General features: G+C 42.3%; 26 protein-coding genes and 4 long non-coding RNA genes across 47 annotated transcripts; 15 read left to right on the forward strand and 15 right to left on the reverse strand.

The window, feature by feature from the left end:
- Positions 1-4,541: 4,541 nt before the first annotated feature.
- On the forward strand, positions 4,542-12,611 carry fscn2b (fascin actin-bundling protein 2b, retinal). Its single transcript, XM_057036843.1, has 7 exons — positions 4,542-5,251; positions 5,493-5,647; positions 5,740-6,466; positions 10,977-11,133; positions 11,505-11,626; positions 11,704-11,871; positions 11,985-12,611. Exons 2-7 carry the CDS (start codon positions 5,555-5,557, stop codon positions 12,188-12,190), a joined length of 1,473 nt encoding a protein of 490 aa, XP_056892823.1. The 5' UTR covers positions 4,542-5,251; positions 5,493-5,554; the 3' UTR covers positions 12,191-12,611.
- Positions 12,612-13,022: 411 nt separating this feature from the next.
- faap100 (FA core complex associated protein 100) lies at positions 13,023-17,924 on the reverse strand. Of its 2 annotated transcripts, XM_057036823.1 has the most exons (8): positions 17,580-17,917; positions 17,383-17,501; positions 16,410-17,278; positions 15,508-15,667; positions 14,346-15,249; positions 14,150-14,272; positions 13,977-14,063; positions 13,023-13,779 (listed from the first exon to the last, which is right to left on the reverse strand). In XM_057036823.1, exons 1-8 carry the CDS (start codon positions 17,736-17,738, stop codon positions 13,648-13,650), a joined length of 2,553 nt encoding a protein of 850 aa, XP_056892803.1. In that variant the 5' UTR covers positions 17,739-17,917; the 3' UTR covers positions 13,023-13,647. The 2 variants fall into 2 exon arrangements, with proteins under 2 accessions (XP_056892803.1, XP_056892812.1); XM_057036832.1 differs by lacking the exon at positions 14,150-14,272 and having other exon boundaries at positions 13,977-14,103; positions 17,580-17,924.
- Positions 17,925-18,146: 222 nt separating this feature from the next.
- birc5a (baculoviral IAP repeat containing 5a) lies at positions 18,147-22,230 on the forward strand. The gene is made up of 4 exons (XM_057036865.1): positions 18,147-18,352; positions 21,316-21,425; positions 21,680-21,797; positions 22,011-22,230. The coding sequence occupies exons 1-4, from the start codon at positions 18,245-18,247 to the stop codon at positions 22,101-22,103; spliced, it is 429 nt and encodes a 142-aa protein (XP_056892845.1). The 5' UTR covers positions 18,147-18,244; the 3' UTR covers positions 22,104-22,230.
- Positions 18,359-18,762, forward strand: LOC130528000 (uncharacterized). Its single transcript, XR_008951170.1, has 2 exons — positions 18,359-18,516; positions 18,556-18,762. It is a non-coding gene; the product is annotated as an uncharacterized LOC130528000 (long non-coding RNA).
- A 133-nt stretch (positions 22,231-22,363) lies between the features above and the next one.
- On the forward strand, positions 22,364-25,018 carry tmem235b (transmembrane protein 235b). Its single transcript, XM_057036853.1, has 4 exons — positions 22,364-22,739; positions 22,844-22,924; positions 23,053-23,190; positions 24,677-25,018. The coding sequence occupies exons 1-4, from the start codon at positions 22,568-22,570 to the stop codon at positions 24,943-24,945; spliced, it is 660 nt and encodes a 219-aa protein (XP_056892833.1). The 5' UTR covers positions 22,364-22,567; the 3' UTR covers positions 24,946-25,018.
- A 760-nt stretch (positions 25,019-25,778) lies between these two features.
- Positions 25,779-30,353, reverse strand: LOC130528011 (uncharacterized protein C16orf52 homolog B-like). 2 transcript variants are annotated; one of them, XR_008951178.1, is made up of 4 exons: positions 29,680-30,353; positions 27,205-27,417; positions 26,042-26,692; positions 25,779-25,936 (listed from the first exon to the last, which is right to left on the reverse strand). XR_008951178.1 is itself a non-coding variant. In XM_057036896.1 (3 exons), the coding sequence occupies exons 1-3, from the start codon at positions 29,783-29,785 to the stop codon at positions 26,508-26,510; spliced, it is 504 nt and encodes a 167-aa protein (XP_056892876.1). In that variant the 5' UTR covers positions 29,786-30,353; the 3' UTR covers positions 25,779-26,507. The 2 variants fall into 2 exon arrangements, 1 of the variants encoding a protein (XP_056892876.1); XM_057036896.1 differs by having other exon boundaries at positions 25,779-26,692.
- Positions 30,354-30,573: 220 nt separating this feature from the next.
- LOC130528002 (cytochrome b-c1 complex subunit 2, mitochondrial) lies at positions 30,574-35,986 on the reverse strand. The gene is made up of 14 exons (XM_057036885.1): positions 35,860-35,986; positions 34,964-35,050; positions 34,545-34,694; positions 34,392-34,456; positions 34,207-34,263; positions 33,798-33,922; positions 32,340-32,437; positions 32,200-32,257; positions 31,967-32,062; positions 31,673-31,872; positions 31,489-31,569; positions 31,337-31,413; positions 30,989-31,142; positions 30,574-30,870 (listed from the first exon to the last, which is right to left on the reverse strand). The coding sequence occupies exons 1-14, from the start codon at positions 35,890-35,892 to the stop codon at positions 30,787-30,789; spliced, it is 1,365 nt and encodes a 454-aa protein (XP_056892865.1). The 5' UTR covers positions 35,893-35,986; the 3' UTR covers positions 30,574-30,786.
- A 551-nt stretch (positions 35,987-36,537) lies between these two features.
- On the forward strand, positions 36,538-37,765 carry LOC130529248 (NHP2-like protein 1). Its single transcript, XM_057039270.1, has 3 exons — positions 36,538-36,753; positions 36,916-37,036; positions 37,335-37,765. Exons 1-3 carry the CDS (start codon positions 36,751-36,753, stop codon positions 37,595-37,597), a joined length of 387 nt encoding a protein of 128 aa, XP_056895250.1. The 5' UTR covers positions 36,538-36,750; the 3' UTR covers positions 37,598-37,765.
- A 298-nt stretch (positions 37,766-38,063) lies between these two features.
- Positions 38,064-39,982, forward strand: crym (crystallin, mu). Its single transcript, XM_057039244.1, has 8 exons — positions 38,064-38,357; positions 38,439-38,589; positions 38,893-38,955; positions 39,022-39,123; positions 39,253-39,436; positions 39,523-39,644; positions 39,718-39,802; positions 39,873-39,982. Exons 1-8 carry the CDS (start codon positions 38,191-38,193, stop codon positions 39,944-39,946), a joined length of 948 nt encoding a protein of 315 aa, XP_056895224.1. The 5' UTR covers positions 38,064-38,190; the 3' UTR covers positions 39,947-39,982.
- On the reverse strand, positions 39,979-43,352 carry rac1a (Rac family small GTPase 1a). Its single transcript, XM_057039257.1, has 6 exons — positions 43,043-43,352; positions 42,198-42,269; positions 41,957-42,074; positions 41,494-41,556; positions 41,100-41,259; positions 39,979-40,938 (listed from the first exon to the last, which is right to left on the reverse strand). Exons 1-6 carry the CDS (start codon positions 43,075-43,077, stop codon positions 40,808-40,810), a joined length of 579 nt encoding a protein of 192 aa, XP_056895237.1. The 5' UTR covers positions 43,078-43,352; the 3' UTR covers positions 39,979-40,807.
- Positions 43,353-47,969: 4,617 nt separating this feature from the next.
- Positions 47,970-66,569, forward strand: LOC130537937 (cytohesin-3). Its single transcript, XM_057055094.1, has 13 exons — positions 47,970-48,320; positions 56,115-56,197; positions 56,338-56,402; positions 56,978-57,044; positions 57,144-57,262; positions 59,338-59,418; positions 59,491-59,603; positions 60,913-61,061; positions 61,170-61,281; positions 63,412-63,488; positions 64,406-64,477; positions 64,552-64,706; positions 65,459-66,569. The coding sequence occupies exons 1-13, from the start codon at positions 48,302-48,304 to the stop codon at positions 65,529-65,531; spliced, it is 1,185 nt and encodes a 394-aa protein (XP_056911074.1). The 5' UTR covers positions 47,970-48,301; the 3' UTR covers positions 65,532-66,569.
- A 2,766-nt stretch (positions 66,570-69,335) lies between these two features.
- usp42 (ubiquitin specific peptidase 42) lies at positions 69,336-77,766 on the reverse strand. Of its 3 annotated transcripts, none has more exons than XM_057054966.1 (17): positions 77,610-77,766; positions 76,253-76,499; positions 75,714-75,920; positions 75,389-75,499; positions 75,143-75,242; positions 74,705-74,772; positions 74,543-74,613; positions 74,320-74,402; positions 74,125-74,236; positions 73,891-74,031; positions 73,638-73,738; positions 73,180-73,345; positions 72,436-73,089; positions 72,263-72,345; positions 71,094-72,179; positions 70,489-70,757; positions 69,336-70,399 (listed from the first exon to the last, which is right to left on the reverse strand). In XM_057054966.1, exons 2-17 carry the CDS (start codon positions 76,488-76,490, stop codon positions 70,323-70,325), a joined length of 3,567 nt encoding a protein of 1,188 aa, XP_056910946.1. In that variant the 5' UTR covers positions 76,491-76,499; positions 77,610-77,766; the 3' UTR covers positions 69,336-70,322. The 3 variants fall into 3 exon arrangements, with proteins under 3 accessions (XP_056910946.1, XP_056910937.1, XP_056910951.1); XM_057054957.1 differs by having other exon boundaries at positions 70,489-70,760; positions 77,610-77,765; XM_057054971.1 differs by lacking the exons at positions 75,389-75,499; positions 75,714-75,920; positions 76,253-76,499; positions 77,610-77,766 and having other exon boundaries at positions 70,489-70,760; positions 74,705-74,834.
- Positions 77,767-78,005: 239 nt separating this feature from the next.
- eif2ak1 (eukaryotic translation initiation factor 2-alpha kinase 1) lies at positions 78,006-84,800 on the reverse strand. 2 transcript variants are annotated; one of them, XM_057055034.1, is made up of 15 exons: positions 84,462-84,800; positions 83,370-83,537; positions 83,089-83,225; positions 82,967-83,010; positions 82,786-82,885; positions 82,617-82,697; positions 82,453-82,546; positions 82,328-82,376; positions 81,734-82,109; positions 81,545-81,653; positions 81,327-81,433; positions 78,906-79,020; positions 78,736-78,815; positions 78,368-78,601; positions 78,006-78,296 (listed from the first exon to the last, which is right to left on the reverse strand). In XM_057055034.1, exons 1-15 carry the CDS (start codon positions 84,613-84,615, stop codon positions 78,207-78,209), a joined length of 1,938 nt encoding a protein of 645 aa, XP_056911014.1. In that variant the 5' UTR covers positions 84,616-84,800; the 3' UTR covers positions 78,006-78,206. The 2 variants fall into 2 exon arrangements, with proteins under 2 accessions (XP_056911014.1, XP_056911024.1); XM_057055044.1 differs by lacking the exon at positions 84,462-84,800 and adding an exon at positions 83,621-83,774.
- On the forward strand, positions 79,261-81,382 carry LOC130537928 (ankyrin repeat domain-containing protein 61-like). Of its 3 annotated transcripts, none has more exons than XM_057055076.1 (5): positions 79,261-79,601; positions 79,748-79,842; positions 80,046-80,217; positions 80,329-80,542; positions 80,656-81,382. In XM_057055076.1, the coding sequence occupies exons 1-5, from the start codon at positions 79,464-79,466 to the stop codon at positions 80,721-80,723; spliced, it is 687 nt and encodes a 228-aa protein (XP_056911056.1). In that variant the 5' UTR covers positions 79,261-79,463; the 3' UTR covers positions 80,724-81,382. The 3 variants fall into 3 exon arrangements, 2 of the variants coding, with proteins under 2 accessions (XP_056911056.1, XP_056911045.1); XR_008953726.1 differs by having other exon boundaries at positions 79,264-79,601; positions 79,718-79,842; positions 80,329-80,529; XM_057055065.1 differs by having other exon boundaries at positions 79,270-79,601; positions 80,329-80,529.
- Positions 84,801-84,808: 8 nt separating the features above from the next.
- On the forward strand, positions 84,809-89,810 carry pms2 (PMS1 homolog 2, mismatch repair system component). The gene is made up of 15 exons (XM_057055008.1): positions 84,809-85,440; positions 85,705-85,847; positions 86,021-86,107; positions 86,186-86,288; positions 86,384-86,567; positions 86,651-86,818; positions 86,959-87,056; positions 87,129-87,228; positions 87,348-87,432; positions 87,524-87,676; positions 87,765-88,587; positions 88,667-88,834; positions 88,911-89,011; positions 89,095-89,264; positions 89,398-89,810. The coding sequence occupies exons 1-15, from the start codon at positions 85,427-85,429 to the stop codon at positions 89,539-89,541; spliced, it is 2,541 nt and encodes an 846-aa protein (XP_056910988.1). The 5' UTR covers positions 84,809-85,426; the 3' UTR covers positions 89,542-89,810.
- A 739-nt stretch (positions 89,811-90,549) lies between these two features.
- Positions 90,550-91,558, reverse strand: LOC130537957 (uncharacterized). Its single transcript, XR_008953729.1, has 2 exons — positions 91,327-91,558; positions 90,550-91,233 (listed from the first exon to the last, which is right to left on the reverse strand). It is a non-coding gene; the product is annotated as an uncharacterized LOC130537957 (long non-coding RNA).
- An 80-nt stretch (positions 91,559-91,638) lies between these two features.
- rsph10b (radial spoke head 10 homolog B) lies at positions 91,639-96,128 on the forward strand. The gene is made up of 17 exons (XM_057055020.1): positions 91,639-91,860; positions 91,946-92,021; positions 92,153-92,221; positions 92,347-92,520; positions 92,594-92,679; positions 92,757-92,877; positions 92,990-93,166; positions 93,239-93,344; positions 93,433-93,503; positions 93,580-93,772; positions 93,850-93,958; positions 94,109-94,188; positions 94,372-94,520; positions 94,604-94,708; positions 94,797-94,967; positions 95,075-95,180; positions 95,334-96,128. The coding sequence occupies exons 1-17, from the start codon at positions 91,742-91,744 to the stop codon at positions 95,489-95,491; spliced, it is 2,070 nt and encodes a 689-aa protein (XP_056911000.1). The 5' UTR covers positions 91,639-91,741; the 3' UTR covers positions 95,492-96,128.
- On the reverse strand, positions 96,023-100,800 carry dlgap5 (discs, large (Drosophila) homolog-associated protein 5). Of its 3 annotated transcripts, none has more exons than XM_057054978.1 (18): positions 100,646-100,800; positions 100,080-100,327; positions 99,766-99,953; positions 99,606-99,683; positions 99,475-99,517; positions 99,305-99,385; positions 99,112-99,198; positions 98,952-99,026; positions 98,833-98,867; positions 98,538-98,758; positions 98,172-98,434; positions 97,940-98,100; positions 97,762-97,863; positions 97,457-97,664; positions 96,829-97,361; positions 96,584-96,749; positions 96,395-96,438; positions 96,023-96,309 (listed from the first exon to the last, which is right to left on the reverse strand). In XM_057054978.1, the coding sequence occupies exons 2-18, from the start codon at positions 100,315-100,317 to the stop codon at positions 96,202-96,204; spliced, it is 2,631 nt and encodes an 876-aa protein (XP_056910958.1). In that variant the 5' UTR covers positions 100,318-100,327; positions 100,646-100,800; the 3' UTR covers positions 96,023-96,201. The 3 variants fall into 3 exon arrangements, with proteins under 3 accessions (XP_056910958.1, XP_056910966.1, XP_056910974.1); XM_057054986.1 differs by having other exon boundaries at positions 100,717-100,735; XM_057054994.1 differs by lacking the exon at positions 96,395-96,438.
- A 655-nt stretch (positions 100,801-101,455) lies between these two features.
- ccz1 (CCZ1 homolog, vacuolar protein trafficking and biogenesis associated) lies at positions 101,456-108,273 on the reverse strand. The gene is made up of 17 exons (XM_057055055.1): positions 108,104-108,273; positions 106,921-106,994; positions 106,713-106,809; positions 106,498-106,595; positions 106,301-106,394; positions 106,139-106,219; positions 105,181-105,228; positions 105,019-105,102; positions 104,363-104,538; positions 104,110-104,191; positions 103,923-103,984; positions 103,557-103,668; positions 103,238-103,271; positions 103,036-103,153; positions 102,435-102,593; positions 101,697-101,824; positions 101,456-101,620 (listed from the first exon to the last, which is right to left on the reverse strand). Exons 2-17 carry the CDS (start codon positions 106,932-106,934, stop codon positions 101,565-101,567), a joined length of 1,443 nt encoding a protein of 480 aa, XP_056911035.1. The 5' UTR covers positions 106,935-106,994; positions 108,104-108,273; the 3' UTR covers positions 101,456-101,564.
- Positions 108,274-108,581: 308 nt separating this feature from the next.
- On the reverse strand, positions 108,582-110,561 carry pvalb9 (parvalbumin 9). The gene is made up of 5 exons (XM_057055123.1): positions 110,404-110,561; positions 109,925-109,992; positions 109,453-109,585; positions 109,202-109,311; positions 108,582-108,865 (listed from the first exon to the last, which is right to left on the reverse strand). Exons 2-5 carry the CDS (start codon positions 109,983-109,985, stop codon positions 108,840-108,842), a joined length of 330 nt encoding a protein of 109 aa, XP_056911103.1. The 5' UTR covers positions 109,986-109,992; positions 110,404-110,561; the 3' UTR covers positions 108,582-108,839.
- Positions 110,562-112,709: 2,148 nt separating this feature from the next.
- Positions 112,710-114,633, reverse strand: LOC130537952 (parvalbumin alpha-like). The gene is made up of 5 exons (XM_057055136.1): positions 114,509-114,633; positions 114,021-114,087; positions 113,467-113,599; positions 113,204-113,313; positions 112,710-113,113 (listed from the first exon to the last, which is right to left on the reverse strand). Exons 2-5 carry the CDS (start codon positions 114,079-114,081, stop codon positions 113,091-113,093), a joined length of 327 nt encoding a protein of 108 aa, XP_056911116.1. The 5' UTR covers positions 114,082-114,087; positions 114,509-114,633; the 3' UTR covers positions 112,710-113,090.
- Positions 114,634-116,566: 1,933 nt separating this feature from the next.
- On the reverse strand, positions 116,567-117,582 carry LOC130537941 (parvalbumin, thymic-like). Its single transcript, XM_057055109.1, has 4 exons — positions 117,425-117,582; positions 117,147-117,279; positions 116,951-117,060; positions 116,567-116,761 (listed from the first exon to the last, which is right to left on the reverse strand). The coding sequence occupies exons 1-4, from the start codon at positions 117,483-117,485 to the stop codon at positions 116,733-116,735; spliced, it is 333 nt and encodes a 110-aa protein (XP_056911089.1). The 5' UTR covers positions 117,486-117,582; the 3' UTR covers positions 116,567-116,732.
- A 992-nt stretch (positions 117,583-118,574) lies between these two features.
- Positions 118,575-121,878, forward strand: LOC130528855 (uncharacterized). Of its 3 annotated transcripts, none has more exons than XR_008951415.1 (3): positions 118,575-118,910; positions 119,638-119,710; positions 121,587-121,878. It is a non-coding gene; the product is annotated as an uncharacterized LOC130528855 (long non-coding RNA). The 3 variants fall into 3 exon arrangements; XR_008951414.1 differs by lacking the exon at positions 121,587-121,878 and adding an exon at positions 119,874-120,304 and having other exon boundaries at positions 118,576-118,910; XR_008951413.1 differs by lacking the exon at positions 121,587-121,878 and adding an exon at positions 120,376-121,497 and having other exon boundaries at positions 118,577-118,910.
- Positions 121,879-126,227: 4,349 nt separating this feature from the next.
- Positions 126,228-128,187, forward strand: bhlha15 (basic helix-loop-helix family, member a15). Its single transcript, XM_057038642.1, has 2 exons — positions 126,228-126,381; positions 126,939-128,187. The coding sequence occupies exon 2, from the start codon at positions 126,996-126,998 to the stop codon at positions 127,554-127,556; it is 561 nt and encodes a 186-aa protein (XP_056894622.1). The 5' UTR covers positions 126,228-126,381; positions 126,939-126,995; the 3' UTR covers positions 127,557-128,187.
- Positions 128,154-137,348, reverse strand: tecpr1a (tectonin beta-propeller repeat containing 1a). The gene is given in 25 exon segments (XM_057038628.1): positions 128,154-129,355; positions 129,416-129,535; positions 129,643-129,749; positions 129,822-129,914; positions 129,993-130,128; positions 130,278-130,452; positions 130,924-130,980; positions 131,078-131,157; positions 131,248-131,344; positions 131,495-131,562; positions 131,565-131,724; positions 131,936-132,093; positions 132,184-132,336; positions 132,414-132,569; positions 132,678-132,823; positions 132,929-133,530; positions 133,604-133,752; positions 133,830-133,931; positions 135,024-135,124; positions 135,209-135,383; positions 135,610-135,729; positions 135,814-135,936; positions 136,008-136,190; positions 136,430-136,674; positions 137,186-137,348. Coding segments are annotated over 24 exon segments (3,621 nt in total). The 5' UTR covers positions 136,655-136,674; positions 137,186-137,348; the 3' UTR covers positions 128,154-129,220.
- A 528-nt stretch (positions 137,349-137,876) lies between these two features.
- baiap2l1a (BAR/IMD domain containing adaptor protein 2 like 1a) lies at positions 137,877-152,466 on the reverse strand. 4 transcript variants are annotated; one of them, XM_057042267.1, is made up of 14 exons: positions 152,167-152,466; positions 151,133-151,208; positions 150,788-150,874; positions 145,389-145,450; positions 144,704-144,775; positions 144,451-144,585; positions 143,345-143,497; positions 143,116-143,259; positions 142,607-142,730; positions 142,273-142,486; positions 141,225-141,278; positions 141,001-141,142; positions 139,044-139,084; positions 137,877-138,949 (listed from the first exon to the last, which is right to left on the reverse strand). In XM_057042267.1, the coding sequence occupies exons 1-14, from the start codon at positions 152,215-152,217 to the stop codon at positions 138,877-138,879; spliced, it is 1,428 nt and encodes a 475-aa protein (XP_056898247.1). In that variant the 5' UTR covers positions 152,218-152,466; the 3' UTR covers positions 137,877-138,876. The 4 variants fall into 4 exon arrangements, with proteins under 4 accessions (XP_056898247.1, XP_056898238.1, XP_056898265.1 ...); XM_057042258.1 differs by having other exon boundaries at positions 141,001-141,145; XM_057042285.1 differs by lacking the exon at positions 139,044-139,084.
- Positions 152,467-153,393: 927 nt separating this feature from the next.
- tmem130 (transmembrane protein 130) lies at positions 153,394-157,491 on the forward strand. The gene is made up of 8 exons (XM_057047523.1): positions 153,394-153,513; positions 153,598-153,680; positions 153,758-153,929; positions 154,003-154,148; positions 154,255-154,339; positions 154,414-154,616; positions 155,520-155,623; positions 155,903-157,491. Exons 1-8 carry the CDS (start codon positions 153,506-153,508, stop codon positions 156,017-156,019), a joined length of 918 nt encoding a protein of 305 aa, XP_056903503.1. The 5' UTR covers positions 153,394-153,505; the 3' UTR covers positions 156,020-157,491.
- Positions 157,492-157,503: 12 nt separating this feature from the next.
- nptx2b (neuronal pentraxin IIb) lies at positions 157,504-160,262 on the reverse strand. 3 transcript variants are annotated; one of them, XM_057047512.1, is made up of 6 exons: positions 160,152-160,262; positions 159,517-159,947; positions 159,016-159,235; positions 158,613-158,857; positions 158,322-158,501; positions 157,504-158,149 (listed from the first exon to the last, which is right to left on the reverse strand). In XM_057047512.1, exons 2-6 carry the CDS (start codon positions 159,763-159,765, stop codon positions 157,919-157,921), a joined length of 1,125 nt encoding a protein of 374 aa, XP_056903492.1. In that variant the 5' UTR covers positions 159,766-159,947; positions 160,152-160,262; the 3' UTR covers positions 157,504-157,918. The 3 variants fall into 3 exon arrangements, with proteins under 3 accessions (XP_056903492.1, XP_056903482.1, XP_056903472.1); XM_057047502.1 differs by having other exon boundaries at positions 159,016-159,229; positions 159,517-160,234; XM_057047492.1 differs by having other exon boundaries at positions 159,517-160,230.
- Positions 160,263-165,298: 5,036 nt separating this feature from the next.
- LOC130530004 (uncharacterized) lies at positions 165,299-167,422 on the forward strand. Its single transcript, XR_008951693.1, has 4 exons — positions 165,299-165,366; positions 165,926-166,048; positions 166,472-166,521; positions 167,370-167,422. It is a non-coding gene; the product is annotated as an uncharacterized LOC130530004 (long non-coding RNA).
- Positions 167,423-167,721: 299 nt separating this feature from the next.
- trrap (transformation/transcription domain-associated protein) lies at positions 167,722-226,854 on the forward strand. Of its 2 annotated transcripts, XM_057034484.1 has the most exons (73): positions 167,722-167,789; positions 168,349-168,471; positions 168,897-168,946; positions 169,794-169,904; positions 170,087-170,191; positions 170,324-170,407; positions 170,648-170,704; positions 170,822-170,947; positions 171,223-171,300; positions 171,504-171,592; positions 171,749-171,845; positions 172,436-172,574; positions 173,024-173,102; positions 173,564-173,798; positions 173,884-174,220; positions 174,344-174,441; positions 174,557-174,751; positions 174,834-175,025; positions 175,103-175,268; positions 175,353-175,609; positions 176,047-176,247; positions 177,245-177,396; positions 178,776-178,975; positions 179,227-179,444; positions 179,535-179,732; positions 179,838-180,098; positions 180,213-180,374; positions 180,458-180,554; positions 180,805-180,926; positions 182,771-182,941; positions 183,080-183,148; positions 184,075-184,095; positions 184,558-184,677; positions 185,087-185,206; positions 185,336-185,500; positions 185,582-185,763; positions 185,954-186,152; positions 187,998-188,126; positions 189,056-189,322; positions 189,457-189,663; positions 191,306-191,464; positions 191,566-191,697; positions 191,868-191,978; positions 192,359-192,505; positions 195,943-196,156; positions 196,329-196,457; positions 197,017-197,166; positions 197,916-198,115; positions 198,381-198,502; positions 199,382-199,595; positions 199,743-199,922; positions 200,200-200,346; positions 200,598-200,717; positions 201,786-202,073; positions 202,303-202,440; positions 202,643-202,755; positions 203,309-203,444; positions 205,221-205,412; positions 207,069-207,264; positions 207,822-207,940; positions 208,052-208,198; positions 208,914-209,014; positions 210,777-210,978; positions 213,110-213,271; positions 215,371-215,461; positions 215,600-215,805; positions 216,553-216,814; positions 220,457-220,682; positions 221,328-221,545; positions 222,220-222,404; positions 222,552-222,755; positions 224,047-224,241; positions 226,017-226,854. In XM_057034484.1, exons 2-73 carry the CDS (start codon positions 168,372-168,374, stop codon positions 226,299-226,301), a joined length of 11,547 nt encoding a protein of 3,848 aa, XP_056890464.1. In that variant the 5' UTR covers positions 167,722-167,789; positions 168,349-168,371; the 3' UTR covers positions 226,302-226,854. The 2 variants fall into 2 exon arrangements, with proteins under 2 accessions (XP_056890464.1, XP_056890473.1); XM_057034493.1 differs by lacking the exon at positions 184,075-184,095.
- The last annotated feature ends 39,026 nt before the right edge of the window (positions 226,855-265,880 follow it).

Below are 265,880 nucleotides of genomic sequence, written 5' to 3' on the forward strand. Positions count from 1 at the left end.
ACAAAGACCAACAGAGAGAAACAAAAGTTCTTGGGTCAGTAGATTGAAACAGGCTGGATCCTAAGCTGAGGTGTGTGAGTCTAGCTGCAGTTGTGCTATGCAGATGGATATGAGCGATCTGTCTGTTTAGGGAAATTCATTGTATAGATTTTTTTTAACAAGATGATGTTGAATTTTTGCAACATAATCTTTACCTGCACTTTTCCCCCCCAGTACATTCTAATCCACCGTGATGGAAGATTTAGGGTCTGCTGTGTTTATTTGGAACCGCGTGGGATAGACAGAAGTGAATTTGATGGTTCCCTTTAATGGTTTTTCTTTACAATCAATTGTAAATATATTATATTATAAGTATTTTTAAATTTCAAATGTTAGGCCAGACACATACTTTGCTTGTTGGTGCAACGTATTAACTGGAGAACAATAATAAACCCCTTATTAAATATTTACAATAAAACTTTTTTGTAAAGTATTTTTATTCCCCGTCAATACTTTAGTCTTCGACGCGTTTTATTATAGAGTAGACATTAAACTATCTACGTTCTCGTGCCCTGTCCTATTAGGTGTTTAAGGGTGTTTGATGAAAGGCTGGACAGGCGAATGAAAAAGCAATGAAAGTTGGAAATAAATCTCAGGAAGATGCGCAAACTCTTCTCTTCCTGTTTGTGCACATGTATGTGTGTGTGTATGTGTGTGTGGGGGGGGCGTGCGTGTACGGGTGATTGTTGAGAACGAAATGAAGAAACGTGGCAGAAATCATGAAGACAAAGACGAGCCGTGCGTGTGAAGAGGCCGACGCTGTTTTAAATATCACCTTTACTGAATGCGTTTTGTGGGTCAGAGTGTGTCAGCGTGCAGGAAATCGTTGCGAAACGTCCGATCTAAGTTCGCGCGCCTGCAGCAAAGGCGCTACGCCGTCTGCTGCCTGCGCGAGCCCATGGAGCTCGCGAGACGGATATTTCGCTTCCTCTCGGGTGGAAAAACAAGGCTGGTAGATGTGGGCGGGGACTGTGGGGTGTTGTCAAATGAGAGGTGGACCGCGGTGCTGGAACCCCACGTGGGATCTGAATTCGAAACAGCAGCGACAGGCTGCGGTCCAATCACGCTCGGGAAAGATATTCATCCTGACGCGGATTGGCTCGCTGTTTTTCACTGAGTCCCCTCACTCGTCACGTTTAGCCCGGTGTTATTAACCCTTCTGATACCGGACAGGAAGGAGCTGCCCTGCTCATAAAACACAACCCGCGACGCAATAGCCAAATGTGAATTAATGAATGATTCAGAGGCGGATTGTTTTAAGAAACGCGATACATCAGTTAATCCAGCCGGATTCAAAGCTTCGTTTTTAAAGAAAATGCATGTAAATCGTAGAAAACCACATGTACCAGCCAAAGCAAAGCTGCAGCTTTTTAAGAGTGCGCGTTGCCCCGATCGTAATTAAATCAACATGCAAGAGGACCAAAAAGATTAAAAGCACATGAGAAAAGCATGCTTAGAAGTGAGGTATAACCCACATTCACACATTTAGGTTGAGAAAGCAGAGGCGCAAATCTGCTCCTGTTGTATTGTCTACACCGCGCTTTACATGTCAGGGGAACAGACGCACACACGGTGACTAGAAATGATTGAATCCCCCATCCCCGAGCGGCGCCGTGTTTTCACTGCACTGATGTTATACATTTGATGAGGCTACAGCTTGTTGTGGACGTCTTTCGGGTTTCTTCTAGGTTCCCCCAAACGGAGACATTAAAAGAAACCATTTAAAATAACACTAAAGTGCTTCCCTCCTACACTATGCAGTCACACAGGCACCAACTCCGTCAAACCGAGCATCAATCTTCTCCCTCTCTCCCTCCCTCCCTCTCTCTCTTTCTCTCTCTCATATCCCTCTTTCTCTCCTCCCTCCCTCTCTCTCAAACCACCAAAAGTAGACCGACAGACAAGGCGCTCATTAAGAAGGCACAGCAACAGGATTACACCGCCTCTTAGCGGTGATTTGAGAAATTGCAACGCAAGTGTTTCGGTCGTTGGAATGAAAAGAAAAGGGCGAATTAAACGAATTTTTATTGCATTTTCTTTTATAATGTAAGTAGTAGAGACTGGGAAATGAATATCAGAAGATATTTTACAGTCCTCATCTTGCCATGTTTGGAGACTGGCTGGATCGCACAAAACACTTTAAACAAAACAAAGAACGGACTATTTGACTGAAAGAATAATGTAAACCCCTCATGCAAATCAATGTTCTGCAGAGATTAAGTGCCAGTCATCAACATGTTTTGACCCTGGTACAAGGCTGATATATTCTCCTTAAACAAAGTAAAGCTATACAATGCACTACAAAATGGATTTTTTCATATTTGACATACAAAGTCAGTTCTTGACAGTGAGACAGACTTTAACAAAGAAAAGTCACGGCAAAACAGCTTCTTTTGGAATACTTTTGCTACAGCAGCAAGAAGTGGACTCAAAGATTTGATCCAGCTGATCTTTCTTTCATTCACTTCACAACCTCTGGAAGTGAACTGAAGGAGAGGGATGTGAGAGAGAGACTCACAGGGCAGATAAAAAAGGCCGATGAGGAAACTGAGGGAAAGACTGAGCGGAGGAGTGTTTGTGTGTGTGTGTGTGTGTGTGTGTGTGTGTGTGTGTGTGTGTGTGTGTGTGTGTGTGTGTGTGTGTGTGTGTTTGGTGGGGGGGCAGCACCCTACTGCTCCAAGTAATGGCAGAATAGAACTTAATAGGGTAGAAAAGGGCTGGAGGCTGTTAATGTACAGCGGTCATTTTGAATTCTCAATTCTCTCTCATCCCTTCTTCCGTTTTCCCCAGCTTCTTACATCTTTATGTAATTTTCCAATTTTTTTCTCATGCTCCCTTCCCATCCCTTCTTTTCACCTCCTTCACCTTTTCTCCATCTGCTTATTCCGTCCCTCCAATCTTTCCTCTGTCCATCCCTTCTTTCCCTCTGTGCCTCATCTCTCATCCCTTTCTCACCTCCCTCCTCCTGCCTCTCTGTCTCCTTGGAGGAGGTGTAATGATAGCTATTTGAGTGTCATCAGAGGACCGCTGTAATGGCTTCTGAAGCACCATCCCACGGTTGCCACGGTGAACCTGGCACAGCACAGCCATCGTCCCAGAATAAGGGTTGGGGGAGGGGTTGGGGAGTGAGGGGAAGGGGGGGGGGGGTCATTTGGTTGGCTATTGACAGGCGTCACCACACAGACATCAGCAGACGATGACGAAGGAACCCCAGGGGCCACTGGGAGCGAGCTAATGATGTGTGAGATAGGATACATATGAGGAGGAAGTGTAGTAATAGTGATAATATTGGTAGTGAGGAAAATAATATTACTGATAACAATAACACAATATGAATTTTTTGATTTGTGAGTCATGCGACTGTCTCCTCCTCTGTCGTTCCCCCCACTGTCTGCAGCATGTTTACAGTATGTGTGTGTAAGTATGCATATGTTCATGTGTCCCTGCTGGGAATACAGATGCGAACCACAAGAAAGGTGAACTCTGGTAAATAACTATTATATTAGGTATTTTTTTTGTTGATCTATGTGTGAGAAATGTGGAACCTTGATGAAGTTTAAGATTCCTCCTCCTCCTCTCTAACTGACCTAATTCATTGGATCATTTAACAGCGGGTTGTAAAACTTTTTTTCTTAATGACGGGAAACCCCAGGATGAGGTTTTAGGATGTCCATCATATTGTGCATGTGTGTGTGTGTGCGCGCGTGTGTGTGTGTGTGTGTGTGTGTGTGTGTGTGTGTGTGCGTGCATGCTTTGTTTATCGCGTATTGTGTAAAGCGCAGCAGTTCATGTCTGGGTCAAGAGGAGTAAATCTTTGGGTGGGTGGTGTTTGCTATGAACTCTGGGACCCTTTGCTGACCTCTGCATGAGCATTTGTGTGTGTGTGAGATGTTGACATATATGTTGCTGGGGTCAGTGAGTCTTTGTGTATGCTCGTAGCCAACATATAGAGAGTTGTTTGTGTGTGTGTGTGTGTGTGTGTGTGTGTGTGTGTGTGTGTGTGTGTGTGTGTGTGTGTGTGTGTGTGTGTGCAGTACTGATAGATTATACAGGTTGCGATGATTGGTTTGAGGATTAAATGGATTCTAGAAAAGACACGTCTGTTTACTTCACAAAGAGGAATTATAGGCTGATTGGCAAGGTTGATTACTCATGCACACACCCCCAACTACTCGTGCACACATTAATTCAAAAAGCCCATATGTTGATGAGCTCACCGTTGTCCTAAACGCATACGTCATCTCCAAAATTCGAATCTGAAAACCGGCTCCCTTGGCTTCGAGGAAACATTTCCCATTAGAAGTGGCCCAGAGAGCGTGAAATCAGAGAAGGTATGTAACTAAACACTAAGCATAGGCAAGTAAGTGGAGCCGTACCCAGGCAGCGACCCCAAAGGAGCAGGGAGTACTCTGGTTACCCGACTGTGTGTTGATGTGCATGTGCGTGTATGTGTGTGTGTATTTGCATTGTTTCTACTTACCTGTCTTTAAGTGTCGCACATCGAGGCAAAGAGCAGAAGCTCAGAATAAAGCAGAGAGTCAGAGAAAGGCAGGATTATACACACAGAGGGTTAGAGAGCAGCAGAGCAGGAAGAAAAGGATGGGAGGAAAAAGTAACAGAGACAGGTTTAAGATTACAGAGGCGAGCGCCCTTTGTCGCTGGGTTCAGCTGTGATGGATTGCTTGTATGGAGGGAAGGAGTGAAGGAGTCCTTCAGCAAGCTACCATAAAATTAGTGGGACCGCTGGGACGTTCTTCTCCACTGATCAAAACTTTGACTGACAAACAGAACGGTGGAGGGAGGTGAGAGTGTTCGCATGTGATCCAAAGGACGTGCGAGAACTAAAACCCCGAGGAGGGTCAGACAAGGGGAAAAGGTGGTCGAGCCTTCAACGGAAGAAAAGGAAAAGAGCTGAGAAAGGGAGGCTGAGGCTGGTGACGAGTAGTCAAGAACCAAATTAGCCCGCAAAGAAAGGGGGCCGATGCCGGTCCTGAGTCTAAAGAAAGATCAAGGTTGACTTGAGTCTTTGCTGCCTCCGACTTGATTAAGCTGACGAGGAGTGGTGGCGGAGTGGGGGGACCAAGAGAACCAGCGGGAGAAGGCGAGGGGAGAGACAGAATTACAAGAGGACGCTTGCTGAAAGAAGCCTCTTAAGTCTAGGAGCTGGAATTAGAGCCGCGGAGACTGCAGAGTGCAGAGCCACAAAACCACAGTAAGTAAATTAGGAGCCTGTTGCTGGAAAAATGTCTAATGAAGCCATGGGTGGGGGAGGAACTTGTGGTTTTACTAGTGCTGTATGTACTGCACCTTAATAAATTGATTTCCTGTCTTGAAGTCTTTCTCATGTCATCAGTGTACATGACTTCATCTCCTTCCTTATTCTCATTTCGAAAAAACCTGATTCTTCTATTCTACTTCTATATATTCCTGACCTCTGTCCACTCTATTTGCAGCTGTTTCTTCCTCCCATGGTCTTCCTCTTCCTTCTCCCACATTCCTGAATCCCCAGTTGAAGATGCCAGCGAATGGAAACCATCCCCTGAAGCTTCAGTTTGGTCTGATCAACCATGAGGGGCGCTACCTCACTGCTGAAAACTTTGGCTTCAAGGTAAAAATTAATTTAAGAAATGCGTACGGACATTTTGTTGGTTGTGATAAAGTACTTCTCGCTCGCTGTCTGAACATTTCCCCCTGTTTCAGGTGAACGCCTCAGCACCCAGCCTAAAGAAGAGGCAAATATGGACTCTAGAGCAGGACCTTCAGGACACACAGGTGGTCTACCTGCGCAGCCACCTGGGACGGTACCTGGCCTCCGACAAAGACGGCCGGGTCACCTGCGAGGCCGACGGTCACAATTTGGACTGCCGCTTCCAGATCGTGGCTCAGTCAGATGGTCGCTGGGCCCTGCAGTCGGAGCAGCACCTCCGCTTCTTCGGCGGCTCTCGCGATTACCTGTCCTGCTTCGCTCAGGTCATCACGGACGCCGAGCTGTGGGCGGTACACCTGGCCCTGCATCCACAGGCCAACCTGCTGTCGATGGCCCGCAAGCGCTACGCCCGACTCTCTGTGGAGGACGGCGAAATCCCCGTGGACGTGAACATTCCCTGGGGGGTCTCAGCACTCCTGACCTTAGTCTACCTGGATGGGAAGTACTGCCTCAAGACCTGCGACGGGCGCTTCCTGGGCAACGATGGGAAGCTCCTGACGCAGAGTGGGAGGACCACAGCCTACACGCTGGAGTTTAAGTGCGGGAAGTTGGCCTTTAAAGACTGCGAGGGGAAATATTTGTCTCCAATGGGGCCCACAGGCACACTGAGGGCGGGCCGGTGCTCCAAGCCTGGCAAAGATGAACTGTTTGACTTGGAGGAAAGTCACCCACAGGTGGTTCTGATTGCGGCAAACGGGCGATACGTCTCCATACGACAGGGTAAGAATGAACAGGATGGTCAGCTCTTTGAGATATTTTAGTCCCACAAAGCCCTAAAGTCTTACTCAGATTCCTAAATGTCATATTAAATAAAGGAGGATGACCTTTTGTGCCACCGAGGATGGACACACAAGCCCCCGGCTGACGCATGCTGACCTACACACCAGCGCATACATAATGAAGCAGAGACACAACTTACACTACAACTACAACTGCTATTACTAGAGTACAGTCATGTACAAAGTTTAGGAGTTTAAGATTGACTAATTCTGAATATTCATGGTTAAGGGGAACAGGAGAATCTCTAGTGACTGGTAGCTGTGCGATGCAGAGTAATCATGGGTAGTGTAGTCTGTGCATCACCGTGCACTGATATCTGATTGGATATCAGCTTCTCTCTTGATAAACCTGGACAGATGAGACGGACATTGGAGACTATCGCTCTCATCGGAACACCGGAGACAATCTGTTTTGTTGTTTGCGAGTGATTTAGGTTTGCAGCTGCGATAAATTAGAGGGTCAAATAACAGATCTTTGGGGGTTAAGCACAAACCTGTGTGGGGGAAATCAATTGCAATGAGTTGAGCCAAGAGTTTTGTGTTAAACTCTTGTGTGAGAGGAAAATCCCTGAAAGGGTTGAGGAAAATGACGCAAACATGACACAAGTCCTAAGATGACTAAGCCCAATAGCTTTTTTTTTTTGTAGTCCCCTTTTGTTCCTTCTCAAATGTCCCTCCCAGCTTTTGTGGAAATGTTAACACCCTCCAGGCTCGCCGCGACAGCTGTTTAACTGAAATGGCGTGCAATAATATGCTTATTCTGTATAATACAGTGTATTTATTCCCATGTCAGGCCTGTGAGAGGGTGTCATTCGACCGGCACGTACAGTAGGCATCACACAGTGCTCCTATTCTGATGGATTAGTCCGTGTGGACCTATAGTCCATGTGCACACTATAAAAGCGTAACGGCGATGCTCATATTTCAGCTAACCAAAAGAACACTGAAACCACTTGCCAAGTGTCCAGTTGCTGATCGTTGGAATGGTTTGCTGCTCTCATTTGAAATTGGAGTTTTGGTGGATTAGCATACACCAACAATCCTTGTTGGCATTCTCGGCCATGACACCCATACGTAAGCTACAGATTCTTGTCTGAGGGATTGAATTTCTTCAGCCGCGGGTGCTGTAACTGAACCACTCACACTTTGTACTAGTTAGCTGTGGGAGCAGCAGGCGGAAGGAAAAGAATGCACAGAAGCGCACACTATACAACGTATAGAGTGCTTCCAAAGAACACAAACCCTTTCTGCATGCTTGCGCTCTTTTCTCCTCCATCCTACACTTGTTCTGCACAAACAAAAGCTTTATCTTCCTCCAAACGCACTCGCCCACACATAGCCATACTGCCCTGCTGGGGCAAGTGGTGATGTGTTGTTTTCTTTTCTTTTTTTTTTTGCATTTTTTGTTTTGAATTATTAATGAAGTTGAGAGCCCTGTTCCTGGAAGGCAGTAGTGGTGATGGGGGGGAGGTCTGCTTTCAGAAACCCGAGCTGCATCTCACCTGGGGCCAAAGCTTCTGGTCGGCTTGGTCCCAAATAGACTGACTAACTCTGACCTCACTCAGTGCTGATGTGCTGCTGAAAATGTGTTGATGAGTGTTAATAAGCTGCATTTAGTAATATTGATGTAGTGTTGAAGGCTTTAATAAAGCAGTGAGAAGCATACATGTAAGAGAGAGAGTGTGTGTGCGTGTGTGTGTGTGTGTGTGTGTGTGTGTGTGTGTGTGCGTGTGTGTGTGTGTGTGTGTGTGTGTGTGTGTGGTGTGTGTGTGTGTGTTGTATGCTTCCCTGATGTGTGGCACAGCTCTGACATTGTGTCTCTCATCACCTCCACTTCCTACGGTCACACTCTGCCCTGAACGGAATCAGCAAAAGACCCAACCTTTCCATCAGAACCAAACACATGTGGAAACATACAAATATGATGCATGTGGAGACACACATATATATCCTGGGGGAGACAAACGATGGATTAAGAGAATGAATGGATTGAAGTCCAAAAAAGAAAAAACCCATAGAAATGCAGTTATAAAGGATGAGGGGGTTGGGCAAAAAAAAAGAAAATAAGGACAAGAGAGACAGTGGCATCTTCTGACCATTAATAATAGATGTCATCGCCATCTATGGCTGATGGATTAGTTAGGCTTGCTCCACATGCACACTGCAGGTAAGAAAGTGGAGCTGGATATAGGATGTGAGCCAAAATGTGGCCCAGCTGATGTTACTGCTGAGTGTGTCAGTGTAGATGTACTGTGGGGAGTGTTCTGATGAGCGCGCCGTAGTCCGGGGCTCCGCTTGGATGACATCTTATTTTACATGCTTGGGTCAACTGCTGCGGCAAGGAGGGACAGCAGTGAACCTATTGCTAGCCCACCTTCACCGGCTTGCATTTCACCATATCTAATCTTTCGCCGCCACTTTCCCCCCCGATTCTCTCACTTCCTCCGTCCCTCTCTCCCTCCTTGGGCTCCTTGCCTTTCATCTATCAGATAGCACCCACGAGGTCCCAGCTGAGCCCGGTCGGAGGATCATTTCTGGGATGAATTAGTGTGAAATGGACACATGGAATAGGTAGACAAAGCATGACATCGAGTCGAGATGAGAGAGAATGGGAGTGATGGGCCCCCAGGCGTAGGTGTAGAGTGGAGGGGCAGAAATTTATGCTTCAAATGCACTTAAGATCAATGATAATTTCACCAGATGTAAGACCTCATGATACCTAGTTTATGGGGTGTGTATAAAATATGATTAAAGTGTCCTGGTAGCTCAGTAACCATGACATCTTTGTCGCATGTCATCACATTTTTTTCATTCTACAGTTTCTACACTCAAATATCACATCAGGGAGCGGGGCACCCAAAGACTCACACAATCACAATGTAACACATTTACGCCACCAGAACTAACGATGATATTAATATAAAACGTGACTAAAATATACATCAAATGTGTAGGTAATCACAAAACTCTGATGCAGCCTCTGGTGTGCACGTGCATATGCATGTGCATTTGCGTGGGATTATGTAAATTTACATTAAGTGCATGCATCAGGGTGACCTCAGTAGCAAGAGGATTGCATATTAATCAATGGATGGACGGTTTAACACGGAATTCTGACATCTGCCCCCGTGAACCAGTGACATTTTCATTAACATTTTAGATTTAAAAATCACCTATTAGCTTGCTGAATTCCTAACTAGTTAAGTCCTTTTCCATCACAGTATCACCTGAATATTAATGGTCCACAGTCAACATATATACAGTCCATACTCCATTTATCCACCCTGAATTCTGGATAGTGTCAAAAACAGAAAACTGTGAGTTTGAAATTGTGAGTTAGCAATTAAACGTGGAAAATAAAGGCAGCCCTGCTGGGCCGCCACACATTTCATGGTCATTTTGCGTCTGATACCAGGCATTAAACTCTGATTCAGAGGTTGATTTGTGCAAGTTTGCTTTTGTTATCATTATTTTGTAAAGTTAATAAGTAAATGAAAGAAGCTTTTGTCTGTTTCTGTTCTCAAGGCAACAGATATTGACATTCACTCCTTCTAGAGTTGCAAAAGTCATGTATAGTTTGTAAATTTAGATTTTTGCATGCCATCAGTTTTGATCACGCATATTCCGTTAGATGGAGGGTTGAAACTTTTCCAAAAACAATTATGTGAACATCCTGCTGAGGGTGGATCCCAAAGTCTTCTGGTCTTTTCTTGTTTTGGCTTCATTCTTTCATTGAAGGGATTGAGGGATTGGACTGGTAGCACTTGAAAGCTGATTATATCAGATCCCCGCTGTGATGTGGGCACGTATGAGCTGGGTCAGAGGTGGGGGTGACGGCAGGAGGCTTCTCGGATAAGAGGGGCCAGTGAGGGAGGCAGAAGAGGATGACCAGGGAAGATATCGGGGGGATGCTCACAAATCTCTGTTATTAAAGGATTAAGGAACTGAATTGGAGATATTCTGGGATGCATGTAATTTGAGATTTAGCTCATCTCAATCTGTTAATTCATTGTTGTAAACAAGCATCTTTCATGCAAACATTTTGGCAACCTAATTACAGTACATCGCAGGTTTATTCATGTATATATAGATCATAAATCTGGTGCACAGCCTTGCGGTGAATGTCTTTGTTTTTTCTTTACTAACAAAGATATTTATTGAGAGTATGGACAAGGTGCGTACAGAGAAAATGCACGTTTCTGTAGCTCAGTCGCACCCTGGCAGTTTGAGCTACTTAGAAATGACCAAGCATCCCAGGATCAGACGTGATTACCAGCTCATTCATGCTGGGTCAATCCAAACTTAATAATGCGGCCAGAGTAGCAAGCTGCCGTGTTGCTTTCTGCAGCTATTGCTGCTTTAAACACAACCCTGCAGCCTAACAACTGTAAACTAAGCACGTGAAATGATAAGATGCTCATGCCAGGATGCACTTGCCATGTCCCTCTCAGGGGTCAGCCTCGCAGCCAATCAGGAGGATGAGACAGACATGGAGACCTTTCAGATGGAGTTCGACAAGGAAACCAGGAAGTGCATGTTCCGAACCAGACAAGGGAAATACTGGGCGCTGGTGGCCCATGGAGGCATCCAGAGCACAGCCACTGAAGCGTGAGTGAAGCCTCTTTGATCAGAGCTGCAGGCTCTCATCGATTGTGCGTGTTCTCTAATGTTATGAACCGTTTTTGATGTGTTTTCTATATTGATGTGATTATTATGCTCATATAATACTCATGAAAATATAAATGTTCAGTCTTGAGATGTTCCAGCCTTGAGAAAGAGAATTCCATGACAATGGTTCATTAAATGTGTGCAGACATCACACAATATAGCTTTTCAAAATCAAGTCAACCATAGAATTACCTGAGTTATTTTATTTATCTATCTATCTATCTATCTATCTATCTATCTATCTATCTATCTATCTATCTATCTATCTATCTATCTATCTATCTATCTATCCATGTTACTTCTAACTTTAGGTCAGCAAGCACCATGTTTTCATTGGAGTGGATCAGCCGCAAGGTGGCGCTCAAAGCTAATAATGGAAAATACATCTGCACTAAGAAGAACGGCCAGCTGCTGGCAGTCAGTGACTCCGCAGGTGATACCGACATATGTAGTTCAGCCCTTTTCTTTCACCTACACATCAACCATTTACTTTGCCTTCTTTTCCATCAGGTGAGGATGATCTGCTGAGTCTGAAACTGATCAACAGACCCATGCTGATTCTGAGAGGCGAGCATGGATTCATCTGCCACCACAGGAACGCCAACACGCTGGACGCCAACAGATCCATCTATGACATCTTTACTCTGCAGTTCAGTAATGGCGCCTACCACATTAAAGGTCAGTTTATATGCGTTCTGATCTAAGATAGAATTTTTCCACGCACAGTCCAACCTGCCATTTAATTTAAGGCCCCATATGTTCCACAGCTGTTTAACCTCTGACCTCTACAGGTGTGGACGGTCGGTTCTGGTATGTGAACAGTGCTGGGCTTGTGTGTTCGGATGGGGAAGTGCCTGAGAATTTCTCTCTGGAGCTGCAAGAACACGGTCGCCTTGCCATCCGCGGCAAAAATGGAAAATATCTTCATGGAGATCCGGGTGGTACTTTGAAAGGAGATGGACTCTGTCTGAGCAGCTCAGCTCTGTGGGAATATTAAAGCCTCCACTATTAACTGTGTTGCATTTGAACCTCAAGTTACTCTTAAATAAAATAATTCCAGACTAGACTGTACCCCTCCATAAGTTGGCTGATAGAAGACTCAATATTAATCAAAAGACTTTTTAATTACTATAAGTGGGTTTTCTTTTGTTAGTTTGTTTTTTTGAGTAAGGTTTGAATGTAAAAAGTAAACTGACTGTGAATGTACAGAGGGTTTGTTTGGTCTTTTCAGAGGTGTTTTTGTTCTCTCCTTCCTCTAGCAGCCATGCAGTAATGTCCTGACGTTGCAGATTCTGCAAAATGAAATGTTTTTAATGTAAAATGACATATTTCATTTAGCCTAAAAACATTTTAGAAGTACTTTTCATTGCTTTGCAAATTTAAAAATGAATAAAAGCCAAGCAGTATAGGCATGAAGAGTATAGCATTTGATATTTACCTTTGTGGAAAGGTTGCTAAAGATGGCTCCATTTTTTCCTTCAAGAATAAGTTATAAGGTTCTTGTTTGAATGTTGAACCAGTGCACAAGGTGACTTTCATGTCTGTGAAAGCACTTTGAACCAAGAATAAGAAGCAATGCTGGTTTCACATTTTTCACTTTACTGTCCAAATGATCCACATCACACATATTCAGCCCCCCCGGAGTTTTTGATAATTATTCAATATAAAAAGTTTAAACAATGGATAGACTGTCCTTTGTAACGTGCCTAAATAATAGAAAACATTTTAATATTATTGCTTCTCAATATTACCTAAAGGTAAAAAAAAAAATTTATAAAAAAAGTTTATAGATTTAAATACTGTAATCTCATTGGGGGCAAATACTGCTCTTCTTTTTTTACTGTGTTCATTTTAATTTTCAAATTCAAGCAATTCATAATGATCTTTATTATAAATGGCAGGCATTATTCAAGTGTGTATATATACACTTATACAGCACAGGGAATAGCAGGTCTGGGAAAGCTGAGATCTACAGCAGTTCAGTACCTGAAGGGGAGAAACACATCACAGCCCCTTTAACAATAGTCTTCCACTTGTTTGTAATGGTTTTAACAGCAGAATGACGACCAAAGTCTGACGTCTTCATTGATTCTGCCTTTCTGAATAATAACGTGTGTGAGCTTTATTAAATTCCTAGTCAGCCACTGTAATGTGGTCATGAACGTTTTCTGTGCACGTCAGGCCGACACACGGCTGCAACATCCTTATTGGACCATTAACTGGGGGAAAATCACCCATCTGTGGAGTAGAGTTACAGCACATAATGAAAAAGAACGAACCACTTAGGAATATAAATGAAAGACAGATGTGTTTACAAACATACAAAACACTGACAATAGACAATGGAGATTGAATTGTTTTTTTTAAATTCAAATGGAGAAAAGACCAGTGACCCAATGGTAAAAGCCAAGGACAGCTAATTGATATTGCCTGGAGAAAAAGAAAACACTTAAATTACAGGATGATAAGAGGATTTTCTCTAAGGTCCCTGTAAACGCTATGAATACACTGGGTAATTTGTGTTCCAGACGCGCCCACGCTGAAGGCCCCAGAGACTCGATGGTGCTGGATCTGCTGTAAAAGATGCTGAGGAGAGAGGAGGAAAGAAGTGAGAGCCGAACAAAACAAAACACTTGAGTTTTGCTGGAACTACTGCAGGGATTTTTCAGGGCCATTAGAAAAATACTGATACTATACAACAATGCCTGGGCCTGCCACATTTGATTCCATTCATTTTTTTTTATTATTAAAAAAGAGATTTCTAAAGAAACAAGAATTGTTACCTCAACCCGCAGCGTTGCCTGTCTTAATCGTAACCTGTGGACATTCTCTAGAGAAGAAGTCGTTTCTGGTGCCTCCTGCAACAGGGTCTGTCACCCACCCACAGGGACACACTTCAGACTTCTGGTTCTACAAATCAAAAGGGGTGTGCTCATTTCTCTGCATGTGCACGTACCTGTAACCGACGCAGAACAGCATGATGCAGTCCACAGACTGCAGCCATGAAGGAGCTCTCCATCTGAAGCAGCACCGTGGTCAAGGACCCCTGCCTCCCTGTGTCCTCCTCCCCAACAATTACCTGGAAAACATGTTTCATGCCAATGTTTGCAGATTTATGACAAATAATTAACTGCACAGGGATCAGCGTTCACCTCTTTTGCTGTTAATTTGACTGCGTGTCCATTTGGACCTCGAGCATGGAGAACCGGGCCGCTGATCTGGTCTCCAGTGTGTCCTCTCCTCACTCCTCCACAGCCTTCAGACAACAGCCACTCCAGGAAAGAGACGCACCGGCTTTGAGCATGACCCTCCAAATCTGAGCTTTTGGATCCTTTTGTATTCTTCAGTAACTCCGATGACACCTGCACGCTTGCTGAATACCTCTCAGGCCTTAAAGCGCCCCCCCGCCCCTCGTCTGCTCCTCTGCGCCTAAACTGGTGCGAGTTTATAAAAGCCTGGATAGAATCCGCTGCAGCATTGTTGCGTTGAGCTGTGTCCTTTTTCAGAGCATCCTCGGGGCCGTTCAGCCGCAAGGAGTGTAACCAATCAACCCACAGCGTGTTCAACGGCAAATTGATGCAGGAATTCTGCAAACCGGGACAGTTGGCCTCCTCCGCTCCCAGCAGACTCGAGAGGGAAAAGTTAAGCGAGCAGCTCACCATGAAGGGGAAGAAGGCCTCACCTGCATCTGCTAGAGGCAGCGACACTTCTAATGTTTCCCCGGGATTAACATTTTGGAATGGGAATGAATAGTTTGTTGATGAACAATGACCTCCTTCGCTGGGGGGGTAGGACAGAGAGGATACACAGATGGACAACGTCCAGCCCTGCTCCAAAGCATAAGGGCTTGAATTATCAAGGACACATGTCAGGTTCAGGGAATCCCTTTGAAGTAATCGGCTCCATTCAGTCACAGCACGACATCTGATTGGCTTCCTGTCAGAATGTTCTTCTATCTTTGCACTTGCAGTCAGCAGGAAGCTGATATTGATGACATGGTTTAGATGCTTCAGGACCTGGCTTTTGGACTTGATGGCAGATTTCAGCACTGATGCTCTAAAGGGGAAATGATGGATAGGTTATATTAATACACATGAATGTCCGTTCGTTTTAGAGAATACTTGAATGGTATTTTGCTTCTTTGGTGGATATCATTGTATAATTCTACAGCATTCCAAATTTCACCAAAGTCCCTTTCTTTCTGTGGTATATTCTTTGCACATATTTCAATCTAATTCTAAGCATCTTTTATTACAATTCTCTGTAATAAATATAGAATCCTTGGATAGTTAAAAGGGAATCATGCTGCTTTACCTTTCACAGACATCCCCAATAGCAGACAGGAGGTCTCCGACACTGCGGCCAACCTGAGCCGTGGGACCCTTGGACGAGCCTGCATCTTCAGTCCTTCTACGGGTGGTGATCCTCTGGAGCTGCCCCCCGGCAGAGAGCCCCAGCAAGTGAACTTCACCCCCTGTTCAAGAAAGCAAGACAAGAGTTATTGGCAGTCACAACAGCAACAACACGGTTACAGGATTTCTTCATTTTCAACAAGAAATGTCAGAAACACCAGATTCCCTTCAGGTTACTTCAGAGCAGTGCATGCTAAAAGAAAGAGAAAAAAAAGCACAAATGGAGGGGTGAATGACTTAAGACAGCAGACCAGACAGCCACCTTGCACACTGAAAGCAAGGACTACAGAGAAGTGATTTATATCCAAAAGGTAGATGCAAATAATTGTTTATTATCAGCTTAAATGCCTATGGTACAGTTGCTAGGCAGACACAGCGTCGCATTCACGTATACCGGAATTACCTCTGAAGGCTGAGCCCAGCATGCAAAGTAATGGATGTACTAATATTTGAATTAGATACACTGCCCTTTATGTGTGTCTATTACCCAATTATTGCACCAACAACACAAGTGCAATTTGCACTTAGTCTTTGTTTTTAGAAGAAATGATTAAAAAATAAAGCAGCCTTGCGTAGGACCCATCAGCCACCGTGGAGCACAAAATACTTGGTCATCTACTTCCCGAGGGAAATGTAAAATCATTGCCTGCTGCAGACTTAATTACTACTGGGTACAATTTAAAAAAAAAAAAAAAAGATTGTGTCAATTCTACCCTCTTGAAAGTGATACCAATAGTAGTTTAATACCCTTAACTACTCAGTTGTGTAAAATATTACAAAATGAGGGCAAAATCATCTCCTTACCTGCAGTACTGCGTGATAGTTCCGCTACAGCGATGATTCTGCAAACATTTAAGCTGGTGGAGCTTTGGTGCAGAGCTTCTGTCTTCTTGGACGTGTCTTCCTTTCCAAGTGATTCACTTCGCAGATCTACTTTCAGGAGATCTGATCCAATGCTGTAGTAAAGGGTGTTATTAACTATGCAGCCACACATCAAACTCCCTGGCAAACACCTATCAAGGAAACAAGCCGTGTTATTCCCTTCCCCCCTTTCCTGTTGCCCCTTTCCTGTTCTGATCAGCACCACTCGCCCTCGTTCACCAATTGCCACCAAACATTGCGCATGTTCAGGGCTGCTTTTATCTAAAGAAGATGTTCCAACAAAAATAACAGGTTCCTCCAGGCTGTATAGAGCTCTGGGGCGACATCCTGGCAAACGCAGGGGGAGAAAATACAAGCATCCATCAGGCAGGCCGCAAAGAACAACTGGTGATTCAGTGAGCGCTGCGTCGATTCCAAAGAGAAGTTTGAAGAGGAGCGGATCAATGCAGACATGGTCATCGTTCACCGTCTCTGGGGGACAACTGCACGCTGATGACAGTGTTTTATTGCTATAGTGGACACAAATCAGCACAGGTCTCCTTTTCACTGTCCTCTCTTCATTGTCGTCTGAGGATGATGCAAGACTGAAAGATGTAAGCATCTCGAAGCTGTTTGTCACTGTTTGTTTCTGTGAACGGTACCGAGTCAACGCCCAGTGGGGGGCTTTCAGAGAAATTATCACAAGTTCAGTTCCAACTAAGAGCAACGACAAAGGTCCTTCTTCTGGGACAACCAAAAACTTCGAAGAGATTTTCAGCTCAGTTGGACAAGATGTGTCAGCGCACTGCCCACTGAAGACAAAGACAAAAGGACATGTTCTGACAGGATTCAATTAACCCACACACGTGTCCAAACCTTAGAATGACATCAAATTATCCTTCATATGGCTCCATACCTGGAAGGCAGCAGTTGCAAATCAACGCAATAAACTCCACACATACAGGCAACATAGAGATTGCATTTGTCGTGGCTCTGAACAAGGTCATTGACAGGACTAGGAAACTGGAGGACAGCCTACAAGAAAAACAAAGGAAAAACAACACTGGAGTAACATTGCAATTCCCATCTGACTGTAGACTGTGATTTACTTGCCATTAGTTTTCTCTCTCGTGTACTGAAGACGTAGATCTCGTCGCAGCCAGTGCATAGGAAAACATCTCTCTCACTCACAACCATTAACTTTGGCGAGCAGGATGTTCCTATGAACCCAAACTCTGCCCAAGTCTCCACTTCACACCGTTCCAGAGCCATAGCACCAATAGATGACACCGGATCACTAGTCTAGCGAGAATTACCCTTAACACAGTTAAAATGAAGAAAAGTTAAATGTGTTGGTAAATGCGGACAACATATTTTGCCACCGGATGTTATTAAAAGATAGGTTCCGCGCTAGGTGCGCTGAGCCTGTTACCGCGAAGAACTACATTATCCATGATGAAAGCGGAAGTCCAACTCGAAAAAGTTGGCGTCTTTAGAGCAGACCAATAAATTCACACCATCTTATTCTACTAAAATTTAATAAAAATGTTATCATTTTATTAATAGTGTGCTTTGCTGCTATTCACCCACGATAATACAATTCTACATCTTTTGTCATCCACGAAGAAGCGGAAGTACAGATGCACGTGGTCCCCAACGGCCAATCAAAGCGGTCAGAGCGATCAGACGCCAAAATTTGAAAACGCCCTGTAGTTTGCGTCTTCTCACTGATAGTTCAAGCTAAAGGACGTGCAGTTTTATTTTAAACCTTAGTGACCATGGATCCATTCAACGACGAACATATAAAAATGTACTTCTACGAGAACAGATTGAAAACCTTCGAGGGATGGCCGTTCGAAGAAGGCTGTTCGTGCACGCCGGAAAATGTGAGTACATATTAAAAACGGTCAACTTTAGCACGGATAGCATTTAGAAACGAAGTGGAAGTGTCCCCGAGACAAATGCTCTAACCACACTAGTGCACCAAAATAACAAACTAAAACAACAAACAGGTCTAGTCACCCAGACCACCTTAAACCTACCGGGAAAGGTATCTCCAACACCTAGTGCCTGCCCTGAAGCACACCAGGCCAAAAACTTCTAAAACCATAAGTGGACAAAGCACTAACGCTCTCTAACTGGGTAACCCAACCATCAACAACTGTATGCTAAACTCCCTCCAACATTTACGTTTAACCTGGCAAACATCAACTGCCAAGAAAACCCTGACAACCATTTCTTCAGGGATTTTTAAAATCCCGGACGAGCCCCCATTTGTTACGACTTGGCTCAAAGTTGTGACAAAAAGAGGGAATCAGCACACAGAAAGATCAAATCATCTAAATATTTTATTGAGAAACCCAAACCAAAATGATGAGACGGCCATGAGGTATGGTGGCAGCAGCCCAGCCGGAGAGAGTCAAAGGAGGACCGCCCCTTTTATGTCCTCTGGCTCCTCCCAGCTCGCAGGTGAAACCAGTCTCACTGATGACCCGCCCAGTCTCTGGGTAAACAAAACAAAACATGGGCGGGCCGTCACAATCATCATATTGATTTCAATTAAATATTGTCTTCCTCATTGTTAATACTAGTCGAGTTTGATATATTGTATGTATAGTGAACCTTATAATAGCATCAAACCCCAGCGGATAAGGTTTCATAATTTATTCTGATCTTTACAGATGACATCATGAAAATATCAAAATGAAAATACAGTATGAGATCATTTCAGCACACACACACACACACATATATATATATATATACACACAGTGTATATATATATACTGTGTATACAGTGTATATATACTGTATGTGTGTGTCTATATATATATGTGTATATATATATAGTGTATATGTGTGTGTGTGTGTGTATATATATATATAGTGTATATACACTGTATATATACTGTATATAAGGTAAGGTTGGGCAACAGTAACTCAAATAACTGCTCATTACAACCAAGGACAGTACAATATCATCTCTAAACACTCAACACGTGGAACCTTGAGGAAGACAGGCAACAGCAGCTGAAGACCACACCGGTGCCACTCCTGTCAGCTAAGAAGAGGAAAGTGAGGCTACAATTCATACATACTCACCAAAATTGGACAATTGAAGATTGGAAAAACATTGGCTGGTCTGATGAGTTGATTTTTGGTCAGAATTGGGCATAGATGAAAAGAAAGCATGGATCCAGACTGATGCTGCTGATGGTGGTGTAAAGATGTCGGGGATATCTTTTCTTGGTACTCTTTGGGCCTCTTAGTACCAATACAGCATAGTTAATAACACTGCAGCCACCCTGAGTATAGCTGCTGACCATCTCTGTGGAGGTGGTGAAACGTGGGATCCGCATCATAAATATGCAGCAGACAAATCAGCAAGAACTGTCTGATGCCATCGTCATGTCAATATGGGCCAAAATCTCTTAGGAATATTTCTAACACCTTATTGAAAGTATGCCCCGAAGAATTATGGCAGTTCTGAAGGCAACAGCAGGTCCAACCTTTTACTACGAAGGCATACCTAATAAAGAGACTGGTGGGTGTATATTAGGCAACAGTGTATTGGATGCATCCCACTCATCACCAAGGCTTCATAGCTATTGGTATTTGGAAAATAGTGGGCCCATTTACATGATCATAAAAAGCCAATCAGCTGGTCTCTAGAGTTGTCACATTAGTCAAGTGATTATGTAAACGGCATAATATGATATGCTTTATCGCATAACAGCAGTTATCTAATTATTGTAAAAATAGATTAATACACCTAGATTCCTCCTCAATGCTGTTGTCTGTGTGCACATATACCTGTTAATCTTATGTCTTTAGTTGCTTTGCCTCCGGGCATACGTTTACGAATGTACCAAACAGCAGCGACGTGGTCGTGGTGCGCAGCAGCATAACATCAACAGAGCCCCTTCTAGCTCTTCACCTCTTGAGTCTACCATCACTGCATGTGTCCAAAGAAATCACTTTTTTTATTGTTATCGTGTTTCTGAATTGCACGTAAACACATCAGATCTGACTGTCGCAATTATTTGATTACCCCCGTTATCTAATTTAAATGTCCACCTAAAGGGTTCCTTTGAGGGTGAAGTTTTAGTCACCCGTGCTGTTCGTCACTAGACTCAGATCAACCACGTAAACAACAGGAGTTCCTTGCAAGGGAGCGTCGAGCAGCAGTTCAAGCTTCAACTCTCCTCTTCTGCTGCTCGCTTGCCTCTTATTGGTGTAAACAGTGTGTCGAAACAGAATCTCATGACTCCTTGTCTTCTCATCTTCTCCAATCTTAACAGACTTCTCTTATTTTGACAAACAGGATCCATCTGGGTGCTGAGTCTGGTTGTAAACATTCCTCTTTCTTGTCAGCATTCCTCAAACACTTAAAATCTACACATCACAGCATCTCAACGATAATAGTAATAACAACAATTCTTCTCACATTCCTTCTGTTCTAGAATACCCGATTAGCATCGTGGCTGTTGAATCTTGACAGCAGGCCTTTAGATGTTTCCCCCCAAGCCCAGTGTGATGTTCATATGCAAGAGTGACATTCGAATTTTCGAAAGTGACATTCGAATTTGGTGCAAAAATGTCTGACGGTAATTGTTCTCTGAACGTTTCCTCAAGAAACTCCAGAAATAACTGTTTGTTCTCGCCTACTGTTTAAATATTAAAGGGATTTGGCTGTCTGGTGAAACATTAGAGCTGTAAGAGAAATTCCTGGTTGTCTGATTGGAGAATCACTCTAGTGTTTCATTTTGAAATGCTAGTTTTATATAAGTCCTATAAAACTGTAAGTCTGCATTCCATACATTTGCGTGTTTATGTTTTTTTTCTCCAGATGGCCAAAGCAGGCTTCATCCACACGCCGGCAGAGAACAGCCCCGACACCGCCATGTGTTTCTTCTGCCTTAAAGAGCTGGAAGGCTGGGAGCCAGAGGACGAGCCAGTGTAAGGACTCCAATGCTCTGCTAATAAATGATTTTAACACAACTGTTTCTTTAAATGCCATTTAATGTCATCACATTCATGGCACATCACATTTAGCATTTGAATAATGAAACTACTGTGACTATTTGGGACTTGAAAAGATATGAAAATTTGTATTAACTAGTGATTTTAAAAGAATATGTACCGGTAAATGGAGTGATCACATTGGTTATTAATGGTGTTTGTGCATGACATTTTATTCTATTTGATGCCAGAAAGGAGCACAAATCGCACTCTCCATCCTGCCATTTCATCAGTCTGAAAAAGAAAGTAGAAGAGCTGACTGTGGAGGAGTTCTTCAAACTGCAGAAGGAAAGGCACAAATTTCTCACTGTACGTACCTTCAGGTGTTCGATGTGTCTGACACGGTGTGTAATGCAATCAGCTGTAGATTGAACGACGCAATTACAACCCGCCTTATTTGTTTCTTCCCACTCTGTTCTGTGGTTAAATTACACCTGCATCAGGGAGGAGGATTTCCTTGGAGAACAGGGGCTTTGAGAGTGACATCATCTCTTATTCAGATTTAATTTCCTCTGCTTACAGAACAAATCCTGTAACGAGGCCATCACCAAGTTTGATGTGGCAGCAAAACTGACACGAGCAGATATTATCAAGACCGCCATGAGCAAAGAGTGAGTGGAGAATAAAGTGTCAGAGCAAATGTGGCTGAAAAGAAAGATTTTCTCCTTTAGAGCAAAAATTGAGATACTGTACAGTTTTTTTTTTTTTTTTTATGTGATCTCTATTAAACTGCTCAACCAGTTTCTTTGTTTTTGTGATTGTTAAAATCTATTTGAAAAACCTAACCTTGATGGCATCTGAAGCTATGATCGGGTGTTATTTTCTCAGTAGCTGATTATTCATGATGCTGTGCGTAAAATTACGCGCATCTCCACCAAATCAGCCCCTCCCACTCTGGACTGGCGCGGCTTTTATCAGGTGGCTCGGCGAGCTCGTCCAGTCCATGGTGCGCTGCTCCTGCTGTTGATGAGTGTTTAAACTGCCGCGGAAGCCGCTGCTGCGTGTTTTTGTTCGCGCCTCCTCATGCGGCCGTTCACGCCAAACCGACACTAGAGCGCGAGCGGACACCCGTGTACAGGATGAAGGTAAACCTGGGTTCGGTGGTGACCACTGCTGGCATCTGCGGGATTCTCAGCTTTCTTCTTTTGGCGACTTCTCTGGGGACCGACTATTGGTACATCATTGAGGTGAACCCTGCCATGAACATGAGTGATCTGAACTCCCACTCGGGACTGTGGATCATACACGAAGGTGCGAACCTCGGCTTTTCTTCCTCTAATTCACTATTAAACACGCACACGGTTGTTTTCTTAAATGGTGATTTTTTTTATTTTTTTTTTAAAACTGATGTCCAGAAGGGGACACGCACACCAGCTTCATCGACTCTTTCACAGCAGACCCCTCCAGGTACTCCGAGGCTCAGCTGCACATGCTGGGTGAGTGTCTGCAGCCCCGATCCAACCCGGAGCTCATCAATAACACGCCATCAGTTAATGAGGGTCGCCTCGGGGATGGCAATAATGTTACAGAACCTGTGTGTGTGTGTGTGTGTGTGTGTGTGTAGGCATGCACCGAACGATCGTGGTGCTGCTGCCTCTCAGCCTGGTTCTGCTGCTGATTGGGGGGATCTGTGGACTGGTCAGCTCTCTGGCCCAGAGCCATGTGCTCCTCACAGGAACAGCTTCTTACTTCTTCATCTGCAGTGAGTACAGGCTCAGCATGCTTGTTGTCCTCGGTGTGTGCGCGTGTGGAGACACCAATAAATCATTACGTAGGGGACTTATTTCAAAAACCACTAACAGTATGGGGGACGGTCTTCTTTGGTAAAAAAAAAAATCCAGTTTGAGTTTTTATGACTACTTACTGCACTTAGACAGAGGAGTAGGTGTGTATCAGATGGTGGAATAAAGAACACAGGAAGTACATCAATGTTGAGCGTATGACTGTTATATCAAGTGATTAATTCACACAAATATTCAGGGTGTTTTTTTGATTAGATCATGACGCTCAAACAGAAGGTGGCCAGTTTGTCAGATAAGTTCCCAAATCAACGGCTCCAATCCCATCAGACCAATATTGAAGATAATAGAGGAGACTACTGCATAAAGGACCTGAAACAACCTTATTTTTACTTAATTACTTATTGTGGCAGGAATGAATGAATGAATGCTCATACACAGGTTCGATTCGGCCAGGCTGGGGACAGTCGGTGTGTGTAGCCATCTCTGTGTGCAGCTGCATTATCCTCTGTTCCATCAGATGTGCGTCATTTTCAACTGGAATACTGGGAGAGGGACTTATTGCTCTGTGGGTAGACACAATAGTGAAATGTTATTGCCTTGGAAACCACTGAATTCTGGGAGGTGGTTTTCATTAAATAGGAAAAAAGGCAGGGAGGGGGAGGGTTGCCTTCCACACTTGGCACATTTCTAATTATTTAATTATCCATCCAATTGTATTATTTGGGGTTCCTGGGGGTAAGATTACCTTTAACCAGGTTACAGCTCATATACTAAAGAGGGTTCTAAAGGAATCAGGAATGCACATGAAGAAAGGTGTCTGTTCAGATGGCATTGATGCTTTGAAGTCGCTGACCTCAGGTCATCAGTGATCTCTGAGCTCAGCCTTAAAAAGACTTTTATGGCCTCCGTCAAATAAGCAGCACACAGCAGTGTGTGGATCTAATAACGGCTTAAATTAAATTGCAGCTATCTTGTGAACTTGTTTACTGCTTCATCCAATTTGACACAGGGGCACAGTTCCATTTCTGGTCACCTAATTGTTTAGAGTGGATCTTCTTGTTTTTCTGCAGTGCCGCCAGCATGTGAACCATCGACTGGTGCTTTTCAAACAGCAGCTATGTGCCTCGTACCACTGAAACCAGCACAGAACTTTAGTCCTTTCCATTTGCACACACTCCCATTAATTTTCCATAGCAGAGAATGTTCCATTTAATGGCAAAGTGAGCATTTCCCTGCCCTCTGTGCAGAGGCTTTCTGCTGTTTCCTGTGCACATTTTCACCAGCCCTTGTTTCCTCTACAATTCGATGGGAGTGCTCTTTAATGCCAACGGCTTAGAACTGGAAGATAAATTGAAGGCAAAGGTCATGACAGTATTTTGTGTAAATGACTTCTTCCTCCTTTGCTCTATACAGTAAAGTGGCGAGTAATTATTCTCTCCTCTCCAGGTCTCTTAACCCTGAGTGGTGTCAGCCTTTACATTAGTTACTCGTACCAGGCCCTCGCTGAGACCGAGAGGATGGAAGGCATTGAGGATCTGGCTTTTGTTCGCACCTCTTTTGGCTGGTCTCTTGGTCTTGCCTGGCTCTCCTATGGTCTGGAGCTCCTCACAGGCTTGCTGCTGCTTGTTGCTGCTCAACTGACCAAGCTGCAGCACGTCAGTGTCGCTTATAAGTCTGAGAAATGCCAACGACAAGCTGAGGATGGGAACTGTTAAACCTGTGATTCTGTCAGAAATAAATAGACCTTTTAAAAAAACCGAAACCAACCTTTCGAAATGCAAAGGTGAGTTTACGACCTACACCAGCTCATGCTTGTTTTTACTTAAGGTTAAATTTAGACTATTGCGCCCTCTTGTGGCAACAAGTGCCTCCTGCCAGTTGACGTGACCGTCTTTACGATAAAATTGTTAAATTTCAAAGGAGTTTCAAAATTGTTTAAATTTGGGTTTTGTATACGTCAAATGATATGTGACATGTCCTTGTTGCTGATTTAATTTTTTTGTAAATTTTACTTTTGGCTGAAGAAAAGACAAGAGATTCAGGCTTATTCCTTGTTTATACTTGTATTGTAGCTATTGGTGATTCCTGTTGCTATACTTTCATACCTGAGTGGTTTTAGTTAAGCTATATCATCAATTACTTTTACAAGGGTTTATGACGGCTTATACAATACATCTGCGACTTACTGCAGAAAAACATTAAAAACCAAGTGACAGATTTGTTTTGACCCATGAATTTCACATTTACTAGTTTAAACAAAATAGTGTGTCAGTCTTTTATTAGTATTAGTATTTATTATTTTATTAGTATTGCAAGTCTTAATTTTAGTTTTCAATGAAGGTGTAAGAGAAAACAAATATAAAATATGAACCTAAAGCAAACTAACTAAATGTAATGGTATTAAAAATATTTCTAACAGTTACTAGGCTCCTTTAAAATCACTGCTCTTGATTTTGTCAACTTGCATTACACCTGACCACCTGTATTCAAACTTTTACAATGATTTTGAGGGTTATTTCCATGTCAGAAACACTCCTGGAGAATTACAGCCCTTTAATACCAAACACTTTTAATAATAAAACAGAAATGAATTTGTCTAGAACCTTCATCACCTTTATCACCATAGCACATCTTTGTTTGTAGGTGTGATTTGGGGGAGGAACTACAATCAGAACTGGTCAATATTTGTCATGTCAGCCCAGAATCCTGTTTGATTGGATAAGAAGAGGAAAATTAGAAATACTATTAACTTTACCCTCAGATCGATACAGCAAAGCCTGCTTAGAAATCTTCAGGCTTCAGCTTATTTACCTCATGTCTTCTGTGAAACTCAGCAGTCATTTTACACGCTATAGCAGAGTTCTCTGCATCCCTGGAGTCTGAGCGAAAGATGAACAGATGAAAACCATCGATTTTCCCTACTGTTCAGGGCATCTTTGCTATTTTTACATTAGAAAACGTTGATGGGCTCTGTCTGTAGGGGACTGGGTTGAGAAGTGGAGGGTTCTTGGTTCGGTTCTCTGTGCGGACAAAACATTGAAGGCGTTCTGGTAGTAGTGGAAGGTGCCGGGACACCCTCAGGGCACTGCTGAGGTGCCCTTGGGAGAGGTACCGAACCCCCAAATGTTCAGAGTCATCCCGTGATGAGCTGGTGGCTCCCTGAAAGGGATACTCTATAGTGGTCAAGAAAAAAAAAACAAGTAGATCCTCCAGTCCTTCACTGGCTTCTTCCAGTGCTGTATGCAAATGTACAAAAATAGGAGGAAATGCAGCCGTGTCAGCCAGGTAAGCAGACTTTCCCAGCAAACAGAAGTCCCACTATGGTGAAGAATATGGAGAGGACAAACAGTACGTAGGAGGAGCCCACCACAGTGTTGTTGGGGAGCTTGTAGGGCTGTCCTCCAACCTCATCAATGTAAAAACCCAGCGGGAATACGAGGGCAGCCGTACAGAAGAGGACCACTATGAGAAAGAAAGACATTAGAGCAGAGATTCACACAGGTACAATACATAGATCTGATAAAGAACGTCACTGACCAGGTGGTAATTTTCAAGATATGACTGTACAGATAGTTTTAATGATAATTCCAATTGTTCTTGCATGTAAAACGTGTGAGATAAAAGTGTAATTGGAAGCAAAAGCAGGCCTCCAGATGAAGGACCCTTCTGAGAATCCTCAGATTTTCCTCCGGTATATTTAGAGACAAGTAAAGCTCAGTTCCTGCCTCAGTCATTTCTGATAGCTCACCTCTCTCCTCCTGCACTAAAAATAGACGCTCCTTCATCAAGCAGAGCTCCTCAACAGCTCCTAGATCAGGATGTTCAGAATTAAATATTTCCTGAAATATAACCTTAAACTGCTTAGGAAATTCTGTTACTGCGTTTGTGCCTGCAGTTTCCTCCCACTTTTATTTCTACTCAAACCTTTAGCATGTTAAAGTCGAGCAGGAGCCCAGATGAGTGCGGGCACATACTCCCCACGAAGGCGATCCACCGTGCGTGACGGGAGGCCTCACAGCGCCAGCGCGACATCACCATCAGACCACAGGAGACGGTGAGAGAAACGATGCCCAGGATGATGAACAGCAGCGTGGTGATCCACTCTGGGGGCAGCTGCGGGGGGGTACAGTTCCGGTCTCGGCCGTGGATGGTCTGGCACTGTAGGACCAGGCCCACAGTCAGAGAGCCTAGATGGGGAGAGAGAGAGAGGATGTGAACTCAGTGATCCAGCCACAGGAACCAGGCTCCATCATCTGCTTGTGGCAGGAGCAGAACGTAGAAATGAAATGAAACGACCCGTGCTGCAACAGCACTGCTGATCATTTCCTGTCTCACAAAGCACACTGGCTTTCTGCACACGTCTGAGCCCTGACAGAGTCTGCATCTGTTCACCTCTCCATCGAATCCACCGGTGCACACTTATGAGCACAGTAATGCGACTGGCAATCCTCCCACTACCCATCATTACTCTCACTTCTCTTAAGCAAGCAGTTAGTGTCAAACAGGCATTCACAAAAGCACTTTTATGCATTTGACGGATTTGGGAAATGCAGAAATAACATAATTAAGACAATATTTGAGAGTAACCTGGATAATAAAAGCTGCAGGAATGACAGAGAAGAATTAAACCAGTGTAATTCAGCACAAACATACATCCAGCTGCTGTAAACATGCTTAGCTGAATGCTAAGCTAATGCTCAGCTATTCATCCATCCATCTCCTAACACGATGCTGGAGTCCACTGGGTGAGAGGCAGGAAGACAACCTATAACAATACAATATCAATAAAAATAAACATCAGATCATCACCAGGACAATTTTGAATCATACTTGTTTCTTGAGAAGCGGTGGGTTGTTTAGTAAAACTTGCTACTGACTTGTTATTGAGAAATGCAATTGAAACGTGTTAACTGTTAAGTATTGAGCTTCCATGTCGGGAACATTACTCTGTCAGGAGCCCTAACTAAAAGCCGTAAATTGTTATTAACAAACACCGTTTCCTGCCTTCTGAAACGTACTCCTTATCCAATTAAGCCACAACAAACCGCAGCCTAATTTCACAACAGTGTTTGCTCTCAGAAAGTGACAACCTCCACAGCGTGACGTGTTCTACGTCTCTTTTAATGGCAGCATGCTGATTTAGAAATATAGCGTCATTTGAGATGATTCGTTATTAAAGAGGGTGTTTGAAAACAAAGGGAATTGTGCCGTAATCACTCACCGCACCGGTGGAGGGTGACAGGAAACAAGCAGCTGTGCACATACTGGCTGCAGCTATTTGTCTGTTGCGTCGTTCCATCAATGTTTAGCTTGTGAACTTCTAAATATAACTGCTAACTGGAGGCATAAGCAGAGGGTTTGGGGATTTAACAGAGTTCCACCTCTGACTGAAATCTACTCTGATACACGATTATGTTGCTGGCGTCATGCACCCATTTCCTGCCCTATATGGCGATGAACTGCACGCAAAGGTCACGGGTAAGCCCCACGCCTTTCAGTGACCACCACACTAACGGCTGATAACGATACATGAAGCATCGTGCATCCTGTGGTATTTGCTGCTCTGAATCGTGAGTTCTAATTAAACTGACACCCCAGCAGGAGAGAGGGAAGCAGACGCACGGCAGCGGGTCGGACAGACGGGGGTGTGACGGCTGGAGTAGTTGGAGGGTTTAAAGTAGAACTGACAGATCACAATCTGCTGCCGTGTCTCACCAAACCAAGCAGAGGCTCAGAAAAGACACACCCAGCGGTGCAAATAAAGCCATGAACCGCATGCATACAAAGACTGTCAACTCCACAGCATCACCTCATTTCTAGTGCTGCTGTTGAAGTGGCTGATTGAAGATGATATAATTTCCTCTGTCACAACCCCCCCCCCGGCCTCCACATTGAGGCAGCTGTCTGCTGTCACCTGAGCTGGAAACTCCCACATGCTCAGGAACTCCTGCACCCTCGTGTGGGAATATCATCATCTGGGAGGAGTGCTCCAGCACTTGGATGCTAATGCTGGGTGGGGGGAGCGGGGTGTGTGTGTGTGAAGCAAATGTAAAACATGAAATTGAGATTAAGAGCCAACAAGGTTCTGAGATCTCAGTAAGAGGTTCTTTTCATGGCTGTTGTCAGATGAGGGTCAACAGTGAGGATGAAGGTGGGTGTCTGGTCTCCGGTCATCAAAGTTAGGACGGACTTAAGTCCAGCGTTGCTTTCTTGTTCACTCCAAGGTTACTTTTATCTATTCCTGAACACACAACACTTTGCTCTGCGCTTATATGTAGGGTTGTTATGGTTACGAATAGAGCGCCATATATTGAGTAAGTATCCACCTGCCAAGTTTGTTTCTGTTTTGTAAAGCGTTTTAAGACTAGATGGCAACTCCCTGACACAAAATAAGCATGAAATTTAGATAAATCTCCAACTGAACAGCCCAAAGTGAGAACGAACCCTACCAGCAGAGTCTCCGGTGCTGATCCAGTCCGGGTTGGCGATGCTGGCGATGGCGAAGATGTCTGCAGCGAGGAAGAGACATCCTGATATCACACTCAGTTTGTCCATGTTTGTCCAGTGTGTCTGGTGGGCTGTTGTTGTGGCTCTTTCTCGCCAAAAGAGAGGCGGGACACTCAGGAGACTCTGACCTGAGCCCCTTTCTTCTGTCCCGTCATCGTGGTGCCACCCCAGCCTGGGTATTTAAACTGCAGGTGGATCAGTTCGAACCTCACTCAGTTTGCACATCGTCCTGGTGATCTTTTACTTCTCCAGCAGCACAATTCGGCTTTTCCCTTGCTTTCACATCCGCTGAATTCCCGATGAGTGAGGACAGATTCGTGCATGCGGTGCACTAATTTCCTCCCCCTGTGGTGGTTTTCCTTTTCTCCCAGACTCAGACGGAAGGAAAGCGCCGCCCATACTCGCCTTTACGCTGCTCTCTGCAAGTCAAAACTCGGGACCATGACGTCTGAGGAGTCGTTGCTTTTCCTCCAGAGGTGCAGGAAGTGCTTTTGAGAGAAAGTATGCTGTTCTGGTCAGCAGCACGAACTCTTGCGCTGTCGGGTTGCGTCTTCATGTCTGTAATGGGCAAATCTCGCGAGAAGACGCGACATCTTCCGACAGTCGTTGATGTTAACTTTGCTCGGATTCATTATCTCGAGAAACTTTGGGGTAACTTTTCTCAGCTAAAGTTTTATACTACAATAATGTTTAGGTATCGGGATTACGTATTTTTCACTTAACATTAAACCAATACTTGAAAATGCAAGTGAGACTTTACGTTAACAGCCAAGTTATACAACTTCTTCCAGTCACAATTTCGAATATACAGTATTGAGAAATACAGACCACAAAAATTTTGAATGGTTGATAAATTTATTCAGTATTTTACATCAGCTATACAGTGACTGTGGACAGATGGCGTACAAGACTGTGACGAACTGGAGGCAGCGTCACAAATATACTGATAAATAAGGTGGTTTGAAACATTTCAGAGGGTGATTTTGATGATGTTCTTTAAACAAGAGAAAACCAATTCTTCTTTACTGTTGGACTTTAAAACAGCAACTTTAGATCTCATCCAAAAAGGGTGTTTTGATCAGGTTACCACAGGATGCCATTGTCTTCTTGCCAGAGACAAATTTCTTAGCAGCCTGGAGAAACATAGAAAGTTTGTAGGGTCATTAAAACGGTTTTAAAAAGGCTTGCACAGAAATAACTAATTTATCAAACCAACAATGAAAAAGCACCGACTAGAAGAAAGTGTCTTACGTTGGCTACATCTGTCAAGGTCACGTTATCAATGCTTTTGCAGATCTCCTCAGGGGGGCAGTAGGATCCCTTGGCCAGGGCCTGGGTGCCCATTTCCTCAAGCAAACCCTCAGAAGTCTCAAGGGACATCAGGAATTGCCCTTTCAGCTGAGCCCTGTATAGAAAACAAAACCAAGCTCATCATGCACAACGATAGGAGGGCTGATATTTCAAGTCTAAACTGACTGAGACTTGATTTCACGTGAGGACTTTAACCATAAATGTTTCCCACACTAAACCATGGACTGACAGCCAATGCATCATGTCACATTGTAAATAAATGAGTGCATCATATCAGGAGTGTCTTACTTGGCCCGAGTGAGGTCAGCGGCTGTGACTCCACCATCAGCGACAGCTTTAACCTGGGCGACTGCAGCCTTAATCACCTGAACATAATGGACACCAGTTACATCGACACTGTTCAGATGTGCAGCTTCCTGTCCTGACTAATGGACACTCACATCAGTAACAGCTGCAGCCTGGGAAATGGTGTAGATTCCAAACAGACCAGAGTCGGAGTAATTAGCATTGAAAGCACTGACCTGTTCAAAAAAAGATGAAATGGGAAAAAATTTCAGAGATTTAAACTGCTGAATCTAACGCTTCTAGATGAACACATTTATGTTGCAAACTGACACCACTCACATCGAAGGGGTCAGCAGTTGCCTTGACAACCGCCTGGACCAGTTTATTGCTGGTGTCTGAACCCCTCTTGACGTGTGGGCCGGCTCCCAGTACATGCTGCAGGACACCGAATGCCAGGGCCTCACTGGTACCAGCTGCTGCCGACTGACTCACCACTGCAGAGTGAACCAACCTGCTAGTGCTGCCCAGACGAACCTCCCCTGCAGAGATACAGGACAGAGGATCAGAGCTGGCGTGATACCAATAGCGACACAGAACCAACATGTGGAGCCTTTACAGATCCACCAGGCTCACCTCCGCGGTACTGAGCCTTGGCTCCTGTGGCGCCTGACCCACTGCGGATGTTAAGGAATTGCTCTCCAACCTGTTTCAGCACCGTGTGGTCCACGCCTGGATTTAAAATCAATCTTAATGTCATGAATAATGTGCTGTATGCACAATAAATAGTATGCTGGTGTATGTATTAAAAATAAAGCCAACAGGTTTTAAAGACAAAAAACAATTATATATTTATAATATTTACTGACCAAGTCCAACAAGGGCCATTCTAGCACTTGTAAAATTGTTCTGGACAAACTGATGCAGCTGGAAAACAATGGTTTTAAAGGTACAATTGGTTAATTTATTAATATAATTAATAATGAATAAAACACTGAAAATGACTTACATGCTCAGAGTGAATGTTGCCGACCATGTGGTCAGGACAGTACAGGGAGTTACAGAGAGCGTTCTTATAGGCAGCATCGTGGAGACTTTCAACAACAGCTAGACAACAGAGAAATGGAGGAATGAATTTGAGAGTTTTGTCCAAAAGACTTCATGTATGGATTCTTTTCTGTAAAATCTATTGCTCTCCGTTGCTTTCCACTGAGTGGTATGTTCAAATGCATTATGGTCAACATTGATCCCCATTTCAATTGAGTAAGGATCCCAAATAAGCATAAAACTGTGCTACAATAGGCCCTGTACGGCAGCCAAGAAGTGCTATATAAAATTTATTAAACACTTTTACAAAGTTTCAGATAAGTTTTTAGACTTTATTTTTTACACTTTATTTTTTTTTTTAAATTACAAAAAAAATATTCATTTAAAAAACAAATTTACAAGCCCAGAAACACTTTCACAAACAAATCTGAGGGAAAACAAGGATCAGATGTCATCCGGAAGTTACTGTATTGGCACTGTTGCAAGAAAGTTTGCCACCAAAGACAAAGAAAAGTTTTCTTTGAGTTGTTTTTCTCTCTCTTCTTTATTAAGAGACTTTACAGAAAGAACATTGGATGTGTCTGCAACATCCTTCAAGAAGACAATAACATAAAATAATACAAGTAAACAAAACCAAGGTTCGTGCCAAATGATATAGTGAATATATTTTGCCTGTTTTGCAGGTACCTCTTTGACATGGACAGGGTTCGAAGGTGGTCCTGACGAGTCTTGGCTTTTGATCTCTGACAAATGTTTGTTTTGTACTGTTGGTTTGTTTCTTACTAGAATGTTAACTGGAAAAACAGAATTCATGATATAATAAAATCTTTATTAGCATTTGAATTGATAGACTTCCACAGAAGGGTTTGTGGCTTGAGTGTGGATCCACAAATAAAAGTAATAGTAAAAATTTGATAACATATATTAAATTCATCACTTCACACAACCATTGAAAATATTTGATTCTTCTTTGGTGGCAAACTTTATCACAACAGTGGCAATACAGTAACTTCTGGACCATTTGTATTAGAGTTCAAAAAAAGTTTTGAGACTTTGAGAATTTGTTTAAGCAGTTGTAAAAGTTGTAAAATCTGTTTTGTTTTTCAGAATTTTGTCTCAGGAAATGTAAAAAGGTTCCTAAATTGTAAATTTGTTTCAAACTTTGTAAAAGTGTTCCGTGAATGTTATTTTGTATGGCACTTCCCAGCCACCATAGCTGTGAGTACCTGGCAGACATCAAATATTGTCTTTGACTGCTGTTTTCGTGCTACATATATAAATGCAGCAGCAGCAGCCATCCCTCCAACATTCCACAGCAGAATACAAGACTGAGTGACGATGTACTGTGAAGCATTAAGCTTCAGCTTGAGTAAAATGGGATAGTGCCTATGGGTTCATGAGAAAATAAATGAATACTCACACAACTGAGTGTTCTGTGCTGCCAGGGCCTTGTCCACTTTCACTCTGGGGATGAGTTCTGACACTTCCCATGCCCGGAACTCTTGAGCCGTTGTCACATTGATCAAATATTCCATCACTGTATCACTGCAGCCATATTACATAAAGAAAAAGGAGGAGAAAATAAATGAAAGTATGCCATTTTAAAACATCTGTTTATTAGTCTCTCCGGGTGATGCTCACATGTACATTCGTATGATATGAAGCAAACAGCTGCTTTTGCACGTTATGAACACAAATTTAAAATAACATTTAATGTTTTGCTGAATTATTTCTAGTTTGAACCAATGACTAAGACAACTTTGAGGTGAGCAGTGTTTAGGTTTAAATTTAGAACATATACAATATTCAAGTAATTCAACATAACTTACATATCCCCCCTCAAGCAGTCAACCGTGTAGGTCATGTTCTCTCTGGATGATGTCACGCTGAAGCACAAACACAAAAAATTCCTCTAAAAATTTCAATGTCTATAATGACCGTTGATATCAGTTGTAATCAAAGCAACTATGCTAATTTAATTTCTCCGAGTTGATACTTCAGGGTCAGTACTGACCTCAAGCTTCCACCCACTGCCTCAACACCACGGCATATCTTAAACGCTGAAGCTCCTTTGGTTGTCTAAAAAAGTTAGAATTTTAGGTTAACTTCAGGCTAACTTCAATTAAAATTAAACAGAATGCATGAAGTTAAGCACGGAGAATCGTACCAGACTAGAAGCCAGGCGAAGGAGGTGGGTGACGCCCTGGTTGTCAGGAGTCTCATAACGGCACCCGGCCTTAATGAATACCCCGATTTTTGATGCTGGAGAATAATTTTCCAGGGAGGCAATCACCAGTCCACTGGGAAGCCTGGTGACCTGAGGACACACAGATGACCTTAGAACCATACTTTTAAACACAATAATACTGCACCCAGGTTATTGAATATAAAAATCAAAATGATTACTGACGGACAAATCTAATTCTTTATTCTCTGACTGAAAGATCAATCCAAACATACATGCACAACCTGGAAGGAGTGAGCAACCCCCTGAGAAAGCTTCAGACCAACCAGGGGCTGTGTAAGACACTGGCAGCCGCATAGAAGCGTTTCTGTGGGGGAAAAGACAAATCACCAGCCACTGACCTGCACATCCTGAGGTTGAAACCTTACATGCTCTGCAGCCGCCGAAAATTCCGCCTTGCGGGCAGCCTGGGCTGCATAAAGCCTTGTCTGAAAAAACAGAAAACATGGAAGCTGGGAAATTATCTACAGCTACATCGGTGCTGCAACAGCAAGAGAAGACAATGGGAGGATGCACAGCAGTTTTCTCTGCTTCAAGTCCAAATATCATAGGTAGCAGTGCATACAATAAGAAAAACGATGTTCCCTAACTTTTTTGTATGTTTTGTCGAGGTCTATTAAGCAGAGCCATTAATCAAGCAAACAGTATATAAAAAGGTATGAGATTATCAAAGGAAAGCAATAGAATATATAATTAAGAAGATCAGGATATGTGGTTATTACTTTGTCCCGATAGGTGGACGATGTGGGGACTTGATAACTTTGAAAGTAATAGCATATTTTAATATAAGTATACAGCATACCGTGTTGGTTTTCATTCAGAAACTGCTTTTCTTTGCAAATCCGATTTAGCATGAATTGTATTAAAATATACTGTGTTTAAGAAACCACATTATTAGCGATAACGCTGCTGTGGATATTTGTGAGTGTTTGTGTGTAACCCGTTGTCAACACCAGACACGGGAAAGCTGCTAAAACACGTAAACTCTAAGCTAGTTGTTTCTCAGACGCTATATCCTAGTTTTTAAGTGCGTTTTCACTTCAACCCATTGTAATAAGCACAATTTAACAGAGCAGTCTTGCATAATAAGCAATTGAACGCCTTGTCAATTGGCATCCGACTTCCTCGTTTGATCTACCATACATCTTAAATAGTTTAGGTGACCAGAAAAACTAAAGCAGACGGCTAATATGTTCAGGACAAATGAATAAATGCGAATAACTACTAAAAGGCTCACCGTTAACTGACTGATTCCCCGAATCCCCTTCATATCCTCTCTCCTTCAGCCAGGACGACAGAGCAATATGGCTGGCGTGAAAGTGCCCTACCCAGAATGCACAGCGCCAAGAAAAAAAGACGTCGAGCCAGATGGCGTGCGCCCCCTAGTGGCATGGGGTTGATGCGGCCATAAACAAAAGTGCATTTTGCGTGAAAATATTTTTGATCTATGATTTTCTTTTACTTATTTAAATGACGCAGTTCATTTATGCCTTAATTTTCTTCCAAATTTTGTAAATGTGTTAGTATAATTTAAGTGTAACATATATATATTTATTTATTTTTATGTTTCACTAAATTCTTTTTCTTTTAAGCATTTGTCATAGGCAGTGGCTTTGTAAATGGTTTTTTTTGTGTGTTCATTTTGAGAAAATTCATTTTGAAAAGTTCATTTTGTCCCTTTCTCTTTAATAAATTCGAGCATTTATCCAAATTGCTTAGAATAAAGTCTTCTCATATCGGGTTAGTGTTAAAACACACGTAAAAGTGGTATTTTAATATCGGAAAGCATTAATTTGTAGATGTTTTTACCTTTTGCTTTTATAAAATGTGAAATAAAACAAACACGTGAAATAATACTTGATATAGTATTAATGAACAAAAATAAGAGAAAAGTAAAAAGAATGACGCATTTCCTGTCATAGTTCCAGTGCGCGTGCGCAACCTTATTTCAAACACGTGTAGTGGACGTTTCGTATCTGTAACAACAGAGAATACGCAGCTCTTAAAGTTATCTGCCAACATAATAATATATATTTCGACTCGTTGTTCTTTTAGTCTCAAGTAGAGGGAATAATCCTCCGTGAAGCATTTCGCCGAGAGGGCCGAAATACCAGAATATCAATTTACAATGGTAAGTCTTCAGTGAACCAGTTAGCAGAGTAGCTAACTGTTAGCAAGCTAAAGCGATCTAAATGTGGAATAATAGTATTACATAGCTAGATCGGGGTGTTAATTCATCGCATGTATTACAATCTCTACGTGGACCGATTTTTGTTTATTGAATCACTTTCAGACCGAAGCGCAAGTGAACCCAAAGGCCTACCCATTGGCGGACGCCACGCTTACCAAAACCATTCTTGATCTGGTGCAGCAAGCAGCAAATTACAAACAGCTGAGAAAGGGGGCTAATGAAGGTGAGTGGTAACGTTAAATCTCTGAGTATTTACCACGTTTTGTCACTTCTTCAGTAGTACTGGATGATAAAGGCCATTGTTGGCTGTTACCAAGCGTGCATTGTAAAATTGAGATTGATCACAGCATGGTCTTTAGTGAAGTTTCGTGAGGAGTTTTCAAAAGGAAAACCACACATTAATTGTAGCAGATCTGTGTCACACGTAAAAATTAACGTGACTGGTCAGTCAGATTGCACACATCAACGGGAAAAATCTGTTAAATGTACACATTAATCACTGTGATCTACTTGTTCTGCAGCTACCAAAACCCTGAACAGAGGCATTGCAGAGTTTATTGTGATGGCTGCTGATGCTGAACCACTGGAGATCATCCTGCATCTTCCACTTCTGTGTGAAGACAAGAATGTGCCATATGTGTTTGTTCGTTCCAAACAGGCCCTGGGCCGAGCCTGCGGCGTGTCGCGTCCAGTCATCGCTACCTCAGTCACTATTAAGGAGGGTTCTCAGCTCAAACCACAGATTCAGTCTGTTCAGATGGCTATTGAGAGACTCCTCGTGTGATTTTTTTTGTTGCACTGTAATTTCATCTCCCTGATGAAAAAGGAGGAATAATTCCACTTGAAAATTTGTTTTGTTTCTAAAAGTCTTTTTTTATTTTTTTTTAAATGAGAACTGAGGATCATTTTCCATGGCATGCATTTATTCAAAATAAATTTAATGGAAACTGGGGATTGCCTATCTGAATGTTTCTGTAATAGCTCATACCAAGCATCTGATAAAGTGGCCCTATGATTCAAGCTATCCTCACACCTGTCAAAGATAGAAGAAAAATATTGAGCACTTGGAACAAATTTGGAAAAACTGGGGCTTGACAGATTATTAATCACAAATCAGCTGTTATTGTCTTATATTTGATTTAATAATAATTAAAGTGAAGAAAAAAATACATTTATGCAACTATATAAGTAACGGTATACCAATGCAAGACACCTTTTGAGAATTGCTCGTTCTCTGCGAATAAAGTTTTTTTCAGGGAAAAAAAAAAACCCGTTGCCACAGATTGAAGGTGCGTTTCTGTCCGGTCGGAGAAACTAAACTCTGTTAATGTTTAAATGTCTCGGTGACGTTTGTAGCCATCCTCAGTCGAGTCGACCATGTCGCAGCCTCCTGTAGTGATATGGGCGCCTGCTGTAAAGCGTCTCTTGCATTACAAAGATCTGGTCCCGCGTCTGGAAGAGGTTTTGGGTAAATTCTCCAAACGGGACAGCGCAGAGGTGCTCCAGCCGGTCCGCACCGCGGTGCCGCTTCAGAAACACAATGGGTAGGCCTCTGTGCTGCTGCACACCTTTAGCGAGCCGTAGTGATTTCCCACTAATCTCAGGCCACTAACATTAACTTTCAGATTCATGTTATCGATGCCCGCCTACATGGAGAACACCGGGATCCTGAGCACCAAGCTCGTGTGTCTCTACAAAAGGAACGAAGGCTCAACGTTGCCATCGACGCAGGCTACCATGCTGCTGTTGGACCCAGAATGTGGAAATATGAAGGCTGTGAGCAACCAAACCAATGCACAAGTGACCAGTAGCTCGGATATTACTTTTGCGTTTACTTTTTGCACTTTCCTCCCATAGCGTTACAAAAAAAATCAATAGAATTCCTGAAATTTGAAAAGTAACGTACCCTCAGTGTAACCTGATTGTAGTTTTATATATAACACATAGCGATTAAGCTGTTTTTAAAAGAGTTATTCAAAAACTTTCGACTCCGCTCAGCGTTATTACCGTACAGCCGAGACAACCCGCGCAATGAAAAACGAAGAGCGGCCAAATTGAAGTGCGTTTTCCACCCTGAAGGTCATGGATGGAGAGGTGATAACGCACATGAGGACCGCTGCAGTCTCGGCCATCTCTGCTAAGGTACTTTCCCATTTTTATCACATCTCTGGCTGGTCTTTACCTGAGATGACTGTTTTTGTCGCGCAGCTGCTGATGCATCCTGAAGCAGAAGTGCTGACCATCCTTGGAACAGGCAAACAGGCCCTGAGCCACTATGACGTTTTTACAGAAATGTTTGCATTCAAAGAGGTACACTCACTTAGTTCAGGCCTATCTCCTGCCTTGTTAAGCTCCAAGGATGTAACTGCATCCTTTCAGGTAATCAAAAGTGTCATTCTTTGCATTTAAACTCATGTCTGGGCGTTGTCGTCACTGCAGGTGCGAGTGTGGAGCCACACGAGACAGAGAGCAGACGTGTTCTGTCAGCATGTCCCCGGTCCGGTGAAGGCTTTCACCTCTGCAGAGGAGGCGGTGAGGGGGGCAGACGTCATAGTGACGGTGACCAGAAGCACAGAACCGGTGCTGTTCGGGGCGTGGGTGAAGCCTGGAGCCCATGTCTCAGGTAAAGTGCAACTTTTCAAAAGGCTTTTTTCGGAGGATTTGTTGATGTGTTGGGTGATTGAGAGGATTCACTGTCCTGCTGAGCAGCAGTGGGAGCTTGCAGGCCGGACTGGCGCGAACTGGATGACGCGCTGATGAAGGAGGCGGTGCTGTACGTAGACAGCAGAGAGGGAGCGATGGCGGAGTCGGGCGATGTCATCCTCTCAGGGGTCAGTCCTGTTTTCTGACTGAGCGCCAGGCTGCGTGTCCCTGACTCAGGTCCATTTTTTTTTTATTTTCTAGGCAAAAGTGTTTGCAGAACTTGGAGATGTGGTAAATGGGGCCAAGCCTGCCCTCAGGGAGAAGACGACGGTGTTCAAATCGCTTGGTAGGTCTTTAAAAAAAGACAGAAAGCCGCATGTGAACTGTGCTCTGCTCACATTTGTTCTGGGCGGCAGGAATGGGAGCTCAGGATGCCGTGTCTGCTCAGCTGGTGTTTGAACAATGGAAAACCGAAGCTGGCCAACACTGAAGGCAACATCTTCAATAAAATACACAACCGAAAACATTCAATGACTTTATTTGCTTAAAAAAAACTATTTTAAAACAAAAAAATACTTGAAAGTAAGTTAAATGTGCACTTCCAGTGAAACAAACTGGTGAAATCAGTCTAAATTCATAGCGGCTCATGAAACGGTTTGATCAAATGTTCTCACGGTACAAAAGAGATTCAGTTTTTGGTGTTTTTTGTTCTCAAACTTCCTTTAAACTTAAACGCTGGGGCCAACACAAACAACAACTACTCTACGTTAAAATAACCACGTTTTCTAACTGAGCCTTCATCCGTCATTATCAATCATTAAATACTGCAGTTTCAATTTCACCCAGAAAGCACAACTGTTAAAGGTCTACCCGGGACTGATTTTAAACACTACTTCCTACTATGGGTGTTGCGTTAAGTTAACCAACGGTTGCTAATTTAAAAGAATATTTGGATTGAGATATGTCAGTCATGTGACACCTGTAAACAAACCAGTCAGTCATCGACAGATAAAGAGGAGAATTACAAGTACAGGCTCCTCACAACAGTCAGAATTCCGGATGTTTGGGGAGAATAATGCCGCGGAATAGCGAGTTTAATCGACACTGCATCTGAATCATGTGCAATCTGTGATTTTTAGAAAGTTGTTGTCCTCCACCCTTAAGGGCTGTGGCAAAGTCACTTCATTCCCATTAACCTGAAAGAACTTAACAGACATTAAACAACCAGATGTCACAGAAAACTCCTCAGAGCTGCTTAATTCTGTCAAGTTCTTTCTGAGCTCTCTTCTTTCTAAAAAAAACTATGTTTGTGAGGACACAGGTGTTAAGAGGGAATTCCTGTGGTTCGCCTTTACAACAATGTGCACTTCCTCTTCTTCTTCTTGACGGGTGGGGGGCAAAGAACTGCCCGGATGGCTTCGTCAAACACCGTCTTTAGACCGCGCTGTGTTAACGCCGAACACTCCAGATACTTCACGGCGCCTGGTGAGCAGGAGAGAAACGAGTGAGCAAAACAGCTGGACGATGTGCAACACGGCATCCGACATAATAAAGGTCTATTCCTTTGGGTTTAGACAAGCTAACTGTCATGTTCGTGCAAGTCGTCGTGCAAATCTTGATTGATAGGTAGTGTGAGCACTGACTTATTTCCTTTGCCATGGCCAGCCCTTGGGGGTAGATAATGGGGTTCAGCTTCTTCTCCTTGAGCTTTTCAATAGTGTCCTTGTCGTCTCTCAGGTCCAGTTTGGTGCCCACTAGGATTATGGGCGTGTTGGGGCAGTGGTGTCTCACCTCAGGGTACCACTGGAAGACAAGACAACAGTCAGAGGACTTGTTAAACACAGATGACGGAGTGCGTCGTACAAGGCGGCTTAAGCTTGGCGTGGATGTCTGCTAGTGTGCAGAAAACGATCTTAAATCCACCCTCAAATAGTTCACAGTGGCACAAAGGATCCGTGTTGAAATCCATGTTAAGGTTCAAGCACCACGCCATGATGTGTGTCGTGTGTATCGGCTGAAGACACAAACTGGTGTTACCTTGGCACGGACATTTTCAAAGGAGGCCGGGCTGACAAGTGAAAAGCAAATCAGGAACACATCCTGGGAAAAAAACAAGAGAACATTAATCGCGTTACCACGGCAACACTGACATTCCTTCAACGTTCCGGTTGATGCAGCACTTGTTCAGCTACGAGGACTGATCTGGACTCAGGTTGAATGCGACATGGATTCCACTTTCCCTCCCTGTGACTCTTTGGCACAAGGCCGGTTTGTTGCAAAGACAAAAGAGCAGAAACAAGAGCTCTTTCACTTCCTCCAGCAGCCCCCCAGACAGTGTATAGGTACTATGGATACAAGGCTCTGCCCAGTGTACATGCTCTGTCTGACGAATGAGAGGCAAAAGGAAAACAGCCTCTGTGTTGACAGCGTCACCCTGAAACTACTCAGTTTACAGTGGCAGTTGTAAAGACTCTATAAGAGGTTATGAATGTACACTTACTGTCTGTGGATAAGACAGAGGCCTGAGTCTGTCATAGTCCTCCTGTCCTGCTGTATCCCACAGGCCCAGGTTTACTGGTTTCCCATCAACCATCACATTGGCAGAGTAATTATCAAAGCTGTAAAGTAGCACGTGGAGATTTCACAGTCGGTTTCCATTTGATGTTAGAATCACTGACACCACGCCGCGCCTCTATTTGCTGTCCATTTCCACGAGGTGTGTCTGCGTGTGTATTACTTACACTGTTGGGATGTACTCTCCAGGGAAGGCATTCGTAGTGTAGCTGATAAGCAGGCATGTTTTACCCACAGCCCTAGGAAGTAGTTTCATTTAGTTAAGATTAAATATAAAAAGATATGACTCTTGCAGGTTGCTTTATGGGTACCATTACATTAATTGATCATTTGTCAGGTTTCAACATAATGTAAACACTGGTAGAATGCAGTCAGAATATAAATATACATGGTTAGGACAATCTTCAAAGCTCAGCGAGTTCTACTAACGCTCAGCAGATGGAAATCCTGGACAATGCGATTTGCCCCTGTGGTCAGGGTGTATGAACCCTATCTGAACCCATTTTAAAAGATCTCAGCAGGACAAATAAGAAGCCCTGCCGACTGTCTTCAAGAAGTCCATTTTAAAATTAGTGCATTTTTCTGGCATCAGACCTCTTTGTAGCTTGATTTGCATTACAAAAAATACACTTTGAAAGCTATTTCTCCTCATGTTTGTGCATCTAACCTTATTTTAAGCGTTCAGCTTTGGAAGTGGTCGCGTCATACACAATTTCAATTAAAAAGGTTTCAGAGTCTTATTGTTTGAGTTGCGCAATAAGACATCAGAAAACTATCGATTCGTGACCGAGACAGTGATATTTAACTAAAGTATGTCGATCAATCTGTCTGACCTAGCTGGACCTGGTGCTTAACAACAGCTGTCGCCCAAGTTGGCATCTGAGGCTGTTCACCCTCTAGCCAACTGTTGCTAACTGGGTCAAACAAAAACTACCACACAGCCATAAGCCCCCTTTCTATTAAAATTAGGTTAAAGAAGTCAATCTGATAATAAGAAATAGACTTAACTTACCCGTCCCCCACTACCACGCACTTTATGGCCTGCATCCCCGATTAATACTATAGCAGCTCTAACTCGGTTAGCTTAGCAAGCTAATGGAGGCTAAACCACACCAGTGCCGCTGTGGTTAGAAAGTAAATTAAGTTAATGGGATTCGAATAGGCTCCAAAAGTTCAAAAAGCTTTGGCCATAGAAGTCACACGGCTTGGCTCCGCTTCCCGGTATCACCCGGTGAAACTCCAAAGTTCTAATTCAGGCAGGCAACACCCAAGGAAGAAACTCTCGGGAGAAGATTGCGGGAAAAAAAACGCCCACAGCGAGGTTGGAGCTCCAGATCCCCGCGAGTCACATCCGGTCAGAGCTGGACCGCTACGCGCTCAACTGGTTCCTGTCAAACAGCGACACCCGCTGGTCATTACGCGCTACTTCAGATCCACGCTTTTGTCCGCTTCATCAGGAGCGACAAGAAAAAGTGAATAAATTCACTTCATTGCAAAGTCAAAAGTTTAATGTCAACCGTCAACATTCACTGCATTTATCTGTGGTGGTTCGAAAGTAAAATGATGAAGAGTTCTCAATTTGACTATTCACGATTATACATGGCGGTATTATATACTTATTTGTTATATATTCCCTTTATTTTTGCAAATAGTACTGTCCTCCAGAGCTTTTGCCTTTGCTTAGAAATATGTGTTTCCGCGCAACTGTGATGCTATTAATTATTTGTGTGGACTCCTTATATCTAAATAAATCACAAACAAGCCCGTACTTCAGTGACCTAATTAAAACTCGTAAGTAGTAATGACGTCGTCAAATGAAATCGTCAATTAAAATATACAAGTAATACGCGAGTGTTTTATTAGTGTATGTTCTGTGATTAATATAATAAGGTTTGCTTGAGGTTTGCTTGAACCATGAGGTTTGCATAATGAACCCATACATTTTGTGATGGAGTTTACTTTCAACAAATAAATGTGTCATATTAAAACACAGTACATCAGATGAAATATTCGAGGCAACACGGAGTCAAAATAAACCCCAGCATTTTACAAATTAACATTCTTACCACAAAGAAATCAAATCTGCAAAATTCCTCCCTCTTGCGGTTTAGATTAAAATTGCAGTTACTAACGGTGAAAATTGAGTTTACACGTTCTCACTTTTAGTAAAATCTAACAAAGGAGATATCGGATTTTTTCACTTAAAAATACGCTTAGGTATTCGCGCCGTTCATTTCCTACAGAAACTGACTGTTATCTTTGTACATAAAGAGATTGAATAGAGCAGAGTTTCAACGTATTCGCACATAGAGGACAGACATGCATTAGTGATTTTGATTTTGGATTATGTTGTTGGGGGATTTTCTCAGAAAACAAGACATTAATAGGATAAACGTCACCATTAGTGAGGGGGTGGTCCCGTCGGGGGGGGGGGGGGGGGGGGGGGGGGGGTAAATGCAGATTAATGAGGGATAAAAAGGCCTGTTGCTGCACATCAGGGAGGCTGAAAAAGTGTAGAGACACACTGCAGGACACCAGAATCTCAAACTGCGAAAATACATTACAGAAGAATGTATAATGAATGGTTTTGTGTGATCTGAGAAATGCAAGATTATAATTTAATATATTTTACCTAATGTAGTCTCAGCATTTAAATGAAGCACCCTGAAGAGTCACACCACTTATGATGTGAGAATCTGATCTGCTCTTCATTGTTTTCATTCGAAGTGAGAACAGTTATTTTAATCTGACAATTGAAATGACATTAACTTTTTTTTTTTTTAATTCCTTTATACAAGAATACATTTCTATTAAAAAGCTTTAATGAAGTGGAAAATCTTTTGTATTTTCTCACTTCCTGTCACACACTCTCCAGGATCTTCCTGCAGCATGCAGCCTAAATGGGCATTTCAGCAGATCACTATTATCAACTATTAGCTTTCTAAATAATCATTGAATTTTAATGACCCCTGCTACAGTGCTTCCATTAGCTAATGAAGTAGAATGACAGTCTGCAGGCAATAAAAATCTAAATACCAGAGTGTGCTTCGTAATGGAAATCCCCTATCACATGAAGCATGGATATGTGTGAGGTTTACAGTTTCACAGCATTTTGATATCACAGGTTCATGCAAACATGTGCTTTGCACTGACACTGACTTGCAGACTTGATTCACTTCTGCGTGTACGTCTGCCAGCTGAGTCATGCTGGCGTTGGACATGTGAGGAGAAGTTCTTGTCCAATGTCCAACATGCTTTCCTCATTTTATTTCAAGCACTGTGAGAAAGGAAATGTGTGTTTGCAGACTGGATTCAGAAATTCCTCAGACACTGAGCTGCACTGCTCTGTACCCTCGAGTCTCTGCTGAGTTCTTAGGAACACGACAGCGCAGATTATTTCTCAACGATTTACCGGCTGGAGACTTCCATTAGTGACACAAAGAAATAAGGTGGTGTCAGTTGTACCAGCAGTCAAGGGACACAGAAAAATACTGACAAATCAGCATATAATCCAAGTGAATCACTCTAATGTGAAATCACGTAAGCTTTATGGCTCGGCTCCTCGTTTTTAAACGTCTCCACATGCAGCTTCATTGATTGATTTCTTGTGTTTGTCTGACAAAAGTATGTGCCTGTTATTTTTGTGTTCTGCTTCCCACATTCTGTCCTCTCATCTTGAGTGGATGCTGCAGTGAGAAGTTTCCCCCTGGCGACAATAGAGGAAATGGATAAGTTGCCTTTCACACATGCTGCTGTCATGTGGACACTTGGAGACAGACAAGGTTTCAGAGGAAAAGGTTTGTTGTTGCTGTACCATTTTGAGTGTGTGTGTGTGTGTGTGTGTGTGTGTGTGTGTGTGTGGTGTGTGTGTGTGTGTTTGTGTGATGTCTCTTTGGCTTACACATGGCTGCCTTGCATCCTGTTCCCAGAGAAATATGGAGTTCATCCATAATCTTTTCTCTCCCTGCAGCCCTATAACAGTTAAAAATGCTGGAAGCAGGCGAACATGACGTCAGACTGAGACCGAGTTTATGAGTTAAAATTTAATCAAAGGGGCAAAGACTGACGCTTGGATCTTCTGATATTAATGCTGCTCTTTTAAATTCACTTGAAGTGTTGTGAGGGACGAGCTCGCCTCCGTTTTATGTCTGTTTCACCAGATCGAGTCCCGATGCAGCAGGGAGACAGAGACTTCATTTCCAAATGCTCCTAATCCTGGCAACACAGGGCACATTTAGAACAGCAAATAAATTCTCTTGAGCATTTCGTTGATTCAGTGGAAATGATCCAATTTTATGATGTGTGGCGGCCTTGATCTACCCCACCCTTTTAGTTCAGCCGAAACTGGGAAAGGATCCATTTCCTGTACTGGTTTGGACGTCTGCAAAACACAGACTTTGATCCCAAACTGACACCTTTCATTCTCTAGACACAAATTAAAATGGTTATTTTTGAAACACTGAATACAAACACACTAGTGCAGACGTGTGAAAGAGACGTCATGTGAAACTTGATGTCTGCGGGCGGGTCTTTCGGCCCATGTGAGGAGGGATTTATGGCATTGCATACAAAAACTGTCACCACTGCCGTGCATTTGGTTTTTGTTGATGCCTGGAGCCTTTTGGGCGGATTTAAGATCATTTTCTCTTTTAGTGTGTATTTCAGTAGTAAGTAGACATCTTCTATAAGAATACAAAACCCCCCCAAAGAGCACAACTTGTAACATGTCATGAGACTAATCATGTTGGACCCTGAACTAAATGATGTGCAAACACCCTTTTCTGGTGTGTCACTGAGCATCTGGCTGTACAGAAGCAAGGAGTTAGCATGTGAAAGATCATCAACATAAGCAGCGAGTCTCTTCTGATAAAAACAAGCCTCATAATGAACAGAAATGGAGGTCGTGTAGTCACTTTCGGCATGGAAATGGGAGTAAATCCAGGAACAATGATGTCATCGCTGGTGTACAGAAGAGCGGACGATTGTAATAGACATTTACGTCAGTGTCGCCAGTCTGCCAGCAGGTACCTCAGCAGGAAATGACTCAGCAGCTGTACCCGAGCAAATGGAGGGATGCCCCACTGTTTCTGCGCTTGTTGCATAACTGTTCTAATGGCCTTCAAAAGAAAACACATAAACTCGTAACTTTAAATCACACCGTTTATAGATGTATATAAAATAGATCGCTCTGGGGTGTATTTCTGCCAGTGTGAGTGAGGTGAGGCTGAAGAGGAGACCAAAGGTGCATCAGAGCTTCCCTGGACCGGACGCCGGCTCGGGACATGTCTCCATGTGGTGTGTCGCTTCTGGTCTGGCCCGCAATTTCCCCGGCTACAGCTTTTTATCTGTGAACTCGCAGATGGAAACAATCCCACCTGAGTATTTGGAGTTTCTGTTTTTGGAGCCCAAGCAGCAGGAATTTCATCATGTAGTCCTGCTCAGGTTTTATAGCAGACATTAAAGATGGTTTCTGCTATTACAGTCTATTCTTTAGTGTGTGTGAACAGGAATGAGATGAAAGGAGCACCATCATACTGCCTTAAAATAAAAGGAACAAACAAAATGATGCCCAGTGTTGTCTGAATAACTAAAAACAGTAACAGCAGTTTTAAGGTTTAGTTTTAAGTTTTAAACAATAGTTTTCAGAACTCTTCAACAGGATGTTGCCATCAATGTAAACTGAAGTCTGACAACAGTTGATTCTAGCAAAATCTTGTACACTGCTGGAATTATGAAGAGTTATGAACAGAATTATGAACTGACCCATTATTGATTCCATATGGACCAAAACATATCTGCGTTCATGGAAGGCCTCAAGAGGCGTTCGAGGTCCAAAGAATCGAATCAAAGCATTGGTGGGTGAGAAGCTCTGTATGCGCGCGCGTGTGTGCCTGCGCGCGCGCGCGAGGGTTGGGGGCGGGCCCGTGACGTCACTGCAGTGTAGCGAATGTGAGCGCAGACGGAGCAGCTGAGGATGGAGCGGGGAAGCGTCGCCGTTGGACTCCCGTGAAACGTCCCTCCTGTGAATCAGGACCTTGTTCTAGTTCCCGTTCGTACCGGAGACCATTGCTCGGTCCTCGCCACTCGCATCGACGCGCCCTCTGTCCCCGGTGGAGCTGCTCACCGGCCCCGGCTCCGGCTCCGGCTCCGGCTCCGGCTCCGCTCCGTCAGCGGGAGAAGCGCCGACGTTTCGGCTGCAAAGCGGTCGATCTGAGACGGTTCCATCCAGGTATCAGCCGTGCACACCTTCTGCGAGCCCCCATCAGTCAGCATGGATGAAGACAATCACGGTTAGTGGATTTCTTTTTTCTTTCCTTGTTCCTCTCATCGGTTCGCGCCTCCCCCCTCCTCAGTCAGGCTGGGATGGATGGATGGATGGATGGATGGACGGATGTGAGGCAGGGGACACAGAGGTTTTTGAGAACCAGGATGGTCTGTTTCCTACAGAAAAAAAAAATGTTCCTGAAGACAAAGGAGGAGTTGTTAAAAAAAAAAGCCTGGTTGGGTTCAGGCAGGGTTTCCTAAAGAGACACGAAAGAAAAAAAGCTGCAGTTTCCACCACACCAGATCTTATAGATTCACATGCAACCCCCCCCCCCCCCCATTGATACATGGGTGAAAATACCCCAAATGACTGTGTACGACCCAGTGGTGAATAAAGACGACCTTAAACCACCTGATGTATTTCAGGGTAATAAAACCTTTGCATTTCACACTGTGGTGTCAGGATAACAGTGGTGGAAATACTGGACCTCAGAGCAGCGTGGTATATGGCTAAACCTAACGGACCTGCTAATGCAAACCCATGGTGGATTATCACTCACGTGATGGCTGCAGCTCAGAGCCTCATATCAGTTATTACACGCTACTGTTGAAACACACACAGATAATCCAAACTGCCTTGTGGTCTGAAGGTCTCCAAGCTGGTGTGGTGTAAACAAAAGGCTTCAGTCCGATAACAGTCTGTCAGTCCAATTATGAGAATAAGGCTGAGAGACCCGCAACTGTTTTTTTTACCACTGGATTTTTAAGACTGTCATCAGCCAGGGTGGCCTGTTTTTGTGACAGAACCGCTGTAAAATGAGGGAGGTAACAACGGGACAAGTTCACAGTCACATTATGCTGAAGGACTACTCCTAGAAATAATTCATTTCATATTAAATCCGAAGTGCAGCCTTTATTATTCACAAGTGTTGTGCCGCAGTGTTTGCAAATAGTTGCCTGTTTGTTCTTCCACCGCTTCTTGCAGTGAGACGCGGCCACACAAAAGCCTTTAAAGTTGGAAATTCCTCATTGTGTCTCACCACCACGTCTGATTGTCAAAGTCTTGCCAGTTGTGTCGGAGCGCACAGGACGAGAGAAAGCCTGTCGTCCTGCACACATCACTTAACACTGTTGGAGGTGCTCGGGTTTGCTTTGGCTCATAATTGATCCCCAGCAGCCTTGGCACCATCTGAAAACATCATTCTACTCGTGGCAAGCGTGAGTCATATGAACTCAGTTTGATGTAGATGAATAAAGACAGGTAAATAAGTGTTGAATGCATTTATTGGGAGCCTTCCGATCACCTCTGAGGTGATTCATTCCACCCAAAATGGAAGTGTAGAGCGCACAGTAGGGCACAGGTGCCAGGATGAGCTGGTTTTCTACTGGGAATAAAAGTGCTTGTTAGCCTGTGATGCCAGGAGTCGTGATATTCTAGCAGATGTTCACCAAATCGTTCACATCTGCAGACAACAGGAACCAAACTTGGAGGCCTGCTTCCTGCAGGGATTTTAAAACTTTCCCAAGAGGCAGCTAAAATAATGTCAGCCTGAATACACACTGAATAAAAGTATTTGTTGGCCTCTGCCATATTGAATGGAATTCATTAGTGCATGTTTACGGCGTGGGCTAATCAGAGTTGGCGCTTCTCCGCTCGGTTTACGTCCTACAGAGCAGACAGAGCCTAGCCTCGTAATGGGTGAACAATCTGGAGCCTTCAACTCCTAAGTGTTTTTTGTTAGTCATGTGTCTTTTTTTAGCATCATTGTATAGTAGAATGGAGGAGTGGAAAAAGCACAGAAGCACAAATTGGCTGAAAGTCAGTTTGCTGAGAGGTGGGGCAGACAGTTGGCTCTCTCTTGGTTATTGTCAGACTCTACAGTTCTCTCCCAGAACAATGCAGGGTAGTTCTTCTACTTTCCCTAAACCAGCTATTCCCATCTGCTTGTGTTGTCTCTTAAGGTTTTTTGGCCTGTTTCTTTGTTTTTCAACTCTGAACATTATCTGTTGGCCCACCTCTCTTTTATCTGCTGCATCTTTTACAGTCATCCTGCTCAGCTCCATGCCTTACTGATATTATTGTTTCATATCACATTCTGCTCAACAAGGAAACCTAAGCCGAGGTGGCTTTGAGGAAAACCCGCATAAACACCGCTTTAATTTCCTAGCATCTAGTACAGAAGGGGATTAGTTTGCAAGAAAAGGGGGACGTTGGTGTTTATTATGGCTGTGGCTGAGTGTGTGGGAGGATGTCGGGCTGACCGGTTTGGTGCAAAACGTGTGAACGGCTCAGCGGCAGATGATTCTTCTCTGCATCCCATGTTGCCATGCGGACGCTTTGAGCTGCTAGCTGTAGCAGAGAAACGACCCTTATGTGCTTGTGCTGCCATTAATGCTTATTTAACTGCTATTCTCTAAACATTTTCAAGGTTGTTACCTTCCCTAAACCTACCTCTCCTACCCTTTTGTCCTAAAAATCAGCTTTACATTTAACAAGTGAGACTCAGCAACACTAAATGTCATAGTATTACTATAACATATCTATAATAACTACTCCTATTAAATACTAGTTAGGCAACACAGCTAATACTGCTAAAACAGTTGGTTAACCTGGCAGGCTGGTGAGGATTCGGAAATACACTTTACAGTCAACATCAAGTGTTGTGGAACAAAATTAAAGAGGTAAATGTACAGAACACTGTACTAGCAAAACACTGTACTAGCAAAACAAATACTCTAACAGAGAGCGCTGGCACGTGATAAGTAGAGGGGTTCTGTTGGAGCTCGTACTGTGCCGCACTGGTTGTGTGCAGAGAGAGGTCTACATGTGGACCCGATTAGGGGAGAGGGGCTTCCTGACATGGTCCCATCACCATGGAAGTGTGTGTATGTGTGATAGGCAATTTGTCATTAAGGCAACATGTCTGCTGTTGTATGAAGAGCTTCAAGAGGGGGAGCCATTTAAATGTGAGGCAAAGGGCAGATGGGAGACAAAAGTAGCAGCAAATCAAATGAGTGGGAGCCAGGGAGGAACATAGACAGATAAAAAGGCTGTTGGAGATGTGCTGGAAAAACAGAGACCAGCTGACCATACAGACAGGATGGAGATGGGAATGTGTTCAGAGGCCGCCAGGGTGTTTTTGGACTCCTCCCGGGTTCCTTTCCTAGAGTTGTCTTGGGTTTTCCCCTGGCTCAGGAAAGGTGCCGCTGCTGTTTGATCCAGCAGGTAGCCAGGGGACGGGTCCATAGTTAATATTTAAGATCCATTAGCAAGGTCCTGCACTGTGCTCACAGCCAGAGAGATCATGTCAACATCGTGGGTTGTTTCAGTTCCTTTGATCAACAGTAGTTCTGGACTTATTTGGGAGGTGATCTGCCAGAGTCACTGTTGTTGCAGGCAGGCGCACAGTCGTCACAGGGATTTCCTGAGCTTTCAAATGGGCTGGAATCTGACTCAGAGCTGTGCGCTGGCATCTGCTCCCCATGTAAATATGATGGTTTAGTGAATGAGAAGGACCTTCTGCAGCTGTCAGGTTGCTGCCAAGGACGCTGTCTGCCTCCATAATAGAGGTGTGTTGATATCAGATAATCCCTTACGCTCATTTGTTTCCTGCCAATCACCTGACGCCCAGAGAAGGTCACTGGGGTGTCAGGATCCGTCAACTCCACGTCTGTCAAGCGGGGAGTCACGAACACAACCGCGATAACCCCCTTTGTTGTCATTATAGCCACATAATGGCAGGTTTTAAAAATAAAAACCTTGTTTTTTTAATCTAAATGAGACACAGTGCCAGGAACTGAGTAACTGGAGGCTACTTGGACAGCGCTCCATGATAGCAGATCATGCTGCTCCTGGATGGAGAGACTTCATCCATCTACTTCATTCTCACGCCAATCACATCAGCAGATCGTGGTTATTTTGGCCAGCAGCACATGGCAGCGGAAGCCCTGCAGATTCCACTCGTGCTGTTTGTTGAAAGCAGCGTTCTCGTCGCGCTGATGCCAAGCAGATGTGTGATATGAGGAGGACCTGGTGTGCAGACCACCTCGTATGCAATTTTGCACAAATGCACTCACAGCAGGGGTCCCCTCCAAAAAGTACAGATTAACCAGAGCAATCAGCGTGGAGGCTCTTCAGCTCTCTGAGCCCCAGATTCTCTCTGCGACCCCAGCAGTGTTTAAAATCTAGGAGCCATATCAGCACCCACCCCCCCAAATCTCTTTTCTCACGCAAACCTCCAGAGCTGTTATGATTGAATTCTTGCTGTACAGGCCACATCCCAGAGTGCTGTAATAACCTGCAATTTCTCAACCACAAACGCCACATGAATCCATTGATCGGGAATTCTACTTTAAAGGGAAGCTTTTTTTTTGCATAGCTTTTCCCCTCTCTTCCTTTCTGGCATCTGTTAATTCCTCTGCTACACGATCAAATAAAGAATGCCTTCATAAAATGTTTGTGCAGGTCGAAATTTGGAAGTGTGACCACAAATAATATTTTTTTAGGCTATAAATGCAGGAATTCTTTTTACATTGGAGCAACTTAAGTTATGTGTTGCAGCTGCTTGCTGCTTTAAAAACAATTCTCCTGTCATGTGTCAGCTGTAATTGGCCACAAGTGTTGTGTTCATGAAAATAATCCAGAAACACGCATGTTTTTTGATGCTAACATCCATGTTTTGATTAATACATTATGGGTTTAGGTTATTTCCCCTTTCAGCAGGAAGTGGGATCTAATACAACTCTATCTATTTCTTTCCCCAAAGACTCTGGTGCTTTGTTGATGTAAAAGTCTTAATTAAACCCCAAGAGAGGACTTTGTGTAGAGGTTTATGTTTTTTCCACTAAAATCCAAAATAACATTCACCGAGTGATGAAGCAAAACTAGAACGCGGGGTTAAACACATTGCATCAAGGGTGAAGAGAAACAAAACGAACCTTGTCTGCATAAACAGGCCAGGGCTGTTCTTGGAGAATGTCTGTTATAAAATCACATGACTGCAGAACTCCGGGTTTGTTCTGTTATTAATGTGTCCGCCTCAGCCGGGAAAAGGTTCGAGTCATTGGACAAAGTGCAGCGTGAAGTTGGACGTGACCCTTGACCCTGTGCATCAATAACTTTGTTTCCCTGCCCCTGCAAGCTCTGCTGCACATTATATCATCCACAGTTCGAGAGAAAAATGAGGTTAAAGGTGCTCGAGCAACGTCTGGTGATCCACTGTCAAACATCACACTGCTGCTCTGAGAGACTCGTGTCGGGCTCACGGTGCGAACGTGCAGGATTATTGCCATCTGGCTTCGGTGCGTATGTGCTCATGTGAAATTCTGTCCGTCGCTGCGTACGACCCAGACTGCAAAGCTCGTCATCGTCAACGGAAGGATTGGGAGCGACGCGCTTCGGATTAGAGTTGCGATCTGGAGGATGTTTCCCTCATCTTCCTCCTTCCGTGCACGTGTTCCTCTTTGCTGCCGGGCCAAATGGGGTAACAGGGTTAATTTATTTTATTTATTTTTTTAGATGCCCACCCACTGCAAAAGGCATTAGGGCGCTAAAGTCGCTAGTGGCTCTAGACAAATCCTCCTGTTCTCATGAATCAGTGAAGACTGGGACTACAGCCAGCGTTAAGTGAGGACAGGATTTACATGAGTGCCATGCACTCTCAGGACCCCCACTCTTCATCCTGCACAGCTGCTATCAATCCAGGCATTACAGAAGTTGTGTAGTCATGGAACGGATTGAATGAAATTGCTTTACACAAGATATGAAACAGAAAGTTAGCGTGGAGTTTGTGCGATAAAGCCTCCCAATATTAGTCTTAATGCCGTCTTAGCCTCGGCTTTCAGGGACAGTTGTTGCTTTTGGGTGTGAAGAGCATGAGGGGATTTGCTGCTGAAAGTAGATTTTGAGGGATTTTGTGTTTAGGGGTGAAATGAGTGTTCTCTTGTTCTCTGTGGAACATGTTGGAGTTTAAACCTTTGGATGGCTTCAACCTTTGATCAGATACAGAACACATCTGAGCTCTAATGCTGCATATTTCCTTTAAAAACAGGGTTAACAGCAGGATTTTCCATGTTCATAGAGAAATTAAAAGCAATGCCTCACCACTTACAGCTACTGTAGATGACAAGGCCTTCACAAGATTGATTTTTTACCATGAAGCAATGACTCACTTCCCAATCAATTAGACTCACTCTAATTGATTTTACTAGATTATCTTTGAAACATGGCTGGGTTTGGTAAAAGCCAGTAGCAAGGCAACGGTCAGCTTTGTCCCCGTGTGCTTGTCAAAGACACTAAACTAATTTCCTGAATGAGTCATGGAAGGTCACAGGGGAAGTGTGTTAATAATATAATTGGAGGACCACCTCTATGGAGGAGCCCCTGACCACTAAACAAGATTAGAAGGAACAGCAGCATTTGGAGAGGTTTTATTGTCCATTCTTTTATCTGAGATGCAGCATGTTCACTAGAAGAAATGTAAGGATATTGAAATTCATTGCAATTGTAGGTGTTTCCATGTATGTTGTGGTTTCTTTAGATTTGTGATGAAGGAAGATTGCAGCTGTGGTGCCTGCAGATATCTCCATTAGCTAATGACTGGAACCAAAAAGGGTGCTGTCTCCTGCTGGCACATGACTCCCTCTGTGCAACCCAAAAAATAATGTGGATTGGCACAAAACATGTAATTTATAGATGCAAACAACATATCAAAAAGTAAGCATACGACGATCCCATTAGTGGTTTGGTTGCAAACTGTGGCGAGTCTGTTTTATGAAGGAAGCCGACTGAAGCTCCACAGAACAGACTGAAGAGGAGGTTTCCTCTTTTTCAATTAAAACACATGACTGCAGAATAAACAGTTAAAACCTCAGAAAAACAATAAACCCAGATTGAAATGCTGAAATAAGCAGGTGAAAGCCTTGGATGCATTTAAGCTGCATTAATGTCTTGAGATTGGAGTAAATTTGGACTAAACGTTGCTTTAAGAACAGTGCTGCATCCATGGGGGGGCTCATGGTTTCAATATAGTGCTTTATTGAGTCTTGTGAGAGGGGAAAAAAACATTCAAATTTAGATTTAAATCTAAGAATTGACCGTATCTGTAATTGGAGTCCTCCTCTCCTCAGCTGACTCTTGTCAAAGAGCTTCAGGATTCAACAACAAGGTTAGGAAGCCCTTTTTGTCTCAGCACTAATGTGAGTACCATTCTTGAGACAACGCGGCTCCCTTCAACACAGTGCTGCTGGATTAAAATTAGGCTGCATACATCCTCTTCAACCCAGTGACCTTATTTTGCTTTAATTGGCGCCGCTTCCTGGCTGTGAGGGGGAGTAACAAAATCCTGTATTTGCAACTCGACTGGCAACATGTAGGCAAAAGGCTTGAGAAGGATGAATAAAAAATGTGAAATAAAGTGTGTGTGTGGGTGCAAATGAAACAAGATACAAGGCAGAGAGGTTAAAAAAAAACAAACGATAAAATCCTCTTGGCCACGAGATCGAGACTGAGTAGATGTTCAATTTCCAAATCCTCTGCATGAAAATTTAATCTGAAATGGTTTCATTAATAGAAATTCCCCAGAGCAAACTGGAGGAGGAAGGAGTGGGCCAAATAATTAAGACCCTTTGCATTCCTCCTCTGGTTAATTAGCAGGAGTGTGCTGGCTGTTTGATAAGCGTCACTGCAGCCGCACCGTGTAAAACCCGACAGTGTTTCCAGTTCGCTGAGGCTGGTGATGAGAGCCGAGCCGTTTTCCACCTTCAGAAGTTTCTGGCACTTAATGGTATTTGTGAGCTACTATCTGCATCATGTCTTTCAGTTCCCGAGGACCTGTCCCTGGAGGAGAGGGATGAGCTGACAAACATCCGGCGCAGGAAGAGGGAGCTTCTCGATGATATTGAGGTGAGCGTGTGCATGTGTGAGTGGATGTGATATGTGTATCTGCAGCCATATTTGATTAGTGCTGCATCGTAACTAAGATGCGCAGCGTCAAGAGACGAAAATTGAGTTTTTTGCCTTCTCCTGTCGCACTCTTCTTTCAGAGATTGAAGTTTGAAATAGCCGAGGTCATGACGGAGATCGAGCAGCTGACGTGCGTCGGAGAAAGGTAGATGACACGCTCGTGTATCCCAGCCCTTTGCAGCCCGTGAAAAACCCATTTTGCAATTAAATATTAGAATTCTTTTATATTTAGCCAGCTAAAACACTGTGTTTTTAATATTAAATCTTTAAATATAGTCCTGATAACAGATTAGCAAACCTGCCTTGTTTCGATAAACAAACTGTGACCAAACCTTCCTGTCACCTTTGTGTTGACTCTAGTGTGTACAGCCGTTTGGCTAGACGCTGTGTGTTCCCCGTCCAGCATCTGTGTTAAACAAACACTGACAGTTGATATGCGGCGCACTGAGTGTCGTATAAATCCATCAGCCACACGCGCTGCATGTGTCTGTCACTAAGGTCACATCTGTGTTGTCCTCTCATCTGTCACTGTGTCCTAACCTGTGACACACACACACACACACACACACACACACACACATTCAAAATCAGTAAATAGATGGCAGATGTAGTGGGAGGTCATGTTCTCCAGTACAACTGGAGAATATTATTAAGCTTATTATAGGATTATTCTGTGTTATAATGTATTTAAATCTCAACCATCATGATTCTGTGTTGCAGTAAAACATCTCAGAGAAACAAACAGATCGCCATGGGCAGGAAGAAATTCAATATGGATCCCAAGAAGGTGCAGCGCATCCTCCTGTTTTAAATCAGATCAAACTATCCAGACCTGTCAGCAGCGAAACCTAAACAGCCTCCCTTGTTTTCTCCTGTTCCTCTTCAGGGAATCCAGTTCCTGCTGGAAAACGACCTCCTTCAGCAAACCCCCGAAGACATCGCCCAGTTCCTGTACAAAGGGGAGGGCCTCAACAAGACGGTCATCGGAGACTACTTAGGCGAGCGGTGAGGCAGGGCAGGCCGCAGGAGAGCGTTCTCCTTACATAAAATAAATAAAGAGAAGGGAATGATGGCTTATTGGTGAAAGAGGAACAGTGTGGGTAGGCTGTTGTGGTCTGCCCATGTGAACCTAGAATGCAGTTAAAAGGCTTGTCCAGGTGCACACAAACCCTCAGATAATGAAGGGAAACGAACGTCCTGCAGCTGCTCGGATGGATGGTGTTATCAGAGGGGGAGATTAGGTGGTAACAACATGAAGGAAAAGAGGAACTACAACAAAACCTGGTTACTATCCCTCGTAGTACAAACACAAATCCACAGTTCTGGGAGATTGAGCTGGATTTAAGAGGAGCGATGCTCTACCAAAATGTATGTGCAACATTTTAAAGTGGACAGAAAGTTTGTTCCTCTGTTCTTTATAATTGTCCTACATTTCCTTCTGTACGTTACTCCAGATAGAGGGGGCAGAACATTTAAAGGCGCTTCTGTCCAGTTCAGTTCTGACTCTCAGAGCCTCCATCTGATCTACTGCAGCCATGTCAGCGGTGCTCTAAACACAAATATGTGAGCAGAGGTCCAAGAATAGATTTAGAAATAAAAGTCAGCCAGTGAGAGAGCCTACGGGGACCAGTGATGTACATGATATCAGCAACCTGTAATAAATCGCAAAGCACAGCTGTAACAGTATCTGATTCCTTTATAAACTGATCAGGAGTGTTCATATAAAGCAGCTCTCCATAGTCCAACAAGGCAAAAAAAAGTCTAGTCTAGTATTTATAAGATGTGAGCATTTCAATTTCAACCCTTTAAACAGTTGACAGCCTAGGAAGGTGAGCTGGGAGCGTGGCCTTTTTTAATCTCCATTCAACACACATAGTGTATTGAGGCATCTATTACATGCTAGTTTCCTCCATCATTTACCTATTTGCCACTCTGAACCCTCCTTTACCACTTTACCTTGCTAATTTCCCCATTCTTCACTAATATATAGCCAGCCCACAGCCCAAAAGGTACCTTTATTTAACTACAGAATTCCACCATTTCGATATAAAGTATAACATTTGATCTGAGCAAATCTGAGGCATCACAGGTGTCAATCTTTGATAGGCAGTTGATGTTTGAGCAACAACGACATCAGTCAGTGAGTAGCAGCAGAGGAAATGTCACAGAGAAAATGAAAAGGGCTCTGTAGCTTTGACTGACTGCATATCCAAACAGAGGCGTAGCTGGAGGCCGCTTGGCTGCTTTATTTACCATCCAACCTGCGTCAAAGACAAAGGGGCACACAACATGAGTGTGAATGAGGCTGCCGGCAACAGGCTCCATTCACATACTAATCAAAGAGGCCTCCGACCCAGAGGAAACACTCAGGATAGGCTGAGAGTTTGCACTCAGTAATTACTACTAATGGAGCCTGTCCAAGGAGGTGGAACCTATCATTACACGGAGATGAAGAGAGGAAAACAGGTCGTGGAGGTGACAGATAGTTTTCATTATCTCTGCGTTATTCAGCTTTGTTTGTGACATACAATCCTCCTCTTATTTCTTTGGGAATGAATGTTCTTTCAATTTAAGTGAGTCTGGCAGCCCTCGGCAAAATTGTACTTATTACATGAGTTTTATATAGTGTTTAATCCCTGGTCAGTACAGTGCTGCAATAATAAACATCAATCAAACAGCTTTTCCTCAACAGCACAGAATTCTAGGTTTCATCTCTGCATTACACAGCCCAGAGGCACCAGTCCAGGCCGGTGGTGTACCTGAGCAGGCTGCCACCGCCACCACTTCACACAGGCCGTCCTGTCTGCTCCTCTACCAAAAATGCTGCAACCAGAAAGTTTGGTTTGGCCTGTTTTCCCTCAGTCAGACCACCAATGCCACCCACCCGTCTCCTCGGGGTGCAGAAACAACCAGCAGCGGACAGCTGTTAAAACTGCCTCCAGATTTAATTCGGAGCAGCCGGTGTGAATAAAGCTGCAAACACGACAGGAATGTCAAGAGACTTCAGGTTGAGAGTTCTGCTGTTGCGGAGGAAATGTGGGTCCAAGTCTTTTCTCATGACGTCGTTTCTCCTCCCGCAGGGACGACTTCAACATCAAGGTGCTGCAGGCTTTCGTGGAGCTGCACGAGTTTGCGGACCTCAATTTAGTCCAAGCCCTACGGTGAGCAGAGGGACCTTCGGCACCCTGATCCGTGGCATCAGAAATAATAACCCCCCCTTCCTCTGATTACAGGCAGTTCCTGTGGAGCTTCCGTTTGCCAGGCGAAGCCCAGAAGATCGACCGCATGATGGAGGCATTTGCCTCGCGGTACTGCCAGTGCAACCCCGGAGTCTTTCAGTCGACAGGTTAGCTTCGATAGCTTCATCTGTTTTTGTGACACGGCCATTGCTTTTTGTTGTATCTAAATTATTTCAATTAAAGTTTCTGAGCTCTTTCATTGTGATAATCTGGTCACAACTACACGTGCAGCTGTTTTAGCTCATTTTGACAGATTGCTTTTTGCTTTCAGACAAAAACCAATGTTGTCTCTGTCAGGTTAAAATCAATTTTGCTGTTTGTTTTTTTAAATTTATAAAGGGATTTAATTCAATGGTCAATGAATTTGCCGTTTTGGCCTTTTTGACAGTATCGTAGCATCCCGGCTTCACCTGGGACTACAGATCAGTGGGGATTATCTCATTACGCTAGCTGCGTGTCACTGTTGACATGCTGGAGATGAAGCGAGACTAAACAACCCACAACAAACGAGCCATGTTCATTATTTATTAGACTCGATGTGATGGAATGGAACACGGACTAAAACAAAGCTTTCAACTACAACTGATGGTGAATTATTGAAGAAGAGTCACCTTGTGTAACTGAAGGTGCATGTGACCACATGGTGGGAGCTGGGGATTCATGTTCTGATGATAAACTACCTTCTTTATTATCTTATTTTTTTCTGATTAATATGGCCGTCCTCCGGCCCAACAGCCTGCGCGGTTCCTCCAGTTTTTTTTTGGAGAGAGTGTCTCCATTTAGGCAGACAATAGAGACCCAAAGTATGTCAGCGAGAGGAGATAGACAGAGGTGAATGAATGATTCATTTACAGGCAGCCAGTGGTGTGTGTGTGTGTGTGTGCGTGTGTGTGTGTGTGTGTGTTTTACATTAGACTGAAACACTAACCCCCATTTTACTCTCCCTAACTTACTCTCTAGCAGAAAAAAATGTTATATTAAGGGGGCGAAACGTTTTATCTTACATTGGTGCAACGCTTTGTGTGTTTGGGGGGGTTCATTCATGGGGCAGATTAAACCCCAAAAATGTGTCTTGGATCAGACGATATTTGATTTATTACAGACGGTTCTGGCCTCCAGAGTAAAGAGCACACAGCTAAAGATGAATATTTTCAACTCCCACGAATTAAAGGAATGTGAAGAATTTGGGTGTTTTGGTCTGGTCGTGTTTTTGCACTGATGCAGGACACATTAACGCCACTATGCCGGGCAAACAGCCATTTCATATGGTTGTTTGCCCCATAAAAACAGTGTCCATTGTTTTCAACACTGTGGCTGAATGAAATAAATCTTCAGCAACAGATTATCGAAATACAGACATCATGTAGCACACAGTCACAGGAAATAACCCGTTTGATTCTTCATTGATGCTCTCAGATACCTGCTACGTGCTGTCATTTGCTATCATCATGCTGAATACCAGCCTGCACAACCCCAACGTCAGGGACAAGCCCCCCGTAGAGCGATTTATCTCCATGAACAGAGGCATCAATGAGGGAGGTGATCTGCCAGAGGAGCTTCTCAGGGTGAGGATTGGACTATGATGAGCGTGTGTGGGTGGTGATGAGCGAGTCACAGCGTCTCCCCACTTCCCTCTCTGTTTACCTTTTGTTTGTGCTTTTCCTCTCCCGCAGAACCTTTATGACAGCATCAAAAATGAGCCTTTCAAAATCCCAGAGGATGATGGGAACGATCTGACGCACACGTTCTTCAATCCTGACAGAGAAGGCTGGCTTTTGAAGCTAGGTACGTGCACCGGGGTTGACTTTTCCAAATGGGAGAGTGATGCCGACATCTCATCAGTGAAAAATGCAAACGTGTGACATCTAAAATGTGACATTCAGAGCATAATTATAAAACTATTTACAAAACATTTGATATGCTTATGATTGATGAGGACATTACAGCATCACTAGCACTGTCACTGCACATGCTAATGTGCAGAACAACACATTAATTATCAACAACTTTAGACATTAATATCAGATGCCAGAAAGTGTTCAGGCACAAGTTGCATCTACATTATTGGTTCTGAACACCAGGTCTGTCTTCTGCAGAAGCAACATTGTTTCTGCTTGATGTTTGTTGAAATAGTTTAGCAATTTCAACATTAGAAAAGAAACTGAAGGGTTCTGGAAAATTAGATCTGTGACTTCTATCCAGTCATTTCACATTTATATCATCTCTCCTCTTTAAACATGCCTCTTTTGTCTCTTTTCTCCTTCACTCCTGCATCAAAGTGATTTCTAAAACACATCAGATTTTTTTCTGCTTCTCTCTGTGAGTGGATGGGCTATCTTAGTTTGTAATATCTTAAAACTATGCATAAACTTACTTGCTTACTCACTTTAACTGAAAATAGAATATGATAAGTTGGTGTTTCAAACCTTAGAGCTGCTGTCTGCTGTACCGTGCACCTTTCTAATTACCAGGACTTCAGCAGTTGGCCATATATCACAAGTGAGAGCTAGTTTAGCTCCGAAAAGGTGTTCCTGAAATCACAGCTCCACGGGTGCGGTGTGAACTATGCAGTGTGAGCTCCCATATTTCTGTTTATAGAAGCTGTCAGCAGACAGTTGCCCTCCTATTGTGACTGAATAAATATGGAGGTGTAGCCAAAGTTTACCTCTGAAGCTCAGTTATTATCATACACTGTTTTTCACATCAACTCCACATTTGTCTGCTGATATGGAATTGATTTCAATCCCTTCAGCTGGCAAGAATCTAAGAAACACTGTAGCTATGGCAATAAGATAGCTACTATTCCTTTGGGGCTGTTTACTCATTGGTCTGACTCAAATAACATTTTCCTGAACAGACTGAGATCAGTCTGAGGTTAGCTGATCCGATCATTTCATGCCTCCTTTCCTGCACATCATCAGCTCCAGTGTCTACCAGGACACCTATGGAAAGGGCTCCTCGGCTCTGCTATCCTTGCATTCCCTCAATGTGCTGATTCCCATCTTCCTCTCTCTCTTTTGTGCTTTATTCCATAAACTGCACCAGCAGTGGTTTCCAGGCTAATTTTAGCTTTGTCTTCAGAGTCTCTACATAATGAAGCATTCAGCTGGTCTGTTAAACACTTGAATCTCAAATGTTACTTTTCTGAAACAAAGCTGTGTAGCAACATAATCTCATTATAATCTCTCTCACTGGCTGGTTTATCGGAATCTATCATCTTCCACATCGTGTTGTAAATTACAAGATTTAAAAAGTTCATATAGCATAAAAAATACACGTTGCAAAAGAAATTTTACACTCTTGTTTTATGTGGGAATCAGAATCAGGGCATATGTATGTAAACAGATGCATAATATAGACAGTTTTACCATAGCCGGCAAATCTGGGTCAAAAGAACATTGCACGATGTAAATCTGTAAAGTCTGCGTTATGCTTAATCTGTCAAGTCAGCAAAGATGGTATTATGGTACACATATTGCAGACTGTACGTTGACACGGATCACATTATGTTCTTTTGATTACATAGTTTAACCACTCATTGCATCACTAGTAGTGTAATCAACGGAAAATCCAATAATCCCAGTAATCTTCTTTTTATGGGGTGGATGGCAGATGGAGAGATTGTTTCTTCATAAGGAGCCAGTGTTTTATTCCTTAAATTGTACTCACGTGCATGCTTGCTAACAGGTTTTACAAGCCGTCCCCTCCACTTCCTCTTCCCCCTCCCCCACCGTCTTTAGCATCCATCTCCCGAGACAAGGAGGGGGTTGCCGAAGGGAGTTTGCAGCCTGTGATTCAGGCTAATAAAGCAGAGAGACGATAAGCAGGACCAGATGTGGCACGTGGAGCTGGGGTTTTTGGGCAGGTTAGAATTTGGATCACCTCAAGGCATTTGTGCTGTGGTTTTCTGTGCAGGTGGCAGAGTGAAGACTTGGAAGAGGCGGTGGTTTATCCTGACCGACAACTGCCTCTATTACTTTGAATACACAACAGTAAGTGGGCAAACCCTGTGCATGTGTGTGTGTGTGTGTGTGTGTGTGTGTGTGTGTGTGTGTGTGTGTGTGTGTGTGTGGTGTGTGTGTGTGTGTGTGTGTGTGTGTGAATGCATGTGTGCTTCCAACATATAACCAGATTTGGGTTTGTCAATCAGCTCATTTTAATATGTTTAACTCATCTCATTAAGTCACGCTAAAGTAAGCATTCAAATGAATATAATGTTACACACACACACACACACACACACACACACGCGCGCACACACACTTGACAACATAGGTCTTTGCCTTCCAGCTCTCCTCTTAAACAGATGTATCCCTTCTGACCTAAATCAACATCCTCATTCCAGCAATTAACATGAGGCATCATGGGAAACATCTGCAAAGTTTCTGGCACACATCTGCTGCCACTAAGCCACAAGACCAACTGCCTCCCCCAACCTGCAGCCTGTCGCCCCACGCTTCACCCCAAAATCCCAGGTTTTAAAGAACGCCTCCCTGCCACCACACACGTGCCCCTCAGATAGGCAGCTGTCTCAACCCCCCCCCCACGCACACACACACACCCCCCTCCACACCCCGCCCCTCCATCAAGCCTCCTCATTAGTCGGAAGATGACAAGCAGGACACAAAGCTGTTCCTCAAGGTCTCCCCCCCTTGCTGAAACCTACCTAACATCAGTCTCTGGTAAATGAAGGGTGTAGTGTTACTTCTCCCTTGGGTGCTGTCCTCTACATGACCAGCATCCTTAGAAAAAAGCATTTATCTTTTATCTTGGCTCATATCACCAACTTAGCTTTAATTTTAAGTCAGTGCAGAATATTACTGCTCATAGAACTAAGTGGTGCATAAGTATAAATTATGATCCAACCTTGGGAATGATGCCTTGATGCTGAATTTACTGTTGTGTTCAGGATAAAGAACCTCGTGGGATCATTCCCCTGGAGAACCTCAGTATCAGAGAGGTAGACGAGCCCAGGAAGCCTGTAAGCAGCAACATGCCCAAATCGAATAAATAAGGAACACAGTTGTTGATGTTGCTCACGCCATGTTTCCCCAGAACTGCTTTGAGCTCTACAACCCCAACCACAAAGGTCAGGTGATCAAGGCCTGCAAGACAGAGGCGGATGGACGGGTCGTCGAGGGCAACCATGTCGTGTACAGGATATCAGCCCCCACACCGGAGGAGAAAGAGGAGTGGATCAAATCCATCAAGTAAGTAATGCTGCAATAGTGCGGCTCCATTTACACTGAGAGGGCACTTAGCCAACACCAAGCTGCTCCCAGGTGGCGTTTTCTCATGCCTGACCTTGGCTGTGAGACCAACATATATTCACACAGCGCTGCGAGCTTGATCGCGACTGTGCAGATGAGCGCGAACACACTCACGCGCTCCCTCGCACGACCGCCGTGACTAAATAATGTCTCTGTTTCCCACACGTCCACGCTGATAACTCAGTGGTGATTTCTGCTCTGGTGAATGAGCTCACTTCCACCTCGGTCTTACACACACACACACACCCCCAGATTCACGGACATGTGTCAGTAGTGTGAAGGTGTGAGTCTCTTACGGTCACTGCTGGACAGCTCACACATCGCACCTCGCTGTCACTTGTGTCGGCAGAAGGAGTGGCGGGTTGCCTTGTGGTCAGCAGAGTCATACACAGCTATGCACACACACTCCATGGCGCACCCTCTTTCACACGTCAGAGTGGAAAAAGCTCTAAAAAGAACCACAGTGTGGACACTTTTTCAGATTGGTGGGCTCAGCATGCTCGATCGTTCAGGTTACTCAGCACTCCCACCCCCCCACCCTACCCCAATCATCTCTGTGCGTCTTTTGGGTTTTGATTTGATTTGATTCGGATTTGAAAATTCTAACTGATGTGGTGTCAGCAGATCTGCATATTACTGCTACCAATGATCAAAAATATCGGCTGATTTCTCCTTCTGTTCCCTCTCTGTAGGGCAAGCATCAGCAGAGACCCCTTCTATGACATGCTGGCCACCAGGAAGAGAAGGATAGCCAATAAGAAATGATCATCGTCCATGATCAAGTGCACCAAAAAGTCCTCGTGTGTGTTTTTATGTGTTGAAGTCATCAAGAAGACTTCAGATATCTGTCTTTTCAGGGCTGGAGGACAGCAGACTCAGGTGGGACTCTATCAGACTGAAAATGTATTTGTCCTTAAAGGTTATGTGCAGTTCTTAAATTCAGGCTTTTCTATATCCACCAAACAGTGACGCTTGCGTGAGATTTATTGAAGAAAACCTGATGATACACTAAGATACTGCCCCCTGCTGGCAAAAGGAAAATACACGTGAACGTTGAACTATAGGATTTTATTCAACAGGAATCATTGACTCGATATGTTTCGGTCTGACTCTCAATGACCATTCAGTTTTCATATTTTCACATAATTCTTCTTTCATAAAACTCATTTTTTCCATGTTCTTTTCACTCATTGACTTGAATCAGCTGGTCTGATATTCCTCCAAAAAAAGTGACTATCTGTGTAATGAAAATATTGATTTGTTGAAGAGAATCAAACTTTGTTTTTTTTTGTGTGTTTCAAATACATTTGAAAGCAAAGAATTAAACATGACAATTAATCATATTAATTATAAACGACCACTGCATTTATTAACCCGTAGTTTTTTTTATATTATTTGTCCTCTACATTTAGAAAGACAGTCCTCAATTCACCCAGTTTATGTAGTATATAATGTACATATAATTATTATTTTTGTGTGTTTATGTAGCATGTAAATCATAATGGTCCTAGCTTTTACCCGTTCTCTGTTTTGTTTGACAGGTTCTTGACAAAAGACCTCATTTTGTTATTACTGAAGCTCAGATAATGAAATTATTGAAACTTAAAAGAATAAGTCACTAAGTTAAGGAGGTTTTAAGTTCCCTTGAATACTTTGTGAAACTTTTTTGTGGTTTTTATAAATGCAGATTAAGATATTAAACTTCAGTTATTTGGATTTTTAAAGATATCATGATGTGAAATAGGAAAGTGTTGCTGCCTACTTTGATGAATACCTTTAATAAAATTGTTTTAAAAAAGAAAATCGCACACCAAGGTTTTGTTGAATTGAGCTCTTCTGCTGTGCTGCTTAAATCTGACCAAATTATCCCATTTCAATTTAAGATTACTGACTTTAAGCTTAGTTGTTCCTTTTATTTTTTCAGGCTAAAATGTTAGAGAACATTTTCTACATTTCGTTTCCCTGGAATGTCTGTTTATTTTACCTGAAATTACAGGGGCAGCTCCTTCTTCCTGCTCCTACTATACTGTACAGACAGTTGTTGAAAAGATTTGGGACAGGATTAGACTTTGAGGAAATGACATTCACTTTTTAAAATCACCTGTGTCTTGCAGATGAGGCTATTGCTAAAACCTGGGACTGCATGAAAGATTCAGATCTGTTTTCTGTCTCTCATCAGGGGCACCGAGCACAACATGTGCACAGGCTCAGACTTTCAACAAAAATGTTTAATAGAGATCAATAGAGCCCAAAAAAAGGGAAACTGGGGACTGATGAAAATATTTTAGAAAGGTTTGCTTATAACATCCCTGTGACAATCTATAAGTTTATTAGAATCAGATTTGTGGAAATATTCAATAGAACAGCAGCTTTGTAAAACAATCTCAGCTCATTTTTGTGACATAAATAATGGTCAAGACTTAAAGTCCAACCAGTTTTTCATTGAAAATCCAGGATGCCTTTGAAATCGTTAATCCTCTTGTTGTTGCAGTCTATCTTTTGTCTATCAAATTGGCCTCCGCGTGAAAGTGACCTAGAACATTATGGGTGTGCTAAAGTATTTACCAAGATGTTAGTGGATTTAAAAACCTTGAGGAACATGGCATCTGCGTTGGTGATGAAATGCTCAGTTGTATTGCTGGAGATAATTTGGGGTCGTATAGCATTGATGGGTTTATTGAAAACTTTAGCCATTCTGAGTACTTTTAGATAGATACTGTGAAATGACTAGAAGAGTTTCTGAATGAGCCAAATTGACTTGTATGCAAAATATTTCATTGACATTATCATTCAAGAATATTTGGAATCAAGGAGTTTGTTTGCTGAGTCTCCGCTTAAACCAAAACACCACTTTGTGCGTCACTATCTGGCACTCATTTTGAAATTTGGACCCTTGATCAGACTATGGATCCTGTGTTTCGAAAATAAACACAGCAACTGCCAGACATCTAAAAAACATCTGCCTAACCTTGTCCGAGACTTCAAATGTTTCAGGCATATTTCAGCTGGGCCACGCTGCAGTCAGCGTTGTCCATTTTACCCCAGCCAGTGATGCAATTAGACATGAGAGTGGCTTTTCAGAATGCAATCCACAACTTTAAGTTATAAAGGAAGAACTGACACAATCACTGGAGCAAGGAAAACATATATAGGAAGAGAAGGTATAGGTATAGGAAGAGAAATGATCTGAATTGTGGTCGCTGAGATGCTGTTAAAACACTCTTTGATAACTACGCATTCAAAATCTTTGCAAGACATAATAAAGGGAGATGCGATTTTATGGATTAGCTGAGTTTGAATGATCTTTTAGTTTGAAAAACCTTTTGAGAAATGACCGGACTCTCTCGTTTACGTCTTACGCGCCAAAATTGAACCCACAGGTGAGCAAAATGAGTCAGAAACAGACGACTTTGACAATATTAACCATGTGTTTGAGCAATTGTTTGAGGAGATGGACGCAGAGCACAGACGTCTATTGTACACAGAATAATATGGTCATCCCGGGGTAGATCGCTGGCCAGAGTGTTTGAATCGCGGGAGCCGCTGCAGACATTTCTCCCAGAGAAGATGTTGCCACTGGCAACACCTTTAAGTGACAAGGAATGGGTCGTAAACCTGGCTTACCTGAGACATATTCAACCTGCTCAATGAACTCAACCTGTCACTTCAAGGAAAAATGACAACTGTCTTCATGTTGGCAGATAAAGTAGCTGCATTTAAAGCCAAATTGGATTTGTGGGGACGCCGCCTAAAGAAAATCCCCGCTAATGTTTGAAACGTGTCCAATATTAGCGGGGATTTGGGATGAGCCTGAGCCTGAGCCTTCATTCTCTGCAAGAGCGCTCGTCTTTGCTTTTAAAGGAGTTTGAGCGCTACTTCCCAACCACAAAAGACCCACGAACTGGCAAGGAATGGCTATGTGACCCATTTGTCAACAAACCTGGTGAAACTAGCATGGCTGTACAAGAAGATTTGCTACTGGAGATCACAAATAACGGTGCCTTAAATGTATGTTTGAGGCAGCAACTCTTCTAGTATTCTGGATTAAAGTCATGGCAGAACACCCCGAAATCTCCACCGCAGCACTGAAAACCCTGGTGCCATTTCTGCCATCCTACCTGTGTGAAGCAGCATTTTCTGCAGTGACAACAGCGTAAACAAAACTGGGCGTAGGCAACACACTTTGGGTGTCATTGTCTCCCATCACTCCCAGATGGGAGACGAGGAGACGTTGCAGAGAAACACGCTTTGTTTAATTTTTACTCATCCTGTTCTGAGAGGCTGAATCTTCCTGGAAGAGGTTGTGCATCAAGCAAAATCCAAGTACTGTTCAACAACACAGGCCAAGACATCTATGTAAGTATTTATGTGTGTGTGTATGGATACATACACTCTTTCATGCTTAAAGTTTGAGGTCCCATTAAATGTTTTTCGTGTTTGTTAATCAGGAGCCTCAAATACAATCAGGCTGTTTGTGGTGTATGATACAGTGGTTGGAGGGAGCTAATCAATCATCTCAATTTATCATTCAATTCACTGCACATTATAAACAAAGCCACAAAGCAAGAATTAATTTCTCACATGAACAAATGTATTTAGGCTTTTACCTTATACAATGTGTAGACCTTCACATGCTAAACTTAAAAAATAACCGCAGTATTTCAATCTAAAGTTATTAAAACAAAACAACAAATCATACCATTCGATTTGTCTCCAGACGATGCAGTCAAAAAACATTTTTTTCTAAAAACAAGGTAAAACAACATAACATCTAGCAAACCCTGATACAGGATTTCATGTATAAAAATAACTGATAGTACAGTTAAAATTAAATTCACAGTATGTTTGATACTAAAAGACACAAACTGTATTTTTCTTTAAAATGGTGTTGAGTAATGATAACGAATCTTTGTTCTCAATAAAGTGTTAAAAGTAATCAAGAACTAAGAGTCGGGAGAGTACTCAAAATAACTGCTTGGATGAAAAGGATTAAAAAGTAGAGTTTAAATCTGTGGATAAAAGAAGTGAGAAATGTCCTCAAGTGTGTCCAGGGAGAAAGTGGAGGTATCCATCCGTGAAATCTTCTTCCCACCAGTGCACTCAAACATCCATGTTCGCTCCGTTATTTTCAGTGTACTCGGAGAACAAACCGAAACCGTTCTGCAAGCTCCAGGGTAACGGTGACATCTCAACTCACAAACAAACAATGGGTCTTAAAGTTCTTCTCTTTAGAAAAATGTCCCTTTTGTTCGTTCATTTCATATCAGGTGGATCTCAGTGAAGTGTGTTAATAAAGTTTCAAGTCCTGAGTTCAACTGAGTAGCAGTTGAGATGTTTAAGCTCCAGGCTCTGTGTTCATACAAGTTTAGATATATTAAATGTATTAAATGTTTAACAGGTGAATAATAGCTAGATATACTGCAAATCATCCAATGCCTCAAATAGACAATGTCCCAGTATTTAAAACACTTTTCTAATTGCTGTAAAAATACAATATATTCCCAACAAAGAAGCACCATGTTAAATGAAGTTGCCGATGTCATTCCTGTGACATCTTTAAAGGGGCGCCAACTCACAGGTCAGTGTAGGGTTGGAAGCATGGGAGTCTCCATTGGTTTGGTGGTACCCATTTCCTAGAGATTAAAGATGACACTTGAGTTAATAAACTGTTATTGCAGCTTTTTAGTGAAGATTGAAGATGATTGTAAGTGACATGCTTTACCCATGTATCCATTGAATTGGTGGTGGGTCGAACCATTTGGTAGTGAGGTGTGGTGGGACGGTAGTAAATGGTCCTTTCGGTCGTCACGCCAATGTTTTTCTGGATAAAATCCATTGTCGTATTTATTTTCTTTTATAATATATTTTGGCTTGTGGCTCTCTTTCTGGCTTCTCTTGTGAGGCAGCTCTGCGTCATTATCACTGTCCTGGTGCCTCCTTTTCTTCTTCTTCTTTTTTCTCTCTGTGGCTCGATCAGAGTCCCTGTCGGAGCTTCTGAAAGAGAATATAATGTTATTATTTAGCCATGGCTGTGGAACAAAAAATAAAAATGCCTAGAACAATGTAAAACCTTACAGATGTCGTGTAAGCAAGAATTTCATTGTATAGTTTAACCAAGTGACTTTGTTGCGAACATGACATTTCATCAAAAATAATACTTTTTTTAAAAATGTATATCTGTCAGACCAGTTGTCTTTACTGCCTCACAAAAAAAACAAAATTCATTTTGTAATTACTGGTTAATTACATGTGCCTTGTCAGCTATATGTGGGACATCAATGAATTATTAAAATGTGCAATAATTACAATAAGATGCTCTCTACTCACCCACTATCGTGGTGTTTCTCTTTATCCTTGGACTTCTTCTTTTTGCTTCTTTTGTGTTTTTTAGAGTGACGGGCGTCGTGGCTGTTTTTTCTCTCCTTGCTAAAATGATTAGCAGTGCTCTTATAATCTGGATCCTTCCTGTCTGAAGTGCATTCAGACGTGGAGAAGGAAGCGTGAGCAGGTGAACCTTTGGAGTTTGTGAATGTTTCGGATGCCGTTGTGGTTGAGGCAATCTGATCCTTTGAGGAGTAATCGTCCCTCAACTTGCCATTGGTCTTTTCTTTCATCACCCGGAATTCTCTGTGCTCCTCTTTCCGCTTCCAACGACCCTGAGACCCTTCGGTGTAGGGATGAGTGTGCCCCCTCCACTCACAGCCCCATTCTTCTCTCGACCAGTGGCGGTGGTACTGGGGATACTTGTCACGGTCATGATTCCTGGGGTAGTAGACGGCGCGTTCCCGATGATACCCAGACTCCCAGTCCCTGTGCGAGCGTCTGTGAGGAGAGCGCTCTCTGTGAGAGCGGGAATAGTGGTAATACTGATAGTCCCGTCTGTACCGATGGCGATCACCATCGCGCTCCTGACTCCTGTCCCTGTAGTGTCTTTTCATGTTCCTCCTCCTTTCAGATGACCTGTCCTTTTCCCCATTTCTGGAAGATTGTCCTTCACTGCTTCCTGGACAGGAGTTAGACTGGTGAGATTCCTTACTGTCCGGACACCCTTCAGTCCCTGCTGATTGACCGCTGGCCTGTGGGGTAACCGGCACTTCATTCCCACCTCCATTCGCCTCCTCTGGACCTGCAGCTGTCTCACTTGTAATTTGGGAGTAATCTGGCTGGGTGGATAAGGCCACACTGTTTTTTCCATGATGTGCAGGAGAGGAGGTGGATTCGTTCCACGTGACAGCATGGTTGTTTGTATCTGAAGGAGCAGGGCTACTAACAGAAGCTGTCGTATACAGAGGCAGACGTTCGGACGCTGTCGTAGCCCTTGTGTCAGTGTCAGAGACGTGCTGGTTTTCACTGGCAGCAGGACAGGAACCTTGAGAGCTGTCTTGAGATGTGGCAGAGTTATGTCCCTCTTTGCTGTGGAAAAAAAACCATAAACATAAAAATGACTTCTCTCTTAGATGTTCAGACGCTAATTAGAAGGACTAATAATGTCTTACTCGGTCTGAATGTGGTCATTGTCTTGTCCATTAGCAGCAACAGTAGACAGAGAGGGTGGGCTTTCGTGATAACCGTAAGAGTTCTGAGAACGGGAAGAAAAAAGCGTTACACAGATTTCCTTTTTAGTTATCTGTAGATTAATGACGACATAAACACAAAGCATGGGAATAACCTCATTGTTGGTGTCATGTCCATTCACTTTGTGGTGTTCGCTTTGATTGGATTTCGTTGCCCCACTGGCCGATCCATTTATTTTGTGACCATTGTGGAGAACCCCTGACTCCACATTAGTAACCTGAGGAGATTTTTCTTGGACCTCTCCCATTTTATTGTTTCCATTAAGGTGACACTTGTCAAAGTCAGTATTCTGTGTGCCACAGTTTTCTTGGTCTGATTCCTCTGAAGATTCTTGACTGTATGGAACCAAGAAGGATGCTCCATTCCCTCCAGTGTGACTGTCCCCATTACTGCAAGGTTTTCCGTTGACATGGTTAAGTTGACGAACTAAAGGAATGTCTGAATACACGCCTGAGGTAGAATGAGGAGAGGACAAGGAGCTGGAGGAAGCGCTGCTACTGGCAGAGGACGGTTGGCTATAAGAAGAGGATGAAGAGGACACGCGACTGTGTTTGCCATTGCCAATGTAGAATGAAAGTTTCTGCCGTTTATTTTGGTCTGGAATTGTAGTGGGCCGACTGATTGAGTGGGAAATGGATGAAGAGGCGGCTCCATGGTTACAGTTTCCCACAACACTGCTGCTGGTGCTGGGCTTTGAGTTATTGGAATACTCTCTCCCAGATCCATTGCCATTGATGTGGAGAGTAGTCTATGGAGAAATTGCAGTTCACACACATTTAGTGATGCCTGGTGAAACTTGTGTCATACACATAACGAGTCATTGTCTTCTATACAATACCTTGGTCATATGTGGTGGCAGCTGAGGACCTATGAAGCCAACGTTATTATGGTGGATGGCGGCGTTGATTCGTGGGATCACTGTGGGTCGTGGAGATGATTGACCAGGGATGCCTGGATTATGGCTCATGTTGCTGTAATCCCCTGTTTTCTTCATATCGCTGGACCTATTCATGCAAAAGAAACACAAACTATTAAGTAAAACTATTATTGTTGAATTTCAGGTTTTTTTGAAGTATGACACTTCTATATTATCCAAGGTCAGATTATTGATAAAGTAATATTAGCATCACACCTCAAAGTACAAATTGGTGTTATGAGAAACTGAGGCCTGTTAACCTCAGTGTATATTTCATTACAGGACACAAATGTGCTTGAAATAATGAGAATACTTCCCTTTTTCCATGCTATCTCTGTAACATTCATGTTTTTAAACTATTTTAAGTCATGTTTACTTACTTTATGTAGAAAAGGACATATGCCTGCTGGTTGAGAACAGACCTGATGTCACTAATAGATACAGAGGAATCGTTCATCTGATACCACTGCCCATTGCTTGCCTGTGAGAGACAACAGAGTAGGTTTAAATATATATTCTGGTCAGAGAACAGATTTAAAATAAGTCTCATTTTAAGAATGAAGTCCAAGACAAATTAATGCATGCGTATTTGGTAATAGATTGTCCTAAATACTGGCATAGTGGTAAGGGTACCTTAATATAACAGAAATAATGCCCTGCATGACAGCTGAATCCAGAGTGGACCAGAACTGCATACAGTCCGTAGACCTGAGGTTCTCCTTGGGACTGAGACATGAAGGGGCGTAGGTCCAAGTATTCTGGATATTTCACATCCTGGAGACCAAAACATTGCCAGTTAATATAAAACAGGTAAAATGACTGTTTAAACAAAAGCAAGTCTATACTTGTAGGAGATCGTCACGGCACCTTTGTTATTTTGCCTCCGCTGAAGTTTGCAAAACGCTTAAGTGCAAGAGTGAGCACATTGGCGCTGCGGTGGATGGTAAACCTCTTTGAGGCTGTGACCATTTTTTTACACCTACAGAACAAAATGCTTAAGTTAATAAGCAAACAATAAATAAATAATACTGACTCTTATTTTTACCCTGTGAAACATCTTACTTGGTGCATTTGTAGGCGTTTTCTCCATCCAACTGTTCTGGCTTTACAAACTGTTCCAGAGCCTTTGAGACGCTGGGAGCAGTCTACATGGAAAGAAAAGCAAATCTTCTAAAAATGTGATTGATTGATTTGATACACCAGAGAAACAATGTCTGAAATTATTTTCCTCAGCTCAAAATGGTAAATAATAATAATCAGAAGTTAGAAGTAGAAAAATAATTACCTTAATTTCAAGTGGAATATCCAGGAAGGGGTCAAATGTATCTGAGACTGCTTTGCAGTTTAAACATTTAACTAAAAATGGAAGAAAATTGATTTATTGCAGAGCTATCAAACCAAAAGTAATTAAAATTGTCATATAACAAGCAAATCACTAAGAACGTACCTCTGGACCTCAGATAGCCTCCAAAGACTTGATGGATAAATGTGGTTGCCTGCGTTTGCCGGTCCAATCTGTCACAATCATCAAGGCACATGGAAAAAAAAAAAGTGAAGATAGAAATCCTCAATGCCACCTGAAAATTCACTTATATTTTACGCTGGAAATATAGTGATATAAATACATGAAAGTGAGACAATGAATATTCAATGTCAACAATAACCTACACAGAATGTCGCACACATGACAATACATCATCCAATCAATAGTTTAATCAAAAATAATACTTATTTATTTATTTATTTATATCTGTCAAACAATTGTCTATTGTCTCACCTTAAAAAAATAAATTATATATATGAGAGTAAATATATATACACACACACACACACACATATATATATATCCACATGCACACAGGATTTGGAAGTGGATTAAACTCACTTTGTTCCAGGTAAACAGGACTTTTGCATAGCATCCACTGTGTAGCGCAGAAACTCATGAGCATCCTCTTGGCTTCCATATCGGAAGTGTTTTGCAATCCCTGCGTGGGGGGGAGGGGTCGATTTATGTATATTTAAATATAGATGAATCATCAGTTTTGAAAATTTATTCTCAATTTTAAAAGATCCACGTTCACACAGTGCGGAAATAAATTTATAAAATACAACATTTCCTGGCTGTACTTACTTTTGAGCTCATTGAGGACCCCGATGGGCTTAATTACATTACCAGAGTTTGCAAAAACCTGAATGATGTGGTTTTGCATGGTGCACATCATGCAGAACCCCGGCTCATGACCTGCATGGATAAGATGACGACAATAAACATCTCGCCGCTTACAAATAAATCCAATATTTAGAATTGCTGACAGATTTTCTCATAGCTGGAAAAAAAGAGAAGGCTACAATAATTTATAACAGCAAGACATCAACCCTTGTCATATAGGGTAATCATATAATGGAGTGGTGTGATTTTCATCACGGTTCTAGATATGAAATAACTATCAGCTTACATGTTTTGGAGTGTTCTCGTGTCAACATGTAATTGGAAAATGGAGCAGTGTAGGTGAGGCACTGCAGAGCTGAATTGAGGAAACAGGTGTTCCCCATATTCTGCAGGCCTGCACCTATGCGGTGAACCTGGGTCCACTTCAGGTAGATCCGTTCTGGAGGGAAGAGGACCTTCTGGGGAATTTCGATGCCATCACCACTGTTTAGCACTTGAGACAAAGATCAAACATCATTATGGAAATTACTCTTTATGCATCTGAAAATCAAGATTTTAGTTCCTTTTTTTAAGAATTGTGCAAGAAAATTCAGGCTATGTTGCAATTGCATCAAAACTTCCTTAGAACTATTTTTCTACTTTATGAAATTGTAAGACTTCAAATAGAAAGAGGATATGAAACAACACCCACAGGAAGAAAATTAAGGTGCAGAAATGGCTAAAAGCCTTTTGAAGCTGGTTTAGGACTTCGTGCAACACTGGTCAGGCAACATTCCACTGTGTAACATACTGAAAATAAAGAAAGAAAAAGAGTAAGTTGAGCACCTTGCTCCTTCGGCCGGTCCACACAGGTGGGTGTAGTGTTGAAAACTGCTGCTCCAGATGCTGAGCCCAGACAACCTGGAGATTTCAACCTCAGAGTGTCACTGGACTTGGTGGGACCCACTGTCCAGCTGCTGGAACAGCTGCTGTCCATTCTTACGTCTCCACTTGAGAAGGGAGATTGTTTACACCCGACTGACTCGTGGTCAGACTTCTCAGTAGATCTGTCAACTATGGTCATTGTTCATTGCTGCAAGAGACAAAGAAAACTTCATCTAAACATGTTATGGAGAATACATACACATTTTCAAAAAAGACGACGTTCTGATATGTTAAATCTAATATCGCGTAACTCACATAACTTCACATTTTGCTAGAGCAGTGATAAATGTCTTAAGGCTTGAGCCTTTCAATGTGAAGTTTGTGTTTACAGGGGGTCGTTTCCTGACAAGGTCAAAAACATGTACAGGAGCTTGACTGGAAGGATTTCCCCTCAGTTCAATCATGAGGTCTGCAATGCATAGTCTAGTGTATTCCTTCCTGTTAATTGGAAATTTTAATTTCCACTTCTAACTTCCACTAAGCCACCAATTCACGTGTCCTAAATTATAAACAAGATGTTGCCTTGCAATAAAATCGATGCTAAAATCGGTTCAGTGGATCCCGCAGAAGTCACCTTTGTAAACCATCCCATAACCCAACGGGGGGGGAGTCGCTGGTCGGAAGCACGTTAGCGGCTGTTCCCACCCCCTCGCTCCGGCAGCGCAGGCAGCAGACTGGCTCACGTTTCCTGACGGACGGCTGCAAGGCCTTCCCCACGCAGCGCCTCTCTCTTAGCTTGAATCAAATAAAACGGTCGTTCGCGACGACAAGCGGACTACTGCTGAAAGTCCTCGACAACAAGCGGGATACTGAAATGCTGAAAACAGGCTACGATGTTGAACGTGCGACGCGCGAGTGCGCCGTATTAGTGAAAGCGGCGGACCCAGCGCATAGTTACCAAACAGGGGAAACATTACGTGCGATGCTAACGCGGCTAGCTAGGTAGCTTAGCACGACGGAAACCAAAGGAAATTGCGGACCGTTGGCCTATTTATTGCCTGTTAACAATCCAGACACCTCTTGTTTTCACTACGAGATTGATTTAGTGCAGAAGGGTGGGAGCGAGGGTCAGGGCATCTTGACTATTAGACAAGAGGCTCAACCCGGCGGCAGTGTGCGTTCACTGCGCTGTTACCTCCGACATGGCAGAGAACCGGTCTAACGCTGCTACAACGAATCTTAACGGCTGTGGCCTGCCTAAATGCAACAGACGCACAGTCTAAGCGCCACTTTATTATTGGAACAACAGAGTACTCACCTGTAATCTATTACAATTGTATTAATAGCAATTGTAAATCCATTCCTTATTTCCAGTGGGTGTCCGGCGGTGAACAATGACGTAGCTAATTGCCCACGGGTACATCCGGGTACCTGCGATGAAAGGAGGCTCCTGATTGGCTCGTTCAGACTTATTCGTGAGGAACGTGCTCGTGAAGCGCCTTCGCGTGCAGCCTCCTTTGATGTTGCGAGATTTATACGTCTTTTAAATTTGTCTAAACAACAGTTTCAGTGGCGTTGTACACGTAATTCATTTAAACATGCAAAACATAATCATGTCATTTACAAATATTGACTACAACTGGATCAAAATCTGTCAAATCCAAGTACACTGAATTGTACAGTAAAACATATTTGCAATAATCAAAATCTAAGATTCAACCATACAGACCTGTTTATTGAACGACTGAATAAAGATAAATAATGGGACCCTTACATACCGATGTCCAAGACATTAGTGCTTCATCCATGCTCCATACACACACACACACGACAATTTACATTTAGGGGAATAACAAAATATGTATAGCAGCACAAAACAAGTTTTTTTTTAAGGCTCAGAGAAATGAACTTTGACTTAGGAGCTCTGAAGCTGGCTTATCTGTCTTCTCAGTTGTACGATTACTTCGTCTTGCTCTTCAATCCTTTTCTGCAAACCATGGATTACCTGAGAGAGAATTTCTATTGTTTTAAAATGTCACACTTTTAAGAAGAAAAATATTTTACAACAATACATACTTTATCTTTATTACAGAAGAGCTCGCTTTGAAGAAGCTGATCGGCTGTCGGGCGAACACTTGGATCTGGATTTGTCAGTTTCTTGATGTACTTGGTTAAGACTGGCCATCTCTGAGAGAAAGAACCTGGAATTTCCCCCTTTCTCAGGCTCTCAAGGGTACAGGCTCTCTCCATTTCTGTTCCAAAGGGCTGAAATAGCTCGAGAGCCAGAACTCCAATGCTATACATGTCTGACTACAAACAGAATGATGATGAAAATATGTTTATAAGTTATTAAAAATTCGAAATATGCTTAACAGGAATCTTGAAACTCTGTGATTAATTCCATTCTCTATTCATAATGCCCCTGCTGTATTATTTTTGTTTACCTTTGAATCATAATGGGAACCCTTGAGTTGTTCTGGTGCAGCATAAACAAATGTACCAACACCCGTGGTATGAGCAGATTCTGCAAGATATAATGTGTGATTGTAAAGCAAAAACACAATTTAGTTGTACTGTACTATGAAAATCAACACGCTTTTAGGTGCAGTATTACCACTGCCACTTGACGTGGTGTTTTTCCGACTATCCATTATTATATCGCTGCAGGCCAAGCCAAAGTCCCCGATTCGCACATAACAGTCCTGTCCATGGAGGAAAATGTTCCTTGGCTGTGGGGAAAAAAATAATTAGCAGAAAGATGTGATGAATATGAGGCTCTTTACATTAAACACAAAATAATAACAAAACACAAAAAGTGCAAACATGCCAACAAGAGTACAGGAACAGATATCACACCCAATAATTGGCCTCTGAGTGCAAAAGTTGCAGCTGCAACAGGAAGAGTGCGCACCACACTGAAAACCACAGTATGAACATCACATTCGGAAGCAGATGCCATTGCAGAAAATGACAAAACAAAGGAGAGGAGAAATTGAACTTGCTTCTGTGTGGGTGCTTCTTTAACTGACGACATCCTACATTTGTGGGCGTTCAGTTGTAAACCAGCTGAACCAGCTTTGAAAATCCACACACCTTAGGAGGGGATTGTAAACACTGACACCACCGAAGCGGCAGTCACTAGCTATGCTGGAAGTCAACAAATGTCTCCGCGATGGAGAAATTTTACAACCAAGAATTCTATACCGCAATAATGGATGAAGATGTGGATCATATAGAAGACTTAACAAATAAGTATGGAAGCAACTTTTTGATTCGTGTACTTGACACAGCGCCTGGAGACTTATGGAAGGTAAAAGAACATTTCACTGCCTTCTATAAAAATGTCATAATAAATAAATGAAGATGCATAACTGCAGAAAAAAAACTGGGTGCGAGTTCAACATATTTGGCTTTTACAGTATCGAGTCTGGCTTGTTTTGTCATGTCTTGCCTTAGGCACTTGCAGCCATTCCCCTTCATCTAGCTGCTGCTAACACAAGAGTAAAGAGCATTCAGAGCCTGCTATCAGCTGGAGCAGACCCTGAAATAAGGTCAAGACAAACACACACTGTGTACACACACACACACACACACACAAGAAGAATACGCGTACAAATTTAAATAACAAGCTGGCGACTGTTCAAACTTTCACAGAAGTTCAGTCGCAAATCATTGCAGTTACCCCTTTATAAAAAAAGGAAGCTTATACATTGAGAAGCACACTTCCTCAAACTTCTTCGTCTGTCTCTGCCAGGGACCGGTTAGGTCGAACTGCTCTGCACTTGGTTATAAGCAGTTGGCCACATCCCCTAACCGCGAAACACAAATTGGGTTCCAAGCTCAAGACTACTGGGGTTCACGAGTGTTCACAGGCAGAGCTCTGTCTACAAATCCTTTGTGTACATGGCATTAACATCAATGCAGAGGTGAATGGACTTCCCTAAAAAAGTCATTTAGCCTACTTTTGTACATTCCGTGCAGTAAAACAGACCATGTCTTGCTTTTCTAAGATGTGCGTGTTGGAATTTTTTTACTAGGTGGAAGGAGGGAGTCGTCACACAGCTCTGCACCTTTCGGTGCACCACAGGGCTCTGTCTGCTGTACATATCCTGGTCAGCTATGGTGCTAATATTAATGCCGTCAACAGCAGTGGGATGACACCGCTGCATATGGCCGCTGGAGTCCTGCATAAAGACCTTATCGCCAGTTTGATCGAGGAGGGAGCAGATGTCAACATGGTTTGTGCTGCAGGTTAACGTACTTAATTGATTGATATAAAAAAGGTTCTGCTCATAGATATTAACAATCTTGACAGTCATCTACCACATCTGTCTGACACTCATTTGTACACTTTCATTTTTAAGGTGGCCCTGCACTCTGGGAACACTCCTCTGCACATGGCAGTAGTAGCATTTGCCATGAAGACTGCTAAAACCCAGACGGACGGCAATGGCTGCATTAAAGAATTACTTGAACATGGCGCCGCCATCGACGCAACCAACAACGCCGGGATTACACCTCTACACGAGGCGTGCAAAATGGCCAGTGAGGATCTAGTGGATCTGCTGCTAAGTTATGGTGCCGATGTCAATAAGCCGAACAGAGAAGGGGAAAGCAGCCTGTTTCAGTTCCTGAACCACCCTCCAAATGTAAAGAACCACGCTCTGCTGGTTAAACTGCTACATCTGACCTCCCCACTGACAATTTACAACCACAAAGGTCAACTCCCCTCAACCTTGATGCTACCTTGCTTCATGAAACAGAGAGACCAGCTACTAGAACTCCTTCAGCAGCCAAGGACACTTCAAGACATTTGCAAAAGGGTCATTTATGCATCACATGTCCACAACAAGAAGAAGATCAGGAGTGTCCTGCCTCAAAGTGTACACGACTTCGTATTTTACCACTGGGACAGTTTACACATTTCCTTTGTGACAGATTTTAAACATGACTTACTTAATGGCACACTTCATAATATTTCAAGTTAACAACTGCAGCATTGTAAACTCAAATGTCATCTGGGGATCCATCTTACCTTCAGGTCTCTGTGCATTATTCCTCGGGAATGAATATATTCCACTCCTTCAACTATCTGTTTCAGCAGTTTGAATGTCTGGTCAGCATCCACACATTCATAAGGACCTGAATATAGAACCATACGTATTTATGTTACCTCAAAACCAAGAGGAAATACTTGATAATTTTGTTGTTCTGATATGTCAAAGAGAAATAATGCAGGTGTTTCTCCATTACAATTTGACGTGAGCTCCTCTTTGGGCTTCATGTTCCTTTCAAAGATCCAGTCTTTCAGGGAACGCTCACAAAGCTGCATCTGAATGTAGAACATCAGGTGGAAGTGTACCTGCAGGTAGAACAAAACGTAGATTTATTCCCAGTTTCGTTAGAGTATACATCAAGCCTTGCTTCTCATAATTATAATACCTCTGAGGGCTTTGTTACGGCGACATCAGACCACTGCTGAATGTCCGTGTTGAAGCAGGAGTTGTTGTTCAACTTGATGCTGCTTCCGCTGGTCTGCTCGTCCAAGACTGCTGACCTGTCCCAGCCCGTGGCAGGACATTTTGAGTTCTTGATCAGATCTTGTTGGCCCAGGAAAACACACGGGATGTAGTTTCTGGGGATACAGCGCATCGTCTTGGGACACACTACCTGGCCCACCTCTTGCGCTGAACCTACAGCTTTCACAGCTTGGGTGTCTCTTTCGGGGTCTTGGGCACTTTGGTCAGCATCTGCTTGTTGTTTACTGAGGCTTTGAAAAATAATTGAGGAGCTACTGCTGTCAGAGTTCTCATCAGAACTAAGAAAAGAGGAGAATCAGAATGAATTGTAACTATAATTGACACAACGAACCGCAACAAATAGGTGGACTCATGCAAAAGTCCATCTTTTAGCATCACTAATTATACGGACATAAAATCAAATGAAACATCTCTTGTAAAAATCAAGTTCCAGGTAAAAGAAATCTATGGTAAAAGTAAAAAGATACCAGGATCAATCCCCAGCACTGAATCCTACCTGTCCTGTGCTCCAGGTAAATCCAGCGCAGGCAACAGAGGATCTAGTTCTGTAATGGAAGTATTTCTCACGTTAGATAACTAACTGATGTTAGCAACAGCCATGTGCAGCAGCTAAATACTCACTTGCAGCAGGCTGGACATGTTCTAACCATGCAGTGTGATAACCCACGACATTGACGTGCTGCAAACTAGACAACACTTTAACTTCCCTGAGGACCTAAACCAATAAATAAAATCATTACTGGAGTCGGTGGATATACATAGCTGACAAAACAATGGAGCCTTACCTTCATGCAGTCATCCTTTGAAACTTTTTTAATAAGTATTTTTTTCACAGCATAATACTGTCCATCCAGCTTGTTCATTACCTATGAAATGATGCCACACATAACATGACTGTATTTATCAACTCAACATTGTAGCAATGTTTGCTTGAAAAGTATGAAGGACCTTAACCTTAAAAACTTTTCCATATGATCCTTTTCCAAGTCTACATATTTCTTCAAATTCGCTGATGTACCGGGAAATCTGTCCTTGAAACAAGCCCTCCTTTTGTCTGTAAACACCATATAGACATTTTTTTTAATAACATATACAGTCCAGACACAAGTGGACTAAATCTCAATATTCAGCCCACCTTAATGCAGGATTGTGCACGTTGATGCCCAGACATTGTTGTCCCTGCATATGTAAAAACAGATATGCTAAGTTTGTTGTTAGTACAAGGTGCTGCCACTAAGTGTTGATTCCTCCATTTACCTGCGGATACAGCGATGAACTGGCAGCATGCAGCAGCTCAGAGAAGGCCCGGTTGTGCTGGAGTCTGACAGTGCTGAACTCATCACTGATGGCCAAAGGTGACAACAGGTTCATGGCAGCCAAACGTTGGCCAATAACTGTTGGAGCAAACAGATTGTCACTCCTACATGACAATAACATTAACTAATGATCCTGACGAAGGCAGAAGATGTCACAGACAATTACAATCATTCTTAAAATAATTGTCATCTACTGTGAACTGTAACAAGTCCCAAGCGTACCTTTAAAAAGCATGCGTGAGCGTGCTGGATTGCTCTCGTAGACGAAACACAGATGCTCCAGTAGTGATCCCAATAGAAGGTGGTTGGGGATAGCTGAGGCAAAGTCATGGATGGAATGGTAATTTCTCCCAGCCATCAACACTTCTTGGTTATCACCTGTGTCTGAAGCTGAGCACACAGCAATGAAAGCAAAATGTTACAAAAAATATATATTAAAACAAGATAACCATAAATCCTATGTCTTGTCTTACCTTCTTCAATAACCTTTGCAATTATTTCAATAATGTTTTTTTCTCTAAGGTCCATTTCCTATATAGAAACACGTCTTTCCTGCTCACTTTCAAAGTCAAAATTGAGCCACTCTTGTTAATAGGTGATGGGTGTGCACACTAGAAATGCTTATCTGCCTTTTCCAGCAGACACAAGTCACTTAACCACTCCTCCACCTAACTGTGTTCAGTATAAGCACATGATCAATCTTAGCTGCTGGGTCACTGCGCCGGAACACGGTGAAGGCACAGGAGCCAGGTATCTCACAAGAGATATGCAATATGTGCCTACAGCCTCTCGGAAAACCATAATTGAAGATGCATCATGGGAATGTCCACAAGGATCCCCTGTAAACACCATGTCAAGAAGGTTTTTATTTAGTAGCTGTAGTCTTTAAAACAAACATTTACTTTTGATATTTTATTTGCAAGCATTACTTTTAAAATGTGTAGTATTATACTGCTGTTTTATCATTTGACCCAATGGGCTGGAATTAAAGTGCATATAAAAATGTATGCTTCTTGGACACAACAAGCCACGTGTGTTCAATGTCCCGGTATATAAGGTCAGAATGAACTGACAGTGGCAAATTTCTTTCGAAGAATAGACCAAGGAAGATTTTCAGTTGGAAGACACATTTTTTATTACAATGGTAATTAAAAAAAACATAAAAAAACCAACCCAAACAAACAAACAAAAAAAGTAATTTCAATTAAGAAATTGCTATCGCGGTCTTGGGTAAATGTGGGTTAAACACCAGCAGGGCAACTTGTTCATGGGACTTAATCAGACAATCAGATGCAAAAAAAAAAATCTGCTTACTATCAAACAGGACTTCATCATCCTCGTCACTGGCAAAACTCATGAGGGTAACCTCTTTCCTCTTGGTTCGTCGCTGGATTAGAAGGTTTTTGCTGCTGTTACCAGAATATTCCGCCGACATCAGGAGTTCGTTGGTACTTGCTGAATTATACATATTTAAATGACCCAAGCACTGTTCCTTTTTCAAAAATATATAAAAAAAGATAATCACAACAGCTACCCCATAACAGAAGAAAAGTATTTTAGATTGCAGGTGGCAGCTTGACGAGAGATCACATATGTGTTCTATCAATAGTTGAAGCTATTTCTCTCAAGTCACATTTAGTCCAACTGCCATGATGATGATGTAAGAAGAAATATGGAACCGTCTGAAAATGAACGCATTTGATTTCTAATGTTAAAACGGTTGTGAATGAAATTTTAAAGAAGAGACTACTTACATGCCTATATTATTCTATAAAAAAAATCCAAATTCTAAATTATCAGGAACAATTTTGTCATAAAATAGAATTATTTTTCGTTTAATATAATTCGACAAATTTTTACACCCCCCAAACGACCCAATGTGACGTAGTTCCGGCCGGCTCATGATGAAAGGCCAAAATGTTCGAGGAAATAGCTTTTAGAGGTTAACTTGTCGTCTTTTTGGTTTAGCGTGCTGCATTTAATCGGGAAAAGGATCACTTAAACAATGATTGTTTTCTTTGATCGTTTGATACTACCAGACTGGCTGCGCAGAGTTGCGCAGGGGTGACACTCGTGAGCATTGCGGAATAGCGCGGCCGGCGGTATAGGTTCACTATTGTGTTTACACCATGATGCAAATGTGTTCAAATGGCGTTTTAAGTGGAGAAATGAAAGACGACCGGCGAGAGAGAAACATGTGCGAGCAATAACGCTTCTCTCAACATACTGGAGTTTACGTTGTTGTCGTTGTGCCTTCTGATGCTTTTTAGTCCTTGAAGATGCCCAATACCTGGTAAGATTACTACCCAATAATTTCTTCCTTCTTTTTTAAACCCCATTTCTTTAATCAAACGTGCACATGTTGGTATACACCAAGCAAATTTGCATAGTGTCTCTTCTGAATATGTCTTTTCTAAATTAGAACTTCTCTGAAATCTGTATAGTAGTTGTAGTATATAAGGGTAAACATAGATAATATTATCACATATTATAATAGATACTGTTATATTATACTATTTTTTTTCTTACAATTGCTTTCCTTTTCCTTTCCCCTCAGCAATGACATGTCAGCTGGAACAATAAAGGCCATTGACAAGCACTCAGTGCATCAGATCTGCTCAGGTCAAGTGGTTTTGACTTTGGCTACTGCTGTCAAAGAGCTGGTGGAAAACAGCATCGATGCAGGGGCCACCAATATTGGCAAGTATTGAGGTGTTTCTTTTTAAAGATAGAGGGCATTCACTCAAGAGCTATTTCAGTGGTTAAGTAACAGGATTTGTGTATTCTTTTCCAGTGCGGAAGGAGATTTTTGGCTTCAATGTGACCGTTAAATAAAATCTTCATTTTATTTAATTATCTCTACTTTACTTCAGATGTCAGGCTGAAGGATTGTGGAGCTGACCTAGTGGAAGTGTCAGACAATGGAAAAGGAGTAGAAGAAGCCAACTTTGAAGGACTGAGTATGTGTTGACTGAAATTTTACTATCAATGTACCTCTTGTTTGTGGTTAAATGAAACCACCTCTCTGCATTCCATAGCATTAAAACATCACACGTCAAAGCTCAGAGAATTTACTGATCTCATCCATGTGGAAACATTTGGATTTAGAGGTGAAGCCCTCAGTTCTTTATGTGCCCTCAGGTAAAAGAATTCTACAACCTGTTCATTTTGTTATAAAATGCAATCTTTGCTGTCTATGCACAAGTGACAATTTCATCTGACATTCTTTTTTCCAGCCATTTGAGTGTGGTGACGTGCCATGAGTCTTGCCAGGTGGGGACCAAGCTGGTGTTTGACCACAATGGGCACTTAGTACAGCGGTCTCCCCATCCCCGACAGCAAGGCACCACGGTCAGCCTGCAGCAGCTCTTCTACACACTGCCTGTCCGACACAAGGAGTTTCAGCGCAATATTAAAAAGGTTTTCCTCTTAAGTTGATTAATTGCAAATGTGCCACAGTGCATCATTTATTATCAACTATGGTACGGTGCATTTTTTCCCAGGAGTATGGTAAAATGATCCACATCCTGCAGTCCTACTGTATTATCTCTACTGGTGTGCGTATTACCTGCTCTAATCAAAATGGGCAGGGAAAGCGGAGCACAGTTCTCAGCACCAGTAGCAGCCAAAGCATCAGAGACAATATTGGAGCTATATTTGGACCAAAACAGGTTTGTTTTGTCTACTGTGTATTTGCATTTTACGAAAATTTGAATCATGACACAGCATAAACTAGTGAAGAATTCCAGTGTCCTGGAGTCTATTTGTTTTGCTAAATGCTTCATTTCAGTGTCTCTTACATCTCCTTTAGCTGCAGAGTCTTCTGCCATTTCAGCAAGCATCCCCCACAGAAAATGTCATTGAAGAATATGGTCTCTCTGGTGCAGATCTTCCCAAACCGCTGTTTCTGTGAGTGTTACCATTTTGCGTAAAGTCCTCGATAAAGTACATGGTTTTCAGATGTCAAATTTCTATCGGCAGTATCACAGGCTTTGTGTCACGAGGAGACCATGGTGTTGGGAGAAGTGCCACAGACAGGCAGTTCTTTTTCATTAACAATCGGCCATGCGACCCCGTCAAGGTACATGTGGGCATAACTACATTATTATGCTTTGAAAGCTGGTTGTTACACTTTTGCACCAACATTTAAACTGGAAGGCTTAAATTGTCTCTTGTTGTCTGCCTTTTTCCAATTTGCAGGTGATTAAACTTGTGAACGAAGTGTATCATATGTACAACAGACACCAGTATCCATTTGTTGCCTTGAACATATCCGTTGCCTCCGGTAAGAACACTACCAGTTTCTGGTTTGTAAATCAATAAAACGGGCCGCAGGCTCGGAGGGTTTTGAGATCTTTTTCCTGCTGTCTTTTCAGAGTGTGTGGATGTGAACGTAACCCCTGACAAACGACAGATTTTCCTTCAGGAAGAGAAGCTCCTGTTGGCTGTTCTGAAGAGCTCACTGATTAGCATGTATGAGGCCGGCGTCAACAAGATCAGCCTGAACTTTTCTTCCCTCCCCAGTGCCAGTAAGATCCGACCACTGCATTTAACGTTCACGTCAATGCAAATTCAGAGTTTTTCTGTGGGACTACATCACTTGTCACTTTTTTGTAGATACATCAGCATCTGACATCTGTCAACCTGCCACATTTAAGGACAGCAGGACAGAACCCAATGCAGAATCACTGACTCAGAGCCCAAAAACCTCCGTAAACCTGGCTGGCTTCAAAGCCGCCTTTGCAAATCAACCTTGCTCCAGTTACGGGAAGAAATCGAGTGCGATGAAAGTATCCAACAGTGGCCCAACACAAAAAACACTGCAGTCGTTCCTTAAAGGAACTCCACCCCCAGTGGTGACATCTGCTATGAAGCAGACCAAATATTCTCCAGCAGGAAAGTCAGCACTCGCTAGGTTTAAGTATGGAAGCTCATTCGGTGATACAAAAGCTGAGGAGGACAGCAGTAGTGACATAACCATGGCAATGCCACATAATTCTGTTTTGGAGTTGAGCTCTTCAGAACCTGATACCTACAGAACGGATGTAGAAGATGAAATCTTTGGAGACTCAACCAGCCACAGTCATCCTGAAGGAGCAGAGTCACAGACTGAGCAGAGGCCTTTTGATGAGGACTTCAGCCTGATCCCAGATCCCAAGCGGGCAAGAACAGAGAAACAACATTTCATCATAAAGCCAGAGCCCAAGGACTGTTCAAACAATTTAGACAAATCCTCCCTGGGAGTAGATTCTCCAGTCTGCCTCCAAAGGAGGAAGGTGCCTCTTCAATTTTCCTTACAGGAGCTAGCTGCAAAAATGAAGAGGTTACAGGACCAACAGGCACACAGGGCCAAGGAGGATCTGCGCTATCGACGCTTCAAGGCCAAAATCAACCCTGGAGAAAACCAGAGCGCTGAGGCCGAGCTCAAAAAAGAGATCAGGTAGGTGAAAAGTGCTCCCAGCAAAGCTCTTTAATAAAGTTGTGATTTTCCCAGTAAACAATTCCATCTACATCCACAGCAAAGAGATGTTTAAAGACATGGAGATCATCGGTCAGTTTAACCTGGGATTCATCATAGCCAAACTGGAGTCTGACATCTTTATAATCGACCAACATGCCACAGATGAGAAGTACAACTTTGAGATGTTGCAGCAGCACACGGTTCTCAAAGGACAAAAGCTCATAGCGTAAGAATCTGCTTTGGCAGATAGGTTCCCCCAGTTGTACATGTCACTGATGCACATGTGTTCATCACGTTCGCAGCCCTCAGAAGCTTCACCTCACTGCTGTCAGTGAAAACACCCTCATCGACAACATTGACATTTTCAGAAAGAATGGCTTTGAATTCCAGGTTGATGAAGATGGTATGGAGTTATTAATGTTCCATATGAGTAGTGACGTGTGGTTCCAAATATTGACGGAGCTTTTTTGTTTGGTGTGAATGCAGCTCAGGTGATGGAGAGGGTTAAACTGCTGTCTCTGCCTACGAGTAAGAACTGGACCTTTGGACCTGCTGACATCGAAGAGCTGATCTTCATGTTGAGTGACAGCCCGGGGGTCATGTGCAGACCCTCTCGTGTCAGGCAGATGTTTGCCTCCCGCGCATGTCGAAAATCTGTGAGTTGCAAGGTTTTATATCTGTATCCATTGTTGACTTTGCACCATTTTGCTGCCTTTAAAGTAGATAAAAACGTCAGTATGTGTAACTGTTGTGGGAGTTTGGAGTAAAGGAACCCATTTTTGTCTAAAGGTGATGATTGGCACAGCTTTGAGTGTCAATGAGATGAAGAAGCTCCTGGTTCACATGGGGGAGATTGAGCACCCGTGGAACTGTCCTCATGGCAGACCCACCATGAGACACCTCATCAACCTGGACATCATCTCAGAGGACTAACCACATTATTGTATGTCTGGAATGTAGACATCCCTTTCATCAGATCATTGGCTCCTATTCACACACACACACACACACACATAAATAGATGTGCATATAAATATATTTTCTATATGCCTGTATGTGTTTGTACATATGGGTTTGTATATAAATATATATATAGGTGTGTGTGTGTGTTTTTTTGATTGAGAGATTTTTTTTACCTTTTTACATATTTCTTTTAATTTTTTTTTATCACTTTATGGAACAATAAACATGTTTTGTAACCACTTGTTTTTATTTTTTGTTATGTGTTTATTTCTGCTTCTTTACTGTACATGATTACTTGATCTAAAAAAAAATATATTTCCATTTCTGTGTTCACCTGCATAAAATGCAAAGCTTTTCCAAATTCTTTAGATTCCATCTAAAGTCTTGCACCTTTTGACAGATCTTCAAGCAACGTACACTAAAACATGCGACTTGATTGGGACGTGTGCTGTGAGTTTTGTACATTAATGAGACTTTAGTTGTCTTGTAGAAACTAATGGGGGGAAACATTGGCACGGTTAGACGATCTAACCCTGCTGCAGGGCTCACAGGTCCAACACACTATCACAAAAACCACCATTCAACCCAAGACAACCACAGGGGCCTTGATCATCATACCATCATTTACGGTACCTTTGTGGCCTTTAACACTGGTTAATGGGAGCTGCTTGAGCAGGAAAGCAAGAAAAAAATCCCTTAATGCTTATTCAATACCATCCCATAACTGCCTCTGAAAGTCCACATAAAGAATACATATCTTTGTAGGAAATAAAAGTATGAAATGACTAAATGTGATGTCATGAAAGGTCAAAAGGATACCCTTTATCAATAACATGCTGTGAAGGAGTCAAGTCTGTTTATTCAATAGATATAGTGACATTTTGCCCCCTCCCCTACTGCATGTATGCCTGTTAGCATGGTTACTACCACACCTAAAGATCAACATACACATACAGTGGTCAAGAAAAACCGCCCAAATGCAATGTTAAAGAATAAAACCTTTATTATGCTTAAATAAACAGCCCAGCTTTGTTTTTTCAGGATAGATGTGGTTTTCATTTTAAGTTCAAAAGTTATGCAGAAACAAATAAAACATTGCACTCTCGACTGTGACGGCATTTTAAAAGTGTCAGTGTTACTCCATACATCACCAGGGAAGCCTTCCTTCATTTTGAGCTCTTCCTGCCTCCTGCAGTAAAGCAAATAAAAGAGATTCCAGCATTAGTTGCAACATCCCAACATATTCCAGAAAGCTTGAGTTCAGATGAAATGGTTACGATTTGGACCAAAGCTTCGTGGGCAGCACAAGCTGAGAGATCTTCTCACTCCTCTAATTCCATCTCGACTGAGTCAGGAAACAAAGTAATTGAATATACAGTCAGAATCGTTTGAATCGAAGCTCCTTTGACATTGAAACATCAAATCACAAGAAGCTTCTTTGATCCTTTGCTCTTGTTGTCTGACGACATTTTCCCATATAAGCTCAAAATAAAGTCGTCGCAAAGATGACGTGGATGACATGCACGCTATTTCTATCGAATCTAATCTAGTAATAAAATGCACCAAAAGCTGTGCAGCAGTAGAGAATGGTGTTCTCTGACCTTTGCATGCTTCAGTGCCCTGGGCGGTCTCGCAATATGTTATTCTTATCCCACCAGACATCTGTAAATGATTAAAATTAATAGGTTCTTTGATTCAAAGCAGCATACTATATTTTCATTAGGTTACCCTGCATTAAACAGCCCTCTGCATCACCTGCATCAAGTCACTTCAAGTGTCAGCAGCTATGGAAATAAATAAAGAAGGTAGGCGTGGACTGGTCCCGCACCGTCCGCTGGTTTTCCTGCACCCTCTCTATATCTAATGGAAATGCACATATACACTCGCGTCCGTGATCATTACGTAAACTATGACTACCGCAGAGAGGAACTTTAAAAGTCTTTTTACATCTTTATAAAACCGCTTTCCCTTTGTACGAAATCCAGTTGTTTCGTAATAGTAACGTCTGCTTTACCCATCCGGTACGAGAAGTGACATTTGACGCAACTAGGCTTCCGTAAACAACATTGTTACCATGGAAATAAGCGTAGCTCCTTTAAGAGTAATCATCAATTACATGGAAGTGCTATAAAACAAAATTAAGATAAGAACTGTAAAAAGAACTGACGTAATGAGCTCTCCAGACTCTTTAGATGAGGATTCAGTCGAAGTGGAGCTGAAAGAAGTCGGTGTACGCGACCGTGTCGAGGGTCTCGAAATCTACATGCTCATCTGTCTAACCGTGCAGAGGTAAAATGTATAGAATAAGACAATATATTTGTTTTAAACACACTACAATAGAGTGTTGGTTGTTATAGTACTGGTTACTTTACAGATATGAGGGGGCGATGTGTGCTGGCCAGTTTCACGGAGAAGGGGTCGCTTATTTTGAAGGGGGCCACATGTACAAGGTAGAACTTTGAAATTTTTCGATTGTTCGTGAACATATTTTACTTGAATAGGCTGCATTACTTGTCCAAAAAGTGCTTTTCTAACCATTTATTCTCAAGGTTCCCTTAAAGTTACTGTTTTACATTTTAAGGGGCTGTTTTCCAAGGGTCTGATGGACGGACCTGGAGTCTTCACTCATGCTGATGGATTCAAATATGAGGTATTGTGGGACGTTGGGATGTAATTTTCTGTTGTATGGAGTAGAGCTAGCAATGTGTATTGAATGTGTATTGTGTTTTTGAAGGTGTCATGTCCAATGAACATGCTGTGCGTTTGATCCAACAGGGAGAATTTGTGAGCAATTTGCCCATGGGCCAGGGCATTTACACCTGGCTTGATGGCAGCACTTATGAGGGGCAGGTTTGTCATGGCTTACGTCATGGGATGGGAACCTACACATGTTTAACGAACGGTGTGGTATACACAGGGCAATGGAGTCTTGGAGAGAGACACGGAAAGGTATGATTCACTAATTTGCATCAGATATAGACTTTTCTTGTCTATTTTAATTATTTGTCTGTTTTCAAATTAGGGTACCACATATTATAACCAGGAAAAGACCTCTTGGTACAAGGGAGACTGGGTGAGGAACAGGAAAGAAGGTTGGGGGGTAAGATGGTAGGTACTCGTCCTTGTTACTTACCATCCTGGATTTGTCTTTGACTAATTTGAATGTGTCACGTATCTATTTAAAGCTACCCCTCTGGTAACCTTTATTCTGGTGAATGGAGGAACAACCTGAGACATGGAGAAGGCACAATGAGGTGGATAAACCTCCATCAGCAATATGTGGGCATGTGGCAGAATGGAGTCCAGGTTTTACAGAACTCTGTGCACATTTTATCTCGCCACCGTGTCAGACTATTGTCTGGCCGATAGATTTCTAGCCATTTTTGCCCTGAATCCCAGGATCTCTCTTTTCTGGCAGCATGGCCAAGGCACGCACTTCTGGAACACGAGTCAGGGGGAAGGAGGGCATTTTTTCCTGAGCAGCCAATACACAGGAGAATTTGTTCAGGGTCAGAGACACGGACACGGAAAAATCTGCTTCGCCAGTGGTGCAACCTATGTTGGAGAGTGGAAACACGATAAAAACCAAGAAAAGGTAGAGTTGTTGCAGAGTGGACTGTTTAAAGTATTAATGCCACCTACAAATGTCGGCGTCCGCGTCACACAGGGGAAATTCACCAGTGCGGATGGGCGTGTTTTTGAAGGAGACCGTGTGCACGATCAAATAATGGCACAGTGCCTGAATTCAAACAGAGACCTCAACCCTCTGAGTGGTAAAGCTCTACAGCACTTTGAATATGCCCGACTGTCTCAGCCTGGGCACCGTTTCAGATCTGTGTTCCCACCCTGTGTCTACACCAGACCTGACGCTGAACATTAAGCCTCTGCTGGCCATGATCCCTGCTACAGAGCGGGACGCTGAGTACGAACAGGTCAGACTCTGCTTCCAAATTTCACCCTGGTTTTAACTCTGAGGCCTGAGCTGACACGAGAGCTTGTTTCCAACAGGTGACGTTTGCGGTGCTGAAGTATGGTGCTGAGCTGAGGTCTATCTATAGATTCTACAGCCAACTTGGCCGGGCTCAGTCCCCCTACAGCTTGTTTCAGCTGACACGTCTGCAGCTGTGGCGCCTGCTCAAAGACTGTTACATGCATCATCACTTCACTCTGATCCAGATTGACCAGTTAATCAGAGTGGAAGGTGAGTCTCCCCCTTACTACCCCCTGTGTATCTACTCTTGGAGTGAGCTTGACATTTTCCCTCCCTGTGTGTATCAGATGAAGCGACTGTGACAGAGATCCACTCTCCTTTCACGCCCATTTTTCTCCGCCAGCTCCTCAGCCTTCTTGTGGTCCTGTCCTACCACCTCTACCATAAAGACTTGGTGTAAGTCAGCACATGACAGTCGGTGCCTCTAAGCCCATAGCCATATTAGCAACACAGTGCTGTGTAAGACATTTTCATCCAGATTTACTTGGCATCCTAATGACCGTTTGTGTACCAACAGAAAAAACTGTAACCATTTTTTTTAAACAGACCAGAAATGTCCCTTTTGGCTGATTGCTTTATTAAACTGATGAGAGACAGCATCCTTCCTAATGTTAGATCTGTAAAAGGTAATTGGAATTCAGTTTTACTATATTTAGATTTAAATAGTCACAGCAAAATCAGAAGCTTATGTTCACATCAGTTCAATGCAAAACACAGCAGTTTACACAGAAAACAATAGGATACAAATACACACAGTAATGAAAACGCTATGGTGTGATGAAATCCTAATAACTGCTTTTTTGATTCAGGTTTCCTGTTTAGGCAGCCAGACAACATTGTGGTTGCAGTAAAAAACTTACAGAAGTGTTGGGAAATGTATAAGAACTACTGCAAAAGAAGCATAGCCAGCAGAGGTGACCAAACCATGACCTGCCGCGAGCTGTTGTGGATGTTCAAGGTGCTTTAAGTCAATATATTTTTTATTTAATGATGAAGAATTATGTAACAGCTAAATCCATGTATTTTTTTCTCCACTTCCAGGGTCTAAAACTGCTGGATAATAAACTGACCACAGCCAAATTAATGGAAATCATCACTGCAGAGAGGCTGGACCCCACAAATCTGACTTCCTGTCTGGAGGAGGAGGTGCTCGTGTGTCGACACCAGTTATTTGGTCCTTTCGCACTCTGTTACCCTACTATACTCTCCTTATCTGTGTTGCATTTTTTGATAGATCACATTTCTAGAGTTTTTGGAAGTACTGTTTGGATGTGCTGAGGTGTTTCTGCAAGTTTCTGAAAGTCCTGATGGACTCCCACTATCCAGGCCTGAGGCTGAGGTCAGCGGGGATCCGCCTGAGGCAGAAAGCAATGAGGACATCGGCCAGACTACAAGAACCCAACAGGTCAGGTCATCTCAGACCTACGTCCAATGCCCATTGATCCAATTCTTTCCATATTTTTGTCTTAACTTCATTTTTATGGGACGGCATTTATGTTTTTGTAATTACAGACAGGGATTTCAGGTGACGTGACCGACTTTCCCACTGGTCAGAATCCAAACGGCCAAGAAGACTTTACTGAAGTCGCGAGTGAATCACAGACTGCAGATTTGTTGGGTGATTTTAATTGCCGACATGTTGAATGTCGACCTGTGTATTTATAAATCATAATTGAATGCAATTCTGTTGCAGAATGAACATACTAAGCAGCAATTTAATTTTTAATATCATGTGTTAAATCAGCACTAATTAATTTTTTTTTATCTCCAGAACCAACTGAAGAACATCTGCACGATAAACAGGGGGTGAAAACCAAAGATGACGAGGTCGAAGGCTGTGAAGTGCAACGACAGATCAGGACAGTTGATCAGTTCTTCAGTCATGTCTTGTTTCCAGCGTTTGAACAAAAATGTGGCCCACATGCATGACGATATCACTCCTTAGACATCAACTTCTTTCCATGAAAGTCAATGTAATGTGGAGCCATATCAGGTCCAAAAGGTTTGTTTTCATTTGATAAAACTAAAATTCATTCAGTAACTAAAATAATAATTAAAAGTAATTGTTATAGGTCATAGTGATCACGTATGTCCACTAGGGGGCGCCATTACGGTGCATTCAGTTTTTATCGATCTTCTTACCGCCTAAACCGTGTAAAAACATGGATCAGTCGCCAACCCACATTTAACAGCTGTCGATTCACCTTTCCCCCAAAATGCATGTGTTTGGACTGTCGGAGGAAGCTGGAGAACCCACGCAGACACTTGGAGAACATGCAAACTGCACAGAAAAGCCTCTGGCCCTCTAGGGACTCAACCCAGAACCAGTAGACAGTAATCACACCCCGTGCTGCCCCCATACACTTTTCATTATACACAAAACTGGCTGTGGTTTCGGCCAGTATTGTCAAAAATAAAAGGGATATTAGCATCAGCTGATGGAAGAAAGACAGATGATGATGATTTTCATCAAAAGTACTGGTTTATTATTGTGACTACTGTACTGTAATAAAAATCAATACTATGTTCCACTTTGACAAAAAATAAAAAAAAATCACTTTCTTGACTTTTTTCAAGATTACTGCAAAAATTGTAAATATACACATCCCCAAAACATTTAAGAAAAAAAACCCTGTGCATTATAATGGAGGGGTAAAGACCATTAGGTCACTTGGACAGACAGACTGCCGTATCCGGTCCTTTGGGTCTGGGGTGAAGAGAAGCAGAGCAGAGTTCACTGCCTGGGTCTGAGGTAAGAAAAAAAAAACAGTAACAAATTGGAATCCAATAAAGAAATGTAACATTGAGAGTGAAGGGGGAAAGATAAATAACCTGTGGTGAGTGAAGTATTGGAAGTGAAGACACCGCTGGTAGTGCTGTGGTAATAGTGAGAGAAACATCAAACGTGCAATAGTTCAAATGAAAAGTGCCATAAGTGACCAAATTATGCTGTGAAATTCAGGTGAAGAAGGGATGAAAGGGATCCCATTTCCATTTTTAATAGAAAACAATTAAACATACCTGCTTTTTGCTGAGGAAGAAGCTCCTCTGATTGAACTTTGGGACTCTCCATTTCAACATCCACTGCCATGGGTGAGAGCATCTCTATGCTGGCGATCTCCCTTGGTGACAAGCTGCACCTCTGTGAAGGCTGGAGGTAGCGCTCAAAATCCAAGCCAGGTAATTCCTGAGTTTACAGGAGAACAACTTTTCTGCCGTGATGCTCAATGAGATTAAATTAATCTTGGTAGAAGCAGCTTTGATACCTCAACGACAGGTGTGTTACCGGCCTCCCCAGAGAGCGGCGCGGAGATGGAAGCTCGGCCCGGAGTTACACAGGGGGACAAGGTGAGGCTCGGGTGCGAGGGCTCGGCAGCTGGGCAGACTACAGGAAACGGTTCGCTGGTAGGTGGCAGGACAACATCCAAAGACTCAGCTGTTGGCTCCTCAGTAACAGAACCGACTGGAAGTGCACAAGTATTTGTGGCCAGGCTGCATTCAGAAACAGGTTCCTGCTGGCATTCATCTGGAAGTGCTTCTTTAATGGCTGTAAAAGCAAGAGAAGTATGCACAGGGTGCCCTTGCTTCTGAGATGATCGAGGGGTGCCACACAGAGACTTTGGAGCTTGTACTGGGGTTTGACTGGGACGGCCCGGTGGGTGGAAGCATTGAGAGGGCGAGGCAGGAACGGGGGTCTGGGCCAGTGCCAGGGATCGTCGAGTGACTCTTCGGGGGGAGAGGTAGCAGGGAGAGGCTTGAGGCTGAACAGCACTCAGGCGGCTGGATCTCCTCAGAGAACCTACAGACACCCACGACAGTTATTCATTCAACTCAAACAATCTAGAAACATGACACAACCTCTTTCAGCAGCATATTAGAGTAGGGTGCTCTCACCTGCTGGCCTGGCAGGGCTCTCCACCTGGAAGAATCCCCCATCGAAGACCACCGACTCGGCAGGTTGAGACGCCGTCTGTGTCTGTGGTTCCTCCTTGATAGTCTCAGCCGCCTGCTGTCTGGCCTTCATGGCTGCCTTCACCGCAGCCAAGCGAGACTTCGCTGCTGCTTTGCTTCCTGTTGGCTTGACAGGTGCACCTGATGGTTTCTGGGAAAGAGCACCAAGTTTTTAATAAAATGTAAACTATGAGCTATGATACACAGCCAAACCATAGTACAAGCATGTGTGGACATAGACTCTTCACCTTCACTGCTTTCTTTGGTCGTGGCGGTGGCTTACGGTCCTCCACCCAGGCACGACTCTCTGCTTCTTTCAAAGCGTCAAACTTTTTGTTGACATCCTCCACCTGAAAAATCAAGGAAATTAACATAGGATCACATTTTGTGTAATAATTTAGCATATTTTCCTTTCAAGCTACTTGCCTGGTAATAAACCATGTCCCAAAATCCCTGCAAGTCAGTACATGTGGTGATCTTTTCTCCTCTGGAAAATTCACAGTCATCCACAAGTCCGCTGAACTGCTTAAAGCGCTCCTTCATCAACAGCCTGGCCTGGCCCACTGCTGTACGCATGCGATCCCTCACTAAACAAACAGGTTCCTGTGAGGGAGGGTCTGCGATTCAGAAATCACAAAGGTGTAGAAAGTGAACTCACTCTCTTCCGGGATGGACTCGTCTTCTACTTTAGCCTCCCAGTGGACACACAGACTCGTCAGCCTGTTGGTCCCGTTGGCAATTTCCGCTCTAAAGTACGGGACATCGTGCTGAGCCTCCATGGAGCAGGTTGGAGTGGGAGCAGCTTCTGCAGCAGATGCTCCCGGGGGAGAGCACTGAGGGTTTGTAGGTGGAGGTGGATCGTTTGACACATTTTGCGGCTCGTGATCCAAAACTGGAGCAGGCAGAAGACTGAAACTGATGCTGTGAAACAAAAGTGGCAGCAAGGATCTTAAGTTTTTTGTTTTTTTAAAGAAAAGACTTTCTGCAATATTTCAAATCTTATCAAAGGCAGCTAAACACAAACCTTGGTCTAAGGAAGGCATCTGCTGATCGTGGGGTGAGAGGTTCAAATCTATAAGTTGCCAAGCCAGCGGGAGCTTGAAAGATAAAATCCTTTGGAGCAAAAGATGGAGTTTCATCAGCCTCCCCAGCGGGGACACAGTCATCCTGAGGTTGGTCCATCGTCCTCTCAGTCGTCTCACAACGGGGCAGTGGGCTGGATGGGCATGTTTTTCTCTCAGGCTCCTACACAAAATAGAAATAAACCAATTACAGTCCTGCATTGAACGCATCATGACTTGGCTGGCTGAGATGCTCACCGTGGGAACAGCTGGCTGGGTGGTGTTTGCAGGTTCTATAATCACATAGAAAAAATGACAAATATTAAAAATTGCCTACATGACAACATACAGGCTTTTATTCTGAAAACTATGGAAACCTTTGTGTTTCTTTTGTGCGACAGAAAAGGGTACCACAACCCCAACCACTGCCCTGCTTCTTGTAGTTCTGGCTTCTAAAGACAAGAATTTAACAAAATAAACAAATAATACAGGCTTCTTGAGTTAAGTTACCCTCGTAAATATAGGCTTAATGTATACCTGCAGGCTTTTCCTTAGCTTTGTCCTTGGCTGCTGGAGTCTTTGTAACAGGAGGTCTGATGGCTGATCTGCTCGATACAGGCTCGTCTACAGGGGAATCGACATGGCCGAGACACTGTTCAAGTCTCACTTAGAAAACAAGATTATGTAAAAGAGAACCCAGTGTGTGCAAGGCCTGAAACTCAGCTTTTACCTGTCTTGGTCTTAGTTTGAACACATGCAGACTTGACAGCTGCTGCACGGGTCCTGGTTAGTCTTTGAACAACAGGCTGAGCTACAGAAGGAGTTAAAAAGGTAATGAGAGTTCGAGATTGGAGATTATATACTGACATTTTATAAAAGACGGATCAGTGGTTAAATTACCTTTAAAAGCAAGAGTATTTGGTTCCTGCATTTTCAGGGGCTTCTGTAAATTTTACAAACAATCAGATAAGACACATTGAGGGTTTGGAGCACTAGAACGTAATTTTTAAAATGTTAAAAAAAACCAGTACCCTCTGCACTGGTTGTTGTTGTTGTTTCATTGAGCGAGTGACTCTGGCATCGGGGGCTGGAGCCGTGTTTTCTTTAATCTGAAGGACCAGCACTAATCTTATAACAAAATTGACAAGCAGTCATTTGGAAGTACTAAGAAATGTGGCAGCCCCGTCTCACCTCCTTCACTTTGTCTGAGGCAGATGAGGCCCGAGGCTGAGAGAACACCTCAAGTGTGTCCTTTGGATGGTAAAGGCCAGTTTTAAAAACCCCCTTGCGTTCCTTTTCTCGCTTTTCCTTCTCTCTTTGCAGAGCCTTGTGTTCTCTCCAACGCTCGAGCTGTTTCACTCGTTCTTCCACCGCTGCCTCTGTTTTTAAAAAGATAACATCGAGTCAGCAAGCTGAATATATAAGAAACAGTGTGGCCTTCTCATTGCTCAGGAATTGTCTTATCAACAAAGGTGTACGTTTCATTTCTGCTTTTGATGTTTTACTTTTAGCGATTGCTGTGCCATGTAAAGTCCTCTCATGAGCCACAGACATGTTGACCACCGCAGTGGAGGCATCCAGGCAGGAGGCGTCCAGCTCCATCAGCTTGTCCAGCTTTCTGCGTGTGTTGACTGTCCGCTCTCGGTTCTCTTTCTGGGTCTGAGATCTTCGACGAGACATTTTCACCCTCAGCATCGACACACTGGTGTCGCGCCTGAACAGGTGGGAGAATTTAGAGTCCATGCTCAGGGATCTGCAGAAAAATATAAAATCACCACGTTATATGATCAATACACCATGGTTGGGGTATGCCGCAACTGACATGAGTAACAAAAGGCAAAATAACACGAGATTTCTGTAGAGATAAGCTGGTAGAGACATTGATAAACTTTCGCCATTGTGAGGAGACACGACCATTTACCAAAAGTATTTCCTAATTGTGTAGTCGTGACTTTATTAATTTATTGTCACCATATACAACCCTCGAACAGAGTGTGGTAGGTACAAAAACCAAGGAGCCCAAGAGCCAAGATATTGGAGTTTTAAATAACAAAGTTGACGTCTCTCTTACCTCAGTTTATCTTCTATATTGTGAGAAAATGAACTTATTCGCTCTGTGTACAGTAAAAAAAAAAAACTTACAGCACAACGGACGTCTACTCAAATCAACATAATCATTGCAAACGACTGTTTGAATTTTCAATGCGCTAACGCTGATTGGTTAAAATCCGGAATGGGCGGTAGCCTCGAGGGGCGGGTCTATTTCTTCTTCTCCATGTTCTCCCCAACAGCTACTGTAAGAGTCACCGCCACCTTTTGGTCTGGAGTTTAAGTGCACATTTATCTGGATTGACGTCAATGTCTATTACAAAAACATATTGTCGATGTTATCTAAAGATTTGAGAGAATTTATTTATTTCAAGATACCACAGACAAATAGATGGACTTAAATAAAATTGTTTGGTGAAACTCAAGGAAATGTTAAAAGGTTGATTGTTGGGCAATTGTTTATATTAAAAAAGTATTTGATATTACATTGAAATATTAAATCCTTTTGATTATATTATCTGAACATTTGTACCACATCTTGTAAAATGAACAAAAAGAAAACACATGAAAGGAATCCTTAATTTATGATTTTTAGCATTTCATAAACTGATACTGTCACTAATAATAAAGGCACTAAATTTAAATTGTGCATTGTGCATCAAATTGTGCATCAATTGAGCACTTTGTCACATCGTGTTAAATAAAAAATAAACCAAATACAATTTTACAAGTATATACAAACGAAGAAAAAGAAATGTGTACCATACAAATCTTAATGTACACTTAATTACAGAAAAATTAAAGTTTTATTAGGACAAGTAAAAACAAAAACTTAGTGAAATAAATTTTATTCTCAAATTAATTTATAATGCAATCATTGCATTACAGAGACGCTGTCCCGAGCCAGCTTTAGTGTTTTAACACAGACTCCCCCTGCTGCGTCAGTCCAAGAAGAAAATGTTGTTGAACTGTGTCGCACAAAGCCTCTTAACTTCCTCTGCAGAAAAACAGATAACACAGTTCAAGTATCATTAGAGCATTACACATTTAATCAGCAGCTGAAAAAGACTTACCGTTTACTTCTATTAAATTTGCATTCTTCTGATTGAGGATCACATAAAGTTCTCTCTGGTCTGACTTCTTACCGACTACCCAGTAGTCTGTCATCGCTTTTACTATAATTTCTTCATCTTCATCCACCCTGTGAGGCAAAAGGAGGTTAAATTTCATCAATTAAGGCAACGGCCACATCTAAAGTTGGTTAAGATGTCAAGTAGTACCAGTACCAGTAGTGACTGAGAATGTTTATATCTTATACAATAAAATACTATCATATTAAAACACAGAGGTTAACATATAATGACTATATTGTGAATATCAATGCAAAAAAGAGAATCATACAGTATTTATACTTTTGAAAAAAAGGGAAATGCCTGCACTTCATACAAGCTATAAATGGGATTTTCATAATCAGAGTCACAAGAGTGAAAGAATTCGCAGAGTCAACATAGTACATGTGATGAATGACTCTCAAAATCCATGGAAACTATTGAGAGCTTGTTGGTCTACATATTTATTTCCAGGATTTGTAGTTTGAAAAGTCTACTGATCAAATCAATTGTTGAGCATTACTCCACGCTGTTATTTTATTATTGACATACAGGATGCATTTTTCCATAAACAAACCACTAAATCTGCATCTTGGGTTTCAGCCAGCATGATCACCTGATTATTGTGACACTAGCGTGGAGAACTGTGGTAAAGAGAAATACACCAGCATCTCTTAACAGGTCAAGTGTTGTCAGGAGTACCTGGCAAAGTCACAGTTGATGTCTCCCAGGATCTTCATGAGGTCAGGATGGACAGAGGTGAGACAGACACTGGCGGTTTTTCTCATGTGGATGGTGCTCTTCTCTGCCAAATTCATGTGGTTGAAGTAGATGAACTTAAACTGGGGCTCCTTCTCTGGCCTGAACAGAAAAATCATTGAAATAAAAAGAAGAAAATACATGAATACTCTTACTTGAGAGCACTGGGCAAGCCTATAAACTCGCTTAGAAATCACTTGAGATTTTTGATAGTTTCTCTTCAGTCCACACAAGAGAATACACTTTCAACTATAATGCCTGTAAATTGCAGATTCCTTGGGCCGAATCAGGATTGAATCCTGACTGCCAGCTGATGAATGTGGGTCAGTCTAATTTATTAAGCATGTTCCTCACAATAAAACAGCCAAGGCCCTGGAGTCTAGTGTTGGATTACAAGCAACAACATATCAGAAGATAATTAACGAGATTAAATGAGAATGGCCACAACGCCACGCTTCAATTCAATGATAATATCCAGTGTTTTACATTCTTTTAGAGCAACCAGAGAGTGAATACAAATGGAGGGGTGGAAGCCACAACTGACCCTGATATCCTGCGGTTAACGGTGAACTGTTCACATATGTCAGACGCCAGCAGAGTGAGCTGGGGGCCCACCAAGCTGTCCAACTGTTCACAGAAGTCCCGGTTCAGCTCCACGGATGCTAAAGCAAGAGAACAGAGCGTAGAAGAGCATATGAGAAACAAAATTGATCTATCAGAACAGGTATGACTGGGTGTACACTTACCACTGATCATAAAGCAGGCTGCAGCACTCATGGCCTGGAATGAGGCAGATTCACGCAAATTAATGCAGAATCAAAGTCACTCAGTTCAGGTATTCATTAATGTGACGCTCAGCCACACATTTACTTCATCCTTTTAAAATAGAGCTGTATAATCCCAACAACCCAGAATTTAGAGAAGTGCCACATTTCGTGCTAAATTGCCAGTTCATAGCCAAATCCTGCAATCAGATTATGAAGCCTTCAGCTCTATTTTGAAAACTCTTCATGCTCATAGGTAGAATTAGAATTAAGCCTTGGCAGACCATGCATTCTCTTGTACCTTATAAACTATCAGATGCAGCTCCTCGTAGCCATCCTCTGCACTGACAAATATTTTTGGAAAGCGGAACTTGGCCTCAGGATCTTTTAGATTAAGAGGTCCTGTTAGAAACCTGGTGAGAAATTGAAGGGATGATGGGCAGAATATTCTATTAAAGAACACGTATCAGAGCCATTACTATAATTAATGTTTAGGCCTCAGTGTTAAGAAATTCTAAGAACTAATCCCATCTCCTTGGTTCTGAAACAGGTTTGGAGATCAAGCCTACATGAATTGATGAAAACATACAACAAATGGCTATGTTGCTAATGTAAATCAGATTTGTTTTTCTTTAAATACCCAACAGCATGTGATTGGGGCCCTCACCTCCCATAGTGCAACAGATTCCCTGTAACCTCAGGTCTCAGAGGAGAGTCTCTGCCAGCCAACTGAAGAGAGTAGAGTTCACAGATGAACAAATACAAACAAACTTAAATTCACATTAAATTCTTCCTCATCTCCTTAATGGTAATCATATAAGTCATCTAGGGTCTCTGCGTTCTGGCCTTCTCACCTCTGGTTCAGTGTGTCTGGGGAACAATGATGTGGTCAAGTATTTGTACAGGATCCTCATATCATCTTGTTCCAGTCCGCTCCTGCACGACCAACCACAAAAGGAGAAAATATACGGTAAGCTCTAACTCTAAAATACAAAATATTTAAATATGGCTGTTTCCAGTCTTTTTCAGTGTGAAACTAAAATGATTAGTTTTTCATTTTGAGCCGTTTAGGGACAAAAACACAGACAGCATGTGTTCAGTCTGTACCAGATGAGTTGATCATTGTAGAGGAAGGCTGTGTATTTGATCAGGCTGAGGCTCTCTTCCACTCTGTTAACAAATGACTGGATCTTTAGGTAGGTCATCTTATCCAGAGGGAAGAAGCTGATTCCTCCAAACACATCCAGTAGGTCTGAGGATTGTAAATGGAGAGTCTGCAGATACTGAAACACAAATATGTACATAGAGGCAAACAAGTGTCAGTTAAATTTGAAAAAAGCCTCAATAATAGAAATGCATTATTGCAGAGATATTAGTTGTTTTATTTTTATTGCAAAGACAACTGAGACTGGGATGGATTCTATATTTAATAGACAAAACAGTTGCTCCTTTCAAAAACTTGTGCAGAAGTTTCAGCGTATGTATGCTGACATCCCAGCTCTGATGGGCACAGAAAAGCCTGACTTTGGGTTGCAGTGTAGAGTAAATACTTTGGGAACTTGATGGACATTCCCTAATAATAACTTAAGAATTTTAGCCTTTTGCAAAGCTGATTTGCCAGAGATCAGCAAGAAATTAAGGGCACTTAAAGTCAGCAGAGAATTATGAAGAAGTGAGATGTGACTGCAACGCTCGGTCCGGCGACATGGACAAACACACTCTCTGTGCATGTTCAAGTACAGTACCATCAACAAACTCCTTACCCTGTAGAAGAACTTTTCAAGCTTCTGCATTAACAGCTCCACTCCTCCAGCTTCCATTGCTCTGGCAAATGTGCCATTGAAGAGCTAGAAGAAATCCATCACTGTTACAAAGTGATTCTTTCCCCACAGCAGGAGCCTAATTACATACTGGGTCATACTCACCTTATACATACTGTAACACTGTCTTACTACTGCACCATAAACTGTGTCCTGCAGGCACAAGAACATCTGGTAAAACAACATCTATCTGTTTATTCTCTTAACTGCTACTTAGTCCTGATTGGACTAATGTTCATGTGGGTAGTCTTGGTTTAAGAGAATTCAACTGGACTTCTGTTAGATTTTCAAAGATGTTTCAGCCTTCTTCAGTTCTAAATTAACTGGTGGGAATCTCATTGTTATACTGTGTAGAGATACTGATATCGGTCACTTCTAAAGAGAAGAACCACATCAATCCTGGCTATCCTGGTCAGGCCAGAGGGAGATGAAGCAGGTATGAAACAGAGATGCAACATCATCGTCATACCCTACATAGCAGATACATCAGAAAAACTCAGAAGGATTCTTTTTTTTACAAACAACATGCCTGCACAGACGCATGGCCCAAAATGGGGAGCCAGGTCCCCAGGACTGAATTCAGCTGTCTATCTACGCCTTAAACATGAGGGACACTCATTTGAAGACAGTAATGTTCATATTTTGGCCAGAGAAGAAAGATGGTTTAAAAGAGGAGTAAAAAAATCCCATCTTTTTTAAACTGGAAAAACTCTGAACTCAGGAGGAGGAGCAGGAGGAGGGTTGCCAGACACCAGTCGCCAGCTGCTAACAATGCTGTCCAGGGATTCCTCCCCAGAAAGTTTCACAATCGTTCACCTGCAACATCATGTGGCGATCAAGATGATCCACACCATATAATAAGGTAAATTACCACCAACAGCATTCAGCACATATAACTCTGAGATTCCCACCAGTTAATTTAGAACTGAAGAATCTTCTTGGACAAGAGGTGAAACATCTTCGAAAAAATAAAGGAAGTCCTTATTATTATAATACGCATTTTTGTCCAACAAAGTGTTACCAGAAAATCTTATTTCAAAGAAATGAAACATTTCATACTCACAAGCATTTCCTCCTCCTGATATTCTATTGTTTGGGTTTTACCATCTTTGTTTAGTTTCTCAATCATTGGGTTTCGAACCACCTTGAGAAACATTCAACAGAAAAATTAGAATGTTCAGCAAGACAAGTTTAAACAGTATAGTACGCAGAAGCTGCTGTATACCATGACTATCCAGAAATTGTTTTCAGGTTCAAAGAAAAACTGGCGGTTCTTCTGTGTGTGTAGAGACTTGGCTGGTTTTGTTGGACAGAATGTCCTGAAAGACCAACGACAATGATCAGCATGACTGAGACTGTCGGTTCAGTGCTAATGTCGCTGTACAAGTTTCACGTATAAAGAACATTAACTGAAAACTTTACCTAGTAAACTGTACAATGGCTTCACAAAGACCAACATTTCGGATCTTCTCGTTCTTCTCCACATCACTCGGATGGTAAAACAAAATCTTCTTCTCTTCCTAAAAGGAAGGAAGAATCAACACAAATGAACGTATTTACAATTCAGCTGTGGTGGAAAGGTAAAAAAAATAAAAAAATAATTGAACTGTAATGTATGAGCTTTACATGGAACCAACCTCTCCTTCCCGGGGTCCAAACGTAGGGTTATAAACAAAAAAGCTGAGCAGAGATGGTGTGTACTGTTTCTCCTGCATTCCAGATGCCATTCTAGGGCTGAAATAAAAGCATCATTGTAACAAAAACAAAACTGCATGAAAATAAGCACTAAGATTCTTTCAGTGAGAAAATCTTTTACAATCACAAAATGTCTACTTTTTACATTACCTAATCATCTGCATTAGTGGAACTCAACGTGGAATCCTGTACTCCAAAGGCCGTCTGGTTAGTATGATGTGTGCCTGCGGATTGAACACAAGAACAAATACTAAGCAAATTCAATTACCGTAGACGCAAGTCGGAGTTTGCTTTGTCAATACTGCATCATGTACAGGATTGGAATGAACGGTCAAACCCTTGGGGAAAACAATAAACAGTAAATGAATTCTGAGTCTTGTAAAACAATAAAATGAAAAAACAACTTTAATTTGGGGGATAGAAGTTGGCATTGCTTGGCCATATAAGGGCTTCAGTGATGTGCATACCCAGGAACTTGGTACTTGTCACCCTCTCCACCATAGAATCATTGATGATTAGAAGATGTTTGGTGCCATCTATCATATTTTCAATGTTCAGAGTGAGATGGTCGTGTATTTAACACAAGGCCAAGTGACTCCCTTTGCTTTGGTAGTATCTCATCATTGTTGCTGGTAAGACCCAATCTGCAAACTTTAGGTAGGAGTTCTACCACGATATAGAAATGTGGGTGAGTACAGTGAATCAGAGGAGCTCAGCAAGCAAGTTTAATGTGGTGACCCAGGATATCTACCTGCCAACCTATACTGTTGGTGGTATTCAAGTCAGGAACAGCTAGTTTGATAGTGAGGTGTCTGGTCCAATTTTGCATATTTTTCTTTGCTGGTCGTTTTACTAAATCAAAATTGTGCTTTTCTTTTTTAGACCAACATAAGAGGCAATCCATCTTTTTTTTAAAAAAGTATACGAGTTCCTTTCCTAATAATTCCTTGTCATGCAATTGACGAAATTTATTAAAAAAATTATACAGCCTAGATTTTTTTCCCCAAAATAAATAAATACCATTAATGCTGTTTGTGTCATTTGTAGCGTTATGGCTCATAACTATGTTAAGTACACCAGGAGAGAAGAAACCCTAAAATATGAAACGACACCGCGGCTTCCCATCACTGACAAGATCAACACACAACCACAGGTATTTGGTCACGCTGAGCTTAGAACCTTAACACCTTTAATGTTAATTTGGCAGCTGTAAGCCATAATAAGATATCATGCTAGTTTGTCTGTTCGCAAAGGAGATGTGTTATTAGCATTCACCAAGACGTTATGACGTTATGCTGGGGAAAAAAATGCGAGAAATGCGATTAGCACTCACCTCACAGAATATAAATCAGAGACATTTAGGACCGTTTAGAACAGGTTTTCGTAAAAAATAAATTAAAAAAATAATAAGGAAATGAAATCAATGAGGAGAAGCCGCATTACTTTATATTGTCCACTTCCTGTTTTTGACACTAATGTGTAACACATTCAGTAGTTCGTAAAAACTGAAACCAAATGATGGTTCCTAGTCTTACAAATCCTAATAGTGACTGATTTTGCGTCGCTGAGCAAATCAGTGAATAAATAGGTAAATATAAATAAATGTGTTATGTAGCTGTCCTCCTAATAAAACTTCAAATATTTTATGATCATATTCGCTGCATTTTTCACATGAAGTTTTTCTTCCTTTTTTCAGACATTGACAACATTCCCATCCCCAGTGACTGAGTAGTTTGGCTTTTCAGTAGATTCAAGCATTATTGCATAGCAGCATAACATTTTATTTACAACTTTAGAGGAGAAAACAAGCATTTAGAGTTGTATTCTACAAGTTTATTAATTTTGAAGTCTGTCTGATGAACTGAAATAAACATCAGGAAACAATGCATTTAAAAATACCATCTTTAAAAGTCACCCTACACAGAACTCATTTAAGGAAGTAAGTCGAAATAATGTAACAATAGGAAATAACATAAATCACTAAATATTGAGGCAGGGGACAGAGTAGTCTATTAAATGCGTTTAAATAGAATGATCTGAAGACTCTTCCACTCTTCCACCAGTGATTCTCAGGACAGCACCATACTCTGGAATTCTACAGAATAGAAAACATGTTGAAATGACTTTGAAGTATAAATTCACTCTTACCCAATATGCATAAGAAATATATTATGAATTTAAAGACAATTTGTTTATCACATAAATCCTTTGCCAAAGACATTCGCTCACATGTGCTGGTTCTATGAATTGTGAAACCAGTTCTCTTGTGGAACTTGAGAGTGAAATTCACCCCCAAAATATATTTAATCTAATCAGATAAAACAATAAATCCCAAAATAAGAAAACTATCCTCAAAATCTTTGCATCTATTTTGTCTCTATATAATGCCTTAATGTGAGTTTCAGTGAATATGAAGGAACCAAACACCAACCCTCCACACCAATTCTTCCATCACAGTCATCATCAGCTGCTGAAATGAAACTCTTAGTTTCTGCCTCCGTCAGTGTTCTCGCTCCCGGCTGGAATCGCTGCAGGAAGTACCTGCACATACAGTAAAAAACATCATCCTACTATATCAAAGCTGAGCGTGATAATGCAGGAGAAACCATAATATTTTGCTGCCATGAGAACATGACCTTACATAGGAACCACATGCACTCCCTACAACATTGTTTCACACACTTGAGCTCAGACTCTTCAAAGTATCCGCTGTCATCATCATCAAGGATGTGGAAGACATCTTGGATTTCCTTGGGGGTCTTTGAGGACAGGCCACACAGCTGGAAAAACCTTTTGTAGCAGAAGGATTCAGGTGCTGGAAACATGTCACAGAAATGTAGCAGGAAGGAACAACCACAGATATTGTTAGAGCTGCTGACATTCTATGTTTTGAGGGATTGATATCAAATTTTGCTGCTGTGCTGAATATATTTTGAATTTAGATCACACTATCATTCTCTGAAAGCATGACTTCAGCACACAGGAGGCCATTGCTGCTGAAGACACTTTTAGAGCTCATTTTAATGACATACAGAAGAGAACAAAGATGTGATTATCAGAGCTTGAACAGCAATATAAGTCATGTGTTCTATAAAACTTTCTTGCATTTATTTACTTGTCTTGCGGGTTCAGTCCAGTAGAAATAAAGTAATACCTTGACAATCCTTGACAGCATTTTCAATGGCTTCAGCTGAGAGGATGGAGGTGAGTGACATATCTTTCCTGTTGAGTAAAAACAAATGAACTAGAAATATCACACACGTGCACATTATCTTCCCATTGCTTACATTTATCATCAGTTGCAGTTAACTCCTTAATTAGTTTCCCTTTACATCTGATAAATAATAAAAATGGACATTATTCTGCAAACATCTTGGAACACATTGTGAACCTTCACAATGTGAAAAGTTAAGACTATGAATTTATGCTAAGCCTGTACACAAATAATTGAGAATAGACATTAATAACTCATTGAGAATAAATGTTTAGTTGAATTAAATTTAACAAGACTTACCTTAAACATCAAACCATTTCCACATTTACAAAAAGCAGAGAGGGAAAGCAGACAAAAAGGCATTAAGACTTGACAGAGACAGGCTGCTCACCTGAGCCACACCTATAGATGGTACTTACAGTTGTTTGTCTCAATGTTCCTCTCAGTCTGTCTCCAGTTAGCAGCAAATAAGGTGTTGTGGCTGAGCGCTCGCTCTCGATGCTCTCTTCCGTCTTATATAAAAGCATGAAAAATGCTTAAATTTCTAATCTGTGGTTGTATCACGTATCAGAGCTCCTCCTTCTAGTAGCGCTTAATCCTCACTGCATCTGGCCAATTAACTCTCACTGTGGGCCCATATATGCCAAACATTCTGCTGTATACAATCATACACACGGACGACACAAACAACTCCTACCCCTCTCCTGATGATGATGAAGTACAGAAATCTAGGATTATCCAGCAATCTTTGCATTTTAGCAATTAGGTTTGCTCTTAGAAATGTTATTTTCTGACTTGATGATGAATATAATTTAGCTAAACACTTGGTCGACATGTTACAAAGCTTAAGAGCTCCAGCTGAATATGTTTTATTTTAGCTTTAACTTGAAATGTAAGTTCACTGAGGATTAGAACCAGTTTGCTATATTTGATGCAAAAAGAGACATTCAATTCATAAAATAAATACTTTAAGTAATGTTGTATACATTCAGATAGTTACATGCCCTGTGACAATATGATACTGTGTTGAGAGTTGGCGGAAACCTGAAGTTATTTAGCTGGATTTGCACCAGCTCACTAAAATTGAGATAACTTTGTAATCTTTGAGGTATTGCAATACATCTGGTACAGCAGTGACTCTGGGGAATCCACTCAGCACTAACGGTACTACCATGAATGCATCTAGCAGAGAGGGAAGCATTTGATAATGAGAACCAAGGGAATTCAACTCATTACAGCTTCAAGCATCACAGTCAGTAAAGGGCTGACTTAACAATTAATCTATGTGTGACACCATTTTTGGTGCTCCCGCCAACATCTAAAACATGATCTACAAGTTTAGAAAGCAAATGTTCTTATTGTGCAGAAGTAACAGGAGACGAAAACCTGGAAATTATTGTTTAAAAGCGCCACCCCGTGGCTGTTTGTTATGACTGGAGATGTAAATGATTTGAATTCACTCCGAGTAACCGCTTGACCATCATCAAAGATAACAAAGAGATATCAGATCAGGTTAAACAAAAGTGAAAACTTTGCTCCATATTCTGATGATGCTATCATGTGAGCCATGAGTTACAAATCTTGTGCTTTTGTTCTGTTTACATAACACCCGAAAGATCAGGAATTCTCCCCGCATGTGTTTATACACGCAACATTGCAGTGTAGCAAAATGTCAATCATGTCACAGATGGTAAGAATGAGGTGGGGAACAGCAAATGTGCATGCACATCACTTGTACTTGACTAAATGCATTAGTGTGCCCTGGAGATGCTGGGGTATTTCAGTGTCAGACTACACTTTCAGAAGATCCCATTTCTCTTCATCTCTCCAACTGGAAGAGATTATGTTGTCGTCGTTGTTCAAATGGCACTCATCTGCGTCACTAACAGGCATTTGTGCCCTTCTGCTCATACATCAGCCTTGATGTATAAGCAGCTTCTTTGGCAACTGTTCAAACGCGATGCAAGACTTAGGGATGAATATAGATTGTTGTGCTTACAGATGCAAAATCTCTAAAACTAGGATTAGAATTATTTTATTATAAAAATAGCGGGCACCAAGGTTTGGAGAATGGACTGATTGATTACTAAACCATACAAAACCATATCGGGGGAGCGAAGGTTTATGGCGTCGCTCAATACTTTACGTAATTTCAATTGTCAGTAACCGGCCAACTGAAGTGGATATAAACGCGTTACTCCGACTGACATCGATGCTTTTTGTAGCCCAAAACACACAGATACTGTGCCAGAGAGTCGTCTTAATCGGACTTAAATACAGAACGCTTATGCGCATGCTCCACAACCCCGGGCTGGTGTATGACCCCGGAAGAAAAACTTTCAAAGGAACCGGTGTTAGTGTTCGACTTTCTTGTCTGCCTCTCGAAATCAACATTACCACCAACATTACCATTGCCAGAATCCAGTTTTCAGCATAACGCGTTTAAGATGTGAATGTAAACGTACTAACACCACTATCGTTATAATTAATATTCTATAGTGCACCGCTTTGGGTGGTCGCTAATGTTGGCTTAACCCTTTCATACATCCAGTAGCACCAATGTTTGAATCTTAGTTGTCCTACTCATCATCATCATCATCATCATCATTGTTGTTTGAGATTTGAACAATTTTTGGTTGCAATTGAAGTTAAACCTGCAAAATAAAAGTGTGTGTGCTTTAATTATAGTGTATTCACGAGAATCCATTTTAAAAACAAGTCAGTCTCGTCTTTATGACTTTAATTGGTTTTACAACTGTGCTGAACAAAAGAATTAAATGTTATTTTTTTTATTGAAAAAGACCCTTTATTGTTTTTTGATCATCCATCTGAGTCCCATAAAGTACACATCTGATGTCACAGATAAACTTGCATAGTAAAACCACAGAAGTGAGAGAAAGAGAGTGAGAGAGGAGCATAAGTCATTCAGTCATATAAGCTTAGTCTGGTACAATCATCATGGAGAACATGTGTGGTGAACAGTCTGAGTGAGTTTAAATATGGTCGATGAAAGAGAGCATGTGAGGCAGGCAAAGAAGAAGAGAGGAGTCAGTCTTGGCTCAAGTTGTTCCTTTAGATTGGTGAATTAAGTTGTTGGTCAGATTATTCATTTTACCAGGGCAGCAAACTCTGCAGGGAGTTAAGGAAAAATGTTTCCAGTCAAAATCTTTGGAGTTGTTCTAAAGTCTTATTGCAACAGAAATGTACATGCTGCCTTACCATCAACACCAATCTTGCCATCACCATCAGTGTCACCAGCCTTGAGGAAAGCCTTTGTCTCGGTATCGGTCAAAGCTCTGGCAGAGGCAGAGAAATTCTGCAGGAACAGCCTGGGGAGGAAGAGCACCCTGAATTTAGAGCAGATATTGCACCGTAATCTTGAAATTTCAGAATATTGTTGGATTTCTGGTGGATATATTTTGTTGGCTTTATTTTACCAGCGTTGAGGTGAGCTCATTATTCTGAAAAAGAAATGTGCCTACTTCAGCTCATCCTCCTCGATGAAGCCACTCTTGTCCTGGTCAATGATGCCAAAGGCCTTAGCGATGTCCTCTTTGGATTTGCCAGCAAGGCCGACCTTAGCAAAGAAACTTTTGTGGTTGAAAGAGTCAGCCGCTGCAAGAAGAGAAGCGATTATTTAATATCAAGACAACCGAGTGAAGCTTTTCCTGACTGTCATTCAATTCATACCCAAATGCTAACAAACCCTGCACTTATTTACGCCGCTGCAGTTTAGTCACATTAGCAGTTAATACAGTTAATACAGAAAATGACTATAAATCCCAAATTGTACATTGGATATTTTTAATGTTGATACGATTGGTTAACCTGAAACTGTGATTGCAGCTCTATTGATCCAGTCATATGTTAAAAAAGCATCGTGCTTGTTACCGCAGATACAGACCGGCTGTCAAGGTTGGCTGGTCGTGTGATTCGATAAGAGCTTTAGCAGTAATAAACTACAGTAATATTTTAAATGTTGAGTGTTCTCAGGCTTTGATTCTTGATCAGTCTGTGCCAGGATAATGAAAATTACCTTGGCAAGCCGCAAGGGCTGCAGTGATGTCAGCATCACTCAGAATTCCAGAGAATGCCATGACTGACTGGGGGAAGAGAGCACAGGACAAGACATCAGTTTAACAGTTTGGCTGTAGCATGTTGAAGCAAGTCAGCTGTGAATCTGCATCCTAGTTGAGCTAGCTCTGGTGCAACGCCATTCTGCTATGAACTGCATTAACCATTCCCCCCTCTGTGAATAATCCTCTCTGGGTGCCCCAAGAAGACAACGAACAACTCAAAACAAAAGGTAGTCCCATATTTCCAAAACCAAGCCCTTCAAAGTATCCTGGGTGGCTGTGGTCGGCTGCCAAAATAGGCTTTTTCCCTCGGTCAGTCCAAAGCCACATGGAGGACCTGGCCTTGTGCAGCTCTTTCCTCGATTTATATCCCATCGCACGAGGCTGACGTCTCGAACCAGCCAAGACAAAAGTGTCTACCAGTCTGCAGCTCCTCAGCATAACTCACCTTGGTGTTATCTGTAAGACTAGAGTGGATTCCCTCAGATGAATCTGCCCACTGCAGTGAGCCTCCTCCAGAGCTTATATACCTTCACTCAGACGAAATTTGATGCACAGGCTATGTAACAGACACTCATGCAAAGCGGTGAAAGCAGTGGGTTGAAAAATGTGTCCAGTAGACAGAGCTGTTCTATTTATGTACACATAAATGAAGATGCTTAAATGGTAGGATAAGGGTAATGCAAAAGTGCTTGATATTGCATTGGGCTAATTATATACGCTGCTGATCAGGATGAAACAGACTCTGCGGTCGTGCCGGTCTGGTGTCGGAAACTTTGCAGAGCACTGCAGAAGGAAGAATCAGGTATGTAGTGTGTCACCAGTACAGTGGAACAGACTTTGCTATCGCACAGGTTTGATTAAAAATGTGTGGTTTGGCCTTTTTGTAAGAATAATTCCACTGAGCATTTATGGTGGCTTGCCAGTCTCATTGATCGAGGAACAATTAATTGCTTAACTGAAACAATATTTGTTTTTTCTATGCCTGAGAGGGAAAAATGTAATGCTTTCCCTGTCAGTGCATAGTAACTTTTAAGAGCATGTGTGCACTACGGTATGAGGGAGGAGGGGGGATCAGTGGGATTCATTCAAATGCTGCCTTGACTTAGATCATCTCAGCTGCAACTCCAGTCAGGTTTTATTTGTGGCCTTCTCACACCAGCTCTCGTTATGGTGGCGAGATTATTTTCAAGAGTTATTTTAGAGACCGCCCAGCTCTGTTGTCATCAGTATCATCATTATGACAACTGTTGTCATCCCTGTTCTCACACTGCACCAAATCCATGAAATCAGCCGATTTGGGTCAAAAGCACCTCTGTTTAAACACACTGCAGGGCAGTGTTGGGTCATTCAGGGTTAGACGTTGAAGTGTTCCTGCATGTTGTGTGTCAGGTGGGCTGCCTGATTAGCACGTAAACCTCGTGTAGATGCAACCATATTTTCTGCCGCCAAACACAAGCAGGTGCAACGACTCAGAGCTTCTTTTTTAAGACCTTTCTTTGGCTTTAGAGCTTCCAGGTGTGTGACGCCTCCACTGTGTATACTTTTTCTTTACATTTCCTGTTTAAATAAACCTGTCATTCATTTGTCATGGTCAAACTAGGTCTCTCACCTCAAGCGACTCAGCCATAGATACAGGAACTATTCCTGCCCGTCTTCAATATCAGGTTTAAATTCTCACAGTGGGGAGAGAACCCATCAAGTGAGGCTGTGTAATTGGAGACAGTGAAGGATGATCACTGACCATATTTTGTTTGAGGAAGTTTTAAAAGTTCAGTAAATCAGCTGAGCTCTAAATGGTGATTGACAAGAACTGAATTAATACTGTATCAGCCAGAAATGACGGTTTATCTCTGAGCGTAGGTTTATACCAAGCTGATTTTTGATGGCAAGGTAATTTTTCATTAATAAAGTAAAACATATATTACGAAACAGTGGTTTGCCACCAGAGAAGAGATTCTCTGGACCTGTGAATGCTGTCCCAGTCCTCTCCTAGTGCGGCTCCTCTGCTTTTGCTCCACATGAGTCCACATCTATAGTTCTAATCAGTTGACGGCAGAGTTCGTGCTGAAGTAGCCAACCTTGTCTTGAAGATTTTAGTTTAGTTCATAGAAACTCTGAGCTAAAAATTTCTTTAAAAAAATGCTTTTTACCCTTTATCTCCCTGTAGCTTCAGCAGAACTGCAGAAATTTGACACTTTTTCCTCATCCAGGTTTTTAGTAGTCTGCAAATTCAGCCCCAGGTTACAGCATGCTGATCATTTAAGACTTACAAATCAAGTTAAAACTTCTTTCTGTCTCTCCTGTATTTTGATCATTCTCTTCACTTTTTTCTTCAAATCCATTATCATTTGTATCCTAGTTTTTATTTAGATGCAGTTAGTAAATATCTTATACTTCATCTATGTCAGATGAAAAACAAGTTATTTGGACACTTGAGCCTGATAATCTGAACCTTTCTGCCCACTTCTCAGCATGACATCACAACATGAGACAGGAGACACTATTATTTCTCTGGAGAAAACTATTCCGGTTTATTAACTGTTTTGTGAGGGGGAAGACATAAGAAAAAGATGCGAGATTCAGGCTCCACTCTTTTTCCTGTACTTCCCATAAAATACAGCCTTTGTTGAGTCCATGTCTTTCACTGTAATAAACATTAGGCGAAAACACTATGATGACTTGACCAATGCAGAAAATTCTGAAAGGAGAAAAAGACATATAAGACCGAAGGCTCACTAATTTAATAATGATGATGATAACAACAACAACAACAACAATAATAACAATAACAATAGAATGCGTGTAAGGTAAAACCACTGTAGCAAAGATGAAGCACTATCCGATAAACAAAAAGATAGAAAGCTCCCAGTAGACCAGCCCTGCCTACCATCCCAGCCGATCTTTCCATCCCCATCCGAGTCTCCCTCCATCAAGAAAGCTCTGGTCTCAGCTGCAGTCAGAGGCCTCGCTCCTTTGGAGAAGTTTTGCAGGAACAACCTGATGAAAAGTCGATATGTTGCATTTCATATGCAAACAATGAGGCAATGCAACTAGCTACTGTAAGAAAACATTTAGCACTCAACTGTAACTCGTCCTGCTCTATGTATCCGCTCTTGTCCTGGTCCAGAATCTTAAAGACCGTCTCTATTTCTGCTGGCGTTTTCTTCGATAAGCCAATTGTTTTAAAGAAGACGCTAGGATTGAAGGAATCCTTTGCTGAAAGCAAATCACAGACATAAACAGGTGTATTCGGTTTACTTTAAACAGCAGCCTATAATTAAAACCCCACGTATCCTCTTGAATACTTTCACTTTTAAATATATTTTTTAAACTGATGTCAAAAACACAACTGCCTCCTGACCTTTGCAAGCATTGATGGCTGAAGTGATGTCTGAGGCGGTGAGGAAGTTGGCTATGGCCATGATGGTTTTAGAAGCTGTGGAAGATGCGGCTGACCAGTGCGTTATGGGATAGCAGACGGGCAGAAACAATCTACTGGTGAGACAGTGAAACCACCCCTCCCCACCACCACCACCCAGTCTGTCAGAAACAACCAGCCTCCTGTCTGCTATCACGTACAGCTGACCACTTGAGTGCACTCAACACAGCCGTGAACCAGAGGGCAAGGGACAGGCCAATTTGTGCTTTACCAAGTTGATTCTTTAAGGAGGTCAGAGGTCAAACTCAGAAGGACATATACCTGAACAGACTTTGGCCCGGAGGCTTCTTCCTGTGAACAAAGCGGCATGAAGTTGAGGTTATATTTGGTGGTTGGGCAGGGATATTCAACCTGGCATTTCCTCTTTGCTAGTGCATCCTATTGCACTAGCTGCTTGTTCACGGTCAGCCCAGGACGTAAACATCCTGTTATTAAGCCTCTGTCAGACCTCAAAGTTGCTGTTGAACAAGCATTTAATTGTAGTGTTCTGGTATTATTATTGGTGTGATTGTGCATATGTATTGTGCATTTGTTTTTAGGTGTTCATTTTGTTCATTTTGCAATACTGTAAAGCTCGTCGGGTCCTACTTGTAAAAACGTTGAGGCTTATCAGAACCACAGACAGCTAGTACAGTTTTTATTTTCTTTAAATAAGACAATGTGAGTCACCTGCAGAGGAATTCCCACAGGTGGCTCTAGTCACAACTGGAAACAGGAAAAAGGAGTGTGGTTATCCAGTCTAAGATCTGGTTCAGGCTCACAGCCAGCACTACCCTAGTTATTGGCAGCATTGGCAACTTCTCCTGTAACTGTAAAATCTGGAGTAGTTTGGTGGCTCTTGCCTCACTTGGTCTCCTGTGTGTGAGGAGCTGCAGGAATGCTGGTGTTAATGCGTCATCCCGGTTCTGATGGCAGCACGTGTGGGCCAGAGGCTGAGCCAGGATGACGCGAGCCTGGTTTCCTCAGGATGGACCACATTGAGGCCTGTGGTGAGCAGAAGAATGACACAAACATCCTCTGTGTCCCCCCCCAGCACTTACTTGCCCCCCTCGGCTTTGTCCCTTTTCCATGCTGCGAAGCATGTTTTCAGGAAGGCAAAGCATCCTGTGTGATGGAGCTGTGGAAGAGGGGAGGATGAGGGGGATGGAACAGAGAGGAAATGACAGTCACGCAGAGAGACATGGACACCAACAGGATGATGGGAATAAGTGTGAGAGGAGGATTATGGTACAGCGATGGTACAGTTGGGCTATTTTGCTTTTTTCAGCTATATATGTGGACCAAGCAAGTGTGAGTGTGGCTGTGCTTCTGTAGAGAAGATCAAGTTTGTGCGGAGGTCACATAGGTGCTCACACCCGGAGTCACTGACGTCTTTATGTACTGGCCAAGGAAACACAGAGTAACAGAGGTAAGATGCATACACTAACTGATGGTGGGTTACATTTTTCGGATGAATTCTGTTTAGATGCTTTGATGTTTAGTATGGAACGATTACCTGAGGCACATTCAGGATCATAAACAATCACATCTTCCATCGCCATTACTCACATTCCTACAGACTGGGATGGCACTTATAAGTTTTTGGTGATAATCTGGGGAACATTAGAGACATTAGTAATGTTTCAGATGTGGACAAAACTCTAATTGATTTAAGACATTTTTATTAGTTTGGGATTCAGTATTTTGGTTTCTATCATATTTATGTATATTTGTGTCATGGTGTGTTCACTAACAACTAACGGCGTTGGAAGTTCTCCAACTTTTGAAAACAGTGGTTGTGGGGAATTGATTTGTGTAATCTGTATTATTACTACTAGATGGCGCTAAATCGAACCCACAGGACACATAATTGAGAAAATGTATTTCTATTTTTAGTATTTATATTGGTGATTTAATTGTAAAACATTTAATGAAATACTAAAGCAAATAGTGAGATATCATATGTGTCCTTATAGCACCAATAAATCCATGGTTATGTGTTACACTGAAGAAAGTGATGCCTTGAAGGCCACACTGACTTTTAACCTTCTCCGTGTAGAACGCATAAATATAAAGAGTATCGGGTTTCATCTTATGTATGTGAAGTGTACACTGTATATCATGCATGCATCCTGTTTTTTTTTTTCTGGGCTCAGTTGCGACCTTGTCTATTTCCATCTGACCAGCTGCAGCCTGGACATGCCAGTGACGCTCTCAAATTCAGCTAAGGTAACGCTCTTCCCACCACCTCACCAGCCTCACCCCCACAACACACACACACACACACACACACACACACGGTGGATAGCAGTCTGTTTGTTAGAGTTATTCAGTTCCTTCTCAGCTAAATTACCTAAACTAACTAAATTTGCTCTGTGCTCCCTTAAACCAGTTGGACAAGACAAGTCAAGTCCTGAAGGAAAATACTTGTGTCATTGTCTATGTACCGCATGTTGCATAGATTATTATTGCCATGTTGACCTAAAATTTTCATAATTGTTGATCTTATGGTCTCTGCCCGCATCACAAACTTTAAGTCATTATTTTTAAACTAAATTCAATATTGACAATAAAAGTCCAAATTATCCTAACAGTAATAAACAGAGTTAGCCTGCTTTGTTAGTGTAAAAACTGTTGCCTGACCAAAACATTTAAAGATCTTCTCAGTAAATACGAAAGTAAGATTTGATCAATACTAATCAAGAGGCTCTCTGTCAGGTTACAGACTTTATGCTAACTTTGCTAGAATTGGAGTGTTGAAGAAAATGGCCAAAATATTGTCAAATATTCTTAAAGGTGTTTAAATTAAATATACGTCCCATGTGTTGGTGGCTCTGTTTCTTCCCTGAACAGTAACCAAGCAACAAACTCAACTCATTTCACTTTGGACTTAGATGCGGTTGCTGCGTTGCAACTGGATCAGGGCCTGATGAATACCAGTCAGCTCAAGGATACAACTGATAGGATCTGTGCTGTTGCAACCAGGCGAGCTGAACGTATTTAGGAGCAGGATGGGGGATTCAGCGACTCCCTGGTTTAGGAGCTCTGGGGGGCTTACACTCCATAGTAGTGTCATGGAGAGCTTTGAGTTATAGGTTTGCTGATAGACATAGATGTGCATAGCGTTTGTTACTAAGCCCTAAATGAGGCTGTTGTCTGTTTAAACTACTTTGTCTCCATATAAAACCACTGTGTGTGCTGCATTTAATTGAAAATACAACATTTGTCCACAAAAATGATGAGATATGGTCAAAATGAAAGGCACAAATGACTCAAAGTTAGGCTATAAAAAAGGAATTCATGACTTGTTTACGTGTGTGCCTGTAAATAAGTGCTCTGTCAACGAGCACTCAAAGGCACACCTCAAACATTTTAAACCAGTCCCACAGCTGCCTGCATGTAAGTGTGTTCATATAGGTCAAATGTTACTGACCCTGCCTTTCAACACTTACCCTGATGTCTTTTGCATACAAGCACGCCCTCGTTTCTCATGTTAGATTCCCTACAGTCATGACACAACACAACATTGTGTTAAATTTATGGTGTTTCTGAGATTAGCATTTTACCCAGTTTAGCTACTGCCTTAGCTGTGCTTTGACTTCAGGGAGGGTGACATCAAACATCGTTTTTAAAACAGGCAGAAACAAAAACCTGTTCCAATCCTCTACCCCTGTTGCACTCTGCTGCACCCTGGTGGTAGAACACTTGCAGCATATTCAGCAATAGACCCGCAAATATAGTTATTTTATCTGCTGTTTTGTGAAATTTTGGGTCATTCAAATCAAGTTAGTAAAATGTTGCTTTATTTTATCACTTCATATACCTGAAAACAATTCACATTTGGCAGAACTTATGTTTGCCCATATTATACTATCTAACTGTTTGCTTTTCAAGGTCTTGTGAGACTGCGCAAGCAAATTAGGCCTCCATTTGTCAAAAACCAAAGAAGATATATGATGAAATATGGAGTGAAAACTGACGTTAACTGAGTAAACAATGTTTTTATAACACCAGGAGATGAGATAGAGTCTATCCTTCTGTCTTTCTCTGCACATTTACAGCTCCTTGCTTCGTATCTTTACACATTCTTCTCCCAATATATCAGTAGGTGCTGGTTTGGACCCGGAGGAGGGAGCAAACATAACACTGTCAACAGAATCTCATAAATACCCAGTCAGTGTTTTGAGATGGATTAAATATTTAAATCATGACATAAATGATACCCTTTCAACAGTGTCTCTGTAATGATTCATTCAAGGGCTGCAGAAAAGATCTTTACATCTTCTACATCTGTGTTACAGTTCTGTTTAATATCGTGTTATTAAAGGTAACAGAGCCAAGTTTATGACAGATATTGTAGTTGTAATACCACAATTCACTCCCTCTCATACTTTCTGTTACACCCTGCAGTGTCCAAATAAAGGCTGAAAAGAGCACTCGCAGCTTTCTGATTCTGGGGCAGGAGACTTCCAGCATGCTGCATTTTGCATGGTCAGAATAAGTCAAATCTTCTCCAGTTACCCTGCTGTCATCGTTCTGCCCCTGCAGGGTAAAAGGATACAGTCTCATAGATCTTTCACCACACTGTACATGCTGCTCGGTTTGAGACGTAAAATGTGGCAGAATTGGCCCACACGGGTCTTGCTTTTAGCTCTTTTATTGCAACAGCCAAATGGTTTATGGTGGTTCACCAAAGTGAGGTCAGGTTTACCTGTCTGCTGCAGGAAATGATGGGGTAGCGCCAGCTGGTGGGACCTGATGCTGCTTGGAAATCACACTCAACACTTAATGATTTTCATGTTTGGCTAAACACACAAACCATTAAGTTTTTAACCTGTGTTGATTTTCCATCTGACATTTGGGTGCAAGAGAACCTCACACAGCTGAAGTGAAGAACGCACCATTTGTATTCTAAATGTCCACCTCTGAACCACTTCCTTGATTTGTTTCATGGGCTTCATTCATCGGTACGTCACCTGCTGGGAACAACATCCTGATGCTGTCTGAGTATGTCATTCACAACTCCAGCATTAGTGATTTTGTTGCCAGAGGGAGGACAGCAGCAACGAATTACAATAAATATGGTAGGAATTTAAATGATGGAAGATACATTTACAGTCACCATATGGATGTTTATTGTATCACCAGAGATACTTTACTTTGAATCTAATCAACTGAATAGCAAAATTTAAAATAATAATGTTGAAAACAGATGTTTGACCCTATGGAAGTGTTTAATACATTCATTCATCAAAAGCATTTATTTCCTGAATTTTGTTTGATATATTGTTAAAAATGGTCTAAGTTTAAAAAGGTATTAAAAATTCTAATATATTTGTTTTCTGTAGTGCATTGTAGCACATGTTTTTATTTTTTTTGTGCTCTCTCGCCTGTCTGAATGTCCATTTTATTTTTGACCTTTTGTGTTTACCCGGGGGCAGTAGGAGCCAAGGGGAAAGGGCAAAAGTATGGTGTTGTAGTGGAGAATGAATAAAGATGCTTTAAAGCATTCAAACAAGCATTTTGTAGAAATGTGATGCAACATTATTTTGAGCTGTGCAAATCTCTTGATGACCACGGTCCTAACTTCATTTCATACATTTATATTTCACAGAAAAAAGTCTTTCATAAATAACAGCTAGAGCGGCCTTTCTCTGACCTTCTGTACAGTGAGGTGGACTTCCATGGCTTTGTAAATGTGTGTGTGTGTGTATGTGAGTGTGTGTGTGTGTCCTTCACATCATTTACGTCACAGCAGCTGTGAGTCAGCGCCTCTCTTCCTTCCCTGAGTCACTCCTCCAGCTGTTGCCTGGTAACCACAGAGCAGTGAAAGTTTCCTATTGCGTCTCCGTCTCTGTGGATGGATGGACCTCCATATTTATTCAGCTTCAGGAGCGAGTGGTCAAATAACGTACCTGTTTTTGTGCACGGAGGATCATTCAGCTGACTGAGGCCAAACGGGCAGTTTTAGAGCATCCTGTTGTTGTCAGTCTCACGTATAATCTGTGGGCTTGAACTCTTGAACCACGCAGTAGATCACTGTGAGCCCACAAAGTCTTGAATTTATGCGCGTTGGACATGGTCCAAAGACAGGATGACATCATTCATCTCCAAAGATGTGGAACTGGGCAGGTGGTGATCTGCTCCTCCAAATATGATACTGAAAATGAAGCTGTGAGAGCTTCTGTACACATGTGTGTTTTTCTGAATTATATCTTATGTCACCTCAGGTGGACTCGGATTCAGAAGCAGAAGCATCTCCAATGTGATTCAGAGGAATGGAAGATGGCCACAGTTAAAAACGTTCTCACAGAAAAGATGATCAAAGAATGTTTGAATTTTTTTCTTCCCAAAAAGGAAGAGAATGAAAAACATTAATATTGTTGCAACTCTTCCACTTTTCCATTAATAAAGCACATTGTATTTTCTTCCTCATTTGATCACGTTGCTTCAGACAAGAAGGCCTCATCTAACAAGATCAGGGTGGGACACGGAAGATCAGCAACCTGACTAAATCCAGATGCTGGAGGCTGTTGACACATCATTATCCACTGTTTGGTTTTGCCTGCAGGTCCGCAGACGCCGCTCAGCTTGGCACAGGAGAAGCCATTTTTTCCGTGCTCGAGTCCCCTCAAACGTATCGTTGACACATGACAAAACAAGGATTGTTGTCGCACATCTCTGTAACACTGTTTTCAGCTAAAGGCCAACTCAGTGTCACCATGGCCAAAAGTGACATCCACACCTGTTTTTCTTTAGCATAGCCACCCTTGATTGAATGGAAAAACTGACGAATCACCCAGACCTCATCATCCTCACCTCTCTCTCCTCTTTTATGATGAGTCAGGGATTTTAATGGCCTTTTCCCTCCCCTCTCTCTGGGCTGCAAATGGATTCATGGCACCTGTTGCTCGTGACATCACTGCCACGCAGGATTGTGTGACACTGCCTTCAGTCTTCACATTTGTGGACCGACATGAGAAAAACAGACAGTTGCATAACAGCATTGGTAGATTTCCAGCTGCAAAGCTCTTGGGAGCTGTTTTGGGGCCAGTTTGTGCCTCTCTGACCTGAGAAAAATGAACGTTCTCGTTTTCAAGCGACAAGACTTTCAAATTCATTTAATTTGCAGATCAGTGCAGGAACATTCACTTTATTTTGCTTGAATTTGTCGCACATTTTCTGCTTCTTCATGGGCAACTTAGCATTTCAGCTGGGAATGTGTTGGTGGCTGTGGGTGAATAAACAGTGTCAGTCAAGGAGCCAAAGCAGAGAGAAACTAAACAAACTAAAAGTAGCAGGTAGTGTTTCCACAGAGCCCAGATGAGCAAAGTTTGGTTGATTAGATACAGTGTACCTGGAAAAAAAGTCACACAAACACACACACACACACACACACACACACACACACACACACACACACAGAGTTATTCAAGGACACCAATGCATTATATTTAATTGCCAAACATTTTTAATAAATAAACTCACATGCTCACTTGAGAATCATTCACTGTTGACTCATTATGGGTTCCTAATTTTAAACTGGGAGGAGACATAGACTGCAGATACATCTATTTAATTAAGTTAATAATAAATGTTAATTTGATATAGAAGCTTATACTACATTTAGTAAGAATATACTTTTGTAAAGGAAAAGTACACAATTTATGTTCACCTGTCAACAGACATGACAGGTAAGTCAGAGAACTAATCTATTCTGCCCCTGCACCTTTTCTGTCATTCTTTTTGTTTCACCCTGATGGCAAAAAATTGTATGATTCTTTGGTTATTAAATGATAGATGTGTTTAAAATACACACAATTATCCAAACTGACATCTGTTGCCCCAGGGTCAAACAGACATGGCATGCTTCAGGTTATTCACCAAAGGTTTACTAACATTCGTACGCTTAATTACTGTCTGACCTTATTTAGTCGCCATCTCTGGGGAGGGGGGCACTTGTTGGACCACAACAGTCTTTGTGAGCATCTAAAAGCTGTCGTTAGTAGTAGAATTCTGCAGCATGTGAACTGGTAAAACAAAACCTATCGTGATGAATGAGGAGCCGGCACTGCTCCTGCCTGGAGGACTGTATTCAAATGAAGCTGTGGAGGGCGATAAGCTACAATGGAAATTATGTTAACTGCTTTTGAGTAATGAAAGAATGCAGAGCCAGAAGAAAGTCCAGGACTTGTGGTTTCAGGAAATATAGTGACTCTGGCATTAAATAGAGATGCACCATTATGATGTGAGACAATTCTCCATTTTACCTGACAACAGTGGGACAACATCCTCTTTGGAACACTTGTTTACGCTTTGCTTCAATGCAGTTTGCCCAAATAATCCAAGTTACAAAAGTCGCTGAGACCACAAAGGATTTACAAAGTTGTTATCAGGGGGTCTGAGCAATTGGCTGCAGGATTAAAATGTTAGCACAAACACCTACAGTGACAGATTTTAGCTTTGGAAAGGGTGGAGGGGCGTTATCTGTGTTTTCATGCACTTATCTTAAGGCACTATTTGTAAAATATTGACTTTTTACAATATTTGAACGCACCATTTTGCAGTAACGCTGCTGCCTTTGAGTAATAAAGGACATCTCCAGGGTCGGGTCCGATTTTTGTGCGTTGGGTCCACGGTGACTCTGGCACAGTCGTTTTTAGGCAGAAGGTTGGGCTGGAGGGAGTGGGCGGGCTCGCTGATTGGCTGTGCAGCGCTACGTGTACTTCAGTCAGCTGCAGGTGGCCCACATGTCACAGTTAAGCGTGCGTGCGTATGCATGTGTGCGCGCCGAGACGCACCGCTGCTTCTCCGGGCTTCACTTTGGATGATGTTGCTTTGGATGATCGGCTGAGTTACCTGAAAACACTCGAGAGGAGGAAATCACATTAACTACTGAGGTAAGGCTTTTTAAGCCCCTTATAAATTCGCTTTAATTTGGTATCTTTAAAGATATTGATCTAACTTTTATGATGAAAACGAGGCAATTAACTTAGAAGATTAAATTAGCTATTTTTGCTCTTTTTGGAAAAAAAAACCCCCAAAACAACCGATGATCTGTTAAATTCTAAATACTGAAATATATTATTTTCTTAAACTGCTTTCACAAAAATGTACTTTTAAAAAAGTTGGAATGGGTATGCATTGCATTCCCTAGTTTTATTCCATACATCTATATTTCTGTGTAGTTTAAAAGCAGTGGGAGGGAGTTCCTGTGAGTGCTCCTGTGGCTGGCTGTTGTTTTTTGAGTGTAACCTTCAAGTGAGCTTTATCTGAGGGCTGTGAGGATAAGAGAGATTAGCAGACCAACATCATGGCGTTTTCACACCGCAACAGGCTGATTAGATACAACAGGATGAGGGAAGCGTTTGAATTGCTCATCGTTGTGGAAAAAAGGGAGGAAAATGATGGGAATTGTTCCAGTAATGCATAGATTTATTCCCATTTATTCTTCCAGGCCTGGTGAAGCTGTGAGACTGACAAAGAGGCAGAGTGAGGTGAAGGTGGCAGCAGCATGAAGTCCAAAGGAAAGGCAGGAAAACAATCCAGGAGGACCTGGTCTGACCCTGAACCGGAGCTAGAACCAGACACAGAACCAGGTTCCAGTGAACAGGAGGGCTCTGAGGCTTCAGTCCGGATCAGAGGATCGTGGAGGGAGTCTCTAAAAGCAAACGAAGGCAAGCGTAAAGGAGCAGGTGGAGGCCGGCGGCGCAGGCAACACGGCTCGAGCAACAAAGAAAGAAGCATTCGACGGCTCGAGAGCAATGAGAGGGAACGCCAGCGCATGCATAAACTCAACAACGCCTTCCAGGCTTTACGTGAGGCCATCCCCCACGTCAAGACGGAGAAGAAGCTGTCCAAGATTGAAACTCTGACCCTGGCTAAGAATTACATCAAATCCCTGACCACCATCATCCTGGATATGTCAGGGGCCTGCCTGCCCGCAAGTGGGGTCCCCTCTGAAAGCAGCACTGCCAAACTGCTCCAGTGCTACCAGCAGCACCTGGCGGAGGATGGGGAGGAGGAGCTCACCAAGTACATCACACAAATGCAGGACTTTAGCCAGCACAGCTAACACGGCTCCAGGGCAGTTCACAGGCCAGGACCGCCACCGGGAGGTCAACTGTTCGGCTCTGGTAGACATTCGGGGCCAGATCTTGATAGATATCCAGCTCCTACATGCTCACATCTGTACAGATGTGGGGTTTCTACGCAGCTGGGTGTCCCAGATCACAGAGACGGTAAACCCATGAGGTAGACTGAAGACACCCGTCCTGCACGATAAGAAGTGGTTGGAAAACCCTTTGCAACACAGACAAGGACATAAGACTGGACGGGCGAAGAAGATAATTTGCTATTTTACTCAGAAATGGAGGGCTAAACTTTCAACATTCTGTCTTTTAATTCTCATCTTCTTTACTAACAGGAATGTTTCCTGTATGTTTTCTGTGGTGAAACCTGTTCATGGCAGCCTCGAGTGTTAACTGCCACAGCCCAGATAAAAGGGAAGGCAAGCAGCACACCTAAATATTGAAAGTGTGTTTGCTCATTAGGGTGCTCTGCAGTCGAGAGGATAACAGTTTACCTCCTATGGGATTCTTATTTTTAAAGTATATTTTTCACACACTTATTGTGGAAGGCCGTTGATTTTACAAAGGTGAGAAACACTATAAGGAGTTAATCAATAAACCTTTATTTATTGACAAGGACTGGGATTTTTACAGTGTAATACACATATGTATTCAGCAGCACTGATGTGTTACAGTAACATATCACAAGGTTCACATGTCACACACATTTATATTTTCACTTCAACAGGGAATGGGATAAATGACAACTTTGGGATGGGAACAATTGTCCTTATGAGTGAAAATGTACAAACACAATAACACAAAAAATGTACAATCCTCTTTCATAAAGTACCAGTCGTTAAAATTGTAGCATCTTATTTATTTACAACAAAAATACAGTAAGCTTTTTTGACACCACTTCACTACAGACAGTCCAGTTCAAGTGGGAACGAGCAGGTTTTCCTGAGAAAGAGGTTGACTGAGTTGTACTGTTCCAACAAGACAAAACAAATAGTACAATTTATGACAGTAACATGATTTTTCGGAAAGAAACATTTATATAAGGGGAGCAGCAGCCAGCGCTGGTGAATGAATCCTGCGCAGGGCCTTTTCTTTTTTACAACTTAAAAAAAGAAAGGAAAGGCCAGAACACAACAGGAAACTTCCAAATCCCCTAAAGAAAAGTCAACATTATTTTACAGGAACTTAAAGTCTTACAGACATGTTTGTTTTCCCGTGGTTGTCTTAAATTCCAGCGACTCACGCCGTCTCACCCACCGCAAACAGGTTTAACTGGTCCAAAATTAACATTTCTGACTCAACAAAACCAATTAGCCATTTTATTGGGAACCAGAAAACCAGCATCTGAGTATAACTGTTGAGCAGATTATCAGAACATGCACACTGTGAAACCTGCATCCAACATGATTGTGAGATGGTTTCTGTATATGGAATACTGAGGCTGCAGAGAATGAACAGCTCAGCAATAAAATATAAATTAACGGCACTTTTTTACATGTAAAAAAACAAACAAAATCAATGAGAAAAAAAAAGTCCTTAAAATTGTTGTGAATGTAAAATCGCTGCTTCCAGTGACTAAAGTAAAGACTAACAGCTGAAATATCTACAATGCTTGCTAAAAAGAATTAATATTTGATGATGTCTGGAATCAAACGGCATCGGTGTGGACCTCTGGAGTCTGGACAGTGAGGAGGCTCCGTGGAGCTGGGTCTGTTAGAGCGGGAAGGCAGATGCGGGCCGGCTCTAAGGAGTTCCCCCTCACTGTGATGTAATCCCATCCACCCTAAAATCATAACAGAAATCACGAGCGAGTCTCGTCTGATCAGAAACTCTTGTGTCTTACCCCGATTCCATAGTCCCATGACTGTCCCTTAGGTGTGAGTGGTTGGACTCCAAGTCGGTGGCAAACGGTCCCATGGCTCAGACTGTGGCTGCCCTGGACTTTGTCTGCAATGATCCACACCTACATTGGAGAAATAAAAATGACAGTCGGGATGAAGAAATGTTCTATTTAGGCGCACAGTAAAAAAAAAAAAGAAGACAACTCTCTATTGATATCATGGTTCTTACCTGGTCCAGGGGGCCCACAGAAACCTTGCGGACATTATTAGAGATGTGTTCCCAGGAGGAGCCCTGAGGGTAACTGGGGGTCACGCCCTGTCTGTACCAGAGGTTTTCTGGACAGGAAATAGATGCGTCATCAAAAGTACTAACAACAAAGATAAATATGAGGCATGCAGTTGCTTTACCATTTTCATCCACAGCGTGCACTGAGGTCCTCCCCACAGACACCTGTTTCAGCTTCTGTCTGGATGGGGAGGGGATGTGATACCAACTATCTCCTGCAGAGGGCCACACAACAGAAAATCTAACAGGGTGTTATTTCTCACATGACCTATTGCAGTCTTGGATCCACTGACCTGCTGGGTTCTGAGGGCAGACAGAACCTCTATAAAAGGCAGAACCATCTCTGGCAATGGCCCAAACCTGGCTGGCAGCCCCGATGGAGATCGACTTGAAAGGCTGGTCGGTTCCCACATGGAGCCAGGAAGAGCCCTGGAGGGGAATCACCAAGCGACAACAATGTTAGAAAAGTCTCCGTTAATACTTAAAATGAAGATTCCACAATCTGTCTGACATAATGCCCATAAAGGCCCGCAGGTTCTACAGTTTGGTACATCTGCATTACAGTGAACACGGCTCACAGCAGGCGTCAGTGAGGAGACTCCCAGTCGGCACAGCACATCTCCTTTGTTACTGATGGCCCACAGAGGCACCACGTCCACGCTGCTCTGAGCAGCACACGGAAGGATGCTCACATCGCTTAGCGCTATAGGTGAGACTTCCTGCCAGGGACCTGTGGTCGTTAGCTTACACTTCCTAGGGAGCAGGAGAAACATGGTTAACAGACACATGTAAGAAGAATATGTGAAGCTACTGGAGCAGCTGGACTATGAGAAAAGCACACATGCTAACCAGCCAACATGCTGTATACCACTCTTTTATGGGCTAATGCCTACTGATGCTATTTTTTCTGCACTGACATCCGCATCACTTCACACTGTTGAACATGTGACTGCTGAGCTGCGAATGTGGTCAGAGTGTGAGTTTGAGAGACTGGAGCAAGTCCGCTGAGGAGAATTTAAACCACAACATTATTTCATTCTTGGACTCTGCATGCTGAGCTAGTAAAAATGTCAGCTATTTTAATAATTGCCTTTTTGCAGAATAACAAAAAAAGAGAAATAGTTAGCAATCTAAAAACAACTACAAGAAAAGCCACTTGCACCCTCAGACTGAGCCTGCCTAATATTAAAATATTAATATTACTGTTTTTTTAATAAACAGTACCTGGCCCAACGTCTACGGCGCACAAAGTCCTTCATTGTTTTATGGCCGTGATATGACCTGGAGAGACAAGGCGGCGGAGGAACGAAATCTAAATACGGAGTAGGAATAAAACAAAACAATCTCATATGTGACAGCCATGATTTAAGAAGCTTACGTTGGAAAATCAGCGGCATATTGCCAGCCTTCTCTGTCTGTCCCCCCCGAGACGCCGTAGTCTATGGCCCATTCAGACACCTGAGAGCAGCAAAGTGGAATAAAGCGACGTCCAAAACGGTCTTTACAACATTTGCTGCCTTGACAGTTCTGGAACGCGGCTGTACTGACCCATGTCCACTGTGGAGAGGGAGGTTTCGTATTTGTTTTTGTGCACTCGTGCAGCCCTGACGCATCACTCCACATGTAGCGATCTGTGGGCAGCCCTCTGCAACAAACACAACCAAAGACTGTTTAGCTGCAGTAACAAGTAGCATGTGAACAAAAAATGGGATCACTTCATTATTTTACGATTAACATGATACACCACCAGATATTTCCGTATGTAAAGTTCCAAGCTGGAAACAAACCAGTTCACCTGCTGGTGTAGCCAGTGACAGGGTTCCATCTCTGGTTCTCATAGATGTAGACGCTCTTCACATCTGTCTGGTGTAAATATTATCTGTGCTGCTGGCCAGTCCCTGGAAGAAGCCTCCTCCGTAGCCCCCAGTGTAAACCCAGGCCGTGTGGTCATAGCCGATCCCCCACACTATGCCCAAACTGTTACACTCCACCATGCGCAAATGACCACCAACCTGCCTCCAAAACCTGAACAAATGGGGAAAAGATATTTATTCTTTAGGAGACCCAAGCTTTTGCTTGGTGTGATTTTTAAAAAAAAATCCTGGATATATGGGATTAGTAGGACCTAATAGGTGTGACTAAAATGCAGAAATGTAACATTGTCTCTTGAGGATGAGGGTCGAAAGAAGACTGATGATCTTTTGACTTTGAAGGAAAAATGTGTGGATGTTCTTACATTTGGTCGCAGGGCGTGGGGTACGGAACAGCCTCCAGAGCTGGAGATGGCTCACTGACGAAGATGTCCCCTTTACACGTGATCGACCAGATAGCCTGTTTGGAAGGAGGACCCTGGATTCCTCTGGAGTCACAGCAGGACACACTTAACAATGCCAGCTTGAGGTTCACAGGAAGAGAAACGAAAAATGATGATGAGCATTGAAGACGTTTTCCTTCCAAGGATGGGTACAGACCCCCCTTACTTACCCAATCATGCATCTCCAGCTCCGTGGCCGTGGCCAGTCTGATCGGCCACCTCTGTTTGGTCCGCTCAGGGGTGTAGATGGCAAAGGTGTGTTTGAAATCACTACTAAGCACTGGAACCAGAATGGTGACCTCATTGATGAAAGAGTGAAGGTACTGGTACGGTAGAAGGTGAAAGGGAGAGAGAGTGAATTCAGGAATGCGCCCGCACGTGCTTCCGCGCACACACGCACCTTTTTCTCCTCATAAAAGTTATAGTAGACAAAGAGGATGCCATCCTTGTTGCCCTCGGGTCCGGAGAACTGCTCCAGTGCAAAATGAACATTAACCCACTTGTGTGGCTTCCAGTCTTTCCACCACTGCATGGTTCCTTTCTTTACCCACACCGACTGTAGATCAGGGAGCGGAGATGGATCAAACAGGCAGACGTGAACATATACGGAGACACGCAAAATAAATGAATAAGCTACTGATGACTGGTAAATGACATCACCCACCTGTTCTACAGCTTGTTCGTAATGCCTAAAATTATCCATCTCTCTTTTGGTCCTCTCACTCAGCTGCTCAAAGATTTGTTTCCGCCAGGCTGCCGTCTGGGCTGGCGTGATGGATAGAGTCATAGACTGGACTGACTGGACCAATGCTGGGAAAGAGAAGAAAAGTAACAAAGTTTTACCAACCGCTGATCCTAAAACCTCAGAAGCCCCCATTAGCTTTTAACTGAATGACTCAGTCTCATTTAACTCACACGAATTAGTCAATAGAAAGTTGAACCAGTTGAGTTGGGAGTGACTGTCCACGTCGCAGCCCCCCCCACTGACCCAGGCCCACAACGGGTGCTCGTCCACGCCGTAAGGATCCTCCATGGCCAGAGAGTACGTGGCCACTGATGACAAACTGCTGGTGTCGACGGTGTCCTGCACAATTCCTGTCTGCGTCTGCTGACCCTGTGCCTCCGCCAGATCCACATTACTCCACTGGGGGTCGTCGGAACCCACAGACCGGCTGACAGGAATCGCTGCACACTGCTCTTCGGCCTCCACTTTCCCGGGGGTGTTTTCCTCCCATGGAACGGTTGGACCGGTCAGGCTACTTTCTTTAGAGGTTGTCGCGGGCTCTCGGTCAGAGACCAGTTCAGAAATGAAGCTGTCGCTGGTCACTTTGGTGATGTGGGGTTTGGGAGTCTCTGTTGGAAGGCCACACCCATCTGCGGCTGCACAGATGAGGGACTCTGGAGAGGCAGAGGAGAGGAGGCCGCCGGCTCCCTCTGTTGATGTTTTGTCAGTATCTGATTCCATATCGCTCACTGAGGACTGACCATGTGCCTCATCACGGAAGAAACACCCAGCACTGTGGGAAGGGGGACAAAATTATTTAATGCCATTTTAATGAATCGATCGCGTCTTCAGAACAGTCTCACTACCTCTGCAGGCTAGTTGTGCTGGCGCTGGAGTGGGATCGATCTACGTCTCGAGGGACACAGATGGCCTTCCATGTTTTCCCACTCAGTTCACTGGCAGTCACGCTCTGTCGAAAGCACACGGACCGGTCCTCACAGCTGATAGCGAAGACCTGGACAAAGCAGCAGTGGGATGAGCCCAATGTCCACATGCTATGATCTGATACCAGGAGAGGAACTCCTTTCTCACCTGGTCATTGAGTCCCACGGTGATCATACTCATTTCGCCCACCATACTGATCCAACCAGAACCACAGGGGTTGTGGGAGTTCACTCCACGCCGGAACCACACCTGCCAGAGCAGTGGACAGGAAATCACTCATTAGGATAAAAAAGCATCTGACTTCAGCATGTGTTTATACATTACTTTCTGCTGAGATCACACAGAGTAAACCAAGTTAAAAAAGAACAAAACTGTGCTGATAAACAGTTACATAACACTAGGTTGCCTTGCATTACGATCAAAGCCTCTGTAGTTTGATGGCCATATTTTGGATCGCCAGAATTACTGGGATCCTCCTTGACCCAATATCATATCTGAAAATTTCATTAAAATCCAGAACTTTTTGAGGCAGTGATGTGCAGTCAGAGGAGGTGGCGAGGCCAGGCCTAAAAAAATAAAAATAAATTAAATGGTTGTATTTTTCCAGTAAGTTTATTAGCTAATTATCAATTAACTAATTATTGCCATTTTTATACTATCTTTAATTTTCATGTTTACCATTAAAATATTGAGAAGCGACTACAAACACAGCACGGCGCGGCACGGCGCGGCACGGCGCGGCACGGCACAGCCCGGCGCAGCACCCCTACATCCGGAGGCCAGGTTTGACTGGGCCTCAGATAAGGGCGGTGCTCTCTCTCTTTATGTCACTATTAAATGTTCAAATACGAATCCTAGATGAACTAAATTTTCATAGTTTAGCTGATTTATATAATTAGCTGTGTTTTTGTCAGCAACTAGGGAGGCCAACACTTCTCCGGCCTCATGTTAGGGGGCACTAATGATGCCAGAGATTGGCAGTGGAATAAGCAATTTACAGTTAGCGTGTCAAGTGCTGAGTCATCAGTTTCTTTCTTCTCGCCTTGTCATACGTTCAGAATGGAGGATTATATTCAGAAGCTAAAACAATTTTCAACTGCCAGTGAAATGGTGAATATGCTGCTCTGGAGGGTTCAAGTGATGTTTGTAAATCTGACTGATGACGTCAGTGCCTCCCCAGCCATGAACCTCACCGCACGTCACTGTTTTGAGGTATATTGCTGTCACATAACCTCCTTGGTGGAGGTAATAATGCAAATCAACATAATTTAGGAATGGTTCAATTGATAGTGATTTGAAATAATTTTTTGTATTTTTTTTTTCATTACAGACTTTCCTTACTCTGTTGTCCTTGGTCAAAGCCCAAACAACGTTACTTCCCACAGCAACATGTGTTGCTCCTACATCGGGGCTGGGTGAGTCCACTGTCATCCAGGAGGTACCTGCCATGAAAGATATACATGGTGTGTAACTCAAATAATAAAAATAGCTAACTAAAAACAAACGACTGTTGTCCTTTACTGTACCTTTGGGGCAGTCTCGACTGATGCCCTCCCTGACAACAAACTGCCCCTCCCACAGCACTGCCCACACCAGGTCTGCCGGGCCGCTGCTGATCTGGACCACCTCCCCGGGGAGTGCCACCTCCTCCCAAGAGGAGCCCTCGGGATTATCGAAACAGATTCCCTCTCTAAACCACACCTAAATAATTAGATCATTCATTGAAAGCAGAACAACAAAGTTCTCCAGCAGCAAAAAAAGGTGGTCAAACAGTTTCAGAAATCGAACTGGTAAACTGATTATTATATGAACAAATATACGCACATACAAATCTTTTGCAAAAAAAATAATTAAAAATTAAAAAACAAACGTAGTGTGATGTACAGGCTGGATATATACATTAAGGTGTGTGTAGGTACACATATACCTTCCCCTGTAGGGACACTGCCCACAGTGACAGCCGTCCTCTGGGCTCCTCGCTGATCTCCCAGCCTCCACAGCTGATGTCGCTGAATGGATCTGGGAGGGTTACATGCTGTGACGGGATCTGTCGGGACACAGAAGGAGAGAAACACGGGTGAATAGGTGGAACACTCAACACACACAATGTACACACTTGGATACCACACACCTTTGCCCAGATGTCCATGGCTTTATACCTCCTGTAGCGGATCCATCGCCTGCGACGGACACAGGAGTTCCACTTCTTGTCTTTGTAGTACGTAGCGGGGAAGTCGACTGCGTAGCTCCATCCCTGCAAACATGAATGTGAATGTAAAAAATTCCAAATTGGAGAATAGGAGAAGAAAATGACTAGTAACTCACCTCTTTTTCTGTAGGCTCTCCCTCAAAATTTTCATCCACGTACCAGTCGCCTTCCCATTCCCAACTGCTGGAGGGGAGCTGGAAGCTGTCCAGGGGATGATGCTGCAGCCCTGTGACATCACTCCACTGCCAGCGGTCACTTGGCAACAATCGCTCGGAGAAACCATCAACAGGATTCCATCGCTGGCAGGAACAAGCGTATAAAACATATAGTGTCGAAAGTCTCCTTATGTAATCAAACTCATGAAGTGAAAGTAAAGTTTAACCAAAAAGGGAAGTGTTCCAGATCTGCGTGAGGATTTCATGAAGAGATTTACAGAAGGGGAACTACACAATTACAGTTTTCCTGATAAGAGTTAACGCCCAATGTATACTAGAACTAATTATTGCCTCTGACACTCAGATGAATGACAGAAACTGACTTGGTTCTCATAGGCCTCCTCCTGGTAGCGGACGGGCAGGTCGGAGGCGTGGACATTCAGGTAGATGTTGCTGTCACAAGCAATGCCCCAGCAACATTGCTGAGCAGCCGCCACCCGCTTGAACTCCATTTGGATGTCATGGCACTGCTCCCACTGCTGGCCCGCCGTGGAAAGGCTGAAGACACGACCATACACGTCCACCACCCACAGCAAGGATGCTGGCATGGCTGCACCAGTAACCTGGACTGAATACGCATAAAAGCACAAAAATCCATATACATCACGCTTTCCCTCAGGGTATGTTTCCACCCAGAGTGTTTGAAAACATATATTATGATCAGCTGTTTGAAAAGGAAACGTCAAGAGGAGCACAGATCCATCATTGCTGTGATTTTTGTGGCCATCTCTTGTGCATTATCTATATCTCGGTCTTTGCAATCGCGCTGTGATTGTGGTGAATGCTGGGATCGGCTGGGATCCAGCAAAGATGCTTCTGCTAAAAGGTGTATCCAGGGTCACCGACATCCTGCAACCTCAGATACCACCAGGACAATAACAAAACCTGGGCCGCCTTTTAATCCATTAAAGGTGCTTAGCAGTGTGCTAACAGAACATTGCTGTTGTACAGTAACAGCTAATACTTATTCATGGACATCAGAGGTGAAATCTAAGTGTCGAACCAGTCTCGGCTTGTTTTGGTGCAGGCTTACAGGCTTAGCCTTCCTCTTAGTAACACACACCCGCAGTCACACGCACCTTGGCTCTCCTCTCACAAACTGCGGAACGACCCTCGACAAGTCGACGGTGTTGCTCATTCAGCAGGTGGAATAAAATGAACAGAACGCGGTGGTTACGCGTTAGCTCCGTCTAATGGTCCCATCAAAAAAGCTCCCCGTCGTGAACCAGGAAGTGCAGGTGCTGCTTTGTTCCTATTGGCTGGTTGTTTGAGCTTGTTGTCCAGCAGAGGGCACCATTGGCCTCAGATTCATAATTTGATTTATAAGTAAAAAAACATACTTTTTAACACACTTCATAGGGAAAAAAAGAATATTCTGTGTCTTTTTGAAGGTCACTGTATGAAATTGTATTCCAGAAATCGTGTAAAAACGTGTCATCTGAGTTTCTTCCCCACGTATTTTACAATATTCACGAGTTGTATAATATTCACCACTGTAAAAATGTCAAATTAAATGTAATTTTGGTTTAGTTTTATAGCACACAATAGCATTAAGGCTACATATTAGTACCTCTTTAAACCCTACTTTTAAAATTCGGTTTAGATGTGTAGAAAAATTTTATACATATGAAAATATATAATTTTAAATAATATAAAAGTTGATATTATAAATAAACTGAAGTTTTGATGATCGTAAGACTTAAAACATTGATTTTCATCACCATTTTACCTCAGAACAAGTCTTTTGTGAGAAGCAGTGAGAGGAAAAACTTTTGTTGCTTTGTTTTATTGAGAAACGGTTACTACAGCACAGGGACAAGATAATCTGTCAGTAAAATGAGTTTAGTTCCACATTAAAGAATCTGTGAGGAGTAATCAACCAGTTCTTCATTATACACTTACATTCTGCAATAAACGTGCCAAAAAAGTTCCTCAAACAGGAGTTAATACTTCTTCAGATTGTGAAAAATGACCCACTTTCTTATAAAATGCAAATGAAAAGCAGCAGAAGTATAGTTTTTCTATAAACTTTGCAGTGGGGCACAGCAATGACTTTAAACAATGGTGGAAATGAGCAATATGAAATCAGTATCTGCATCATCGTTTATACATTCTACTCATTTCAACTTTACCCTTGTAAGCAGTCCAAAAAAATCACCGTGAGAACATATTAAAGGGGGGCACCTGTACAACATAGACGTCTGCATCTATTTGGCGTTTAAATATCTTGTGCAAATTACATATCTAAAAATATATTTTTGGTTTTAAACAAACCTTTTTCCCCAAACACATCACTCTCCCTTAATTATCCTGACCTCATATATCAAAATGCCTCTTGAGAGTGACAGCATAATCTGAAGAATATAAATACACAGATTTATATTCCTCCCTCGGCGTGAGTTCACTACAGTTTCCCCCTGCTTGTGTAACACACGTGCTGGCTATTGTGATGAAGCAGCTACACTCTAGTTCAATTTATTACAACTTTACTTGTCTGTATGTGGTTATTTAGGGTGACCAACTTTCACTTAAACACAAAATAACAGCACGTTTCCTACTTCTCCATAAACTTACTGTTCTACTATGGGAAACACATTCTTGGCACAGACAAATACATTTTTGTGTGTTGAAGCAATGGATCCCTTTAATCGTACAGTGAGACAGGAGCACGCAGGATGGTGATATGTTGGAAAGGGGGTGAGATTCAGGGTGTCATGGGGGGATAGGGGGGTCACGTGTGCATCGTTCGTCACGAAAATCCATCTCCGAGTTAGATGGCCGGCGCTGATCTGTCATTCGTGACTGTTGGTCTCAGCTTCACCGTCGCAAATGGATTCCCTCCTCTGCGGGAGAGCAATGGGGGTGAAAAAAAACAACAACCTTGGGCATCATATCTAAATCTCAGAGAGGATTTGTTAGTTGAGTTATGTCACTCACCCCAGAAAGGGAGCCTTTACGTTCCCATTGACTAAAGAGACCTGTTATCAAAGAGGAGAAGAAAAGACCCTTAAAGGTGAGGAAAACAAGGAGAAAGCACTCAACCCCCACCACCGCAGTCACCGTCCACACCCTCCCTCCAGCTGTGAAGAAAGTCTCAGTCGCCGGACGAGTTTGATAAGATTTCACCAGCGGTGGATCCGCCTTCCCTCTGCTAATGAACACAGTGGAGCACTTGACACAAGTTCAGACTTGGAATCTGAATAATGTAGCAAGGCTGGCTTGTCTCTGTCACCCACCTCAGGACAATCCTTCCACATACACGGAGAAGAGAAACCTGAGCTATAAACCTTGGGATAATTAGGGCGCTCATTTGCTTCCAAATGGTGTCAAGAAAGTTGGAATCATTGCAATCACGGCCACATATATTATATTATATATTTTTATCCTCGATTTGATACGGATGCCTATTATTCAGTGAGCAAAGCTGATAAAGAGAGCAAAATACACCCACCCCCCTATTTTGTGTCTTTTACCTTTACATTTTGTATAACCAAACTAATGGTGCTGGGTTAATTAGAGGCATTACACTTCTCTTCCATCAGAGAGCAGACAGCCTCTTAAAAAAATCCCAGAAGATGCCACCACAACAAAGCTTTGGAACAAACTCCACCATTCAGGAGTAGCTTTAAAATACACAAAGACTGGTTTTAACAAACTACAACATAAGAAAGCATAAGCTAGACAGCATCTCAGCGTGGGAATCTTTTTTTTCCCTTTTTTTAACCTTGGCAACGGTTACATTCCAAATTAAATTCCAGCAATACTGAAACTAACACACCTTCCAGGATGAAGACTGATGGACGGGTGGCAGCTTTACAGGGAAGAGATGCAGAATAATGGTGTGTGGAGGGGTCCACCTTCAACCACACAGCACTCTGAACAACTTAGGCGTCACTCAAAGCTTTTTTTAGAACTCTGCTGGACTAGGATTACACAAATCTGGCAATGAGATGAAAATATGGAAATGAATGTTTATTTCTGGAAGTGAGAGTCTCACTGTCTCACCGGTGTTATAGAAACTCTTTCTACCAGCGCCCAGTTTAAAGGTTACAGAGCAGGAGATCTTTGATAATCATTAACAGTCTGAAAGTTCCATATTTGTGACGCCATTTTGTGTTTTGGCTGTGATGCCTAGAGAGAGGGAATAAAGATAGCATGTTGAGGAAACAAAAGCCCAGCTGGAGGAGGTAATAAAAATATTCAACAACATGTCTCAGTTGACCAGGCACCAAATTCTAAAACTGCTACCAAGAGTTAAAGACCATATAAAAGGTTTCATGGTAACAGAATTAATCTTCACATTGCTAGCATGAATGGCATACTGGCAATCAGCAGTAGCCAAACAATTTTAATAGAATTGCATTTATTATGGGTACAACAATAATATATAATGAGAAAGTTCAGAAATATTCTATGCTATCAAGATACTCACTGGCCTGTTCAATCGTTCCCAAAAATTAGCAGCAGCTCACAGTTATCCATCTTTTCTTTCAGGTATGATTTAGGACATATTTACAAGGTCGAGTGACATTAGTCCTACGTTCATTTAACCAAGAACTTTGAAATGTCTCTCATGTACGGAGGACAAAAATCTCTTTAATTCTGATCTGAATGATCTGATATGACCACACACAAAAGTGACCAAGAGCTCATAATTAGCCCTTTGCTTTATCAGCACAGCTCTTCAAAATAAGACAATAATTTTGACCCCAGAAGCAGATGAGCGTCAGATGAATACACCTCCTACCTCTGGAAAGCACTGAATCTGAACGCTCCCAATGCTGTCCTAGTCCACAGGTTAGATTGTTCTTATTAATGTGTTAGTGTTATTATTTACTAACTTGTGTACATTTTGGGAGAAGTAAAAATAACGGACGGTTGAGGTCGTACTGACCACGTTCTGCGAAGTGGCCATGGAGGTGATCGCTGGGTTGATGGCGGCATCGTCGCTGTAGTCTGGAGGTGGCAGCAACATGGGCTCCTCGTCCTCCTCTGGCACACTAATCACACTCAAGCGCCGCGGCGTGCTCAGATTGCTGCTGCGACATGTGAGACGGGATTACATATAAAGCGAAACCTTTTTTATTCTGTTATGGGAGAGTGAAACCGTTGTCTTACCTATTCATCTGATCGACATGAGGTCTGCAGTAAGATGAGGGAAACCAGCCCCGCCTGACCAAAGAAAGCAGCATAAAGTGCTTTAACATACATTATCATGTCTGTCTGATGGTTCATTGATCGACTGGGGGACCGTTTGTTGCCATTATTCTGTAGAAATTCAATACAGGCTAAAAAAATTCACAGCACAAAACAACGTTGGAGAAAGTAAACTCTTCAAAGGCGACATCTGACATGTTGACAAATAGCTTTATTTGCTTTTTTGCTCTGTTACGTGACAAGATTGATTACACTTTCACATTATTTCGGTAAACAGCTGGGTGGCTTAGCAGAAAGGCCATAAACGCACGACTGGAGCTAGGCTGCGTCTCTTGGATAGGAACAAAACAAAAAATAAGCGCATGAACTGAAGACGGCTGTAATCACACAGGCAGCTCAGCTACTTTAAGGATTAGCCTGGAACAAACAACAATTTCTACACATCAGAATTTCTCCCTACCATCATTTCAGCAATGCTGAGGGAGGCCATGTTCTTTTGATATCAGGAACACACACTGTCTCCTTGTGTGTTCATAAATATATGAATGTGGACTATGTGTGCCCACACGTGCATGTGTGAGTGTGCATGTGTGTGAGAAGTTGCTGAGAAAGGCAAGTGAGTGCGAGTGAAAGAGAGAGGTTAAGCTTTACGACCGTCATGTTGATCATACCTGGCATTCTCCGTGCTCCTAAGCGTGATGTATTAACAAAACAGAATATTCAGAAACACAAAGCAGCAGCTAGAAGTACATCTGATAAGACCTGCACGTCAGCACTCATGCCTATTCCTGCATTTCTTTTTGCTGTTCTGCACAAAGGGATTTCACGAGGAGAATTAATGTCAATACCTGCCCATAACAGTGCTAATATACTCTATATACGGAGTCCATTTCTACATCTTAATTAGTCTGCAAAATATGATAAAACACATTAAAAATCATCCATTCAAAAAATATAGAAATGCATACTCAATGGTGCATTATGGGAAATGATAACATTTGCCACTTACTGCTGTGTTTTCTCCAACTCTCCGTACAGCCAGCCGTCCTTCTCTTCCTGAATCAGCAGAGTGATGATGTCGCCGTCGTCAAAGCTGAGGAGTGTGGGATTGGTGCCAGCCATGTGGGGAAAGATGGTCTTGACGCGAGACCTTTTGCTCAGGTTGAGGCCTGACGACTGCGACACCGAGTGGGACAGGGGGAATTCGCCGATGCTGCCGTGGTCTGGTGACAGATTTGGGATCAGCGAGACAAAAACTACACATATTTGAAGCAGGACATCCATTAAAAATAATATTTAGAAGACTCCGGGAACTCATCTGTGTTTTAAGTCACCCCCCATACCTAAGTTGCGGTCTGTGGAGGTGGTGAGTGGTGATCTGGGCTCTGGGTTGAACATGTTAGCAAGTGGACTGATCTGTGCCTTTAGAGGTGGCGCTGGAGGAGGCACCAGGGAGTCCTGGTTCTTCTGATTAAACGAAGTACACGATGAGCAGACAAAGACACATGTGTCAGCATGAGTAACACGACTCTTTGGACTGACGGGTTCATCTGATAATCATGTCTGATTCACCAAAACACAAGCATGACTAAGAACCCTTCAGCTTTTCAGATCGACCAGGTTACACAGGCTGTGCTAAAACATATACGCAGTCAGGAACCTCTTAACGCGCAGATGCTAGGTCTGCTGCAAGATAAACTACCAGATGAGATAAAACACTCTTTGTATTCTGGAACCTGCTGCCTTTATCTGATAATCAGATGAGAATCGAAGCAAACGGTGAAACACAACAACGAGCGACCTGAAGGGAAACTGAGGTCTGCTGAATTGGACCTGACCAGGTAACGCTCACCCCGTTGCAGTATCCAATGGCTGGCGATTGCTCTGGAGTGACAGACAGCCCTTCAATCATGTTTATCACTGTGTCTGGTACTTTAGTGATATCGCAGCACTTTTCCTGCCAGCTTGGGAGCTTCAGAGAGAGCATCTCCCTGGCCTTGGAAACGCAGAGCATCTGTTAAACAGGCTAATAAAGGAACTAAATCCAGACTGCCCAGGATCAGCTCTCCATCCGGCCTTACCTTCTCATGGAAGTTGCTAATTTGGTAAGAGAACATGCAATGTTTGTCTGCCAGGAAGCAAAAGCGCCTCTTTTCCTCCAGCAACGCCTCTTTGCAGCCATCGGCAATAAACTTCTGCATGTCCATCTGCCGCGATGACAAGGTCTCCATATACTGTTGGCAGAGGTCAGAGGTCAGCTGTTGCGTGAGTTTAAATGCTCTGTAGGGCTCTGAGGTCTGAATCAAGAATTGATCTTTGATGGTTGGAAACTGTAGGTTGACAAGGGCCCAGCGTCTTGACCCAGTCCTTTGTTTTCACCTGCACCTCACCAAGCGGCCCTGTTGAAAAGTCGGTCTCATCTAATTTCAACAGCCGATCAACAGCCCCTCACTGGCAGCGCCCGTGCGACAGACTAGCGCGTCGCATTTCTCTCCCGTTGTTCCACCCCCCATCTCAGTTTCAGCTCAGTCACCGCACAAAGCTCACTCAGATGTGTCTTGAAGCACAATTAAAGAATAAAAAGCACTTTTGCAGCTTGCGAGCTTGACCTTCAATTTAAGGCATATCTTTGGAACAAGCCATGCTTACACAGCATCAACAAGACGCCATGCAGAGGTTACTATTTAAGCTTTGTGGTTCCATTTCAACACATAGTGTTTTATTTAATATTAACCTATTCTACATGCTAATACATAACATAAAAGCTGAAAGTAGCAAATAAAGTTCTTAAATTGGTAGTGAAACTGCAAGAGTACTGTAAGAGTACTCCAGTAAGTGTACTTATATACATATTTGTCATGACAGCAATGGTGTTTATATGGCTGCATCTGTTTGAGCAGTCATGTATACGAGCATATCTTGGTGTACACTCCTCAATCATAACATTCCTCTGCCTTCAGCCGAACGACCGACTGCATAAAAAAAACAATAAAGAATACCTCGAGGCGCAAGGGCACCTGAAACAGGTTTCACCCACTCTTAACTCGAGCGTACTAGTGCAGCATTGTGCTGAAGAAGACTACAAAAAATGAATTTCCTTTCATTTGCGCTGTGGTTATCAGGGGAACAAATCTGGATACATCTCTTTCCAACTGGAAGGTTTGCTGAGTTTGCTCTTGCGTCTCACCTCGTTCTCTCTGAACTCGTACTTGGAGGAGTGCTTCCCCTGGCTTTTCCTGCGCAGCTTCTTCAGGTCTGTCTTGGAGCGCTCCAGGGAGTCCTGTTTGACTTTGTGTTCTGACTGATAGCGCTTGAATGTGGCCTGTTTGACAGGTGAATGTGAGGAAACTTTGATTAGAAATGGGTATTCAGAGACATGACATTTGGGGAATCTCTGGGTGTTTGCATTGACAGCTGATGCAGCATGAAGTCAGACTCACGTTCATGTATTTAACATCCATCTCTGTCTTCTTCTCCAGCTCTACAATCACATCTTTGTGAAACTTCTTGAACTGCGAATGGTGGAAAAAAACAACCAACATAAAACACCAACCTAAAATTGATTGCAACATTACTCATCCTGCAACGCCCCGCTGAGTCACATGGCTTCCTTCGATAAGGAAGAAGTGATCCGTTGGAATGCCTAAGAATGGATTTCTTAGAGGACGATATTCCACCCAAAAGGAAAGTCTTATCAGGCTGCTGTGGTTAAAGATTGACTACTTTACCCCTATGTAATGTAATTACAGAGTTCCAGATAGTCTTGGAAATGAGCTTATTTACTTCCTGGGCTGCAATTAAACTGCTGACATTTGACTTAATTTTAGTTCTTAGCAGATATCTGAAGCATGTGGTTTTTTCATTACTATCAGGCTTTCATTTAGCTTTGCTTAAAGCTATTTCAAACCCTCTGAAATGACATGAATGAGCCCAGGAGACTGGGCAATTTACGCTTTCAGAAAAACAAAAGACACTTCCTGTGGCTCGCAAGGAGGGTGAATGCCCCGTGAAACACTAACGTAGTTTACTGCGTGTTCAACATGTCTGTTTGTCTCATTAATGCTGCTTGTCTTTTTGTTTGAGCTGTCGATATTCAAATTGGAAAATAAATTTAAACTGACTCACATTCTCTTCCAGCTCAGTGTGCACTTTACTGTGGGCCTCTGCAATCTCCATCAGAACAACACCTTGGAAGAAAGAAAAAAGCAGGGCTTTTATTTTAGCGATTACACCGAAACACCAGCAACAATTCAGTCAGTTTGCACCTGTCAGTCAATGAGGTAAGAAAGACGAGTGATGCAGCAGGAAGTGGAGGAGGGAGCAAACAATATTGTGTGTTAAACTACATTAATGTGGTTTAATTCTTCTGATTGGGCCCAATTATCCCACAGTCTTTGTCTAAAGCAAAGTAGCAGTTGAAGCTAAGCATGGCATTGCAGCGTGGTGTCTTCTGATTCCACTCAAGAGAGTGAATTAAAATATGTGAATAAATTGCCTGAATTTGGAAAGCAAATCTATTAAAGTTTGTAGGCAGAAGGCACCATTCATGTTCAAGGTAAAAACAAGGCAATTCCAGGGTCGTCACATGCGTTCCATCAAAGTTTACATCTTTACAAGCCATATTTTACAGATGACTTTTCTCCTATCCGTATTTAAACAGCTGTCAATAAGTAATCTGCACGCAGTGTTCTGGTATTGTGCGGTCAGATACAGAACAGTCTCCATTGAGAGAACAGCTCCAGCATAGATGGCTGCATATGACAGCACACAATGGGAGTGAGCCAATACTGTAAACACAAGTGGACAATTGTAACTAAGCAGTTTATAGTGCTATACCTCCACCACAATGGGGTGAAATCTAGGCTCAAGGTTTACTATAGGGCACAGTGGCCTGGGGAGCCAGTGTGCAGCATCATTTCTGGACACGTGATAGCACCGCTCTGCAGGAAAACCTAACGGCGTCAACACCTTCAGGTGAGGTCAGAGAAAGTGCAGGTGCTAGGTTTATTACGTGATCAGCTGAGGATCCTTTCTGCCTGGCTCCAAACAGACGAGGCGACCTGCCGATACAGAGGTGCGCTTCTGCAATGCACCTACAACAACATTGCCCTCTGAAGGTCACCAGAACCTACTGGTAAATGCCGCCTTTGTGCTTCCATGGGGAGGGGGCGGCGACAGGCCCAGGATGTGTTTGTACAGCCCCAAAAACAGCCCACGCTGGGGTTTGGGGCAGGGGTGGAAAGGGCTGATGTGATATTTCAAAGGGGCTGTTGTACACCTGCATGCTTCACCTTCTGGGTTAACAAGGTGTGAAAGTCTGTATAGGAGCTCAATGCTACACGTTGGAATGTGGCACACGGAGGACGAACTGGAGTTGAGAGGAGCAGAAGAAGATAAATGCATGCATGCAAGATATGAGAGCTGCATGTAAAAATGGATTCTGTCTGCCTTAAGTGTGAACAAAATCAAACAAAAATAAATCAAAGCTTCGTTTCTGAGCTCAGCTAAAAGAGGGCCAACATCATTTATCTTATCTCCTATCTGTTGATGGCATTCAATTCTCGCTTGAAGAGATTCTACACAGAGATAATCTAATCTCACAGGCCACTTCACGTTCACGTGGAGTTCCGCAGACGTTTTGCTTGATAAATGATCCCAGTGGAAAAACATGAAGTTCCATCCAGTCTCTTCTTCAGTCACCAGTCTGTAAATCAGGTTTTTGTATTGTGTAATGCACAGACAAAGCAAAACTAAAATAATGACGATAAAACATTCCTTGGTAATGAAATGGTCTGAATGGATTGTTGGTGACACCCGCAGTGACTGCAGATTTAACAACACTGCTGACGGCATTCAGAGCAGCAACATGGACATTCTTAACAGGTGTGGCTGTCTGAGAGCTGGGAACGCCTCATGGACGGGCCAATGAAACCAGCACGTGTTGACTGGTCGATAAGGAGACCGGGCGACGGGAAATGTTGACTGAAGTTTACTTGTTGCTACCTTTTCCTCTGACTCACCTTTATCAAACTGATAATCCCTCTTCCATTTAAAATTTCTATCACAAGGTCGTGATTTCTATTTTTAGCACCACATTTTATTACTGAGATACATCGCCGGGCTTGTTCGGGCAGGTCTGCAGTGTTCAAGGAAATAAATCCAATTCATGATCACAGTATTTCACGTGGATGTACTGGTTATATCCTCCCACTAATAAAGATTTATTTTTTTTACAATATATTTTAAAGGAATCACCAGGATTTGATTTTTAAACCAGTCAGGAACTTCATTAAATAGCCAATTACCTCCATATTTTTTCATCCTGGTCATAATTAGCAAAGAACTCTGACAAACTGTAAACAGTATGAATATGACAGGCTGTCTCATTAAAGGACCGAGATCTTTTGAAACTGTTGAAGCAAAAACGTGACTTAAAGCATCCCACACTGAACTTTGATCTCCTGTTTATTACACTGTTTATAAAACTGAACTAGTTTCGCAAATTATTTAATTTATAGTGCCTGTGACAGCATCACTCCCATGAAACGGTGGCCTGTCTTTATCATTTATTAATCACTGTTTAAATGGAAAGGAACCGCAAGCCAGAGAAATAACAATAAATCCTGACTGATAATGTCAAATATCCCAGCTTAACAGGTGACCGAGGAGAGCGGACCCATCCACTAAACAATGAGAGAAGTAACACAACATCCAACACCAACCAAGGTCTAGATTTTGAAAGGAACGTTGAGTTAACGTTAATGGTAGACCTTTTAGTTTCCCTTCAACAAATGATGTATTTGAATGATTGAATGGAGAGTTACTGCATCTCACACAGGGGTGAAATCTTAGCTGCTGAGTGTGCTCCTTACATAAGCTCCTTCATCTCAACTGTGGAGAGAAGCTTATAAGAGGCATCAGGACGCTTTTCTCAATGGGGTATTTGGCACAGAGATTGTCATGAACCATAACTTGAATTCTCCATGGAGATAGGTTTCCAAAAAAGAAAGTAAACAAACCAAATAGCTGTATAAATCTAAGTGATGCTGTGTGGAATTGTTCAGAAGATAACCTTAGAAGTTCTAAAGCAATTCCGCACTTTTCTAAAGGAGGGCAGATAAGACAAAGAAGAAATATAGACTTTACCTGCTTTTAAGAACATTAATGGTCTTATTTCTCAGGATTACAATTTACAACTACCTGCCTTCACAACAAATAGCTTCTTTTTAATTCAGAACTTGTTAAAGAAGCTATCAGCAGGAAACACTCAACGGTCTGTCTATTTTGAATTGTCATCCCTTCGGGGGTGGGAAATGTCATGCTGTGTATGATCTGATATTCTAAGAAATCCATTTTGACTGAGGCCTGAAAAACACTGCTGAGAAAAGGTGGAAGGGGTGGAGATCATGCTATTCTTCTGTGACATTTTGTCCCTTAGTACCTGTTCCTTTACAGTGGAATGGCAACTCCCTGGGGTGGGGGGGTCCAGTTATGTTTATGTACAGGAAGCTGCTAAATCCACAAATACACTGAAAGATTTAAATATAATATGACATATTGAGAAACCCATTGGAGCAGTGACCATAAAACTAACAGCTTATTGTTTTGAATTCTCAGTTATTTACTGAAAAAGAAAAGGGTTAAAACCCTAAAGTCTGAGCTAAATATGAGTTACTTCATATAAGTTAAACTTATTTAGTACCTAAAAGATTATATCAAGAAATTGACCAATGAGGTAACATCTTCACTACATTAGCTATACTTAGTCAGCATTATATTATTAGTAATTCTTAATTAATAATTGTGAGAACATCAGAAATCTCCAATGAAAATAGAACAAATATATCTTTGGCAATTGGGTTGATTTTAAAAGATGGACATTTAACATGGAGAGATGGAAAAGCCTTAAGCAGAAGAAAAATAACTGTCACTACCACCGTGAGGTGAAAATTGTCTTGGAAAAAGTGAGTGCAGCTTGACGTAGAACTTTCTGCAAATACCTGCCAACCACTGTGACTGCTTTCCAAACTGCACCTTTCACAGAATGAAGTAAACAACGCTGCTACAGACAGAAGGAAAATCATAACAGCCGTGCGAACAAGCATCTAAAGAGCCGTTTCAAGACAGCGCTCGGCCTGAACGGACTCGTGAATTATAATTTGTCACTAATGTGACTGAACTAACATCAGTAAGCAACACTGTCAAGGTCTCGTGCCTGACTCCTCCGTCATTGTTTGATATTAATGTCACATATTTACTTTGTGCCCACTCACAAATCACAAAATAAGCTGCCACGTTTCCATACAGCTGGAGCTGGGCCTCTACAAACAGACAGCAAAGCTGGTGGGGGCTTTGCTGAGGCAGATGGAGGAACAGGGGCCTGGTGGCAAGAGAGTCTCCTCTGTCTGTCTGTCTGTCTGTCTGTCTGTCTGTCTGTCTGTCTGCCTGCCTGTCTGTCCGTCCGTCCAGCGTCTTTGCTGCTCTGCTCTTTGCACAGTGATAGACTTCACACAATCTCGCACCCGTCCATTCCAGTCCAGTCATACGCCTTTTTATGAAAAACCAGTTTCATGGCAAGCTGGATGCTGATTATGGTTGAACTGCAGAAACAGAGACACTCATGTGTCTCTTTTACCTGATTTGGAATTCATGAGGTGAGCATCGTATCAAATGAAGCAACCTTTGTTGAAAGCTGCTATTTTCCCACCCTTTATTTGCTTTCTGGAGAGGAGACACCGGCTTTGCAAACTGGCAGGAGCGCCTCGTCAGCCTCACTCTGCAAGAGCAGACTAAGAATGATTTTCTCTGTCTGGATTTTTTTTTTTGTTTCCATTTAGCAGGCTGGTGGGTTCGTTTTGTGGTTGTCAGTTATCTGATTCACAGCTTCCCTTCTTTTCTTTGCTTCTTTACATTATTAGACAGGGGTCAGACAAGGTCAACCTACCCGCCAGTAGAAACGATATAGTTTTATTAACAAAAAAGGGCAAAAATTAAGAATGCTGCAAAATGTGGAACCCAATTTAAGTGGTTAATTTTAAGGTCAGCACATTGAAGGTTTAAGGTCAGCATGTTGAATATTGTAATCAGAAAAGAATAAAAGTTCAGTGCAGTTGTTCCAAAGCAGTTATTTTTTACCCTGTTTAAAGGTGCAGGGTGTCATTTAAAGATGTTTATGTGTTTGATTTGTGCAATATGTCAACATGATGGAGTGGAACAGAAGCAGCAAGCTACACTGTAGCCTCTTCCTTAGTTTCTGAGCAAGACATTTTTTACTTTTATCACCTTGATGGGCCTTAATCATAATGCCAGCACTTTATGTTCACAGAGACAACAAATGTCTCAAATGTAAGAAAATAACTGATGAGTCTAACAGATTTGGACAGTTTTGCTGCAAAAAAAAGGAGAGCTTCAGGTTTCAGTTCCAGTAATCCAACCAACTCCAACCTGTAGCATTGTATTAACATATAAATGAAATCAAGAGCAGGCTCTGGTGACAAAAGAACTTAGACCTTCCTGAAACTCACCGAGCTCCCGGGACACCAGTGAAACGACAGCATTCTCTCCAAGTTTTGACACCGCCTCGAAATAGGCCTTCCCGGCGAGGGTCATGGCTGCACAGGAGGAAGAGGAAGACATGCTGTTAATTGCTCGGTGAGGAGGATGAGCTGGAGCATTTGGTGTTGTCGTGGAAACACAAATTCCAGAAAGATTCATGTGTGGCGGGTGGGGGGGTTGGGGATTGGTGAGCAGCTCTTGTCTTGAGCCTTATTTCCACTCTGTTTAATGCAGAATTAACAGCCAATCTGGTCTGATTATTTAATAAAATGAGGCCTGAAGTTAAATGCAGGTGAAGAGGAAGGGAACTCTACCTGTGACTGCTTTCTCATAGCTCTTCCCGAGATTGACCAGGTTCCTCAAGCCTGGGTTGAGCTGGTCCATCACAATCTAGACAAAAAGTGGAGATCACAACTTTAGCATCACTTTCCATCACTCTTTTATTCACAAACATCTCTGGGAGTAATGAAACCCATTTACAGCAGTGGGTGGAGGAAGGAAATGCATGAAAACAAGTGCATGTTTGAGCTTTCGCTCTATAAATAACCAATGTGAGCGCAGTAAAACCTTCAATCATTAACCTGGCCCTTCACGTGAGCTTTATGGCTCCTTCAGAAAGGGCAAAGTCACGTTTAAAATCTGTGGCTATTCTGTTGCCTGAACCACCCCCAATCCCTGCTGAATAGCCGCACAATCAAGTACTGTACACTTCTCTATCTCTGCTGCCCTGGCACACCCTCAATGAAACAATGAAGGGGCAGGTAAGGAACCAGACAGAAAAGGAAACAGGTTCTCTGTCTTTTCTGGCTGAATGTGAGGCCACTGTAGCAGTTCTTTAGTTTTCACACAGAAAGTGTGTGTGCCTGTATCACAAGCACATAAAGCAGGGACTATTTAAGGGAAATCCTGTTCCAAACTTACAATCAACCAGTTTATCTTTAGATTTTTGACAACATGCGGCACTCCTCCGCCTGTTTATCACATCTGAGAGGCAATAAGAAGCATGATTAGATTAATCTAGTCCGACCAAGAAAGGTCAATCTCTTGATCAGGAGTGAATAATGATCAAATCATATGGAGCAATTCATGGCAGAAACAGTCAGAAAGACGGGTAGAACTTACATAATGTGAACATAATTTAAAAAACTACTATAGATTGATTTCTGTTGTTTTAGGTCCATTACATGGAAAACAGAGTTAGCTCCTAAATTGCAGGTACGTTGTAATTTTAGTATTTGGACACACAAACATGTGCATCTTACTTGGAACTGTTTATTGATATCACGATTATCACAACTAAATTGATTAAAAATAAATGCCAACATACAAAATCATGGACTTCTCTCACCTTATATGTACTTTCTGTCAGCTTGCTTACATCCTCCGGAGTCCGAGACATGATGGCAGACTTAAAGCTCAAACCCAGAAGTCACACAAAAACAAACAAAAAACGACCAGCAAGTCGGGAAAACCAAATGAAAAGAGGAATTTCTATGATTTCAAATGCTGGCGACTTCTCAACAATAAATCCCAGGTGGTCTTGCTCCTGGTGTGGGGGAGACACACCGGTCGGTCGTCGGACGCGCGGACTGAGTGACAGACCGCAGCAGCCGAGTCTTCACCGGGCGGTCCCACCGGTGAGGGGGGGGGGATGACGTCACCGGGCACGCTAGAACCTATGGGGAGCTGCAATATATCACTGCATACACCACTGATTCTTTTAACTGTAAGAGCACCTTTGAAACTATTCTAAAAGATTTGGACGGATGCGGAACATATTATAGGTTTGCAAGAATGTATTGTTGTGGTTGGCCCATAGAGGGCGCTATACAACAATTTGTAGGTTATTTTAGATAATTATAGAGTTAATACAGTATTTCAATCCACTTTTAAATCCTGGTTAATCTATTCAGGTGCCAACCCTAACTTGCCGTGTGATTTCATTTATATTTTAATCACAGTATACAGTGACTTTATAATATAGGATCATCACGATTTAGGAAAACGAATATTCCATGAACGCATTTGACATTAAGACACAAAAATTAGTGGAGTAAATTTAAATGCATCTAAAAAGCTTTAGAGAGCTCTCTTTGAAGCCCACATATTGACTTTCACACAATATGACACGATTCGTGTGTTTTAGTAAGAATGCAATAAGAATTTAAACATCTTTGTTATATCAGATGTCTTTGCTATTTATTGAAATAACACATGACAACACATGACAATAATTTCTACGCAGCTTCGTGTGTTAGTCTTGCTATTCAAAATGGTTTTTCTAATATTTTTATTTAATATTAATCCCTGTCACGAGTCACTTCAATAATGATTTAAGAGTTTTTCTTAATCTAACTCCCCCTTGTGGTTTTATGCTGTAACAATCGCACTAATAAAGTTCCACTGAATTGCAGCATTTAAAAATGTTATTATTAGTATAAATATTAATCTTTTATTATGTCTAAAGAGAAAAACAATGAAAAGAATGTTAAATCAAGATGGTGGATGTTTTTTTAAAAAATATTAATCTCTGAGACCAATTGTGGTTCCCTGAGGCATGTGTGTGTGACGCGTGGTGGCAATTTCTGATGTTATGCTCTGATGAAGACTGTGAGAACTTTTATTCCACTCTGGACAGACTTCTAAGCAAAGTCCTCTGGTGAGCTACTGCGTGAGGACTAGCAGACATGGACAGGTACGTCAAACATCTAAAACAATAATTATGTTTATTGCGCTTCTTCTTTTCATGAACTTCCAAACTAAAGACTTTTACTTGCAGAGGAAAAATTATCTGGATTTCGATGCTCCTGCTCCAGGTTGACCAGGGTGTGGCCACGACCGTGGGTTCCTTGATAGATTTGGGTAGGGTGACCGTTTTGGTTTTGTTTTAAAATAACATTATGTCTCTCAATAAATCTTTTTTTTGTCTTTCCAAATAGAAAATATTGCTGGGAAACTAGTTTTCTATCAGATGGAGGGGAATATCACATATGTGAGGAACACTGGAGAACTGGCTTCAGATGTCCTCACTGAGACCACATTTGAGCTTAATGACCCGCAAAAGACTTTCACCGACACCAAGTTCACCTACATCTGGGATTTAGGGAACGGGTATGTAAAACTCTGTATAGACTCAGCAGGAACAATAGAGACTCGTGCATGCATGATTTGATTTCCGATGCAGAGAAGTGATCCATGGGACAGAGCCAGTTGTCCGCTTCCATTACTCTGCATCAGGAAATTACACCCTGAGCCTGAAAGTAGGAGTCATTGTGAATGAATCAGCACCTTTCCTCAAAGACGTCTACTCCAGGGATGTGAAAGTGCTGGGTCTGTAATCAAATCCACTTTCCTCACTGGAATGTGTCAGTATTTGTTGCTCAGTACAGTTTTGCCTAATCAGGAAATACTAAATTTTAAAAAACCTATTTTTCAGACGCCATCAAAAACATTGAACTGAAGGGTCCCTCCGATTATGAGATGTCCCAGGATTCCAGCCTGGCTGTTCACGTTGATGGCAGGTCAGTTAGTTAGAGTATTTTCTCAATGTAAAGTTTAACTGACGAACGCAGGTAACACATGTTCATGATTCCAGTCCTCCCATGTGGGTGTGCTGGCATTTTCTGCCCAAATGTGTGGCTGACCCCAAAGGGAGCTGCACGCTAACCATGCTGTATGAGAACACCCTGAGGCTGAACCACACCTTCACCTCTGCTGGTGTCCACTGCTTAGACATCAGCATCCAGAACGACATCAGCAAACTGCAGACTTCTTTCAGCCTCAGCGTCAAACGAAACAGTGAGTGGATGCAGGAGGGGGTGTTAGTGGGGGCTTTGCTGGTATGATTCAAGAAAGAAAGTAACAAGTATCAGCAGTTGCCATGGTGAAATAATGCTTGAGTATCTAATGATACGCGTGGATCTTTTTGTATATTCTGACCTGTATTGGGCTTTGTAGAGTTTAAAACCTGGTCAAAGTGCTCAACATAAAGAGCATTTTCAGATTAGAGCTATGGTTATTGTTTTTGCTAATTCACTTAAATATTTATATTTAGGGCTGGCTAGTTTCACAAATGAAAATAATTAGATGTTGGTATCCAAACTATCGCACTATATTAATTCTATCAAAATAAAACTAAATGAGTTGGTTCGTTTGATAATTTTCTCAAGAATCTTCTTAGTGCCTGAGTGATTAAGTCGAGTTTGATAAAATTACCGGTAAATTTCTGATTTTGCTGGGAGGCATAAAACAGAATCAAAAGGCTGTTTTGGTATCTAATGCAGCAAAGAGGTCAGAGGATAGAGGAGCGACCATCACTAACGTGGCCTTTAACGCACAGTTAGTTTCAGACACTAGGAGCGAAAATGGGAAATCCACACATAATATGTGTGTTCAGCACATGACTCTGTTCAATTGATTTGCCTTTTTGATCCAAAGTTTTCTCAGAAGAGTTCATGTACGTGTCTGAAACAGTGACCTTTGATGTCATTGAGACCCTTTTCTCAACATGCAGGTGGTAATCTCAGAGAGAGTTCAAGCATTCCTTTTAGCCCAGATGTGCCTCCTTAATCTGGGGGTTTCTGACATATTTAATTGAAAATATATCAAATCATGAAAATAAAAGCTGCTTAAAATCCCTTCCTTCCTTCTAAACTATAAATGGAAAATGATTTGATTTTCTCCGGAACGTTTTAACCACAGACAACCACATCGTCTTCATCCTGTCATGTGCTGCCGTTCTTGTGGCCACGTTCTCCTTCATCACAGTCGTCGCTTGCCGCCCTCGTCATCAGCAGAGGCCATCGGTAATGTGTGGCAACATTCAACACAGTCGTAACCTGCTTTTCTTTTGGTTATTTGACTATTATTACAAGATTTTGAATCTTCCGAAAATGAATCAGTGAGTTAAAGTTCAAATGTGACCACCAGGAGGCTGTCTGTGCTCAGAAATCAGAGATGCATGAACGCCAACGTTCATGTATCGCTGATTTCTGCTGTCACTTGACTAAATTCATATGTTGGTGCAGCAAAAACTGGGGACTCTAAGTCTGGCGGTTAATGTCTGTGTGGCAACATATTTGCAGATTGCTGCTTCTGGTAACGCTCTTTTCCTGAAGACCAATGAAAGTGAGGAGCAAAGCTTGATTCATCTGAACTTCTCCAACATAGAGAAGGACGAGAAGAAGCCACTCCTGCAGTAAGGAAACCGGCACTGAAGAGCCATGTTCCACTACACTCAAGCCAATTCTAATCTTGATTATCGCAGGGCTGCAAGAGCAGAATGTCCAATGTGCTCAGCTTAGCTTGAAGGGCCTTTAAATATCTAATATCAATATCTCCAAGATTATGATGTAGAAATTGTGTTAGTGAATGTCTTAATATTATGCTAGTGGCTCAGATGCCTTCTGTGTTTGTAAGCATGTGTTTGATGACAGCCAGAAGTGAGGCATTTAAAATGATACCATGATAAATTGATGACAGTAGAAGTATGAAATGTCATGTTTAATCAATGAGCTATGCTATAAATATCTTGTTAAATCCCTCCTAAGAGTGGTGCACATCACATTGCTTTATATAATGAAACATGTTTCAGCAATCTTATGCTGAGCTTTACATTTCCCAAGTGTACATTTTAAGCCTCAAATATAAAATGCAAATTTGCCTGGCTTATCTGTGTTTTTGTTCACGGAGATAAAGATACTGCCATGGGCTTCCTTTCACGGATGCCATCATGCTGTTTTCCCAGGTTTTTATGGTAACCTAGAAAGGACAAATTCAAATCCAAACAGTTTTTTTTCATCATTTATTTCAGCTATAATGAGTCACACTGAATACTTTTACATTTAATTCTTATTTTCACATAAAGCAAATCAACATTGCAAATAATTTTGAATGCAATTTTTGAAAAATCCATTAGCAACGGCTGCCAAGGTGGGTAGATCTGTGGAGAAATCCCACGTTGATGCATTCATTCTAGTGTGCACGCAGTATTACTGAGAAGAGATCCAGTTGAATAAGGAAGCTATTTAATTCTTGCACTCACATCTCTACACTAGAGTTCACCAAATCTCATAATCTCATTCCACATGTAATTTCTCAACAATTAAAATACCTCATTTATTATACTGGAGAGGTCAGTTGATGTCAAAGTTGTCGGCCTGAATATTGCATTAGTGAAGACCTGCCGATTGTTTAGGTGTCCCAATGTTAATTATGATGATCTGGATTAGCAGGACATTGTATTGGGGACCAAAAATGTAAAGCATGATGAAATCCAGACTGCTAAGGAATGTGTGATTTCTTTTCCAGACTAAATATCCGACCGCTCTTACGGGAGAACAAAAATGTTCTTTCAGAAATAATTCAACACCAGAAAATGTGTATTTATTTTTGTAAGGTATTCATCCCTATATTGATTTGTGTTAGTTGTGTTTGGGGAAGCTAGCGTTGTTTGAAATCTTCTCTGATTCCATCGCCTGTTGTGACCTTTTGGCCTCTGTCCCCTGCTAAGATCTGCTAATGCTACGCAGGACACCTGTTGTTGCTCTGCTCTGTCCAATCTTCTTAGTTCATCGCTGGTGTTTCTTCTGCTTGCTTTGGCAAACTTTGACAAATATGGTTCAACAGAAACAAGAGTTTCAGTCAGTCACAGCTCTGGCAGGAATTAAAAACACTTGAAATCATCTTGCAGCTGTGATTGTCTTTATTATTCTCGTTTATTGGCAGTATTTTATACATTAAAAAAAATAATGGCACTTAAATATCACTGAGAAGGCCACCAGACAAGGTTGACAAATACTCATATTTGTGATGATTACAGATATTAGATACTATAAAAAACAGTTTTTCTGCAGACATCAAACAACGGACTGTTACAGTATAACAATACAACCAGTTCACAAACGACAACAACAAAAGCAGTCTACCCAAACAACACTGCTAATGATGGATTACAATTTTTTTTAGTATTTTGACACCAGCCTTCAAAATAGAATTCAAGAAGGATTGAAATCTCCACCTTAGAACGACATCTGAGCAGATACAGCAGTAAAATTGCTGGATGGGTGGAACTGGATAGAAACAAGGCAGACGGATGAGCTTTAAGCATTGGGCAGTCGGTCCTGACACATCTCCAAGGGCCGCTTAAATGCCCCCCTCCCAAACACCTCTACAATGCTGGCCTGCCAGGAGATGACATTCCCGGGCAAGTAAGAACTGCAGTTAGCCATGGACTGGATCTCAGCGGGCTTCAGAACTCTGTCCCAAATGTTCACCTGACTCAGCTCGCCCACAAAGGCCTGTCCAGCATCAAAGTGACCGCCTACCACATCCTGTAAGGACCAAAAACAGGTTGTAAACAACAACAATAAACCTGTTTATGGACAAATTCTCCTTAAGCAAAATCTCTTATGTCATTGTCACTTTCAGAACTGGGAAGTTTAAAATCACTAAGTTTTTGATGTTAAGTAAATGGTTTCTTGTGTGGTGACTGCACCGCTGTACCTGTTCCTGACCCAGGATAATGACTCCCCCTGCTTTGATGGGGTGCCAGGCTGCCAGGTTCTCCCCGTTTCCCCTCTTTGAACCGTCCTGGAAAGCTTCCCATTGGCCGTCCCGTGTGGTCCATGTGATGCAAATATGGTGCCACTTCCCATCACGCACTTCCAAAGGCAACTGGGCCACCTTGTAGCCAAAACCAGAACATATTAATGACTGCCGCTGGGTTTGTCAGATGAAACACAGCAACTTCATCAGCTTTGGAAATTAAAAAAAAAAAAAAATCAAATTTCTTGCCCTATCATTGATGAGCAGCTCGATTGGGTTATTGCCCCATTCGATCAGCACGATCTCATTCGCTTGGCCTGGTGCACCATAGGAAAAGGGCGTTCCAATTCCAGGACTGGCACTGGACTTGATCCACATGGAGATTGTAAAAGCATACATCTCAGGGAGGCTCTTGGTGACACGTCCATACAGGTAGTTGGTCCTCTGAGGAAGGGACAGCTTGAACTGCTCTGGAGACATAAAATCTCCACCTCCTGTAAGAGAAAACAGTGAGACAGACAGACAGACAGACAGACAGACAGACAGACAGACAGACAGACAGACAGACATAGATAGATAGATAGATAGATAGATAGATAGATAGATAGATAGATAGATAGATAGATAGATAGATAGATTAGAGTTGCCCGACCTTTCTCCAGTTCACTGATCCTGTCCACCAGGGCGTTCAGCGTGCTCTCGGTCTTCAGCCTGTACGCTGCAGTGGCATTGGACAGCATGCTTTTCTCCTCCTCTAGGTTGCTGACTTTCTTCAGGAGCTGCTTCTCCAGCTCCCCGAGGCGACGCTGCAGCAGGTCTCGGAGCTCGGTGGGGAATGAGGCGCCAGATATGTTGGCCCTCATCTGCTGTTGCTAGGGAAAGACGGCACACCATTTTATTCTATTTGATTACGCTTACGATTAAGAAGACGAGTTACACGCACTGCGTAATGAGTAGTTTAAGGCCAATTAAACGATTAATCCCTCTCCTGCATATGTCTTTGATCTCCACGATCTGCGTCTTCGACTTATCTCAAAGTGTCCTGCCCTGTTGCTGACCAAGTCGACATGGCGTCCTAATCCTAAATCTGTACCGGTTGTCCTTTCATGGGTAGTTTTGGCACTATACATATCAAGGATTAGTATGGACTTACTTCCAAGTTTTCCAGTCGGTCCTTGAGCGCCTGCATGGTTTTTCCAAGACTTTCTACCGAGTCATTTGGATCTCTAGGCACATCTCCCATTGTGTTTTGTCTTTCTTTGCCCCAAGAACTCCCCTTGCTGTACTTCTTATCGTCCGCGGCGGCAGCGCAGAGGGACAGCTTCTTGGTCAGCTCGTTGATTGTGCCTTGTTGCTTGGACATATTTTCCTTCTGCTGTAAAATCGTTTCCCTTAGCTGCATGACGGTGTTCCTGAGCTCGTCTTCCTGACTCCCGGAGCTGAGCTCGGGCAGGAGCGTCACAGGACAACTGGCATCTCCGCTGAGGGGCACTGCCCGGCATATGTAACGCTTTCCGTCGTCTGCCTGGGCGTCCGTGAAGCGTCCGCAGCCAAGCGCGCAAAAACACAACAATCCATACAAACCTGGGAGCATAACGGCGTCGTTCATCAAGGAAAACATACACTCTATTTGCCTAACACCTCTTTAAAAAATGAAGTTTGGTTTGCTAAAAAAAAGTGAGAATGATGTACAAAAACAACCAAATTTATCAAAAAAAACCCATACCGGAACAACAAAAACACCACCACCAACAACAACACCTAGTTTTTCACTTAGGGATGACTCACTTCTGATAAGCTCGGCTAATGTAGCTTGTTAACAGGACTATTCCTGGCCCCGGCAGAGCGCACAGCGCGGTGCTGATCAGACAGCTCCTCTCAGGAAAGAAGATTACCAAAAAAAGGTGTCTGGAAATTACCCCATTGGCTGTGTAAGCTGGCGTCACAGGTCAGCTGGGTCAGGCATTATTGAACATTCCAATTTTTTTTTTTGAGAAATCGATTTGTTTTCATCAACAAAGGTTGCCACTACCATCAGGTCGGTCTGTCCTCTTCAATCCAACGTCATTGCAGTTATTGCTCTGTGAATATTCTGACACTTACAGCTCCAATAATCAGCATACGCAGCCCGAATAACAAAAGAGGGGCGATTTCTAGATATGTCATTTGCAGAGAAGTTCATTTCACAAGTTTATTTTGTTGTATTGTGTGTTGCATGTTCTGTGCGTTTGCTGTAGGATCTTTTTTTTGTGCTGAGTGGTTGATGTGTTACTGAAAGTGTTATGTTCTTTCTCAATTATTTTTAAAATATTTATATTATTTCAATATTTCTATTTCAGATACTTTGAATTATTTGCGGCCCGATTTTTAAAGAAGGAATAAAGCCAAAATGCCACAGAGACTGTTCATTAACGGAAGCACTGGAGAAACAGGATCTGCTGGTAAACAATTAGTCAGCTGCCTGTCTGCAAAAGGTCAATGGACCCTGGTGTGCACACTGGAAGGTAGACCACTGGGCTTTGAGTGTGACATCCAGCCCTGCTTGAGTCAGTCAGTTCTGGTTTCAGTCACATGTCAATTTCTGGTTTATTATGGGGAGATGGGAACGTTTGTTCCAAAACTGTTGTGCCAGCAATGATAACATCAGAATTTGTGTATCACAGCCACACACAAACACACACACACACACACAACACACACACACACACACACAACACACACAACACACACACACACACACACACACACCTTAAAGGACCAATCAAAAATCTTGTTTTGTTTGAAATCTGATCTGTAAATAAGTTCTGAAAGACATTTGTTACCCTGATCAGAGTTATATCAACCATGTATATTCAGGTCAAGTGAAGCCCTTAATGACAGTTTGGAGATGTTAAAACTTAACCTTACAAAGATTTATTTTGAGTGCACTTTACAAATAAGTAAATTACTCTAATAATCCCTTCATTAGCTGAGGGCTTTGAGTTTCACAATCTATCCAATTGTCTAAATCATTTGTCTCCTCAACCAAACGAGTCCAGGGTCAAAGTACTTTTCTTTACAAATAATAATAATAATTCATGAAACCACATAATTGTTTGAAAATGTAGCAACATGGAAATTGTTATACATCCAAATAAATGCTAAAGATTACTGTTATATTTTTTTTTTTGGGGGGGGGGGCATGAAGGCAGAAGGAGATTTGAAGATGAACTTGAAAAAGAAGAAACAAAGGACGTGTTGGATGTGGACCCTGGCAGAAGTAAACGAGCATTGACTCCTTCAATTTACTGTACACAGAGAAGCTTTGTTAGCTTGGCAAAGCCCAGCAAAGCCAATTTCCTTTGTTGGTGACAGGCTCCCCCCACTCTCCTCTGTGAAACAAAATATTTTACAGTGACATCACACTTCCTTTCTGGTTTCTGGGAAACAAGGAACAAGTACACACAGTAAACAGCATTTCACTAAAAAACAGCCTCTAGGGATGGATAAATAATTTTGAATTACATCATGTTTTTTTTGTCTTGTTAATTAAGATTTACAGTAACAAGGGTACAAACTGACCTGCAAATACTGTCTTACATTGCAGACTGCATATGTGCAATATGTTTGATGTATTGATAAAAATATATTTAATGTGTATAAATGGGTTTCAGGGTTGTGGATGAGTCAGCCTGGGTCTGAAAAAAAGTGTATTTTCATTTCTTTCAAGAGAAATGATGCAGAGTCCATCTGGCTTCATCAGCACTTCAACAGTCACAATAGTGCTCATAGAAAACACATCACTAATGGATAGATGAGTAGGTTTTGAAAAGACAGAGACCCAGAGTGTCATCCACACCTTCAGACAAAGCCCCTGCCAGAAAACCCTCCACTAATGAAATGAACAGGGCAGTGCAATAAGGCCTGAGCCAAACATCCGTTAGCAGATTATTATTACTTAGTGAACAAAGGCAGAAGGAGAATGAGAATGCCACATTACATGTCAGATTACCTTTTAGATTATTCTGACGTTCAATGAAGCAAATACCTCATCTTTCAGTGTTTTTACACTGGATTTAATCTATGGCAGTAAGAAGCTGTGAAACAGAGAAATATGGATTGAAACCTATTAGCAAACAGAAGAATGAGAGACAGGTGTTCTCTTCACAGGCTAAGCAGAGAAAAGAATGGGCACCTTTCAATTAGATTTGATTATCTATATTTAAAACTATTGTAATGCCACATTTTTGTTGGAGTTTCTGGGTTGTGTCGGTCTTTGTCCTGCATTACTGCGGACGCCGCACCGATCCGCCTGCCGATCTCCTGCTCTTCCCTCACTCGTGAACAAGACCCCGAGGTACTTAAACTCCTCCACTTGGGGCAGGATCTCCTCCTTGACCCAGAGAAGGCACTCCACCTTTTTCCGGTTGAGAACCATGGCCTCGGATTTGGAGGTGCTGATTTTCATCCCAACCGCCTCAAATGCGGCGGCGAACCGATCCAGTGATAGTTGGAGGTCACGGGCCGATGACGCTAACAGGACCACGTCATCTGCAAAAAGCAGAGACCCAATCCTGAGGTCACCAAACCAGACCCCCTCAACACCATGACTGAACCTAGAAATTCTGTCCATAAAGATTATGAACGGAATCGGTGACAAAGGGCGGAGACCAACCCTCACTGGAAACGAGTTCGACTTACTGCCAACAATGCGGACCAAACTCTGACACCGATCGTACAGGGAGCGGACGGCCCGTATCAGCAGGCCCGACACCCCATACTCTCAGAGGACCCCCCACAGGACCCCCCGAGGGACATGGTCGAATGCCTTCTCCAAGTCCACAAAATAGAAGGGGACTGGTTGGGCAAACTCCCATGCACCCTCGAAGACCCTGCTGAGGGTGTAGAGCTGGTCCACTGTTCCACGCCCGGGATGAAAACCACATTGCTCCTCCTGAATCTGAGGTTCGACTATCCGGCGGACCCTCCTCTCCAGTACCCCTGAATAGACCTTACCAGGGAGGCTGAGGAGTGTGATCCTCCTATAGTTGGAACACACCCTCCAGTCCCCCTTCTTAAAAAGAGGGACTACCACCCCGGTCTGCCAATCAGGGGGGCCGTTCTTCCCGATCACAACTCTCCAGGTCACACTGTCATTGCCAACGTGAGCATTGAAGTCACCAAGGAGGACGAGGGAGCCCCCAGAAGGAGCACTCTCCAGCACTCCCTCTAAGGACTCCAAAAAGGGTGGATACGCTGAACTGCTGTTTGGGCCATAGGCACAAACAACAGTCAGGATCCGTCCCCCCACCCGAAGGCGAAGGGAGGCTACCCTCTCATCCACCGGGGTAAACTCCAATATACAGGCACTGAGCTGGGGAGCAACGAGAATTGCCACCCCTGCCCATCGCCTCTCACCATCGGCAACTCCAGAGTGGTAGAGAGTCCAACCCCTCTCGAGAAGACTGGTTCCAGAGCCCTTGCTGTGCGTCGAGGTGAGGCCAACTATAGCTAGTCGGAACTTCTCAACCTCGCGCTCCAATTCAGGCTCCTTTCCCACCAGAGAGGTGACATTCCATGTCCCTAGAGCCAGTTTATGCAGCCGGGGATCAGACCGCCAAGGTCCCTGCCTTCAGCCGCTACCCAAAACACAATGCATCCGACCCCCTTGGACGCTCTTGCAGGTGGTGAGCCCACGGGAAGGGGGTCCCATGTTGCCTCTTCGGGCTGTGCCCGGCCGGACTCCATGGGCAGAGGTCCGGCCACCAGGCGCTCGCCAACGTGCCCCACCCCCAGGTCTGGCTCCAGGAGGGGGCCCCGGTGACCCGCATCCGGGCAAGGGAAACTTGAGACCACTGGATCACCTTCTTTGAAGCGATAATAAAAAAACCCTACTTAAACAAAGACACCCTTCTGACTATATGACTACAGCATATTGTTTTCTTTTTCAGATAACTGATAACAGATATGTGTGGTACTTTCTACTTGCAGTAAAGCTAAAAAATGTTTCTGTTGTATTTTGATTCACAGTATAATGGATGAGTACGATTTAGAGTAGCCACAACTTATTTTGGCAGTTAGCATTTTGTGCTGCTAACTACAGATATCTGAACCTTTAACACAAAATCAGATAGCCACCACATTACAAAAGTGTATTCTTTGCTACTTTGTATTCACATTTTTCAAATCCTCCATCACTTTTTTTTATTTTAAATCTGGCATTTAAAAAAATCAAATGGGATCTTTGCATTATTCACCAGCATTTGGTAACAGAATTGGGTGAAAATATTGCAATATCATTCCGTAGTTTATGATGTGCACTGATGCCATGTTCATTTCGGCAATTACCACCTCGACACACTGTAGGACTCACTGTACAGGCCTGTTGTCTTCTTGAAGGACTGCCACCTAGCGGCGAAAAGGGTTTTGCTAAAATACCAGTTCAATACATTTCTATTCAGCTTCATTAACAAAGAACATTCAACAAAACCCAAAATCATCAAAACATCTAATATATATGTCTGACAGATATATGCACAATCATAACAAGGGGATCGGAAATTGTAATGATAATCTTTTATGTAACAAAACACGATTATATATAGAAAATATAGTTTATTTTACAAAGACTGAACTACAAATAATTATAATTCGCCATGATTTTTTATAAATCATTGGATTCTAACGCTCATGCGCAGTTGGCTGCAATTGCTGCGGGAGCTACAAGACCATCGAAAGCGATGGTCTTACACATAGTACGACCATTTATCATGTATCACTCCGCTGGTTTTATAACACAACCATTTCAGTCCATAAGGGTTGTTTACGACAAGGTTTTTTAAAATAATTTCCTCTGTATTTAAGAAAGTCCAAAAATAACTTCTTAAAGTCTATAATTATATTAATTATATTATACGGTGGTCAATACGCGGAGGGATATCCCACACCTCTTCTCGCCGCAAACTGTGAGCAGCCGCGCGAACGCCGCGGACACAGAGGGACGTTTCCCTGTCTTTACAGTCGGGTGAGTTCAAGTGGTTTGCTTTGAGTTATACACTCTGTGAGGCCATTCCTCATGCACAGGAGCAGATTTTACAGCACGTTTGGTGTAAGAAAATGTATTTCCTTAGCACATGGCTAGTTGCATGCTGTTAAACACCGTTAAACGCTGAGAGTGGTTTGAGCTCTTTCTTTCGAAAGGGAATGGTAGCTCACGAACCACATTTTGAATTCCTCCAAATGAATATTCTACGAATATGCAGATATCTTATAAAGATTAGTCGTTATCTCATATAAATGTTTAGGAAGAATTAGCATTCTTGCTAATTTCACTGAAAAGCCACTTTAAATTAAGTAAACTGTAGGGTTGCAAAAATTGTGATCGCTGGCGTATTCAAATGATGTCATCACTGTGCGTCTGTAATGGGGCATGTTTGTGTTAGCTATCAGAATATCAGAATAACATCCATTTAAAAGCACAAGCATTCAAATTAGAAGAAAATATTATTTTCAATACTATTATTTGGGGTATATGAGAAAACTTTGAAATCAGTGCAACAGTCTGCCTCTTTTCCGTTTCAAAGCACCGTCTGTCCCAGGTGCGGCCATGGCCTCTGTGCCGGCCCCCAGTCCCACGGTAGTGGACCAGACTACACTTATGAAGAAGTACCTGCAGTTTGTGGCAGCGCTCACAGACACAAACACGCGTAAGTTGTTTCTTTATGTTGAAATGATTTTTTATATATACATTTTATATATATAATTTCAGAACTTGATATATATGTTCTCAAAGAACATGTTTTTCATTCACATACATTTACATGCAATTTTTCAATGCATTGAATTGTTGTGTTTAAGAAGAAATACCTTTAAAATTGTACCTGTGCTCAGCATGGGTAATGTGATGAGAGCGATATTCTTTAGTCCAGTCAGAGGTACTTTTGTGTGTGTCTTTGTGTGTGTGTATGTGTGTTCATGTTCAAAATGTACCTTTTGATTTAACTGGATGCTGAAAGCAAAACTGATAAGATCTGAGAATGCCTGCTGAGCACAGGTAATTGTTTGTGAGAAGTATGACAGTTTCATTAGCAGGCCTAATCTGTGTCAACATTCTTTCCTTCAACTTTCAGCTGATGAAACAAAGCTAAAGATGATGCAGGAGGTCAGCGAGAACTTTGAGGTAAATGTGATAATTCACAGTGGCTTTGCATTTTTTGGTCACTGCTATATGGCATATAACATTTATTCAATTTTCAGAAGTATGTTTTTTACAGTTAGGAAGTATTTTAATGGTGAAATAAGACTAAATCCAACTACCGGTATTTTGAAATGCAAAGATAAATTCTATAATAATTAACACTAATGGATCACTGCAGCGGGAGATCGACAGGCGGATCGGTGCGGCGTCCGCAGTAATGCGGACTCTGCACCGGTCCGTTGTGGTGAAGAGAGAGCTGAGCCAAAAGGCGAAGCTCTCGATTTACCGGTCGATCTTCGTTCCTACCCTCACCTATGGTCATGAGCTTTGGGTCATGACCGAAAGAACAAGATCACGGGTACAAACGGCTGAAGTGGGCTTCCCCGTAGGGTGGCTGGGCTCTCCTTAGAGATAGGGTGAGAAGCTCTGCCATCCGGGAGGAGCTCGGAGTAGAGCCGCTGCTCCTCCGCATCGTTGAGAGGAGCCAGATGGGGTGGCTTGGGCATCTAGTCAGGATGCCCCCTGGACGCCTCCCTGGTGAGGTGTTCAGGGCATGTCCCTCCGGTAGGAGACCCCCGGGGAGACCCAGGACACGTTGGAGAGACTATGTCTCTCGACTGGCCTGGGAACGCCTGGGGATCCCTCCGGATGAGCTGGAGGAGGTAGCTGGGGAGAGGGAAGTCTGGGCTTCTCTCCTTAGGCTGCTGTGCCCCCCGACCCGACCCCGGATAAGCGGTAGAGGATGGATGGATGGATGGATGGATGGATCACTGCAGGTTATGTGGAATTAAATAGATGACATAAAGTATGTTGTGTTTTATCAATTTCAGAACGTGACATCTTCACCGCAATACTCCACCTTCTTGGAACACATAATCCCCCATGATTTTTTATAAATCATTGGATTCTAACGCTCATGCGCAGTTGGCTGCAATTGCTGCGGGAGCTACAAGACCATCGAAAGCGATGGTCTTACACATAGTACGACCATTTATCATGTATCACTCCGCTGATTTTATAACACAACCATTTCAGTCCATAAGGGTTGTTTACGACAAGGTTTTTTAAAATAATTTCCTCTGTATTTAAGAAAGTCCAAAAATAACTTCTTAAAGTCTATAATTATATTAATTATATTATACGGTGGTCAATACGCGGAGGGATATCCCACACCTCTTCTCGCCGCAAACTGTGAGCAGCCGCGCGAACGCCGCGGACACAGAGGGACGTTTCCCTGTCTTTACAGTCGGGTGAGTTCAAGTGGTTTGCTTTGAGTTATACACTCTGTGAGGCCATTCCTCATGCACAGGAGCAGATTTTACAGCACGTTTGGTGTAAGAAAATGTATTTCCTTAGCACATGGCTAGTTGCATGCTGTTAAACACCGTTAAACGCTGAGAGTGGTTTGAGCTCTTTCTTTCGAAAGGGAATGGTAGCTCACGAACCACATTTTGAATTCCTCCAAATGAATATTCTACGAATATGCAGATATCTTATAAAGATTAGTCGTTATCTCATATAAATGTTTAGGAAGAATTAGCATTCTTGCTAATTTCACTGAAAAGCCACTTTAAATTAAGTAAACTGTAGGGTTGCAAAAATTGTGATCGCTGGCGTATTCAAATGATGTCATCACTGTGCGTCTGTAATGGGGCATGTTTGTGTTAGCTATCAGAATATCAGAATAACATCCATTTAAAAGCACAAGCATTCAAATTAAAAGAAAATATTATTTTCAATACTATTATTTGGGGTATATGAGAAAACTTTGAAATCAGTGCAACAGTCTGCCTCTTTTCCGTTTCAAAGCACCGTCTGTCCCAGGTGCGGCCATGGCCTCTGTGCCGGCCCCCAGTCCCACGGTAGTGGACCAGACTACACTTATGAAGAAGTACCTGCAGTTTGTGGCAGCGCTCACAGACACAAACACGCGTAAGTTGTTTCTTTATGTTGAAATGATTTTTTATATATACATTTTATATATATAATTTCAGAACTTGATATATATGTTCTCAAAGAACATGTTTTTCATTCACATACATTTACATGCAATTTTTCAATGCATTGAATTGTTTGTGTTTAATAAGAAAATACCTTTAAAATTGTACCTGTGCTCAGCATGGGTAATGTGATGAGAGCGATATTCTTTAGTCCAGTCAGAGGTACTTTTGTGTGTGTCTTTGTGTGTGTGTATGTGTGTTCATGTTCAAAATGTACCTTTTGATTTAACTGGATGCTGAAAGCAAAACTGATAAGATCTGAGAATGCCTGCTGAGCACAGGTAATTGTTTGTGAGAAGTATGACAGTTTCATTAGCAGGCCTAATCTGTGTCAACATTCTTTCCTTCAACTTTCAGCTGATGAAACAAAGCTAAAGATGATGCAGGAGGTCAGCGAGAACTTTGAGGTAAATGTGATAATTCACAGTGGCTTTGCATTTTTTGGTCACTGCTATATGGCAATATAACATTTATTCAATTTTCAGAAGTATGCTTTTTACAGTTAGGAAGTATTTTAATGGTGAAATAAGACTAAATCCAACTACCGGTATTTTGAAATGCAAAGATAAATTCTATAATAATTAACACTAATGGATCACTGCAGCGGGAGATCGACAGGCGGATCGGTGCGGCGTCCGCAGTAATGCGGACTCTGCACCGGTCCGTTGTGGTGAAGAGAGAGCTGAGCCAAAAGGCGAAGCTCTCGATTTACCGGTCGATCTTCGTTCCTACCCTCACCTATGGTCATGAGCTTTGGGTCATGACCGAAAGAACAAGATCACGGGTACAAACGGCTGAAGTGGGCTTCCTCCGTAGGGTGGCTGGGCTCTCCCTTAGAGATAGGGTGAGAAGCTCTGCCATCCGGGAGGAGCTCGGAGTAGAGCCGCTGCTCCTCCGCATTGAGAGGAGCCAGATGAGGTGGCTTGGGCATCTAGTCAGGATGCCCCCTGGACGCCTCCCTGGTGAGGTGTTCAGGGCATGTCCCTCCGGTAGGAGACCCCCGGGGAGACCCAGGACACGTTGGAGAGACTATGTCTCTCGACTGGCCTGGGAACGCCTGGGGATCCCTCCGGATGAGCTGGAGGAGGTAGCTGGGGAGAGGGAAGTCTGGGCTTCTCTCCTTAGGCTGCTGCCCCCGCGACCCGACCCCGGATAAGCGGTAGAGGATGGATGGATGGATGGATGGATGGATCACTGCAGGTTATGTGGAATTAAATAGATGACATAAAGTATGTTGTGTTTTATCAATTTCAGAACGTGACATCTTCACCGCAATACTCCACCTTCTTGGAACACATAATCCCCCGATTCCTCACATTTCTTCAGGATGGAGAGGTGCAATTTCTTCAGGAAAAGCCTACACAGGTGTGCTGTCCCAAACAACCTGTTTTCCTACACTCACAAATTATCGGTTTTTAGCAATAATGGTTTTCAATTAATTTGTGTTGAAATTTATCCAACAACCTAAAATTGAGCCTTGAATCTTCTTGATCCATTAGGAGGTCCAAAAAAAAGCGTTGTTCTGATATATTATGTATTTTTTTCAGCAATTGAGGAAACTGGTGCTGGAAATAATCCACCGAATTCCAACAAATGAACACCTTCGTCCACATACAAAGAACATCCTGTCTGTGATGTTTCGCTTCCTCGAGGTAGATATGTAGAAAGATATTCTTCTAGAAGAGTAATTTTGTATTGCATTAGGGTTTTTTTTGCTGTTCTTTTGGGGAGGGTTGTTGGTTACTGTTATGTCAGTTGCTAACATTTTTCCTTTTGTTTGACAGATTGAAAGTGAAGAAAATGTGTTGATTTGCCTCCGTATTATTATTGAGCTACACAAACAATTTCGACCTCCAATTTCTCAGGAGGTGAGGAATTTTCTATTGAAAATCCATTTACTTTGTTGAATAAATGAATGTCCAACAGCAGCTGCACTGCTTGAGGCTGACACTTGTTTTCGCTAGTTAAAGCAGGCAATTATATAGAAATGATGACTAATAATTTTAGTAACCTGGCTGAATGTTGATATTTATTCCAATTGTGTAAATGTTTTTTTTTTTTTTTGGTAAGATGAGAGCTTTATTAACTTTTTAAAACTGTCTTCTCAGATCCATCACTTCTTGGACTTTGTAAAGCAGATTTATAAGGATCTTCCCAAAGTTGTTGTGAGTTAGATAACTGTTACATATGTGTTTGGCTATTGTTTACTATGTTGACACTGATTTCTTTACTCTGCTATCTTTAGTTCTTACTACTGACCATTGTTCTTGTACTCTCCCCAGGCTAGGTACTTTGAGAACCCACAAGTGATAGCAGAGAACACAGTTCCATCCCCAGAAATGGTCGGAATGATCACATCGGTTTTGGTTAAGACAGCACCCGAGAGAGAAGACAGTGAAACCCGAACAGTAAGTCAACAGTTTGTGAAATCTCAGGCATAATTGTATATTCTGTCTGTAACCACAAGAGGGCAGTAGTATATTACAGTAGCTTCTAAAGTAGCACATTACCCCTCATCTAAACAGAAAAAGCATAATATGTACATCATAACAAAGTAGGGCTGTAAACATTTCCATAAAAATGTTTTTTGACCTACATTCATGTTATAGTTTGTGATAAATGATTTTATTAATAAATGCAGTTTATGTACATTTGTGTCTTTAATTTGTTTTTCTGCCTACAGCACACAATCATACCAAAAGGGTCATTATCTCTGAAGGTGCTTGCAGAGCTGCCCATCATAGTTGTCCTGATGTATCAGGTAAATACTGTACTTGTGAAGCTTTGACAAGACTCAATCCTTTGAAAAAATGGCTACACAGATTAACATTCACTTATTTTCGGAAATACTACTGGTAATTAGTGACTTGTAATTAGCTGAATAAATCCCCATATTTATAATAAGATGTAACAAAATTGTGTCAGTTCTTTTTGAACAGAGGTTGTCTTTGTCTGTTTCTGTAGCTGTATAAGCTGAACATTCACAATGTGGTGTCAGAGTTTGTGCCTCTCATCATGAACACCATCATGCTCCAGGTGTCTCCTCAGGCCAGGTGAGTTGAATTTGTATGGTGAATTTGCTCTCCTTCACATAAATAAATATATTATCTAGAAGATAATGTATTTAAAAATAAGAAATTAAATCATATCAGTTTTACAGGAGTTTTATATAAAATGTAATAGTCTAAAATGTCATCTCTCTTTTGCAGACAACACAAGCTTTTTAACAAGGAGCTGTATGCAGACTTCATTGCAGCACAGATCAAGACTCTGTCATTTCTGGCCTACATCATTCGAATCTACCAGGTACACATGTTTCATGCCCGTATGCTGTTTCATTCCCTGAAGTTGAGTTCAGTGAATCTGTCCTATAAATACTTATTTTTAAGGTATCTTTTCTTTTTCCAAATTTTCCATTGCATATGGGAAAATGATCAAAAAAGATTAGTGTTACCGTATTATTTATTTCACAAAGCAATTTGCAATATTATACCCCACCTGCATAAAGAAATGGGGGTGATATGAAGACAACAAATGTTGCAGGTACTTTAAAAAATAAAATTGGAATACAAAGTTTACCTATCAAGCCTGAACAGTAAAAATGGACCCAAGCGGCTTCCTTTGAAAATGTTTTTTTTTTTTTTTCACACTTATAGCAGGAATGTTGTAAAAAAAATTTAATTAAGAGTGGGTCTTAACACATAAAAGAACATTTATGGCAAATAATTATTTCCAACCTACCAAGATTGCTACTGGTAGAGGAGTCAGTTTGCACTTTTCTCTGGAATAAAGGTCACATTGCCTGGTTTAAGTCAGATTAGAAGGTTTTGATGTACTGGCTCAAAATTTGACATTCTATTTTAAAGTCTCTTACTATATTGTGCTTTCTCATTTAGGACCTGGTGGCAAAGTTTTCTCAGCAGATGGTGAAGGGCATGTTACAGCTGCTGTCCAACTGCCCCCCTGAGACTGCTCACCTCCGCAAAGAGCTGCTCATTGCAGCCAAGCACATCCTTACCACGGACCTCCGTAGCCGTATGTATTATCCACCCCAGCAAACACCAAGAATAGCGAAAAGGGGTTGCATTTAATGTTTTGTGAATCCAGTAGTTGTTAAACCAGTACAATTTGATGGGTTTTTTCACTGGTTAAACATTAGCATGCTGGATGTATCTGCAAAGCCGTGTTTCATCCCATCAGATTTTGCACTTCTAAAGAATGTTAGGACTGCACTTTTTGTGCGGTATTTGTATTTGGTGAGCAGTAGAAATGGCATCAAAGCATTGCTTTTTAGAAGATTTTCTGCCGAGTCCCTTCTGCACCTGTGCTTTTATTCATGACAAGAAAAGCGCTTATGATAATCTGCACAAAGGGTGAAAATGTATTTCGGAAAGGAGGAAAAGGAATCCTAATCCGGACAATAATTTTAAAACAATCAAAACTTTAGAACCATCCCAATAAATTATATTGTTGTTGTGTTCTAGAATTTATACCATGTATGGACAAGCTTTTTGATGAGACCATTCTGATTGGATCTGGCTACACTGCCCGGGAGACTCTTAGGTAAGTTTAATATGTTTTCCTGGTTGTTTTGAACTCCTTGGTGTCAGCAACGCTCTTCCTTCATGGATGACTGCTCAGGCTGGCACGCATTAAGTGCCTCAACAGATTAATCAGGCGCTTTGCCCTGCTGCCAAATTTTATCATGAAAACTGGCTTCACTGCTACAACTTGGCTCCTACTGTCAAATTTTCTTTTTTACATGCATCTCTAGAGGGCTGGCAGACTGTACATCCACACCTAGATTGACATGAGAACATCCTTGGCCCTCTGTGGATGACAAAATAGAAAAGCACCAGCAGAATAGCCATTATTTATAGAAAAAGCTCGTCTTTATATTTGGTTTTAAATTGACATTACTTTTTTCAGGCACAGAGTCAGTGAAGTTAATTCATCACAATGACTAATAAGCCATGGGAAATTGTCACTCTCGAAGTCATAAATTTGCATTTGCTTTTTTCCAGACCCTTGGCCTACAGCACACTTGCAGACCTGGTTCACCATGTCCGTCAGAATTTGCCCCTGACAGATCTGTCGCTAGCTGTCCAGCTCTTTGCCAAGAACATTGATGACGAGTCGCTCCCCAGTAACATTCAGACCATGTCCTGCAAACTGCTGCTCAACTTGGTAGACTGCATCCGGTCAAAGTCAGAGCAAGAGAACGGCAATGGACGGGATATTTTAATGAGAATGCTGGAGGTGAGGCCTATAGATAAAAGAGATGCCTTGTCCACATTAATGGAAATATGTTGATTCGACTTTGCTTTTTTCTTTTCTTTATTAGGTATTTGTGCTCAAGTTTCACACCATTGCACGATACCAGCTTATTTCCATATTCAAGAAGTGCAAACCTCAGTCAGAGATGGGGGTAGTTGATCCAGGAGCATTACCCGGTGTACCAGCTACACCTACGCCATCCACCACCCCTGCCATTCCACCTCCTGCACCTCCTACCCCTGTTCCAACAGCAACTCCGCAGCCAGCAACGCCCTTTGACCGATCTGGTGAGAAGGAAGACAAACAGACTTTCCAAGTGTCAGACTGTCGAAGCTTAGTCAAAACTCTGGTCTGCGGGGTGAAGACGATTACTTGGGGCATCACCTCTTGTAAAGCTCTTGGAGGTGAGAAGGCACTCCTCGTGCCGAAAAACTACTGTTTGATTACACATTAAATGTTTTCCCCACATGCTTCTCCTCCTCTTGCCTGTGTGAATTATCTAACTGTTTATTATTTGCTTTATTCAGAGGCTCAATTCATCCCCAACAAACAGCTTCAGCCAAAGGAGACACAAATCTACATTAAGCTGGTTAAGTATGCCATGCAGGCCTTGGACATCTATCAGGTAAATCCTCAGCCCAGTTTAAAAGTTTGTAGGATGAAATGAAGGATATAAATCTCTGTAATATACCTATCACCAGCCACTATAATAGCTAAGAGGTTGTGTTTTTATTGAACAGGTACAAGTTGCAAATAATCAGCAGACGTACATCAGGGTGGCTAACTGCCAGACTGTACGCATGAAGGAGGAGAAAGAAGTTCTGGAGCACTTTGCTGGGGTCTTCACAATGATGAACCCACTTACATTCAAGGAGATTTTCCAGACAACTGTACCATACATGGTTGAGAGGATCTCCAAAAATTATGCCCTGCAGGTATGTGTTTGTCGACTAAATGGAAGAATATATGCTATTGATATCAATCTAACCTTGTGCTAAATTCGGTGTTATTTTTCAGATTGTGGCAAATTCTTTCCTTGCCAACCTGTCAACGTCTGCTCTGTTTGCCACCATTCTTGTGGAATACCTTCTTGAGAGACTCCCGGAGATGGGCTCCAATGTTGAGCTTTCTAATCTTTACCTCAAGCTTTTCAAACTGGTCTTTGGCTCAGTGTCACTGTTTGCCGCTGAAAATGAACAAATGCTCAAGGTAAATCTTATTGTATTTCCTATTTATTTATGCTCTGTTCTGTTTTAATGCACGTGTATCTATGCTTGTTCCCCCAGCCTCACCTTCACAAAATAGTAAACAGTTCAATGGAGCTAGCACAGTCAGCCAAGGAACCCTACAACTACTTCCTGCTTCTCCGGGCTCTTTTCCGCTCCATTGGGGGAGGTAGCCATGACTTATTGTACCAGGAGTTTCTTCCTCTTCTGCCTAATCTACTGCAGGGTAAAACTGCACACAGCACTGCAGCTTTTTTCAGAAATATTCTGAAAGACGTAATTTGACAAATTTCTCATTTTCTTTGCATAGGTCTGAACATGTTGCAAAGTGGCCTTCACAAGCAGCATATGAAGGATCTCTTTGTAGAGTTGTGTCTCACCGTGCCAGTGCGTCTCAGTTCCTTGTTGCCTTACTTACCTATGCTTATGGATCCATTGGTGAGTGCCCTCAATGGCTCTCAGACCTTGGTCAGCCAGGGTCTTCGTACCCTGGAGCTGTGTGTGGACAACCTCCAGCCTGACTTCCTCTATGACCACATTCAGCCTGTCAGGGCAGAACTCATGCAGGTAGGCTATTCTCTTTATTTGGATTTTAAAATTAAGTTTTCTCACATCAGGTGAACCTTTTGTATGTCTAGATTATACAAATACATTTGAATGATGAAATAATGTTAGTATTACATTTTAGCACAAGTGACTCTAGTGGCCTAAGGTGGATATAACGGTAACATGAGCAATTACAACCATGCATCCATACAGAGCAGCTGATCTGAACCGATGTATTTAGTTATGATTGAATTATTACTCAGTTGAAATGAAATGCGGACTGTATCCTCATACATTTATCGCAACATGTGTGATAGCTGTGTTGTAGGGTATTTTGCATTTTAGTATGTTAAAGTTTGCTTTTTTGGAGTATTTTAAAGATGTTAAGATAAATTGCCTCAAAACTTATCTTTTTTCTTTAAGTGTGTCCTTCTTCTCTTCCTCTCTCTTGAATGCAGGCCCTGTGGCGAACTCTACGTAACCCTGCTGAGAGCATCTCACATGTGGCCTATCGGGTTTTAGGGAAGTTTGGTGGTAGCAACAGAAAGATGCTGAAGGAGTCTCAGAGGTTACATTACGTAGTGACGGAGGTCCAGGGACCAAGCATAAAGTCTGAATTCACTGACTGCAAGGCATCAGTACAGCTGCCTATGGAGAAGGTAGTAGCACATTCAAATTACTGTTAGTGCTTCTGTCGTGTTTTTATTTAAGATGTGAACAGAACGCCTGAGCTGGGAGGTTTTTGGATGATTTCCCTGAATTTGACATTCCCTTTTCTGTCATTGTTTTGGCTTTGCTAAAGAAAGATTACACACGAAAGAGCTTTGTTTACCTTATTTTGTTTTATAGGGAACAATATATCTTTGTCAGGGGTTCTGTTTGTGAAAGATGTTGGTGAGGAAGTGTGTATGTGTCTTCTAGATAATTAAATTCATCTCCACTTTCTCCTCCTCATCCCTAGTCCGCATTCATCAATCTAGTGCGGGGCAACCATAACAGCATTATTTACTCTCACTAATGACTACTTCATAGCTATCTCTGTATGTGTGCATCACGGGTGCATACGGCACATACACACGCTTCATACCCACATCTAGAGGTTTAAGGAGCAACAGCAGCCTCTTGCTAGAGCTGTTTGAGTATTGGACCCATTATAATTGCGCTGTAAAGATCAAATGACATTGATCCGAGATCTGAATAGCAAGTCTTCAAGATAATCCAGCTTGCATAAATATTCTCATGGGATTTGTGCTGCACATGTTCACATTTCCTCTGTTTCTTTTATCTTTTGTAATTGCATACTTGTCAGAGTCTTGGTCCTGGAATCCCGATACACTAACTAGCCTGCAATTGAATTCTGCTTTCCTATCATCCTCTCTGTTCTCACATTCTTTTCATCTCTCTTCTGTTCTGAGTGGCATTAATTAGCTCGGTTTCTTCCCTCTCCGTGGCTGGCTGTTGTATGTTGTCAGACTATAATGTGGAATCAGCTCTGCCAGCTGGTGCCTTTCCGCAAGTGAATTGCATCACCTTTTATTCCCCATATCAAAATCTAAATCCAATATTCATAATTTAGAAATGCTGCAACTTTGTCCATCCCGATAATGAAATGGTGGAAGTGTTGAAGTATGATTTGCATAACTTGTTACTTTGCAGGCAATAGAGACGGCTCTTGATTGTCTGAAGAGTGCTAACACAGAGCCCTACTACAGACGGCAAGCCTGGGAGGTCATTAAGTGTTTCCTGGTGGCAATGACCAGTCTGGAAGACAACAAACATACACTCTATCAGCTTCTATCCCATCCAAAGTAAGTAAATTACCATTGTTATTATTTTCTGTCCCAGTTTTGCTGTGAAATTGCTGTACGTATAGCACGTGTGTTTCTCATCGCTCCGTTACCAGTTAAGGGTAACGTTTGAGTTGCAGTTGTTATACCTGCACCAGTCCGATCATTGAAATTGCTGCCGTGGCTTACGGCCATGCGCAGCCTGTTCTCCCATCACTCCTCATCCTGTTTAACCTGCACTTGATACAGATTGTCCTTGATCTGACCCTGCCCTCAGCCTCCCAGTTTGATCAATAATAATCCATCCCTCCATTACCTCCACCACTAACCACTGACATGCCCTGCTTTTGCTCCCATCATCTTCAGCCCTCCTCCCACCATATGCCACCTCATCAATCCCATCTCAACAGTGGGTCTTGGTAATTACACACCTGCAGCCCCCACCCTCTGGCAGACTTTGTTGCAGGGGTGGAGACACATACAAGAACAGACAAACAGGGGTGGGGTTGAGTTGGTTGTCAGGTGGCTTAGTCACATTACCATCATTGATCCCTGGGCAGGGGCTAATTGACTTTCCTCTGTCCGTCTGCGTTGCGCCGTGCCCTGTATGCTCTCCTGCCATGACAGGGTAATACACATGAATTTGAGCACATTTCTGCAGGGATAATGAAGTGTGTCAGTTGTAATCAAGGGGCTGCCTCCACTTGTCAGATGTCTCGATTTGTGATGTCCTCTTTCCCTTCAAAGCCATTGTCCCCTTTTCTCTCTCTGTCTCTCTTCATTTTCTTCAAACTGCCTCAAGTCCTTAATACGCCTTCCAGTTTAAAAAGACAGAAGGTACATGGAACAAATCAGAAAATGCTGCAGTGACTGGCAGTCTGGAAGGCCAGTTGATCTGGCATTTCTTACCACCCATGTCTACCCTTTTATTCACCTGTCACATCCCTTGCATACATCGCACTCTTTCATTTACTCCCACTCTGTCCTCCAGTCATTTTTAGAATGGCAATAATGGAATGAGGCAATTCATCAGGTATGCCCCTGGCGCGTGGCATTTTAAAGCACAAGCTCAGGTTTGAAGAAAACGGCTGCTCAATCACATCAGTCAGTTGCCTTCAGCTGGAGTAAATAATGAAGAAACAAACAAAGGGGAGAGAAGTGCACGGAATAAAAGGGTAGAGAGTCGAGGCTAGAAAGGACAATTTAAGAAAATTGCAGGTACGGGATTAGGAGTTGCAAACATATTTATTTTATACACTGAGGCTTGGCTTGACACAAATCATTTAATGAAATTTTTCCTGCTGAAGAGCCCATGCCATATCAACATTATTAAAGAGCCTTGTGATGTCCTTACTTATATTTAATCATTTGATTTATGATGTGGCTTTCTTCTCCATTAGTTTCTCTGAGAAGTGGATCCCCAATGTCATCATCTCTCACCGCTACAAAGCACAAGACACACCTGCCCGAAAAACTTTTGAACAGGCCCTGACTGGGGCATTCATGTCTGCTGTGATAAAGGACCTGAGGCCCAGTGCGCTGCCCTTCGTAGCCAGTCTCATTCGCCATTATACCATGGTCGCTGTGGCTCAGCAGTGCGGTGAGACACGGATGCTCCGAGTACTCTCAACAGCTAATATTAGTGTCCTCTTTTGCCCTGACATGTATATTTATTCCCAGATGCCCAAAGATATAAATCATTTTCCAATTATGGCCTTTCTTTTGTTTTTAAAATATCCTATAAAGAATATATTTAAATAAGTAATATAATTGTGTGTACTGTAACGTTGTTACAATTGTACTCTTGATGCACAAAATCTGATGCACTGTTTTCATCTTCCCTGGTCTCAGGTCCATTCCTGCTACCTTCCTACCAGTCAGGCAGTCAGCCTAGCACAGCCATGTTCCACAGTGAGGAGAATGGTTCCAAGGGGATGGATCCACTCGTTCTGATCGATGCCATAGCTATCTGCATGGCCTACGAAGAAAAGGAGCTTTGTAAGATTGGTGAAGTGGCCCTGGCGGTCATCTTCGACGTCGCCAGCATCATTCTCGGCTCCAAAGAGCGGGTACGTCCCCTGCAAAGACACCTCATGAATTTTGCAAAACTTTCTGACAAATTGATTGTGTGTAACAAAATGTGTCTGCTCTGTCCACAGGCGTGCCAACTGCCTCTGTTCTCCTACATTGTGGAGCGTCTGTGCGCCTGCTGCTATGAGCAGGCCTGGTATGCCAAACTCGGTGGTGTGGTGTCCATCAAGTTCCTTATGGAAAGACTTCCTCTGATATGGGTGTTACAGAACCAGCTCACCTTCCTTAAGGCCCTGCTCTTTGTCATGATGGACCTCACTGGAGAGGTGTGAGGAAAATGACACGTTAATGACTGAAGAGATTTAATCCTATATCACAATGCTGTTTCTCATTACAAATTAACTTTTTATTTATTTATTTTTTTAAAAAAGGTGTCCAACGGTGCAGTAGCAATGGCAAAGACCACTCTAGAGCAGCTGCTGGTGCGCTGTGCCACTCCTTTAAAGGATGAAGAAAAGACTGAGGAGCTGTTGGCGGCTCAGGACAAGTCGTTCCACATGGTAACACATGACCTGGTCCGAGAGGTCACTTCTCCTAACTCCACTGTCAGAAAGCAGGCCATGCACTCGCTCCAGGTGTTGGCGCATGTCACCGGCAAGAGTGTTACCGTCATCATGGAACCACATAAAGAGGTAAACCTCGGACAGAATGCTAGACTTTTTTGCCCTCTCTTTTCTGCTTTGAATGTATCCAATCGTTACACAACTACGTTCATGTTAAATACTAGGTGTCTTCATTTTATTTAGGTCCTGCAAGATATGGTCCCCCCTAAGAAACACCTGCTCCGCCACCAGCCTGCTAATGCCCAGATTGGCCTGATGGAGGGTAACACCTTCTGCACCACCTTGCAACCTCGCCTTTTTACAATGGATCTCAATGTCATGGAGCACAAAGTCTTTTACACAGAGGTACAGCATTTCTGGCATTCACATCTTGTTAAATGTTTATGTTTTTCTGCCACTTCTGTGTTCATCGCCTCTGTCTTTTTCAGTTATTGAACCTGTGTGAAGCAGAGGATGCTGCTTTAATGAAACTGCCTTGTTACAAGAGCCTCCCCTCCCTTGTTCCTCTCCGCATTGCAGCTCTTAGTGAGTAGATTCTATTCAAACTAATTTTTAATCCTTGCTTGAGTTTTTAAAATGAAGTTGGAAAGTTGTTGTCCATGAAATTTAAAAACTTAATTTTATCATTTGTAAAGGTACAACATTGTTTGTTTGTCTTTCTGAAATAAGTTTTATATTTTTTTTCCCCCCTTGAAAATACTCTCAATTTGTTTAATTTCTTGAATGATTAATCTCTGATTACAGAAGATGTGGTGAATTTTTTTTCCCTGTTTAGATGCACTGGCAGCCTGTAACTACCTGCCACAATCGAGAGAGAAGATAATTGCCGCTCTGTTTAAAGCCCTCAATTCTACCAACAATGAGCTGCAGGAAGCTGGCGAGGCATGCATGAGGAAGGTTGGTGCAGCATTATTTTCCCTCCCCTGTACATGTTATCTGACATTTATGGGCGAATATATTTCCAAGCTCACTGCTAATTATGGAAACCTACAGTAACACAGAAGCCAGGTCTGGTTTTTACTTCCTGTTCAGCACATGAGTCTCTTTTAGCTGTCCCAGTTCCTGCCAGCACTGTTTTTATTGAATTTTTATCTTGGCATCAGTCTCTTGGGTCCTAGCTTGCTTCTGAATGTATTTCAAGATTCCTTTAATTACTTCCATTGTTTTGAAGAAAAGATGCCCCGCAAGTGGGACTTTTGAAAATCGGGTTACAGTCTGTGCCATTACAATAACTGGAGGCATGATCATGATATTGAGAACACTATATTAGTAGTTAGGAGTTACTGAACAACATCTTTGTATAACATCCTCTCCCCTATAGGTGGTAACAATGCCAACTGTGCTGGTAGGTGTAGGTTGAGGATAATATATTTAAGTCAGCATCTGTGGTAATTTAAGTGTCTAGGGATGCTCTATATTGCTTTAGGACACATTCTGCATAGCTTCAGCTATCTGGGAATGCCATATGCATCCCACAGCGACGAGGCTGGGACATACACTTATGAAGAAATGATGGCGCAATAATACCACATACTGTGTTACTGAATAGTCCTAAATTACCACAGGGGACAACCTTTCACCACAACAGCCCAGAAGGAGAGAATAGAAGGATAAGAGACCTCAAACCTCAGAATTTGTTGTTTTACTACCATTATTTTAAAAGCAACATGTGTAAATGGGATTTTTTTAGGCACACATTTTTTCTAGGTTCCTTTCCCCATTAGTGTTGTTTTATCTCCATCGGTTATGTTGTTAGCTGTCCTGAAACTCTTTTGTTAACCTGCTCTTTGATCCACTTCTAAATCCACTTATCTTCCCGTGGACCTCGTCCTACTTTATCACACTCTTAAACATCTCTGCCTCTGTTTAACATATCTAAACATTACCCCTCCCTCCATCTGTCCTATAACCCATTGTTTGATTTTCCTTTCATTTCTGTGTTCTTCATTTCCTGTTTTTACCATTATCATCCCTTTACCTGATCCTGTGATATTATTTTGCCTCGCTTTTCTCTGCTCTCCCCATTCTTTCAACTCTGGCCTGCTAGCACTAATGAGCAATGCCATGGCTCGATCGATACAGGATGGAGTGTTTGTTCTCAGCACTGAGAACAAAATGAATGTGCCTGCCATGCATCATTCCCACCTGACTCTGTGATAGTGCTCGTGTGCGTCATCAGTGTTTGTTGTTGGTATGCTTGTTTATGACTAGTCTTGCCCTTATTGGAGCAGGCTTAGTCCAATATTGGAAATGGAGGGCAGTGATCATTTCATGGGCTCTAAAAACTGACAAAAACAAGCAGATGTCTTCTTAGATCATTATATTACTTTTAAACACAGAAATTATAGCCCAGAATAGGGTGTTGTAATCTTTCTTCTGTCATAAATAATTTAAATTAATTTATGGTGTGTTAAAGATGTCATACATGATGCCACTTTTAGTTTTTTAATTGGCTGACATATGATTCCTAAAAGTATCTGATACATTTTTTTTAGGATGTGATGTGGCTTGACTAATTCACAGCCCCAGCTAACTTTAAATCTGTCTCAAGTGCTTGTCTCTTCCCTTCCTTGTCATTCAATAGCAAGAAGCCGTGCAATCTTCCATGCATCGACCCCGATTACTGCATGAAAAGTGGGAGATGCTGCTGAAATATTTGCTACTTGCATTTAGCTTTTTTTACATGATTGTCATTGGAAACTTATGCTGTTTTGACAATTAAAAATATTTCTATTTGTCAGTTTCTGGAAGGTGCCACTATTGAAGTCGACCAAATTCACACTCACATGCGCCCTCTACTGATGATGCTCGGTGACTACCGTAGCCTGACCCTCAACGTGGTGAACCGCTTGACCTCTGTGACACGCCTTTTCCCCAATTCTTTCAATGACAAGTTCTGTGATCAAATGATGGTAAGCAAGGTTCTTTCTCCACATCTTTTTCAAAATATGCTTTACCATGCCAACAAAAGTTTTCAATTATATCATTATGCTGAAATTGCCTTGATAAATATGGGTCTTTCTTTGACTCTCGTAATAATTGTTTCACAGCAACACTTGCGGAAGTGGATGGAGGTTGTTGTAATAACACACAAAGGGGGCCAGCGCAGTGATGGAAGTGTAAGTATAAATCATTCAGACACCTAAGCGTGAACAGCTTAACATGTATAGAACCCTAGCCATTCATATTATTCAGATATCTTTTTGTTATCATTATCATCATTCTTAAACTGGCTACTTTGTGGTGTATAGTAAATGTCTCTGGTTGAAGACCATAAAGGACACAGAGCAATGGTTTTAGTCACATGTGTTCAACCCTGCCTCAATGTGGACTCCTCCCGGATGAGTTCTGAGTGGCCACTTTACAATCAATGATTAATTAGGCACTAGGCAGGTGGGGGGCCCAGTGCTGCGTCTCATTATCTTCCCGACAGATAACCTTGTAAGGGCAAAGAAAAGGTGAGAGAGAAAAGGGGGGCATCGCTGGCCCCCTCTCTGTCTCTGAGAAATAATGTGCCATTTTCCTTACATCAGTCCATCTGCTGCATCTCAAAATGGTATGTTTAATTAGATGCAAATTGGCTCTTTGTCTATTTCTCCCTCCAGCTCATGGTCTTTATGTGTGTTGACAGCAAGGGTGGCACTAACAATACAGCTAGGTCCATGAGGTCAATTAGCTAAGCCTGATATAGACAGAAACTGTAAGAAAAGAGACATAGCCTCACTCAGACAGGTGTCAAAGGATATCTAGATCGGAAAAGCTCCAGAAGAGAAGAGAATCTGAGCTGGAGTATATGGAGAGGGAAAGTTGCTTCAGAGACACTGTTGTGCCATTAACATTTCAATATAACCCTATCCTGCTATCCAGCTACTTTTGAGATTAATTGTGCCCAACTCATTGCTAAAGGTTGCAGCGTTCCTCCCATTCATTGTGTCCTGACCGTTTAGTATCGCTTCACCTTTCGAATGAAACATGGAAGTAACAGCACAGCCACTGAAATGCACTATTCTGTTGACTTTGATCATTGTCTTCCATTCTGGCACAGCCTGCGTTGGAAGGCGTTGAGGTGAGATGTGACATGGTGTTGCGTCCTCTGTTGGTGATTCTGTCAGTATTTTACCCTTGAACAAATGTACGGATGAATTGAACCAGTGTTGTGGTGGTGGAGTTAACCCTATATTTTTGTGTGTGTCTGTGGCCATCTTCAGAAATGTTACTGTCATTTCAGACTTGCTCTAATCTCACACATTAACCATTTTAGTGATGTTCTTTTATGCCCATTTTCTGTTTGTTTCACTAGCAGATCAATAATCCAAGGTTCATGAAAATTTGCTGAAAACTCTACAATGTCCAATGGGTGAAGATTTCACTCAAGCCTTTAACCAAACTCATCCTTGTCTTTCCACAGTGGCAGTGTGTCAAGATTGTCAGAATTTATGTCCATGTCTAGCTTTTCTATGTGTCCAAGAATTTCATTGATTTGTTTAATTTTTTTCCCCTCTACTTTTGTCTGTGACTTTCTTTTTAGGAGATGAAAATCTGCTCTGCCATCATTAACCTTTTCCACTTGATCCCAGCTGCACCTCAGACTCTGGTTAAACCTCTGCTAGAGGTGGTCATGAAGACAGAGAGGGCTATGCTCATAGAGGTAGGATACACCTGCCCTCTAAAGCCAACTGTTTAGTAACTTTCCCTTATTATGATACAAGTAGTTTAAAATATATTAGAAATGGAAACATTGTAATCTTTTGGCAGATTATTCCCAAACAATGTTCGACTAAAGAAAAGGTTTGGGTGTATGTCATCTCATGTTTTACCAGTGGTAATGAATGCAAATGTATCTATTTTTTTTAGTTAATTATGTATGTCTGTGTATCATAATACTATGATGAATGTCGAGATGTGGCAGGGGGACATTTATACTGAAGTCAATATGTACATCTGTTAGCAGATGCAAGCATAGCCAAGTAATTGCTCCAATTTTGCTCAGTTAGAATAGTGCAGAACCCTCATATTTTCACCTCTACACTCGACACCGCACTTATTCTTCATGTCAGGCTGGAAGTCCATTCAGAGAGCCGCTAATCAAGTTCCTCACACGCCACCCATCTCAGACGGTGGAGCTGTTCATGATGGAGGCTACACTAAATGACCCTCAATGGAGCCGCATGTTCATGGTAAAAAACTAGCACTGCATTTTTCTTTCACAGGTTTAAATGTCCCTATTCACACAGCAATTAAATAAGATGCTATAAAATGTATGTTCAACTCTGTTACTCTGCTTATTTGTATGTGTCCTTTTGCAGAGTTTTCTCAAACACAAAGATGCCAAACCACTAAGAGATGTGTTGGCTTCTAATCCCAACCGCTTCGTCCCCCTGCTTGTTCCTGCTGGTTCTGCACCAACTGTTCGTCCTGGATCCCCCTCCACCGCCACAGCAAGACTGGACCTACAGTTTCAGGCTATAAAAGTACGCGTCATTTGTAATCTTTGAATGCTTTATTCTAATACTTAATTCACAGTACATCTCTTTGCTATTCCTTCTGTACAGATTATCAGCATTATTGTAAAGAATGATGAGGGATGGCTTGCAGGGCAACACTCGCTAGTCAGCCAACTGAGGCGGGTCTGGGTCAGTGAGGCTTTTCAGGAGCGACATCGAAAGGACAACATGGCTGCCACCTACTGGAAGGAGCCCAAGCTGCTCTCCTACTGCCTGCTTAGTTATTGCAAGTATGTACTTCACTTGAGACTACTAGATGAAAGGAAAAAAATTGTATTTAATTACAGAATCAAAATGGACCATACTTCCTCAAATGTATCGCACTGTAATGGATACAAGTTTATCCATATTTAAAGTTACATTTTTCTTGTTGGTGAATTTTCTTGGTTTTTTGTGATTGAATGATTGTCTTCCCATTAGGTGCAATTACTCCGAGATAGAGTTGCTCTTCCAGCTTGTGCGGGCTTTTACGGGTCGCTTTTTGTGCAACATGACCTTTCTGAAGGAGTATATGGAGGAGGAGATACCCAAGAAGTACTCTATTTCTCAGAAAAGGGCATTATTCTTTCGCTTTGTGGAATTCAATGACCCCCACTTCAATGATGAACTGAAAGCTAAGGTACGTTAAGATATATTGGGACCTTTTTGGAAGAAATTATTAAAATCTTGGATTTTTTTCTAAATGAATTTGTGCTGCAACATTTTTTGAGGGTCTCCTCAGTTTGTTTGTTGTTTGTGCTCACGTGAGACCTGATCTGTGTGGCTTTTTGGGGTGATGTACGCTCACTATAGCTGAACCCCTTTGACAGAGACAGGAAGGTCATTTTGTCTGGTTCTAGACCCCCAGAGGCTCATAGATCAATGATTTTGTCCTCTTCACCTGACCTGCTGCTGTAATCCTTAAAATCATTCAAGCTGCTTTGAATGAAGCCTTCTTTCTTGTAAGAATTCTCTCATGTATTCTCACATCTGTTTTTTTTCCCCAGCTGTTGAACAGTTTCTGGCAGAAACCTGAATCCATGTGCACACATTTGTTTGTCATTGTTGTTCACTCATGCCTGCTTTTGTTGCTTATTTTTAGTGAAGAAAATAACTAATTGGATACTCTCCTTTTATATTTGTGTACATTTCATGCAGTGCTGAGGTAATTTACTCAGTACTGCAACCAGTTCCAACCCATATTGCCATTTCCCTTTAATTGCTCCCCTTTGGTTCATGTATGAGCTGTTGAAATGAAACAGCAGGATGTACAATTTAGTTGTGAGTGTTAATAGAATATTGATGCCATGTCCATGAATTAGTTTACACATATGTGGACATTCTGGTATTGTATCATAGATGGCTGAGGGAGTAGGTGACTTCAGGCACAAAAGGGAGCCTGTCGGATGGAGAGAGGGTGTGGAACAGCATCAGTTAATTTATGATGGTGCAGATGAACCTCTTGCTACTCCACTGATTTTAACAGTTCTTATAAAAAGTCTTTAGTGATGTTTTCACTGAATGAAATTTATAAAGCTCAGTGCATCTGTTCCACACTTTGTTCCTTCTTTTTTTTTAACTTTATGCAGCAATTAAATTTAGCTTTACAAATGACAAAGTAAACACTACAGAAAGAAAAATAAAGCCAGAATCATTGAACCACTCTTCCTTAAGATTATTACATCATTATTACCCACTCGGATTACCACTAATTGTCTTTTTGTTTTGCTTGCACGAGCAGTCATTCAGACACAATAACAAAAGCATTTAAAATAATCATTAAATGAAAGTCTTTTTTGGACTGCTTCAGAATTTAATTATATTAAGTATTGATGTCTTTAAAAGTTGAGAAGCCACTTATTCAGCTGGCACATTTTTTTTTTTAAGTAAATTGTTACATTTTTGGACAAACCCGTAATTAACCTCCCTAATTATCTGTTCTTTTGTGGTTGATTTGCCATGCCGCAATGGTCCATTACGCACATGTATACACAAATGATTATTAAAGGGACAATTTAAATTCAAAGTGATTAAAACCTATACAAAATATGATCTGGGCTGTAGCTCAGAGTTACATGTCTGTCAAGCTAAGCATTAGTTCAAGGGATGCTATCGTTTCAGTACATGTACTGTTGTAAAATTATGCATATGCTTGAGATGCATCAATAGAGAGGCAGGTGAATATAATGTGATGAGTTAAACCGTATGTGTTGAGAATCAAAGTTACTACGTGCCACCCCGGAGTTGTAATGACAAGGTACATTCACACACAGTCCAATTATAATGGGTTTAAGGATGAAGGGCGACCATGTAAAAAGAACACAAAATATTTTGTTCAGACAATTGGCGTTGGATATTTCTGTACATGATTTTGTGTTTTGTAAACAAAATGAGGAAAAATCCATTTGGGCAGCTCGCCACAAATAAATGAATGTATAGGGAAACTGTAATATTTGCTTTAACTTATGTTTGTCCTTTTTCAAAGGTGCTGCAACACATCCTCAACCCAGCTTTCCTGCACAGCTTTGAAAAGGGTGAAGGTGAGCAGCTGCTTGGACCACCCAACCCAGAAGGAGACAATCCTGACAGCATCACCAGTGTCTTCATTACCAAGGTAGACATATACTTCCAGACATCCTCCTAAACAGCTTCACTCTAAACTGCCTATTTTTCTGTTTCTCATCACTGAGCAACTTCATTCTTTGAACTATCTTTGTGAACGCGTTTCCCGCCACTTCTGCTCTCATATCATCATATCAGGCCAACCATCTACATATTCTATCATCATCGGCTTCTTTCCATTCAATCTGAGTTGTCATCTCCCATTTCTGCTTAACACTCCATTGTTACAGTAATTGGCAGCTCCAGCTTTCTTCCTTTATTTTCTGTCTTCCATCTGTCTTTGTTTTTCTCTCCCTCCCACCATCCCTCTGATCCCTCTTTCACATCACTTTTCATTCATCAGATCAGACTCTAATTCCTGGTGTAAATGTCAGGCTGAGGCCATGTTAAAGGTCAGCCTGTTTGTTTGTACTGTGGCAGATCTCATCACTGTCTAACACCAGTCCTAATGGCTTGTAATGGTTTCTCCACAGTCTGGTTGAAACTCATTTTCTCGCTCACCTCTTTCTATGTGCTCTTCAGGGAATTCATTGGATGATGGATATTTTTGAGATTTAGCATGTCTAAAATTGCCTTGCAGGTCATATAAGTGTAATTTCTTTTCCTTTACCTTCTATCTGAAGCTAAAATTAGTAAATGACAGTTTGGGCTATTTGTAATAGGTATTTTAAAATAAAGTTCTGTCTTAATTGTGGTTACAACAAATGATCTACTAAAAGTCAGACAAGTCAAGGTAAAAGACATCACGTCTAGTGATAATAATGTCAGCCCTTTGTTTTATGTATAATATTTTCAACATGTGTCATGAACAGAGAAAAAAAAGTTTCTTTTATTGATTAACAATGCTGCAAATACAGTTTGAACTTGTGCATTGAAAAGCATCCTACCCTGAATGTCTGATTTCTTCCATCCCTCTGCAAGGTGTTAGATCCTGAGAAGCAGGCTGATCTACTGGACTCACTTCGAATCTGCCTGCTTCAGTTCTCCACACTACTGGTAGAGCATGCCCCCCACCACATTCACGACAACAACAAGTCCCGCAACAGCAAGCTGCGGCGACTGATGACGTTCGCCTGGCCGTGCCTGCTGCCTAAAGCCTGTGTAGATCCTGCATGTAAATATAGTGGCCACTTACTTCTGGCCCACATCATTGCAAAGTTTGCCATTCACAAGAAGATTGTTCTTCAGGTGAGGAAGTGCAGAACAAGCAAAACAAATTGCAAAAAATAAAAGTTGTGTTGTAGTGACAGACTTGTTCAGTATCAAAAAGTTACAAAATTAAATGGGATTCCTCTGATCTATGTATGATTTCATTTCCACAGGTCTTCCACAGCCTGCTCAAGGCCCATACAATGGAAGCCAGGGCCATTGTACGGCAGGCCATGGCCATCTTGACTCCAGCTGTGCCTGCCCGCATGGAAGACGGGCACCAGATGTTAACCCACTGGACTCGTAAAATCATTGTGGAGGAGGGACACACTGTTCCACAACTGGTGCACATACTTCATCTCATTGTGCAGCACTTCAGGGTAAGGAGAAAAAAGAGACATAAATGGAATTGAACGGTCATTGCTGAAATTTGAACTGAATAACTGCTAATGAATTTAGCCATTTCTAGTATTTGGCCTGGCACAGCAGATGGAACACAACATGTATATATGCCCTGTTAAGCAAATAATTGTTGCTTTAAGTTATTTTATTCTGCCACTGGGTGTATACACATAGCCATTTGTTTCTGCTGAAAACTCTCTGCCTAATGTCTCATCTACTAATGAAGGACCCCCGCATGGGGAAAACAGTGGAGATGTTATTTTTGCTAATTATCTGAGTGTCTTGATTTATATGATGCATTTTAACTAACCTTAATAGGAAGGAAACATTATCATTAAAAGTTGGATTATCTACTGTGACCTAGTTCATAGTTTTAGAGTAATAGTAAACTACATTTTAACTGCGTACATCCATCAAAGTGAAACCAACAGCTAGCTGCTGTCTCACTCTTGTTTGTGTACTTCAGTCAGCATTTCCTTGTCAGAATTCAAATTTGGACCCTAACAAGTTTTATTTGCTTTTATGTTAACCTTGCTCCCTAAACTTGAGACATGACTGTCATCAAACTCCTTCAGAGGTTTTCTTCCTCACCAAAAGACCGAGTCTTTTCCCCAGCTCATCTATCTGTCTCTCTGACAGGCTGCTCTCACTGGGCCAGATGAGTAATCTAATGTAATCACATCAGCATAATTACACTGGGGAATAGAAAATGACAGACAGTTGAGAGACTGTGCATGTTTCATAAAGAAATGGAGAGATTGTGTGTGTTTGTCCGTGTGCACATGTGATGGACAGGGTTTAGCCACTCTGTCATTAAGGGACTGTGATGTCGTGCTCTATCAATTATAATTACTCTAAAAATGAGAATCTTTAATATTCTTCGACACTGGCACCAGGCATCAGATAGACATCTCATCTTCTGCTCTTTTTGTCTGCCTGCAAGGCCCAATTGGTGATGAAGCTAAGTGACTCTTGAGTGTAATGCTTGAGAGCGTGAAAACTCGGGGCTAAGTGTGTGTCATCATGTCCTTGAGATTACATAGAATTTAAATTCAAAGTTTGTTACTTCTGACTTGGTGATTGAGCATCCATATTTAACTTGACATGTACCAATGTGACAGTATAGCCAAAAAACAAACATTGCAGTAGAAATCAATTGTTCTTTTTGTCAACATTGATAGCACCAGTATCTGTTTTTTTAAATTTAAATTATTGTGTAATTTTGCATTTTAAAGTTCTACATCGATCTGGGGCACATTGAGGGTAAATCTTAATAGATTAAAGTGCTCATTTTATGTTGTAACTGAGGTATATCTACAAAAGCATGTGAGAACTACAGCTACTCCCCCGAGATCCTGCAATTCAAAAACATTAAAAAGTACCTGAAATGATAATTAACTTGATGATTGAACTGAAATTCACTCCAGAAACTCCAGTAATTTCACCCCATTTCTTGGCTATTAAAGTACATGTAAGTCTTTGTACCCTTGTTACCCCCAAGACTTTTTGATATGAAAAGCTTGGGAGATAACTTTTGTAATCTTGTTAACTGGGCACTCAATGCTTGACTTGGTGTACTTCATTAATCTTGTTAAGTAATATTAAACTGCACTCTTTCAGGTGTACTATCCCGTTCGTCACCACTTGGTGCAGCATATGATCAGTGCAATGCAGCGTCTGGGCTTCACCCCCAGCGTAACCATAGAACAGAGGAAACTGGCTGTGGACCTGGCTGAGGTGGTCATCAAGTGGGAGTTACAGAGGATCAAAGACCAGCTGGTGCGTCCGTGGGCTGACACACAAATGTAACATTCATGAACCTCAGCTGGTCATGTAAACTTAGCTTTAATCTGTCCTCCTCTCCTGTCTTGGTCCGGCAGCCTGAGTCTGAGAGTGAAGTCGGACCTGGAGGTGAAGGCACCAGTGGTGTAAAAAGGGGCTTGTCCCTTGAAAGTGGTGCTGCTGGACAAGATGTCAAGAGGTTCCGCACAGCAACTGGACCGGCTTCCACGGTGAGCTTGATCCGCTCTGCGAGGTTTAGCTGTCGTATTTTTCTTTTATTTTTCAGTCTCATGGCCATGAGTCCAGTGTAATAAATTTGAGAACTTTCTTCCTTTCAAAAGTGTTTATTCGGTTCAGCAAACAAAATAAACCTGTTAATAATAAAGGTTTGTGGTTGTAGGTGTTTGGGCGTGGCCAGTCCATGCCAGGCACAGAAACCATGCTCTCAAAGCCTGTGGAAAAACAACATACAGACACCGTGGTCAACTTCCTCATCAGGATTGCATGTCAGGTAATTTTTCACAATTGTGCACATTTCTGTCCCATGTATGCACATGGTAGCACGGTGCGAGACTGTTCTAGGGGCAAAACTATCCTAACCCTGTTGGTAGTGAAGGTAGGACACACTCATTTATCACATTCCCGTATCTGTAAGACCACAGGAAATCTTATATTTCAGGCATTTTCATTCTCATTTAATGACCAGTCATCTCTGACTGAAGCCATATTAAATGAAGGACATATTCATTTTTAATTTATTCTAAAGTCATTGTTTTGCATCTGGTGTCATTATTTCTTGCTTTTGTGACTGAATCTGTTTGGTGCAGAAATAAATTTGGTGATGGTACATTACTGTCAATAACACCAAAACATTCTCCCATTCACATTTAGGTTAATGATGCCACCAACGTGGCTGGCTCTCCAGGGGAGTTGCTGTCACGTCGCTGTGTTAACCTGATGAAATCTGCCCTCAGGCCTGAAATGTGGCCCCGCACCGAGCTCAAGCTACAGTGGTTTGACAAGCTTCTTATGACAGTGGTATGGCTGAATTTGTTCTCAATCAGTTGTTTTGAACTTTTTTCCTTTTGATATAGAGCTGTGCTCAAGGCTTTGTTGCGATTTGGCCATTCTAAATTTTGAAATTGCCAATAGAATTGTTAAAAAAATGCTTGAATAGTTTAGAATATAAGTGCGCATGTACATTTCAAATGATGTATTACAAAGAGAATTGGATACAAGACTGCCATTTGTTTTCCTTCACCTGATAAGTGTCCCTGTCTGTGATTAGGCTCCATATCAGCGACTGCACTGCTGGCTTTATCAGTCATATATGAAATAAGGTGCTGGCTAACCGTAATGAAAAATAATTGAAGTGGTGAGATTATAAAAGTCCTCTGGGTCATTTTGGTGCAACCCCCTACTGCTCTTCATCATAATATCTCTCCTGTATTTATCCATTTTCCTACTTTTTCACCCATGATCTGAAAGATTCCATTTCAAAACCAAACTGAAATCTTTCAGAAGGAAACCTTCAAATAGACATGTTGCATAAAAAACTAGACCATTACATTTCTATTTTATTGAAGCACATTTTGATTTTATTACAGCACCCTGCCTTTTTTGGTTTAAGTCTCCCCAGCACTGCTCCAACTCTGTCAGATTGCCAGGGCATTGCTTCGGATCATCTCACAGATGTTCACTTTGATTCAGGTCTGGGTTCCGGCTGGGCCCCTTCAAAACTTTAATCTTTTTTCTGGTGGAGCCAGACTTGTTGATTTGGATGGAAGCTTTGGGTCGATGTCCTGATAGGTGTAAGTCCTCTTTGGCTTTATCTGTCTAACGGAAGCCTGGAGGGTTTGTGCCAAATCTTCAGTCCACATATATGTTAATGCAGAATTTGTCCAGGTTGGATGATTTTCATCACCAAAATATGCATCCATCCATTCCCTGTAGCTCCGCACACATGGAAGATTGTTTTCACTTGGAAGTTCACAGCCATTATGTTCCAGAAATTCCTGCAGCTGCTTTAATGCACTTTAGGCCTCTTGGAATCCTTCTTGACCTGTTTTCTTCTTGGCTTTTCATCAGTTTCAGCGGGACATCCAGTTCTTGCTAATTTCACTATTGCAGGGGTCGGCAACCCATGGCTCTGGAGCCGCATGCGGCTCTTTGGCGCCGCCCTAGTGGCTCCCTGGAGCTTTTTCAAAAATATGAAAATGGAAATTGTTTTAATATAATTTCTGTAGGAGGAAAAACGTGACAAACATTCTTAAGGTTTTCCAATGCTGTATAAATGTGTATAATAAATATTTAATTTCAACATCTCATTATAATGGAAGTTAAACTTAAAGCTCCATCGTACAGCAGAGTGGCCACGTGGTGCGTCATTCTCTCCAGGATGCGCTGCAGGGAAAATAAACATTTCATCATGAATGCTCATTATGTATTTGTAGCCTACTTATCATTTGGAGCTAATACATTACAGAGCTAATAAATTACAGCTAATATAGACACGTACAGCATGTTTTGCCTTTATTATAAGCCCTATATAAGGCTTTTAATTTTTTGCGGCTCCAGACAGATTTGTTTCTTGTTTTTTTTTTTTGGTCCAATATGGCTCTTCCAACATTTTGGGTTGCCGACCCTTGCACTATTGTGTCACATTTTCTCCACCTGTCTTCCCTCTGTTCAAAGGTCTATCCTAAGGCCTTGGAAACTCTTTTATACCCTTCTTCTGACTGATACCTTTCAACAATGAGATCCCTCAGATGCTTTAGTACTCTGCAGACAGGTGGATTTGCTTCAAGATCCAATTAAGAATGTGTAACTCCCATGCAACCATATTTTTTTTTTTTACTTTCTCAAAATAATTTTCCCCTAAAAGTCTGCAGTTCGTTTTTCCACACGTCCACTTTATTGGTCACATTGAAGGTGGCAAAATTTACAGGATTTCACTAGCATTTTAATAGGGTTGTCTACCACGTTGTCAACATTTCATCCTGTCCCCACTTTTTTTGAGCTTCTTGTTGTTTGTCTTCTCTTTCTCAACTTTTAATTGTTGCCTCTCTTCCAACAATACAGTTAGTACATTTACATGCACATTTTAATAGGGCTATGCTCAGAATTGCACATTGTTCGTTCTTTATCCTAGCTTACACGCAATCGAGAAAGTCGGATAACTGACGGAAATGTGTCCTTGCCTAAAACACTAGGTGACGATATGCACATTTTTGGGCGGCCAATACTGCCCCCTATCTGGTTGACATATTATGTCACATAAGAACTGGAGTCAACATTTTAAACAACAGAATGATTAATTGTACATCTTTGTACTTCTCATGCGTAATGTACGCACTGCATATTGTGCAGATAAGATGCAGGCTCTCCCTCGTAGTCATGCTGATTCTGTGAAGCAGACAGGAACAGCGTATTCTAACGCCTGCTTTCCTGAATATTTTTGTTCAGGGGTCATATGCCAGCACAGTGCTTGTGGAGCATGTGCACATGCCTTGTGTATTTGAAGTGGGATTAAGGCGGTCTCATGTGTTTACACACATTTCTGTTGTCCAGTTGCGGTCGGATTGAGGCGATAATTTGTTATTGGAATTTCATGTATACCTGGGGAGTGTTATCACCAAGTTACGACAATTGTCAGGTATTTATTTTTTCCCCATTGGGGATAACTCTGCTTTTCCATTTCCCTACCACTGCGCACACACATACGAACCTAATTACGGTAGCTCCCATGAATCTCTTGGGAATATTCTGACAAAAAAAAAGCTTTTTGTGGTTCTGATGCTGATGCACAAACACAGACGTGAGTCCCCCAGGACAAAGCTCTACCTGACCAGCCATCCTAATCAGACTAATGAACGATGCCCTTAAACAGATTACATTTCATCCCCCATGCTACTGCTATGGCAGTGATTAAGATTGAGGGCTGTGGCTTAAGTGCAAGGGACATGCACCCAGATGCATACATTGGCATGGCTTTCCTATATTGCTACAGTGGTGAGGTCTTTTCCTGCTAATACAGTGCCAAATCAATACTACTCTAATATCTACCAGGAGCCTTATCGCAAGAGTCACCTTGTTCATTAACAAAGATTAAAGTTATGGATGTGTCCCAGATTATCCTCTGGCCTGATGTCATTGCAAACCTTGATTGTAATTCAGACAGATTTAGAAGCGCAGTGTTGGCCATTGATCTTTAGATTAGCAGTGATCAGAGTACAAAGAACAATCGGTCAAGTGGTGTTTTCTGCATTGAGAATGATTTATGCATCTGTTGGTGACCTTTTATTTATGTCTGTCTTGATCATGATTAGATTGTATTTTTATGTTTTGAAAGTTTGAGTTTGGATATTCATTAAAAAATGGAATTCTGAATATCCAGCACCAAATACTGACTGTAAGTGCACATAATCTATTTTACTTTACTGATGGCTTTATTGCTCCCTTCTCTCCATTCACAGGAGCAGCAAGCTCAGGCCAACATCTCTAACATCTGCACTGGACTCGACATTTTGTGTTTCCTCCTGACTATGCTGCCATCCCCGGCTATCCTGGCTCATTTTAAACCCCTCCAACGGGGCATTGCTGCATGCATGACCTGTGGCAACACCAAAGTCCTGCGTGCTGTCCATTCGCTCCTCTCTCGCCTCATGAGCAACTTCCCAACTGAGCCTAGTAAGTAATTGGTGCTTAATGTTTTAAATTGTAGTGAAACTGATCAGCTATATAAAAAAAACAAACCCTGGCATATCTCATTTGTCCAAGGAATAAAATTCCTCTGAGATCACTAAATATTCTTTTTTAATTGCTCATCTTGCAGTGTATTGAAAGCAGTTTTTGTTTCTAGGCACATCAACAGTGGCATCAAAATATGAAGAACTGGAGTGTCTTTATGCTGCCGTGGGCAAGGTCATCTACGAGGGGCTGACTAACTATGAAAAAGCCACCAGCAACACCAACACCACTCAGCTTTTTGGTAATATCTTCAATTATCATTTGTGTTACTCCTTTGTGTCTATTTCTGCCTCTTTGTTCCTCCCCAAACCACATTTACTTAAGCCATTCTCAGGCCTATCAGCTTGGGTTAACAGCTCAGTGGTTTGGGAATGTTTTTCATAGATGCTTTGATCGCCCTCGGTTTATGAACACCTTTGTTACTTGAGCAGATGTCAGTTTTTCTGCATTTACTAAAGATTAGGTCCAAGGAGACTTTTATATAAAATATCTCATAGCACTTGGGGGGCTTTGTCTTACTGTTAATGCCATTTGAGTTATCCTGTTAGGGAGTTATTGATGTGGGGACAGGTGACATTTTAGTATTGGGCTTTGAATCAGTGAGTGGGGACAGAAATTTACTTGTACCTACTTTTATTGTTATGGCTCTCTGGACATTTTGTCTGGGTCTATTTAAATGTCTGTCTTGCTTTGTGAATGGCAAAAAACTCTTTCCACTTGTAAACTTGTCTGTCACTTATCACTCAACTCTTAATATTTGTTTGATTTTTGGTGTTATGTTAAATTTATTTGTCTTCCAGGAACACTGATGATCCTGAAATCAGCGTGCAGTCACAATGCCAGCTACATTGACCGCCTTATCTCAGTATTCATGCGTTCACTTCAGAAAATGGTGCGAGAACATCTCAGTCCCCAACAGGCCAACCCAGGAGTCACAGAAACCAGCACAGGTACTTGCTTGAATGTGAAGAAACACCGAACACAAAGACACCACCAGAACGCTCAATAGGACACACTCATCTCGTTGTCAAGTCCAATAAGTGTCATTTTTATTCTGTTGGTGTCTCACAGCATGCTTTCACTCTACTAGGGTAAAGGAAATGGTTAAATAGCACTGGCATTTTGTTGAACTTTGTCATGATGGTGAAAAATCCTCAAATTGCCACCTTCTTTTTTTTGTCTGAGCACAGCTGCACCGGGTTTACAGAAAGCAGGCAATGCATAATCCTGTTGCTATCTCTCAGCTGGGACTTAATGGCAATAAGATGCTATCAGTGCTTTAAGTGGTCACCTAATGACTATACTGGAAATTGCAGACAGTTTCCCGTCCACTAGGCACACTTATATACATACTGTGGGGAAGACTTGGCCTCTAAAGATTGCACACGTCTCATTAGTCTGCTATAAATTTAACTGAAATTGCATCCATGAATGGAAGTGTATTTTTTTTTTAATGACTGATAGAATTGTTTAATTGGCAGTGTGACCTTAAGATGGGTGTTTAATTCTTTATAGGAAAATATAGAGCAAAATAACCATAACAATCATTAGTGTTAATTTAATTGTTTACCAGTAAATATTTTAAAAGAAACCTATTTGCAAATGAATGCTAAAAAGTGCTAATTGAAGTCATTATCATGTTTCATTTTTGTTTTTATTTAGCTTTTTGCTTCTACTGACAATTTCTATCTGTTTTCAGTGACAAGTGAATTGATAATGTTGAGTCTGGACCTGGTGAAGACACGCTTGTCTGTCATGAGCATGGAGATGAGGAAGAACTTCATCCAGGTCATCCTCACCTCACTGATCGAGAAATCACCCGACCCTAAAATCCTCCGAGCTGTTGTGAAAATAGTAGAAGAGTGGGTGAAAAACAACTCTCCAATGGCTGCCAACCAGGTATAGCCATACTTCATATAGAAAGTGTTCAAAGTTCTATATTATATGCATAGAGACACAAACAGCATGTTACACAAAAGATAAGGCTTTATTCAAAGAGCTGAATCAATTTTGTACTATGTATTATGTAATTTGTAATTTTAGAACCCAAACAGATAATTGACTCACAATCAGAATGAACCATTTTACTTTTTATTTTCTTAAAATGTTTCTATCAATTAATTTCAGTTTTTATATTTCATTGCTAAACATTTCCACCTTCCAGACCCCTAACCTACGTGAGAAGTCCATTTTGCTGGTAAAGATGATGACCTATATAGAGAAACGTTTTCCAGATGAACTTGAGCTAAACGCCCAATTCTTGGAGCTCGTTAATTACGTCTACAGGTAATTACTGTCATTCATCACGTGGGCAAATACCCGTGCCACCAACACCATGCCACACTTGCATTCATCTTACATGGTGGGATGAAGGTCGGGGCTTTTAGGTGAAGGAAAAGAATGGTGTGGGTCATTGAAAGAAAAATGAGAACAGGCTTTTGAGGTTCTCAGAGTTAAGGTGCCATTCTTTTTGCTATGAGGATCATAAGAATGGGGGAGTAAATAAGAGGGAGGGGATAAGCGGAAGCTTGTTGAAAGGATGAAGACAACTAGTCTAGTTGGACTGTTGGTATTTTAAAATGTTAGGATAATATGTGCAAAAGAGGACAGAAAGCAGTGATAGAGAGATCATTTGCCAGGGTCTTTTTCAGGGGTACAACAGTGTCAGGACACACAGCAGGTGGAAGCCCAGAGGGCAGACTCTCTCTGTGCCGGCTATTCATCAAACCACAGCCCTCTTTATCTTCAGTCTTACACACACACATATTTAATCAGCCAAAGCCACTAGGTCCAACAATGTGATGACGGCCTAGTTGTAGTTGCAATGACATCTCTCACTTTATTTCCTTCTTCCCTCTGTGGGAAGTAAACATACTTTTGCCCAAGAATTTCTGTTGTACAGTTTTAGTCATTCTACCTCTTCTAACAACATCAGTAACTGCAAAGAACCACCAGATATCTGAAGTGTTCCAGCAATGACCAATGCAACAACAATGGCTCCACATAAATTTCCTTAAAGACACAAGCGTAATGAGATGACTGTTTCTTGACTATTGCGTTGAGACAGGTTAATCTGCGAATGGGTTGTGAAAGTGAAAATAAATGATTCGTTATATTTCTGTGGGCACATGTCTTGACATTGAAAGTAGTTTTTCCATCTTGTAGAGATGAGAGCCTTTCAGGAAGCGACATCACATCCAAATTGGAGCCAGCCTTCCTCTCAGGCCTTCGCTGTTCTCAGCCACACATCAGAGCAAAGTTCTTTGAGGTGTTTGATGCCTCCATGAAACGGAAAGTTTATGAGAGGCTTCTGTATGTCTCCTGCTCTCAGAACTGGGAGGCCATGGGAAACCACTTCTGGATCAAGCAGTGCATTGAGGTGAGTTGACTACTGGGTCTTTAGATATAGGACAGCCATAAAACAAGATTAATCATTTCAGATGTTAGACCACACTAAGAGATTAATGCACAATGAAAAGTCCCACCATTTGCTGTTAATAGTCTTTGTGTTGTCATCACTCCTAAGCTGTTGCTGGCAGTGTGTGAGCGACACACCGTCATTAGCACCAGCTGCCAGGGATCTATGCTGCCTTCTATTACCAACGTCATCAACCTGGCTGACAGCCATGACCGTGCTGCCTTCGCCATGGCAACACACATCAAACAGGAGCCTCGAGAGAGAGAGAGCAATGAGACCAAGGAAGAGGTGACACACTCTGATACGCACACACTAAAGACTTGGCTCGATCCATAAATAAACATATTTATTGAATCAGAGCGATGCAACAGTTCTGAGAAAAGATTGAACTGCTTCTTCCTTTGGCATTTTACGGAAGTGTCTGCTTTAATTCGTCACACATTCCACACCTGATAATGGTTAACTTTCTAAAGTACTGCTTCAAAACAACTTTCGTCCATTATGAGAACTATATGTATGATGAAGCTTTTCTGAAAGATGAGTTATTGTTTCGTGTATACAACAGGAGGTGGAGATAGACATAGAGTTGGCGCCAGGTGATCAGACTGCTATCCCCAAAAGTAAGGAGCAGGCTGAGAGAGATGCTGGCAATCAACTGCACATGCTGACAAACCGTCATGACAAGTTTCTGGACTCACTACGAGAGGTCAAGGTAAAGTTACAAATGAATCCAGCACGTATTCATTAAGCTGAGAGTAAAGCCTCACGTGCATAAAAGGAATGTTGCATTAAAGGCATTTTTTCTGACAATTAATTAAATTACCTGACATTTCCTGTTGGGGAACTGACATGAAATTTAACTATAAATCAGAATTGAACTTGTTCCCTAATATCATGAACGCCAAGACCACTGCTGGAATGGTGCTAAATCAGCAGCTGACATTTCTTTGTGTTCTGGGTTAGACGGGGGCGCTTCTAAATGCCCTGGTCCAGCTTTGTCATATCTCCACGCCGCTTGCTGAGAGAACCTGGGTTCAGCTGTTCCCTCGCCTTTGGAAGATTCTAACTGACAGGCAGCAGCATGTAAGTATGAGATGCACAGGTTAACCTTTTTTATAGATGTAGTTAAAGTCTCTGTACATTTGCACTGTCACAATCATCATCACTCATCTCATTATTAAAATGTGACGCTCGTGTCTCACAGTATCCATAATCATCAAATTCCAAACAACATTTAATGTAATTTTACTTTTTTATAATGGAAGAAAGAAAGAAAATCCTGCATGACATTGACTACCGGTACTTTGTGTTTATCTTTTATCCATAAAATAAGTATTTTTTCAACATTTGATACACATTTTCCAGATTTTACACAAAAATGTCTGCCCCTAAGTTCTATTTGTGTTGAGCCAAAAGAAGGGACAGCCAAGTTCAGAGCTGCTCTCATCTCAGGAAAAATACATCATGTATAACTGAATTCCGGGGGCTGTAATGAGTTTAATGAACTAGATAAATATAGAGCATTTTAAGGCTCATTAAGAGGCTTTGATTTGTGATTTGAAAGCTCTTAACAAATGACAGGCATGAAATCACAAATATGCCACATGTTTATTCTGATGCCTGCTTCATCTCTTAATTTCAAGCCACATTTTACAATTTATAGGAAAGATAATTGGTGCTAGGTCTGAATCTGTAGGCTTATTAAATAGGATTGATAGATATCATTATCTCTCTTTTTTTGGTAGGAATTTATGTTCACAAATCAGTCTTCCCCACCACAGGGCTAATTAAAGTGACCATCAAGACATTAATTATTCCATTTTGTCACATGCAGTGACAATTATATTCATTACTAGTGTATCATTTATTGCTGAACCTCTGTCAGTCAGGATTATCAGAGCAGTCACTCCATGGTCAAGATAAAAGTTGCTTATGACATTGACAATAACAGCAATAGATGCATTCCGATTTCTTTCATCAGTCCAGTAGAAATTATTATTCACTATCTTGTGCAGGACATGGAGGTGTAATGGAGATAATGGGCGCAGCATCATGAAGTGTGTTTGAATGGTGGCTTCACTATGTTGTATAAGTGCACTAGCAGTGAAGCGCAAGTCTGTAGTTGTAGTGAGCCCTCTATTCCCTCTTCAGGCTTTGTCTGGAGAACTGAGTCCTTTCCTGTGCAGTGGCAGCCATCAGGCCCAGAGGGACTGCCAGCCTAGTGCCCTGAACTGTTTTGTGGAGGCCATGTCCCAGTGTGTCCCTCCAATTCCTATCCGTCCTTGTGTGCTGAAGTACTTGGGAAAGACACACAACCTCTGGCTACGCTCCACTTTAATGCTGGAACAGCAGGCTTTTGAGAAGGGTCTCAGCCTGCACAGCAAACCCAAACAGAGCACAGAGTTCTATGAACAAGAGAGCATCACACCACCGCAGCAGGTACGGTACTGAAATGTCACTTAGCAAAAAAGTGTCTTGTGGTTATTAATTCCATTTTCATAAGCAAAGGAAGGAATATTTTGATATACAGGTTTTTTGTTTTTTTAAACTGCACCATTTTTTTTCCTTTTGCCTTTTTCTATTAATGTACAAATATATTTACAGGCTTCTTAGCCATCCTTCCATAGACGTTTAAACATTTGTACTTTTCCTATAATTCTCTAATTAGGAGATTTTGGACTCTCTTGCGGAGCTGTATTCTCTACTCCAAGAGGAGGATATGTGGGCTGGCCTGTGGCAGAAACGATGCAAGTTTCCAGAGACTGCCACAGCCATCGCATATGAGCAGCATGGCTTCTTTGAACAGGTAATGAAAGCAATGAACACTGTCGCTGCGTCTTGTAAACACATTGTGTTAAATCTGTCATCTTGGAGGCTGCACACTGATGGGTGAGCTTGATAACTTTATATTGGGACAACCTTGCTGTATCTAGAACTGAACCTGAGGGCTAGCACTGTCTTCTTATTGGCTTGGCTCACCTTCTAAACAATTCGTGTGTCATGTTTAGGCCCAGGAAACATATGAGAAGGCAATGGACAAGGCTCGAAAAGAACATGAGAGGAGCAATGTCTCTCCAGGCATCTTTCCAGAATACCAGTTGTGGGAGGACCACTGGATTCGGTAAGACTATTAAAGGGGAATGCGGGCAGATATTGGATAGTGGAGCTTAAGTTTAAGGCATTTGGTGTATTTTATATTAATCAATCATTAATTTAGGTATAGAGATTCAATCTAGTATTACACAATTATGTACTTGTGATAAAACCATTTAATAGACTTGATGAAACTTCATGTGTCATGTGCTTTTGCTATTGAATTTGACTTGGGCATATAGGCAATAAGACCAAATATTTCTGTTTTGGTAAAAGCATTATTGTAATATACATTAGTGTTTGCATACAAAAAACACTCATGACCTAATAGATATGTTTGACTCTTAAATTCTCCAAGCATTATATTCAAAGAGAAAGTTATAACTCCAGATGGAATATTAAAAAGACAAAATGATAAACACTATCTTTTCCTCAGTAATGACTCCTAATGACTTACTGTGAATTGGACTAATTAAAAGGCTGCATTTTATGGCTGAACTTTAATTACCTTAGCTGTGGCACATTTAACAGCACAATATTTAAATTGCCTAAACTTTTAAATCGCTCTTCTCCGTGTCCAGCTGTTCTAAGGAACTGAACCAGTGGGAGCCATTGACAGAATATGCCCAATCTAAAGGCCACTCAAACCCATACCTCATGCTGGAATGTGCATGGAGGGTTTCAAATTGGGCTTCTATGAAGGAATCGCTGGTCCAGGTATGGAGCTTAAACTTGTTTTGTAAAAATATATTCACATGAGGAATTCTACACATGGACAGACACCTACATGCTGCAATTTTCCCCCCAGGTGTCATTCCCTATGCTCGAAACTTGTGAATCCACTTCATGTATTTGCCTTTTCCGGTGCAGTGCTGTCACTCTGGTACCTGGTGTAAAGTGAATTAACTTTATTTCGACATTCTTCAGGGGTCTATACCCACAGAGAGAATGTGAAAACTGGCTATAAAGTGTTTGAAATGCAGCTCTACTATTAGTGACTTAAAACAAAGTGCCGACGGGCAGCAAACGTGTGATAGCACGTGACATATGACAAATGTTTTGGCTTTGCTCTTTCAAGGGGACTTGGTACCTATCTATCGAGTCCTGAGACACCTAATTAAATTGTCTGGGTAGCAACACTAACTTTGCTTTATCCCTTCCTGTGTTTTTCTTTCTTTCTTCCTCAATGTAATTATATACCACTCTTTTCATTCCTCCAACTGCTGGTTTTTCTTTGTGTTTTGTTTGAACCAACTTTCTTTTTTCCCACCGAGCATGCGGCCATCCTTGCCCTGCATCTCTGGTTGTAGCAACAAATATTGACGACAGCTGTGTGCTTGAATAATTACCACAGCATCTGCTGCAGGGTGATTTGTTTTATGGTGGAGGAGAGCAACGGGCTTTCAGCTGCCTGTCGGCCTAGTGCTCACCACCTCAGAGGCCAACTCCAAATGTCTCCACTTTCAATTAAAGGCAGCTTTTGATAAGGGCGGCTCTGTCTCGAGGATACTCATCAGGTGTCACCCCTGATGGTGCACTTTGACCGATAACTCTAATTTTCATTCAGCATCAAAAAGAAGTTAGACAAATACACTCATTCACATCCTCGTTCACTCTTGATTCTTGGTCTTTTTCTCATTATCCTTTTTCCCACTTATAAACTCGCAGTGACAGGATGGATACAGCAGACTTCCCCAAGGCTATTACTTGTATTAATGCACATACCGATTTAATCAATTGTGCGGCCTTTTCCTCTGCCGTGACTCGTGCCAACCTTGTCAGGTTGATTAGTCATTGTTAGACACGTCCTGCTGAAATTATTCCTAAAATTAAGTGTGAACAGGCCTTTTGTACATTTACCAAGATACTGAATAATGCAAGGAAAGTGTAGATTGCCCTTTTCCCTCAGATGTTATATTTAATTAAAAGTGGTGGCATTTGTTATTAGCAGCACTGGGATGAACATTAGAAAACAGAATGCCATGAATGTCAGATGGATATCTGTTCCCAAAGAATGTGGACTCAGTTCCAGAAATATTATAGCTGCAGCTCATTGCTTTAGGCAGCCATATGTTCCCAAATGAAAACTGGAGAACAGTGCTAATTTTCATGCACAAATCTAATTTGTAAAATTTAGACTTTAACATCAATCCATTTAAAATTTCCATCAGCTGTGTCAATATTTTGGTTCTTTCATCAGATTTGGATGGGAAAATATTGGATTTGAGATATAATTTACATACAAGCAAAGCTGATTTCATGGAGTAATGAGACAATAAGATCCTTTGTAAAGCCATTGTTGTGACTGGGCTCCTGTACCTGCTGATGCAGCCTGTTTTAATTATGCAGTTTGCCTCAATTGGTGTTTTATTTTTTATTTTTTATTTTTTTTACATTGATATAAAATTATTTAGCTAAAAACAGTTACTAATTGCATAAAAGACATATAAATGGGTGGTTAAATACAGAACTATAATTTCTTTCACCCTTCAGGTGGAATTGAGCTGTCCTAAGGAGATGGCATGGAAGGTGAATATGCACCGTGGCTACCTTGCTATCTGTCACCCAGAGGAGCAGCAGCTTAATTTCATAGAGCGGCTGGTGGAGATGGCCTCCAGCCTGGCCATCCGTGAGTGGAGGAGGTTACCACATATTGTTTCCCACGTGCACACGCCACTGCTACAGGTCAGTAACACAAATCCATTCCTATCCCTGTCCGGTCAATGCAAAAGTGGTCAAATCAGTCAGGTGGCTGTGATAAATACCTTAAGAAATCATTGGTAGCCCTGGGACGCTGTGTTATTGATAACAGTTTCCACCTGGACATTTTTTTTCTATTACCTCCAAAAGCTTGCGATATGCATGGGTAAAGTTTACAAAGGAAAACGAAATTTGAATTTAAAAAATGTAGATGACCAAAATGAGTTGGACACAAGGAGAAAGGCAGGGAAGAACAACAGGGGAGACAGAGTTTAGAAAGGCTGTAATTACTTCCCCACCATCAGATACCATTTGATTAAATACCTGCAGCAGAATTACATTTACATGATGAATGGGGTGGTCTGAATGAAGGTTAGACATGGACCATCAGCTGATATTAACAGCTAATTGTGAAAAGTATTGTACTGCCTATTTTGTTGTGGAAGATTTAATTTTGGACTAGGGTCAAGTTTTCAGCACTGCTCTGATGCGCTTCATTTATCTCTTTAAAATAAAATTGGTCGACTTTATTCTTTATTATTGTGGGCATGTGTTGGAAATAATGCTTTGGTGTGTGTGTCTGTATATATGCATCCCAGGGAAGAGCTGGAACAAACCTGTTTGTTTCTCCATTGCAACATTTAATAATTACCTTTCTGCATTTGTACCTCATATTTTTAACTTCACAAATCTCTGAAACAAAAGCCAAATGTTTTCAAATTCAGGGAGAGTTATGATTCATTTTTATCTGCTCCCCATCATCTGCAGGCTCTTGGGTTTAAATGGCCACCCATGGTTATCACCCTTGTTATTGATTATGAGAAGTGGCATTAATATTGATTGATGAGTTTTTATAGTGGACTGATTGATTGTCCTGAAACTGCTTTGTGAAGATGTAATCAATTATTTCTTTTCCCACTAAGTGGAATGAGATGGAGGCTCTCATGTCCTCTTTCTGCATTTTTTTTCTCATCTCCTTGTTCTTATTTTCACTTTCCATTACATTATTCACATTTTTTCTAAGCTCTTATAACAGTTTTCTTCCGGTAAATATTCAGAAACGACTAGAAAGAGTTCAAAAGCTAGCAGTAATGTGGTTGATGAGGCTGAGAGAGGGTAGAAAGGTTTTTTTTTATTTTCTATGGCAGAACTGCAAAGGTAGATGTCCTCAAGATAAATGTGCTTGGTCACATTGATCCATCTTATTTCTGGAGGCTTTCAAGCCTTTGGATTGTTGAGTGAGTCATTGACCCAGAGGATGGCCAGAGCATCAGCTTTTCTTGTCTATTCTCGCAATGCCCTAATAGTCTTATTCTTTTGCCTTTGTTGTCCCTGTTTTTTTTCGTAGCTATTAAGATTTTTGATCTGGTTGCTTTTGTTTCATACCAGTACAAACCACTTTTCTGGGTGATCACCTTGTCCCATATTCCACCTGTTTCCCAAAATTTCAATGTTCATTTTTAAATAAAGCCTCTCTCCAATGTTTCATACCAATTTGTACACTCTGTATTTAATGTTTTTAAACTTTAATCATTGCACAATTCCCAGAGCATCAGTAATTGATAGAAGAAGAACCAGAATATGTAAGACCAAAGATTGTGCACAAGATGTAAGAGATTAAAAGAAAGATGTCTCCCACAGGCGGCTCAACAAATCATTGAGCTTCAAGAGGCAGCCCAGATTAATGCAGGGCTTCAGCCAACTAACCTGGGCCGTAACACCAGCCTGCACGACATGAAGACTGTAGTGAAAACCTGGAGGAATCGACTACCGATTGTTTCTGATGACCTCTCCCACTGGAGTAGTATCTTCATGTGGCGGCAGCACCACTACCAAGGTACAGACCCGCCTACAATAGTTGACCCAAAATTAAAACCTGTTTTTTAACTTTTGTTTTTAAACTCTCACCAATGGCCGACGACCACTTGGTGGTGGTGGGGGGGCTGCAGTACAGATAGAAACTCCTTTTGCACATGTATTCTTATTTAGAGCAGATTCTATCCAGACATATGTAATCAATGTCTGACATAGAGCAGCTTTTTATTTTGGAGTGCATGTGTGAATGGGGCTGTATTCATACATATTAATTTTAGCATTACCAGTTTCACTCCCGCAGTGGCCTTAAAACCATTGGGAGGGGTAGCCACTACAAAATATAACATTTCAAGATACTTCATGAGCTTCTGCTGAAAAAGCACAGGTTCTGCACTTTTCAAACCAACTAAATTGCCATGCTTTTTTTTTTCCATAAGGAAATCTCAAATGTTTGTTGTAGTCCTTAATATTTTTCTTTTCCTCATAACTTGGAATGCTCCCATTCATAGTTTTTCATACTTCTTACTGGCTGTTATAGGTGGAAAATCCTGTTATTTACAGTTTTGTCTCCATTTACAGCCATAGTGACAGCATATGAAACAAATACACAGCATGATCCAAACAACAACAATGCCATGCTGGGAGTCCATGCCTCAGCGTCTGCAATCATCCAATATGGCAAGATTGGACGCAAGCAGGTCAGGATTTTGGCTTTTACTGCAATATTCAACAATGCAAATTTCCACAGTAATTGCTTTTCCAGGTTTGTTCACTTTTTGGTCTGTTAAACCGTAATTGTCTTTTTTCAGGGTTTGGTGAACGTAGCTTTAGACATCCTCAGTCGAATTCATACCATCCCCACAGTACCTATTGTGGACTGCTTTCAGAAGATCAGACAGCAAGTCAAATGTTATCTTCAGCTAGCTGGTGTCATGGGCAAGAATGAGTGCATGCAGGTAAGATTTGTTATTTTTATATCACATTTCTTTTGTTTATGTCATTTGTTTATATCTGTGAAGGTTCTCAGTCATCCAGCTCATGGTAATTCTGGTTAGTAGAATATATCTTTTATATTTTTGCAATACCTTTCTGTAGAAACAGAAAGTAATCTAAATATATGTAATGAATTAAACGGTATAAGTATGTTGCGGTTTACTTCTTTAAATTATCAGTTTTGATGCAAAGATGCTTATGCTTCTCTTAATTGTAACTGGAGTCATTTTCAGTGCTAGTCTGGGTGGGAAAATTAGGAGGAAGATGTGTTTGGAATAGCTGTGTGACTTAAAAAGTGTAACTCAATTAGGTCACGCTTAAACCCACGGAGCACTCTGATTAATAGAATAGTTTCAGAGCACCACAAGTCATACTACTAGTAGACGATTTTCTTTCTTTCTCTATTCTATCTCATCTTCCTTGGCTCCCTCCTTGTCTCTCTCCTGCCACACATCGTTTGTCACAGCAGTACTTTGGAGACACCTAATCAGAGGCTCGCCATAATGGAAGTTTAGTTCCCTCAACACTTCTTTTCTTAGTTCTTAATGAACATAGGGTAGTTTGTTTTTCCACACAAGATTATGGGCCTGTCTGAAAGAGAGGATCTTGGTATCTATAATGGTTTCTTTGTTGCAGTTCTTTCAGTTAAACCAGTGGTGTTTACTTCCTGTCTGTTAGGGGTTGGAGGTGATTGAGTCAACAAACCTGAAGTACTTTACCAAAGAGATGACAGCTGAGTTCTACGCTCTAAAGGGGATGTTCCTGGCTCAGATCAACAAGTAAGTCCTCCAGTGCCCCTGTTAGACTAGACTGTACCCTTCCCCCCCTTTCTCCACCTGTTCCTTCTGTTCTACTCATTATGTCCTCGGACAATGTAAATGGTGCCTTAATATCATGGATGCTTTATTCCATTAGGGCACAGTCACCATATTTATTCAGCTTTTCCTGTTTCAAGATTTTATAAGTTAAGATCATGTCAGCAGTTTACCATGTGACACCTCAGAGATTAAATACATATTTGTGTTATCAGGTTGTATAAATGTCAGAAGGGTGAGCTTGCTAATGGATCAGCAATCCACACTTTTTATCCCTGCTTGAGACCATCTTGGCACCCCAGTTTCCTCCAACCTTGATGAGACATGCCATCCTGAGGGGTGAAAAGACGAATTATGGAGCGCTTATTAAAAGTATATGCTGTTCAATAATTAACTTTAGGCAATTTACAGGAATCTTTGGGATCAGCAGAACTTGGCTTCCACTTCTGCAGGGTTTATTGCAATCATTAAGTTCTCCCTGCACCAGGAGAGAATTAGCAGCAGAGTGGGGGTAGGGACTGTGTGTGTGTGTGTGTGTTGTGTGTGTGTGTGTGTGTGTGTGTGTGTGTGTGTGTGTGTGTGTGTGTGTGTGTGTGTGGTGTGTGTGTGTGTGTGTGGTGTGTGTGTGTGTGTGTGTGTGTTGTGTGTGTGTGTGTGTGTAAAACCACACAAGCTAAGGATTTTGGCATCATTCAATTAAAAGGGTGTCAAAGATTTGACAGTCTGCTGGGTGCGTGTGCTCCTGTTGAGCAGGGTAGTTGAAACTGTTAATGTACTTTAACACTGTTTAAGTGATTGAGGCAACCCCATTAAGTATTACTGGATGGTCTTCGACTCCGACTCCCACAGCAATCAAACTTCCATTTCTCAATAGCATGCCAAAATGCCTTTTATAATAATGCATTTAAATTGATTGGCTTGGGAGACATTTCGGTGTAAGTAAGTACGGGAGTAGTTTTGGAAGCACTACTGTAAAATGGAGGCTCTTTTCCCAACTGTATATCAGTGAGGCATTTTCATTGACAGACATGTCTCCTTTTCTTGACGGCAGGGTAGTGAATCTGAGATCCCTCAGATCCCTCTTTATCAAATGAAAGCTGAAAGGTGTGTGAAAATTATTCAGTGTGTGCCAACGGGCGGATAAAAGCAGCTTGACGTGGTGAAAACAGCTGATGATTTAGAATATGTTTCCCTGTCAGCAGAAATACTCCAATCAGAGAAGTGTGTGGAGGGAAGGGGTCCCCAGAATGCATTTTCCTGCTCTATAATCATTTCCCAATGATGCATTTTATACATTACCTGTGTAGTAAAAGGTAAAGGTTTCTAAAGGCCTGTTTATGCATGTTCGGCTGCAAATTTACAATTGCCTGCAAAGTCAAAATTGGTGTGTTAAAAATTACGACTTGCCATTGTGGACCTTACCTTGTTCATGGGAACCAGCAGGACATCAATTAAAACAAGATGAGTTAAACTCATTTATAGCAAAAAAGAGAACCCTTAGTGACTTTAATATATTGTTGAGGAGAGAAAGCTTTGAAGATTATAGCTATGATATATTGCGCTTATTTATGTGTAGTACATAATTCACAATCTCATCACAGTAATCTCTTCCATACTTCCTCACCTGTCTCCTAATGTTTTACATACAGCCTCTCCTTTCTTCCTACCTATGTGTAATCTTCCTCTCCACTTTCTAACCTTTTTTGTTTTGCTTCTTGTGTTCCAGGTCAGAGGAAGCCAACAAGGCCTTTTCAGCTGCAGTGCAGATGCATGATGTCCTGGTAAAAGCTTGGGCCATGTGGGGTGACTACCTTGAGAACATCTTTGTAAAGGACCGCCAACTGCACTTGGGAGTTTCAGCCATTACCTGTTACCTCCATGCCTGTCGCCATCAGAATGAGAGCAAGTCCCGCAAATACCTCGCCAAGGTGAATATGAACATGGAAGGAAAACATATTTTGTGTCAGAGTACCGGTAATAAGGAATAGTAAGTGTCAATGGTTTGCTCTGAAATAAGCCTGTCAGCTACTCATTCGTGTTTTTATTTTTTATTATTATTATTTTTTTTAAATATTCCCTTATGCCCTGACCCCAGCCAACGCATGTATATTATTGAGGCTTCCCTCTCCCCTTCTAAGACTCCGTCACAGTTGCACACAGAAACCAGTAATTTGATTGATTATAGTCTTGTGGAAGACAGTGTTGCTTCCCAGAGCAGATCAATAGTGGAGTGAAGGCCATCTTCTTGCACAGGTTAACCGACTAATGGTCTCCCTGATGCTCTAATCTCACGACCCTCTATATGGACCGACTTCCCTGTAACAGTCAGAACTCTGCTGGCATCCATGCCAATTGACTAAGGCCTGTGTGGGAGGTGAGGAGATGGAATGCTAACGAGCATCCTACACCTCCCCCAACAAACCACCTTCTTCTCCCGGTCAGCACAGGCAATAATGCTAGAGACACTGCGCTGCCTTAGGTCAGGCAGGTAGGTCAGTAGAAGCATCAAATCAGGTGTCAACACAATATCTTTTGGTTCAAACACATCCTGGCCCCTTTTTTAAAGTCATTGTATAAATAGGCTGATTTACTCATCACCTTTGTGAAGATTTCTCACTAGGGACCAGATCTGAATTACATATTAATATTCACCTTTAATTAGGCCTGTTCAATACCATTTTTTTTTTTTTTAGATAAAACGTAAGTACTTACTCTTGAGTACTCACCGATACTGCGAGTTCACCCTTGTTTGTATCTGAGGTATTCAAGATTCAAAAAGTTATTTTTTTAATCAATGGGACTTGTGTATTTTGCTTTGTGTAGTTAAAGCAAAAACAATCATGATCTTATTGGTATAATGTGTTTTGTTTTGACCTGTGACTATGTGACAGACAATAACGTTTTTGAAACTTGAATCATTAGCTTGCAAAATCATCACGAGCAAACAGCACAATGTCAATGCAGTGGCATTTCTTATGAGTAAATAAGACGGATAAAACAGAAGCCATCTAATATATGGTGCATTTGTCAAACATTTCAAAACAACAGTGAAGTCACTAATGGGATTGTTGAATTTAAGACATTGCGAACGATCATACAAGCTGCATAAAATGTAAAATATCAGCCGATCCCTTGTACGGTAACTTTTATTTTCCATGGTTGGCATCCATCCGTGATGGGAGCATCCATGCTTGTGTGGGCAGTGTGCTTTGTTTGTCATGGACATGACATGATGATTTGTTGTGGTGTCTCACCGTGGCACTACAATCTTCTTCCAAAGAATACTACTCTGCACATATTTTTTTGCCTCGAGTATCGGCAGCTGGTATTACCAGTTAGTACAAATATAATAATTTAAGACGGGGCTGGTAGCAGCGCATGGGTACTTTTAATTGTACATGAGTGTCTTATATGAAAATAGTTTCCAATGTGAAAACATCTTCATAGTCACAGTAAATCTAGCCCTTAAATCAGGTAACCAACACATTTGATCCTAACTTACCAAGGTTTAACACTGAGGATTGTTATTATTTTCTTTTATAATAATGGCAGTTACCAGCTTCACACTCCATTTAGGCATTTCTGGTGACCCTAGTGGCGTGTTGTTGCCAAGCTGGGTTGGCAGTACTTAGTTCTTATGGGTGAATTGAGATGATCAGTCATTACCAGTAATTATATGCAATCTGTGTACTGGAGTCGGGTTGCTGATGCGTGCCTGGAGGGTTGGGGGATGTTGAGTGTTACTAATGACTTCATCATCATGTATATGCAGACAGAAGCGTAGTAGAGGGAGGAGAGATAACCACCTCGCTGCGTTTGAACATATTAAGCATTTCCAAGATGTACCCATCCATTTCCCTAGCTGTGAACAGGGAAGCAGATATGTTTGATCGTGGTTTGACGTCTTTTAGTGCATCTGAAAAGCTGCTTTGTTATACGTGTTATATTTAGATGTGAAGACTTTGCTAAACTAATACTGTTTCTTTCCTATGCTGTCACTTCCTCTGCTGTCTTCACCTCCCTCACCAACTCTTGCTTTGTGTTTTTATCCATCTGAAGGTGTTATGGTTACTCAGCTTCGATGACAAAAACACCCTGGCAGATGCTGTGGACAAATACTGCATTGGCGTTCCACCCATCCAGTGGTTGGCATGGATACCACAGCTCTTGACCTGTTTAGTTGGATCCGAAGGCAAACCTCTGCTCAACCTTATCAGCCAAGTAAGATCATTTGACTTGTCAAGGAGCTAATCTACTAAGGTTTGCAGGTTTTCCTTTAAATGAGCTCTTTCCTCTGCTGCTTGTCATTTTGATATTGTTGCAGTTACACCCTTGAACGTCTGTTCCATCCTTTAATCAACCATAGCATTTCCCCCATCCTCTTAATGTCTCCATCCATTTGAAGAGCCATTTGATCTCACTCTACTCTTCTTTTTGTTTGCAAAAGTATCTCTTCAAATTCCCCCCTCTCCACAGCAGTCTCAATTTTGTTTTCAAATGGGTGGAGAAATTATTTGGAAGTTAATATAATATGCGTCTGCACTCAAGGAATACAGCTAATATACAGTATAAAGCCAGGACTAATTAGCTTCACTTAATTATGGAGTAATATTTCCACACAGCTTAGAGAGGGTGTTCTTCAAAGAGTAAACACTCAGAGCTGAAATATTTTCTAGTGGTGAGGAGATGTCAGTTTGAAAGACAAATCGGTAAATTGAAGCTGCTTTTAAAAGGTGGTAAGATCATTATGTTTCTATTACATTTTATTTTGATTTTAAACCACTATGTTTCTGTACTATATTTACACTTTCCTTGAACATGACACATTTCATGGTGGTTGGGTTTATTGTTGGTCATTTTAACCACCTTGAATATTAACTGATGTGAATTGATGACCAGATATATTTTTTTAAGCTTTTTTTTAATCCAGTTTCACGTAGAGATAGAAGCAGACTTATTGCAAGGTAGTGTTGCCGACCCATTTACTTAAATTATTTAATCTCTCGCTGGCGGCAGGATTTTTTTTTTTTTTTTTTTTTAAATCGTGTATTGAAAAATTGATAAAGGTGATGGCGCCTGGGGCTGACGGTAAGATGAATCAGGAGTTACAAATTCTCAACACCTCTCCTGACATGGTCTCCCACCTTCCTTCGCTACATCCTCATCTGCGCATTCATCCGTTCAGTCCACACAGTCATCTTTGCCAAAACCTTTTTACTTATTTATTTACTTATCCCATTAGTGGGCTGATCCCTGCCCTCCTCTTTCTTCCTGCTTTTCTTTTTCGTTCATCTTTAATACTGCTGTTATCTGCCACCTGCACTTCTCACCTGACTCACTCACCACATTCAGTTATATAGAGTTTCTTGAAGAATTTGAAACCCCTCCAGTTGTGTGTCAGTGCTTTTTGTAGTCCAGTGTACAAAGAACTACAGTTTAAAGCCCGGAGCAAACATATTCAGTGGCTTTAAACTTGAGCTTGCATTTTTGTGGTCCCTCCTCAAGAATCCATCAATAGATGGACTTCGAAGTTCCAAAATCCATTTACCCTGTGGCTAAATTGTAGATATCCTTTGGTCTTCTCATTTGCCCCCAACCCACCATCCTTTCTTGACCTGCTTTGATTCACCCAGCTTTGTCATTCAGATATGGATGTATCTTTTTTGCCCTGCAGCGCATTGAATATCTTGGAGAGATCAAGTAGCTGTGGAGTTGCAGCCATTAAGAATTTGCTGTAAACCTGAGAGAACCTTGACCAAAGAGACATTTTTGTTACAACTAGGTTTTTGTTAACCTTTTACAATGAGGCATACCATCATAAATCTGAAAGGCAAATAGGAACGGTGAATTGTCTTAACACTGATAAATGTGTAGTTGAAAATATTGAAATACTAGAATGTGAACTCTACATTCTAAGGGAGCTCAAGTAATCCTGTTATATAAAATCTACCAAATGTAGACTTTGAATTTAATGTATTATTCATCAAAGACATCCTACGAGTTTCCACGGTTTCCTGTTAGCATTTCAGTGTCAGACTTTTTCTTTTTTGAAATATCTTTTAGGGGAACTTCACCCATTTCAACCATTAAAAGTAATAATAATAATTCAGCCATGAAATGTTTTTACTCCCCTGACTCTAACCCTTAAACAGTCACCCGATCAACGTGGAGGTGTCAAATTGTATCAGCATGATCTCTCTGGCACAAGCATTATCTTTCTGTCCCATGTGGTCAGTCGGTCTGTCCTCCTGTCTGTCTCACTGTCTCTCTCTGAGGGGGAGTCTTTGAAATGAAATAGGTGACCCTCTTTTATCTTCTAGGTGGGGCGAGTGTATCCCCAGGCTGTCTACTTTCCTATCCGCACCCTTTACTTGACACTCAAGATTGAGCAGAGGGAGCGATACAAAAGCGGTATGTAAACATGGCTGGCTATATTGTGTTGAATGCATTACGGAGTCAAGTCATTTTATTTGATATTTGAGTAATTGTTTGTTTATCTATTGAGTCCTGTGTTAAATCATTACTCTCTCCACAAATAAATCTCTCCAGATGCTTCAGGGCAACAGCAGCCGAGTTCAGTGGGTGCCCAGCAACACTCCGGGGCTTCCGACCCAGGGCCAATCCGAGCCACTGCCCCGATGTGGCGCTGTAGTAGAATCATGCATATGCAGCGGGAACTACACCCGACCCTGCTGTCCTCCCTGGAGGGCATTGTGGATCAGATGGTGTGGTTTAGAGAGAACTGGCATGAAGAGGTGAGAAGAACAAGGGCTCAGCTTTGTGTGTCTGATGTTGTCACTGCGTGAGTGTCTGAGTGGATCAGATGGTGGAAAAAAGTTGGTAGCGGGAATTCACATGTCGCTTCACATGTGTGAAAACAAGTTTGATGATGGGATTTTGCATGACTGTCTCACCACCTGCTCACCTTGACAACCGCTGCTTGGTCCTGTCTCCATGGTGCGCCAACACATCTGTTTAGTTTAAGTTGCTTTTTTGACTTTTGTTTTTTTTTTGCCAATGTTTTCTCCCTACTATATGGAGCATATTGACTCTTCAGGCTCATATTTTTCTTAAACCTCCTATTTGTATTTCACCCTTGTTAACTGGTAATCAGTGTCAGCGCTAGTCTGGTTTTATGGTGATGCTGCTGTGAATGAGCTTTAACCATCCTGGCAACATCTAATCAAAGTGGCTGTGACTCCTTTGTTGGCTGAGGCAACAGAAGGCAAGAATCATGAGACAGGTGTGTTTTGTGTTCGTAAGGGATTTAGGGCCAAATTTTGTGTGTGTGTGATTATCTGTGATGGGTGGAAACACTCCAGTGGGATATGTACTGCCAGATCACTTTTTGCTTCTTTGATTAGTTTTTTCTCACTTTCTGACACCTTTGTTTTTTTCCTCAAGAACCAGATTCAAAAATACAAAAAATACTTGCAATAGTTCAGAGTAAAAGTTCCAGCAGTGGATCAGTTACTCATTTCTTTGTTGTTCTCTCTTTACAGGTCCTACGGCAGCTCCAGCAGGGACTGGCTAAATGCTACTCGGTGGCATTTGAAAAGAGCGGCGCGGTGTCTGATGCCAAGATCACACCACACACTCTGAACTTTGTCAAGAAGCTTGTCAGCACCTTTGGTGTTGGCTTGGAGAACGTCTCCAATGTTTCCACCATGTTCTCCAGTGCAGCCTCCGAGTCATTAGCTCGAAGGGCCCAGGCCACAGCCCAGGACCCTGTGTTTCAGAAGATGAAGGGACAGTTCACAACAGGTTAGTGTGAAATGTTCTTTTTGATTTGCAAATACCTGCTGAAGTGATGTAGATATACTGCATTTAACCACCAGAGAAACCGTCTTCACAGCTGAGTGGTGAAAAACAGCTGTTAAAAGGTTGTTAGTCAAACAGTTCTTCTGAATATGATTGTTGGGTGACATAAGAGTATTCCAGTAGCACAGTTGCAGAAGTTCTTCCAGTCATGTTGCTGATTCGCAGTGATGGATTTCTGGCTGGACAAAGAAACATATACAGCTGCACTTGACTCTACATGTGTTGTTAATCTGATATAGTGCTTGGTTGGTGAGAAAAGCCTGAAGGTAGAGGGGGTGCACTCTTGCTGTTGCTACGTTAACAATGCTCCTGGATCTTGTGCTTCATGTGTGCTGCTGTGCTACGCCCTGTTGAAGATCTTAGAGAACATTGCTTTCTCTGTTCCCTGTCTTGAAAAGCTCCTGTGCTTTTGATTATTAAGGACAAGGACAGAGTTTTTCATCTGTAACTTACTTTCATACTCTTTGGATTTTGCTAATCATTTATTGTTATAAAAAACCCCATTGCAATGTTATTTATAAAAAGCATGTTTAAAGGCTTATATAGACAAAGTCTGACAAACTATTTTGTTGTTCTTCAAAACACAACTGCTAACTGTTTATCAGACCAAAAGACCAAAAGATAGCTGTTTTGTTACACCGAATTCTAATAATTTAGAAGGGAAAGTGACAACTATCAGCAGAAACGGCTCTTCTCAAAAATGTAACCAAGCATTGACGTGTAACATAACTGAGAATTTGATGAGCAGTTTTTTTTCGGATTTTGAAACTAGTCTGTTCATTATTTAAGCTCATTTTCAATCAAGTCTCTGCCGAGACACCAAACGTGAGCTGGGAGACACTCTGCTCTGAACCATTCCCCATTCTGAAATGAACACATATCAAAGCAAATAAATAAATCAGCGATTGGTCTGCATGTTCAGACTGGGTGCAGGCTGAAGTATCTGGCAAGACACGTACAATTGTAGTTTTTCCAGCTCTCACTCAGGGGCATTATTCTAATTCTAGTTTTTTTGTGTTTGGGATTCACATTTCCGGTTCTCTACATGGCATAAGGGAGCTGAACCACAGTTCGCTGTTCCTAATTTGAATCTAGACTGTCTGCAGCTCTGTCTGCAGATTTGTCAGTAAACCTTTTGGCTGATTCTCATTCTGCTTTCAGTCGGGTTTATCACAGAAAGCGGTCAGTTCCTAAGAATCTTAAAGACGAGTTTGAGGATATTGGTGAACACAAGCGCGTGGACTGCACATGCTCTGCCTGAATCAACAACCCAAGCAATCCTGGTGTGAGCGGCATGCTGACGAATGTCACCAGATGTTGTAGAGCCAGCTGTGCTCACACAGCCAAGCGACACCGGGGCTTCTGCCTCGCAGGGTGCCTGCCGACCATTGCTATCCAGCTGTCCCCACGGCGACGTACAAGCGGGCTTGACAGAGACTGAAACCACACAAGCCTTCCAGAGCGGAACAAAAGGGGTTTACAGGGCTGCTGAGCAGCCAAGCTCTCGTTCCCCACACAACGTCAGTGGCTCACTCACTTTCATAAGGTTTGTGGGCCGGAAAATATGGGTTTATGTGTGCACATATAACATTTGGCAGCAGGGAGACATTCAAATCCAATTATGGCGAATGCTATTTGCATGAGTTACTGTTTTAGCTGTGAGTCTGTTCCAGAGACTTTTGTCAGAAGCTGTTTTACTGGTGGTGGAAAAAACCCACTGCAATTCAGTGCCACTGCATACATATTGCTTTCTTTAAAATGTATAATCCGGCGTAGCAGTCGGACAGAAAATCTTTCCGCTACACTTACCAGCCAACCCGAATATAAATGACTGCGTCCCATGGCACACATTTATATAATTACCCTCTTGACATGATGGGACTCTATACAGCGCTGACCCACCTGCTGGGTCTGCATCCATAATTTATTGTAAAGTGCCAATCATTCGTTGTGATCCTATCTATAGCCTAAACTGCCCACTCTGAATTCCTCAACCTGGTTCGAGTGCAGCCTTGATGCTTTCTACATCGCGCTCCCTCTGTTTGCATTCCATTTCCCCACCAAGCAGAACGGGCCAGGGTCAGAGATGAGTTCAGAAGAACTGAAAATAGCTTTGGTGGTCTAACTGCTTTTATTGCATTTGCCACAGAATACTCCTGCAGATTTGAAAGTGTGATTGATTTTAATCCCCCATTCCAACCAAATAAACGTTCATGGGTAATTGGGTGCAGTGTAGCAAAACTAAAGGAGACACAGTCGTTTTGTAATGTATGGAGTGATTTTTACCAGATGCCGTGATGTTATATGTTCATGCTCCATCGTTGCCTATTAGTGTTTTATTTGCAATGCACCACTGAGCTGCAGAAGTTGTACAGCTTCACACTTCCTCGAAGCGCTGAAGCATGTAGAATTTGAATATTTATAACATTGAGGCGTTGTTTCTTTTTGACAGAATGTTATCGAATCTAGGTAAAACATTTCTACCCAATAAAGACAGAATTATATTTCCATATAGCTTCGTGGCTTTAAAGAAATGGACCAAGTCTTCCATTTTCTTGTTTGTAAGCCTCGTGTATTCTTGCGGAGCTGAACCGTTGTCAGGTCCCAGTTCCCCAGGATGGTTCCAATTTTAACTCTGCTATCAGTGCAGGAGAATTGCAGGCAGACGGATGGCGAAATAGGACCACTCCGAGAAGAACATTGGCTGTTTTTAAAGGGCTTATTTAAAGTATTACCGGGTCCCACTCTGAAGGAGCTTGAACGGGTTTGAAATGGCAAAGCCTTGCCGTTTCATGGATTCATTATATCAGGCTGCACAACAGGGTGTGCTGAAATAGGAGAGCTAGGTGTACGTGCGTTTGTGTTACATAGATGTCCTGGGGGCTTTACTCTAAAATGGAAAACCTGCCCGGTTAACCCCCCCTTTCTGTTGTTATTGCCTCAGCGCATCACAATATGTTATGTGCAATATGAGTTGTGACTTGAAACGGGAATTTAATACTCTAAGACTCATTTTTATAGCTCTAATTTAATCAGCTCCCAGCCTCCAACAGGGAGTTGGAAGTCAATAGAGCAAACAGTTCTCCTTGTGCTGCTAGCCAATCATGAATAACTTCACAAATTTTCCTCAAGCAAGGCAGGGCACAGCTGGAGTGGGCAACAAAATATTTTGACTGGACATTTTCCAGAGACTATTTTTGTAAATGCTGCCATCACTATAAAAGTGCAATACGTCTTCACGCGCTGCAAAGGGGTAAATAATAGAGGATAGCCTAATATTATAGCAGGTTAGTGAGAAAAATACTGGTGTGGGAGCGGATAGCTGCTAGTAAGGTCACACACAGATAAACTCGGAGGCTGAGTAGTGTGTTAGAGGCTTATACTCTGAAGTGACCGTGGAACATCTGGAGGGGTCATTTCTTACTAAAGGGTGATTTGAGGATAGTTGAAACGATCATGTGAGAGCAAGATTTCTTAACAACTCCACCAGCACCTTTTGTAGGCGACACTTGAAAGACACAGGTGAATAATAATAAAATGTAATAAAAACACCAACTAATTAAATTCTCTTTCCTCCCCGGTTAGACTTCGACTTCAGTGTGCCAGGCTCCATGAAGCTCCACAATCTGATTTCCAAGCTGAAGAAGTGGATTAAGATTCTGGAGGCCAAGACCAAGCAGCTGCCCAAGTTCTTCCTCATCGAGGAGAAGTGTCGCTTCCTCAGCAACTTCTCTGCACAGACGGCTGAGGTGGAGATCCCAGGAGAGTTCCTCATGCCCAAACCAACGCATTACTACATCAAGATTGCAAGGTAAGAGCAACTTTCTAGATCAGGGGTGGGCAAACATTTTGATTCGTGGGCCACAATGGGTTCTAACATTTGACAAAGGGCCGGACCAGGAGCAGATGGATGGATGGAGTGCTTTGGTAACCTCACCTCATTGGAGAAAAAATACACATCTTGGGATATGGAGAAAACATGTGCTTTAATTTCAAATGAAAATGAAGAGAAGCATTACAACAAAATATCTGACTTTGGAATGAGTCTTAAAACACTTAAAATCAAATGAATAAAATGTGCCTTTTTAAAAAAAATTAATAACCATTTCTATTTTAAAGCACTGAAAGTTCTGTTATCCTTCAGGATATCACCATCACTCTCCTCCTGACTGTCTTTTTTCTAGTGGGAAAACACCAGAATTGCAGTGAAAATTTAACATTAACAAGGTTTATTCATTTAATTTTTCAAGTTTGGCGGGCCGGATTAAAACGTTTAACGGGCCGCGTGTGGCCCCCGGGCCTTAGTTTGCCCATGCCTGTTCTAGATGAACTAAGCTGTGACAAATCAAAAGTTGTCCACACTTTTATCTGCAAAGTGTCTGATAATTTCTTTTTAATCAACATTTAAAATAAGATTGTTTTGATGGATATTCTGTTATTTTAATTCTGTCTCCAGGTTCATGCCCAGAGTGGAGATTGTTCAGAAACACAATACAGCAGCTCGACGTCTCTACATACGCGGACACAATGGGAAGATCTACCCTTATTTAGTGATGAACGATGCCTGCCTGACCGAGTCGCGCCGAGAAGAGAGGGTGCTGCAGCTCCTGCGCCTGCTCAACCCCTGTCTGGAGAAGAGAAAGGAGACCACAAAGAGACACCTCTTCTTCGCTGGTGCGATATACTGATGCGGGATATCTGAGCTTTACACGTCTATTCGTTACAGATCCATTCAGCCACGTCTCCAGTGGACTGACCCAGACTGTGGCCCTCTCCGTTCATCTGCCTTGTATCATGGTTTCAATTAGCTTTTGAGTGCTGTTTCCTCTCCTGTCATCCCCCTGTGGTTTGCATCCACCTAGATGTTTGCCAGCTCTCCTTTTATGCATTGATTGGCTTGTTTAAAACACAGACAGAGAGGGGGAATTCAGCAGCCCCCCTGAATGAATTTCCTTTCAGCTGAAAGGTAGTATTATTGATTAGGTCTGGGTTGCCAGTGTATGTATGTAGATTTTTAGTCTGAGAAGACTTGGCAGCGCCTCCCTGCCTTTAACCTTCCGTGACCCTGCTGGTGCTGAGAGATGAAAAACAGTCTCTTTGGCTGTCGTTAAGCTGGACTATTTTAAATGTTAAGATCTATGATTTGCACTGTGGTAAAACAGGATTTGTTTGTTTGCCAGAAGTGTAGCCAGATGTTTACTGACATGGTTGTTTTCCTTTCTCCTCTCTCACCTTCTGGGCTATTTTCTCTTTTTTTCCCCTCTTAATTCCTTCTATTTTTGATCATACTTCCACCCTTGTGTTGTTTCCCCACTGTATTCTGTCCTCACCTTCCTTCCTATCTCCAGTGCCCCGAGTGGTGGCAGTGTCACCTCAGATGAGGCTAGTGGAGGACAACCCTTCATCTCTGTCACTGGTGGAAATCTACAAACAGCGCTGCACCAAAAAAGGCATTGAACACGACAACCCCGTGTCTAGATATTACGATCGTTTGGCAACCGTACAGGCCAGAGGGACGCAGGCCAGTCACCAGGTAGGAGGACATATGTTTAAGCCATATTGCATAATAAAACAGCAATACTAAATGTTTCAAATGAAGTCATTATATATTTCTAAGGAGAATCTGTAGTCTTGTATTGAAATGAAAATTCAAAAACCTACCTTTTGCTCACTTGTGCAGGTCCTACGGGACATCCTGAAAGAGGTTCAGGGGAACATGGTGCCTCGAAGCATGCTGAAGGAGTGGGCTCTCCATACCTTCCCCAATGCCACCGATTACTGGACCTTCAGGAAGATGTTTACAATTCAGCTGGCGCTCATCGGCCTGGCTGAGTTCATGCTGCATCTCAACAGGCTCAACCCCGAGATGCTGCAGATAGCACAGGTAAGAGATGCATGAAAATGTCAGCCACTCTGTTGAGGACACGCGGAGTCATGACGGGGCGTAGCTACAGAAGCATAAAGAGATCACCGTTCCCCGCTCTATATCTAGCAGTATGACTTACCGGTACCTTTACTGTGACATTCATGCCGCTTCTATCAGTCGAGCTGCCCCTGTCAATGCAAAGGATGTTTTGACGGAACATTATATTCAGTCTCTCTGTGCTTTAGATAGCAATGACATTTCAATTTGAAGAGAGTGTTTGTGGGCATGCACATGGATCCACACACACGCGCACACACAAATGGTGCTCAGGATCTGCAGACAGCTTTCTCAAAGTCATTATTAAAGATGATTGTGTCAGTCAGCCAGACCTCCCCTCTGATCCTAATCGGCCTTTGCTGACAGGCGTTACTTCGGGCAGCTAAGCAATGGTATTAAGCCCCTCTGCCTGTTCCACTCCGCAGATCCCATTAGACACAGGAGGATTAGGGTACGGAGAGTGTACACACACAAACACAGGAAGAGAGAGTGTGCAAGGACAGGGCATCACAGATGTAGCATTGTACTCCACCTCACCTAAATAGAGATTTTCAGTTCTTTCAACTGAGTTTCAGGTTCAGACCTGAATCGGAATCACTTGTTCTCACGGTGAATTTCACAACCTCGAGTCACTGCATGCAACATGCTGATGTTACGTCATCCGGTCGCAAAGCGAAGCCATCGCTGGCTGCTGCTCTGGTGATCTCACATTCTGAGCAGCGCCTTTATAGCCAACTGTCTGAGGGCTTATCTGAGCCTCTTGGGGGTTGCTGACTTCTCAGCCCAGTGCCTCGTGGCCCTCCTGGGGCCCAGAGGAGCAAATAACTCAGAGGGAGGAGGGAGGAGGGAAGGAATTAAAGAGATGGGAGAGGAGAGGGAGTATGAGCTGGAATGAAATGCTCTGTTATAAAGCTGTCAGAGCCACTCACCTTTTCATATGAGGGAGCTTATCTTCTCCTGCGTGTGTAGCATTCCTCTTGCCCATAAATGCAGGCTTATGGATGAAAACCTGGCTGTATATATTTAAGTCAGCAGGGAGCAACAGTGGAGAGGAGAGTAGGACTGAATTGGGGATTATAGATGTTCCACTGATGATAGTTTGATGTGTTACAGTGTCTGAAGCAGGAAGATCAATAACTGCAGCCATTTTACTGGTCTGAGCTTGTTCTGTGACTCCCCCTGCTTCTCTAGATGAGAGCAGTTTTCTTGAAAGGTGAATAACCTGATTTAATCTTTACCTTGATAACTCCAGGACACAGGGAAGCTGAACGTCTCTTATTTCCGCTTTGACATCAACGACGCCAGCGGGGAGCTGGACGCCAACCGGCCGGTTCCATTTCGCCTGACGCCAAACATCTCCGAGTTCCTCACCACCATCGGCGTCTCTGGGCCTCTCACCGCCTCCATGATCGCGGTGGCGCGATGCTTTGCGCAGCCAAACTTTAAGGTAACTTAAACCTTCCATTTCTGATGCAACTGTGCTCATTTTCAGCTTTATTCAGTTTTTCCCAATGCAGAACTCATTTAAAGCCACTGGTTTTGTTTCAATGCAACTTAACTGGCAATAACGCAGAACTGCAGTTACACACACAAGTCTGAAAGGTGAATTAAACACAACACACCCCAGCGGACCTGCCTCAATAAAAGGAGCGATGTCTATCTACTCTGGATAGACACAGGCAGATTATTTCCACTCCAGCTCTGTGGTTGCTAGGGTAACATGTCATAAGATCCCATCTAATATATCATCAAGGAATTACCCTGATGATGCCCACAGCTCATCAGAGCGGGTCAACTGTACAGAGAAACTACTCTAAATAATTCTTTCTTATTAATACAAAATGGTCGTAAAACTAAATACATCTCTAGAAACTCACCCAAAAGGAGACTTTAGATACCAAGAGGAAGAATACAAAATATGACACCAAAACCAACATTTTTGCAGGTAAAGTTTGGATTAATACCACTGATTTATTAGGTACACTGTAATTTCCTCCACACACACTTCCAAGGCCCAAGCAAACAGAGCAATTTAGGGAAAGTGGGAGCGGAGAGCTGAGTAAAGTCACAACAGGGAGGGCAGTAATGACAGATGCGTGGTATCTATGTATAGATCACATCCGCTCTTGAACTCTAACTGATGTAGAGTGACCAGGATCAAAATGCAAACAAACAAAACACAGCCAGCCCTGTGAGCTAGCAGAGCTCTGGTGCCAAGTTTGTGGGCAAAGAAAATGAACGTTTCCAGTGATAACAGCCAAAACACAACAAACACCTAACAATCATCCACTCACATATACCGAAGCCTGAAACCATACAAGCAGTCTAAGTCTGGAAACGGAACTGTGGATCCAGTTTGATGATGATTGCTGCCATTGTGGCCCTGTAATGGTTTCTCTGGTTATGTATTTGTCAGTTCTGTTTTCCCATAACGAGCTTCTAAAATAGCGAGAGATCTTTCTCAGAATGATTTGCACAGCTGTAATTGCATTAAAGTGCTTTGTTTTATGTGTGTTTGCGATCAGCAGTTGATTTATTTGACCCCAGATCACATTTGATTGCACTTGATCCCAGTTTAGGAGTCATTTCAGCTGTGAGTATAAACAAAACTACCCGCTAGGGTACGAAGAGCTTATGTTGCATAATTTATCGCAATGGAAATAAAGGACAAGCTTTAAGACCGTTTCAACCAAGCTGCTCTCTTTGACCCACAGTGCACGGTGCATTTTAGAGCAGCACGTCTTTTGTCTGAGCTGCATCAGTTTTGTGTGTAGCGTAGCATCGTAGCAGCTCAGCTCAGCGCAGTGTAGCTCATCATAAATTGAACAGAGAATGTGACGCCAAAGGAAATCTTCCCAGGTCGTCCATGCTACATTATGCACTGAAATTATCTGTAAAAATAGAAACAACAATGGTGGTGAATCCTGGCGTTGTCTCACATCCTCCCATTCCTAACTTTTAAAAGGAAATGCAGTTCTTGTGTACCGGTAGTTTTAAGAGCTAACCTGAACTGCACCCTTCTGCAGTTTTTACGTTTTACAGTTTTTACGTTTTTTAAGTCGTTTTTACTGCACTCTAGTAAAAACGACTAAACTGTCTTCTTTTGTTTTTTTTTTCAAGCGCTTTCAGCCATGTTGGAGTTTTGTCAGCAGCTGCTCGCTGAACTTTCTTAATGCAAAGATATGATAGAATGTGCTCATCTCTATTTCCTGTCTCTGGCAGGTGGATGGCATCCTGAAGGCCGTCCTGCGGGATGAAATTATTGCCTGGCACAAGAAAACCCAGGAGGACACGTCCATGCCCCTGTCCCCAGCCGGCCAACCAGAGAACATGGACTCCCAGCAGCTGGTATCGCTGGTCCAGAAGGCCGTCACAGCCATCATGACCCGCCTCCACAACCTGGCGCAGTTCGAGGGTGGAGAGAGTAAAGTCAACACTCTGGTTGCTGCAGCCAACAGTCTGGACAACCTGTGCCGCATGGACCCTGCCTGGCACCCCTGGCTCTGAGGACGAAGCTGTGATATAAAGAAGAGCACCGATTGAGACGATGTTTTGTAATGTTTAATGTGTTGTCCTTCATACCTCTGATGTCACTTGGAGAGTCCAGTAAGCACTCACTGGTGTTTTACAAAAACATCCTCATATTTATTTTTAGCAGATGGGGACAATGCGTTACCAGATTCTTATCTTCAGGCGTCAGTACAAATACTTGTAGTTATTATTATGGGCCATTTACCCCTTTTTTTTTATTTAAGATAGGGGGATTCTATATTGTTTAACTTTTTTTTTTTCCCAAGAGGGTTAATCTGTTCCCTCAGTGCAGAGCTATGGATTGTATTAATGTGTCTGACTGTAAAATCCATTTATTTGTACATTTAGTTTCTCTCTTTTTCATATTCTGGCAGCTTTATAAGCTACAACAGCAAAGTAATTTCCGCACTGTATTGTGCATATCAATCACTTTTCCAAAGTTAAAATGTCTTTTGCAATAGAAATATTGCCTCTTGATCTGTAAATAAGCATTTTGTTTTAATAAAATGCCTTTTAAAAAAAAAAAAAATCTAGATTCCTTCTTCACAGTGAATTATTTGACCTGTTTTTATTTACCCACAATCAACATACACCAAATTGACTTATTTATATATATATTTTATTGCAGTCATAACTCGTGTTGTATAATGACACACATATATATATCTCCTAAGTATAAAACCTACTAGTTGTAAAATATCTGCTAATCCCCCATCTGCTGCACATCTACTGCATCATTGTCGTGCTCATAATAACCCTGAAGGACACGCTCGTGGATGTTATTGCAGTCATAACTCACGTTGTGTAATGACTCTAGATCAGCCCGTCTCTGCTGACATCACCCTCACAGTGAGCCGACATTTATAGAGGCATTACATCGTCCTAAGGTGGAGGTATGGCAACCTTGTGGTCTTTCCTCCCTGTGGTTAGAGGCCTGTGGAGGTTTATGGAGGCGTTCCACTCCTTCCCACAGCCCTCGATCCATTCGCGCACTCCAAAAGGGATGGTCGTGCCTAACTCATGCACATTGTCAAGCGTTACGCTTGTAACCATAAACAAAGGTTATGTCTGCTCCACACACAACGTCTGCCTCTCAACATGCACTTATCTCTTCTTCACTGGTTCATGAAGCATCAGCGGCTGGTCCTTCTCAAATTTCTTAATTTTACCCTTTTGGTAAGCAAGCTTTTCAAGTGTTTTCAAAGCCCGCAGCACTTTTACAAGGGGCTTTGTGGTGCACGTCCAGGAAATGGGTGCAACTCTTGAAATAGGAGTGGAGAATGTTTCTCCACACACAGAAACACATTTGATTCTGTTGTTTCCACTTGGGCCAAAAGGCACAAACACATGTAGGTAGTAGTAATTAACATGTGATCATGTCAACTTTGGAGTTAGCAAATTTATTCATCAATAAATGTGATTTACGTGTGGGTGTTCTGTTCATAGTAAACATAGGTTGATGGTCTTGGCATGTGTAAAAAAAAAATAAAAAAAGAGAAAATTTACATTTTATAGCTGTCTATTTAAATCATTAAGACAACTCAAAATAGCCTTGGCATCCAGCGTTCCACTCATCTGGCCAGCTGGTTGATGGTCAGTCTCATCCTCTACCCGGCCCTGACAGAATTGAGCTCCTCATACTAAAAATGATTCCTCCTCCACATAATCCCGCTCTCTCACTCTGGCTCTTCTCAAATCATTTCTCGGCCTCTCTGGAGATAACTGGTTGGCCTTCCTGATCAACTGGGATACGGATCCACTTGGGTAAACCTGTTTATTTGTTAGGACCTACAACCCAAATCCGCAGCTGTGCTAGTGTTGGGAAATATCAGATGGTGCTCAGACCATGCGCAGGAACGCTGGAGCACGCAGGATTCACGGTGTGGCAACATCAATGCCTGGAAACTAGTAAAAATATACTTCGATGCACGTTAAAGAATGAAAATACGTTAATTTGTTCTCATACAGAGCTCACGTGATCATGAAATGGAGATTTTAGGTAATTCCAACCTAAGAGAAGCTGTGAGGTCTGACTTTATCGGCTGTGTCACTTCCCCTGCAGACATCCTGCCAACGCCGTTCCAAAACAGTCTCGAGCATGATGGAAGGATTTCCTTTGTCAGAGACAAACACACCTCTGCCACAGTTCCTCCAGGTTCCTTTTGAACGGCTGCGTTGGAGCCAGAGGTGACGTCCATTTCACGCCCCGGGTGCCTGTTCTGATGTGAGATTAGTTGAAATTGAAATTAGTTGAAATTAGTTGAAATGGTGATGAAACTCCCCCACCCCTCCCAGTGATCCCTGACAGGGACTTTAATGGAGGAGCAGATGAGGCAGACTTATTCAGAAAGTGTCTGTTTGCTTCATGCGACAGCTGAGCCGTCACATTTCTTGAGAGGGTGGCGGATGTGGTGGAAAAAGAACTTGGGCGCGGAGAGAACATCCACTTCTTTGCTCTTCACGATCCCACAATCAGCATCCAATTACACAGTCATTCATTCCATAGCTGCCATTTTTGCACAGTGGGGGTGGGTGGGTGGTTGGTAGCAGGGCGGCGGGCAGGAGACACCTCTCCGTACTTTCATGTAAACAAACAGTATTAATCAAATACCGATTGTGTGCTGATCTCCCGTCAGGGAAGTGGCTCAGACTCATATGTGAGCTTTTGTTTTGTCAGTCGGTGAAGGAGCTCTGTTAGAGATCTAATGGCGTTCCCACTGTGAGGAGTGGAGTTCATTAGCTTGGTGTTTAAAATCTGCCATTGCTATTTGAATTACCCCCCTGTTTTGTTGATTGACTGTACGTTAGGCAGCTCTGCTACACTGTGGGCACGCACGCACACGCGGATCTGTGCATGTTCTGTAAAATCCGAACCCAAACAATGCCACAGCTCGGGTTTGTTCTGTCTGCCCAGAAGTGTGAAATGAGATCCTGGCACCCTGTTTGCCGGCTGGAGCTGTCTGGCACCATATCAAGGCTGGTGACCACTGCTTGGAAGTGGGTTCTCCTGGAAGCCCGGCTTCCGTTGGCATGTGTGAATTGGCTTATTTGCCTGGCACCTGTAAGCTGTCTGTCTTTGGATTTTTAAGAGTGTAACTGGACTCACAGTTGCTTCCTGCATTTTCTTTGCCTGGTTTGGCGCAGGCACCTGATCCAGCCTTTGCTGGGCTGTGGTCGATGCAGGCTGCTTCTTCTGATGATTAAGAACCACAGTTTATCCTGCAGCCTGTTTCTGGGCTGCTGTGGCTCTCTCCAGCCTCCACACTGGGATGGAATCATTCACTCTTCTCTGGTCTCTGCAGATTATTTCCTTTCCTCCCTCATAGAAACAACCATTATTTTGCTCTCTCTACGTTTGTGGGGTTGGACTTTGCACTGAACTGATCGATAAGCAACTTCTTTTTATTTTTATTAAAATGTGTTTTTAATGGTGCATATATAAGAATAATCTGCTGTAAATACAATCATGTTTTGTACTGAAATTTCATCTCTTGTCAAAGTTTGTTTTGACCCACTGGGATCTTTAGGAATATAGATGTTGTAACATTAGACACGATGTTTTCCCACAGAGGTGCCATCTGTCAGTCTCTGCTCATCATCGACTCCATTTTACCCAGTTTGAATGAATAAACAGTTGCTGACAGATGAGGAGAGTTACTGAGCATCAGGATCTACGTATCCAGCAGCCGGCTGTGAGTCAATGTGTAATGATGATCAGTGAGATTAAGAGCGGATGGGAGAAAAGCTGCATTATTAATGAGGAAAATCTGAATTCCATTACCTGTAGCCATCCCATAGAAGCAAAAGTGAACTCCTGTTAGGAAAAGCTAGCTCATTTGCATACAGCAGCATCAATAAAATCTCTTAAAATGGCAAAAGGAGCCTTCAGGATTTACCTGTAATGGTCATTACTTGTTTTTGTTCTCTAAATCAGTCTTGCAGGCATCATGCTCGGCTTCAATGAGACATGCTTTAGTTTGAAGATGCTAAAATAATAACTTTGGCTTGATGATTGGAGCCAAAGAGCAGCTCATGTCTCCGCGTGAGCTGTTGCTACGGTCGTTGAGGATGACCTGGACATAAAAAAATGTGTCTACAAAAGTGAGCGTGGGTCACCTGAACCAATCAGATGTTTTCCTTGCAGCGTGACCGAGCTCGCCTGCAGCTCCTCTGCCCACTTCATCTCTAATAGCGCCTTTAATTGCCCCCCATCATAGGTCTTTCATGGCCAGCAGCGAACTAGTCACCAGCTCTTCTCTCCATCCTGAGCCAATTAGAGATTCTCCTTCTAGGATGTCCTGATCAGAGCCGACAGAGAGCAGCTCAGGTTGACAACTGCCTTCCCCCACCCCCCCGAGTCCTCCACCCTTCTGCCCCAGCAGCATCAGCACTCTCCCTCCCCTCTGTGCCCAGCCGCGTGATTTAATTTGTTTGGTAATATCAGGATTGGCATGTTCAGCCCAGCTTCACTCCAAAGTGAAATTGGACGAGTGCACTGGAGCCTCACCGTGTAAAAAGCGCTTCACCTTGACAGCTGCTGGAGTGGGCAGCGGATTGCAGTCGAGTGCAAGAGGAAGAGGATGAAGACAAGGGTGTGGAGGGAGGGGAAAAGATGTTCCTGGGAGGAAGACAGACACCGGTTCACTTATCCTTTTAGCAGAGGAGTTTTACGTCAGGAAGGAGTCTGGCTTGATGAAGGGTTTAAAGTGGAGACAAAGAAGCAGGTGCTGCTCCACAACAACACGCCGGTGCTCCGTCAGTTCCCATGGAGACTCCCTGGGAAGACACCTCATCCTGCAGCACGTCAGGTACATTTTAGCGGCCACAGATATGAACCTGCCCAAAGGAGAGCACGAAACCTTTTCTATTTAATTTATTAAGCTTTGTGCAGGCCGCTAAAATTAAAATAGCTACTTCACAATCTTATTGTTTTTAACTTAGGAGATGAAAAGTTTTTGATCTGTTTTTTATATCAGGAGATTTAGCCAGTTTAGCAGCCTGCCTGCTCCCTATAAGAGCCAGTATTGCGAATCAGTGCTTCAGCTCTGTAGGCCGAACCCAGAATTATCTGCCAAAAGATATGAATTCTTGCAACAACATTGCCTGATGGGACTCCATCTCAACTCAGCTGTCAGAAAAAGAAATTGATATGGAGAAGCTGAAAGGAAGAAAACCCGCTTTCTTGAGCCGTGCCAATAAGTGAAGACTTAATTTCGGTCTTATCATCATTTGTTTCTGGGACGGGTTCATTCTGATTCTCTGCTACCTCAATGATCCTCCTGAAAATGGCTTCTTAAAAGAGTAAAGAGGAAGCCGCAAAGACACCTGGAGCTGATGCCCCCCCAGCCAGGCAGAGCAACTAGCTCTTATTACATGTATATATGGAAAATCCAAGTGGGGGCCTCCCTGTAGTCACAGCACGTGGAGCTGAAACATGCTGAGGCAGCGAGTAGCGAAGGTAATCTGATTAGTTTCCCCAAAACTTTTGTGCAAGGCAGATGGCTGTAATTTGTGACTCTGTCGTTCTGTCAAGGCCTCCGTTGATCCTGATAAGTCACGGCGGCTTGATGGACAGCGATGAAGAGCAGGAAAAATACGTGTCCCTGACTCTTTAGCTGACTCTGCTGCTTGAGAGCATCAAATCAGACAGGGGAAGGAATTGAAGGTGTGCGGCTCCAATAAAGCCGTGCAGCAATTGATCTCCTCCCCCCACTTCCCCGCTAAAGTTTTGGCAAACCCACATTTGCAGGCTCAGACATACACGCGCGTCACGCTCACACTCATCATGTCAAACGAGGTGAGATGGCCCAGATAGGCAGACGGGGTGACAAACAAGGTGTTAGCGGGAGCAGAATGGTGGAGGGATCTGAGGCCAGATTCATTTCCACCTCCAGTGGAGGGAGACCACCTACTTAGCCTGTCTGTGAGAGGCCAGGCCACGGAGACGATAACAGATCACAGCCCATCAACGGCAGCAGATCAAACTGATGGCCTCCAGAAGAGAGCTCGCGACTGCATTTCATGAACTTACGACTTCAATTTCCATTTCATTAAGCCCATCTGCGTTAGCACATCTCACTGCTAGTTTTCATAAATCCCAAATAACGCAATACAAATAAAAGTTGGCTGGAAGTCTGCAGCCTCAGCTGCGTGTTCGTGGATTTATGTGGAATACAGAGTCACTCCGACTCATCTGTGGGATATTACCGACGCCTAATCTTGTCGTACCGAATATTCTGCCGCTCGCGCAGGCTGCAACATCGTCCTCTTGTGCTGTGAATGAAAGAATGGAGGAGGAGTCCCAATCTCCTGTCTTCCCACCTCATTACCCGCACCTGGATGGGACTGTGGGGGAATTCTAATTTAAGTCACTTGTTAACAACGTCCTAATGTGTTCTGACAGCAACAAGAGAAGGGGCTGGAGGAAAGGTGAAAGAAAGATCGAAGAGAAGAGACAGGTCTGTCTCTGCAAACCACCACGGGAAGGAGCGCCAGGAGGTGGAGCAGCAGCTGGGCCTTTCACCGTCTCTTCTTATTTCTTGCTTTGATTTCCATAAAACGAGCATCATCCTAAATCAAAAGGGCCCTCTGCTGTTGGACTTGCATGCATAAACCATTAGATTTCATTGCTAATGCACATAAACTAATGAACACAATATTGTTTTCCACCACTTTACGTCGCAGCACAACAGGAAATCAGATCAAATCTCTTTTGCCGGATAAATCTGCTAGGCCGCGCAAACAATCAAGCGGCGGCGTGATTGTATGTGCTTTGCGGCCAAGGCAGCTGCTCGGCTGCTACAAACAACGCATCAGCACGCTGGGTAATGAATCGGAGAAATTACCAAGGGAGTTTGGGTAAATTTGACTTCTCAGACTGAAGCGTGGTGGATTTACGCCTTCAAATGGGCTCAGAACAAGGGCGGAAAAAGTTTGAGTGAAAGCAAATCCCTCAGTCAGCCCAAAATGTGGAAGGATATATCTTCCATTACCTTACAATTGCAAGAATCCCCATTTGCTTCTTTCACAAATCCCATTTGTCCCTGCAGAAAAGTTTTGCATATGAGGCCAGCTCTTGGCCAAATTTAGTAACAGGAAGTCCGTGAGTGTCTGAACTGGGAAAATGACAATTGTGTGATTCATTTGAGGGAGAAAACTGGGTTTGTAGGTCTTCACCAAGTAGAGCAGAGAGACATTTACTGACACTAAAAATGACTTAAAGCGGGCTGAGAAGCACGGATTTGACATTTATCATCTATCACTCCGGCAACAGTAATGTGAATCTAAAGATCAGAGGTGTCGACCTATGAAATATCCTCTTTTTAAAATGTTTCAGGGCTCTGATGTATGCCATTTCTCCATAATTAATCTCGTAATTCCCGTCACACTAAAAGCATAGTCTGAGATTTGCAGCAGTCTGGACGGCCACCTGAGAAAGAGAGGATGGGAGAAGCTCAGCGAGGCAGGAGCAGTGGTTACACCACTGGTGTGTGTTGTTAGACACCTAAGCTGCACCTTCACTGCAGTTCACTCACGATTCATCACGATCCAAAAAGTATAAACCATAACTAAAGTGAGTGGGCAGAAAGAACTATGGCGGCAGGTATTACGTGTCTACCTACACTATTTTAAACTGCTAAGTATGCTGACAAGCCGCTGCTAAAAAATTACCACACATAAAGACTCACCTTCAGATAGAGAAAGCTTTTCATCCACTGATGTAGCGAATGAGCCAGCAGATCCAGTGACACTAAATGGATCCAATTTTTTAAAAAAAAGATGATGTGGGAGACAACTATGGGCTGGTAACAGCTCTAAAGTGTGTGGTGGGGAAATATGACTCTGAATACATTAAATTTAGATTATATAATGCCGGGCAGCTCTGCTGTTTAGTTAATTCTTGCTCTGTTAATGGCAGGTTGTCTTAAATATCATACACTCGCTGCGTCTACAGTCAGCAAATGTAAAGGAAACAGGAGAGTCAAATATTGCATCAATTGGGTCTAAATGGGGGACGTTAAAGCCCACAGGAATCTAATGTTCCGCTATATTTCATCCAGGGCGAAAATGAAAAAAATCCTATTTTGATCAATGAGTTGGAGCTCCAGCACACTTTTAACACAGGCAAAGATGATCATTAATAAAGCAAGTGATTAGTCGTGCTAATGGCAAACGCGGAAACAATGATTACCTCTGCTGCAGATAAATAGAAGCAGTCTATTTATCTGAGATTCCAACAATACATCTTCAGTAATAGACCGATATTTGAACATCTGCAAACCCCACAGTAGCTCTTTTATTATAAATTTGTGCGGTAGAACTTCCAAATGGGTCGAAATGTGACTACATTTTACACCCATTTGAGCAATAGTTCCGATGAAAGATGACCTCTGCAGGAGCAGAGTATCGCATACACCTGAAGTTATATCACCTAACCTGATGAATAAATTACAAACATCGCTGGCGAGGCCGAATAAAAATCCATTTCCCAGAAAACGTTGTGGACGTGACCCTCGCCTCTCGATTTCACCCGCTCCTTTTAAATCTGTACACGACACCCAACAGCAGCAGATCATATACTGACTCTCGCTCATAAGTTACAGACCTATTATCGGTTATATATCTGTTACATTTGTGTGTGTGTGTGTTTGTGCGTGTGCATGTGCATATGTGTGTAAACCAAAATAAAATCTGTTCAAATTTTTTTTAATTTTGCTAAAAGGCAACTGCCGGCTGTCTCAAAACCTGCCTGGTGGAGGTAATAACAGATCCCTCCACCCGGAGTCCTTACTGTACGTCCTCGTGCTGGCGATGCAGCCCTACATACTTACAAATGTGACAGATTGATAGTCACACTACATTGAGCCATTCGTCTCCTGATTGGAAATAACTTTCGGAAGCCTGGGAGCATGAAGATATGAGTTTTAATTTGGTTTGCCGATGTATTCTGAGGGATAAACAAATAGATTACGTCGTGATCTTAGACAGGCACAGATGGATTTTCTGGTTGCTTTTTCACGGTTGACTCTGTTTGCATTATTAACACACTGGTAATGAGATTTTTAGGCGGCACAGACAGACTGGGATGTATTAGCACCAGGTGACTGTTAATGTGACTGGAATATTCATGAACAAGCTGGAGGAAGTTATAGTTCCTTAGCATCAGGTTTGGCTCACGTTGTCTGGGCTCGAATGGCGTCCACACTGCCCCGCCCTGCTTATCCCGCCAGCGCTCTTCCCCTCGTCTCGAAAAATGGATCCCTCTAAACTTTCCTGTTATCTTTGACAGCATTAATCCTCACATCCAGGCGCCGTGCTGATTGGTTCCGCTACATCTGGTCAGCATCTTATTTGGCCGTTTGACCTCATTTTGGTGAGGTCAGCATGTGATTTTTAACACCAGCGGGGCTGGAAGACCAAGAACTAATAAATAAGTGGGAAGAGTTCGTCCCAAATTTAAAGAAATTTTCCATTTTTCACCAGGGAGTCAATTGCAGCAGTCACTAGGCGATAGGCAGAAATACACGCTGTAAAGGTCTCTCTCTCTCTCCCTCTCTCTCTCTCTCTCTCTCTCACACACACACACACACACACTAAGAATGGTCATTAATGCCTTCCCCTTGTGAGAAGATTGCTAACCGCTGTTCCACCCACTGCTTACATCTAAAGGTAAATCAGCACCCTTAGCTTTAGGTTCCCTGCTTGGAACTTTTAATCTGAAGATGGTTTGTTTCTTTTTGAGGTGCTTTTCTGACAGTGTGGGTGTCTCAGCCTGGTCTGGTGTGACGCCCGAGCATTTAATTCACCGTCCAGCGAAGTCTTCCATAAAGTGTTCTTCTTGCAATCATGAAAAGTGAACACGGTATGTGGGCTTACATCACTTAGCAAAATGGCCCACTCAAGAATATAACTTGAAGCTTTAAAATTACAGTCTTCTGTTCTGCACTTGTTCGCGGTTGACAAAGGTCTTTTCAGGAGGTCAGCTGCATGAGTTATGTTCCGCTTTGTCCTCGTGCTCAGTATATTTGTGGGTAGTTTCCTGCTATGAGGCTATTTCGTTCTGAGCTCAGCGGGTCCTGGCTGAAGAGCGCTTAAAAGGTTCTGGCACGCACAGTAGGACTGTAATTAGCACAGATTGAAGCGGTGTAGCTCAGGCACCTCGGTTACCCCGCTACAGCTCGAGAAATACTTTGAATGATAAGCAGGGCGCAAACGTGACTTTGCATCTGAGGTTGCGTTCCTGGATGTGAATAAACATGAAATGATGATTGGATGTCGACATTCAGTTTGATGGAGGATATACAAAGCGGGCAGGAGCACTCGACCTTTTCATTTAACCTCTTAATGTGTTTTTTATTCAGTCGAACTCAAGTGCACTTTATAAAGAGGTCACCCCTTGACCTTCATCTCCTGGAATAGTGTATGTATCTCAATAAGAGAACTTGTAGCGGGAAAATGGGTGTGTGTGTGATCATGATTGCGACTGTGCGTACAAGCACACACACTATCCAGTAAGGCGGGTCAATGTCAATGGATCGCTGAGAATAGCCTTCTTATCAAGCCGCCGTTGCTTTTCCACAGGACACAAGGGACTGTTGTCAAATGAATCAAAGTTTAAGGGCCTCCTCCACAACAAATAACCCCATTACCTTTGTGAGGAGGATTGAGAGAAGACCCGTCCCCGTTAATAATTAAAAACACTGATGCCGTTGTCACGTTCCATAAATCATATTTAACAGGACGGTGGAGGAGGATTGTTGCGCACGTGTCAGTGTGCAGTTTAATGCGTGGCCGCCGAGAAGCGTCAACGGCAACGGCAGTGACTTCCAGTGTGACCTTAGCTGTTTGGTGATGGATCGCCATCTTGTTTTACATCCCTAGCAGTTATTTAGATGACCCGCTTGTTTCACCGATGTACGCACGTGCATATAAATATATATATATATATCCTGCCAATACACCCAGTCAGTCTTTAAAACTTCACCTCTGTAAACCATAATTAATTCACTTCAAATGTTGCTTTATTGCCAAGAAGACAGAGCTTTGTTTATCTGCCTAATGAAAACTAATGGAAAAATAGGTACCCGCATGATTTTTATAGAAAACAATTTGCAGCCCCCCCCCAAAAAAAACAATTCAGTAATAGAATAACTGTGTGTGTGTGTGTGTGTGTGTGTGTGCGTGTGTGTGAGAGAGAGAGACAGAGAGAGAAAGTGATCCTTTCTTCTTCGGCACTCACTGTTATCATGAAGGACACAGAGAGCTAATGTACCGTCACACTGACACCTGTGTCTTTGAGTCCCAGTATGCGTGGGCATCTTCCGGTGCGGTCATGCACGTAAGCGTGCGCATGTGCAATCCCAGCACCTGCCTCTGCATGGAGCCCACGGGTGCTGCCGTGATAAATTGTTGACAACCTGCTGTAATTACTGATCTGCACTCCGATAGCCTCGGCCTCCCGCTCCGAGAGGGAGAGATGAAACAGCTGATAGTTTTCAGTCGGCCCGTTTGTCCCGTATGTATAGTGCAGGAATCATCTCATTGGATCAGGGAATTCTGCTGCCATGAATGGCGACTGCCCTCTGTTCGCTGCGGCTTGTTTTAGAAGGGAAATGATGGCACACTTTGCTATGACTTTTAACACTTTGCAATTTCCCTCCTTCAGTAGACTTATTTGCCTTTGTGAATTTGAAATGAGATGAAAATAATGAATTTTCTGTGTGCTCTCTCTGCTGCTGCTACGTCTGATGACATTTAGATAGTATTTGTGTATCTCTGTGGGTGACCCATGTCAAAGAGCAAATCTTCTCCTTTCATCTCTCTGAATCTCTAATTACTGCGCAGCGAGTCTTTTCAAATGATTGATATCCTTTAAGCGACCGGCTTCATTCAGTCTTGGAGTGGAAAAAAAGGTTGTTTTTCTAGGTTCTGGCATCGTGCGTTAGCCACCACACTAGCAAGTTAGCATAATGAAAAATCATCCTATCATAGAAAAGACTTTGGATCACACAATTTGGATAATGAGGCATTTATAATATAGTTTGGGCATGAATGGATTGATGTGGGTATAATTTTCTCCAATCACTCACTACTGTAATCTGTGGTGGAAATAAAGACCGGGTGACAGTAAAGCCAGAGGTGGCGGCGTGCCAGAAAGATGACATCACATTTCGTATCAAACTAAAACTTTTCCAATATATCTGTATATGATGTAAGCCAATGAGGGTTTGTATTTTATTGTATTTGCTGCAGCTCTGAACCACAGATGAAGGACAGACTCTAAAATCCCTCTGGCGTATGTCTCTGCCTTGTTTTTAAAGTTTCAGGACCATCAACTTTGCGGTCGTGCAGCATTCAGTCCACTTTTGGAAAACAAGTTTTTCCTCCAAATAAATCCGGAGGCCATTTCCTCAACAGCCTTCAGTCACGCTGTGGTTTTCTCTCTTCACCTACTTGATAAATGTGCCTTACAGGGTTTAACTCATTTTATTTTCTCTCTAATTAAGGCCTCGTCTTTGTGAATTTGTCTTGGCTCTGTCAAAGTTCAACCTACTCAAGCAACAGTTCTGCTTCTGGCAGAGCTGCAATTTCCACTTGTAAATTCTCATTTTCCATCCCATTGTTCTGATGGCCCTATGTTACCCAACAATAATATGGACAGAAATAGAGAAAAGAACCCACAAGCGTGTTATCCTGAAAATAAGCCTTCCTCGTGGTGAAAAAGACCATCAGTCCGGTTGATTTCCACCATTTTTCCTCACTAGCCTAAAACTATATATCACATGATAAGGAGTCATCAAGCAGGCACATTTTAACATAAAAACTGGAAATATTTAAATCTCAAGGGGTGATCTGCTCGAGCACCATCTGCCAAATTTAATCCTGGATTAAATCTTTGGTTTATCAGATTCTTACGGTCTCGTACTTCCAAGAATCCTTTTAAGTATCTATGTTTTGGTGCAGCTGTGGCTGGATGTATATGTTTTGTTGTAATTTGACTGTGGATTTAGACCATAAATAGCAGTTTTATGCGGCGCATCAACAGAACTCCAGTCAGTTGCTGAGTGCGTCGTGCAAAGAGAGGGCCTGTGGCGAAGCCTCAGACAGCTGAAGGAAGCGCGCTGCATCAACATAATCTGATCTCCAAAGGTCACTTTTATTTTTCCAGTTGTTTTATTTTTTCAGTAATTACACAGATATCGCCAAGATGTGTGAACAGACGGTTGGTTGCGATGAATCGTCTCCTTTATGGGCCGATAAAGTTTTCCCCGAAACGGGAACAATTTTATTACTTTGTGTTAAATTTAACAATTTACTTGGTGATAAGACAAATTTCCTGGCCTACAGCTACCAAAGGCAGTAAATCATACCGAATCAAAGCAAAGCCTGATGGGTTAAAGCGGGAGCAATAAAGAGCCTTCTGATACACTTCCTGGTGGGAATACTTTCGCCCCGCTGCACGCTGACCTCTCCAAATTCAAAGGTCAGGGTTAACTTATGATAATTTTTCAGAAAATCTTCATTTGGAGATATTGAAAAGGAAAGGATGCAAGATGGTGTGGAAAATATATGAATGGGGTAAATGTGGCAAGCCCTTTACTTGAACATGAGGCTGGAGTGGAAGGCTGTGGGAGTGTGTTTTAGTTTTTCCTGCTGTGCGGGGCAGAGGCAGGGACGTGTCAAGGTTCTTCTATTCTCCGTTAGTCCTTGTGTGCAGCTTTAGCAGAACAAACATCCTGGAATTTCTCCCCTTCTGCTATTGTTTGACTGTTTGTGTGGGCTTTGGGCTACTGAGTCCCTCCAAACAGTCCAGAAGCTTTTCATCCTTTCATTTTATTAAATATGGGAACAACATATACCCATGTGCTAAGACTGTATATTTTATTGGTGTATGGTTTCATCACACTTCCTTTTACTTTATTGATAAATTTATTGATTTGCATCCATTTATTGCTGTCTTAGCAAATGGAATTTAATTATATTATTAATATTTGCATAGGAAATGAATAATTTTACTTATCTAAAATGTCTTTTGACTGATTGCATCTTTAATGTGTAATGTGTCAAATTGTTCTTTTGTCTAGTATTGATTAAGGCTGGCAAATGAGTAACAAGAGAATAATAGTTAAATACATGCTGTTCTTAGTGACTCCAAAGTGCGAGAGAATGAGAGAGAACGGCTTTATTTCTGCAACATGTTCCCGGAAAACCGCCGGATGCCCAGCAAAGTCAACCCTGATGGAAGTCAACCCTGATGGAAATACCTCCAATGCCTTTGAGAAGGTGTCCCCACTGTTAAGAAGAGCCATTCAAATAAATCCCATTATCAAGATGCTGAGGCAGTATTTTTACAACACAGAAGAGTAAAATATGAAAAGTGAGTGTGAGGAAAAAGCATAAATGACAAAAAGGAGACGGATAGACGAGGGGAGGGAGTGGGATGTGAAACAGCGTCTAACAGAGATGAGAAACAAAGGAGGGTCAGGGGGCCGAGGAGATATGATAATACATTCACTATAGAGCCAAACCAATTTCCATTCTTGACCTCATCCACACCAGCTGATGATTAAGAAGATGGCCGGGGTCACCTTCCGTTAGCGGTCCTGTCTCCCGACTAAATTAGAGACACTTATGGATTCATGACATGCACACAGCCGATAGAGTCACCCTGGATTACATAAGATACAGACCCAGTTAATAACCAGAGCTGGCCTGATTGCATACGTTACAATCAAGATTTGTGTGTTCCTCAGGGGTTCAATCTTACCTCCATATGATGTTATAACAGTCAAGGTCATCGTCTCTTTGTCCCTGTCTTTGTAAAGTGGCCCTCCAATTAAAGGAGAGGATTTTAGCCCACAGGTTCAACTCCAAATCCATCGATGGGTGATCAGGATAAAGTGTTCTTCACTGTGGGGATGAAGGGGGAGCCCTGGTCTACTCATGACAGCTGTGTAACAATCCCTTGCTTGTCCAACATGTGGTTTGTCTAAAACAGAGAAAAACTCACTCGACTCACAGTTTAAAATGGCTTCATTTGGAGGAGAAATAAACACATTTACGGCCTGCTATGAAAATGGTTCTCTGATACTAGATAAGTGAGTCTGAGGCCTGTTGAGAACATTGTAGAAGCAGGATTTCCTTTTGCGGGACTCAAGCCTTCAAAGCTAATCTGGCGTTCCGCTCAGTCACGCACGGCACTGATCTGAGGAGGGTCTGTGCTGCTACAACAGATCCAGCCCTCCTTTCACCCATCTCGCTGCTGATTTCCTTCTCAACCGTGGACTCATTTATCCCATTTGAGTGTGGCGTGTTGTAATTGACTCCAAGTGTAAAGTAGAGCTGAACGATAGTGCTACAATTTCTATTACACCAGAAGAGCTATTTTTGCCTTTTTAAACCACTATACCGATTGCGGTTGCAGTAGTTTAGATTCCCTCTTCCTGTCTCACTCCTTGGTGAATATCTGACACGCACCTTTCACTTTTACCTTGTCAGCAATAGCTGTTTGTCCTACAACAAATCTTCAATCAACCGTTCAGCCTAGAAACTACAGGACTGTGGAAACCATCAGGGCATCAAGGTCTTATTTCTCATGCATTTAACTGTAAAGTTTCCCAAACTGTGGGGAAAAACCTCTATCTTTCTGCATCTCTTCTTACTGTCCTTGTTGCTCGCTCACACACCCAGGGTGGGTTAAATGAGCCGTTCCTCCTGTGCGGCTCTGTTGGCTCGTCCAGGTCTTGTGGTCAGTGGAGAATGGCTAATCTGCCTCGAGGCCTGTGTTTGTGGGGCTGTAACCAGACTGACTGGATGTTATTTGTATTCTCCTCCTGTCCTCCTGACAGGTGGATGCATCTGCACGATTTCCCTGACGTGACCACCTGAATGTATCGAGCTGTCTGAATTAATGTCCAATCATATGTTCCTCCTTTGAAAAACCTGAAAACACGACTGTCTCAACCCGGAGGCTGAACAAGCGCGGCCCCCTGTCTGGCGGACAGCTTGTCTGCTCGACTTCCCATGAATACCATGATGGTTCAGATGTGCACACCTGTCTGTCTGTCTGTCTGTCTGTCTGTCTGTCTGTCTGTCTGTCTGTCTGTCTCCCACCGAGAGCAAACCAACACAACTGAGAGGAAAACGGGGCCGAATACAAGATGAGGGACAATTAAACGATTAGCGCGGCCTTTCATCAACACAGTCAAACTCTCGAGACCTTTCTCACCTTCAGCAAAGTCAGTAACTGGTGTGGGTTTGCTGCAGATGACTGGGTGAAAAGCTCGGTGCTGCCGTGATTGTCGGAGAGACTGGACACGGCGAGGGCGTAAACGTGTCTCTCTCCGGGGTCGAAAGCATGCGGTGCTTCATTATTATGTACGTGCTTTTATTGGCAGAAAAATGCTTTGTGATGCGTTTATTGCAACAAGGGGGAGCATTGGATGGATTTCTGGCTGAGATAATGCGCAGCAGAGCTTCCACTGTGTGTTATCTCTATAAATATTTAGAGCCCCGGCCTGGGGGTCATGCTGGGTGAAGGAAAAAGCAGTGGTTATTCAAATGCTACTTCGCAAAAGGTTTGTACAGGTCATGTTTACCGAATGACCCCACAGCCAGCCCGGTTCTTTTCGCGATAAAATATTCAAATGTAGCTGCTGTTTGCTGTCGACTTTTTCTAAAACTTTATCTGTCTTCATCATATCATGTCTGTTGTCCTTCTGGTGAGTCTTTTTCGTCATTGTTTTGTGTCGTTCCTCTCATTTGTCCTTCAGCAAGACAGGAAAGAAGCATCTGACTAGACAACGGTGGTACACCTGGGATGATTCACAGGGATAATGAGACCAACAACCATTTACGCTCACATTCAAGTTTATAAGGGGGAAGAGCATTTCTGTTTATTGTGGCAATACAAGTAGGTTGATGAGGGTATGGGGCGTAAAATACTCTAACTTATCTTTAGAGGGGACATTTTATTATCGACATCATCTGGTTCCAGATTGGTAAGAAGGAACTATTTGTAGAAACCAAGGTGTTTTTGCATTGGGTTCTATCTTTGCCTTAATTCTTCTGTCTCCTGACTGTTATGTTCCTTTTGTAAACAGCCATTGCAATCGCACACCTTCCATACTTCTGGGCGATCAGGAAAACCAATAAACGAATTTCAAACAGAAAGTAAAGCATCGATTAAAATGTAACAGCTCAGACAATAATCAATGTCTCGTATTTCACTTCGGCAACATCATTGCAGTTTCTCAGAATCTGCTGCTCCTTTATATCCTGTTCCTCCTGCTTTTGTCCTGTCCTCTCTTTGTTTTCATCTCCTTTCTGAAAGCCTGGCCTGCCTGTTTGAAGGTGCAACGCTGAGGATTAGGACAGGTAATGAGCCGTAATCAACCACTGGGATTAGTTCTTTAACCACTGCAAAGCTACCAATTTACCACAGTGTTACCAGCAGACCCATTAACCTGCTGGATGGCAGTGCCACAGCAAAGAAATTGGATACTGAAGACAGGATGCAAAGAGGTGATTTTTTTTAAATGGGAAATCATCCAGTGAGTAGCTTTTAACTAAAGAAAAATAAGACTGAAAGGTCGTGTGTGCATATGGAACTTCAGCTGCTATCTACTACAATTATCACCGTAAAAGTTGTTGTTATTTTGGACACAGTTGCTCTCATCATCTGCATAAAAAGAGATGGATGAATTCATTTTAAGTGGCTGTCGCAAAAACGATCTTTAGAATTTAGCAATGGTGCTAAATTTAATTGATTATCTTTTAGATAAATCAGTTGCGTCATACGGTTCGAGAATATCGCATCTGCAAAGCTGCTGTCTTTAATCGACAGTGATGGAACAAGTGGGAAAACATCCCATATTCAAGGACAGAAATCAGGTATGCCGAAGACGTGCACCACCTCATCCCGTCTGCTCTTGGAAGTGATTTACACCAAACAGCGAGACTCTCAGTGTTGTAATTAGAGTTCATCATCTGCAGTCAGGAAATAATTCTAACTCTAACGGACTGAGTCTGGAAAGCTTTGTCTTTGTTAGCCAATCAAAATTCACAGCAGAATCGAGCTTCAGTGGCCAGTCAGTTTCACGTTGACACCGAGTATTAATTTCCAAGAGCAGTTTTTTAATACTTCCTGCCACCACTGTTATTACTCAGGGTGGTCAGTTTGGTTAAATCGATTAAAATGCTGCCGTTTCAGCCTCATTAACCGTTGCCTGCACATAAATTTCCATTACAATGTTTGGTGCAGAGTCTGTGATGTGGACATTATCCATGACCTTCTCTTCAACAACTTTATTGATCAGAAAATCTTATAATAGATCACTTCTTGCACTGTCACACGACATGCACGGAGACTCAGGAGGTTAGGAAAATGGATGCTTCCTCTTCTGCTGCTCTCCATGATGGATTCATCAGTTCCTGGTTTATTCTAAATTACTGATGTCAAAACTAGACACATGCGAACATACATCAGACACAGGAATGAACGTATGTGTGTGAAATATGCATGTGTGGCAGCAGACATGCTTATTTCACTATTGTGGTGGTGTCAATCAAATAATTGCAGCAAGTCACCCGCTTCATATATTATTGGCTTGTTCATTCAAACGATGGCATGAAAATCAGGTTAAACCTTTGATGCAATGTTTTGGTACAGCAAAATATAGAAGATGCAACCCGCCCCCTTCCATATACATTATTATTTGGTTTATTAGAGTTTGAAATTCAAATCCAGTTTGCTGTATAATAGCCATGAAAGACACCAAAACAGAGATTTATTTCCGCTCCTGCCCAGGTCAAAAGCCCTGTTGGGCTTCCACAAGCAGTTTAATAACAGCCATAATGGGGTCTGGCAGAGAATTAATATGAATTAAAGAGGGGCAAACCATGGTTGCAAACTTGTCTTCATTAACAGGTAAATGACGATATCATTTTTGGATACTCTGACGTGTGTGAGCTTTTTTCTTTGTGTCAGGATAATTAGCTTTGCTAAATCATTACCAGGGGGCGTGGCCAAAGGCAGGGGCACAGAACTGTAAGATGAAACTCCTCTCAGAGTGTTTTACCTCCTCAGAGGTCTGGGCTCTTCCAGTTGCTTATTGGGTTATATTAATTTGAAGAGTGGCATCTCTTGGTGGAGAGGCAGGGTCTTCCTTTGGTGCACCCTCCTTTCACCCACTTTTTTCATGTGGGTGCTCCACTCCATATTGATTAGGCCTCATAAACTCTGAAATAGTATAGGGGCGAAGGGGAGGCCTAAAAGCGGCCCTAAATAGGTTAATGCTGGGCAGCGGGAGCGGTGGGGAGTGGAGCAGCGACTCATCTCAGCACAGCTCATTTGAAGGCACTGCAGAGACCATGAATAATCCCCTTATGAAATTAACTCAAAGTGTAAGTGGCTCTTTGTGCCTTCCTTTGTCTCATACAAACACACACATGTGGTGTGTGAGCACTGCTGCAAGAGAGTGAGGTTTTTACCCAGAGGCAGCATTTTAATCAGGGAGTTTCATTACTTTTCATATAGAAAGATTGAATTGGTGATGGAGAATAGAACAGAACTCCAACATGATTTTTGCAGTTAGCATGCTGACTGGTTCATTCCCATTCGACTTGTTACAGTTTTGTAAACATTGACATTGATTCCCCTTCATGGGTCCATTATCGTCTCTCTATGGTAGCCTAGAGGGGACAAAAAGAATCGACAAGATTTTTATTCTTTTTGTCATAACACATTTTAAATGTCTCTGCCATCCATCCATCCATCCATCCATCCATCCATCCATCCATCCATCCATCCATCCATCCATCCATCCATCATCTATCCATCCATCCATCTATCCATCCATCCATCATCCATCCATCCATCCATCCATCCATCCATCCATCTATACACTTTTTCTTTGTGGGGTTGCTAGCATTCCACTGCCAGAGGATGCAGCTCCATTTTGGTTTCATTTTGTTGTGTTGTTCTGCTGTTTCCTGCTGGTACACTTGTTCACAACTTTCCTACAATTGTTTCAACCCAACTCACGCTGAATTTCACAGCTCAGTAGAATAATTCCCCAATTTAAAACTGTCAGGTGTAAACAGCATCACACAACTGAGCTGCAAACGAATCTCTAGCTTCCCAAACATATTCTACACACTCAGTCAAGTGTAGTGGTGCAGTGTATCACTGTCAACCGGAGATGCGCACATTGTGATCCCGCAGATATTTGCCTAGATTAAAATCTGTTCAGTAAATTACAATTTATCACACTAGACTGCAGCTTGTCACTACAGTGCTGTTGTGGAGAGGACAGAAGGATGAATGTGTGCATTGCTGCTGTTTATTTCTTCATCATACATTGTACGGTATATCAGGATGTAAGCTGCAGTTCACCGCGCTGAATGTTGAATGTGTGTACTGTATGCGGTCCCCAAGGCGAAGCGGAGCCACAGTCATCTGTCTTTGTTCAACGCTGATGTCCTGTTATATATATCAGAGCAAAGATGAATGCAGTTAATAGACTGTGACGCAGCCATTAACTACAGCTGTAATAGAAGTGTAATGGAATCAAACCCCAGCACAGACAGGCACAGGTGAATGTTCAAAGGCTGCCGGCATTCCTGCGTCTTCTTTTCTCACAGCGGGAATGCTTTCATCCCAACTATAACATTTCCGTTTCGTCTCTTGCACGTGCACACGCTCTTCCCCCCTCATACCCCACCTGCTTCATGCCTCCCCGCTCCCCACTCTCCTTTTGTCCTTGAACGCACGACTTTGTCCTCCTCTGACATCAAAGGGAGCAGATCAAAGCTCCGAGTTGTCCGTTTTTCCTGCGAACGGCTGTTGCAGCCGAACAGATTGGATGATGTCTGTTTTTGTCCCGCGTCATGGGAATAAAATATGACATATCTCCTCAAGCTGCCGCGCTCCTCGTATGCCTCTGTATGAAATTACGGTATTGACTGGCCAAATTGTCGTTTATGCGCAAGCTCTTGAGTTTCAGGAGATAATGGAGGGCGTATTATTCACTAAGGTGGGACAGGAAATCATTGGAGAATGGTGATCACTGCACAGTGATTATATCCATGCGTGGAACATTTGGAGCGCTTATGTGGCATTGTTTACTCCTCCGTTTGAGCCATGTTGATGTCTCATGTTGCCTCAATAAAGGTTGTATTAAGATTTCACCTTTGATATGAAAGAGTGATGGATGACACGTGAACACTGAACCCCCCCAGGACCCCTGAATATGGGTGATGGCCCCTTGCACTGCTGGAATTTTCACACCAAATGCCGATGGAAAATCGGTCAAGAAAACGCTTTTTTCGAAGCCTGGCTTCCATTTAAAGTTTGATAAAAATATGTGCCTTATGCACTCTTCCACTGAATGCTGGCAGTGACAAAAAGCCGAGTGGAAAGAAATCAGCTGCGGCTTTTCCTCTCCTGGCCGGCGCTGATGACACGTGGAGCTATCTGGAGACAGAGCTGGGTTGGCACCATGAGAGACCGTGTGGGGAAACAACCATCACCGGTTCTATGGTTGGTATGTCCGACTTATTTCCTAAAAGGTCATAAAAGCTGATATGTTGTTTCAATAAATACCTCAAGTGAGGGTAAAGACCGTTTTTTGTGAATTTGAGCACATTTTGCTGTACAGTTTGGCATTTCTATTGCTCCCCTCTGATGTGATAATTCATAAAAACATGGCCAAGGGCTCCAGTGGAACAGGGATTTTCATCGTAACTCGACAGGAGAATGTGAGGCTGCACTGCAGCCTGCTGCCATCAACTTCTCTTCCTTCACCTTTTCAGCTTTGACGCACTTCTTTGTAAAACCGCAAAACAATGTAAAAATCATTTTTGACTGTTGATTAGGTTCTTAATACCTACTAACATAATAATGATGTAATAACATGTAGAGTCATGCTCCTGTTTCCTCATGCTGTTAGGAATAATAGCATTTTCAAGTGCCTGATTTTACATGTTAGATTTATTATTTCTTCCACACGTCTCGCTGCTGTTATAACCCGATAATACTGGGTCAAATGCAGATTATAACCATAAGCAACTTGATTTGTTCCTGCATTTAAAAAAAAATCTAAACATCGCTCCTCGCCTCAGCATAAAATCGATCAGAGAGCTGGTCTTCTAAATATACTGGCGTTAACTCTGTAATGAAATATGCCTTTGACCTCTGCCTTTACTCCACAGATAAAGGGAGAACTATTCCTCCTATGAAATAATGCAGATATGCCATGTAGGTTATTGCCCTTGGAGACACGCTGCAGATAAAAACAGGCCTATCTCGGCTTGGTCTGTATCTGGTTCCAATATTCAGACAGATATGTTGGAATGATGAGAAGAGATGGTTTTGTGTTTGTGAGGGAGCTTATTGGATGTTTGCTGAATTCACCTCACGTTTAAAAAAGAACCCTTCAAACAAAAGCCTCCTCTCAGAGGCAAAAGAGGAAATGATGCTCATGTTTGTGCATTGACGGGGACAGATTTCGCTCCAGCTGAGGGTGATTATGCACTGATAAATGAAACGTGTGTGCTTGGTGTTCTGCTTCCTGATTAATCAGACTCATCTGGGACTGGACAAACAGGGCAGCGCGTCATCACCGGGTTTGATTGGCGCTCTGTGGTGACTTCATCTGCCTCCCCAGAAAGTCAGAAAGTTTCTGCTTCCTCTTCCACAACATTCTCAACATTTTAGTGCAAACAAATGAAAATGTGAGCCAAGCACTCAGCAGCCACCGTCCCACCCGTTGGGGCGACCAGTCATTGCTCTCCATAATGCTGCTGTAACTGCCAATTTGAGATTAAGTAGACTCATAAATGATGTCACAGAGGGGCCCAGGAACTGTATTTACCTTATTAAATCCTCAGTCTGGAAGGCCAAAGAATTACAACGCAGAGAAAAACACACAGTTGACAGTTTTTTGTGTCAAATCCACAGGAATTGCCAGGGTGTGAATTTTTTTGGCCAGAGAGAGAGAAAAAAAAGAAACCCAAAAAGTATTTTTAGCAGTATTGCTCGGAATCCTGAAATAATTTAACCTAATGTAAAGACAAGTCATTAGCACTTGTTTAACCTGTTAATTAAAACAAATTAAAAGGTTCAGGGTTTAAACACCACTTCACACAGCACAGTGGATTTTATCTAATATTTCATATATAAAAGAAGTTGCTCAAACATCCTTGAGGCCTGGCTGCAGTGTACCACACGGAATGAGAGTGCAGGTGGAAGCTATGGCGAGCTTCCACCTGCTGTGCACTTTGTGAAAAAGTGGTAAATATGCATCTCTCCCTGGGATCCTGCTGTGATCAAAGCCCTCTGTTGACGTGACTGCGTGGTGCATCGGAAAATATCAGCTCACAAAACACACTGCAGGTGGAAACACAGACGTTTTGATTACGCTGCACGTGTCTTTCTGACTGTGCATGGAAGCCACAGCGCTCGGGTGCTAATGGCATCACAAACAGAAGCATCTTTCTTTAGCTGCTGCTGTGGCAGATTGTGCCAGGTGCCCTTTAGATTATAAGATTTCAGATGATAAAGCGCACAGGTCTCAGTGTCACTGAGCACTCATTGTAATTTTTCACTTTTATGTGATGAAAGGTGGGATGAAACAAGGCAAAGTCAGAAATGCCCCACGATGCAGGACTCAAGAGGGTCAAAGAGTAAAAAATAGGGGGTTTCTTACAATGCTCGCCTTGTTTTAAAGAGAGTGGGACACTTTTCGAGACCAGCAACTTTCCAGTCTATAGAAATTGATCTGTTTGTCATGAAAGGAGACCCATTTAGGATTCTTAGAGCGTGTAATCTGTGTGAAATGGGTGTATCACTCAGAAAAACTGGGAGACAAAGATTGAAAAATGATAGAGGGAAAGAAGAAAGTGGCAGAGACTGGGATGAAAAAGAAAATAGGGCGATTGTTTTAATTTGGTCATTGTTCTGGCTTTCAAAAATGAACTTAGACCGTCTGCTGTCCCCCAGTCCCTGAGCTGAGAGCAGCACCATCAGGCTGTCACAGCAGATCAGAGACTCTTGTTATGTGCACAAGCATGTTGTATCTTTAAGTTAACACAGGCTAATGGTGGAAAAGCTGCCTGGCTGTCATAATGTGTAACAGCATTTAATATCAGTTTTCAGAAAAACTGATGCAACAATGTGCCAACTGTATGAATCCACTAATGGAAGTTGGATGTTAGGAGGGAAATCACTTGTCTGCTACATGTTTTACTGTAAAAATAGAAACCCACCAAACTACAGCAGCTAACGCTCACTTTAACAGGCACGGACGATTCAGAACTAGCGGGATGTGTGAGTGAGGGTCAATCAGCTAAAAAAATAAAAGCACGCACCGGCAGGAGGATTTGACCAGTCGCACTGACCCTGCAAGCTCATATTAGCACAGAATTGACGGTGGGTGGTGAAATATTTTGCCTTACTGTTGCCAGGCGACCGTAGCAGTTGTGGTGGTTGTAAGTTCGGAAGAGATTTTGTCTGATGAGAATGCATGTGTGAGAAAATGTCCTCTTCAGAAGATGCAGAAGATAAAAAACAAGAGAGATAAACACATACTTGACAGTTTTGACAGGTCCAAAAGTGAAACATTCTTAGGTAAACATATCTGAAGTTTTATGTCTGGATTCTTTAAACAATAAGCCTCCTTGGCTGAGGTTAGAAGAGAACAGACGTCGCTAGATCAAACAAATGCAGAAGCAAAAGATTTGTCATTCTGCCGTCTCTTGAAGTTTACCTTTGGGCGCCGAACAGCACAATATACACCACTGGCAAACTGACATCACTCTTGGGGTTTTTTATTTACAAATGTGGTAAATCTTCCATGACAGACAGAACAGGCAGCATTGCTGGAAAACAAAGAAATAACATTTGTAAGAGTGAAATATCGTCCTGTTGTGAAGTGGAACCTCTACGCGACGCGCAAGCCGGCGCTCTATTTTCCACGTCCCTGCAAAGATTTCTGAAATTTGTCATTTCATGTAGTTGTGATTAATGATCTGCATATTTTATGCTTGTCTGTTAGGTGCTTGTTGTTTTTGAATAGTTTGTCGCATGATCAGAGTCAGAATCTGAACAAAGGAGACTACATATTAGTGCGGTTCGTATTTTCACGTTCCTGGTTTGGGAACCATTTCCTGGTTTGCCTGCTTTAATGGGGACTATTCTACTTCTATTCTATATATTTTTCCATAGGCTTATAAGAACTTCTTTCAAGCTTTGGGATTTTGAGAGTTTTATTGCACTGGGTGATTGGAGAAGTGGTTGTTGCTAGGAGATGTACTGCTTCAGCAATGTTGAAATTACAACCAGTGAATGAAGTGGCTGAAAGAATTTCCCCCCTCCTCAACCTGTCTAGATATATACTGTATTTAGCACCACAACTTCAGTTTCTTTTCTACATGTGTGAATTTTATCTTGTATATTTTTTCACTGCTACATCAAATCGGACAATTAAACAATTGAATTTGTCCCGGTCTCTGTGAACCAATGTTGTAGGACATCCATTCAGCTTCTGGGTCATTTCCAGGTTTAGAAATTCTCAAATTTCAAATTCTCGACTGCATAAGCGCACTGCGTTAGAGCGAAACCCGGCAAGTCAATGTGAAATGAAGCCATTATGTCTGAGTTTGGGTGTGAAAGGCGGGGAAGCCAGAAAAACTGTAAATGTGGCCACCATTGTTCTTCCGACACGGTGTGAGCTAAAATTAAGCAGGATACCCCCACGCATGCAGCCCGCCAGCATCACTATCAGCACCTGCAGCTTCTTCCTCCATCTGTCGTCAGATAGAGAGAGAGAGAGAGAGAGAAAGAGAGAGAGAGAGAGCACCTGAGTGTGTGTGTGCTGGCGGAGATATAATTGCTTTCTTGTCTTTTCTGGCTCCCCCCCAAAAGAAGGAGGCCCAGCTATGAGTGACTGAGGTTATCGTTACCTCACTATCTGCTGAAGAAGCACATTAATGAATAGTGCATTAAAAGTTTCAGTCTGTGTCCTACCCACACCTACCACCCCCACCACCACCATCACCACACACACACACACACACACACACACACAAATTTGAAATCATTCCATTCTGGCTTTGGCCTAATTGAGTTGTTTAAAGTCCAGACATTTGCTTCAGCCAAACACATGCTTGTATGATGGAGGCTAAACCAAACCACACAGGTCAGAGGTGTGGATCCTTATGAAGGGGAATAAAAACAGAAACCTGAGCCACTGCTGGAAACTTGCCTTTTCTGAAGTGAAAACCCGATTACTGTAGCATGAATGCTTGTTTAATTAGCCTTGTCTGATGGCCTGCCCATCCATTACGGGGCTAATTGCCATCCTATCATCAAAAATATAAGGCTATCACACTCCTCAGTTTGCATGGTTGCACCAGATGATATAATTTCCTTGTGAATCATCTAGACGGTGGCAGGTCAGAGAACACGGGAGAATACGTGTGCGTCTGTAAGATAAACTTTACTCAGAAATGTAGAGCTAAGGATCAGAAGTTGAGCCTCTTTGACAAAGTAACTATAGCAACTGCGCTGCTGCTTGGGCATGTGTTTATACGTATTGAGCTCTGTGTTATTGATCTTACAGTACAGTTGATGTGTTCAGACCCTCACATGCACGGACTTCATCTTCACTGATGAATTTATTCATTCTCAAACAGAGGAAGTAAAGTTCTGTGCATTTGTGCCGATCAGATACCTTATTTTAGTCATTTACTTGCATATTTGCTCTTTTAGGACACTTCTCTCCTGATTAAATAGACAAGGAGATTTTCACATGCTCTGCGATGTCTCTCCTGCTTCACGTAGGCCGGCCCATGTGAGGTAGGAGAGACTGTCATTATGCTGTTCAGTGGAGCAGTAATATCTGGAGCCGCTCGGGGACATTGGGTGCAGAGCCGGGCTGCCCTCCCGCCTGCTTCTGCCTGGCTGTTTGCGTGTCTACCTGACTTTCTGCATGGCTGCATGTGTGTTCCTCAGCTTGTACGATTATTTGTCTGTCTCATTCTCTTATAGGAAGGTTAGTTGTGTTTAAATCCGCATGCACACGTGTGTCACATGCTGCTTCCCCCTGGGATCAGATACTCATTTAGGCGACTGCAGCAGATAAAAGGCGCTGGTGGACGAGGACCGGGTCTTTTTACTCTCCCATCATCCTCCGTGCCTCTTCCCTCCCAGCTTTAGCTTTAAATTTGGACATCAACCTTAGAATCTCAGCATTTTCACATCCTTGCATCAGCGTTTCTCTGTTGCATTCATGTATATTATGTCCTCACAGTGTTGGCTGCAGGCTAGAAAAAATATAAATATAAAAGTTAACGTTGTTGGATATCTCAGTAGCTAAAGTGTCTGAAGAAATTCACGTCAAGGGTACTGAGCATGCTCTCAGCCTTGATTGGTTTAGCCTTTAGCTTTCCCCACTTCTTGACCTGCGCTCTACCTCCTGGCCAACATCCGAACCTCAGCATCAATAAACATCACTGTGAAAGTACTTTTGAGTCCAGTTGATTCTCTCTGAATATGTTAACAGTTATCTGTGGCCTCTTTACACATCTATGTTAATAAGCTGAAGAAATAAAGTTGCAATTTTTAATGGCCTCTGCAGAGACAGCCTGTACTTTGTTCTTCTAAAAGGTTTCAGTCACTTTATCAAGTTAAATTCCTCCGTGTAAAAGCATTTTAATTGGTCTTCTCAAACAAGAAAGGAAAGTTGCATATTTCCTTAAACGTGTTGAAATCCCATTAAATAACAATGGAAAAAGCTTGCAGGAAGAGCACTTTTACTGCTGTTAATGGTGTGTGTGTGTGTGTGTGTGTGTGTGTGTGTGTGTGTGTGTGTGTGTGTGTGTGTGTGTTATTGTTGAAGAAATTCCAGATACTTTCTTCCTTTCTTCCTGTTTTTCATCTTTTGCATAATTTCAGTAATTTATTTAGGTCAAAATTCACAAATACATGAAAAAAAAATCTAATATCTTAAACGTGGACTAAAGAATCAATCAGCCCAAAAAGTGGAATAAACAGTCCTGATCGCTTAAAAGTGCAGGCTGTGCATAATCAGATTACATAATTCAGTCCACACAGACCTGTCATTTTCCTCTCTAGAAACACTTAGTGAAATGAGGATTAACTAATACGGGAAAAAAACCCACGGAGAAATCTGTGCCAGAGGCCTCCATAAAGTCAATTGTTTATCCACCGGGGCTGAGATTACATTTGGAGAGGATAAAGTGGTTCTCCCAGCTAATGGCGGGGTCTTTAGTTGAAATTAAAAACAGCTCTTAAAAGCAGATTTTAATTGAAAGTCTCTGTTTTAGACATTTTCCCTGGTTCTCATTTGGGCCCGGTGGTTCTGCTCCTGCCAGCCACTAAAATCAAGGCTGGCACCATCAACTGAGCGGAGCTAGCAAAGGTGGGAGATGCTCAGCCTTCATCTCCTGGGGCCGTCTCGCCATCTTTTACTCAACACACCATGTCTACGATCCCCTGACGTGTTTCTATCCAGAGTGTGTGCGTGTGTGTGTGTGTGTGTGCACACGCGCACATGCATGGTGGAGCTATAATGTACCATGTGGGTCATAGCAGTTCTAATTGTAGCCATCGGGCCTCCAGAGCATCTCACAGTTGTGCGTGGTTAATGAGCAGAGCAGCAGGAGATAAATGAGACATTGTTTATCTCGCGTTGGAACCACGATTGACTGACACGAGCCGTGTGGCCGAGACACACTCGCAGCATTTATGTTTCAAAGACAGCAATTTCAGTTGGTTTGAGGTTCTGATTAGGTCTTTGTCCTGTTTTAGGACCTACAGTGATGTAAAGTTCTCCTTCTCTTCTCCTTTAGGCTAATTTTTCATTCAAGCTAAAGAATTGGTAATAAGAGATTGACCCGCCACTTCTTTTATACATTCAGGTCTATACAATATATTGACCCCCTTGTGTGTGCCAGTATGCTAACTGCTAATCTGAGATTTTAGGCATGTTTGTATACTTGTGCGTCCAGAAATATGTAAAAGGGAGTGGAGGACCAATCCGAGCAGGTTACCATGGGTACACACATTGTTGCCGAGATGGTTCCATTACATCCGGAGACGCGCTGGACTCATTCATCCCTGTCCCTATTGTCAGTCATAATGAAGTTTTCCTCAGACCGAGAAACTTCAAAGATATCTCCCCTCTGGACTCCATGAATAAATTCATTCTCTCTCTCCATCTGCTTCTTTTCTCTTCCCTCTGCTCCGCTTGTCTTCCAGTCGTAAATCTCTTTGCTGTCGTTCTCTGCTGCCATCTTCCCATCCCCCCCCCACCCCAGAAACTCATTACTATTTGGGCTCTCTTTGGCAAATTCATCATTTTCCATCAAAGATCCAGTTTTATTTACGGGGCTAAATGGGTGTCTGCGCACAGCGGGGGGGTGAGGAGTCAATCACTGACCGAGCTGCTCTTAAATGCAGAGGTCATCGGACCGCAGCCGTCATTTTTCCATCTTCGGACAAACAAACTGGATCAGTTGAAAGGCTGGCCTGACAGACAGGGCTGCTGTTGATCAAAAGGCCTCATTAACATTTCAATCTGCCGCTGCCCAGATAAGACAAGGACGGCCATTTTAAGATGGGCTCCATCTGTCAGACGAGCCGGGTGGCGAGTAATGATGGTGATATTTCATGTATGTTATCACAATCTCCGAGCGGCTATCTCTCAAATAACAGATGTCACAGGCTCCACGTGTCTAGCTTCCGTTTTAATGAAAATGTTGGTGGCAGTGCGACTATTTTCCTTTTTTTTTTGGGCAAATTCCCAAGATAGATCGACTAATCGCCATTCTGAAACGGAGGTGGAAACGCACACAGCAGAGGATCGATAGCTTGCATTGAATTATTAAACCAACAGTATGGAACACACTTTCTTTATTTCCTTTTACTCAAATATATCTGCTTTATTAGACAGAAACAGGATCTTGTTTCCGTTTTTACAGGAGAATCGATGCATCTGTTCCTAATTTTTTAGTTTTTATTGTCATACATACATTTAGCCCTTTATTTCTACTCTGTTTGTAAAAACTGAGGTGTGTGTATCCCTCAAGTGTCTGTGTGCATGTGTGTGTGTGTAGACAGAGAGAAGTAACATCATGGATAAAAAAGGCAGATACATGGAAGACAGAAGACAACGAAAGATGGACCTGAAACACAGAATGATTCAAGCCAGGGACGATTCTGATACAGGAAGATTTCTGCACACAGGACGACATCTGCACGTGTGTGTGTGTGTGTGTTCCCGGTTATGTAAATGCACGAGGGCTCAGCATCGCAATGAAACGAAGAACCAGTCGACTCAGCAAGAGTGCAGCTTCCATGTAAATCCCACTATACATCCGTCACTGAATAAAAATAGACAAAAATAGAATAAAGCCTGTAAGACGCTTGGTTGTGTAAGAATTGACTGTCGACTGATTTCATTGAGTTTTTAGGGGATTAGGGCCACATTTGTATTTATTTTGTCTGTTTTCACATTAGCTTAGCATTCCCTGCAAGACGGCCTTTTCTCTGCGACAGGCTCCATACACATGCTTCCTGTCATGAACTTATGTGATCTCCGAAATGGATTCCAGGCAACAGCGGTCGAGTCAGGAGAGACTAATAATGACGAAAAGGTGGATGGAAAAGGAGAACTTTGAGTCTCGCGTCACTATGTTCATACTCAAAAAGGAATCCGATAAATGGACTAAATTGTGTAAACAGGGTGTTACAAAGTGCACGGAAGGGCATCAGATCTGGTTCCTCCTCTAAGATTATGCAAACAAGCCTGGTTTTCTACAGTGCGCAGCAAATGTTGAATTTATAAAAATCTCCTTGTGAATTTGACAAATGAAAAAGAACGTTTTGCTTTCCAGTTTTGATAGTTTCAGTTCAAATGCAACTTTGAATCACAGTTCAGTGTGAACAGGGACCTTGGAAATGATTGGATGGATCAACTAACCCTGCCCCGGTCTGGGCCGTCGCCCCAATCAATGCCACTTTGGACACTGCAGCAGCCAGATATTTCATTTAACCGCAGATCAATAATGCGATTGAATGATTGAAGACTGCTAATCAAATTTCCTTTTTGTAGCCTTATTTGACCACATTTACTCAAAAGCCCTAAATTGTTTTCTTCCCTTATTCTAAGTGACCTAAATGACAGATGAAGACAGGAGTTATTGGGGTCTCAGAGCTTGATTGTGGTCCTTGATAAAGAACCATTGTGCTCTGGGGAAGATCTGTCATTGCACGCAGCCTCTGCCTGTCTGTAGCTGTGGGTCATTTCCATGAAGGGATGAGAGTGCTGTTCGGTATCAGCTGAATTACTATTGTATTTTCCTCGGCTCAGCATCCTCGGCTCGCATCCTGAATGTGCCGGGATGGTTTCAACTCTCTCTGAAAGCCTGTGAGATAGAACACAACAGGGATCAGATTCAATTACGCTCAACAAACAAACAGCAAACATGAGCCCTGCCTGTTACCATTTCAGCCCCATTGTTATGTCAGAGCCTTTGAAAGCGACGCTGCCGAACGATGAAGGAGCCCCTCTGACTTCTTATGTGGGAGACTCTGATAGTTGCAGCCCACTTTGGAACTGAGGGAAAGAGGATGGATTTATCCATATTTGCAGTTCTGGTGTCATCTTGCATGTCCCAGAAAGGACGCCTATTACCAGTTTACGATCACGCGGTGCTAAGCTGCTCTCGGGGTCTAACAAAGCCCACGCAGGCAGCGAGGAGGATCAGATATGAAAGAATCAGTGACAAACACTGAGCTGCTAAAATCCTTGAGGATTTAAAGCATGTTTGACATTCAGGGGGAAAATAACACCCGACCATTAGGAATCAAACACATGCCGACAGGGAATCCCGCACCACTGCATGGAGCGATCTGATTCCGTTGAGGTCTCAATCCTCATCTGTGTTTTAGGGGAAAAAAATGTTGTATGGGCATATTAAGAAGGTGAAAATCCTGCTAACAGTTTGCTGGGGTGGGCAAACAAGGGGACAGTTAGCAAAAGATTGACCGATGACCTCATGGAGGAAATAAAAGCTTCTGCCAAAAACGCTGCATCATTGCACTCAATTAGCAAAGAGAGTGTCTGTGTTCAACCATTTTTTGGGTGTCTCACCTGACAGGTTCCACATCCTGTGTGTTAATGGGAAGATGCCAAAGGTGGGTTCCTGTGTGTTGATCTATTAAAGGTAACAGTTCAATATCTTCAGCTTGAGCAGGAGACGCATTAGTCAGGGCAGTCTTGAGGGAAATAAGACAGGAGCGGTTTTGTGTAAAGCTACTAAATCAATATGTCCTTTGAATGGCAAGAACACAGACAGCGGCCCTCCTGCATTTTCCACTCGTTTAATAGCAGCAGAGTTTCGCGTAGGCCGACATTTTTTACAAAGCGCTTCTGCTTCAAGGTTAGTCATATTTTATTTCAGCTGATCAATCCAACACTGGGGTGGCGACGGATGTCATAAAACAGATGACTATAGCCCCCAGCTCGTATTAAGCAGCCCTACGGGCATTAGAGTGGGGGCTGTTCAATATCCTAAATTGTGTTAATTTTTAAAAAAAAGAAAGAAATCACACAAGTTTGAGAGTAGATCTGGGTGGAAGGAAGATACAGGACACCTGTGATGCTTGGAAATGGATGAAGGTCAGACTTGTTTCTAATTCGGAGAAATTCGAGGAAAAGTAGTCGCATTTCTTTCCCTCGCTGCATTCAATAAAGCAGCCTTTGAAGAGAGAAAAACAGCAAGAACGTCTCTTTTTACCCTGAGGGGAAAGTACCTGACATTGAGGCTATCACTGAAAGGTCAAGTCACTTCAGATCTCATGGAAAACTCCATTTAGGGTAAACGCTTCCCTCCGTCATACTGGGCTCAGTCCAGCCATATCATCTCTGTTACAATAGCATTTCCATGACCCAGCTGGGGGGATATGAGCCCCCGAGGTGTTGAGAATGTCAGAACAATGTTTTGACCTTTTGATTGTCCTGAATATAGACGGGCATCAGACGTCGTGTCGATCTCTAAAACGCAAACCTGCATCTTTTGCATTTCCGGCGCCCTTTTGTGGCAACTGTTCCTTCTTTAAGCCACTTTAAACATCTGTTATTTCTATATTAACATACTACCCTTTAAATGGCAGCCATTTCCTGTGTGATTTAACTGTGGGGCATTTTGGCTTTTCTATATACAGGTCTGCTTGCAGGCAACTTTATCCACCAAGGTTCGTTGTTTCTCCCCCCTCAGTTGATGCAGCTAAAGTAATTCTTGTCATCCACAGCGTGAACCACATCAACTACTCTTTTTAAATAAAAGCTAGATGCTGATACAGATTTGTCTGTATATGCAGCATCTGGAGCTGATAATAAATTGTTTGTAGAAGAACAATCATGGCTATTTGGTTGTAAATGCTAACATGCTAATTCAATCATGTAAGAACTTCCTTACCCACATGCTGTTAGCATACTGGTGTTAGAACTCCAGGACAACCTTACAGAGCTGCTATAGTGTAAAGGTTCTGATCAACGCACAAAAATGCTTAAATAAAGGTGTATCTGTGCAATTAGACAATTCTTTTCATTGTCTTCCTGGAAACACCCACTGTAATTAATCAGTATAGTAATAGCGAAGATGGCAAAAGAGCTGCAAAACTTAAAACCAACAGTCCTTACCTCACTCAATAAACCCTCTGATAAACACTCTCAATCATGTAATTGAATTATTTTTTTTAAAGCAACACACGTGTCATGTTTATCTTTGCAGGCCTTGTGGACGATCCATCATAACTTGATCCATTTGTAATTACATAGTAGCAGTTTGCTTAAACAGACATAAAATGCTTCATAAAGGAGCTAAAGTTTGAATTTTTTATGGCCCAGAAGTCTACTAACTCACTAAAGCAATATCAAAACGCACTTGATCTGGTGGAATAACCGTAACGGCAGGTTTCATGGGGCCGTATTGAAGTGTGAATCTATACCCAGGTTAACAGCAAACGCCTAGCTGAAACATAAAAAGATCTGTTTCAAGGTGTTGTGGTGGCTGGTTATCTCGGCACACAGATTAAACAGAAGAAATAATTAAAAACTGTTGGGACCAACTAAAAGAAGCCTCGGCAGAGAAGAGTCAGGTGTGTGAGCAAGCGCAGAGGTGAGCAACAGAGACCTCCCAGAAGTAACGCCGTGTGTGTGTGTGTGTGAGTGTGTGTGTGTGTGCGCGTTTGCTTGTGTGTGCATTGTCCAAGCTCCCATATGGAATTGGTTCATCTATCACTCTCTTAATAGTATTGGCCCTGAGTCAAATCTTTCAGATATCTCTTTCGCTCTCGCATTTTAACTTAATGACTTCAGGATCAGTCTCCATTTAGATCTATTTCACCTCGGCTGTCATAACTGAGATTTACTGTCGAGCAGTTCATCCACTCCCACTGCATTCAGCAGGCTAAACATGTCTCTGCCGAGCAGACAGCTGGATTAATAGTGAGATTTCACTGTTTTTCATCCATCGGGCTGTTAATAGACTTCTTTTTTTTATTTTTTCCCAAGTCCCAACTTGAGGTTTTGCTCTGACTGCACAGCATCGGCCCGCGGAGGCTGTCCGGACTAAACACACTAAATGTTCTAATATAAATGTTGATTTCATGAGATGATATCTTTGGCACTGTGGAGTGAAGGAACGCTGGCGTTCTTTAGCGCGTGCTACGAGATAAGAGGGTTCGAAACGATGGTTTCACAGATGAATGCAAATGTGTGGACTTGAGCAGTGGTGGGTAAAATATGTTTCCAAAAGTGATTTAAAGGTTTTGATGATTCATCAAGGTAAAAATGTAATGAAAGCTGCTTTAATGCTATTTGGTTCCCTCATTTGCTGTAAAGATGTAAGAGGGAGTGAGTCGATTTTGTAATTTACCTTTTTTTTCAGTCTAAATAAGGAAATACAGGCAACATTAGCAAAATACAGCCAGCTAAATGTACCAGGAATACTTTAATTTTTGCCTCAGGTGGAACTCAGGGGCACAGAGACAGCCTGAATTAATTGAACAGATTAAACAATATGATTTATGCCTAATTTTCTGCAGAGAGCTGCAGGAGACTGCCATTATCTAATGTCTGTGTGGATCTAGGGAGAAAACATAGCATAAAATGAACAGTGCACTGTTTTGGCGTCTCCAAAAGTAAGAGTACACACATTCCAGGGCACACAAACACACACACACACACACACACACACACAATGTAATTAGCAGGTAGCACTTAGTCTGTTTATTCAGCGCAAACAACAGTTAAAAAAACAAAACAAAAACATACAAAACTAGGCAGTAGAGTATATAACCTCCAGTAAAGCCACAAATTGTTGATTTTGCCACATTTTAGAAAAGAAGAAGAAACATGAGGTAACTCTCGGAGGGACACAGAAAATTCCTATTTCTCTGCTTTACAATCTACTAATCTCCAGCCAAAGCTTTTTCAAGGCTCAACCTGCTGGAAAGGAAGCTTCTCAGGCAAAGTTAAAAAAATATAAAAAATAAAAAGGAGGCTAGTGAAGGAAGGTAGCGAGAGCCGGTCCTATATCGGGCGTGTGTTGGTAGAAGGTGCACTCTAAAATAAACAGCATGATGTGGAAATAGAAACACTCAGCCTTCATTAAAGCGGTCTGTCCAACCTCTAATTATAGGATTGTGGGCCAGCTAGTATAACAAACACAGTCAGGCCCTCTGGGTGGATGCAGCTGCCCCCAAACACCCTGATCACTGTACCCAGTGACCCAAGTAACCCCTGCTGCCACCACCACCCTTCTGCTAAACACTCATTCGCACAGTTTTGGGCTCTCCTACTCTCCAGCAGCGCCGCACGCATGCTGAGTTGGAACAAACATCCCTGACACATCACATGCAAGCCACACAAGATATGTACCTGTGTAAGTATAGTCCTGAATCAGGCTTAGAATTAGCCCAAAAGGTGGAGCAGAGAGGAGTGTCGACTCCACAGCCTGATAGAAATCATCCCAATAACATCTCATTATAGCCACAGACAGTCTGGACTTTTAACAGCTTTTAAGGGCGGACACCACTTAAAGGGAGCTGACGGAGCTCCTCTCGCTCCGTCGGTCCCACCATCCCATCAAAGTTTTTGACCGGGTGTCGCGGTTTTAGATTAGCGAGGAGAACGGGCCGATGAGGTCGAAAGGTCATCAAAAGTGACTCGGAAAGCGAGTATCTTTGGTAGTAGCTTCTCAAAAAATAGACAGGAGAGAACAGAGGGAGAGAACATGCAGATGCTCCACTACATGCAATGTCTGGTTTAGGCTAAATGAACATTGGTTTGAAACCAACAGGATAATCCTGAGCAGCATTAGTATGTTTGCATAGTTATTAGTTCACTCAGATCCTCAGGGGAGCCTTGCAGTCTTTGGCTTGTGTTCCATAAATAACAGGGTCCCTCACAGAGCCTGGAATCTGCCGCCGAATCGCTTCTTCTCCGCAGAAGCTGAGCAGCTTTGCGGATCTCGCGATCTGGCCGGTGGGCTGTCAGGATCCATAAAAAAGCTGCGTCACGAATCGTAAGTTTAGCCCAGAGCGGCGGGATTTTCCCAGCACGACTTAAGTCACATACGCGCTTCCATTAAGGATCGTGTCGCTACACATTTGATTGGTTTGGTCGGAAAATAGGGGCAACAATCTCTCCCCTCAGGGATCAGTCTGTGTTGACAGGAAGTCCAGAGACAAAATCACAATGCGACAACAGGTACATCAACATCATCGGGTAACTTAGGGGGATGAACTGGGACCACAAGGGACACCTTTCACAGTGCAGACGAGCTTCTTTATTCCGTTTTTCACTACAAATGGGATTCTGTCGACACGTGTGTGTGGAGGAAAGGGAAGGGGCGTGGCCACGACATGAACACGAATAAATAGGGTAAATTTTGCTCGCACATTTCCACTTCTCATCGTTGCCTTCGGACGCTGATGCTGCTGCTGGTGTTCTAAGATCATTATTCATGAAGGAACCAGCTGCATGTTTTGTAGATCCACTAATTCTAGCGTAGGGTTGCTGATCTGGAAAGAAACTGCCAAGATGGATTTCCTTAAATACATCATCATCAGGATTCATTCTTTAGGAATATTTGAATTCTTTTAAATGAGCTGCTTATTTTGATTTCTCTCCTCCACCATTAAAACACAAAGCTGGGACATGTGAGACATTTTTAAGGCCGCTGCCTTTAAACGGTCGACCTCCAAACAGAAAGTGAGTGCAAAGAAACGCTGACTGAGGAGTGTGTGTGCGTGCGTGTGTGTGTGTGTGTGGGGGGGGGGGCAGAGGAGCAGTTGGATTATTGGGGCCAATCGAGGCCATTGTTATCTGTAATATCCATTCAAATGTACCATATCAGATGCAGCAAGTGTGGCGCTGCTCAGAGAGGGAAATTAGTCTTGTTCCCCACTCAGCTCTGGTCACGCCAAGGGCAAATTCAGACAAATGAATTTACTTAGACAATGCATATGGAACCATCGAGGAGGATGTGCAAAAGGCAGAAAGAGTGGGGCGACGGAGAGGTGCACGCCTCACTACGCATCTAATCTGCCCCTTCTCTCTTCCTCTCTGTTTATGAGTTGATCTTAATAAACGCTGCTGAAGTCTCTTTAAACATTCCTGCAACGATAACACGCCGTTTTTATCTATTTATGCAGGACATACATAGTGAACGCACGCAAATCCACCGCCTGGATGTGGTCGAGAGGAAAGTTGAGTCTGTAAAGCCGCCCAGTAAGACCGTCCTCATGAGGAATTAGCATCAGAACGTGTTATCACAGCTGCCTCCGCCTCTAAATGTACATGCTGATGTTGCTGGAATGCAAATAAATTATCGTAGGTGACGCTCGATGCTGCAGGGCCACGACCGACAGAGGCACAGATTTACACCCTGACACCAGATTACACGCCTGCCTGTCCTGGTCGCTCTTGGTCTAGTTTCTGTCGCCATCATTCTTCACTTTATTGGCGTGGACAGTTTATGCACATTCCATGACCCCCCCCCCCCCCACCAGCCATGGCACACAACAGAAAAAAACACCACTTTTTCCTGTTTTGGACCCACAGAGGGTGACACTCATCTGTTGTGACGTCAATCAAACCCCACAGCAGTTCTCAACTACAACATAATTAAACACAAACCAGGGCAATTTTCTTTACTGGCTTTTAGAAGAAATAAAACCACTTACTGGCTGTTTAAATCTAATTTCAGCTCAGTTAACAGCCTTCAGAAACCCACACCAGCACATGTGGTCCATCAACTTTAGGACCCAATCAACAGTTGCTGCATCAGTGGTGTCAGTCAGAATCTGTCACATCTGTGGTGTTTCAGACCCGCTCCGGTGGTTCAGGGAGGGTTATCGACTGGGTCGACACGATAAACATGTTAAATAACAATGTGGAACAACAGATTACTGAATAAAGGGTCCTCTTTTTTTTAGTTGAATCGCTCCTTTCTGTAAAGTCTCTGGCTGAATCATTGCGAGCTTCTCCCGCCTCTCTGATACTGCAGATAAGACATCTTGTTGTCCCCTGTGCTGAGATGAATGCACATAACTCTCCCGCGGGTTTACAACCTGTGCTGTAATCAGCCGTCTATTAGGACGGCCTGCCTTCCTTCCTCGTCCTTCTGATCTTGTTTTGTTCAAGAGATCAAGAGATCCTGCATGAGAACAAAGACAAAAGTTGCAATTTAAGATGGTGGCAATTTAACAGAGGTGATTGTGTCATTTTATCCATCCATATTGTTTGTATTCTTGAATTTCTGCACGGCAATCGGGTGTGATTATTAATTTGCAGCTGCAAATTGTCATCTCAAAACTGTCCACTCCCATTACCAGATTTAAAGATCTAATGTCCTTTGACAGCACATAAAATGAGAGTTTAGAAAAGGGAGGGGATCGAGAGCGAGCGTGAGAATGGAGCTTTGCTGGTTCCTCGGCTACGCCTGCACAAGGTGGCCTTGTGAGGAGTCACTGACCCATCGACTGCGGTGATCCATGTCTGACTGACATCAATACACATCCATCTGCACCGGTTTCACCTCAGAGCTGAAGAGGAGCGGCTCGCACCAGGACAAGCGTCACTTTGTCCTTTGACATCAAACACCGGATGAGATGATCCAGTGGACCTTTCCCTGTTGAGAAAGGGCTCCAAAATGTCAGCATTCAGTATAGGTTATAGATGTTAAGCCTCCATTAGAGGACCATTTAGGGAGTGTCTTCTGTTAAGGCACCTGATGAATCACACATTCATTCACTTGCAGACTTCAGGTCCTGTTTTTAATTCCATCCCGTGTCATTTTTACCATATTCACCCTTGTTTTTTCTAGTTCTGCTGGGTCAGTCACATCATGACTTCTGCACATCCACCATAGCTGGACTGAGAGCTGTTCACCCGATATCTCCTGTCTGTCACCGTTGGTGTCGTGATCGGAGTGCAGATTAACCTGCAGACAGGTTTAAAA

This window comes from Takifugu flavidus, chromosome 1 (assembly GCF_003711565.1).
Source record: "Takifugu flavidus isolate HTHZ2018 chromosome 1, ASM371156v2, whole genome shotgun sequence".
Lineage (NCBI taxonomy): Eukaryota > Metazoa > Chordata > Actinopteri > Tetraodontiformes > Tetraodontidae > Takifugu > Takifugu flavidus.

Coding starts and splice junctions, on each gene's coding strand:
- fscn2b (XM_057036843.1), top strand. CDS start 5,555: ATGCCAGCGAATGGAAACCATCCCCTGAAGCTTCAGTTTGGTCTGATC. Junction 5,648..5,739: donor CTGAAAACTTTGGCTTCAAG/GTAAAAATTAAT, acceptor CCCCTGTTTCAG/GTGAACGCCTCAGCACCCAG. Junction 11,627..11,703: donor GGCAGTCAGTGACTCCGCAG/GTGATACCGACA, acceptor CTTTTCCATCAG/GTGAGGATGATCTGCTGAGT.
- faap100 (XM_057036823.1), bottom strand. CDS start 17,738: ATGGCTCTGGAACGGTGTGAAGTGGAGACTTGGGCAGAGTTTGGGTTC. Junction 14,273..14,345: donor TCAAATTAACAGCAAAAGAG/GTGAACGCTGAT, acceptor CATGTTTTCCAG/GTAATTGTTGGGGAGGAGGA. Junction 13,780..13,976: donor AGGCAACGCTGCGGGTTGAG/GTAACAATTCTT, acceptor CTCTCTCCTCAG/CATCTTTTACAGCAGATCCA.
- birc5a (XM_057036865.1), top strand. CDS start 18,245: ATGGATCCATTCAACGACGAACATATAAAAATGTACTTCTACGAGAAC. Junction 21,426..21,679: donor GAGCCAGAGGACGAGCCAGT/GTAAGGACTCCA, acceptor ATTTGATGCCAG/AAAGGAGCACAAATCGCACT. Junction 21,798..22,010: donor AAAGGCACAAATTTCTCACT/GTACGTACCTTC, acceptor CTCTGCTTACAG/AACAAATCCTGTAACGAGGC.
- tmem235b (XM_057036853.1), top strand. CDS start 22,568: ATGAAGGTAAACCTGGGTTCGGTGGTGACCACTGCTGGCATCTGCGGG. Junction 22,925..23,052: donor GGCTCAGCTGCACATGCTGG/GTGAGTGTCTGC, acceptor GTGTGTGTGTAG/GCATGCACCGAACGATCGTG. Junction 23,191..24,676: donor TTCTTACTTCTTCATCTGCA/GTGAGTACAGGC, acceptor TCTCCTCTCCAG/GTCTCTTAACCCTGAGTGGT.
- LOC130528011 (XM_057036896.1), bottom strand. CDS start 29,785: ATGGACAAACTGAGTGTGATATCAGGATGTCTCTTCCTCGCTGCAGAC. Junction 27,418..29,679: donor CAGCACCGGAGACTCTGCTG/GTAGGGTTCGTT, acceptor CTCCCCATCTAG/GCTCTCTGACTGTGGGCCTG. Junction 26,693..27,204: donor GTGGATCGCCTTCGTGGGGA/GTATGTGCCCGC, acceptor TCTTTCTCATAG/TGGTCCTCTTCTGTACGGCT.
- LOC130528002 (XM_057036885.1), bottom strand. CDS start 35,892: ATGAAGGGGATTCGGGGAATCAGTCAGTTAACG. Junction 32,258..32,339: donor GCAACATTCACTCTGAGCAT/GTAAGTCATTTT, acceptor ATTGTTTTCCAG/CTGCATCAGTTTGTCCAGAA. Junction 31,414..31,488: donor AGGCTGCAGCTGTTACTGAT/GTGAGTGTCCAT, acceptor CATTATGTTCAG/GTGATTAAGGCTGCAGTCGC.
- LOC130529248 (XM_057039270.1), top strand. Junction 37,037..37,334: donor GAGAAAGGGGGCTAATGAAG/GTGAGTGGTAAC, acceptor CTTGTTCTGCAG/CTACCAAAACCCTGAACAGA.
- crym (XM_057039244.1), top strand. CDS start 38,191: ATGTCGCAGCCTCCTGTAGTGATATGGGCGCCTGCTGTAAAGCGTCTC. Junction 39,437..39,522: donor GCCTGGAGCCCATGTCTCAG/GTAAAGTGCAAC, acceptor CCTGCTGAGCAG/CAGTGGGAGCTTGCAGGCCG. Junction 39,803..39,872: donor GACGGTGTTCAAATCGCTTG/GTAGGTCTTTAA, acceptor TCTGGGCGGCAG/GAATGGGAGCTCAGGATGCC.
- rac1a (XM_057039257.1), bottom strand. CDS start 43,077: ATGCAGGCCATAAAGTGCGTGGTAGTGGGGGACGG. Junction 42,270..43,042: donor TGCGTGGTAGTGGGGGACGG/GTAAGTTAAGTC, acceptor ACTACTTCCTAG/GGCTGTGGGTAAAACATGCC. Junction 41,260..41,493: donor TTGAAAATGTCCGTGCCAAG/GTAACACCAGTT, acceptor CTTGTCTTCCAG/TGGTACCCTGAGGTGAGACA.
- LOC130537937 (XM_057055094.1), top strand. Junction 59,419..59,490: donor AATTTAGTCCAAGCCCTACG/GTGAGCAGAGGG, acceptor CTCTGATTACAG/GCAGTTCCTGTGGAGCTTCC. Junction 61,062..61,169: donor TGCCAGAGGAGCTTCTCAGG/GTGAGGATTGGA, acceptor CCTCTCCCGCAG/AACCTTTATGACAGCATCAA.
- usp42 (XM_057054957.1), bottom strand. CDS start 76,490: ATGACCATAGTTGACAGATCTACTGAGAAGTCTGACCACGAGTCAGTC. Junction 73,346..73,637: donor TATGTCCTTTTCTACATAAA/GTAAGTAAACAT, acceptor TTGCATGAATAG/GTCCAGCGATATGAAGAAAA. Junction 70,400..70,488: donor CCAATTCAATGGATACATGG/GTAAAGCATGTC, acceptor TTTAATCTCTAG/GAAATGGGTACCACCAAACC.
- LOC130537928 (XM_057055065.1), top strand. CDS start 79,464: ATGGAGAAATTTTACAACCAAGAATTCTATACCGCAATAATGGATGAA. Junction 79,602..79,747: donor CGCCTGGAGACTTATGGAAG/GTAAAAGAACAT, acceptor GTCTTGCCTTAG/GCACTTGCAGCCATTCCCCT. Junction 80,218..80,328: donor GCATTAACATCAATGCAGAG/GTGAATGGACTT, acceptor TTTTTTTACTAG/GTGGAAGGAGGGAGTCGTCA.
- eif2ak1 (XM_057055034.1), bottom strand. CDS start 84,615: ATGTATAATTCAGCAAGTACCAACGAACTCCTGATGTCGGCGGAATAT. Junction 83,226..83,369: donor CTCACGCATGCTTTTTAAAG/GTACGCTTGGGA, acceptor TTGCTCCAACAG/TTATTGGCCAACGTTTGGCT. Junction 82,110..82,327: donor TTACCTGGAGCACAGGACAG/GTAGGATTCAGT, acceptor CTCTTTTCTTAG/TTCTGATGAGAACTCTGACA.
- pms2 (XM_057055008.1), top strand. Junction 85,848..86,020: donor TGCAGGGGCCACCAATATTG/GCAAGTATTGAG, acceptor ACTTTACTTCAG/ATGTCAGGCTGAAGGATTGT. Junction 88,835..88,910: donor AAAGGACAAAAGCTCATAGC/GTAAGAATCTGC, acceptor TCACGTTCGCAG/CCCTCAGAAGCTTCACCTCA.
- rsph10b (XM_057055020.1), top strand. CDS start 91,742: ATGAGCTCTCCAGACTCTTTAGATGAGGATTCAGTCGAAGTGGAGCTG. Junction 91,861..91,945: donor ATCTGTCTAACCGTGCAGAG/GTAAAATGTATA, acceptor GTTACTTTACAG/ATATGAGGGGGCGATGTGTG. Junction 94,521..94,603: donor AGCTGTTGTGGATGTTCAAG/GTGCTTTAAGTC, acceptor CTCCACTTCCAG/GGTCTAAAACTGCTGGATAA.
- dlgap5 (XM_057054978.1), bottom strand. CDS start 100,317: ATGGACTCTAAATTCTCCCACCTGTTCAGGCGCGACACCAGTGTGTCG. Junction 97,362..97,456: donor GAGCCCTGCCAGGCCAGCAG/GTGAGAGCACCC, acceptor GGGTGTCTGTAG/GTTCTCTGAGGAGATCCAGC. Junction 96,439..96,583: donor TCTTCCTCAGCAAAAAGCAG/GTATGTTTAATT, acceptor CTATTACCACAG/CACTACCAGCGGTGTCTTCA.
- ccz1 (XM_057055055.1), bottom strand. Junction 106,596..106,712: donor TTGGACCCCGGGAAGGAGAG/GTTGGTTCCATG, acceptor CCTTCCTTTTAG/GAAGAGAAGAAGATTTTGTT. Junction 101,621..101,696: donor AAATTTAATAGAAGTAAACG/GTAAGTCTTTTT, acceptor GTTTTTCTGCAG/AGGAAGTTAAGAGGCTTTGT.
- pvalb9 (XM_057055123.1), bottom strand. CDS start 109,985: ATGTCACTCACCTCCATCCTCTCAGCTGAAGCCATTGAAAATGCTGTC. Junction 109,312..109,452: donor TTTGAAGAGTCTGAGCTCAA/GTGTGTGAAACA, acceptor CTGTATGTGCAG/GTACTTCCTGCAGCGATTCC. Junction 108,866..109,201: donor TGGAAGAATTGGTGTGGAGG/GTTGGTGTTTGG, acceptor TCTATTCTGTAG/AATTCCAGAGTATGGTGCTG.
- LOC130537952 (XM_057055136.1), bottom strand. CDS start 114,081: ATGGCATTCTCTGGAATTCTGAGTGATGCTGACATCACTGCAGCCCTT. Junction 113,600..114,020: donor AGCCCTTGCGGCTTGCCAAG/GTAATTTTCATT, acceptor CTCTTCTTGCAG/CGGCTGACTCTTTCAACCAC. Junction 113,114..113,203: donor TGGCAAGATTGGTGTTGATG/GTAAGGCAGCAT, acceptor AACTCCCTGCAG/AGTTTGCTGCCCTGGTAAAA.
- LOC130537941 (XM_057055109.1), bottom strand. CDS start 117,485: ATGGCCATAGCCAACTTCCTCACCGCCTCAGACATCACTTCAGCCATC. Junction 117,280..117,424: donor AGCCATCAATGCTTGCAAAG/GTCAGGAGGCAG, acceptor ATTTGCTTTCAG/CAAAGGATTCCTTCAATCCT. Junction 116,762..116,950: donor TGGAAAGATCGGCTGGGATG/GTAGGCAGGGCT, acceptor TTCTCCTTTCAG/AATTTTCTGCATTGGTCAAG.
- bhlha15 (XM_057038642.1), top strand. CDS start 126,996: ATGAAGTCCAAAGGAAAGGCAGGAAAACAATCCAGGAGGACCTGGTCT.
- baiap2l1a (XM_057042258.1), bottom strand. CDS start 152,217: ATGTCTCGGACTCCGGAGGATGTAAGCAAGCTGACAGAAAGTACATAT. Junction 144,586..144,703: donor TGGATGTTAAATACATGAAC/GTGAGTCTGACT, acceptor CCTGTCAAACAG/GCCACATTCAAGCGCTATCA. Junction 141,146..141,224: donor CATGTCGATCAGATGAATAG/GTAAGACAACGG, acceptor CACATGTCGCAG/CAGCAATCTGAGCACGCCGC.
- tmem130 (XM_057047523.1), top strand. Junction 154,149..154,254: donor CAGGGATGTGAAAGTGCTGG/GTCTGTAATCAA, acceptor CCTATTTTTCAG/ACGCCATCAAAAACATTGAA. Junction 155,624..155,902: donor GTCATCAGCAGAGGCCATCG/GTAATGTGTGGC, acceptor ACATATTTGCAG/ATTGCTGCTTCTGGTAACGC.
- nptx2b (XM_057047492.1), bottom strand. CDS start 159,984: ATGTTTTCCTTGATGAACGACGCCGTTATGCTCCCAGGTTTGTATGGA. Junction 159,236..159,516: donor ACCGACTGGAAAACTTGGAA/GTAAGTCCATAC, acceptor GTCTTTCCCTAG/CAACAGCAGATGAGGGCCAA. Junction 158,858..159,015: donor GATCAGTGAACTGGAGAAAG/GTCGGGCAACTC, acceptor TTTCTCTTACAG/GAGGTGGAGATTTTATGTCT.
- trrap (XM_057034484.1), top strand. CDS start 168,372: ATGGCCTCTGTGCCGGCCCCCAGTCCCACGGTAGTGGACCAGACTACA. Junction 169,905..170,086: donor TTCAGGAAAAGCCTACACAG/GTGTGCTGTCCC, acceptor TATTTTTTTCAG/CAATTGAGGAAACTGGTGCT. Junction 173,103..173,563: donor ACTGCCCGGGAGACTCTTAG/GTAAGTTTAATA, acceptor GCTTTTTTCCAG/ACCCTTGGCCTACAGCACAC.